At 38.1% G+C, this 252,332-nt stretch overlaps 1 protein-coding gene across 8 annotated transcripts; it reads left to right on the top strand.

Annotated features, from left to right (window-relative positions):
• The first annotated feature begins 87,910 nt into the window (after positions 1 to 87,910).
• On the top strand, positions 87,911 to 242,321 carry SPHKAP (SPHK1 interactor, AKAP domain containing). 8 transcript variants are annotated; one of them, XM_070269436.1, is made up of 14 exons: positions 87,911 to 88,463; positions 100,125 to 100,378; positions 111,434 to 111,512; positions 124,783 to 124,888; positions 144,374 to 144,481; positions 201,845 to 201,904; positions 203,517 to 203,651; positions 209,789 to 210,044; positions 211,157 to 214,934; positions 226,448 to 226,633; positions 228,514 to 228,600; positions 230,770 to 230,822; positions 230,913 to 231,097; positions 240,451 to 242,321. In XM_070269436.1, exons 2-14 carry the CDS (start codon positions 100,366 to 100,368, stop codon positions 240,592 to 240,594), a joined length of 5,190 nt encoding a protein of 1,729 aa, XP_070125537.1. In that variant the 5' UTR covers positions 87,911 to 88,463; positions 100,125 to 100,365; the 3' UTR covers positions 240,595 to 242,321. The 8 variants fall into 8 exon arrangements, with proteins under 8 accessions (XP_070125537.1, XP_070125538.1, XP_070125539.1 ...); XM_070269437.1 differs by lacking the exon at positions 228,514 to 228,600; XM_001494233.6 differs by lacking the exon at positions 100,125 to 100,378 and having other exon boundaries at positions 87,946 to 88,463.
• Positions 242,322 to 252,332: the final 10,011 nt, after the last annotated feature.

The raw sequence follows: 252,332 nt of genomic DNA, 5'->3' as shown, positions 1-252,332 counted from the left end.
ATTCACCTTTCAAAAACAGGTAGTAGTCACTAACGGCAGCAATCTCTCTTTTTCTAGCCAAGGAGAAATTCTAAATTCAGCAGCCAAATTTAATCCAAAAACAGAGACTTCATTTCATTCTGAATTTGAAAGATTTTTATTACATAAACAGATAATCTTCTCTGTTGTAGTTGAGGCCATAAATATCCAGATGTTGTAGAATTCCAAGGCTGACATCATGAGACTTTCAAATCAGGAGCTTAAGGCTTATTTCTTATGGAAATATCAGCACCTTCTTTTCCTTTTTGCATTTTTCATTGTATATGAATTATTCATAAGTATAAAATACTAAGATTTACTATTCAGGGTGAATGCACACAAAAAAGAGGGAAGCAATTGTATCCTAAGCCACTGAATTTACACCTTTACAAATAGCTTGAGATCTCAAAGGATTCTTAAGTACGAAAATCATGACAATTTTTACATGATTTTCCACTGAATATTTCTACAGAAACTCCTGGGCAGCTCACGGGTGTAAACATACTCACAAAGGAAATTAGTTCTTTCTACCAAAAGTGAGATCAGACAAGTGTCAGAAACCACAGCACAGCTTTTCATATTTGTGTGGATGAAAGAAACAGAAAGAAACACAGCATCTGAATCCCATTGCTCACCATTAAGCCAAACTCTTCTTTCTCCAGTTATTTCTTAGGGGGTTGGTGCCCATGGAAATATATCATACATATCTGCGAGGTCACATAAAAAAATCCTTTTACCTGCCACAGCCCTGGAGATCCTGTCTTAATAGTTCTGTAGCTGTGCCTGGCAATCTGTGTTCCAAGGGCCTCAGAGAATTTTGATGTCATGGATCCCTGCGCCAAATTCTTAACATCTCTGAAGCATAGTAAGAGCTTGAGACTTGAGTACATAGTCACAGGCAGAAAGACGGGAGGAAAAATAACACCCTTTATTAATTTTGACAAGATCATCCCTGGAGGTTAGCAAGATAGCACATCCTTGTGCTGTAGACCAAGAGCCAGAATCAGTTCCAACTAAAGTGAGGGGTGCTCAGCATTGAAAGCGCTCTCTGTTGGCCACAGGGACAGAGGTGGCAATGGTGCTGGCTGGGGGTGGGGGGAGGAGTATCACTGATGACAACAACTGTGAAGTGCAATTCTCTTTCTATCTCTCAACACACTGTCGCTCTGGTCAGCAGCACATGCTGCCTTATTGGTAGTAATGCTTACATTGGTATAAAAACCTTTGAAAATGGAACCCTGCAAAGCATTGTAAAGCCATCACTAATACTTGGTGCCTCTGAAATACAAAAGTCAAGGGCTCAAGCCTTAAGAATTTCAATATTCTGCAATTCAGAAGTTAATTGGAAATGAATTAGTTTGTGCATATTAAACACTTAGGGGATTTATCACGTAAGGTGGCAGGATGAACTTTCCCAGGGGCATCAAAAACATGAGAGACTGGGGCTGGCCTTGTGGCACAGTGGTTAAGTGCGCATGTTCCGCTTCGGTGGCCCAGGGTTCACTGGTTGTTCGGATCCCGGGTGTAGACATGGCACCGCGTGGCAAGCCATGCTGTGGCAGGCATCCCACATAGAAAGCAGAGGAAGATGGGCACGGATGTTGGCTCAGGGCCAGTCTTCCTCAGATAAAGGAGGAGGATTGGCAGATGTCAGCTTAGGCTAATCTTACTTGGAAAACAAACAAACAAATAAACAATAACGTCAGAGACGCACTTATGTGCATGGTTTGAGATTCAGTTTACAGACCTCTATTCACTGCTCAGGCAGTTAATACGCCTAGGAGAGGATGGTACTTTCATCCAGTTTCCCTTCTCTCTAGCTTCCCTAGACCATTTCTATCCCAGATGCCTCCATTCCTAACTTGCCCACGACTGTACCCTGCTTGACATCTGAAATAGGCAGGTGAACATCAAGGTTAGAGTTTCTCTGTCTGGGTTGTTTCTTCGGAGACAGAAACAAACAAGGAATGTGGAATGTGTGGTCAGGAAGATGGATGGCACCATCAACGGATGGTATTTCTGTCTTTGAGTTTCATATTTAGGGTGAATGTGGAATGGTTTCCCCATGAAGAAATTTTAGGAAACATCATCTCCAAATTATGGCTGTTTTATTATGGGGGCATTTGAAAAATTCAAAAGGCTTCTGTTTAGCAGAGTAAACAGAGGACAATGGAGGTAATTGGTTAACAGTTGGGTGCAGCTGTGTAGAAGGTAAAGAATAATTGAGGCAGATTTCGTTTTACATGGTTGGATGGAAACTTCTCTCCTCCCCCTTGCAGTCTGACTTGCTGGATAAAAGTCATTATGGAAGGTAGTGAAATGTCACCAATTATATTTATTAATTCATGAATTCTGTAAATACGTATTGAGTGCTAGCTGTGAGCCAAGCACTTTTCTAAACACTAAGATTCTAGCAATGAAGAAAGCAAGAAAAGAAGAAATGCATACTTTGTGAAATTTACATGCTAGTACAAGGAGACAGAAAATAAACATAGTAAGTAGGTAAATAATACAATGGAAAAAATGGAGCACAGTTATGGAAGATCCATTCAACAATAATAGCCTTTTGACCACATCCTCAGTCGGGTACTGTGTTATATGGGAGGGATTCAAGTGTCCAAGACACAGTCTCAGGAGAGAGAGCCCCATGCTGTGATTCATAATCCATAGCTGGCCAATATGAGGATGTGGGTTGCCATTCAGCCTTTCCTGGCCATGAAGAGGACTGTTCATAGATTAAGGCGCGATTTCCCACTGGGCTCCACAGTTCATCTCAACGCTGTCCCAGACAGTCTCAACGCATGAATCAGAGCTAGCACTTGGAAGAAATGCGGCTTACATCCTAAGTACAGTCAGTATGAGGACGGAAACTGATCCGTGCATGAATATATCTCAACAGAAGCCACACCTGTCGAAGAAAATGACCTTTATCTTATCATCCCACTCACAGAAACCAACCCTTATTAACCTGCATTAATATTGTATGACATTTAGTCAATATAGCTTTCATTTAGTTATGTCGTTAATGAAGTTTATTACATTTGAGTGATGAATACTATCCCAGGAACAGATTATTTTCCTGAAGAATGTAACTATAATTATAAAATAATGCACAGTGAATTACTGTAATCCAGTTTATCAAAAATTCAAAATAATAAAATCTTTGTCAACATATACTATATTCCATAGAAGAAGAGGCATTAGTAGCATGCAATATACTCTCCGACATCCTTTTCTTCAACTACTGACAAATAGTGATGGCATTTCTTGGTGTCAGACACTGTACAATTCAGAGAAGGCTTTGCATATATACTTGTATATATTGACAGAGAGAAAGAGTATTGAATGCTGTGGGGAGAGAATTAAAAGAACTAAGAAATTATTACTATCAATCAATTATTTTTAACTAGAGAATGGAACTTGGCTCCTCTAAAGAGAATAAAGAAAAACAACAGCAAAATATACTATTAAACAGCCAGTAGTCCATATCCAGGGGCAGATCTAGTTTTGTAGGGCCTAAAGCTAATTTTGAGGCTCTGTTTACAAAAAAGAATATAAAGTTATAGATATAAAGTTAGGTTAGAAAGTGAATTATTGTTAAGAATGAAAAAAGAAAATACAACAAAATTACGTATTTTTAAAAAGCTGGCATATCACAAACATTGCAAAAATATATAAAAATAACATATTTTTATGAATTATCTGGCCAACTGGCTGACTCCACTTTACAATACTATTTTTCACTGTTTTTGGCTCCATAGTCTTTGATCATCTCTTCACAAGAAAACAATTGTGTAAAATCATTTGTACAAAAAGAATAAAAAAGAATTCAATCTTTCTTCTGCCATGGTTTTATTTGATAATTTATAAGAGTTTCTTTTAGCTTCAAAACTTCTTATTGGTAATGCTGTGTGAATTTTGAGAATTATTGCTAAATCTGGATAGGAAAAATCTCTACTAAAAGTTTCTTTATTGGTGAACCTAAGACTTGGAAAAATTTTCCATTGACTATTTTTGTCTCCACTCATTTCAGGAAACTTTGTTTCTTCTCTAGACTGGCATACTTTTCCCAACAGGGATGGTTGACACACCCATATCCCAATAAAACCTTTGCTCCTCCATCTTTGTGTGACAATGCTGTTTTTGGCACAATGGGTAGTCACATTATTCCTAAAGGCCATTCCCACACCTGGATGGCTTGCAAAAAAGGTATATACAGAAGTGCCCACAAACTACAAAACAAAATAATCTACCAAAGATAAAATAAATGTATCCCAAACTCAGCTCCCTGTCACCAGATCCTAAAAGTGTCCGTAGTCACTCCATTACCACCTGACACTGGGAGAACCGTGACAGTGGGGAATTCAAAGTGTAAAGATACAGCATTCATAACCAAGTGCAGCTGAAATATTTCGAATTTGGAAAAACATAGTATAAGATAAACACATTGCTAGGGCAGAGAAAGTTGAGACCATGCATATAGATAACCTAGTCAAGGCATTTTCCTCTAAAGATGTATAGGGAAAATGGAATGGGAATTGTGGAGATGTTCTGAGAATAGAGAATACTGTGTAGAGATGTCCTGGGAGATTCCCATGTATTCACTCGGAAAAAGCTCACTTCAGTTTTTCTCAAGTTTATCTTCTAATCCAGTGGTTCTCCAACCTTAGGTGCACCAGAATGTGGATAGATTTGGGGACTCTTCTCCATGGGCTAATAGGCGAATCCAGCAAAACTGCATAGGCTTTAAGTCAGTACAATAAGATCCATGCTGTACTCTGAAGGAGCCGTGCAGCCCATCTTCAGCCTGTGTCAAAATGACCTTGCACTTCTCAGGACTGAAGACGCCAGCTGGACAGATCCCCAAGAGGGAAAGATAAAGCGTAGCTTGCCCTCACGTTTCCCAGCTGCTTTTCTCAGATGTTGAGAGAATAATTACTGACCCTGCTCCTTGCCTCCCTCCACACATAGATAACGTCACATCTCTGAACTTGTTTGATGTATCACCAAGAAATTTTGTTTATCTTACCTTTAATGTATAATCTAGAGAAAAGCCCAGATGTACTCTATCTCCCCACTTCTTTTTTTAACATATATGAAATCTAGTTGTAAGGTTTTTTCCTCCTCTTCCCTGAAAGAGGTGCAAGCTCGACTCACACACCTCAGAGCAGTTTCATTAGAGCGCTCTGTGGAACTGTTTCCTGGGATTTGAATTCCTCACCTTGATTATAAAATAGACTCCTTTAATTAACTTTTACCCAGTCTCTTGATTTCAGTCAACAAGCATCACCTGTAGGGCTTATGTATCCAAGGATGTCTGGGACTCTCCTCCAGAATTTCTGATTCAGTAGGTTTAGAGTCTGAAAATTGTACATTTCTAAAAAAGTGCCCAGGTGACGTTGCTGCTACTTGTCTAGGGACGATACTTTAAGAAACCACTGTTTCAGTTCTCTCTCAAGGAACATGTATCTGTCTCACATGACTTAGTAAGTTACACATTCTCTTAGAAAGCTGTGTTTTTCCTTCATAGCACTTCACAGTCAGTCTACATTTATTTACTAGTTGCACATAAATTCATCGCTCATTTTAAATAATTCAGACAATATACAAGTAGTAAAATATGCACATTTCTCTCCATTTCCATTCTTCCTCCTGTGGTCGTCACTTTTACAAGTTTAGTATGCTTTCTTCTAGTTTGTTCTATCTTTCAATCTCTTTGTGTGTGTGTGTGCAATTTGCAAAGGACACATCATTGTTTTTCTTTGTTAGATGAGGAGATAAGACAATTAGTTCAGGATGCTGGTACTTGCACAAGTTATGTCAATGTCCTTGTGCCTTATTTGGAAAGATAATTTATATGTCAGTACTGAAGGAAGATTATTTAGTAATCCTGCTTACTTACATAGATAGATAGATGGATGGATGGATGGATGGATAGATAGATAGATAGATAGATGGATAAATTAGAGAGAGAGCTTGTTTCTTTGAATGTCCAATAAAAGTTAAGGAAGTTACACTTGAATTTCAATTTGGGGGCACAATTTCTTCCCTTAGGTAAGATACCCAAAATTGTGATAATGATTTCAGCATTGGATGAAATTATTATGACCTTATTATTATAATTTCATCTCTTGCTGAAATTGTTATCTGTAAATGGTGAAAAAGACCCCTCTGTCATTTATCCATAGTCATTGAGTAAAGATTGGGTTCAGGACATTTCAGACAATTGATGAGTCCCTCTTTCTGGATAAAATCTGAATTTTCCTTGAGATTGAGTTTGATAGGAAATAAATAATATATCAATTTTTTTAAAAAGAGCCCTGGCTTCATCAGGAAGGCCCCAATTCTGCTGAACAGTGATCAATATGAATGGCCCATTAAAAGACTACAGGATGGAACAATTAAATTAAATGTTTGATCTGCCACTTAAGGTACCAACCATAGAAGTCTATTATGAATCAGTAAGAGAATTTGGGTATTTTTCTGTTTCTGTTAACTGCAGAATAACTTGTTAAAAAATAGAAATGCAAATGTCAATTCTTTTAACTATATGAAGGTTTTCCAAATAGGATGTACACTTGGAAAGTTTTGTGCATTCCATCTACTCTTTTTATGTAAGACTTCAAGGAATAAAAGCAGATGTTTTATATAGATTACGCAAATGAAGCATCCTCATACCATACTCAAAAATATAAACATGAAATTTACCTAATTTTTGGAAATACTGGTCAAAACCTTTCCAATTATGTAGGCCTCATTTAGCTGTGTTTCTGCTGACATGCAAATTTTCTCTAAAAGTTTAGTCACCAAAGGTCATCTCTTGGAAAGTAGAATGGGACACCAAATTGTGAAATTAGCCACAAATACAGCATCATTTGCAGAGTTCCACTCCAAAATGTTTATTACCCTCCAATTATTCATTGTCATGGTAATGTATGATCTTGAATTGAAGTTCTTATTAAATGTCTAATATTTTGACTTAGAAGGGAAACATTTTTAAATGACCCTTGTTTGCTAACAAATAAGGACAAGTTTTGAGTCCGTCTCACGTTATGGCTAAGCTAATGGGTTCTAGAATCAGATTGACTAGGCACAAATCCCAAATATTTATTTGATTTGGGTCACAGAAAATTGAAAATTTCCATTGTATTTTAAGTTAATCTTCCACAGTTACTTTGTTTTAATTTGTACAGTTTTTAAGGAGGATGTGACTTTTATGATTCTAATTTTAAACTAATCATCACTGATGTACAGATTTATTTTAATAGAGCTAGATTGGGGAGTGCATAGTGGGTTAATTTTCAGAACGTTTGTGGATAAAATCATCCCACTTTGGAAAACAGCGTTTACAACTTTGAGTAAACAGAATTTAGTATATGTGTTGCCAAAGTGAGCACAAGTAAACAAATTTTAATAAATATGGTTTTCTTTAACAAGTATTTTCAATTTTAATAATAGAAGCAAGTTCTTTAAACTAATCTTTAGATATACAAAAAAATTCTTTTTCTCTTCTTTTGAAAAAAACACGTAGAAATGGACACTTGAGGTTAGACAAAATAAATACAGATTAAAATAATTGCTGTGGTAATTTTACATAGATATTCACTGACCTTTTCTCATCTATTTAAACAAGGTATGATGGCTGATATTTTGTCTTCTGGAAGTACCTGTATCAAAAGTCTTCCTTTGTTCGAATCCTACAAAGGCTTATAGCTTATAGCCTCTGGTACATTTTCTGGCCAAGACAGAATTTTAAAATGCAGAGTTAATAATTTTCTATTTCCTTGCTAGCAATATGACCATGTACAAGTTACTTAAGTTTTCTAATCCTCAGTTTTCTGACAGCTAAAATGGAGATACTAATAGAACTTATTGTAAGGGAGCAGAATTTGCCATCCCAAAATGTGTCTCTTTGGTATGATTATTTTTAAGAACTAAAGATTTCCCCCTAACTGCCTAAAAGAATTTAAGAAGGTCTGTTCCAAGAAGGAGCTATCCCCACAGATAACTATAGTATAATATGAACTAGGTATGGTAGACAGGGAGGAACCTAAAAGGCCCATTTGTTCAAAGTCCTCTCCTTGTCCCATTGTCTTTGGAAGACATGGCAAACATTTGTTTACCAAACATTTGCTTTTCCAGATCTATGTGAATTGCTTTCCTCCTCTTTGAAGACCCAAACCACTCCCCCTAACATCCTCTTTTGTCTTTAGCTGAAGATGCTATTTAAGGTGGTGTCCTCTGCCATTTTTGTGAGTTACCCAGTTTTCCTGTGTTTCTCCAATGTATACATATTATTAAACTTTGTCTGACTTTCTCTTTTTATTGTCTCATGTTAATTTAATTTTTAGACAAACGAGAAGAATCTAATCTAGAAAGGTAGAGGAAAATCTCTTCCTCCTCTACATTGTACCATAGGACTATTGAGAAAATTAAATGAGAAAATAATCCATAGGGATAGCATTTAACTCAGTTGGGTTTTTTTGGTTTTTGGTTTTGCTGAGGAAGATTGTCACTGAGCTAACATCTGTACCAATCTTCCTCTATTTGGTAGGCGGGCCGCCATCACTGCATGGCCGCTGATGAGTAGTGTAGGTTCACATCTGGGAACTGAACCTGTGCTGCTGAAGTGGAGCACACCAAATTTAACCACTGGGCCACAGGGCCAGCCCCTTAGCTCAGTGTTTTGAACATACCAAGTGCTCAGTAAAAGTTGCCTTAAAAAGTTAATTACTCTAAGATATAAAATAAGTGTAAGGGAGATGCTTGAAATTAAAGACTTCAAGAGCTGAGGATTTAAACAAAGAATATAACTGAACATGGAAGATAGCATAATATAGTAGAAAGAAAAAATATACTGAAAATAAAAAACCTGGAGTTCCAGCACGAGTAAAGCCCTGAATGGTGTGAAATGAACAACACTCCCTAACTAATCTGCAGCCAGTTTGCTCCTCTTTAAAGAAAGTGAGACTACATGTTTTTAAAAGTTCTTGCTAGTTCTGAAATGTAGCATCTCTCAGGAAGCATATGATATGTACCACATGAATTGTATAGACACTATCAAAATAGGAAGAAAAATCTGCATTTGCAGTTATAAAATTAGATTACTTTCTACCACTGTTGTTCCTATAACTTATTTCCCATAATATTATTCCTATAAGATATTCCATGGAGAATGTCTCAATTTTGTCTCTCCACACAGTACTCTCGTATATAAAAGCTCAGAAAAAATATCAGCACAATTCCTGCTCTTCAATTGGATCTAAGGAATAGGACATTGATAGGGTAGGACTTGATTAAGGAGAGGTCATCAAGAAAAAAATCAAGGTATGACTCAGAGGTTCTTCGAAGGCATCTGGGGATGAAGAAGTAGAAAGAAGAACAATAACACAGAAGGAGGAACATTTTGCCCTCATGACGTTTTTGCCATAGTCTGACCCTGTCACTTCTTCTACCTACACACGTGGGTAGAATGTGGAACAGGCTAGTGTTGTTGGTATTTTCATGTTTCACTGACAGGCTTTTATTAAAGTTGTACATAGACCTCATACTTCAATGTTGAAAAAAAGAACTTCCTTTTTCCTAGTATCAAAATCATTATCTTTTTAAAATACATTGAAAAAGTTTAATACAACTATCTTGTTATATTCTAAATATTCTCCTGAAATCAAATTATTTCCCTCTCATCTCTCTCCTCTAGAATCTTGCCTTACCATCACTACAACTTTGTTTTGCATTTTTAACACTTTATCCCAGAGAAGCATTAAAAGGAAAAGAAGATTTTCCTAAGTCCACTATTTTTTTTAATAAAAAAAAGATTTAAATAGAAGAAGCCAATGACAATATTTTCTGTGGGACCAAAGATTCTTATGAACTAAGCTTTCCCACAGAGTCATGTATTTTAGGCTAATAAATGGACAGAGTGGAGAATTACTTCCACTTCGGGCCAAGATATAGTAACAGTGACTAGATTTATTCTTCTGCCTGAAACATGTAAAAGATTGGACAAAATATATAAAACAATGGTTTCAAACATTGCTCTCAGGCAGAGCAGGACGGTGATCATGGAGTGAGAGGAAAGATGTGCCCAACAGCCCCAGGTCACTGTCAGGAGAGTTTTCAGGCCATAGCATAGGGATGGAGGGGGATGAGAGCTGAGCCTAGTGGTTTCCTTGAGTTGGGGAAGTGGAGTTGGTGGACCAATGAGACCAAAGCACCTAGAGTTCAAGGCAGAGGGTACTTGAAAGGGGAGAACTCACATCACAGAGAAAGAGCTCCATAGATCTGCAGTTTTCCGCTTAAGTCTTCAGCTGAATATACTAAATGCACGCACGTGGGTGAAACTTCCTGAGTCCAGGGAAACAACTACTCAAAAGCACTAAGGGGAACAACAGCCAGAGATCACATGGGGCCAGAATAGTTAGTGTCGCCACCAGTCAGAGTGGAAAAACTTCATAATTCTGAGTATGTGAGCTGAAGCACTCAGAAAAGTATTGTTTAAGCTTTGGGGCAAAACCAGCCCCAGGATAAAAACAGCTCTAATCCCACCTGACAAAGCTTTAACAAGTGTCAAAAGATTAAATTATTTGCATATAACTTAATTACATTCCATAATAGAGCAAAAGAATATTTATAGGAATACAAAAATATCCGGCATGCGATAAGGTGAAGCTCACAATTTTTATAACCCAATCAAAAACTTGCAGCCATGCAAAGCATAGGAAAAATATGACCCATAGAGAGGGGAAAATTCCATTTAAAAGATCCCCAAAAAGGGGCAAGCCCTGTGGCTGAGTGGTTAAAGTTCCATGCACTCTGTTTCAGTGGCCCAAGGTTCACAGGTTCAGATCCTGGGCATGGACCTACACACTGCTCATCAGCCATGCTGTGGCAGCATCCCACATACAAACCTGAGAAAGTCTGGCACAGATGTTAGCTCAGGGCTAATCTTCCTCACCCATACACAAAAAAAAGATCCCAAAATGACACAGATGAGAGAATTAGCAGAAAAGGACATTAAAAGTTATAATTATATTCCATGTGTTAAAGAAGATAGACAAATGATAGACATATTAAACAGAGACCTAGAAGAGTTTTTCAATAATACTTTTTATTTTGAGATAATTGTAGATTCATATACACTTGTAAGAAATAACAGAGAGATCCTATGTAACCTTTATGCTATTCACTTCAATGCTAACATTTTGTGAAACTATGGTAAAATACCACAACCAGGACATTGAGATTAATGCAGTCAAGATACAGAATGTTTCCATCACTATAGGAGTCTGTATGCTGACCTGTTATAGGAACAACCACTTCCCTCCCACCTCTATCCCCTTTTTATACCCTGACAACTACAAATCTGTTCTCCATTTCTATAATATTGTCATTTCAAGAATTTCATATAAATGGAATAATAAAATTTTAACCTTTTAGAATTGGCTTTTCTCACTAAGCATAAATCTCTAGAGATAATCCAGGTTGTTGCTTATATCAGCAGTTCATTCCTTTTCATTGCTGGGTGCTATTCCATGGTATGGATTAAAACAATTCACTTTGCAAACAGAATAAATAACTAGTAAGTGTAGCAAGATTGCAGGATACTAAGTGAATACACAAGAATTAAGTGTATTTCTATACACTAACAGCTAATATTAGGAAATTTAAATATTACCAATTGCAATAGCATCAAAAATTTAAAATATTTAGGAAGAAATTCGACAAAATATGCGCAAGGATTGTACAATAAAAAGTACAAAATATTGCTGAAAGAAAATATACAGGATCTAAATAAATAAGGAGCTATGTTGTGTGTATGGATCACATGATTCAATATTGTTAAGACAGCCTTCCGTTGGTATCCACAAGGAATTGGTTCCAGGAACCCCCACACATACCAAAATCCCAGATGCTCAAGTCCTTTATATAAAATGGTATAGTACAATGTATGCAGTTGGCCTTCTGTATCCACATGTTTCACATGATCCACAGATTTAACGGAATTCTAATCAGTATCTCAGCTGATATTTTTGAAGAAATCAATAAGCTGATACTAGAATTTATATGAAAATTCCAAAGGACTAGGATAGCTGAAACAACTTTGAAAAAGTAGAGCAAAGTTGGAAACCTATCATAACCTAATTATGATTTCCTATAAAACTACAATAGTCCATCAGTGCATTATTGATGTAAAGACAGAATAACATGTCAGTGGAATCCATTAGGAAATCCAGAAATAGACCCACATAAATATGGTCAATTTATTTTTGACAAAAATGTCAACACAATTCAGTTGGCATAGTATGATCTTTTCACCACATGATGCTGAAACACTCAGATAACCATATGCAAAACCCCTCGACCCTTACCTCACGCTGTAAACAGATATTTAGCTGAAATGGATCATAAGAGCTAAAACTGTGAACTTTCTAGAAGACAATGTGGGAGAAAATCTTAATGACCTTGGGTTTGACAAAGATTTCACAAAGGGAAACAAAAAGCACAAGCTATAAATTCATCAAAAAACAACTTTTTCTCCTCAAAAGACACTGTTTTGAAAATGAAAAGGCAAGCCATAGACAGACTGGGAGAAAATACTTGTCAAACATATCCAACAATGGGCTTACATCTAGAAAATATAATAAATGCAAATTAATAATTGAAAGATAAAAAACTAATGAAAATAAATCCTCAAACTATCTGAACAAACACTTCACCAAGAAGACCATTGGGTGGCTAATAAACACATGAAATGATGTTCCTTAGTCATTCAGGGAGTGCAAATTTAAACCACAGAAAGGTATCATTTCATCCTTAGTAGGTTGGTTAAAATTAAAAAGACTGACTATACCAAGTGTTGGTGAGGATATGAAGAGGTGGAGGAGCTGAAATTCTCATATACTCCTAGTGAAAATATAATGGTACAACTACTTTGGAAAACAATTTGGTAGTTCCCTATAAATTTAAACGTAGATCTACCATATGACCCAAACGTTCCACTCCTAGGTATTTACCCATGAAAAACAAAAGCTTCTTTCATACAAACAGTTGCATGCAAATATTCATAGCAGCTTTATGTATAGTAGCCAAAGTTGGAAGCGACCTAAATGTCCATCAACAGGTGAATGGGTAAACATCATGTGATATATCCACACGCTGGAATACTACTCCAAAAAATAAAAGGAATGAGATTTTGGTCCATGCAGCAACACAAATGGATTTCAAATTAATTATCCTGAACGAAAGAAGCCAGTGAAAAAGAGTACATACTATATGATATCATTTACATAAAATCCTATAAAATGCCAGCTAATCTCTGCTACATCAGTGGTTGCTCCATCAGTGGGATGGTGGCGGGGAGTAGGGGAGACACAGGGATTACCAAAAGATTCAAGGGATTTGGGTGTGACGACTATGTTTATTAACCTGATCGTGATAATTATTTCATGGGTGTATACATGTGTCAAAATTTATCAAACTATACACTTTCAATATATGTAATTTAGTTTATTTTAATTCTACTTCAATAAAGCTGTAAACAAAAAATAAATAAATAGTGATGCCCTATTAGCCCTTCCTAGCTGGGTCAAAATTGGTGTGAATTTGGAGCTACCAAACTTTCTTAATATAGACAAACCTAATAACGTGCCAGTGTTTGTCTCTAACAATTAACACCCTAACTACTCCACCTAACAAAGGACACCATATAAATAACACCCACAACAGAGGTGGATCATACTTCCTTTATTTGGTATTGTGATCTTTGCTTTGTTCTTTTTTTTTTTAATTTGTCTAGTAGCAAGAGGCAAATGGAAGGATGGAGGGTCTTGAAGAAAACTTGTACTTAAGAAGATATTTATATAGTCTGGCAGGAGATTTTGACATATGTGTTCTCTGTCAGCAACTTTGAAAGTTGGTGACATTCTTGAAACACAGTAAGTACCCTGTCAATCAGCGCTTCGAAGTGTAGAGAAGCCTGAAATATTTCAAATAAGACTGATAAAAATGCAACTAAACTTGTGAAAGCAGCATTATCACATTTTTATTTCAAAGATCAGTCATGAGAAAAGCTAGTCTTTATCCAAGGGATTTCTATTAACTAGGATTAAAAATTACATGTGTATATATATATATGAAATATAAAAAATATATATTATTTATATTTAATATCCTATAAAACTTCTAAGTGACTATTTTAAAGGCTAATGGGGATTCCATCTTACATGTCTACAGAGAATAATTTTTCTTTAAAAAAAAGTTCTTTGGGCACTGGCCCCATGGCCGAGTGGGTAAGTTCGCTTGCTCCACTTTGGTGGCCCGGGGTTCAATGGTTCGGATCCTGGGCAGGGACCTAGCACTGCTCATCAAGCCATGCTGAAGTGAAATCCCACATAGAAGAACCAGTAGAATTTACAACTATGGTATACAACTATGTACTGGGGGGCTTGGGGAGAGGGGGGACAAAAGAGGAAGATTGGCAACAGATGTTAGCTCAGGGCCAATTTTCCTCACTAAAAAAAAAAAAGTTCTTCTGAGATCTAGTAGATATCATATTGTTAACTGAAAAAATGAACACATACGTTAATTTTGAGTACCCTTTAAGTATATAATAGATTAAAAACCCTACTGAGTTTTCAGGATCATTATCCAAGCTCAATACTATTCATCCACTTGAATAGAATTTAGACTAAATTTCTATGGAAGCGTAGAATAAAGTGATTGCTTATTTAGGCCACCAACTCGCCCCTTATTCTCCCTCTGTGCATTTCACTGGCCTATACACTAAAGCTGCCTAGTAAAATCTTCACTTCAGTTATCAACAACTTTGCTTTCTTCCTCAAAGATTTCGATAAGCCTCTGCATCTCTGCTCTCACCTAATGGCTCATCTCATGCCATATCCAGCTGGTCTCCTCATCGGGCAGGAGGAATGGGACCCTACCAAACTAAGCAGATCTTGGTTTTTGTAGAACTGATTTTGTGCATCTCAGGACATCTGTGATCCCATAATCCCTTCTCAAAGCGTTAGCCCTGTTCACACATCAATGATTCAGTGGAATTCTCAGCTCTGTCTGAGTTAAAATCTCCTCTAACATTTGATAGCTCCTTGCCCTGAGGTAATATTTCTCAAAGTATAATAGAATCATACATCAGACTTGATCATTGCTAATCAAAAAATGAGCAACTCTAGATCCACCACTAGTCTCGAACCATTGAATATTCCTTTTTAACCAGGATGCAGGTGATTGTTGGGAAAGCTGCAGTCCATAGTCACAGGGAGCTGGATTCTGTTCCTCGTATTCTTACCCCTACCTCATTCTACTGACAGCCACAGTGAAGAGCGCTTTAACATTAGAGAGACCACTGACTATTTTCAATTCCGAGGAAATTAATTCAGCTGAAAATAAAACATGAGAGCAGGGAGGGAAATCCATATTTTAGAACTTAGCTTTGAATGAAACAAAATGAGAATATGATTCTTTTCTCTCCATAACATTGTTGAATGTGTTACAGGTAAATGTGAAATGATGGTAAGACAGTGCTGGACTATTAGTTGTCTCATGTGTGAATATGAAGTGAATAATGGTGTAGGAAAGAAGAGAAAAATGTGATAGCGGGAAGATAGCAGAGAATACTTCAAGACTTCCAACATGACACATTTTTCTAAGACTGAGATTTAAAATGTCCTTTTACCTGTCTTATTCTGAAGAGAAATTTTTAATCTTTGTATTCATGCTTTATTGAATAAAAATTCTGTCTCACTCATATAAATGCCAGGTCTCTCTTCTCAGTCACTGTAGTGAATGAAAACTTAAGCTATTGACCAAGAGAGATTGTGACTCAGTCCCAACTCTTCTACTTAAAACCATGTGAACTTGAGCCTTTCACTTCAACCACTCTAGCTCTGATTTTTCTCAATAATAAAATAAGCTTATGCATTATTTCCTAGAGTCTTGTTGAGGACTAAAGTAGTTCACCATATAAAAGCAGCTATCGCAGCCCTTGACACTTTGTAGGCACTCTATCCGTCTCAGTTCCTTGGAGAGCCACCCTTCTCTACCGACGTACACCATCCTATAAAGACGGCAGAGAGAGAGCATTTTATGACTGTAATTTTTACCATTTGAAAATCTGTGGTTTTGAACTAGATTTCTCTTCTTTTTTCTATCTTTCGGGAAGATTAGCCCTGAGCTAACTATTGCCAATCCTCCTCTTTTTGCTGAGGAAGACTGACCCTGAGCTAACATCCGTGCCCATCTTCCTCTACTTTATATGTGGGATGCCTACCACAGCATGGCTTGCCAAGCGGTACCGTGTCCGCACCCGGGATCTGAACCGGCGAACCCCGGGCCGCGGAAAGGGAACGTGCGCACTTAACCGTTGCGCCATTGGGCAGGCCCCGTGAACTAGATTTCAAAAAGATTAACTGAGATAATGGCTTTTTTCCTCCCCATAATGATATCGACTATGCTCCGGATAAATGCGAAAAGACAACAAAACTGTGCTTGACTATCGTTCCTCATGAGTAGCTACCATGTGGATAATGGCATAGTTATATACAATCACTATGTCTCCTTAACTTGTGTTATATATTCCAGGATCACAACTAGAGCTTAGACTGAATATTTTATTGAAAAACTGAGAGCTCTTTTGGACTCTTTCTGAGATTTAATATGTATAAAGATACATTAAGAAATGTTATGGGGTTAGGACATACTGCTACACTACTCAGAGTTTATCATTGATACCGTAATCTCATATTTGATACCTGGAAGTAATAGCTTTTCCTGCCACTGAATAGAGAGAAAAACAATTTTTCTTCAAAGTGTCTGTGGTCCAAAAACTCTGGGCCTTGGCTAGAAATTATAGAAGGATGTACCATCTGGAAAGTGGATTACACTGATTTAATTTTGTAGCCACCTAGTAAAATCTAGTTTCTGCTTGTTAGAACATTCATTATTTCTGCAAGTTGAGCAAACCCAAGAAACATAAATAAAAGGAGACAGTAGTTCTCTCTCTAACTTAAAAGAGGAGACTTACTCCACCGCTTTACAATAGCAACATAACCAACTTTGCCAAAAAATTCCAAATTCAAATCCTCATTATTGACTTCCCTCGTATCACCACTTTCATTCATCTCTAACACTTTCCCTCAAGTTCTGATATTAATTACATATACCTTCCATGTTAACCCTTTAGTTTTCATCAGTTTCTTCTTAAACACAATATCCTACCCAAATGCCATGACTATTACCTCTTTACACCGATGCCAGCTGACATAACCTTTAGAAATAGCAAAATGAATATCATTCGCTAAAGGTAAATATATCATTCTAGGCTTTCAGTGTCTGATAGAGATATTAAAGTTTTGTCAAGTTTTTTTCTTATTTACTATACAAGTCATATAGTATATGAGTCATATACATCAGCCTGAAATGATTACAAAATAAACTTGAAATATTTTGACCAACTAAATAAGTAATGTGTAAGAATAATGCTTGCTAATTTTCTTAATTAACTGGTGATCTACTGTGCAGAAAACAGTTAACACAGCAGGCCTGGGGCCGCTATCTTTGAAAGAGCCTGCTTTCAAGGTTGGCTCCTGGCTGGCACTTGACTTGGCTTCCGAGACTTTCTCTACCTGATAGGGTTGTTTTGCCTAGGCAGTTTGTACATATAATGTATTTTATGCTGAACCCCTGCCAGGAGTCTGGAATTTTGCTAGTTTCTAGGCAGAGAATGTCTATGTGACCAGCTTCAAATGGGCTTCCCTGAGCAGAAACGTCACACACGTGTTGGTGCATTTTTGCTGCTGGAGGGAGAATGTGCTCTGTGTGACCACTTACAAGAAAGATGAAGCATAAAAAGTTGAATGTGTATCATCCAGACTCCTCTTGTATTCTTTTCCCCTTGCATATCCAGCTGGGTGTGTTTGCTGTGTTGATCTAATAAATCTTAGATGTAACTTTGACTCCATGCTGAGTCCCTGAGTTCTTCTAGCAAGGGAGTGGTCTTGGGGACCCCCAAAAGAGCTACCTAATTAAATAAAATGCTAATTAGTATAAAATAAAACAATAAAATTTGCCTTTTCCAATCCCTCCAGACAGAGACAATAACTTTTTCCCCTCTTCTCCCATAGCGCATATGTTGCTTCCCTGCTTGAAAATCTGCTGTTACCACCCTCTGCATTTAAGATCCCAGCGCCTCATGAACACTGCCCAATTCCCTCCCCAAGCTTATCTCAATTCCCTTGCTGCCTTGCTCACTGGAATTCAGCCATGTTCTCCACCCCAGAAGAAAGTCATTCATTATATCCACTCACCAGATGGGCCTTCTCTCCTCCATTCTCCTTATGCCACCACAGATCCATTGCTCTGCCACAGCGCTGAAAATTCATTTAATCTGAAGCACAATTAGAAAATGTGGGCATTGGATTATAAAATTAATCTCCAAATCTGGATACTTTCCTCATAATTATTTATGAGCCATAGGATATCTAAAACTAAGTTTAGCTGGCAATCCCTTTATAATCCATTGCAGTTGGTGTGATGTCTGCCAAAATGTCAGCATTCACAGTTTTTATCATTTAAGATGTGTTGACTGCAAATAAAGGAACACCTGACCATCTATGGCTTAAACCCTACCGGTGTTTTAATTTACCTACCAAGAACTCTGGGGCAGGTGTTTTCCAGGTCTGCTCAGGAACTCTGCAATATCAGCCCACTGAATCGGTGTTTCTGCATCTCTCTCAGCCTTCTCTTTTTAGCTGCAATTTGGTAGGTGCTATTCTAGACATCACACAGCTATATTCATGCAATAAGCAGACAGCAGGTGATATGTTGGTGGGAAAATAGCTTTTTCTTCACAGAGATGGCTCTCTGTTTTATCAGGGAGCAGAATCTTTCCCACAAGAGAATAACTGGCTTCTCTTACTATTCATTGTCCGGAAGTAGTTAGCATGCCCTCCTCTGTACCAATCCTGGCAAAGGTAAATAGCATTCACAAGACTGGCTTACCAATCACGAGCTGTCCCCAGTGACCGGAGGAAAGACCTGAGCACGTTGCTATCATACGAAGAAGAAGGAATACATTAGTAGTAAAAAAGGGAGACTGGCTGTTGGGTAGGCCAATGATTTGGACACTTTATGGTATATCAGAATCATCTGGAGAACTGATTAAAACACAGATTTTGGGTCCCAACACCCTGAGTTTCTACCTTAGTAGATTTGCTACGGAACCTGAGAACCTGCTTTTCTAACAGCTTCCCAGGGGATGCTGATTCTGCTGCTCTGGGGACCACACTTTGAGATCTACTAGGGGAAACAAACATCACCTTCTACCACACAACTCCATAGGTTCCAGGTGAAGTCAGAGTATTACTCGCTTACACACAGGCAGAGTAAGGGTTAGTGTTGATCTCATTTACAGATGTCACAGCCTTAGAACTGGACTCAGCTACATTGGTAGGCAAGGTTTAGTATTGGCCTCTCATTCAGAGTGGGAACATTCACTGAACCAATGCCACTCTTTGTAATTTGAAAGTGAATTTTGTGATGTGCTTCATCGTGTCAGATGTATAGGCAAATGAACTATAAAACAACAAACACTTTATTTGTGCAAAACAAATCAACTCTTTATATCAAAATATTGGCCAGGCTAGATCATTCGAAATAACAAGAATTCTTTTAAGAAATCTAAATACAATATAGTATTATAGTTTTCTTCAAACTCCTGAATATGTAAAATGGGAAAGGTCGTAATGTTTTACATTTTCTAAAATCATTACATCTTGGGAAATAGAATCTTGGCGTGGATTAACAATCTCAAACCAATAGAAAACCAGTCTAGTGAATACATTTTTATGGATTGAGTTTAGGAAAATTGAGATATCATGTCTAAGAGACTACAGAACATATGTAAATAGAATGATTTGGATAAATTACATGGAAATAGAGGCAGATATGAAGGTGACAGGTAAAGTACTATTAAAGAATGTATTCATGTCAGTACCGCGTGCTATCATTACTTACTTACTTGTTACTATGTATCTAGTGTGGCCATAGCGTCCTATTGTGGCTATATGGATGATACATAGAGGCAACAAGGTTTACCCACAGGAATTCTCTAAGCAATAAACAAAAGCACAATGGGATAGATATTTCAATAGCCACAGGTCCAAGTACTATGATAAAGAGTAGGCACGTGCCCTGGAGTAGCTGGGAAAGTCTCCACAGAGGAAACTTCTCCCTCACGTAGGATAGGTTATTCAGAATTAAGGAGAAGGGGGGAATTCCAAATTCAGATAACAGAGAAGGGTGAGAATGTGCAAACAAAATGCAAGATAATAAGGATGAAGTCTGGTTGACTCTAGGGTAAGAATTATAAGTAAAGAAGACCATACTGGCTTTTGAACTTATTGCTTTATCTTGGTGTACTACACATTTGAGCAAAGTCTGTGATGAAAGTCTATTCAACTAAGCATTTCCACAGAGCAGATTTCTGAAGTTAAAATTTCAAGATTAAGGAGCTATTGAGCGTAAAAATAAGTTTTATATAAAATAGAGACATGCTTTGCCGTGCCATGAGGAATTATAAACACACATCACATTTTACACATATGAGGAGCCAAAAAGGCCCATCTGTGCTCAGATATTATTTTCCCATCTAGAAGAACTCTCGCTCTGCCGGAGCCCTATCTTTGGATAAACACTTATGATCCCATATAACTAACTGCTCTTTTGTCATGAATACTTGTATCTTTCTTTATAAGTTCCAACTTTGGTAAATTTTTGCTAGCACTTCCTACACATTGTCTGTGTTCTTTACTTAAGAAATCTAGGCTAATACCAGAAAATTGGTTTAAATCTTATCACTTCAAAGAGAAAGAATCCTTGGAGGAGTGAGAGCGAAGGAAGTAAAGCTTTCTCTTTTTACTTTATGCGTCTCTATATTGCTTGAAAATTCTAACAAGCATTTCCTACTGTTGAAAATTTTTAAATGAACAACTTTTTATTTTGTCAAAATATCCATAACATAAAATTGATCATGTAACCATTTTTCAGTTTACAATTTGTTGGCATTAAGTGCGTTCACATTGCTGTGCAACCATCATTGCTATCCATCTCCAGAACTTTTTCATCACCCCACATTGAAACTCTATACCCGTGAAACAATAACTCCCTAACCCTTCTCCCTTCAGCTCCTAGAAACCATTACTCTACTTTCTGTCTCTATGAGTTTGACCACACATAGGTGGTACAAATATGTAAGAACAATATTTGTCTTTTTGTGTCTAGTTTATTTCACTTAGCATAGTATTTTCAAGATTCATCCATGTGTAGCATGTACAAGAATTTCATTCCTTTTTAAGGCTGAATATTTGATTGTCTGTCTATACCACATTTTGTTTATCCATTCATCCATCGATGGCCACTTGGATTTCTTCCACATTTTTGGCTATTGTGAATAACGCTACTACAAACATGGGTATATATTTATGTCCTTGCTTTCAATTCTTTTGACTATATACCTAGAAGTGAAATTTCTGGATCATGTAGTAATTCTATGTTTAAGTTTCTGAGGAACTGTCATACTGTTTTCCATGGCAGCTGCACCATTTTGCATTCCCACCAGCAGTGCACAAGGGTTCCAATTTTTCCACATCCTCATCAATACTTTTTATTTTCTGTTTGTTTTTTTTAACAGTAGCCATTCTCAAGGGTGTGAAGTGGTACAGTAGTCCCCCCTTATCCGTGGTTTCTCTTTCCACAGTTTCAGTTACCTTGATCAACTGTGGTTCAAAAATATTAAGTAGAAGTTTCCAGAAATAAACAATTCATAAGTTCTAAATTGTGCACCATTCTGAATAGCATGATGAAATCTCACACCATCCCACTCCGTCCAGCCTGGGACACTACTCAACTACTCACAATGCCTTTGTCATCCACCTCACTTCATCTTTTCATGAAAGCCTTGTATCATCTCACAACATCACAAGGAGAATGGTGAGTACAATATGATAAGATGTTTTGAGAGAGAGACCACATTCACAAAATTTTTATTACAGTATATTGTTATCATTGTCCTATTATTAGTTATTGTTGTTAATTGCTTACTGTGCCTAATTTATAAATTAAATCTTACCATAGGTATGTATGTATAGGAAAAAACATAATGTATATAGGGTTTAGTACTATCTGTAGTTTTAGGCATCCACAGCGGGTCTTGGAACATATCCCCCCTGGATAAAGGGGGACTACTGTATCTGTGTGCTTTTGATTTGCATTTCCCTAACAATTGGTGATGTTGGCATCTTTTCACGTGTGTATAGGGTGATTTGTGTACCTTCTTTGGAGAAATGTCTATTCATATTCCTTGTATATCTTTTAAATGGATTGTTTTTTGTTTTGTTGGTCTTCATTCTTTTGCATGTAGATATCCAGTTTTTCCAACACTCCTTGTTGAAAAGATTGCCCTTTCCCCACTGAATGGTTCTGGCATTCCTGTCAAAAACTGTTTGACCATGTATGCGAAGGTTTATTTCTGTGCTTTCTAATCTACTCCATTGGTGTATATATACATCTTTATGCCATTACCACATTGTTTTGATTACTGTAGCTTTGTAGTGAATTTTGAAATCAGGACATTTGAGTCCTCCGAATTTGTTCTTTTTGGGGATTGCTTCGGAAAGTAATCTCTTCTGTCATTTTTCTACTTATTTTTTATATGCTGTATATATTTTTTTGCCTGTCATTTCCTGCATTACTGCCTTCTTTGTGTTTTTTAAAATTTTTTATAGTGAAATTTTTAAATTGCCTTCTCATTTCCTTTTTGTGTATATTCTCTAGCTATTTTCTTTGTGGTTCCATGGGGATTACACTTAACATCCTAAAGTTATAACACTCATTTGAATTTATACCAACTTGATTTCAGTCACGTACAAAAACCTTTGCTCCTCCCTCTCTTTCAGTTATTGATGTTATAAAACTCTACCTTTACGGTTTGTGTGTTCAAAACATATACTAGAGGCTGGCCTGGTGGGGTACTGGGTAAGTTCACATGCTCTGCCTCAGTGGCCTGGGGTTTGCTGGTTCGGATCCTGGGTGAGGATCTACACACTAGTCATCCAGCCGTGCTGCGGCAGCGTCCCACATAGAAGAACCGGAAGGACTTACAAGTAGGGTACACAACCATGTACGGAGGCTCTGGGGAGAAAAAGAAAAAAGAGGAAGATTGGCAATAGATGTTAGCTCAGGGCCAATCTTCCTCACAAAAAAAGAAGAGAAGAAAGAAAACATAAACTTAAATTTTTTTTTAATGCATTATTCTCCTAAATCAAAATAAAAAGGCAAGTTACACAAACCAAAATTACAATAATACTAGGGATGCACTAGCTGACCCTGATATTTATTCTGAGGATAAATCTATAAGCATCATATGTAATCTTTTTGATTTAGAAAATATGGTACGAATATATATATTAGCAATTAAATATGAAATGGCAGCTGAAGCTTATAGTTATTTATAAATTTAACTATGGCTTCACTTGAAATTACATACTTAATATAAATAAAATAAAATTTTATTTAGAACATTTCCTTAGAACATATTTCCATATAAATAATCACTCTACTAAAGTCAGTCAAATGACTCTATTAAAGTAAGTTGATATACTTTAATTTTAAATCTCTTCTCATAAGATGATTGATTTTTATCTTTAGGATTCAACAGTAGTATTTATGACCTGCAAAATGTTTTCAATTCTGTGATAAATGTCTTCAATATATCTTGAGGTCTTCAGAGCAAATTATAGGAAAATATATTAAATAAAAGTCAACAGGAAAGAAAATCACTGAAATACATACCACATGAGAGCTAGAATTCAGAAGGACAGTTCTGCTTGAGAAAAACACTTTTCCACCTGTTACATCGAGCGGTTTCTTTTTTGTAAAGTCAATTTCCATTTTTAATTACTTGCAACTGTTAAAAAGTTAATTCATTTCACAGTTTTTCTTCACTATATTTCAAAGCATAGCACAATACCAATAATTTAAGATGTTTTTACGAGACTTCTGGTTACAATATATTTATTTAGATGGTTTTTATTTCAGAAAACTACATAGTTTATGGCCAAGTAGAGAAGTGAGTCCTAACTTTTAATTCAAGTTTCCCACACCTGAGTATAATTGGAACGCAGACTGGGAAATAAAATTCTAATCCAGGATGAAGATATTGTGTCCTAAAGGGAAATGCAAACAGGAATGATTCCATCACTGAATCAACACACAAAAGTCAAAAAGAAGCTACTAAAGTCAAATAATTTTCATTGTCAGTATTCAAATCACATTAAGGCTATTAATTTCAAAAGCTCCTGCATTCCAAAAATCCTAGAGCAACAACACTTACGGCACATAAAATATATTGTTATCCAGACCCATATAAAGATAGTAATGGTGTGCCAGCCACAACCACAACTCTTTCCCCTCTCAAAGCTGAGTATTACCCATGGAGGGAGAAATGCACAAAGGCAGTACTGCACAGTGATTAAGGGCAAGTGGCCAGAGCCGGTGCCAGGTGTGGCTCTTTCTTGCTCTTTGACCTTGATCAAGTTTTCAAACTCTGTATGCCTTAGTTGCCTTATTTCTTGGGTGAGCATAACAATAGCAACAACCTCAAAGGTGGAAACAATTAGTCAATCTGTTTAACACATTTACAAGAGTGCTTAGTATACACATAAGTGTTTTTAAAATGTAAGTTATTGTTATGATTGTAAGGGGGAAACCCTTAAGAATGGAAGGATATAGACTGTAATGGGCTGATTGTGTTCTCTAAAAACTCATATGTTGAATCCTAACCCCCACAGCTCAGAATGAGACCTTATTTAGGAATTGGATCATTGCCGATACAATTATAGTCATGGGTCACTTAATGATGGAGATATGCTCTGATAAATGCATCGTTAGGCGATTTCATCATTGTGCAAACATCATAGAGTGTACTTACCCGAACCTAGATGGTATCGCCCACTACACACCTAGGCTATATGGTACTAATCTAATGGGACCACCATGGTATATGTGGTCCATCATTGACCAAAATGTCATTATGCTGCACATGACTGCAATTAAGTTGAGGTCATACTGGAGTAGGGTCAGTTCCTAATCCAATATGAGCAGTGTCCTTATAAAAAGGAGAAATTTGGATACAGACATGCACACATGGAGAATGCCATGTAAAGATGAAGGTAGAGATGCAGTGATGTTCTACAAGCCAAAATACCAAGGATTGCTAGCAAACCACCGAAGCTAGGAGAGAGGCATGGAACAGATTCTCTCCCATAAGCCCTAGATAACACCAACCTTGCCAACATCTTGACCTTGGATTTCTGGCTTCCAAAACTGCAAGACAATAAATTTATGCTGTTTAAGTCATCTACTTTGTGCTTTGCTGTGGCAGTTCTAGTAAACTAATATATCATTCTAAAACTGGTAATATATAGATATCCATCCATATTCTTGATTTTCTAAAGTAGATGCGTAGAGAAAAAGGAAGATCTTCCGTGCTATACTCCCCTGAGTTTTTACTGTTTGGTAAGTGGTTGCACACACCATGTTGTTTTGTGACCCTCACACAAGCTAATGAGGAGGCCTCCAAGTGAAGCCCTGAGAGAGACTGAGGTTACCAGTGGGCACAGAAGACCGGTCTTTATCCATTGGCTGGAATCTTGAAGGGCTCCAGAAAAATATCCAGCGTTTGAGGCCACCATGGACATAGCACTGGGTATGAACACTTCTGAAAACCCTACATACACCTCCTGGGGTTTGAGGATGCACATGAGCTCTAAACCTGCACCTTCTTCTCTGAAAAATCCCATCATGTTTGACTACTTTGTCTTGTTTCTTAGACAGGCAACGTATCACAATGTTCAAAGAAAGCTGGCTCTCGAGTCAGATTACCCAGGTTGAAACCGTGGTGTCTCCATCTACTAGAGATGCTACTCTTAACATTATTTATATAAATCTCCACATTTTGTGAAAGTGGAAAGATAATAATTGCACTTCTTTTATAAGTTTGTTGGAGAAATTGACTATAATGTAAAGTGTGTAGGAGAATATGTCTGGAATATAGGAAGCATTCCATAAATGTTAATTATTATTATTACTATCCTGTAATATAATTTTCTAAGCAAAACTATATTCACCAAAATGTGGGGAAAAAATCTGACAGTCAAAATTTTGTCAAGTATGTATGTGGATCTTTTGTGTTCAGCATACGGCTGAATAGAGATACAATCTTATGGCAGAAAATATATGATCTGCACAGTTTCAAAAGAGGTAAGCAAATTCCCCCCAAATCTCCTCCCTACTTTACACTCATTTTTTTTTTTCTACCGTGATCTGGAGCCAGATCAAAGAGCTGAGACTGAACAGGGAACAGGCATGGGAAGAGAGCTATTCTTAAGGGCAGATGCCAACAGTAACTCGAGGGAGATGAAAGCTCAGCCTTAAGACATAGCTTGTAAGGAATCTGAGCCTTTGGACCCCACACTGAGTCATAATGGGAAGGGAAGTAGAAGCAGACCCAGATTGGGATGTTCCTTGGTTGTTGACAAAGCAGGGGCAAACCCTCTTTAGCGAAAAGTTATCCCCGTTAAAGCAAACAGATCTTCCACAGGTAAAAGCCAACCAATAAGTCCGCAAAATTCAACAAGCACCAAAGAAGGCAAGTGCCTACACATGAGAGCCAGCAGAAATATAAAATGGTATTTTTATTTCTTCAAGGATCACAGATATTACAATGGCCAATTCCAGAATATCAAACAGCTATATGTGCAAGTATTAAAAAAAAGAAAGATTCATAGATGAGCATGCAACAAGAGATCATCAAGAATAAATAGGAAGAGTTACTTAAAAACAGAATATCTAGTGAAACCAAGAATGTAATTTTGAATTAAAAAATTCAATAGCTAGCCTAAATATCAGTTTAGAAATAGTTGAAACATTTAGTGAACTAGAAGATATAGAACTAGAAGATACGTCAGAAATTACACAAAATGCATCACATGCAGATTTGGGGAAATGGCAAATGTGAACAAACCTTAAGAAATATGAAAGATAAAATGAGAATGGGATACATATATATAATTGGAGTTTCATAAGGAGAGAAGAGAGAAAAGAGAGACAGTATTTGAAAAGATAAAGAATATAAGTATTCTAAACTGATGAAAAATGTGAATATATATATATATGAATACTACATATCCACGAAGATAATTTAAATCCTCAAACTAAAAGCATAAACATCAGAAAAAAAAATTGAAAGCTAATTAAACTTTTAATTGGCAGGTGATATAATTATCTATATAAACTCTCCAAATCTACAAATTATTAAAATAATAAAGATAATTTAGAAAGATCACTGGACATAGATGGATACACAAAAATCAGTTGCATTTCTAAAAGTCGTGAATAAGCAGAAATTTTGAAAATATACCATCTATAAGAAAAATAAATACTGAAATGTATCAAAGAATTCATCTAATAAGAGAGGCATCACCTATATCAACAGTCATATAATTTTATCTAAATATATTTAAGAGACCTAAACAAATAGATATTTTATTAGATAAGTAGAATCATTTCTCACTTATCTCCAATTTAGTCTGAATACCCAGTATAATTTCAATAAAAATCCCAACAGCATTTTATGTGAAATTTGACAAAATTATTGGAAAAACCAAAGGGCAAAAATATACTCAAAACATTTCTAAATAATAAAAAGAATAAAATGGAGCCTTCTCTATTAGACATAAAAATTTATAAAGCCATAATAACTAATGCAATTAATTTTGGTGCAGGGCTTCACAAATAGATCACAGAGCCCAGAAACAACAATTATGATATATGATAGATATAGCATTGAAGACCATTAAGAAATGGGGTAATTATTCAATCCATGAAAATTAGGTAATAGGTTGCCCAATAAAAAAATGCACAAAGGACATTAAAAAAGCTTTATGTGGACAAACAAATGCTTATGACTAATGTATGAAAAGCTGTTCAATCTCATTAGTGATCTAAGAAATGCAAGTTAAGATCACAAGTAAACAGCTACTTTACATTCATTAGGTTGAAAAATACTTAGAAACTTGACAAACATCAAACATTGATATGGGTATGGAGCAACAAGAATACATGTACTCTTGTGGAAGTTGTAAGTGGTACAACCACTTTGGAAAACAACTTATTTTCCACTTTGTAGGAGATGTGAATACATACATATATCCATGGACCAGCAAATTCTTATCCTAAAGAAACTTCTGCATATATACACCACGAAAAGAATAGAAGAATGTTCCAACTGCCTAGGGGGGATAAAAGTCCACCCACTGGAAAAATAGAGAAATAAATTTTTGTAGAATGACCATGGAGTCATACAGCAGTGAAAATGAACACGTCTCATCCTCAAATGACTTAGATGAATTTTAGAAATATCAAATTGAGTTAAAAATACAAGTCCTGAGAAACTACAAGTGAATCTCACAAAAAAGGGAAAAGTAATCATTGTATTGTTTAGGCATAATTATGTATGTGGTAAAATTATTTTTCAAAGCAGGAACTGATAAACATAAAATGAAAGATGTTGGTTACACCTAAGAAAGAGGCAGGGGAATGAGATGAGGAACCCATGCACAGATGAAGTTGCTATTCAAGGGTATCTATAATATGATTATGCCTTATAATTTATAAGGAAAAATATCCTCTCGTTCAAGAAATCCACATATTGGATTCTCACTCCTAAACACAGAAAACAGGGCTAGCGTTTGGTTCCCATTAGGCATAGTGGGAAACTCAGCCAAACGTTATTAAAAAAAAAGGAAATCATCCCCTAAAGTGGACATATTTGACTAGCCTCATTATTCCACCATATGACACAACAGTATAAAAATGCCAGTAAATTCAGGGAGAAAAGACTTGCCTTCCCAGAAAACCTACTTAATATGATAACATTTTCCTAGTGTTTTAGTTGGCTTTTTAAGCAGAGGCCACATGGTTTCAAATGGCAGTTAGTGCAGTCAAAGCATGCTGGCTCAAGGCTGGCATCATAAAGGATTACTTGAGAATATGCACATTGCGATGAAAGTCAAATACACAAAAAACATGTGATGACTCACTGGGTTGGCTAGAAACTTCTGTCACTGAAATAATAGAATGTGGTGAGATGGAGTTCCTCCAAAGATGTAATAAAAACTTTCTACTGCCTTAAACAGGAATGTGTTTACAATGTAGTTGAAATGCTAGTCTTTTTATGAGCAAATCCACTGAAGCAACCTATAATTCATTTCTCAGATTCAAGATTAGCATTAAAAAACTTGGACTGCAGAAAAAGGAAGGGAACCAGGGCTTAAGTGTCTGCGTGTTAGGGATCACTAGTTAATCCACTTTCTTTGTATTTCTCTCATATTTGGGGTCAATGCTTTTTATCTTGTTATTGCTCAAAAATTCATAGGGAGTTGTCCTTTATCTACCAGGCCTGGATCATGGCTATCCTTCTTTCAAAAAATATTCATTTTAAATCTCTTACGGGAAATCTAAGCAGATATTTTATTAGGCAAATAAGCAAAACAGTCAAAAGTGTTATTAGTCTCAAAAAAAAGAACAAAATTCTGAACAACAGTGAGAAGTAATTTTAATACAGCATAACAGTTTCTTTTTAACTTAAATTTCTAAAATTAAGATTAAATTAATGAAAGCTGGCTGTGCAATATATATATATTATTTAAATCTTTTATTAATTGTTAATGTATTGGCTTCTTGAGTTCTGGTGTACTCAATGCTATTATAAGACCATCCAGAATTTGTGCTGGAAATCTCTATGGAAAATACATAAAGTCCCTTCCAATTTTTTTGAAAGTCATCAGATTATGGGCATTTATAAACTTCATAGGCCACAATGCACCACCATGAAAATAGTTACCATATTTGCGAAGTTATTTGTGCTGCATATGTACTCTACATATGGTGGGTTTTGCCATCATTTTGTCACCCTTAGAAGTCATCATTATTAATCTCGCTTTACAGATAAGAAAAGCCAAGCTCAGAAAGACGAACAACTTATGTTTACAGTATTTATGTGTATACAAACGTGGATTCAAACCAAGACAGGCCTTATTTCAAAGCCCATGTTATTTGCTCCAAAATCAGGACAGTTGTCAACTTTACACATTCTTACCCAACACGAAACTCTAAAGGACTCATTCATGATTTTGCTCATCTCTGTTCATTTCATTTATTTGTTCCATAAATACTTACTGAGCACTTTCTCTCTGCAAGTCACCAGGTCATGGATTGAGGATAGAGAATCAAAGATTATAGAGTCTTTAGGATTAGAGAGTATTTATGGCCAGCTGTTGGAAAATCTCTGCGGGAATGGATACCTGTGAATGTAATTGCACAAAGATGACCGACTGTGGCTGCCAAAAAGACCTCAAAGGACTGGCAGCAGTATTCTCTGGGCAGTGGAATAAGCTGTGAATATTGGTTGCATTTACAAATAAGCAATAACCAACTGCTAAGGACAGAAGGGGTAGGAGATTGCTCTGGAGTCAGAATGGTTGGGTTCGGAACTGGAGCTCTGCCGTTCATGAGCTGTGCAAACTCGAACAATTAGTGGAACCTTTCCATATTTGTTTTCTCAACTGTAAAACAGGAAAATAATAATACCAAATTTTTTGTAAAACTTAGAAGAAAACACATACAGCACCATGCACACAGAGGAAACTCAAACACTGCTATTACTACCATCACTTTTGTGGTCCCCAAGCTTTCCCATCACACACCCAAAACCCACTGCAATGTAGCAGAACGTCTTCATCCACTGAGTTAAAGGAAAACAATGATAACATGATATATAACAGTTACCAGTTCAGAATTTTCATTTTTGGAAATGGAGATATAGAATGAATTTAAGTTATAAATAAATGTTTCTGGAAAATTTATTTCTCTTTTACATGCTGAAATACACAATAAATACGTTTGAAGTTGGTTATTGTCCTTTGAAAAATGTAAGAGCTCAAGTAAGTGGATTCTGTTCTTTCATTCTGTTTGTAATTATTCAGGTCCATATGTGGGTCACCTTCAAACAATGATGTGGAGCTGAGGCCTCGCTCGTTCCTCTTGCCAGGAATCCTCACAATTGGTTTCTTATTGAAAACACCCACAGAGCTTTAAAAACTACTGGTGTCTGGGTCCCCATTCCCAGAGATTCTGATTAAATTGTCTGAGATGAAGCCTTCACATCAGGATTTTTAAAGCTCCCTAAGCAATTCTATGTGCAGTCAAGGTTGAGAGGCACCGCCTTGCCCATCCCTAAATAGCTTCATGAAACACCTGCCATTGACTAATTAAAATTCTGTGTGTGGGTTATAGTAGAAGAGAAAATTAATGAACTGTATCATATAGCTGAGGAAATCACCAGAACGCAGCACAGAAAGAGAGAAGGGGAAAATGAATGCAAGATTCAGAGTCATGGAGGATAAAATGACAGGTTCAACATCCTCTATGTTTCAGAATAAGAAGAAAAAGATAACAGGATTAGGCATCAGTATGGCTAAGAATTGTTCATTCTCAAAGGAAGATTAAAAACCCTCAGTTTGAAGAAGCGCATCAAGTTGGGAGCGGGAAGATGATCAAGAGGACAGGATTTGGCATTGTAAGATACATTTATACCAAAAGGAGTCAAAATCTAAATAATGAAAGGAATATGTTTATGATAAACATATAAGATACTAGTAAAGGCAGTAATAAAAATGATAGCATCTATGTCAGATACTACATTAGGTATTTATATTTCCACATCTAGTAAAAACTCTATAGTAAAGTCATTGTGACCCCCATTTGTAGCTGAGAAGACTGAGATTAAGCAATGTTAAATGTAGGTTATGGAGGTTGCACATGGCAGAGGCACAATTTGATTCTAGATATATTTGACTCTTGCAGCAAATGAGCCAAAGAATTAACGTTGCTCTGAGTCAGTGAGTGGGCAACGTCTTTTGGGAGATCACTGGTTCTATGAAACAAGGAGTAATTGGATTTCTCATTGTCACCAGTGCAACTCTTCGTTAAGCTAGTGGAAAAACAAACTTCTGCTCTTTTTTTGGTATGTGCTAATCTCACATATGATGGCTTAAAAGCTCTTTCATGGAAGAGCACACATCAGGCAAATAATTTCAGGGTCGAGTAAAATGAAGATTGCATATTTTATTCTGCCTATTTACTAGAAAGCTACATAATGTTCAGGAAATGCATGTGGGTTTTATTATGATTTTTTGGCAATTTCTGCAAGGGAGGTGAGATGTAATAAAATGGTCTCTTTTTAATACACCAAAAAGAGTAGAAACAAAAGTGTGAAAAAATATCTCAACGAAAAAAGTACAAAAAGTAATTCAAAACATTCCTGGGAGACTGGCCATTAGTTTGTAGCAGCACATGTGTGGATGGTATTAGTTAGTTGGTTAGTTAGTTAGTTAGTTTTGAGAATTCATTGCATCTGGACCCTTTGCATTTTTGTAGTCCCAAAAACTGGATTGCATGCATAAATGTTTTTGTATGTGCTAAAGTATACGTGTTGGAATTTCCTGGCAGTAGCAATTACTAATTATGTGTGCATGCAAAATGGACAAACAGGTCAATCTCAAGTGACAATAGGTACGGAAAATTTGCCCTCAGTAGCCTAGCTGTCTATGAGAGTTCTCTCTCAACAAAGCTGTCTGCCCCATTTGCTTGGGTATGGAAGGAATCTGGTGCTCTTCATCTCCTGAGCCAAGGCTGCTGCATTACACAGCCCGGGAGGTACCATTCACAGTTGCATTGTGCTCCCAAGATGTCATTTATATAAGCTATAATGTGAAAGGTCCTTCCTGGGATTGTGCCATTTGGTGGCACTGACCTGGCCACCTGCTTACCCTTCCAGCCTCTTCTGGCACCACACTGGCTCTTCAAACACTCACCCCATTGGCCTTCCTTCAGTTCCCCAAACCTGCTGTGCTTGCTCAGCCCTAGAAGCTCTGCACTTAAGCTCCCTCCATCATTCACTCAACAAACATTTTAAAAATGCTTTCCATGTGCTCTGTTCTATATTAGGCACTAGTGCAGTGACCAAACATCAATGATGTTGGGAAGAATTATTCATTTGTTGCTTGCAAGATGAAAGTGCTGCCACCACAGAAAAATGAAACAATCCTAAAACAAATATATTTGGGGTCCAAATAAAATTCAACACCAAGCATATAATAAAATGGAACACTGTGTATTTTATTACATTTTCATCAGCATTCACTGAAGAGAGAGACTACTTGAGGAAAGAGTGTGTGTGTGGTCATCAGGACTATGAGGTTTTAGTAATAGAACTCCATCTTAAGCTGGTTTAGCAGAAAAGGGTGGTCATGAAACGCTCAGATAACTGGAAAATTCAGAGGTTGTATCTTAGATCCAACTAAACCCAGGAGCCCAAACATTCTGAGCTTTCCCCCTCACCTTCCTTTCCTTTTTCTTTCTCAATTTCCCCTTAGATTGGCTCTTCTTGGCTCGTTGGTATTATTCCTCCCTGATTCAGACAGGCTTTTGTTTTTCGGAGGTTGTGGTCTGCCCCTTTAGGCTGTGATCTGAAAGGAAGAGAAAGCCTGTCTCTTAGCAGACGTGTATCAGATGTATGGCTAGATTCTGTCTGGCTCTTTCCCTCAATCACTGTAGGAAGGAGGATCAGGAACCATGCTTAAACAGGCATGGGGCACATGTCTACACTCTAAACAAGGGAGCCTTAAACCACTGTGATTGACAATTCCTCCAGAATAACATGAGATGGAGAATGAGTGACTTCCCTTCAGAAAGCGAGCACTCATATCAAAAGTAGAAAAATGAAAAAGTGTACTAGAGAGTCAAAACTATAGCTACTTGTCTTTATTTTGATTACTCTCAAAATGAAATCTAAGACAAGGATCTGGGTGTGGGTTATTCCAGGGAATATAAATGAGGAAGTGTGGAAAGTAGGAGGGGGAAAGGAGACAAACCTACACGGGATAAATGAAAGGGAAGATTCCTGCCGTGAGTGACTGGGACTTAGCACACTTAGAACCTTCCAGAAACCAGGTGGAGTATATCTCAGAACTGGCCACCAGAATATAGGAAAGTGAGGATATCTATTCACTGACAACTCCTCTCCTTTGGTTGAAGGTTGTCCCCTTGCGGTGTTAACTCCTCCTGCTTCCAGTGGAACAAGAAAGCTCTCAGGCAGAGGACAAGAGAGATGCTGGCCCCTGAGTGAGTGGCAGTTGCATGCCAGGAATGGTGGCTGCAAGAGGCCAAGGGGACACGGAAGGAGGTATCTACAGTTCTCACTGCACTACCACAAACCGCCACAATAAAGAAAGAAACATCTGAAGGAGAGCAAGATGTGCAAAATAAAAAATCTATTAAGATACAAGAAACATAAAATTAGAACTTTTTAATATATCTCACTCGGTGCCCTCACTTAATCCAGTTACTAATGGAAAAAATAAAATTTTTTCTCTGTTCATTGTTTATCTAAGAAAATAAGAAATAAACTAGTCTCATCCAATATTTAATCTGTAGAGGAACATTGGTGCCATCACTTGGTCACCTGTGGTAAGCAAGGTCTACTCAAGGCGGATGGGAGTGTCACCCAGAAACAGTTTGACACGGTACCTGGCTATTTCATCCACTGATTGGGCATTTCAACTTATTGCAGTTTTCGTGTGCCAAGTTCAATAGATTTATTGATAACATTATTAACTAAATTGACACTCAAAAATGGACAAGTGGCTTATAGAGTTTGCTAAAAAAAAAACAAGCGGAAGGAAGACGACTATAACATAACACAGGAGAGCAAGGACATGCAAGGGTGGAAGTTCTCTGGGGTCAGTGAACACATGCTTTAATACTTATGATTTCAATCCCATGTAATTTATTTAGACTTTCATTAAGGATGGTCAATTTTGGAAATGTTTTGCACGTGATTGATAAAAAATGTGTACTCCCCTTTTTCATTACAGTGTTCTATTTATATATAGTGAGTCAAATTTTCAAATCATGCTATTTAAATCAGTTTTAGCTTCCTGATTTTTTTGACCCTTCATTGAGACGCCCATTGAGAGAAAGCTTTTTAAAATCTTCCATTATGATTGTGGATATTTTATTTTCATGTATAGTTTTAGTAATTTTTCTTTCTGTATTTTGATGCCTCGTTATTAGGTTCATATGAATTTAGAAGTATTACATCTTTGTTGAATTAATCTTTCCGTGATTGAGAAAAAAATCCTTTTCTTCTCTCAAGGCTTTTTACCTTAAAGTAGATTTTGCCTGACATTAACATAGCTGCACCACATTAATTTGGTTAGTGTTTGCATTGTATAGCCTTTTCTGTTATTTTTCATTCAACCTCTCATGATCTTTAACTTTTAGGTATTTGTATTTGTTTTAATCCATTATGGCAACTTTTTTCTTTAACTTCTACACTTATTCCATTTACATTAAATGTAATTTATAATATCTTGGGTTATAAATCTATTAATTTATCATATGATTTATTTTTAACCAAGGTAGAACTTTCCTTTTCCTCTCCTTTTTCGTGTTCCTTTGGATTGATTGAATTTTTTTAGTATTTTATTTTTCCTGTGAGTTTAGAAATTATACACTAATTAGTGCTTACCCGAGAAACTAAACATACATCCTTGATTTATCAATATCTCACAAAAACTGATATTTTTATCCTCTTGCTCAACAAGGCAAGAATCTTAGAAGATTTTTACATTTCTTATCAAAATATATGCTATTGACATTATGCATTTTAATTTTATGCTTTAAGCTACATAAGACATTACTGCTGTTTTATACAGTAAAATGTACGTTTAAATTTATGCATACATGTATGTTTTATTTTTCTTTTCGATCCTTCCCCATCTCCAGTCTTTCCTCTCAGACCATTTTTATTCTCCTCGAAGAACACACTTTGTTATCTCTTTTAGCCCCTGACTGGATGTGACAAACATTCTCTGTTTTTGTCTGAAAATGTCTTATTTTAACCTTTTTTAAACATAAATTCTAGATTAGTTCTTCTATTCTTTCAACCCAAAAAAATAGCATTCATTATTTCTGTTCAGCGTACAGAACACTTTGTTGTAGGTAATCTGAGGTTTTATTCTGATTGCCTTTAAAATTTCAGCTTTATCTTTGGACTTGTGCAGTTTCCCTAGAGTTGACCTACATGTGGAATTATTTTTATTTTTCTAATGGAATTTGCTGAATTTTTTGAATGTAGAATTTACGTCTTTCAACCATTTTTGAAAACATCTGCTTATTATTTCTTCAAGTATTTTTTCTGATTCCTTTTGTTTCCTTTCCTTCTGGCACTCCAGGTACATAAAAAATAAATGTTCGCAGTGTATTCTGTGGGTCTCTTCCCCTCTCTTCTAAATTTTCCACGACGTTTTCTCTCCATGCTTCGTTTTAGACGGTGAGCTGGCAGAGTAGTAAGAAGACAGGAACATGTTCTTCAGGTGCATCTGGTCTGCTCTTAAACTCATCCTTCAAGATCTTAATTTGTTTGCTGTAGTTTTCACCTCTAAATTTGCTCTACGTATTTTCCCACTATCTTCAGCAGGAAGGTTAATCAGTGTGTCAGTCAGAGTGCTCCAGAAAAACAGAATCAGTAGGAGATATATATATGTATATATATATATATGCACATATATAAATTCCCTGAAATAAATCTCTTATTTATATATCTTATATATATGTACACACATATGTATAAATATTAAGAGATTTATTTCAAGGAATTGGCTTATGTGATTGAGGGAACGAGCAAGTTCAAAATCTGTAGGGCAGGCAAACAGCTACAAACTCTCAGGGTGGAGCTGACGCTATAGTCTTGAGGCAGAATTTCTTCTTCATTAGGGAAACCTCTTGCTTTGAATGTCTTTCAAAGGATTGGGTGAGGCTCACCTACGTTATTGAGGATGATCTACCTAAAGTCAGCTGATTGTGGGTATTAACCACGTTTACAAAATGCCTCTACCGCAACCTAGATTAATGTTTGGTTAAATAACTGAGCACTGTAGCCAAGCCAAGTTGACACATAAAACTAGCCATGACACGGGGCTGGCCCCCTGGCTGAGTGGTTAGGTTCGTGTGCCCCACTTTGAGGCCCAGGATTTCGCCCATTCGGATCCTGGGCGCGGACATGGCACCGCTCATCAGGCCATGTTGAGGCGGCGTCCCACATGCCACAACTAGAAGGGCTCACAACTAAAATATACAACTGTGTACTGGGGAGATTCAGGGAGAAAAAGCATTAAAAAAAAGAAGATTGGCAACAGTTCTTAGCTCAGGTGCCAATCTTTAAAAAAAAAAAACTAGCCATCACAATCTGTGTTACTTAATTTACCACAACCACAAGCAGAAATCCACTGAAACTCTTTGAAGAAACAACTTTTCTGTATAGTCATCCAAAATCAGCTTCTGGATCACCACACGACTACGAATCCTGACTGATCTGCCCCTCAACATCCCTTCCCACCCTCCATCCTGAAGCCGCAGTGCCATTAGCATGTCCATGGGCTTCAGGGACACTGACTCACCTCCAGCTCGAGGAATGGGTCAGAGCAGCATGCCTGGGGACTTCCTAAGCTGCTGAGCTCCTTGATCTCTGGACTCTTTCCAAGGTTCTGGGTGGGCACTAGCAATGAGCCCACCTGGTCAAATATTTCTGCTACCACGAGTGAAGCCAGACACGGAAAAGCAAAGCTGAGAGCATTATAGAGGATTAGATGTGAGGTCATCATAAATCCACGCCCAAAATTTGAGTAGCTCTAGGATTTTCACTTACTTATAGCAAAAATTCTTTTTTATTCTTAAAATAAAAGTAATTTAAAAGCCACTTTATTGAATATTTATTATTGTTTATTGAACATTTTTTTGAATATTAAGTAGCAATGTTAAAAGCCACTTTGAGTTTGTTTTGCTTTGTTCTCTTTTGGGAAGCTAAGATCCTCTTAGATGTTGTGCATCCAATTAGGTATGCTGGGATTCATTCGTCCCTTTTAGCATAATGAATAGCAGTCCGATTCACAATGATACCTAGGCTGTCAACGTCTTTTCCATTTCCTGCTATCTCTCCCCCAATGGCCAGTATAGGCCATCATCCTTCATCCTTTCTCCTCATTGGTTCTAAAGAAGGAAGATATATATTTACATAAACATATGTGCCTGTATATGTGTGCATATATGTATGTGCATGTGTATGTGTGTGCTTAGTTGTGTGTGTGTGAATGTGTATGTGTGTGTGGTTGTATATGTGTGTGTATATTCAGGAGTTCAGCACATGGTATGAACTATCTTCCGATATCTGCAGTTTTTGACATGAAAATTAATTAATCTGACTTCCAAGATGTCAAGTATATCATAATGAAATGCAATTATATTTGTTTTGTTTTCCTTTTACTTCTATTTCAAAATTATCTCAAAATCTGGCCCAGTAGCTGGATACAGTGAATTCTCATTAAAAGGAATGCTGTGCCCTGGAAAATAAATCTCAAAAACAAATGCTCTGCATACATCTATGTATGTAATATAATAGAGGATTCATCAAGTCTCAGCATGTTTAAAATAATCACCTTCAACAAAATGAAAAACTATTTGAAGCACTTGCATTAAAGAATGTTTTTGTACATGTCAAACTTACAATTATAAAAGCACATATGAATATAGGTTCCACAAAGATAGAAATTAAAAAGGAAGTGAGGGGGAACAAGCAGTAAGGAAAATATATTGGAAAATAGATAATTATCTCCTGATTCTCCCAAAATATACTCAGACATGTTTAGCTTCAGCATGAAGAAAGCATTTTGTACTTTAAATTTGGAAATGTATGAAAGGAAATATATTTCTTTTTTCATACAAAATATTTGATTATTCCAAACACAGGTGTATTCATTAACCTAAAGATAAGACAATAGGCATTTAATGGAACTGTGATGACACAGAATTGGCACTCAATAAGCATTAACTGAGTAAAAAATTGAGAGCAACCTAATGGTTGTGATAAACAAAATTCTTATAGGAAAATCTGCAAGTGTTTGACTGCATTTTGACAAATGTTTAATATCTTAATATTTGGACAAGTGTTTATCATCATTCATGGATAAGAGCAGTGATGTTCACTTACTCCCCCTATCCTCAAATCATAAGCATGTTTCCAAAACTATTATATTTGTGCATCCAAATTACATCTTAAAACTCTCTTGTGTAATAAAAACAATTATTCAGATATCCCCAATTTTTGTTTTTAAAACGCTAATCACTGCTTAAACGTCAAGAACAACATTTTAAACTCCCTAGTAGAAATATAGATGAATATCTTTTAGATCTTGGGTAGAGAAATATTTTTCAAACAAGACACAAAAACATTGACTAAATGGAAAGTATCAATCAGTTGTTTATATTAAAATTAAATTTTGCTCACCAAAAATGCTTTAAAGAGGGGTTGGCCTGGTGGTGTAGTGGTTAAGTGTGCATGCTCTGCTTGAGGTTCGTGGGTTTGGATCCTGGGCACGGACCTACACACCACTCATCAAGCCATGCTGTGGCACATTCCACATACAAAATAGAGGAAGATTGGCACAGATGTTAGCTCAGTGACAATCTTCCTCAAGCAAAAGGAGCAAGATTCGCAACACATGTTAGCTCAGGGCCAATCTTCCTCACCAAAAGAGAAAAAAAAAATGCATTAAAGAAAATAAAAACACAAGTTATGAACTTGTGTACACAACCAAAAAAAATTTTCGAAGAATATATAAAGAACTCTAAAACTCAATTTAAAAAGCACAGATAACCCAATAGAAGGAAAAGATATTTTAAAAAATCAATTTCAGAAAAAAAATAATCCAGTTAGACTAAGAAACAAATGAAGAGATGGTTAACATCATTAATGAAATAGGACATTGTAATTGGAATGACTCATTTTATGAGATATAAGTCCAGACCATTCAATTGGCAAATTTTGTCTGACAAAACCAAAGATTGAATAGGATTTTGAACAGCAGAATCTGTTATGCATTGCTATTAGAAGCGGTAATTGGTGCAAGCACTTTGGAAAACATTATGGCACTGTCTCCTAAGGTTGAACATTCCTATACCTTAGGCTCAATAATTTCACTCCTAGGAATATCGCAAGAGAAATTCTTGCATGAGAATAAGAGGAATCAACACAAGACTGTCAATAACAGTACTGTTCACGACAGCAAAATGGGAAGACAATCCAAGTGTTCATCCAAAAGAGTGAATAAATAAACTATTTATACAGTGGGAGATTATATAATGGTCAAAGTTAATGGACAGCAACGACATACAGCAACATGGAAGAATCTTAGAAAAATAAAATTAAGCGGAAAAAAGTGAATCCCAAGAAATCAAAAGATTACATACCACGTGCCTTTTTTATAAATTAAAAACAACTAAAATAAAATATACTTTTTGAGAGTACATATAGATGTACTCAAACTAGACAAAAATGGGTAGCAAAGGAATGATGGGTACGTGACTCCGGATGATGTTTATGTCAGATGAGTGGAGGCAGGATGGACCAGAAGGTTAGATGTAGATTACACCAAGAACTTCACTTTTTTTGAGCGGTGGGCTTAAGGTTACTTATTAGACTATTGAGAATAACTGACCAAGTAAGTAACGGGAGGTCATATATTGACCAAATGAAGCGAGTGTGTCATGACCGTGAAATGTATGATTACCCTGTTCTATGCACCTCAATTCCAACGAGGTAGGTGCAAGAAACAAAAATTATGGTCCCTATAGGGGCAGAGGAGACTGAGACTCTGAACAAAGAAACGGAGTATGGCATTCCCAACTGAGGGCAATGTAAGATACTGAGGGTGGTTCCTCTGGATTCTCTACAGTATATTACCAGCTAGCCTTTTTTTCAGTGCCTATGATGTACCGGGCACCCTGATAGATGTGTTTACAGACATTATTTCGTTTAGTCCTTGTCAGTAGATACACAGCACTTTTTCCATTGGACAGACAAAGACTGAAGTTCAAACAGTTTACCTTGTCTAAGGATCCAGCCCAAAATGTAGAAGAGATGGGATCTGAGGGGCAGACAGAATAGCTGTGATGGGGAGACCCCTGGGAGGCAGATAAGGGGTCTTAGAAAGGGATCACTGAAAGGGAACAAAAGGCATTGCATTAATCAGAGTCCCACTAGGAGACAGAAGACATTTTCAACTGAGACTGTGGGTGAGACTTAATGAATGGAAAATTCATAGAGTTACAGGAAAGGTCAAGGAAACCAAAAGGGGATACTGAGTTTCTCTGGCACCCGTGAGCCCTACCCCCAGGAGGGGCAAGATGAGGAAAGACCAACAAGAGCAGGAGTCTTGGAAGTTGGGGCCACCTCCCTGGTGATGCGATCAAGAGAGACAGGTACTACAGCAGGCAGAAGATGTACTCCAATCTCTCCTACACTCCAATCTCCTGCCAGCATCTTCTATTGGCTGAATACAATGTGAAGCAGAGTCAGGGGGTCTGGATAAGGTAGTATGTAGGGGTCAGTTCCCTTGGGGCACTGACCAGGGCAGAGAAGGATGGAGAATGGCTCTAGGGCAAAGGGAAGAGCAAATGGAGAGTAAACAGCAGAGGCACTTTTAAAAAGTTGCCAAACACTGGCTGTGGTTAGAAATTCCTTTTTTGATAATTATCATGTAAATACATGTTTACTCATAAGTCAGTCATTGGCCAGCCAAGCTTCCTTTCTCTCTCCTTTCTTTTTCCCAGGCACACACACAAGTATTATGGTCCATAATTTGAAAACACAAACTCAGTTCATGACAAAATTAAGCAATACTTTTCCCTTTTACTTTTTTTTTTTCCTGAGGAAAATTAGCCCTGAGCTAACTACTGCCAATCCTCCTCTTTTTGCTGAGGAAGAATGGCCCTGAGCTAACATCCATGCCCATCTTCCTCCACTTTATACATGGGATGCCTACCACAGCATGGTTTTTGCCGAGCGGTGCCATGTCCGCACCCGGGATCTGAACTGGTGAACCCCTGGACGCAGAAAAGCCGAACATGCGAACTTAACCACCGCACCACCGGGCCAGATCCCTCCCTTTTACTTTTAATACTGATTCTAAAGAGCTGGAAAGCTTCTTAGATTCTCTACTCATCTTGTTACTAGACAATCATATGATGACTAAATAGCATGGAGTTAAGAAAGGGAAGACTAAACTTTTACTCAACATTATTGACATATTTTCATTTCTGACATTATTTTATGCTTCATGAGGGGAGAATAAATGATACGGGATTGGAAAATACTTTGCAACTCTAGAAAATAGCATAGTGTTTATAACCAATGTAGTGAATAACGACAATTCACAGGAAAAGGCTTCATATTTTTCATTCACTGCATGCAGCCTGTCTGTGGTATTTTTCTTCATCTCTGAATGTCATCTCAGGCAGATCCCATAGCTTTCTGATCACTTTAAGTCATAGTAGTAGCATTTTAGTGATAACGCCAACTTTCAGACATAAAAAGGTGCACTTATCTAGATCAAAACTTCCTTTGCACATCCAGTTCGAATCCTCTACCCACCCTCAGCTCAAGCCCGACCTGGCGCGGGGACCAGCAGTGGGCAAAGGCAGTGGAATACCTTGAACCAGGAGATGAGAGCAGTCTGCTCAGGATGCAGCCAACAATAAAACTGATGAAGGATCAGCTTGTTTTTTATTAGCACCATCCATTGGCAATTTTAAACAATGTCAGCAGTGAAACACTCTTTCCCCCAAAAAATCTCTTATATAATCCAACTTGTAAACAATTGCCAGCATTACTGTTGAGTTTTAACGATACACATGTACGTTTCAAATGAGCACACTTATCTTACTTTCCCTTGAATAAATGTAGAATTCTGTGTGGAAGCTGATTTGGGGAACTTCCAGTTACAGAGTTGATGCCCAACACACGCAGCCTGAGTGACACACATTAATTTCAAGAGGAAGTTAGGAAAGTTTTGGAATCGTTCGTGCTTGTTTGGGAACAGTTCATGTCTCCAGCCCCTACATATTCTTGGGTATAAACAGGAGATTGAGAATAAACATTGAAGGCTATATACAGTTGTTCTTTTCTGAGTTATTTTTTTCTGATGTGAAGTTTTAAATGAGGCTAATCAGACACAAGTTGGCAAACAGCAAGAGTCAAACTTGAACAATGTACAATGATACATTGAGCTGTAAAATTGTTCCCTGTGGATAATGTCGCTGATTATGCAATGATAAAATGTAAGGAAATAGAATTTATATAGAGAAAAAAAAAACTTCAAAGAAGAATGACAAGAGAAATGACAAAAGATGATGGCCCCGCATTGCCAGAGATGTCAAAAAGACAATATTTGAATGCCTTGATCATTTTCACCAAGAACTGGACACTTGTTCTAAATCAGCGAATCAAGCAAAGTCATTTAGCCATTTTCTCTGATTTTTGCAGAAGAAAGTAAATTTGGAAATTTCTTCCAAATATAGCAGAAGCATGTGATATTTTAACAGAAATGTTTCAGCTATGGAGATATTTGATTGTCTCTAGAATCGACGCTGAAGAAATAAAGATCTAAATAGAACTGCAATTTCTGGAATTTATTATGAAATGGAATTTTTATGAATTTCTGCCAAACTTATCCTTGTGTTTAAGACTTTTCTTAACTATTTTTAGATTTGTTGCTACATGTGAAAGAAATACTTCATAGTTAAAATGAATAAAATGCATTCATTGATTAGATATGAGCATATCCATGCAAAGAACAATTTTAACAGTCATTGACAAATTTGGAGAAAACTGAAATTATGATGTTATTCATTACTGTGATAGACTAATGTATTGCTACAGGTTTTTTCTTTTATAAAAATACAGTAATATAATTTAAAAGTATTAATCCATTACTTTTTCTTCTTTTGTACCTTAACATTTGTTTTAATTTTATTTGTATTTATATTTTTTTGAGGAATATTAACCATGAGCTAACACCTGTCACCAATCCTCCTCTTTTTGCTGAGAAAAACTGGCACTGAGTTACCATCAATGCCCGTCTTCCTCTACTTCATATGCAGCATGCCTGCCACAGCATCCCTTGATAAGCAGTGCATAGATCCACATCCGGATCTGAACCAGCGAACCCTGGGCCGCCAAACCAGAACGTGCAAACTTAACCACCGCACCACCAGGCTGCACCAACATTTGTTTTATTTCTATTTTAAATTTCTTTTAATATTTTTTCCCCTGAGGAAGATTAGCCCTAAGCTAACAACTGTTGCCAATCTTCCTGTTTTTGTCTTTTTTTTTTTGCTTGAGGAAGATTAGCCCTGAGCCAACATCTGTGCCAATCTTCCTCTACTTTATATGTGGGTCACTACCTCAGCATGGCTGACAAATGGTGTAGGTCCACGCCTGGGATCCGAACCCACAAACCCGGGCTACCATAGCAGAGCACACTGAAGTTAGCCACTACACCACGGGGCCTGTCCCTAAATTTCTTTTAATTTTTTTCATGGCATGATTACATATACAAAGTTGAATTAAAGAAAATTTTCACTGTCTGCATTTCTTTTCTTGCCATAATAATTTTTTTGAGATTATTACTGAAAATTATCTTTTCATATAGAGGATGCTAGTAAGAAATTATCTGATCCAAGCATCACTATGCTAGCTGCAACACAGATAAGAGCATTGTCTCTTCATTCATGAATTATTCCTCCTTGCTCTATCTTCTTCCATCCCTCTGCTTCTAGTTCCTCCGAGGGATGAGAAAGACGATTAAAGAAAAGGGCCAAACTTCATTGTTTGCTCACCATTGGAGCAGCTGTTGGATTCTGTGGCTGATGTTTGATGTCCTTTGGGAAACAGTGATGTTTCATAGGCTCTAGGACTGAGTTTCCCTAGGAGGCCCTTCAGGAGCTCTGTTCTAACGGTTCCTGCACGTGGCTGATGTGAGTTTTGACCACTATTTTGCCACTCCCTCATCTCAGCTTGTATTTGTAAGTACATCCCACAGCCTTCCAAGCTGGGATCTCCTTAAGCTGGCAGACCACCCTGTTGAAGAAGGAACCAGCTATGTTTTATTCTGCCCACTGAGGCTAAGGACAACTCGTGAATCCTTGCCATCCCAAACAGCAGGAGTAAGGGCTGCCCGAGTGCTGCCTGCTCTTCTTCTCCCGCTGAGAGGAATTCTTTGGAGCAGCCGGCACCTGTCTTGATATTCATGCGCACACCAACTCCAGGATGTGCCTATGAGGCTCTCTCAAAATTCCACACACAGCGCTTTGCCCCATGGCAGCCCCATATGGGCATAGTTGATTTTCTGCAGCGTGAGTTTCTACCCAGAGTGCAACGCTGGTCTCACATTCTTGTTCACAATCCTAGTCCTCTCAGTGTTTTTTCTTGGAGGCTCACTCACTAGGCTGTTTGTTTTCTCCACTGGTTAGGTCTCCTGGTTAGGCCAGCTGGGTGGTAAGATGCTCAGAGTTGGTATGATCAGCTCTTAGTATGCCATGGAGGTGAGTCTGATATGCTCACATTAGCATGAGGGAGAATTCCTCACCTTTTAATTTTAGCCTTGAAAGCTTAGCTATCAATAGAGTGGAGGAGAGAGATGGCCTCTCCCACAAAGGCGAGAGTGGCAGTGACTGTTGGACTGGCGTAGACTCAGGCAGACTTTTAGCTTTTTTAGGCAGAAATGGAGAGATCTCCAGTTTCACGGTTTCTGTTTTCTGTTTTCTCTGTGAAACAACAGATGAGACTGTCTAAGAAGGGTATAAGAGGAGATGAGAAGAGCTGGTAGATTTAAGAATGAAGAAGTTTTAAAAAACTGTTTTTGTAAATTTGCAAAAATTGGGAGAGCAAACTAATATGAGAGAACATATCTAATTATATAAGTTGTTGAACACCTACTATGTACAAAATACTACCCAAAAAGGCGGGGGGGGGGGTGCACAGGCTGAAGGACAAAGGCAAACCTCAATTACCCAACAATGTCACTGCAGACGGGCTGAGTGTTCATGGTTACAGACATGGAATTCCTGGTTATCCCCAGCCACTTCATTTTTGAAACTAGAAAGATAGATAAGAACACACTAACAACAATAAAATGATGATATAGTGCTGGTTTTCAATAACAAAAGTGTTCTTTTTCTTTCAATAATAATATGGCTTCTTAAACATCTCTATCTACGCCTATCTGTATATAGATGAGTTTGTGTATTTACACATCTTTATGTATATTTATTTATATTTATATATGGCTTTCTTATGCTGCATTTTAAAAATTAAAGCTATCAATTACGTTTTAAGGTGCCTGCCACAGAACTTGAAAACATAAGTTAACTATATCTTAGGTAGATAATTGGAGGGGAAAGTTCTAGTGTTTTAAGTCCAAGTGTTCAATGTTCAAATAGACCGTCCTTTCTACCGCCTCAGAGGTATTTACAGAACACCTCATGATCTCTTCTTAAATGCAGCATATCGCCTCTGCTATTTTTAGTCTCCTAATTCTCTTTTCAATTGCTCAGTCCACTGCTTGACACATCTTTGGAAATGATTCTTTGGTGGGCTTAGTATATTTTATAAAGGAGCAAAAAAAGACCTTTTATTTTCACGCTTCATATGTGAGTTTCCCACACCTAGCTTCAGCGTAAATAACCACCACCTCACGCGCTGTGAATGCACATGGTAATCAATGTTTTCCTCATTTGCTTTTCATCAACAACCAACACTGCTTGTTTTTGAAAGCAGAAATATCTTATTTTCACACATAGGGAAGGACACACACAACTTTCCTGTTGCTTTCTTAAGTGACAAATGCTACTATTATAGAAATGTTATGTGTTCCTGGTTGACTTGCTTTGGTTTGCTGGGAGAATTTTCCCGGGTGAGTCATCTAATGTGACTCACACATTACCTTCATTTGACATCTCATGTAAAAGGCTGTAATTCCCATTTTCACAGAGGAATAATTTGCGGAACAGCTTCCTAAGGGTAGGTCAGCAGTTACATTCGAAACCTCCTGCCTACAGGTAAACTTTCTTTTACACTTGGCAGAAATATCACCCCAGTTACCTGTGGTTTCCCTTTCTAAAACTGTCTGTTATGTGTGTCTCCAAACAGAAAAGGATAAAAATGAGAGAGCTCGTCTTCCTTTGAGGGATGGGAAACCAGAGTTATTCAGATGAAAGGGATGCTTTCTCTGATTGATAGTGTGTAGAAGAATGAGAAAGTGAGGGGGGGAAAAAGACTGAGGAAATGTGAGGAAGAGAATATATATTTTAAAAGGCTTTGTGTCCCGGAGGCATTTAGGACAAAATGGCGCCCTGCCCTTCCACTAGATGGCTGTGTTTTGCTGTCTACCATGGTGGACTTTGAAGCAGGGGCCCTGGTCAATGTGCAGTTTGAAAGGGAAGCGCTAGAGAGAATTGTGTCAGGCTGGCTGCAATGAGTCAACTAACACCCCCATCTTCGTGGCTCCATTTGGTCCACAGAAACCTGCATTCAAAGATTGAGTTCAAATCCAAGAGAGTACAGTGGGAAAACTCAAAAATTAAAATCTGCTTCCAAAGTTTTACGCCTTGATTTGAGAGGTGGTTAGATAGGTGTATATATTTGTCAAAACTCATCAAATTGTACCCTTTAAAGGAGTGTTATATTATTTGTGTATTAGACCTCAATAAAGGTAATTTTAAATGTTAAAAAAACTATTAATGATAAGGATGACAGATTCTATGGAAAATACTTGTGATGGTTATTTTATGAATTTTTACTACTTTTAGAATAAAAAAAGAGTTCCTTAAAATAATCATGCCTGGAAAAAACTACCATATTCTTGGTTTAGCCTAGAGTAATATAATCATATATTCATATAATCATAACGTATACTCTTCTGGTAATTAAAAGGATTAATATTAAGAATTTAAAAAAGAAGAAAAACTAAAGCTTGGCTCCTGTTCTAGTACCACCGTTGACGTTAACTTCTGATGCTTTCTTTCTTTTTTCATCCATAAAATGGGAATTATATCTGTTTTACTGAGATCACAAGGAGGTTGTGAACATCACAAAAAATAATATGTATGAAACAACCTTATAAAGTAACTCACAAATGTTTAACTTTAAATTTGTAGCTCATTTAATATCTAAAGTAAATTATAAACCGTTTCTTTTCTTAGACTGTATCTCATCCACACTGCAGACTCCAGCAGCTATTATAACACAATGAGCATATCCTAGGTGTTCAATAAATATTTGTTGACTGAATAAATTAAAGTGTTGATTGAGCACCAGCTATTGCCTGGGACTGTAATAGACGCAAATGAGAATACACATATTAATCAAATCAAGATTCTATGTGAAAAAATAACACAAATGCACATACTTAATAAGACAATTCATCCTCTGAAAAGAACGTCACTTGAACAAAACGAAAAGATTAGCCTGGAAAGAAATTGGACCTTCTTGGCTCTTGAGTAGGAGCATGATCTTTAGAGGGAAAAAGTAAGGATACAGGAGCAGTGAAGATTCAGTTATCCAAAATGAAAATTGATTGTAAAGACCAGAAGGATCATTTGCTCGAAGCTAGTCAGAGATACAGATCTCTCTCTCTCTCTTTCTCCACACGTACACACATACAGAAAACTTATTTTCTCTGCATCTCTGGATAATACTGAGGAACATGGACAGGGAAAAGCAAAGCTAATTTAAAAAGTACTAGTAAATTTTTGATTTAATAACTCTATGATTCCCCAGTGCATCTTCAAATCTCATAGAAATACTGTCAATAGGTTGTCTACAAATAAAACCTCTGGAAGGTTATCTTTTGTTTTTATTACAAAACAAATTGATATCCCTTTCCTAGCAAAGAAGAAAGAAAGCCTTCTGGGAATCAGAGGAACAACTCTTTTGCATTGAAGTTGTCTGAGTATTGGGACCTCTGGATAAAGAGTTAGAACCCAGAGACTATGATTATTACCAAAGCCGCTGCTGCTTTCAAAATTCAGTTCAATGAGGACATTGAGTTTGGAGAATGACTTCCTTGACACCATCAGAGGAGTTTCCAGCAAGGAGCTTGCATAGGTCTGGAAGCCACAGAAGAATGCTCCGGCTCAGAGTAACAAAATTCCAGAAGTCCATAAGTGCCTCAATTTAGTGATTTTACATAAACTTTTCATAGACTTGCAAAATATTATAATCACTTTAAATACTACACCCAGACCAGTCACTCATTATGTCTTGCATTCCTGCAGCCCATTAGCAGACCCGGCCCTTCATGGCCCCTGGGGATTCCAGCGCTGCCATTACTTTTCAAAACATTTGACCAAGGTTGCTGGGTCTTTTTAATCTTTGAAAAGCTAATCTCTGTTTTTCTCACTAGAGATAATTTACCTGATCCCTCTGTCTCTTTCCCACCGAATACAATTTAAAAGAACTCCTTCATTATATCTGCCTTTAAAAAATGTGTAAAACTGTACGTTAAAGTTTGCATTCTATCAATCAAAAACTATTTCTATAAACCAATGTGAACGTTGATTCATTTCTTCTGACTTCTTTTTATATAAACTAAGAAATATACCTTTTACCAAGAAAAGATCTAGCAACAGTGCCCATGCTCAGCTGTGATACGAACAGACCTTTGATTGTGGTACACAAATGTGGGTGCGTTGGTCTTCTAACAGTTGAGCACAGGTTAGGAAGTTCTATCATTGTTGGCTCAACAGCCCACCATCTGAGCTGACAGCTATTTTATATTGGTCAGCAACTTGTGTTCATGAGACAACCTAGTCACATCATCACTGATGTTAGGAATATCTCAGACAACTTTGAAGAATCTGAAACTGCATTCAAGATGAGGGTGGGTCATTCAGCCTACGGAACCACCTGCTCATGGAAATCAACCTCCTGTGTCTTCTTGTTCTTTAGCCATGGAAGACAGTTTGATGCCCTGGTGATTATTTCGTTGCCAGAAAAGAATCTAAATCTTGGATTTAACAGATTGTTCTCTGAAGCAAAAGCGGTTTGTGAATTAGGGGATGAATGTAGTCTACAAATATGCTAGAGTCAACATTGGCCTTCGGGGTCCCGATCAGGGACACTGGGCTTTATTTTCTCCCATGGGTGCATCTGCATATCTTCAGTAAACCTAAAAGCCTTGATGAAATGCTCTCCAGTTAATGCTTAGATCAACAAGAGTTTCTGCTTGGGCAAATTAGAGCGACTTCTCCAGATCTCTATTCCCATGCAACCCTACAACTCCCGGAGATTAATTCCTGCATCTTGTAAGGAATTCTGGCATGATTAGTCAAGAGGATGTCTTAAAGTATCAAGTGTGGTGATTTACAAGCACTCTTCACTCAAAGTCTCCTCTTCATCACCCCCACTGCCAACAAAGGACATGATGGCAAAAGTGAACGCTCATTGGCCACGTGATAATCTCCTGGGAGTAAATTTGGTTGGATTAAATGTTTATGAAGCTGAAAGTTTCACAAACTGAAGTGCTTTTACAAATTAGGCTAGAAACCTTTCAAGGATGGGGTTTTTGAAAAGGTCTCTCACACTTCCAGATCTGAATGAATTGGGAAATTCTACACAGGCAGCTCCTAAACTTGTGCATCACGTATATGCACAGTTTATTACACTCTTTCCTCCCCTGTGGAGTGCAGGTTTGTTTACAGCTGGCTATATGAATTTCAGAGCGGGCAACACACCCTTCTTCCTTAGCTGAGAATAATGCTGTCATTCAGGTTCCAGTCTGAAGACTTGAAGTGTTTAATGGGTACCTCATTAATTTCCTATAAAGGGGAAACCATGTAAAGGAATTTGAGGCAGTGACTGTCATACTAATTTCAGGGGAAAACAGAGTTGAAGAACCAGTATTGTGCAGAGTGTTTCCTGAGACTCTTGTTGTCTCCAGGCCTCTTTCTAGTCTGTTCCTCTTGTGCTGGATATTCTAATGGTAACCACAGCAAAATCCTTTATCTCATAGGAATGCCTGTAAACTCTCTCAGATCACCCTCATGGCACTGACTTCTTAGCTATACTGTGTAGTGTCATAGAAACAGCATTAAACTGAAAGTTAAAAGACTTATTTTCTTATCTCCACTATTTTTTTTAAAGATTGAAACCTGAGCTAACATCTATTGCCAATCTTCTTTTTTTTCTTCTTCTTCCTCCCAAAGCCCCCCAGTACGTAGTTGTATATTCTAGTTGAAGGTTCTTCTGGTTGAGCCATGTAGGATGCTGCCTCAGTATAGCCTGATGAGCGGTGCCATGTCCACACCCAGGATCCAAACTGGTGAAACCCTGGGCCGCTGAAGTGGAGCGCGCGAACTTAACCACTCCGCCACAGGGCTGGCCCCTTATCTCCACTATTTACGTGGTGCCAGACACCATACAGTTCACTTAGCTGCTCTGATATTCATTTTCTCATTCCTTCATTTGTTCATTCATTTACTAAACAAATATTCATTGAGTGTCTCCTCCAGGTCAGGTACAGTGCTAGGTACTAACAATAAAATGGTGACCCTGAACAGATTGTGATAGCTGGCCTCCAAGATGACCATAATCAATTTCTTCCAGCCACTTATACTTAATCCTTTTCCCCACTGCAAGATGGAGTTGATTTTCCCTCCCCTTGAATCTAAATAGGCTCTGTAACTGCTGACCAATAGAATGCCATGGAATTGACATGGTGCCAGATTCCAGGCTCAGGCTTTGAGAGACTGGGGGCTTCCACTTCTTGTCTCCTGGAAGACCAGCTTGTGGAATCCTGAGCCCACCATGAAGAATTCCCACTATCCTGAGGCTGCAATGAGGAAGCCCAAAGCTAGCCATGTGGAGAAGCCATGAGAAGAGAGAAAGAGAGAGAGAGTGTCAGGGATGGAAGTTAGGGGGCAGGCTTGGTCAGTCTCTGACTGCTCCAGCCTCAACACCATACTGGGTTAAGATGTCTTCAAATGAGTACAGTCTCGCTTGACATTTGACTTCAGCTATATGAAGGATCCAAAGCATGAATTTCCTAGTGGAGCCCATCAATTCCCAGAACTATAGAGAATAATAATAGATTAGTCTTCTAAGAAACTAAGCTTTAGGATGGTATTTATGCAGCAATAGATGATGGAAGACACACTTGCTGTCCTCCTGGAGCTTAAAATTTAGTGAGGAAAACAAAAGACTAAGCAAATGATCACAAAAAATGAGTGTAAAGTTATACTGCAATGAGTGTCATTGAGGGCAGGTGTATAGGGCTGTGAACATATAACAAGGGATCAGGACCAAGTTTAGGGTCAGGGAAAGATTCTGTGAGGCAGTGATATTTGAGTTGCGATCATCAAAGACAGACATACTATGTAACTAAGCGAAGAGAAGGAGATCTTATTCGTGTAAGGATAGTGTTCCATGCAAAGGCAGCAGTATGTGCAATGGCTCCAAGTTGGGGAGGGCCATGATGCATTCAGAGGACAGGAAGAAGGTCCATGCAGCTGGAGGGCAGTGAAGAGCAGGAGATTAAGTCAGCGAGGGAGGATGGGCCAACCATTTCACACCTTATAAGGAGTAGGAAACATTTTTACTGTAATGGCAAGCCTATGTATTATTTTAACTGGGAAAAGTTACAAAATCGATTCAGCCATCCATCAAAAGATATGCTTCCCTAACAGGGTCACGACTGGCCTCAAGTGTTATGACATGTGTGCGAGTGTCTTGTGAAGCCAAAAGCATTATTAAAATAAAAAGCATTATAATTAATTATTACAAAAAGTCATTATTACACAAAGGTCTTAGTGAGTTCACAAAGAAAAAGCTAGAAATTAAAAGCCAGAGATGAATAGTATATTTCCAAGAAATATTCAAAATGAAGGAAAAATCCAGTAATTATCCACAAAGTTAGAAGACCGTACCCAAATGGAGTATATGGTTAAAATGTATTACGGAAAAATTAAAGCAAGACTACAAAAGAAAACAGTTTCTTTAATAATGTTTTTTATTTGGTATGGTATGGCCCAAAGCTAGGAAATTAAAGTTCAGAAATTATGATTTCTTTTATCAGTTATTAGCCATGTCACCTGGACCAGTCTTTTGAACTCTGTAGACCTGTTTCCCATCTGAAAATGAAGAGTTGGTACTAACTAGTCTCTTTCCAGTTCTATGATTCAAATTGTATCTATTGCCTATAAAATTATTGCATGTTCAAGGGCATGTGAATATGTAAAGGAAAAACTCCTGTGTCATATTTTGTGGGATTTCTGACAAATCTGGAGCTGAAATTATATATTCATGACATTCTTTGCCTAGTTTATCACTCATAGACTACGTGTCTTTCAAAGACTAGCAGACTGTTCTTGGCAAAGTTACCAGGTGTTTTGTTCTTTAATTTTCTGGGAAAGACATAAGAACAACTGATGACTCTGAGTCTTATCAGAATAAAATGTTAATACACTCTATAAAAGTTCCATTGACACTAACTCACTCTCAGTTTCTCAGCTTAATTTCCAAAAGGGTCTTAACATAATTTATTTACATATTTATTTACATCTACTTATATGCAAGACCCATACATCCTATTTGGAGATCTTTTCCTGAAGGAAGGTGAATGTTATCAAGCTACATTATGTAGCTTAAGGTTTTGTATATTTATAACGCTCTCAGGTTAGGTAAAAATTCAGGTTCACCTAGATCCATTCATCATTGGAATTTGCATGAATATGTACGCATAAATAGAAATGAATTTCTGTAGCACCTTCTACGTTCAAGTCTTCACGCTAGACAAGTGAGATACTATGAGTACACTTAGTCTTTGCCTTCAGTAGTTTGCAGTTCACATGAAAAGTAAAACGCTTATGCAGATAAGTAAATTGTTGTAAATCTTAAGAGCATTGTGCCATGAAAGAAATGAAGAAGACTTCCTAGCAAGATAGCATGGTAATGGTGAACTTCCAAACCCTAGTCCTCATGCATCAACTCTGAGAAATATCTTCAGGTTAAAACAGATGAGATCGAATTGAAGGAGGTCATCAGAGGAGAGAAAGAGTCTATCAAGGTGGTAAAAATACAAGCTTTGGATTCACACACAACTAGGTTAGTTTTGACACCTCGCCCCATAATAATGGCAAGTTATGTGAATATTCTGTCTAGTTCCACATCTTAAAATGAGAATGATGTATATCTTCCTGATTGGGTTACTGGGAAGTAGTTCTATTGAGAAAATTTGTGCATTGAGAAAATATGTGCATTGTGGTTATCATAATGCCTGGAACACAGTAAGTACGGAATAAACATTACCTACCAGGATAATGATGTAGGTAGAATTTCTAAATGATGGGAATTAACATTCACCTTCTGGTACCTGCAGGCCAATTGCATCATTGCACATAGGCAACCACTATTCACATGTCTTACGCAATACCAAATTGAGAGTATGTGTGAAGAATTGCTAACACATTATAGAGCTATCTTCCCACAGACATTCCCATTATAAAAGGCCCCACAATTCTAAAAGAAAAGAACACATCTCTTGTAGTCACTAGTTATCGCGTGAATAAAGAATTTTCTGTGCCAAGAGGTAAGCTGATTCTTCCCCCGCGCCCTGAAAATCATGCCTATTCATTTGATAAGCCAAATTGACTTTGAGACACTTGTTTACAGTAACTAAAAAATAAACTGTCAGTAAGACATGAAGTATGAAGACCACAGAAGTTAATTAATGGCTAATTAATGGGTAATCATGTCTAGTTAATAAATATTCATTTATAATGCTCTGTCGTTCAAGGTGAGTTCTTCGTTGAAGGGAAATGATTATGCAAGTAGTAAAGTTTCCAGATTTTAAAGCAATTCCAAAGACAGAAATCTAAGAACCTTTGCGGACTTTTGGCTAAATGCATGTATGTTACATCATTATATGGGTGAGGTGTAAGAAGTTGTACGGCAGAGTGCTGTATTTTGCATCTCTGCTTTGTAATGTAACTGAGCTCTCATGAAAACTTGCTTTTATAAAAATGAGAACTATACCCTCAAATGCCAAAGAGAAGATGTAAATTGGTGTACACACATGCTGAGTCATTGGTTTCATGGGGAAAGAACATCTGAGTGTTGATGTGTACATGTGAATGCACGCAAGGGTGTGTGTAAATGTGCACAAGTGATTGCTAACCTGATGGTTATAACAATAGAAAAGAATGTCTCCCATTTCTCAGTTCCCTGATGGTTAGCTGGCACTATGTCAGCTACTTTACATGCATTCTTTCTCCACTTTACTAAGCACCTTAAGAGGTAGATATTACCTAGAAGGAAACTAAGGACAAGAGAAACTAATAAACTTCCTCAAATCACACAGCTAAGGAGTTGTGTATCTATGACAAATTCAGTGTCTCAGTTAGGGCTGCTATACCGAACACCCTAGACTGGGCTTCTTAAACAACAAACATTTATTTCTCACAGTTCTGAAGGCTGAGAAGTCTGAGATCAAGTCACCAGAAGATTCAGCTTCTGGTGAAAACTCTGTTCCTGGTTTGCAAATGCTGCCTTATCACCATGTCCTAGTATGGCAGAGAGAGAAAGAGAGAGATCTCTGGTGTCTCTTCTTATAAGGGCACTAATCTCACTCATGAGAGCTCCACCCTCATGACCTAATTACCTCCCAAAGGCCCCACCTCCAACTACTGTGACACTGGGGACTAGGGTGTCAACATAGGAATTTGGGGAGGACACAAACATTCAGTTGATAGCACCTAGGTTTGAGTAATTCCATAGACTTTGTCCTTGCTTTGTCATACCACTTCTCATTATTCTCTCCCATTAACTACTTTAGTTATAATAACAACCTTTATATAAGATTCCTTTAGAAAAATATATGTTTCTCATATGTTGTTTGATATCCTAATGATAAGGTCTTACCTTGCTATAATTTTTACAAGTCAGGTATGATTTCCATTTATCTAGAAATCATGCTATTGCTGATGTCAAGACTCTGCCTTACATTCTTAGTCAACATTCAGTCTTTTATATCTTGTCATAAATGATCAGTTTGAAAACCATTGAATTAAAGAAAAAAAGAATGCAAAAGTAGATTTATTAACATAATACAGATAAAGAGGGCACTCCGAGGGAATCTTGGAATGCTGCCTGAGGGGAGGGAGAAGGAGGAGTGTTTTGGCAAAGTTTGAGTTCCTACTGAAAGATTCAGAAGTGAGTCTAAAGGGAGCAGGTTCTGTTCTGGATTGGTTGCTATTTCTGAGTCAGGATTAGAAGTGGGGATTAACTAGGAATTAGCTAAGAGCAGTTTAGCAATGGTATCCTAGTAGTGATGGGAAAGCAAAGCAGGCCTGGGGGCATCATTGGTAAGGAAGTAGTAGTCAATCAAAAAGACTCTGACAGGGTGTCATCATGGCATTTCACAGCTGCTGCATGACCCGTGAGAAACCACGTTTCCCATTAACTTTCAGCCGGCTATATCTGTGTCTGTCCTGGAGCCTGGTTAATGGGCTGCTGTTTTCTTCGTCAATCCAAGCTGATTTCACTCTTTCCGTCCAGAACAAGTATTTGCTCTTTCAATACTCATTCTGTTGTGGAGATTATAGATCATTTCGGTTTTATTGTTCCAGACTTTTTTTTTAGTATGTTCCATATTTTCTGCAGTTCTCTTTAGGATCAAGAAAAATTTAGAAAGCCCTCGTGAAGGAATAGTTAACCAGCAGTAATGAGCATAAAAGCAATTTTCAATCAGCACTCCAGAAAAATAACTGAATTTACATTTATTAGCTATTCAAATGTCCTGTTTGCATTGAGTAATAAATTTGCATTTTAGATAATGTTTGTGTAAACTAAATGGTTCATATATTTCAATCAAAACAGTGTTCTAGATTGTTTTATTCAAAGAATCTGAATGTCTCAAAGGGTTGATGAACAAGGGGAGGAAATGGGAAAATAATAAGGGATAATGCCTTGTTTATTTTCGCAGAGATGGTATGACTCAAAAGCCATCATGGTGTGTTTTGTCAATAACCTCAAAGAGACAGATTTCTGAACAGCATAGCCCCACATCCATCTCTTGTTACTCACGACAGTCAGTGCCCTATGTATGTAGCAGCACATTGCAAATCTCATTGTGCAACTACATTTTGGAAAATTCCAAGCTCTACAATCCAAGTTCCTTTCTGAAGATGTTATTAAAAGAAAATGGACAGAAGCAAATCTGCTTTCTGCATCAATGAATAATAATTTTAAACTCAATTCGGTCTTTTTAGGTCTTGAACAGAGCACTGAAGTATCTGAGGTATCTGGTGTGCCCACATGCTGAGCAGAGCTGAGGGTTCCAGATGGGTTCTTCCTCCTCTGCTATTTAGTGTCAACAGGCGAATAGTGCGCCATCAACTGCCTGACGGCACCAACACCAGCACTGATTAATAAAACCACCAACCAAAAGACAAGACCCCATGTGTTTTCCATGACAGAGGAAGGCGAAAATCGCTCTCTTTGGTGCGTTAAACCATTACTCCCTTTTCTTTCCATCTATTATCTCAAATGTTTGATGTGCAAAGTAAATTCCAATTACAAAGCTTTCTGGAGTTAAATATGGCACAAATCTTATTACCAAGATATCCATCTAATTGGAACTTTGCCAGGAAAACATAAAATCCCAGTTCTTTAATTCCAAGATTTAGGATGAAATCTAAACTTACTATTTTTTATTACTAACTTCAGAGATGGACTCAGGCTTATTTTTTCCATAATATCTTGTATTCCTCTTTCCACTTATATGCATACCACCAATGAAGACTTCTTTAATACTAATCCATTCTATTTTGAAAATTTGTTTCACCAAGGTTATCATTTAGATTCCTGTGTTAAGACTGTTTTGCCATCTGCATCTTCATAAGAACATACCATGTTTTCTAATACCTCGAGAATATATACAGAGGTCCCACTATTCTAAAATCTTTCATTTACTTTGCATATTTCAGAAATAATTCCTGATGTGAGTTTTCCAGGAAAAAAAAGTCATGTTTGGAGTTGTTATTCTCCCTTTCATGTCAATTTGCTGCATCTTCATAAGACGCATACTTAGAGTTTGAATACATTCTAGAAAATTCTAATTCAGAGTTGTAAACACCTTTAAGTATTTGCTATTTCTACTACTGTTTTTGTTTTATGTTCTATTCCATTTGCATGCTTATTAGAGAGAGTTTTGGAATTTTATTTTCTATCATCATTTTCTCTAAACTAAGGAATTGGAATTGAGTTAGAGAAATTTCCAAGTTTTATCAAATCAATTGCTTTGGCAATAGACCACAATTTTAAACATTAATTTCCTATGTCTTTCATAGCCACCTTAGAATGCTTCAGCCATTAATAGTTGAAGGATTATTCTTACTAAGCCAGTCTCCGTGGTAGTGTAAGCAAACTCAAATCCTTCCAATGGTAACTTACCTTCTTTCATTATTTAGTGCACTCACTAACACTTTCAAAGAAAAGAAATTCAAAATCCTAGATAAGAAAAAGCTTTGAGTTTTTACCTAGGTTGTTTCCGTTTGAAACTATTCCTTGAAAACCCACACTTTTCTGTGTGTGTGGATTTTTTCACATTGCTTTTTTTTTTTTCTGATCAAAAGTATGTTTTACTTCCTTTAACTTATTTTTTCTTTTCCTTTTTATCATTTTTTTATTGAGGTCACATTGGTTTATAACATATAAATTTCAAGTGTACGTCATTATATTTTGACTGCTGTATAGAATGCATCATTTCACCACTAAAATCTAGTCTTCATCTGTCATCATGCACACCCACATTTTTTTCAAAATTAAATTGTTATGTGTTCGTCCAAGCTGTTAATTCACTGTCTTACAGAACTTCGGTTTCCTCTCCACTGTCTTCACAATTAATTTCATTCTTCTTAGCATGATAGAGGATAGTACCATCATTTACCCCCACTTTCTTGATAAAACTTATTTCCTGCATACCTATAACTTTGTTCTCTCCGTCTTCCCAATTTTAACATGCCTGACATCTCGAACAATCCAGCTCCCTTCACAATTCCTTGGCACCGCACAGGCTGTTCCCTCTGATAAGAAAGTCCCCACCATCCATCCTGACCCTCAATTTAATCACCTACGAATGTTCTACTCATTCTCCATAACCCAGATACAATGCCACTTCTTCTGGGATGCTTTATTGTTTCTTTCAAGCAGAGTTCATTGCTATTTCTTGTCTTCCAACAGCTCCTTGTTAATAACTTGTTTTGAAGCCTAAGGCATTGCATTATAATGCAACTATTTTCATAGTTTCTCCCCTTTTGTCCTGTGAGGGGCAGTGGAGAAGACTGATTGCATTTAAAGACCCCAGTTCTTTACTCCTCCCTGTATCCACACTGTAGTAGTCAGGGTTCTCCAGAGAAATAGAGCCAGTAGGATGTGTGTGTCTGTCTGTGTGTGTGTGTGTATATGTATACATAAAGAGATTTATTTTAAGGAATTGGTTCATGTGATCATGGAGGTTAGCAAGGCCAAAATCTACAGGATGGGTTAGCATGCTGGAGATCCAGAAAGAGCCAATGATGCAGTTCAAGTCTTGGAGGTCTTCTGCCGACAGAATTCCCTCTTGCCAGGGAGAGGTCAGTCTCTTTTCCATCCATGTCTTCAATTGATTGGACAAGACTCTCCTACATCATGAACAGCAATCTGCTTTATTCAAAGTCCACTGATTTAAATGTTAATCTCACCCAAAAATACCTTCAAAGAAACATCCAGAATAATGTTTGACCACAATACCTGGGCATCATGGCCGAGCCAAGTTGACAAACAAAATTCATTGTCACATATTTGTCTCTGTGCGTGTATACCTCCGGCATCTTTCCTCGTACTCTAATCTCCGCTTCTTACAGACAACAGTAGAAAAAGGAAAAAATAAAATCTTTAAAAAAAAAAAGAAGTACAGAATGGCTAGAAAGGTGGAAGAAAGAATAAGGAGAAGTGAGAAACGGGAAGACCAAACATGGCTTATTGTTGGAAGGACTGTTGGAAGGTGTTTGTTGCAATAATATGACTTATGTTATATACTTTTTAAAAGTAGTTAAACCATCAAAGCATTTTTTTTTGAGCAGTAAAACAGCCATAGCTCATTCCCCATGAGCAATCTCCACGTACCTGCTGTCATTTATTGATTCAAAATTATTCAATCCTAATTCAAATCAATTGTTCCTGCTCAGACACTCTCCCCACCAGGCGCCTTGGGGTGAAGACAAAACAGCAAACAGGCACTTGCTTTGTGGGGTTTTGAGGAAAATCAGTGGCAATGAGGAAGCCCACTGCCTCAGGGAGGTGCCAATTATATGAACTTGAAATGTAGGCTGTGAAGAGGTGTTAAAAGGGTGTAAAGAATGTTCCTCTCTGCTCCTACTTGGAAAAAGATTGTCTCTAATAATTATTGCTGTAGTTAGTATTGTTAAGCCCTTAGTGTATGTCAGGCACTGTGGGAACTCTTTCCGTGTGTTATCTCATTTAACCTTCACAGCACTCCTACGAAGCAGCCACAGGGAAATTAAAACTCATGTCAAGAGGTTGGCAATGGGACACTATGACTCAGAAAATGAAGGAATGAGAATAAGCTTTTGTCACTGAAGCCATATATCCAGCTGATTTGAAAAAAGGGTTACATGAGCATTAGAAAGAAGCAAGAACATTCCATTCTCTACCGAACAATAAAAGGATTCATTATTAATGAGGGCTGCAAGGGATGCTGCTGTCAAACCACTAGGAAGAGATACTTCATGGACGTCTGCTACTGTCGGAGATATTGAGGTGGCCATTCTTAGAACTGTCATGAAATGTCATGAAATGTCAAGCTGTCACGCCCGCCCCAATATAATTGTTAAAAATTTGTTACATAGTAGGTTGGTTTTCTTCTTCTCTCTCTCATGGGAGATTTCTCTTCTTACTCTCTCTATCATAAGAGATCTCTTCTTTCTTCTTTGCTATTAATATCATTTTAGTTTCTGAAGTTTAGGTCATTAGTTTTTCTGGATTAGGTCAGATTTTCTTGATTTTCAGGATTTTCTTCATTCATATGTGATGACATAGTGTATTCAACTTGCTTTAGTTGTTACACTGATAGCAATATTCTCTTGTAATTTTCTTCACCTAAAGCAGAAACACTTCCTCCCCCATCATATTATGTTATGATACGGTTACTATGTGTATTGTGTAGTATTTTCTAAGTTTTTCTATCTAGATGGTATATCATCTTTGCTTTGTTTCAGAATGTCTTTTGGTGTTTAGAAAGGTTTCCTTTTTTTGTTCTAGTGGAGACACTTGTAGTTAAACCTTTTATATGGTCCTTAATCTTTTTTCTTACTAAATCTTTCCTTATCTAATTTGTCATTTTTAACTAGTAAGCTTTGACTTCCCCTAACTATCAAACAATCAGTGTCTTATTCTACTTCCCCCTTCATTCTCCCTTTTCCTCCCATTTTCTCCTTACATTCATCCCACTTTTTCAGAATGTATAATGTTTACCTGGCTTATCCCTACTCGTGTTGTCATCCTTGTTTTAGTCATAATTACACAACTAAATATATTAAATACTCACCATCAGTCTTTTCGCTGAAGTTTCCCCAGTTATCTCTTTGTAGGATGAAACTCATCATATAATAGGATCCTCGGGAAAGGTTGGTGTGTTTAGAATTCTCTGAGTTACTGCTTATTGAGAACTACTTTTCTATAACCTCAATATTTAAAATACAGCTTGGCTGGGAATTACATTCTTTGCTCATGTTCTCTTTCTTTGTGTCTTTTGAAAATGCTTCTCTACTATCCCCTTGCTTTGCATTTCATTCTTGAGAAGTCTAATGCCAGACTAATTTTCTTACCTTTATAAGTAGCCTGATCTTTTTGCCTGAAGTACCTGAGATAATTTTTTTCTTGGTCCTTAAAAGCTAAGTGTTTTTACTAAGAAAAATCTTAGAGTTTATTGCCAAGTCAATTTTCTCAGATGAACTCTTTCAATATTCCATTTCCAAAAAAGCTTTATTGGATTTCCATCAATGCATTTTTTTCTTAGTCCTTTCTAGACACATGCATTGGTCTGCCTCTTTGAGGTCTTTGATCCTAGTTCAATTTCCTGTCTACTCATCTTGTTGTAATTCCTTGTAACAGAAAGCACATAGGACTTTTTCTACCTCCACAGCCCTCGTAGTCATCTTAAATGTTCCCAGGACACTCACATCAGAGTTGTGGGAAATGATGAAAATAGCATAGGAACTATCAACTCTTCAGCATCTCTTTCCTTCCTGAGACTCCTTGCTCATTGATGCCTTCTATCCGCGAATGTAGAAGATAAAGAAGAAGGGAGAGGGGTCAAGGATGACAATTATGTTGTTATCTTCAACTAGTGGGTAACCGTGGTGTCATTTTCTGAGAGTTGGAAGGCTGGAGAAGGCGGCTGTTTGGGGCATGGAATCTCTTAGTTCCAGCAGCCTTCTCTTTAAAATGGAAACATCATGGAGCCGGCCCGGTGGCGCAGCGGTTAAGTTTGCACGTTCTGCTTCTCAGCGGCCTGGGGTTCGCCAGTTCAGATCCTGGGTGCGGACACGGCACTCCTTGACACACCATGCTGTGGTAGGCATCCCACATATAAAGTAGAGGAAGATGGGCATGGATGTTAGCTCAGGGCCAGGCTGCCTCAGCAAAAAGAGGAGGATTGGCAGCAGTTAGCTCAGGGCTAATCTTCTTCAATAAATAAATAAAAAAATAAAAATAAAATAAAATGGAAACATCAAAAATGAAGCTAAGGGGCCAGCCCGGTGGCATAGTGGATAAGTTCATGTGTTCCACTTGGGCAGCCCCGGGTTCACAGGTTCAGAACCCGAGAGTGGACCTAGCACCACTCGTCAAGTCATGCTATAGCGGCATCCCACATAAATTAGAGAAAGATTGGCACAGATGCTAGCTAGCAACAATGTTCTTCAAGCAAAAAGTGCAACAGACGTTAGCTCAGGGCCAATCTTCCTCACACACACACAAAAAATGAAGCTAAAAGTTAAGACAGATATCTCATAAGAATGAACACTTACAGCAAGACTTCATTTCATGCTTATTAGATAGATAAAATGATAACTTCAGCTATCAAATGTTTAATGAATATGAAATATTTATCAAAAAATGGATTGGGTTCTGTATTATTTTAACATTGATATTAGTAAGCACTTTTGTTACTGAAATTAACATTTAAATTAAAAATTCCATTCTCAACAAAAGTTATCATTCTTTTCTATGGCTCCCTTCACACTTACATACAAATGCGAAGTAAAAGAGGCTGCTGAATTGCTTAGTGGCTAGACTAATTTTTACAACTCTTATTTCATCGCACATGGCTCCAGCCTTTCATCTCTTGGAAAGTGTGGTGAGGTAACATGACTATAGATATGGAAAACAATGGGATAGCAAATGATGAGAACCTTGATGGTGGCAGCACCTTTTGCCCAAGTATATTAAACCACCTCTAGTGTGCTTGAGGGTTCTGTTCCAGATACCTATAGCATCTATAGCAACATTGCTATGTTTCTATGTGAAGCACTTGTGTCTAGAGGAAACGTGGTCCTCATACATTAATGCAACGCCTTATGAATTCTCCCAGATAATATCTGGGCCATTTCCACGTGCCATATTCCCTTTTCCAGAACTTCTAGAAATACCTGAAATATGTAAAATATATATGTACTCTTAACCTGTTTAGTGATATTTTTTCACTCACAGAAAATTCTATATGAATAATTTATTGTGGTAGGCTGAATAAGGGTCCCCCAAAGATGTTCTATCTTAATCCCCAGAATCTGTGAACTATGTCACCTTATGTGGCAAAAGGGATTTTGCAGATATGATTAAGTTAAGGTCCTTGAGATGGAAAGATTATTCTAGATTATCTGGGTGGGCTCAAAATGTAATCAATGGGCTCTTATGAGAGAGAGGCAAGAAGATCAAAGGAAGGAGAAGGGGATGTGACAACAGAAGCAGAGAATAGAGTCATGTGGGAACAATCCAAGGAATGTTGCAGCCTCTAGTATCTGGAAGAGGCAAGGAATGGATTCAGATTCTCCCCTGGAGCTTCTGGAAAGAAGCCCTGCTGACCTGGTGATTTTTTTTTTTTTTTAAAGATTTTATTTTTTTCCTTTTTCTCCCCAAAGCCCCCCGGTACATAGTTGTGTATTCTTCGTTGTGGGTTCTTCTAGTTGTGGCATGTGGAACGCTGCCTCAGCGTGGTCTGATGAGCAGTGCCATGTCCGCGCCCAGGATTCGAACTAACGAAACACTGGGCCGCCTGCTGCGGAGTGCGCGAACTTAACCACTCGGCCACGGGGCCAGCCCCTGACCTGGTGATTTTAACCTCATGAGATCCTTATCAGACTTCTCATCTTCAAATGTAAAAGACTACATTTGTGGTTTTTTAAGTCACTAAGCTTGTGGCAATTTGTTACAGCAGCAATAGGAAACTAATACACTTGCAACACAAATTGTAGACTTTTTATGAAACCTGATAATTCCCTTCTCATCCTTGATGCCAAACTGCCCTCTCTCTTTGCTCCGTTAGCCTATCTCCGGGGTTCTCGCACCACATATTTCTACCTCTCAATGAGCTTTGAGCCATCCTGGGCTAGGCTGTGAGTTTATTCAACCAATAGCTCTACAACACCTAACTTGCTAGCGTCTTAGGGATATTTCAAGTGTTCACCATATTTGTGTCTTATTCCAACCTGTAGTCTATAATGCCAAGAAGGTAGTTTTCCAGCTCCCAACTGGAACTCTTTTCCTGAGAGTGTCCTCCAAATAAGTCTTTGCTCACTGTCTGCCATTAATTTCTTACAGTATTTAACTTCTTTTTCTTACAGTATGTAGTTCTTCTATAGTTGTATTATACACATACTTAGGATGCAAGTTAAAGACTGATTTCAGCAAACCCATCCTGAAGGTTATATCTAAGAAAGAAGTACATCCAGCTTGCTAGATCATAATAACTTTTAAATACTAAAGTTCCTGAATCTGAAGTGTTTCAGGCAATATTATGATTTATTGGGATATTATATTCCTATTGCTGCTGTGACAAAAACCACAATTTATTATCTTACAGTTCTGGGGATCAGAAGTCCAAAATGAGTCTCACTGGGCTAAGATCAAGGTGTTGACAGGGTTGGATTTCTTCTGGAATCTTTAAGGAAGAATTCATTTCCTTGCCTTTTCCAGATTCTAGAGGGCATCTGCATTCCTTGTTCCAGAGATGCAGATATGGACATCTTTGGGGAGAGAAGGAGAAGTCATTATTCTGCCTATCAGAATTGAGATTTTAGTCATATCCTGACACTATCTAGCTGTGGAAATTTAGAAAAGTTACCCACCATCTCTGCCTTTTTTTTCCCATTTGGAAAACCAGAAATATGAACTCGCAACTTCTAAGCTCCTATTCCAGCTGAAACACTGCAAGAACTATTTGTATTAAAAGATGTCAGAAATCTAAAGTACATACCAGGTAATAAGCAAATATCTGTTGGAGAGAAGAGTCAGATTACAAAGATTCTGAAGTACCCTCCTACAAGTGATGTTTCTCTTTACCTGTACCCGGAAGTCTAGAAGAAGCCTCTTCTGAATAAAGGCCTCTGTGAAAATGTGAAAAACGCATCCATTAGAACTGATAGCCAGTATCTTCTAGGCTATAGAAATAAAATTTTTGTTATTGCAAGCAGTCAACAATAAAAACAATAATAAAATCCTTCACAAGTTGCAGTCATTGTGTATTTGTCAGCGTATATATTATTTTATACATCACAGGGGTTAAAAACACAGCACAGAATCTTTTCAGAATTAGTCCTTGAAGGCAAACAGCAAGGCTACATAACACGTTTCTCTCTCTCTCTCTCTCTCTCTCTCTCTCTCTTTTCAATCCCTCTCTCTCTCTTTGAAATCTCTCTTAATACCCAACTCACGGTATTGTTGCCAAGGTGATATTTTCTATTATTTAGGTGAAGAAAGAAGCTTAAAACTTTTATGAGATTTGTCTAGAGTGACCCATCTAGTAAGCAGTAGAGTAAGCATAAAGCTAGATCTTCTATCTTCAAAGCGACACTCTTCCCTCCACATCAACATCCCATACATACTCATCCCTTCTATTAAGAAATAGAGAGAAAAAAATGTAAAAGAAGAAAAGCAGGTGTCCATTGCCTTGATTGACAGAGAGAGAGCCTCTGCTAATCATTTCGTTGAAGGTGAGTCTTCATTTTGTTTGTGGGTTCCCACCTCTGTTTCAAGTCGTAAGCACTCATTTCTTTCTGTACAATTTGCGCCAAAAAAAGTAGTAAGAGGACTGATGCAAATATACTTGATCAGGAGCTTTTTGTGAACTGAGAGATTCTTTGATCCCACATCCCCAAATGAATTTGTGCTTACGTGAGAACTCAATTCACTGGGCCAATATATAATGTTGTATAAAAAGTTGGCAAACAAGCTGCAGTGGATGAGAAGGTAAAAACTCATATGAGATTTTAGCACCATGCACCTTCTGTCTTCATAAACAAATGACAGAAAAAAAAAGAACTAGGGAATAACTTTTAAAGGGAGTTATTTGCTTCCTAATATTTATTTTATTGCAAATCAGTGTATAAAAGTTGCTAGCCAACTAGACTTTTGATGGTGAACACAAGGTAGTCTATATACAGAAGTCAAAGTATGATGTACAACTGAGGTTTATGTAATGTTATAAACCAACGTTATCTCAGCAAAAAAAATTCATATAGGTTGACACTATTCCTCAGCAATCTATATCTCAATCTATATCTCATCTATAAAATAAGGATAATAATACTTACCTCTTAGTATTTTTGTCAGGAAAATAATTTAACATTTCTAATGCACTTAGCACAATGCCTGGCATGCATTAACTACTGTAGAAGTGTTTATTAAATAAATAAATGAATGAATATAAAAATTAAAATCCCCTTAATATTAATTATTAACTTTAAGCTGGTATAAATTACTATTTGTTATGTATGTATTGTATGTTTATGTTTATATTTATAACTTTATCACTTGGAAAAGAGTTGTTAGCCAAATTTGTATTATATATTAATCACGTATTATGTTAATCTTAAAGTTTTATTGATTAATAATAAATAATAAGTTAAAGTAAACATATAATAAGTACATAAGGATATCTGAGTATACAAGGGGAACAACTTGTTCATTTGTGGGAGCATGGAGAAGGCCTTCCAGAGGCGATGGGTCTAAGACCTAAATAATGACAGAAGAGAGGCATTGTAAAAAAAAGATGGGAGGGAGGGGTCACAGAGGCATGGAGGTGAGAGAAGAAATAGGCAGATTCTTCTTATTTTGGGTCATCCTGTTGATCAAACATCTTCCCAATTTGCTGCTTCCTAGCTGACCTCCACTGTTTACCGGACCTCAAAAACAGGAGGAAACTGAGCCATGAACAACCCATGCTTCCAGGGCATGGCAATCGCCAGCCTTAGGGTAGAAATCGGACTGCACCCCACTTTTAAAACTAAACTCCATGGTTAGTTAGCCAGTATGTCTGAGGAGCAGAAATTTGAAATTTCTTATAAAATAAATTCACAGTCTTTCATTTATCCTTTTCTTTATTTTTGCATTAAAATAATGTGTATTGATCTTTTCTGATTAAGAAAGCAATCTGTTAGAAAAGAATTCAGAATGTAAAGATCAACACTAAGATGAAAATAGATTCACTACAATCTCATTACTCAGGAATAACCATTCTTAACATTTTTATATAAATCAGTCTAATTTTAAACATATTTTTTCTTTTAAGAGTAATAGTAGTTTTTCCACTTGGGATGTAGCAAGCTGAAAAGATCCTCCTCGTTCCCACTCCAAGGACAACAACATAAGCAGACAAACAGTAAGTTAATGGCTTTCTTTGAACCTATCAGAGATCTGAGGTCACTTGTTAATCAATTGACCTAAAAATCTAGGAAGAGACAGGTGTCTGAGAAAGAGCCAGGGAGAAAGCTCTTGTTTACCAGGGGCAGAACCTGCCAGACCCAAGTAGGAAAAATTCTGTTATAATAGTTAAGGCATTGGTGGAAGCCAGATAGGGTCTGGCAAGAGAGCATACAGCCTGTAGGATTATAGCTACATTGAGAGTTCTCACTCTCTTGCAGACGTTTCTCTATGGATCCCACGAAAATGTTTGGTGAGAGTCCTGGAAAAATTTCCCTGTGGTACAGGCCTGGGTGAGAGGAACACAGCTGCTGCCAAAAGGGTATGAAACCCACCCACACATTTCTCCTTATGACTCTAAGAAACAAAAGCTTTAATATTGGGGGGCAGGGAGGAGGAAGACAAACCCACTATCACCTTGAGGGCATGGTTGAAACTAATTGCAGCTGCAGAAGTGAGCAGAAAAAGTTGCTGCTCCTGAGAAGGAGCAAGAACACCGTGGTGGAGGAGAGAGCAAAGAGAAAGTCACACCCAGGAGACCCAGAATAGAGTGCTTGCCTGAGGCTGAGGCTTAATCAGAATTAAAATAACACTCTCCTCCCCCGCCCAACACCACCAGAATAACAGTGTACAGTAAGAAGTAACAGTGGAACACTGCTTGGATAATGCAAGAGCGTGGAGACAAATCCAACGAGAGCATGGTGCAAAGATGCAAAGGTGAATGTGGAACAGACAGTGGGTTGAGCAAAGCCTTCTGGCGAACCAGCCTGCATCTTAAAACAGGCATCATCACCGAGTCTGAAGACTTTGGGTCCTCCAGCAAGGAAGGTGGACAGAGGAAGGGGCTAAAATCTGCAGGACGGGGCCATCTCTCCTTCACCGGACAAGTTCCCTCATGAAACTTAGAGGAATACAAGAACCAGGTCTTCCAGGCATTATGAAGATACGTTAATCAAGTAAGGAGGTAAAACCTGTCTTATTAACAGCTTCTTAAATAATTTACGATTGGAACACAAGCCTGAGTGCATTGTGCCTCTACTGGTACACTTGCCACAGCTCCTACGAATGTCCAGGCTGTGCTTGGGTGGAAGGTGACCTTGACTAGTGTCACTCAGCATGTTAGACATGGAGGGACAACATCTCCCAGCTTCTGATCTCTTGGTTCTCGTTTTGTGCTTTTTCTACAACATCATTCACTCTCCTGTAATTCACCTCATCTGTTTTCAACACAAGTAGAATGCATGATTTTCTTTCAAATGATCTTTTCAAATAGAGGATTCAAAAAATCAACAAAAGCCAGTCTTTCACATGACATATGGAACATCTGTAAAACAGTGTACTGAATCTAACAAAGGAAGAGACAATAAGTGACATCAAGTGTCCATTTGTTGAGTTTTCAGTATAGCAGTTTTAATTGTTCTGTATAAATGAAAAAGGAAAGTTTACAATGGCATAAATATACAAGAATTTTTTACCATATTTTCTGTGTATATCAATATTGCACCTGCAAATTATTTCAACTTGGTCCGTAATATCCTACAGTAATTACTTCACAGATACGAGGTTCTGTTACTCACTGCCAGAAACCTCCTCAGCTCTTCCAAATGTGTATGTTTTTCCAATACTTGAAAATTAGAAGGAACTAGACATTCAAAGTGCATTTAAGTCTGACATAGAGAATATACTATTCCAGAGTGTAAGAAAACCAACTCTTCATTACAAGCATGAGTAATTCAAAACCACACTCCAAAATTTATCTGTAAATTCAGCGCAATCCTAATTATAATCCCAGAAAAATTCCTTGTAGATATCTGCTATAAACTGAATGCTTATGCCCCCCCAAAATTGTTGAATGCCCCAACTCCCAATGTTACTGTATTTGGATAAACAGACTTTGTGGAGGTAATTAAGGTTAAATGAGGTCATAAAGTTTGGCCTTGATCCAATAGGACTAGTGTCCTTCTAAGAAGAGATAGGAGAGAGCTCACTACTTCTCTTTGTCTCTCTCTTTCTCCTTTCTCCTTGCCATGTGAGGACACAAATTACCTTGCACTTTGATCTTAGACTTTTCCACCATAACTGCGACAAATAAATTTCTGGTGTTTCAACCACCAAGTTTTTAGTATCTTGTTGTGGCAGCCCAAGCAATCTCTAAACATTTTGATGGAAAGCAAAGAAACCATAATAGCCAAAACACTTTTGATAAAGACAAGAAAAGTTGGAGGAATCAGCTAACTTACTTTAAGGTTTATTATGAAATTATAGTAATCAACACTGTATAGTACTGACAAAGGGACATACACATAGATCAATGGAGCAGAATAGAAAGTCCAGAAATAGATGTACACAAATATAGTGAACTGATTGTTCACAAAGGTACAAAGGCAATTAAATGGAGAAAGGATATTCTTTCTAGCAAATTGTGCTGAAACAATTGATATTCATATGAAAAAAATTAATACCAACCAATAGCTTACTCTTTAAACATAAATTAACTCAAAATGGGTTACAGACTTAAATGTAAAACATAAATTTATAGAAAAAATGGGAAAATTGGACTAATGAAAGACTTCTTATACATGACTCCAAAATCGTGGTTCATCAAAGAAAAAAATTGATAAATTAGATTTCATCAAAATAAAAAACATGTCTGGGGGAAAGACCCTGTTAAGAGAGTAAAAATATAATCTATAAAGTGGGATAAAATATTTATTAATCATATATCTGACAAAGCATTATATTCAGAATATGTGTGTAATTGTAGAAACTTAATAGTATTCCAATAAAAAAAACACAATAAAAAAATGGGCAAAAGATTAGAACAAACACTGGCAAACAAACACAATGTTTAACGCTATTTTGTTAGTTAAATGCAAATTGAAACCACACTCATTAGAATGACTATAAAAAAGTAAAAGTGACATTACCAAGTATTGATGAGAATGTGGCACAATGGAACTCATATATTTCTGGTAGGAATGTAAAATGATATGGTCATCCTGAAAAAGACTTTGGCAGTTTCTTATAAAGTTAAAGATGTACTTACCACATGACCCAGAAATTCCATTCAGATATTTACCCGAGAGAGATGAAAACTTAGATTCACACGAAAATTTGTGTGTTGGTTTTATAACAGCAATATTCTTTTTCTTTTTTTCTTTAGAGAATGCATTTCATTTTTGTTTCTGGGAAAGATTTGCCCTGAGCTAACATCTGTGGCCAATCTTCCCTTCTCTCTCTTTCTTACTTTCCCTCCCAAAAGCCACAGTACATAATTGTGTATTCTAGTTGTAAGTCCCTCTAGTTCTTCTGTGTGAGCCACTGCCACAGCATGGCTACTGACAGACAAGTGATGTGGTTCCACACCCAGGAACCAAACCCAGGCTGCTGAAGCAGAGCACACTGAACTTTAACCACTAGGCCATCAGGGATGGCTCAATAGAAATATTCTTAACTGTCTAAAATCTGGAAACAAACCAAGTGTTCTTCACTAAGTAGATGGATAAATAAACCAGTACATTTATACAATGGAATACAACTTAGCAGTAAAAATGAGTGAATTACTCACACATTCAATAACATGGATGAATCTCAGGTGCATTATGTGATGAAAAGAAACCAGACAAATGATTACGGATTGCATATCTCCTTTTATATAACATTCTGCAAGAAGAAAAACTTTGGGGGTGGAGAAGAGATCAGTAGTTGTCAGGGGTTAGAGTTCAGAGGAAGGTTTGACTACAGAAGTATGGCATGAAGGAATTTTTCATGGGGAGAGGGAACTGTTGGGTATCCTGATTGAGAGGGTAGTTACTTGACTTGATACATTTGTCAAAACTCAAGGAATGTACATACTCAAAAGAAAGTGAATTTTACTGTATACAAATTTTTAAAAAGTAAATTTAAAAAACCTGCCTAAAAACAAACAAATGAACAACAAAATATAATCAGAATCCCTTTATTTCTCACTACTGCACTGCTACCACCACAATGACTTTCTCTTTTGCTCCTTGAAATTCTCTTCCCATGTCACAACCAGAGCAATATTTTAAAAATATAAATCAGATTTCACTCCTTTGCTCAAAACCCCCCAAAGTTTCCCTATTTTATTTGGAATAAAATCAAAGTCCTTATGAGACTCTTCTCAGTTGTACTAAGGCCAAAGGATACTTGTAGCTGCAGCACTCCCCTGCTCAGGTCCCCCACTCCTCCAGGGAGGGTTGTGTACCTTAGGATTGCTCCCCACTAGCTGGCCAGCTGTGAAGCTCCATAGCTCATGAAGGTGGCTTTTTTCTCTCCAGACAGGGATTTCTGCCTCTTCTGCCTGTCAGGACTGTCCCTTATTGTGGGGGTTCTTTTTATCCAGTTCTAAGTTCTCTCTCAGGGGTAATTTTTCCAAAAATAGTTGTAACTTAGTTGTGTTAGTGGGAGGAGGTGAGTTCAGAGTCTGCCTACACCGTCAACTTGACACCCTCTAACCAAAGTCCTTGAAATGGCATACATGCCCTTTACGAATTGTTCCTCCCGACTTCCCCTCCTAGGACTCTCCCTGACCTACTCCACTCTAGTTACACTGACCTCCTAATTGACACACCTTAAACACACATATACTCTGGCCTTAAGGACTTTGCTCTAGCTATTCCTTCCACCTAGAACAGTCTTTCCCAGATATTCACTCCCATCCAGGATTTCTTCAATGATCACCATTTCAATAGGGCTGAACCTGAATGCTTATTTAATGCTGGAAGGGGCCCTTTCCCAGTATTCTCAATTCTTCCACTCAAGATTTTTTTCTAGCACTTATCATCTTTCATTGAATCAATTCATTTATTTCTATATGTGTTGTTAATTGTCCATATCCTCCAGCTAGAATGTAAGCAACAGGAGGGCAAGAATTTTTGCATGTTTTATTTACTGATACAACATAAGTACCTAAAAAAGAGTCCACGATTTAATAAGAGCTTCATAAATATTTATGGAACAAAAGAACAACTGAAAGCTATGAAAGTCTGTAAGCCTTGCTGGGAACTCTAAGGATGTATAAAAAATCCTTTAAAGAACTGTTAAAAGCAAAATTATATTTGCTCTATATGACCTGGCACTTTCACTAGCATGGTCATGGCCTTCTCAAATGGCAAGAGTGAGAACACTTCTATTTTAAGCCCACCTCCATACCTAACTCATTGTGAAATTTCACGCAAGTCGCTTTCTCTATAGACCTGTTTTCTATTCTATAAAATAAGATGTTTGAAAAAAATCTTTTCAAAGAGCTGCTAAAGACTCAGTAGAGCTTTATATAGACTTTGCACATTAGAATCTCCTCAGAAACCTCTATAAAAGGCTGATGCTTGGACACCATCTCCAAAGACTCTAATTTAATTGATCTTTGTGAGGCTTAAACGTTGATTTATCTCCAAGATTGAGACCCACTGACCCAAAGATCATGATTCAATCATGTTCAAGAGCTGTCTTCCATGGGTGTAAGTGAATGTGTTCAGATGTTTACTGTTAAAGTTGAATGAGGATCACATTAAATTGATCATATTGACATGTGTCTTGTTGAGATGATCAAAAGCACCAATACTGCTGCAGACGCCAGGGAGGGAAATTAAGAGGCTGCACAGAAAGAGTGGCTATATCTGGGCTTCTTCCTATTTCATTGCTGCCTCTGAGTACCCTGACTCTTGATTTCCAAACTCCCTAAGTTGCTGAATAAACTTCACATCTCACTTGCTCCCCTTCTATACCTATATCCTTAAAGCTAAGTAGGTCACTTGCTTAGGCCAACACAGGTGGATCTCAGCCATTTTCCATTTTCATGCACTTTTAGGAATTATGCAGGACCCTGCATAATATCTCTTCAAGTTCTATGACTATCATTGAACCTTGGATCTGAAATTTCAGAATCCTCACATTCTAGCACCTCAGACTTGTTCCAGAAATCTGAACCAAACCAATTGATTTCTGACTATGTTTTGAGGTCACATTAAAAGAACAAAATCTGGCACCTTCCCAAACCCTCAGGAGGTCAAATTCTGATGGCCGCCATGCAGAATCATATACCTACTTGTATCTCCCTCTTCCTTCTCTCTTAATTGGTAGAAGCCCACATTTTGGAGAACAGTGTCACAGGCACCAGAATTGAGAACCCTGGCAAAGCTAAGAAATTGGAAAGGAGGATTTCAGTCAAACTCACGCTTTGGAAGTTTCCATGATGCCATATTCTTCATTTCCTTTTTTAAAATAGAAATTTCCTGTTTATTTTAACATGATACACAAAAAGTTACAAATGACCCGCAATAATTTTGGGAGGAATTTCATTGCTTAGTTGTTTTGACAGGTGCAATGACCATGGCAATTTCAAAACACAAGAATGTTCTACTTTGTCTTGTAAATTAAGACTCTGAGTCCCTAATGAAGAAGTTTTTAGGACTTTGAATGCATGTAGATATTTTTCCTTGTCTCTTAACAAGTACTAGACCCTACTGTGTGACATATAAATTACAGACTGAACCACTTTTCTACAAAGGTGATTTCTTTCCTGATACTTTCACATTTTCTTTTCTTTTTCTTTATTTTTAAATGGAGAAATATATATCATGCTTGTCACACATCTTGGAAGAAAAACCTCAATGATAGTCAGCAATTGGTACAATCATTAGAGATATTCATGAAGACAAGAGAAGACTCACAGGAGAGTGAGGGAAGAGGAGAGGCACTATTATGATGCTCACTTCTTAGATTTGGTTTCTCCTTGGTACTCAACCTGAGAGTGAATTATGAAGTGCAAGCTTCAGTTGGCCAAATCTTACACAGGAAAGAGGGAAAGCCATCACAATGAAGAAAATGTGTTGCAACTTTCTTTGCATGCCCTCCCCCTAGATCTCTGCTCATGTGGTTCCTTTTCATCTGGTATGAGTTTTAAGTTCCTTTTTGAGAAATATGTTCCCCAATCATTTAATCCAACTTTGTCCTATGTAAGTATACTGTGCATCACTATCTAAAAGTATTTCATTTAGTCTGCTCCCTCTTTCAGAGTATAAACTCTGTGGGAGGAAGCAGGAACTTTGCTATTCCTGTTACCTCCAAGTATGCACATCTCCTACTACAGTACCTTGACCACAGGACATGTTCAGTGGGTATTTGTTGAATGATGAGAGCATGTTACAGTAAAAGAGTGAAAGGGAGTCAACAAATACAATCCCTTAGAATCTCCATAATAGTGAGAGGTGGGACCAGAGACAACCTGAGGATCATTGTAATAGCAGACAGTGTCTAAGAAACAAAGGTCCTGGCATGCTACTGCATTTGAAATGCATTTCCCTATCCACCACTGCAGTCTACCACAGCTGATTGTGGTAGGAGCAATAACAATCTCACAAAGACGTTCTTGCCCAATCCCCTAAAACCTGTGAATATGTTATCTTACATGGTCAAAGGAACTTCACAGATGTGATTAGGGTAAGGATTTCGAGTTGAAGAGATTATCCTGGATTCTCTAGATGGCCCAATCTGATCATAGGAGTCCTTAAGAGAGGAAGAGCAGTGCAAAAGAGACAGGGCAAAGAGAAGACATATAAGAAGGACTTGACTCACCATCACTGGCTTTACGATAGAGAGAGAGAGCCACGACCCAAGAAATGTAGTAGTTTCTAAAATTGGGAACAGCCTTGAGTTTACATCCAGAAAGAAATTGGGACCTCAATCCTACAACTATAAAGAACTGAACTCCACCAATTCTGAATGACTAGGAAATAGATTTTCCCCTAGAACCTTCCAAAAGGAACGAATCCTGCCAACACCTTGATTTTAGCCTGATGAGACCAATACCTAACTTCTGATCTCCAGAACTGTAAGATAATAAATTTTTTGTTGTGGATGGATTGCCTTGACTGGATCAATCTGTATACCATGCATCGGCAGGAATTTCCCAGCTCCCTCTCTACAGGCCTCCGGGGCCACCTCAGAAATAGGGGCAGAAGCATTTGGAGGATCCACACATTCCACAGGGCCTAGTAGTATCTGCATTTCTAGAGACAGTGGGTTGGTGGACAGGGTGCTCCTCTGCTGCAAATATGCATGCCAACATGGGAGTTTGAGCCACAGCAGAGGTGAATCGATGGAACATATTCTAGACCCATGCCTTGACAGGAAGGGAAGTTCTTACCACGACATGCTGTTCCTTCTCGAGAGACTCTATCTGGAGAAGCACTGTGTACACTGCTAGGACCTGTTGCTCTATGGGGCTATATCAGATTTATGCCCTCTTCCAGAGCTGGGACAAAATCCTAGGGGCATTTTTGTCTTCTGTTGTCTCTTCCACAGTGCCTGGCCCATACCTTCTGAGTCACAGATGCGTCTAACTCAAATGGTAGCTCCACATGGGAAATGCCCAGAGCTTTAATCTGCTTTGACAGTATTTTTTCCTTCTCAAAGGTAGTTTGCTGCTCTGAGCCCCAGTTCCACACATGCCCTTTCTTTAACAGGTGGTATTAGGGACAAAAGCACTGTGCTAGGTGGGGAATAAAAGTCCTCCAAAACCCCAAAACTCCTACAAAGGCTTGCACCTCTTCCCTAGTCTTAGGGGTTGGATAGGCTTGCACCTTATCAATCAGAGCTTTTAGGACAATGTATATCTTACTGACCATATGACTCCCAGAAGCTTTATGGCACTGACTGGGCCTTGAATTTTGTGTGGGTTCACTGCCCATCCTCTCCCTCGCAGATGTTCCAGCAAAGCCTGCAGAGTGAGGCAAGTCTTCACATGATAACATTACATCATCAATGTAATGGGCCCGTTTTACTGACATGGGAAAGAGAACAGGGACAGATCTCTAGCTACCATCCCATAGTACACTGTAGGGCTGTGCAGGTAGTCTGGGAGAAGCAATTGAAAAGTCCATTGTTGCTCTTCCACTGTGAACAGGAAATGATCTTGTGCCTCAGCAGCCAGGGGTATACTGAAAAAGCATTTGCTAAGCCCAATACAGCATGGTACATTCCTAGGACCATGGCCAAGGTATCAAAGATGGTGGCAATGTTGGGCACAGCCGCATGGATGGGGGCATTGCCTTGTTCAATTCTCGGTAGTTCACAGTCATCCACCATGAGCCATCTGGCTTTTACCAGCCATACTGGGCTGTTGAAAGCACTATGGGCAGGGCATACAAACCAGCTTTGTGCAATTCTTGGATAGTTTCTCCTATCTCCTTATGTCCCCCAGGCAATTTATATTATTTGACAATTACCACTGTGTGGGATGGCAGACTTACTGGTTCCCAGCTGATGTTTTCCCTCGGCACTGGTTTGATTATTTTAACCAGAAGCAAAATTCACTGATAGAGGTTTGCAGAGTTTGACCTTGTAGGATATCAATACCCAATATATTCTCTGGTACTGGAAAAATAAAAACCTCATATTCTCAGAGGAGAGAACACCCATTTTGCAGTGTCAAAAGAACCTTCCTGATAACCCTTTGCCCTCCCAGCCACTGATGACACTGAGGGGGGAGAAAACTTCTGAGGGTAACCATCAACTAGGGTACATTAGGTCCCAGGGTCAAGCACAGCCATCATGTTTTGTTCATTTCTGAGGAACCAGTGAATAGTGAGCTCAACATGAGGCCTCTGATCACCTCCAACGGCCCTCACCTGGAGGAAATCTTGGCCTGCATCCTATACCCACAGTGTAGGAGGCATCTACCTCAAATAGGACTGTATCCCTGAGGCCTCTGCTGAAGCAGGTGGGCCATCAGTGAGGGTAGGGTCAAGTGCGGCAGGTCTGAACTGTTGTTCCATTTTTAAGGCTGATCAACACAGCTGTGGGTTTCTGGTCCATCTGTTCAGGTGAAGTCCTGGCAGCAAGGAGGTCAAAATGCATTTGCTTCTGGGTTATGGGTTATTTCACTGGACTTTTTACAGTTGATTGGAATAGACTTTTGGTTTCTCTAACTCCCTTTCTGTCTTAGCTCTTTCCCATAGCTTATACCCATTCCCAGGATTTGTCAGTCTCCCCTAAATCAGCAACGGACTGCACAACATCACAAATGTCTTGTCTCATGACTGGGCTCAGCATGAATATCAGCATCCCATACCAGGTGCTGGGGGTGGACTGGAGTATCTTGGTTTTCTTTCCTGCAGGAAATGTGGCCTGATCAGGGCCTTAGAAGACAGGGTCTTAGATGGCCTGTCTCATTCCCAACTCCCTAAGAATTTATTGTACTTCCTCAATAGATTTCTTGAGTCGCACGTGCCTAGGGAGATCCCTCTCATTGGACCATACCTCCCTGTAAACTGGAATAATCCAGTCTATAAGGGAGTGAGTACCTTGAACCCCACCCCCACCCTGGAGCACCATGAGGTACTGCTGGAGGGCAGGGTGTGTGGTGAAGTTGCTGTTTTCTCTGCCTCCTGCCGGGTCAGAGATATGCCATTGTCCCCCACCCCCATATCCCGTAGCCATAGTAACCATGCCTGGAAACTTTCTCTGGCCTTTTGCTGGTAATGGCAGCTAAATCAATAAGCTCAGCAGGTGTTATTCCTTCATTATACACTTCTCCTGAACTGGGGTCTGACCCCCTGGCTGGGGTTGCTGTGGCTGTTCTTTTGCTGTCCTTTGTATTGGGAGTCAGATGACACAGGGCCTTTAACCAGTTTCATTGTTGATCACCACAGCATCCTCCTCTTCACTCTCCTCACTTTCCCAGGGAGTCCACCTCTTAGTGTCCTAATCAGGTTTTGTCACAAGCACTCGGCCTTAATCCACAGCAACTCGCACCCTCCTAGCTTTACAAAAGGGCACACTAAGGTCTTCAACTGATTTTCATGCTTTCCCACCTTGTCTGCCAACTTCAAAGCTAGCAGAGTAGTGGACAACCTCACATCTCTCTCTAACCTCAGCGCTTCCAACTTTCTAACTCAAGTGTCAGCCCCTAGTTGAGCACTGGTGGCCAAGTAAACTGCTCACAGTAGAGGCCAGTCCACCTGGACAGCCATGCGTTTCCCTTCTTGGCCACAGTGCGTCAGTGCTGTTCCTCAAACAAGCACATTACACCAGCTGTCATTTTCAGGGTGTGTCTCTGTACTCATGCAGAGGGCCACAAGCATCTGACATACAGGTCACTGCTCCCCACATAGAGGTTGATGGCCAACTCAGGGTTTCCCCAACAGATGCCTCTTTACCAAGGCCCATTTCTTTGGTCTCCTGGCTAGTTTGCCAATGTTGGTACCCACCTTCTGGAGCTCCCCAGGTGAAATCTGAAAGTGATCCCTAAACACAGAGGGCAGGGAGAGACCAAAGAAAGAGGCAGACCACTCCAGGGTTGACCTAGAGAAAAATCACTGCAAGTTAAACAGCGGATAATTATTTGGGCAATTAGAATTGCATTTCAAAAGAGACAGATTCAGGCAGAAAACCAAAATGTGGTCCAGAGAAGCTAAAGAAGGCAAGGGTCTACAAAGACAAAAAGAAATAAATCACACGGGTTGTTTTGCAAGATATGCATGATTGGTGCTGGCAACTACTATTATTCCTTGGCTACACGTGATTGGTTGCTAAGGCCATCTCTAAGGCAAAAAGTTCTTGAGTAAGCATTTTTTTCTATAGCAGCAAGCATTTTTCTTAAAGGCAGGTCAAGATAACAACAGTGAGGTACAGTTTAAAAAGTCACATTCCATCTGGGTAGAGACGTGGCATACGCGCATAAGCACCACGTCCTTAATGGCCTCCCAGCTCCATTTAAAAGCCCTGACATATGTTACTCCATTTTATTATGACTGTCCATACCAGATTAGTAGGTGGCAAGTTTAATAAGCAAGAGAATTTACATACGAGGCTTGTCTTGGGTGGCTGCAAGATGAGTAGATCTCTGCACCCGCCTGCCAGAATCTTAAAAGATTATATAGAAGCCCTACCAGGGTTCAGTCACTTATTCAGTCCAGATGTTCTCAACAACACGTTACTATCTCAAGTCTGTGTCCTTGGGACAGCTCCTAACATGGGGAAGGCACGTAGAAGGCACATTCCAAGGACAGGGGAGCAGGTGAGGAGTCCAGATTGCCTGGATCCAGCTCACAGGTCAATCAGTGGTCATGTCCTCTCAATGACCTCCTCCAGTACCAATTTACTTCAATAGTAACATTTTGCAAAAGCTATAGGAAAATATCACAACTAGGATATTAACATATATACAGTCAAGACATACACTATCTCCATAACCACAAGGATCTCTCATGTTGCCGTTTTATATCCACAGGAACTTCCCTCCTGCTCCTAGCCCGACTCTGGCAACCATTACTCTGCTCTTTGTTTCTATAATTTTGTTATTTCAAGTATGATATGTTATATAAATACAATCATACAAAAATGTAATCATCGGGATTGCTTTCTTCACTCAGTATAATTCTCTAGAGATTCATCCAGGTTGTTGCGTGGTATCTTTTATTTCTGAGTGGTACTCCATGGTATGGATACAATTGTTTAACCATTCACCCATTGAAGGAGGTCTGTGTTGTTTCTAGTTTTCTTTTAAAGATTGGCACCTGAGCTAACATCTCTTGCCAATCTTCTTTTTTTCCTTCTTCTTCTCCCCAAAGACCCCCAGGCCGTAATTGTATATTCTAGTTGCAGGTCCTTCTGGTTGTGCTATGTGGGGCACCACCTCAGCATGGCTTGATGAGCTGTGCCAGGTCCGCGCCCAGGATCCGAACCAGCAAAACCCTGGGCTGCTGACCCAGAACGCACAAACTTAACCGCTCAGCCACAGGCCGGCCCCTCTAGTTTTCTATTTTTAAGAATAAAGCTGCTATCAATATTCAAGTAAGGATGTTGCATGAACATAAGCCTTCATTTCTCTGAGATATATGCTCAGGAGTGAAATTGCTGGGTCATGTGGCTCTAGTATATTCAGTTTTTTAAGAAACTGCCAAACTGCTTCCAGAGTGATTTTTACGTTTTACATTCCCACCAGTAACCAGTAACCAGTAACCAGTAACCAGTGTTGGGTGACTCATTTTTTTCTGCATCCTCGCCAGCACTTGGTCTTCTCACTATTTTTTATTTTACTCCTTCTGATCGGTGTCTAGCGAAATATCATTGTGGTTTTAGTTTGCATTTCTCTAATGGATAATAACGTTGAACATCTTTTCATGTGCTTGTTTGTCATCTATAAATCCTCTTCAGTGAAATGTCTGTCTATGTCTATTGTCCATGTTCTAGTTGGATTGTTTGTTTTTTTACCGTTGAGTTTGAGAGGTTTAAAAAATATATTCTAGATACTAGTCGTGTGTTGGATGTACCTGGTTTGCAAATATTTTCTTCCAATGTGTAGCTTGTCTTGGCATCTTCTTAACAAGGTCTTTCTCAGAGTAAAAGTTTTTAAATTTGATGAAGTATGATTTATCAAATTTTCCTTCTGTGGATTGTGCTTTTGGTGTTATGTCTAAGAATTTTTGCCTACCTCCAGATCCCAAAGATTTTCTCCTATGTTTTGTACTAAAAGTGTTATAGTTTTATATTTTACATTTCAGTATGAGATTCATTACAAGTTAAGTTTTGTGTGTAGTGTGAGACTTGGTCAAGGTCCTTTTTTTTTTTTAACATGTGTATGTCTAATTGCTCCAGCACTATTTGTTGAAAAGGCTAACTTTCCTTCATTGAATTGTATTTGCAGCTTTATAAAAAATCAGTTGGGTGTATTTGTATGGGTGTATTTCTGGTTTCTCTATCCTGTTCCACGCACCTATCTTTTTATCCTTCGACCCGTACTACACAGACTTAATTAATGTAACAACATAGGTCTTGAAATCAAGTAGACTGATTTCTACCACTTTAGTCCAGTTTTCAAAATTGTTTTGGCTATTTTAGTTCCTTTCCCTTTTCACACAAATTTTTAGAATAATCCTGTCTGTATCTCAAAAAAAAAGTCTTGCTGGGATTTTGATAGGAACCATGTTAAACCCATGTACGAATTTGGGGAGAATTAACATTTTTACTATGTTGAGTCTTCTCATCTATGAGCACATTCTGTCTCTCCATTTATTTAGAGTTTCTTTGATTTCTTTCATCTGTATTTTGAGTTTTCTGCAACAAGTCCTGTACATGTTTTGTTAGAATTACAGCTAAGTGTTTCATTTCTTGAGTAAATTTAAACGGCATTGTATTTTTAATTTCACTGTCTATGTGTTCATTACTAGTATGGAGAAATACAATTGATTTCTGCATGTCGACCTTGTATCCTGCAACCTTGTAAGTTTTTAGCTCTAGGCTTTTTTTGTTTTTTTAAATTTATTTATTTATTTGAGGAAGATTAGCCCTGAGCTAACATCTGCTGCCAATCCTTCTCTTTTTGCTGAGCAAGACTGGCCCTGAGCTAACATCCATGCCCATCTTCCTCTACTTTCTATGTGGAATGCCTGTCACAGCATGGCTTGACTAGCAGTGTGTAGGTCCACCCCGGGATCCGAACTGGCGAACCCTGGGCCACCAAAGCAAAACGGGCAACCTTAACTGGTATGACACTGGGCTGGCCCCCCCAGGCTTTTGATAATTATTATTACAGATTCTTTGGGATTTTCTACATAGACAATTATATATTCTGCAAATAAGAGCGATTTTCTTTCTTTCTTTCCAGTATGTGTGTCTTTTATTTCTTTTTCTTGCCAATTACGCTGGCCAGAACTTCCAGCTCTATGTTGAATAATTTTGGCGAGAGTCAACATCCTTGCCTTGACTCCAGTCTTAGAGAGAAAGAATTTAGTCTTCTGCCACGAAGTATAATGATAGCTATGGTGTTTTGGTAGGTGTTTTTAATCAAGTTGAGGGATCCCCTCTATTCCTATTTTCTGAGAGTTTTTAAAATTATTATTATAAGTGGATGTTCAACTTTGTTCAATACTTTTTCTGCATCAATTGATATGACCATGTATTTTTTTTCTTTTTACCTGTTAATACAGCGAGTTACATTGATTGATTTTCAAATACGGAAGCATCCTTGCATTTCTGAAATAATCCCCACTTGGTCTTGGGTATATATATTGCTGAATTCTTTTTGCTAATATTTTGCTAAGGATTATTGCATCTATATTCATGAGCAATGTCATACCATTGTTTTCTTTTTGTCCCTCTGGTTTTGATATCAAGTCATACTAGCCTCATGAAATAAGTTGGGAGGTATTCACTCCTTTTCTATTTTCTGGAAGAAATTGTGTTGAACTGATGCTAATTTTTTTTTAAGTGTGTTGAATTCTCCAGTGATACCATCTGGGCCTGGAGATTTTTTAGGATTGGTTTTCTTTTATTACGAATTCAATTTCCTTAATGTTTATAGGGATATTCAAATGACTTGTTTCATAATGGGTCAGCGTAATTAGTGTATTAGTTTCCTAGGGCCCTCATAAGAAAAGACCACAAACTGGGAGGCTCAGAACAACAAAAAGTTATTGTCTTACAGTTCTGGAATCTAGAAGTCCAAAATTAAGGTGTTAGCAGGGTCATGCTCCCTCTGAAATCTGTAAAAGAAGGATTCTTCCTCGGCTTTTCCAGCTTCTGGTAGCCCCAGACATTCCTTGGCTTGTGGCGGTTTGATTCCAATCTCAGCTTCCATTATCACATGCCATTCTCCCTATATCTCTTCACGTCACCTTCATTCTATGTGTATGTGTGCCCAAATTTCCCCTTTTAATTAGGACACCAGTCATATTGGATTAAGGCCCATCCCAATGACCCCATCTTAACTTGCTTAAATCTGCAAAGACCCTATTTCCTGAGAAGTTACATTCTAAAGTATTGGGGTTGGGATTTCAGCATATCTTTTAGAGGAATACAATTCAACCCATAAGAAGTAGTTTATGTTTTTCAAGGAATTAGTGAGCTTCATCCAAGCTGTCAAATTTATGTGTGCTGTCAAAATTATCTGTTCATAATGTTCCCTTACTAATCTTTCGATGAGTGCAGGATCTGTGGTGGTATTCCTTATTTCACGACTGATATTGGTAATTTGTCCTCCTCAGTTTTTTGTCTGTCTCGTTAAAGTTTTGTTAATTTTATTGATCTTTTCAAAGATACACTTCTTTGTTTCATTGATTTTTTTGTATTGTTTTTCTGTGTCAATTTCATTGATTTCTCGCTTTTATTTTGTTCATTCTTTTTCTTGATCTAGGTTTATTCTGCTCTTCTTTTTGCTAAGTGCTTGAGATGGGCGCTTAGATTATTGATTTGAGAATTTTCCACTTTTCTAATATACACATCTAGTATGTTAAATTTCCCCATCAGGACTGGTTAATTATGTCCCATAAATTTTGATACGTTGTATTTTCATCTACATTGAATTCAATGCATTTTTTTTAACTTACTTTGAGACCTCTTCTTTGACCCATGGTTTATTTATAAGCATGTTGTTTAGTTTTCAAGGGTTTGGATATTTTCCTCTTATCTTTCCAATCTTGATTTCTTTTTTGTTTCCATTGTTTTGGGGGAACACAATGTATATGATTTCAGTTCTTTTCAATTTGTTGAGATTTGCTTTGTGCTCCAAGATGTGGTCTATCTTGATATCTGGTCACTGGAAAAAACATATATTCTGCTGTTTTTATGTGGTGTGTTCTATAAATGTCTATTAGATCCTATTAGTCTATGGTGTTGTTACATCCTTCTATATCCTGATGATTTTCTCTCTGGTTGTTTTAGCAATTGTTGAGAAAAGAGGTTGAAGTCTGTAACTATAATTGCGGATTTTTTTTATCTCTCCATTCTCTTCTTTTAGTTTCTTGCATCATATGCTTTGCATTTCTACTGTTTGGCATGTATACATTTAGGGTTGCTATGTCTTCTTAGTTGATTGACATTTTGATCATTATATAATGTCCCTCTCTCTCTGCTCTGAGGTAATTTTCTTTGCTCTGAGGTCTACTGTATCTGATATTAATATAGCCACTCATGTCTTCTTTTGAATAACGTTTGCCTGATATGTCTTTTTCCACAGTTCTCTTTTCACCCTTCTTATATAGTTATATTTGAAATAAATTTCGTATAGACAGTATATAATTGTCATGTTTTTAATCCACTCTGCCAATTTTTGTCTTTTAATCGTTATATTTAGACCATTTACATTTAATGTAATCATTCATATAATAGTGCTTAAAACTGACATTTTATGTTTTTTATTTGTTTTCTCTCTTCTTTTGTTTTTTGTTTTCTTTTCCCTGCCTTACTGTGGTTACTTAACATTTTTTAATTCCAATTTGATTTATCTATAATATTTGGAACATATCTATTTGTGTAGGCTTTTTTAGTGATTTCTCTACATACTGCATTATACACACATAACTTATCATAATCTACTGGGGTTGTCATTTTACCAGTTTGAGCAAAGTGTAGAAACTGTCCCTCTCTGATGCTCCTTTATCTCTGCCTTTATAATATAATTGTCAATATTATAATTTTTGCTTTAACTATCAAATATAATTGAGAAAATTCAAGAGAAGAAAAAAATCCTATTGTGCTTACTATATTACTGCTTATGATGTTCTTCCTTCCTGATGTTCCAAGATTCCTTCCTTCTAGTTTCCTTTCTGTTTAGAGAAACTTCTTTAGCCATTCTCTTAGGGTAAGTCTATTAGCAACAAATTCTTTTAGTTTTCCTTCATCTGAGAGTGTCTTGATTTCGCCTTCATTTCTGAAGAATATTTTCAGATAATAGACTCCGTATTGATAGTTCTTTTCCTCAGCACTTGAAAAATGTTGTGTCGCTTACTTCTGGCCTCCATAGTTTCTGAAGAGAAATCCACTGTTATTTGAACTGTTTTCCCCTATGGGATGTTTCTCTATGACTGCTTTCAATATTTTGTCTTTGTATTGAATTTTCATAAGTTTGGCTATGATGTGTCTTTATGTGGATCTCTTCATGTTTGGATTTAGGTCGGCTTCTTGAACCTACAGCTTTAAGTCTTTTGCCAAATTTGGGGACTTTTCAGTCATTTTTCTTCATGTTCCAGAGGCTCTGTTCTTTTTCTTTTCTTTTTTTTTTTTTGGTCTATTTTTCTTTCTTTGTTCAGTTTGGATAATTTACATTGTTCTATTTTCCAGTTCACTGATTTTTTTCCTCTGTCCACTTTATAATGCTATGAAGTCATCCAAGGAGTGTTTTATATTGATTACTGTATTTTTCAGTTCTAATATTTCCATTTGGTTTTCCTTTATGCATTCTATTTACTTTCTATGACTTTTTTCTGCTGGCCTTCTATTTCTTCATTTGTTTCAAGTGTGTTTGTAATTGCTCTCTGAAGCATTTTTATTATAGCTACTTTAAAATATTTGTCAGATAATTGTACATCTCTATCATCTCAGTGTTAGCATCTATGGATTTTTGTTTGTTTCATTCAATTTGAAATCTCCTTGGTTCTTGGAATGATGAGTAATTTTCTAGTAAAGCCTACACATTTTGGGTATTATGTTAGGAGACTAAGAATCCCATTTAAATGTTTTTAGTTGGGTTCTCTTGGCACTGTTTCTGCAAGCAAGGAGGGGTGGGTAGGGAGATGGTGCTGTCTCCCTACTGCCAGATGGGGATAGAAGTCTATGTTCCCTTTCCCCTCTTGACTTCCTTTGAATGTCTCAGGGAGAATGGTGTCCTCTTTACTGCTAGGCATAGAAGGGGATTCAGCCTCTTCTCTAGGCTTCCTTTGAAACCTCCCTCTGGGAGTGGTAGGAGTGTCTGGTTATTGCTTCCCATGTGGTCTCATTACTTTTGGGCAGTGATGAAACTTCTGACTCTCCATTCAGCCTCCTCTTACACTGCCCTGTGTAGAGTGGGAGAGGGACGCATTGCTGCTATGTCATACAAGAGTACAGGTTTCATCGACACCAAGGTCGGGAGAGAGGGCTGCTACTGCCTGACGGGGATGAGAGTCCTGTCTCCCTACTCAGCCTCCTGTGACACCACCTGGGCTGGGAGATTGGGGTGCCTCCTTAGAGCCTAGAAATGGTAGAATCTAGGTCCCCTACTTGGCCTTTGATGGCATGGGTGGGGTGGGACCACAGGATTTTTTATTCAATATTGTGCCAGAGTGGAGCCATTACTGTCTGCAAATTTTCTGTCTTGCTAGGCTGCCCCTTTCCTGGTCCTGGGGCTAGAGAGACCAGGCTTTTTCTGTCTGCACCTGTGGACATTTCTGGTCAGCCAACTTTTTCAGCCCCGAGTCTGGGATATATGAGGCAAAAAGAAAACCCAGAAACTCACCACCATGTCATTCCTTGAGTCCCAAAGTCCCTAATTTGTCTGCCTTCTTCTGTCTACCTTCTGTCTTCTTACATTTGTTTCATAATCTCCAGTGCTTTTAGTTGTGTTTACCAGAAGGAATAGGGCAAAGTGCATGTACTCCATCCTCCCATTTGTGGAAGTTGTATGGTATTCTTTTCAAAAAAAAATGTTTAATGAAAAAGGATCAGAGTCAACAGCATGCTCATCTTAACAGTCATTTGCTATTATGGATGGCTTTCTTCTTAGAACAACTGTCATTTTTGCTCAAGGAAATACTGAACCAGGCACTTGGGATTTTTGTGACAGCCCTTCCTTCCAGGGTCTAGGTGCTGGCCTCTGATGGATGACCCCTGTCACATGTTTTGAGCTCTCTATGTGCACACAGGCGTCTAACAGATGAGGAATGAGTGAGTCACCATTAAGTAAAATGAATTCGATGAAGAATTTTGAGAATCAAAAACAGGAAAGAAAATCCAAGTAAAGGGAAAGTCTTTAGGAGATCAAAGCGCGCTGTTCTGAGTGGTCAACCACTACATGGCAGGAGAGGAACAAAAGTAAAATCTAGAGAGGCAGCCAGAGGCAGGATGAGCGACCAGTGGGGACTGTGGGCATTGCCAGGAGTAGAATGTGAATGTGGAAAAGTGGATGAACAACTTCAGGGTTCAGATCTGCTGTACCCGAGAGAGAAAGCGAGAGGGGAGGGGACTGGACGGAGGGGCGGGGAGAGAGAAATTGTATCGGAGTCACCTCTGCTGGGCACTGGGAGCGGGAAGGGAAAGCTCAGAAGGAGCGTCTGACAACTGAGACTGGAGCTACGGTGGAGGAGGGCAGGAGCTGGGCGGAAGGGTTGGAGGTTTAGCCAAGCGCTCTTGCAAGATCGGAGGGGCGACGGGAGGGGACCATCGGGCGGTCGCAGCGCTCAGCGCTTCCTGGCCGGGGAGGAGCGTGTGTCCAGCAGCACCGCAGCGGTCCCAGCCTGCGCGCCTCTGTCCCCGCGCGCGTCCCTCCCTGTGCTTTGAGAGCCCGGTCCTCGCACCACAGACTTCCCGTCCCTCGCCCGCACTTTCCTCCTTTCTTCTCTACGCGCCCATCGACAATGGATGGCAACTCCCTGCTCTCCGTACCAAGGTAAGACTCGCTTCCGCCTTTGGCCAAACCGATGCCCCTCAAACTCCGTTTTGCGCTCCGGGGCCCTCAGGAGCTTGCCCTGGGGGCGCTTCGGTCTGCATGGGGCTCCCATGGAGGAGACGGAGGACTCTGCACTTGGAATAAAGTCTGGCCCGGCTGTGCGAGAAGCTCTTGAGCGATCTTGGTCCCTGTCAACTGCCCCATAGGGCATGATGCTGGGTGCGGCCTGCGCGCAGGAGCATGGGATGGGGGGACAGCTCGTGCCCGCCTCTAGGGCCGGGGGCTGGGCTCTGCTCTGCCCGGGGGAAGCCAGGAGCGGGACTTTCCGTGGACGCAGCCTGGAGAGGCTTCCCGCCTTGTGGGGAGACGGGTTCCAAGGTAGAGATGAAAATAGGAGGGAGCAAGACTTGGGCAAAGTACCCTTACATCCCGTCCATCTTGACCTGGGCGAGTGCGTTCAGTTGTTGGCGTGAGAAGGTAAGGGTGGCAGGTTGGGGAGATTGCTCCTAACCCGCCGACCAACACCGAGACTGTGCCTGACTGAGACCCAGGACGGAAAAGACCTCGGTCCGCTCCGGTCCCACCCGCCTCAGTTGCCACCACATCTCCTACCAATTGAAAGTTCCTGCTTAGCATCTCTAGCCGTGCCCTTTCTCTGACTCTACTCCAGTCCCAGGGTCCCCACAGGGAGTAGGTCAGGGACATCACCTTAGACGCTGCCAGCAGGCAGCAACGTGTTTTCCCCTGTTTGCGTCTCCTTCTTTCCCTCTACCCCTGTGCCGCACTCCTTCCAACTCAGACCTTTGTGAATTTGAGAAACTGAGATTTTTATATTTCTTCCCCCATAAACCTCGGGGATAAATTGAGGCTGTAGCGCTGGTTGTGTTCCGCCAGCTGGGCAGGTGGCTTTTGCGCTCTTTGTTCTCCCGCGGAGCGTCCACACCGAGAGCAGAGGATGCCGCTGCTCGCAGGGTGAGGGTGTCCCCCTGCCGCCCGCACACCTCCACCTGTCCTAGGCGAGAGGCTTAGTGTTGCTCATCTTGTCATCCCTTACTTCCTCTTTTCCTGAAGCAAACATCTAGGCAGCTTCCAGCCGAGAATACCAGGCGCTGGAAGAAACCTTTTAAGCCTGCATTCTTAAAGAGCAGCAAAACGCAGCATCCACAGGCTATGCCACACATGTAGCTGATACTACATTGCCAAGTAGCCGAGACGGGGGTGGAAGTGGAGTGGGGGTGGCAGAGGAGGATAGAGACTGTTTTTCAAACGCGTTGAAGGCTGCCATCTAGAGACTTGAAGTATTTATATTCTGCAAAGAAATAGAGCTTTTCCTACTCCACAGGCGTTTCCTCTTTAAGCATCCCTTCGACGGGGGGTGGCAAAGGGCTCTGAAAAGACCTGCGGTAGTTTCTACGCGTGGCCTGAAGCTGCTCCCAAGTGAAAATTCTCTAATCTGGGGACCAAACGCGGCCAAACTACTACCAGGTCTCTCCATTCTGCTCTTATGCATGAAAGGAACAGTAAGAACCCTCAGGAAAATACTTTCAAACTTAAAAAAAATATTGCCACTGATTTTTAGGTAAAAGTGTGAGGTATTTTGAAAGTCAGGCAAACTGGGGATTCGCTTTGTACAGCGTCTGTTCTACTGCCTGAGATCATTAGAACTGAAATGGTGAATTAAACGGTTCCAACATTCCCATAGAGACACTTTAGACAAGAGATTGCTTGCTTGAAATCCAGTTTTGCAGATCAATACTGCTGTGCCTGGATCAGAATTGTATTCCTACTCAAAAGCTGGGACATTTTCTAAAATATTAGAAATGCATTATGCCTACAATTTCTGAAAGTTATTTCTATTGCAGTACTGTAAAATGATCTTTTAAAGAGCAAACCAACTGCAATAATATTGCTCTGTATCTTGTAGTAGCCTATAAAAATGTTAATAAGGATTTAACATCAGCTGCAGCAAATTAAATCTTTGACTTTCACTGTTTGTTCACTACAACACACAACATTCCCACAAATCAGTGTAGCAATACAGCTATTTTACTAGTGCCCTTATTCATATAAAAATATTCAGTTAACTCCAGTAGATGAGTTAATTTGGTCCTCTATTTCATTGAATACAAGAAACCTAATGATATTTAACTGAAAGTCATAGGTATTGATATGGAAAAAATAAACTAGAATTAAAAAAACAGTGTGTAGAGATATTATTTTAGTCATACCACTTCTCCATAAAACCATGAAACTTTGAATTTAAAGAATTGATGACTGGGTAGTCTAGACAATCTTTTTCAAGAAAATGACAATGATCAGGAAAAAATCAAATTATTGTCAATCAATATTTGTGTTGTCTAAATCTGAAACATGTTCAGTATCTAATAAAATTAAGTTGGTGATTATAAATCACTGTTTCTCTTAAGAATTATAAAGCAATTTAAGACATTCTGTTTAAGAAGTGGACTGAGAAAAAATGACAATATATCAAGTTAATTATAGAACATATTTTTTGTGTTGGCTTTTAGATTGTCTTAAATTTTTCAGTGAATCAAAGATATAAATGACTGAAATTTTAATTAAGCAATATTCTATGAAGATTGATCTAAAAATTATATTTGATTCATATACTTTAGAAACTTTGAAGCATGTTTTTTTAAAAAGGAATTGTTGATGGTTCTTTGGAGTATTATACTATGGTACCTTACTCTGTGAAAGTTCCAATTACTTTTTACTATGAATATTTTCATTTTTAAATGTACAATAAATTATGTGGATGACATTGCAGATAAGGTGGGGGGGACATTCTGGTGCACAATTTGGATAACATTGATGTCATGAGAACATATGGGGGCAGGCTAAAAAGCAAGATCATTTTTTTCTTTTTGGTGAGGAAGATTGGCCCTGAGCTAACATCTGTGCCAGTCTTCCTCTATTTTGTATGTGGGACGCCTCCATAGCATGGCTTGATGAGCCATGTGTGGATCCACATCCGGCATTTGGACCCACAAACCCAGGGCAGCCAAAGTGGAGCACACGAACTTAACCACTTTGCCACTGGGTCAGCCCCAGCAGGGTCATCTTTTAAAGCCAACAAGTACTGAAAATATTTTTGCAAATGTAAATAATTTGTCCCCTTGACCATAGCTAAGCTTGAATTTGATGATTAAGAAGGAAGCCATCTCTTATTTCCTACATCTGTTGCATTTTTTGTACTGTATTATTTTGTTCTTTTTGTTTTGTTTGGCTTAGTGGACTCTATTTCAATAATAAGGTTTTTATATGGCTCTTTGAATGAGAAAATCCCCAAAGATGAACTTTTGAAAAAATAATGTATTTAGATTTCTTGTCAGTTTATTTTAACCAAACCTAACTTTAACCTACCATAAAGCCCACCAAAATCTTAAGGTTTTATCTTTAAGAATGTTAGTTCCAGAGGGAAAAGCAACTGGATTTTCTTTTTTAAAGGAGCAAACAACTCAATACCAGAAACTAGACTGAGGTCTTCCGTCAACAAGGTTTTATTGAAAGGTCATCTGTTTTCAAACTCATGTGAAAGGAGAAATTCAAGAGTACGTTTACATTTCTGTGTCCTAGTTATCAAAAATTCTTTCAGCAAAGATTAATCCATCACTTTTAACAAATTGCAGATCAGGGACAAATATCAGATACCGTCTTAAGTATAAACTTAAGATCATTCTCTATCCTGGAATTCATATTCTCCTCAACATCAGGACTGACATGGCCACATCAACCAATTCATATTTCTCAGAGAAACACTGCCCAAGAGGTGCTATTTCTTATTGAGGACGAAAGTGTGATTTAGTAATTTCCGATACCCAGGACTCTGAGATCCCACATTGCTGCCAGATAATGGGTACCTAGAGAAGAGATGGGAATTCTGAAGGCAATTCCCACAGAAACATCATTATAAAAAGTGTATTAATGCTACACCTCACATAGGGACACTTTTAGGGACCCTTAACTTCCATCCGTGTGGTTCCCTTAGTAAAATACCTATCTATTATGAAATAATCAACTTATAAATGAACTATTCGAACTCATCTCATTCACAAGGGGTCACCTTTGTCCAGTACTATTCATTTTAATGGAGTTTTACTCTGTGTGTAAGGTACAGCTACAAAGAATCATAAGTAGGATAAGGGGAAAAGTGATGTATTTGACATCTAGAGACCTGGGGTTTAGTCCTCTTCTGAAATTAATGACGGTGACTGTCTGGGCAAGTTGCTTGACTTGCTGCCCCTCTGTCTTCGCCTGGATACAAGGATATATACACTGCGTACATGGATCTTCTGGGTCCTTACTTCTAACCTTCTAGCATGCCATAGCCTTTATTGTAGCAGACACTCTCAATTGGGCAAGATATTGATGAACCTCTCATTCTCGTGAAAGAGACATGTGAAATCAAGGCATTTAAGAGAACTGAAGCAATACCCACCCATCCAAAAGAAAGCCCAGGTTAGAGAATTGCTTGATTTATTTTTAATGTCCCTCCATTGGAAGAGCAGCGTAATGCTCACAGAAGGTGTAATAAAAGCTCACTCTTTTTAAAAGAATATGGCACAGTTATTAAGATCCTGGTTCTACCACTTAGTAGTTTTGGTTATCCACTCAGGGGCAAAATGCTTATCAACTCTATGACTTATTTTCATCATCTGGAAAATGAAAAATAAGAATGCTTCAAACACTTGAAAAATTTGTTGGGGGTAAGAATTGAAATGGCGTGTGTAAACTACAAGGGGCAGTGAACTTTTAGCTATTGCTGCCTATAATATTTAATAAATTCTTTTAAATATGATTGTTTCATGATAGATTTTTAAAATCAATGCTGGTGCATAGCTCAGTAATTCAGACATGGTCTACTTTATCTGATATTCACATAGCTACTCCAGCTTTCTTTTGATTTACCTTTTGCTATCCTTTTGCTTTTAATCTAAGTCTTCATATTTAAACTTATTTCTTGTAGACCGGGTATTGTATCTTACTTCTTTTTATCCCATCCAACAATCTCTTCCTTTTAATTGTTTTGTTTAGACCATGCACATTTATTATGATTCTTAAAAGTCTGGATTAAAATTCACCAACTAACTAGCTATTTTCTATTTGTGCCATCTATTCTTTGTTCCTTTTTTCTGCCTTCTTTTGGGTTGAGAATGTTTTTAATGACTTCATTTTATCTTCTCATATTATTTACACTCCATTTTAAAAAATTTGTGATTGGCCTGGGGTTTATAATATATGACTTTTAGTAATTTTGAAGGAATATACCTTCAATTTATAATATATCACTTCACATACAGTGTAAGTTTCTTAAAAGTGTATATTCAAATTCTCTTCTCTGATCTTTAATGCTACTGTTGTCATATATTTTATTTTTATGTGTGCTATAAACACTCTATATTACTACTATGTTTGCTTTAAACAGATTTTTTTAGAGCAATTAGAAATAAGAAAAATAATTAATTTTTTTACCCTCATTTATTGATTTCTGATGCTTCATTCGTGTAGAGCCAAGCTTTTGCCTGATGTTACATTCCTTGTGCCCAAAGAACTTCCTTTAACATTTCCTGTAGGAAAGGTATGTTGGCAATGAATTCTCTCAGTTTTTGTTTAGTTGAGGAAATCTATTTTTCTTCTACTTTTTGAAACATATTTTTTTATGAGCATAGAGTTCTGAGTTGACAGGGTGTTTTTCCTTTTATTGTTTTAAAGATGTCACTTTGTCTTTTGGCTTTTATGGTTTCTGCCAAGAAGCTGTTTTCATTCTTATCTTTGTCCTTTCTATGTCACGTCTTTTTTCCCTGCCTGCCTTCAAAATTTTCTTTTCATTTCTCATCTGTTGTTTAGAGCAGTTTGAATGTGATATGCCAAAGAGTGAGTGTCTGTGTGTGTGTGTGTGTTGTATTTATCCTGTCTGGTGTTCTCTGAGCTTCTTGGATCTATAGTTTGGTGTCTGTTATTAACTACAAAAAAAATTCAGCCATGATTTCTGAATATGCTTCCTCCCCTGTTCTCATTCTCTCTTTTCCTTCTAGAATTCCAATTGCACAAATATTAGAATACAGCTCTTGGATGCTCTCTTCTGATTTGGTTTTGTTGTTGTTGTTTTTATTCTTTTTTCTCCTTTTGTGTCAGTTTATGTAAATTGTATTGACCTGCCTTCAAGTTCATGGAATCTTTCCTTTGCTGAGTTGATTCTACTAAAGGATTTATCAAAGGCGTTCTTCACTGAGTGATTGTATTTTGCATTTCTAGCATTTCCATTTGATTTTTCTTATAGTTCTGCCTCTCTACTGAAATTATCCGTGTGAGCCTATGTGCCATCGCCCTTTTCCATCAGAGATATTAAAATAGTAATCATTACTTTGAATTCCTTGCTGTATAGTTTCAACATCTGTGTCATAGCTGAGTCTGGTTCTATGCTTTGTCCCTTGGAAGTGTGTGTGTGTTTTTTGCCTTTTGCTCCAACCTTTTAATTTTTTAATGAAAGCAAGATATCTTGTCTAGGGTAATAGAGTTTCCCCAAGTGGAAACTGGAAGTCAGTGCCAATATTTTATCCTCATTTTAAAGATGAAGAAATTTAGACTCAGAAAGGTTAAATGAGTTGCCCAAAGTCACTCAACTAGCGAGTGACAGAGTCAGAACTTGAGCTGTGGTTTTCAAACTTCAAATCCTATGTTATCTGACTTCATCATTGTTCCTCTCTACTTCCTAATGCATGTACAGTTCCCACCCTGGTGGCCTCTGAGACACTCATTCATGCCACATGGCTTCATTTATTTCAGACACTTTTGACCTCCTATTCCAAGAAAGTTACTGAAGCATATATGATGACGAGTAAGAAACGGTTCATGCCCTTGATGAGCTTAGCATATAATTTCAACAGCCACTTTTTCAAAATGCCTATTGATTCAATCTTTCTAGAACTATAGTCTCAGAATCAAAATCAGTTAAGAAGACCAGTGGATGCTATGAGGTTTTTTTTTTTTCTTCCTCTTCTCCCCAAAGCCCCCTGGTACATAGCTGTATATTCTACTTGTGAGTGCCTCTGGTTATGCTATGTGAGATGCTGCCTCAGCATGGCTTGATGAGAGGTGTCAGGTCTGCGCCCAGGATCCAGTCCAGTGAAAACCTCGCCCTCCAAAGCAGAACAAGCAAACTTAATCACTTGAACATGGGGCTGGCCCCTACTATAAGATTTTTGACACAACCACCAGGAAGCAATGGAAACCTAGGGTGTGACAGCCAAAGGAGTTAAGCACATGAATTTACAAGTTTGTGACTATTCCCAAAGAAGTGTAAGAATACAGACACTGAAACCTCCACCTGCATACCACGCCACATTTAATTTATGCCTGAGATAGAAGAGGTGACATATTCAGACATGATTTGAGAGAATTTTTCTCTAGAAAAGATACCATGCAGACCAATGTGCTTTTTTTTATTCCTTTCATTTAAAATACATATTATGATTATGTGTCACTTCATGGCGATACATTCTGAGAAATGCACCAGGTGATTTTGTCATTGTGTGAACATCAGAGATTGCACTTACACAAACCTAAGTAGTAGGCATCGCCTACTACCCATCTAGGCTAAATGTACTAATCTTATGTGACCACCATTGTATATGTGATCTGTTGGTGACCAAAGTGGTGTTATTCAGCACGTGACTCTATATGGCCAAATTATTGGAACAGTTAACAGAACTTCTTAGAATAGCCATGGTTTTAGAAGTACAAGTTAGTTCAGAAACACATAAAAATGTTGTATTAGTTTCTATTTCTTCTGTAACAAATGGCCATAAATTAGTGGCTTAGAACAACACAAATTTATCTTATAGTTGTATATGTCAGAAGTCTGATGTAGGTGTCACTGGATAAAATCAGGGTGTTGGCAGGGCTCCAGTCTCTTCTGGAGGCTTTAGTGGGGAATCTGTTTCCTTGCCTTTTCCATCTTCCAGAGGCTGCCTTCATCCCTTGCCTCATGACTCCCTTCCTCCATCTTCAAAGCCCGCAATGGTGGATTGAGTCCTTCTTACATCACTTCTCTCTGACTTCTGATCTGTTCTTCTGCTTCCCTCTTTCACTTTTAAGAACCCTGGACTTTACATTGATCCATCCAGATAATCCGTGGTAATCTCCTTATATCAAGGTCAGGTGATTAATAACCTTAATTCCATCTTGAACCTTGATTCTGCTTTGCCATATGAAAACATATTCACAGGTTCTGGGGATTTGAACATGGACCTCTTTGGGGGCTCATTATTCTGTCTACCGCAGACATTAATTTAATTAAGAAATTCAGCATGCTCGCTTTCAAATGGCATTTAAGATTCTGCTAGGAGTGATATCTCTCTTTCTCTTTCTCTCCCTTCTTCCCTTCCCCTCCTTATTTCTTAAATAAACGGGAAGAGTGACAAGACTATTTGTTCCTCTACTGCAATGTATGAGTAACTTACTATGACTGAACTGAAATAACCACTCAATTCCTGAAGCTTACTCGAGAGCATAAGGCCACATCAGGGTAGATCTGGAGACCCTACAGAATCCACTCTTTGGCACATCTGTTTGTTGCATGGTCATTAATGCTATTCAGAAAATATTTCCAATTGTGCCAGTAAGCATAGGGCAGAATTGCACTTGATCTTCCTCTAGGTAAAAGGTATAACCACATGACTTGCTTGAGCCAATGCAAAGAGCACAGAAGGGACATATGTCTCTTCCCAGTGGAAGTGTTCAAGAGCCAATGTGCAATTTGTTTCATTTCTACTAATTTCTGTTGTGGTGAAAAACAGATTTCACATAGTGGCGGCTTCATCTGCCTAAGTTTCAGGATGAGTAGAACTTGGAGCAGAGCCCTTAGCCAATCCATGATGGAGACGTAGTATAAGCAAGAAATAGACCTTTGTGGTTTTAATCCCTTGGGATTTTGGAGTTGTTTGATAGTGCAACATAACCCAGCCCATCGTGTCTGACCCTGCCACCTTCAGAGTTGAAATGGTAGGTGGTCTGATGGGCTGTAGGCTGGCTTGTGAAGTTTCAAAGGGATCTCAGAGAATTCTCTTTTTGTTCTGGACTTCAAAATATCCTCTTCACTCTATTCCTGGAAGTAGCGATATGAGGATAGGGTTGGAGAAAGGGAGGAATGGAACTCAACTTGAACAGAAGCAGTCAGGAAGCAGGCCCTGCGGACCAGCTCAGATAATGACAATAAATACCGTGGCCTGTATGTCTCTCCCCCTACAGGCAAGGAGTTTGAACTGGGAATCACACTCATCCTGCTATCAATTCACACATTGCCTATTTCACACTCTCACACAGCTGCTGCTATTTTGGGATACCATGGTGTACAATATACACATTCAACCCATGCAAATTCAGTGCTACATGTTTCTTTTCCTTTTTCATTCTTTCATTTCTCTTTGACTCCTTATTATTAAAAATTTATGGTAATCTTATATTTAACTTGTATTTTCTATTACATGTTGCACATTTTCTATAGTATACACACACTTACAAATAATTTAAGACTTTTTCACAAAATCCAACATGCCATAATTTATCAGCCTCTTAGGGGATTTTCAAAGGTTATTTTGACTTCATTCAATTTTCAAGATAGGCAATTACATTAGACCCCCAAATCCCACATTAGATTCTTCCAATGCTGCAACTGGCAACATGCTGATTTTAGGAGCATGTCAACATGAGATGAGAAGATTGGAGAGTCAGTTATCAGGCAACAATAATTGAGCAGTCACTCTCTCCTGAACTTCAAGATTCTGGGATGCAGTAAGAGTTGCTGCGCTCCTTGAATATCAGTCCTCACGTCCACCTGAGGGCCACTGAGATTGCTGCGAATGGAAGGAGACATGCTAGGAAGTAGATACTCAGCACACTTCAACTCCAGTTTCTCTTCTCATTTTCCGAGTGACCTCTCTTAGACTAACCAAATTGATCCCTTCTTCTCTTACGTGATTCTCAGCAGCATTTGACATGATTGACAGATGACCCCTAACTTCTTAAAACAATTTTTCCTTATGGAGAAATTTACCTATAAAATACGCCTTTTGAAATATCAAGCACTTTTCTCCCTGTGCTGGAGAAATGGGAATCTTAGGGCTACAAAGGATTTTGGTAAAATTCATCTTACCCAATCCCCTTCGCTTACAGATAACAAAACTGAAGTCAAGAAAAATTAAATGAATGACTCAAATCATACAAATATTTATAGATGGAGCCGAGAATAAAACATCGGGCTCCTGATTCCTATATTTACCCCCACATTGGGTTTGTTTAAAATAATAATAAACTTCAACACAGTTGAAGCTCTTGGGATTTTCTCATACAGCAGAACTTGTCTATCACCCACGTCTGACTACTTTCTTTACTTTTCCTTAAGAAATATAATATCTATATAAATGCTCATGTTTCTATTTCACTTCAGCTGCCAGAAATCCCAGAAATAAATTCAAAGTTCAATTATAACAACTGTGTAGGAGTTTATTACCTGAATATCTGTGCTGTTTTTAACCATAATACTCATCTCCTGTTATGATTTTTATTTTTCTTAGCTCTGAATTTTAACTTATGTTTCACTATTTTATTCTATATACCTTTTCTGTTAGCTGTCACAGATTCTTAGAGGAACAAGATGGAATATCCATCATTAAATCAATCATGCAATCAATCAATGAATCATTTTTTAATAAGAAATGCAAAAGAATAACTTTCCTGTGTATTAAAGGAATTAAATTGATCTATGGCAAATTGGAACCCATATAAAATAATGATCTATTAACATTTAATTAGACTTTCTTTCATTATAGACGAATTATATCTTTTCAGTTATAGGCAGTTTCTTTAAAATGATTATTAGATTATTAAGATTAACGTAAAACCAACTGCTTTAGAATAAACATATAATAAAATAGAATGCTAAAGTTTAGTGAGATGTATTTCTCAATTATTTATTAAACATGATGTTACACATACATTTTAAATATATGTACATATGTAATGGATATCAATTTGTATCAAGAGTATCAATGTCTAAAAGTGCCTTTTTTATATTATATATCTTACAGTTTACTGTACTTTGCTCAGGTATTAAAATGCACTAAATAAAATGAGAAGAATTTTTAAATAATTAGTTTTGCTTCCAAAGATACAAGAAGAATGAATAATTTTCTCTGTTTATTCTTCAGTATTAACATAAGTCAAACAACGCACTTAATTGCTTTTTGCCCTAAAAATCTATAATTTTGAAGATAATAATAATAACACAATAATGCAATAAATGTCTTTTGATAGATTGTGCCTATCAATAGACTTATCCATTCATTTACAGTTTGAATAGCCAATTCTTCCACTTAATTTATGCAGACAAATAAATTAAAGAATTAATCTGGATAATTGAAACCAAAAATAGAATTCAGATAAAAAAATAAATAAAGGACCAATTGAAGTCATTTTTTTCTATGTGAAATCTTGGCTCCACATAATGTGCTCATTGCTGACTCATGCACTCAGTATAACCTGAAGATTTTTAGTTCTTACTTTTTTTTATTCCTGAATCAATGATGCTTCAAAATAACAATTAAAAAAGTACATACACTTCCCTTGTGTAATTATCAACAGGTCAGTGATCCGACCCGTCATGCTGTGAAACTATTACTCTTCCTCTCTTGCAATGGTGGAAAAAAGGTGATGACTTCATTGGAACTGTGTCATTTAGAAAACGAGCTGCAGTTTCATCACATGAATCGCTATAAAAGAAGTGTCCAAGGAAGAGATTCCATAGCCAGAGAACACGTTATCCAGAGAAGCTGTCATCCCAACCTTAATCACACTCAGCCCTGGTGGACTGTAGACATTCTTCATGAAGAAAAAGGGTATAGACAAAATATTAATAAAGCATTTTCCTCAGTATCTCTACTGGGTCTAAGATATTTTCCATGCAATGAATAAGGATATAAATAAAGAAGGGGGAAGAAAAGGTGAAGCTCCAGTCCAAGCTTTAACTCTGAGGATTATATGGGACTGGAGTGAATGTTTGGGAATGGGAAAAAGAAAATGGAGGGGAAAGCTTACTTTCTTACTTGAAAGAAAAGAGTGAAACCTAGTAACTTGAATGCCACCTTTGTCATGTAAGGATACTTAGATCCTGGAAAAGGACGTATAAAGTAAATTCACTATGAAGAAGACTAAATGTCGTTAAATAGTGAACAAAATTAATATGTTTGATTGAGAATTTATCCTTAAAAATAATAAAATTTATAAAAATTAGCCCATTTTATCAACATTTTAAAAATAAAAAGTAAACATGAATTATGAAATAAATAATGAATTACGTGTTGATTGGATTAGATCATAATTTTCCCTTCAAAATTGTGTGTCAACTTGACACTTTTTGTCACAAGATTGTAAACAGTGTCAGTTCTGTAAATATATTCAACAGCCTCATCAATTTTGCCAACTCTCCCTTTAATTAGTTGATTCCCAAATCAGTCTCTTGTGAAGTATCTGTCATGTCATCCTCATTAATTTTCTTTTCTTCCAATATTAACTGATCTCACTGTGCCAGACTCATTTGGTGATGATTTGACATGTGATAAAGAGTTCTCCAACATCATTTTCTTCTCCTTGCAGAATTCCTGCACCTTCTGCAACATTTGTCATTTCAATTGATTAGCATTTTATTTAAATCAAAGTCACAACCTCTTAAATCATCAACAGGCAATAACCACCAAAGGTGTGGATGCATCAGACAGAGATAAACACTGGATTTAAGTGAAGAGGGGTCTTCACGGGATACTAGTTGTTAGCCATAAATCCATTTGCTTTCTTATACAATCTTAGAATTGTAGGGACTGGCTAATGAATAAGAAGGACACCTAATCTTTGGGGTGACAATTTCCAATGACTTTGAGTTTACCAGATTTTCTCCAGGGAACAGCACTCCTGAAAATCTTTTCCATTTTTGCAAACATTATCTGCAGGTGAATGAATTATCTAGGAAACAATGCAGGTACAATCGAATATTTCAAAAATTCAGACTTCTGGGAAATTCACCCCTATAGTTAAGATTACAGAGATTTTTCTCTTTCTATAATTTCTCACAATTATTAGTCTATTTTTTAATGCACAGGTAGTAATTTGAATGTATGAAAAGCACCAAATGGCATTCTGGGAAGATAGAAGACCCTCCATAAATGTCAATCCCCTTCTCTTCTCTTTCTATAAAAGTATAATTTTGCTCAAAGTCTAAAAGGCAGCAAGTAGATCAATTGGATTAAGACTGTGTGGTGGGTCTTCTGACAGTGTCTGTGGTGACCATGTCCTTCGTGAGATAGATGCATATCTAGTCCCTAACAGTCACTAAATCACTGATCTCTATAATGGATCCCACTTGTCTCTCAGGCAGGCAAAAAATATGCTGCCATGGAAACTAGCTCCTTTATGGAGAATTGGGGTCAAATGTAAGAAAGATACATCTTTGAAAAATAAAATTTACTCATTCATTTATTTATTCAGTACAGATATTGACCCCCTTATGTACGCCAGATAATATCAGCTGAATATGTAATAATGAACACAGATAGAGCCACCCCCATTGTCATGGAACTTCAATATCAGTGAGACAGAAAGACATTAGTCAAATAACAGCATCAGTGGGTATATAGCAAATCGGCAAGTGTGGTCCAAAGGAAAAAGAACATGGTCTTTGAAGACATATAACAATGATCCAAACTTAAATGGGAGACGTAAGAAAGGCCTCTTGAGGAAGAGTGCTTCTGTCCGTCAGAACAGCCATTGGAAAAGTCCTGGATCAAGAAAGCAGTGGGGTGTTTAAACAACTCCAGGTAAGCGCCTGGGGTACGGGACGTGAGGAAGAGCATAGCGACACATGAGACCTGAAAGTCAGATAGGAGCCAGAATATGTTAAGCCTTGGGAGCCACTGAGTCTTCATCCTAAAAGCAATGGGATGTCATTGGAGTTTTTCAAGCTAAAGATGGCTTGGAAGCCCTAACTGAGATAATGTGTATAAAGAAAATAGCCCAGTGCCTGCATATTTTAAATGTTCCATAAACAGACACTGTTATAGTTGCTTATCAATTATAATTTCAACGTCACAATGCTTGGAGGTGAGATAGGGAGGGGAATAGAGAGCTAAGATCACAGGATCACCAGAAGAGGGTTATTCAAAGCGGCAACTGTCATTAAAAGGACACTTGAAAAGTATTTCTTGAGTTTCAAGCTACATAAGGACATCTTAAAACAGACATCCAACGGGTTGGCCATATGTCAAGCAGATAGAGAAGGGAACCCAGAGGATTCCAGAGGGCTTCGTCATGATATTTGTTGAGATATTACTGTATTCTCAACTGCACATACAAGCAAGGTGTCATACAGCCCATATCTCATGCTATAGCTTTTTCTCACTCCCAATTCTAATCCTCCTGAATTTTGATTCTTTTGATATTTTTCTTATTTTCCTCATAGGTGCCATGTTCATTCTGTAGAATTCAGTCTCTCAGACTTTAACCTTTCATACTCTCTAGGACATGCCTCAAATTTGCCTCCGGTTCTTCCCACTCCTGGCCATTTGAACCGCCTCCAGACTGGAGCTGGATGTGGTTGGCCTCTTGGCCCTATCATAAGGGGTAAAATAACACAGACTGTGTTGAAAAAGAAAGAAGTAAAGTACAATCACAATTATCTTATAAGTGTGTATTTTATTTTCACATGGCCCTCTTGAGTCTGAAAAAGAGGAAAGTAGGTAGAGAATGCAGTTAGAGAGCAATTTTGGCAATAAATAGGAGGTTGTATGAATGGATGATCCACACTGAACACTGGCACTGATTACATTCACTAGTTAATTGCTCACTTCTCCCTGATGCTTTGCTGTAGTGCACAACCATGGGAGAAACGGATCTGCGAGTGTGTTGTCCATTCTGCTGCATAATTCTTGACCTTTTGCAAGTATATCAGTCATAATTAGCTTCACTAAAGTTGGCATGCTGTTGTGCCCCTGGCATTTCCACATCATTCTTGTGCATTTTTGCAGCAGGCTAATAACCATAGCTTAATAAAAAGCAACACTATATAAAATTTGGTTCTTTGTTTTTCTCGGTAACTCTTCTTTCCTTTTAAGAATCATAATTATTCAACCTAGACAAAACATCTATGGCCATCTAAATTGTCTGGGAAAATACTTCAGCCTAGGCATTTATTTCCAAGGCTCTCCAATGAAGCTTTCCTGCCAATGGTAAAATAATCAGACTCACACAAATTCCCTTGTCTCTGTAAGACATTCCTGCCCTTAGGGACATATACTGCTCCTAGCTTTCTTCACTGCCTCCCCCAAATAATACCTTCTTTACTCCCGTATTAATAGGCGAAAGTAATAGATGCACCTGCAATGAGGCAAATAGACTCAGAATTCCTCTGAAAGCAATTTCTATAAAAGAACAAATAGAAAAAGAGGATAACAGGTGTTCCATTGCTAACTATCCAGCTGCTTCATTCTTTTCTCATCAAGTCCTGCTTTCTTTGAGACTGTGGGTGGAGAGCCCTGAAATATTCAAATATACATTCAATCTTTCAAGTCATTTGGCTATTTTCTTTCTGTGATATTCAATACACAACTCTCGGAACATTTAATTTAATTTGGGTGCTGTGTAGACAGTGCTTTGCAATGGAAAAACCCCAAGGCGTGCAGTTGGAGTACCTGGGTTTAAGATCATATTTTTTGATGTATTGTGTGACTTTGGCAAAATTATTCAACTACCCTGAACTTAGATATTAATGTTTCCTGACCCAATTCTCATTGTGTACAGAAAACACTGGACAAACTGTGTGAAAATACTCACTTTATAAGAGTAATATTGGTATGTTAATTTCCTTAATCTCTTACATATTTTACTTTTACATATTGCTTTTTTTGTCTTTCTCCTCCAATACAACATAAACTCATGAAGGTGAGGATTCTTGTCTGCTTTATTCACTGCAGTATCTTGAGCACTTCACACAAAACTTGGTGCTCTGTAGCTATTTGTTGAAAGAATAGAAAAATGAATGTGCATGCAGATTTCCACTTAGTTTGACAATTGCGTAGAAAAGATTATGTTCTTTTTGCTCACAAAGTGGCTAATGGAACTGTTAACACATTGTCAGAAAGAAATCCCGTTTTGATTGAGCATTTCAAGAGAAATTAAATGCTTGTGTGTTTCTAGAAGATCTTGCCTTAGAAACTGAGAAGTTCAGAAGTAAATCTGAATCAGTGACCAGAAGGTCTGGGATCTATGACTATGATTATTCATTGATGTTAGCCCTTGCACTTGTCATTTTGGCTGAAGGGATAAGCCTTACTCCACCTACAGTAGAGAAAAATTGAGCTGTTCAAGCAATCACACAATACACATCAGGAACACTAATATAAGTAAAACTTCCTCGTGATTCCTGTATACTTTCTCACAATCGAGATATAGCTATACTTGAGGACATGCATGTCAGATGCTTTGGAAAATCATAATGTAGACGCTATGAAAGCATATGCACAAGATAGTAATCTTATCTCAAAATAGGTCTTGAGAAAAAAAAAGTCTTGTTCTCTTAGCTGGTGTATCGTAGCTTAAATCTTTCACAAGGGAAGATATATCTACCCATGATGATTTCCTATATAGGACACATTCGGTTCCACTTTGCCGAGAAACAGGCTGATAAACGGGATGCCTGCTGAGTTCCCTCCCTGAGCTACAATTAACAATGGCTCCTAACTTCGAGGCTTTGATTTGTCCTTCTTGCTTGTGCCACACAGAAGTTCTGTTTCCTGTTTGCAACTACAATTTGCAACAAATATTAGATTTACAGGATTTCCCTTAGATATATGTTTTTTAACACTCTTGAACAATTTAGATATAAAAGAATAACTGTTTACAGGCACAAAGCAGCCTCGAAGTCTCTTTACATAATCTCCCTAGCTGGATTTGCTCACTTTATGCGCTCAGCTCACTTTTCTCAGTGGTGTCTAATGAGGCAACAGCATGAAGCTGCTGTGCCAATGGTTATATTGTCCTGATAACGATTCATCTGCTCAGGCTCAGTAAAATTCCGTGCTCTACTTCCCCTAGAAATGATGAAATGTGATTTCCAAGAACAAGTCAATATTTCTTGAATCTTGGCTATTTGAGAATCTAAGGTGTTATAAAATCTGAAATGCAGATCTATATCATATTTCTTTATGGTCTTTTTAGTGAGCGACCTTCTTTTGTTGCTATGATTTATAGGTTACATAATGCTTGAGGGTGTCATAATAATAGTTGCATATAGATTATAGCTATTTAACAATCTGTGTTCCTATTGCTTTATTCTCTTCTACCTTTAGAAAGCAAAGGATTCTTACTCATCAAATTTTATCCTAGAAATAGCTACCACTGAAAAAGTGAATAGAGTATATGCATTGCTAAACTTCCAACAGAGGTCCTGGTCCCAGCTCTAGGCCTTGATTTCATCTTCTGAAAGCAAACGGACTGGGCAAAGGCAGCTTTAAGAACTAAATAAGAAAACCATGTCAGTGAAACTTCAATAATCGAGATGAACTTGGATGAAAAAAATACAGTTGAACACTTTGATAATGCCAAATGGTACCCAGGAAGTGCACTTGTAATGCAGAACATAACTTGCACAAAAAGGAGAAATGTTGTTATACCATTTAAAAAAATATCTTTTTCAGGTAGGTTAAACAGTAACCTTTGTAAATGGATAATTGGCTTAAAAATAGTTTAACTATAAATTGTACAAAGATTTAATTTAACGAGCAATATCAATTATTCCAGTTTCTGAAGTGCTGCCCAAAGTAAAACTTTATTATCTTTAACCAAAATTTTCTCGTTAAATGTAAAATCATAGATGAATACTATAAAATCTCCCTAATAGCCCTTGCACATTGAGAATGTTTTACACATTGCTTCAGCTCACATACTTTTCTTCCTGAAGTGGAAAATAGAGATATGTTTTTCTCTTGAAAGCTCAATGTCTCTAAGCATTATAGCTTCGGACTTAATATGATGATCTGAATTTTGTCTTATTATTAATTCATTCATTCACTTTTTTTTCGTTGGGTGAACTCATGAGAAAAGAGAAAGTAGGTGTTTGAGTCTTTCTTCCATTGTTGCATCTCATTCTAAAACCTGATCGTTTTTGAGTTGATTTTTTTTTAAATTGAACTGGAGTGAAAAGTCATAGAAAAATTGATCATTCTACCTGTCTCTCTAACATATTGGATTGTGCTACTCAACTTCCATTAGGGTAAAAACACTTTGTGGGGAAATCAATTTAGCCCTGGCAGGAGGCAGCATACATTCTAGCTGAATTCTCTATGTGAGTCACTTACCTAAGCATTTTCTGCAGAATGAAATCTACAAACACAGTGACGAAGTATTGTTACAATGAATTTATAGCACAAAAATTTAAGATTTAATAAAATGATCAATAAATTCGCATATTGTGCTTTCTCTGCCTGGGCATTTATAGAGAGAAACTTCCTCTAAAGTATGCCTGCTTTCCAACAAAGAGATTGCGTGCTATATGTCTATGTATGAGGACCATATTTTCCAAATTAAGAATCAAGGTACCTACTCTACTAAGTCTGTGTTTTTGAAGTACAGTTCAGCAAATGATTTGAAATCAAGTCCATCTTGAAAAATGTAGGTCCTTTTAGCTATTCATTAAACTTCATAAACAAATGAAGATGGTCTTATTTAACTTCTAAGGGGTGACAGATAATAATTATTAGTACCATTGTTGTTATTGTTTTTGCTACAGCTTGTTGCTATTGCGTGAGATATCTGAGTAACTAGATATCTTTAAGTCACTTGCTTAGCTACTTCCTTCCCCATCAAATGGTTTCTAATTCTTTTTGAAAAGCTTTTCAGGAGACAGGTCAGTTCTTCCTAATTTGGCCTTCTCCTCTGCTCACAAACGTTATTAGATCTCCCCTGTCCTACCCACATTTTTCTCAACCTGGAAACCCACATAACATTTTCGTCTCTCTCTGTGCCCTTCCAAACACCATCAGAAACTTTTAAAAGTCTATGAGTTTTAGGGGCTGGCCCCGTGGCTGAGTGGTTAAGTTCGCACGCTCCGCTGCAGGCGGCCCAGTGTTTCGTTGGTTCGAATCCTGGGCGCGGACATGGCACTGCTCATCAAACCACGCTGAGGCAGCGTCCCACATGCCACAACTAGAAGGACCCACAACGAAGAATATACAACTATGTACCGGGGGCTTTGGGGAGAAAAAGGGAAAAAAAAATAAATAAATAAAATCTTTAAAAAAATAAATAAATAAATAAATAAAATAAAAAAATAAAGTCTATGAGTTTTAATTCCAGTAATATAAAAAAGTTATTCATCAATCCTCTTGCTGAAAATGACTAAAATTGCAAAACAACATTTTTAAATTTACTAAAAGAATTGAAGAGTTTCTAAGATAATAAGTAATTATTAGGTAGACATCAACAGACCATCAAAGATAAATAGAAGATCTCAAAAGCAGCCAGAAAAAACATACATTACCTTTAAAAACTAGCAACTAGATTGACAGCTGACAAAAGCAGCAATGGGATTCCAAAGATAGTTAAATGATATCTTCAATGTATGAAGAAGAATAGTTGTCAGTTTAAAACTCTATGCTGAGTGAAAATATCTTTCAAGAATAAATAAAGATATTTTCTTACAGGTAAAAACTGAGAGTGTTACTTCTCATCAAAGAAAATTATAGAGGATTTTAAATATATCAGCAGTTATATTAAAATTAAATAGATTGAATACTCCAAACAGGATGCGAAGATTATTGTTCAGATTTTCTTTTTAAAAAAAGAAGAGATATTTAAAATATAAAATACCAAGAAGGATAGAAAAAGATATTTGATGCACTAGCTTGCCAAAGAAAACTGTTGTAGCTTTATCCTAAATCAAACAAAATGAACTTTGGAACAGAATAGCATTGCCAGAGGTTAAGTGTGTCACTGCATAATGACAGAGGCTGAATAACCAGCAAGATATACCATTTTAAATTTCTATTCACAAAATAAAATAACCTCAAAATTAAAACAGAAAAATTGGGCAGATATATAAAAAGAAATTATCCAAAAATATCAACATGAACTTAGATCTGAATATCACAGCCAACTTAATACACATATGTAGAATACCACAGCCAAAAAACGTGCAGAATGTATACAACATTTACAGAATTTGACCATACACTGGATTACAAAGCAATTCTTAACAAGTACCAAAGATTAATGTTATACAGACCATGTTATCTGAGTAAAATGCAATTCAACTAGAACTCAATAATGAAAAGGTAAATTAAAATTTTTCATATAAAAAGAAATAAAATAAACAAAATTATAATGAAAATTAGAACATCATTTGAATTGAAGGATAATAAACATGCCACATTTCAAAACTTGTGGAATGCAGGTAAAGCCGTTATAAGAGAAAAATGTATAACCTTCAAGGCATACATTTAAAATGCATGGAAAGCCTAATGATGATATAAGCATCTATCTCCCGAGATTACAAAAACAAACAAAATAACCCCAAAGAAATTAAATAATGTTAAGACCAGAAATTAATACAATACAAACACAAACTATGAAGCATAGGCAAACCAAAGGATGGTTCTTTGAAAGGGCAAATCAAATTGGAAAATCCCTGCTACACTTAATTTAAAAGAGGAGAGGAGGTGAAGCACCAAAAACAATTGTAGGAATGAAAAAAAATGAACATCATTATGGACACTACAGACAAAATTATAATAATATTGTAAAACGTATGTCAACACACAAGTATACAATAGATTAAATGGGCAATTTTGAATAAAAATATAACAACAAGAAGAAATAGAAACCTTGAGAAATGTTAAAGATATTGACTCGATGGCCAAAATCGTTCCAACAGAAAACCTCCACTCTCAGATAACTTTGCTGGAAATTTCTGCCAAACATTTGATAACAGATCATTTCCATGGTGCAAAACTCCTCCAGCAAATAGAAAAAGAGGAATACCCTCAATTTATTTTATGAAACTGGCATAACATTGAAAGCAACCTGACAAGAGAAGAAAGGAAGTACAATTAATCTCATTCATGATCACAGAGGAAAAAGATTCCCAACCACAATATTAGCAAGCTAGGTCCCACAGTATACGAAAAGGATGGCACATTATTTTCAACTTGAGTTGATCTCAAGAATTCAAGACTGGTTTAACATTAGAAATCAATTATTGGGGCCAGCCCAGTGGCGCAGTGGTTAAGTTCACACATTCCTCATAGGCGGTCTGGGATTTGCTGGTATGGATCCCAGGTGCAGACCTAGCACCACTCGGCAAGCCATGCTGTGGCAGGCGTCCCACATGTAAAGTAGAGGAAGATGGGCACTGATGTTAGCTCAGGGCCAGTCTTCCTCAGCAAAAAAAGAGGAGGATTGGCAGCAGATGTTAGCTCCGGGCTAATCTTCCTCAAAAAGTAAAAAAGAAATCAATTATAATCCATCAAATTAACAACCTGAAGGAGAAAGACAATATGGTTATATCAATAAATGCAAAAAGGCATTTGATAAGATGCAACATCCTTTCAAGATTAATAGAATAAAAACACTAGAAAAATACAGAGAGATAGGAATACAGCAAACACGATACATAGTGGTGTAACTCTAAGGATTTTTGCATTACTCTGTTAATTTCAGTGAAGATCTTAGCCAATGCAGTAAGACAATAACAAGAAACAAAAGATAAAAGGTATGGAAAAGAAGAAACCAAAACTCTCAGCATTTGCAGTTTATTTGATCATGTACATAGGACATCCAAAAGAATTTGCAGATAAATTACTAGAATTAATAAATGAGTTTAGCATGTTTGCTGAATAGAAATCAAAGCACACACATAAACTACACTTCTTCATATGAGCCACAAACAAAAAGTGAATTAAAAAAAGAAATCATTTATATGCTATCAATAAATATGGATTTTCTAGGACTAAATTTAAAGAAAGCATGCAAGACCCTTAGTGAATGACATGGATTGGAGATCTTCTGATGTGACCCCAGATGGTCACTCATTCACACCTAGCGCTCCACCCCTACATCAGGTACCTCTTACTTCGACATCTTTGATAAAGCAGATATTCTGCTGCCTCAGTCCTTCTCTGGCATCTTCATCCTCACAGTAAAATTTTCTTGAATTCTAATGATGTACCAGGAACTAACAGCGATGGAGATACAAAGATAATTTCACTGACTCCTTCTTGTTTACCTTTTTCTCCTATATATATTGATATTATCGGTGTTTTCATAGTGACAGTGACTTTACAGCCTTTGGCATTTCAGGTAATACACCATCAATTGGCATTGTAAAAAGGACTAGAGCGTGCCTCCAGGTAAGCATTGTATAGAAACTTAATTACAAGGCATTCAAAGAAGCTGGAACAAATTTCCATAAAAATGTGTGGCCCCATTGTTCTCTTAATACTAAACTATTAAGCTTGAGAAGCACAAACTGTGCTCCTCACCTATAGATACCCATAAATCAGATTGGAAGACTCTGAAATTCTTCTCTGGAAGATATAAATTACCTTTTGATGCATCTAAGATGTGAAGCCCAATCTCAGACACAAATCCAGCATGTTACCCAAGACAGATGCTATCTGAAAATATGCATGTAATCTTTCAAGCCTTTTCTGAGCGTTTTTTTTTTAATTATTACAACCTCATTATCTAGCTACTTTTGTTCTCTTTAAAGATAGCCTGCTGTGTGTCTTTCTCCTTGAATGATACTAAAATTTCTGTTTCTTTTCTTTTCCCACCCTTCTCCTCTCCTGCTTCCTCTCCAAATCTGCTGGTGTTTGTAACTCCTTTATTGTGGGTGTGGTCCTCTCCATCAGCCATGTGGGTAGTTGAACCAAACTCACCTACCTGCCTCTCTGCTGCTTTGTCCACCAGGAGACACTCCCAGGAATCCAGGTTGGTTGTGGGGTGTGGGGTCCAGGGGATTATACAGCCAAGTCATAAACACCGCCTCCTCTTTCCTTCCAGCTTCCCACGGGCCCCCTGGGTTCCCAACCCTCAGATTTTGACCCTAATTTTGCAGGCTTCCTGGTTTATGCTTTCACTTCTGCCAAACTGCAGACTATGCTGTGCACCTTCGCTCTTTTTTTACAGTCAAATTTTACCCTTTCTGTGCCCCATCCTTTTGGGGTCCTCCTACCCTCTTCTAGTTTAAATGACTCTAAGGCGTTAGTAGGGATTCCAGCGCTGAGAATAGACAGGTGGCAGAAATTTTCAGTTAGGCAGAGCTTTCCTCATCCCTCAAACTACAAAAGGAAGATGTTTGTCTCCTAAATAGAAAAAACATCTTCGTGGAGCTCTCTTCATAGAGACCCAGGCCTGGCAGTGCATTTGGCAATGCTCCTCAATGACTCGAGTTCCCCTCTCCTGGCAACAGGAGTAGCCATCCAACCCGGTGTGGCAGCCAGAGACATCTCCTCTTGCTAACCCTCACCCCTTGTCTGCATTGCTCTTCTCTGGACCACAGGGTGGAAGCACGTGGTACTATGTGAAGACAGTAGGGGATCTAAGAAAGAGCACAGACTGGGGTCAGGTTCACCTAGGTTTGGATCCCATATTAAGCCACTTAATCACCTGTGTAACAAATTCCAAACCTTTGGGTCTCAATCTCCTTAGGAATATAATAGGTTAGTAGCTTCTCCCCTATTCTGATGCTATGAAGATTTGAAGTGACAAATGTGACAGTCCTGTGACAATGACTGGAGTAGGTTGGGTGCTCAATAAAGTGTATCCACTATTATTGACTGGGATTCTCTCCCTTCAATAACAACAAAGCTCGTAAAGCAAATAGCATTGGTCCCATTTAACAGATGAAGAAACTGAAGCTCAAGGAGATTAAGTAAATTTCCCAAGGTCAACTAGTAAAAGTGACAGTTGGGATCCAAATTCAAGTCTTCTGACTGCCGGCACATAGTAATATTTTCACATCATATGGCATAAGAAATTTTTAAATTTTGACATTCATATTAATTTCTAGTCTTTTCATATTGCATATTTGTTTAATGTGTGGATGTTCATTCTATTGGTTTCAAATATTGCGGTTATAATTTACAAGCGTTTTGTCTTAATAAAAAAACATGCAAGTTCCACTTATGGTTTATATAGGGTTGTAGACTGTCACAGACAAAAGCATGGAGTTAGAATTAAAAGATCATCTTTACTATATGGTGACAATTAAAGATAAATCACTACGATCGTTTAAGTCGTGCCATTTATTGACCCTACCACATATACTGAGCTCTGGCTAATTGGCAGGCATTTGACTAAGTATTTTGTGGAGTTCAATAATGAATCAGATGTTGTTTTTCACCTCAAGAACTAAAAAACAAATTTGGAAATAAAATTTGGCAATTTTAATTCAACCCCAGCCAGACTGTAAAAACCCTCTTCATTCGATATAAAATACAAATGTGACTTAAAATGGGAATTGATACATCTTAACATTGATAATCTTAAATAGGTAAAGATATATTTACTGGCTTGTGATTTCTACCAATATTGTCTCCAAAAGGAAAGTAAGTCCAATTCTTTGCTAGTTTTGTAAGTAGCTTGCTGGATAGCTTATGAGACCTTCTGCTGTGACAGCAGCAAACATCTCCCCAAACCCTAATAAAATTATGTATTGAAGTGCTTTATTTCAAAATGCAAAGCAAATTAAAAAAATAAATAAATCTAAGATTAAATGTAATTCATGGCATAGTTATGCTATTCTAAAAATCTGAGGGAAGAAAATTGGAGGCGAAAAATATATCAGGGGCATTTGTTTTCTAGAGGTTGCATAATCAAATATTTTTCAGGCCAATACTTGTAATGAAAATTAGTACAACAGGCTCAGAGCGCCTGCTAAATTTAAAAGGGTCCCAAGTTCACTAGCTACTCGAAGTGTAGCCTGATTTACCAATGTTTCAAGAGAAGACAAAAACTTAGACGGTGCATTCTTTCAGTTTTTCAGTGATGACAACTAACTTAAAATATTGTAATACTCTGCAGGTCAATATGGTTCCCAGCTTGTGAGTTCTGTTTGTACTCTCATTGCTAAATGTTTTTGATGTAAAAGCATCTCATTTTAAATTTATTCTATTTCTATTTCTAAGTTTTTGACATTTAACAAGCTGCACTTTTTAAGGTCATAAAATGAAAATGCATTCATGACTAGGAAATTAATTTAATTGAACTATGTGGAAATAATCTATAATTGTAATAATACAAACTCCAGGTACACTTAGAAGAGGAAGTCATTAAATTCTAATATGCTTGCCAAAATGTCTGAGAGAGGAACAACCTGGTCAAGGTTATCCCCTCTGCCCTTTTTGAAGGAATACTTTTCAACTTCATTCCAACACACTGAGTATTGCTGCAGTTCTTCTTAAAAAGCTCCCTACAGGGTTTGGATACTTAAAAAATAACCTAATACACCCAATAAAGAAAGAGCTCAATAAAATTCTTGAGACCCTTAAGTAGTTTAGGAAAAATGAAGCCATCAGCATTGGTCATCCTTACCCATCAGGAGAGCAGGAGCTGCTCCTTTCAAACGGGTCTGTCTTTATGATGTGTTGATGTTGTCTTAAACTGTGCCAGTAGCTCCATCCAGCAGGTTCCACGAGCTTCTGCTCTTGATCTAAGTCAAATCTGACTATCCAGAATTAGTAAAGCACTCCGTAGGACCGTCCAAGTTCAATTTCATTTTGCCAGTTATCCACAAAGGCAGCTATGAAATAATTCGACAGCCTCGTCCTCCAGAGATATAAGGGAAGCAAGATGTAGGCTCACGGACAGTTCTCTGTGATGAAGGATACTTCTCTGGCCGGAGTAAAGCTTTGCCGTGGGAAGTTACGCGGTTTAAGACAACCTTGGCTGATTTTGTTGGTTTTATCACTTTTACCCATCACATCAGTTTTATTGTAGCGGGCGGATTGTCTGTTACCTTTGGTGGGACCCATGAACTCATCACTAAAGGGGTAACCTAGTTAGGATGGCAAATTTCATTTGATTTTGAAGGATAAAGTTATTCAATAATCAGAGAAATTCCTTACGACTGTCATTATAAGACAGAATCTTGCATTTACAAATCTTTTCACAAGCACTAGATTTCCAACACAGATCACACATTTTTAAATAAAGATCTTTTTTGAGTCACAAAAAAATACGTGCTCAGTGTGGAAAACTTAGAAAATACGGAAAGGAACAAGAAAGAAACTGTCAGGCCAGCCCAGTGGCGCAGCGGTTAAAAGTTCGCATGTTCCACTCCCGCAGCCCAGGTTTCGCCGGTTGGGATCCCGGGTGCGGCCATGGCACCGCTTGGCAAGCCATGCTGTGGCACTCGTCCCATGTATAAAGTAGAGGAAGATGGGCACAGGTGTTAGCTCAGGGCCAGTCTTCCTCAGCAAAAAGAGGAGGATTGGCAGCAGATGTTAGCTCCGGGCTGAGCTTCCTCAAAAAAAAAAAAAAAATGATTAAAAATAAAAAAAAGCTTTTAAAAGGAAAGACAATGTCACAAGTAACCCCATTACCCAAAGATAGCTGCTGCTAACAGTTTCATACATTTCTATGCACGTGTAGAAAGTATGTATATATTTATGTTTTAATTAATTCATTGATTCAATAAACATTTACTGAGCTCCTACTATATGGCAGGCATTATTCTGAGTTGGGAATGTATCGTGAAAGACCAGGAAAGACTCCTACATTTATGGGGTTTAAAACCTGCGGGGGGAGAATGGTACAAGGAGGAGAGGCATGTAATAAACAATAAACATAGTAAATAAATACATTCTATGGAATGTTAGAAGATAATAGCGACACTGAAAAAAATAGAGCAGGAGAGGAGAGACTGGGAAGCCAGGGACGAGGAGGCCTGGGTGGCAGTAGTAAAAAGGGTTGACAGGGGTCACTGCATTGAGAAGGGGCATTTGAGAAAGATCTGAAGGAAGGGATGAAGTGAGGTAAGCAGGTCTCTCAAAGAACGTGCCAAGCAGAGGGAACAGCTGGGGAAGGCCCTAAGTCAGCAGTGTGCCTGTGCTGTTCTAGAAAGAGCCAGAAGGCAAGTGCAGCCGGAGTGGAGGGAGCGAGGGAGAGTGTCGGAGGAGACGAGGTCCCATAGGTAACAGGGATTCCGGGCAGGAAGGGCCTTGCAGTCCATGGCCACGACTTACAATTTTCCTCGAAGCAAAATACAGAGTTACTGCAAGGTTTTAAGCCTAGAAAAGATCTGATCAATCTTGTATTTTAAAAGGATGCCACCTATGTCAGTAGCATACAGTAAAACATTTTGTATTCAACTGTGTTCATTTAACAGGGGGACATTTTCCCATGTCATTTTTTGGGGGGAGAAGGGGGCATCATCTTGCTGCCTGCATACTAACTACATTAATGTACCTAGTGATGAATATATTATTTATTTTCCATTTTTTCTATTAATAATATTGTGTTGAATATCTCAGTACGTACTTTACCTTGCTGTCTGTTCTCTAGAAGCAATTCTTATAAAGGGCATTACTGACCGACAGGCATGCCTGAATAAGTCTTAAAAAGCATGTCCAGGTTATTTTTCATAAAAGACATATACATTTGCACCCCCAGAAGTGACATGTAAAATATCACACATTATTTTAATCAATAGAATGATATACCAGCTTTCCTAATTTGAGAATGCAACAAAATTCATTCACTTATTTATCAACAAAGATTTCTTAAAAACTACACGACAATCATTAGACACATCAGAATGAGACATGTTTATATTCTTCACACACACTTACATTTTCTCATCTTTCCTCTTTTACTCCCCTTCATGTCATTACACCATTTTCATAGAGCTTATTTGAATTTAAATGTAAATGGCCAACAGGCATGTTCTAAGTCAGGCTCCCACCTGTCCAGTTCTTTAAGTTGGTTCCATGATGTGATGTTTCTGATAACTGAAGCAGGGGATCCATGGAAGCCTAACTCTCAGCATCTCTGGAAGAAATGGTTGTCCAAGAAAATTAAGAAGGCAAACAGAAACACAGAGGAAAAATATATAGAACACCTTAGAAAAGTCATTCTTGTACATGTATTAAAGTGATTTTCGTAAACTTTTTCCCATTAATGTAGCATTTTAGCAATACAACTACTTTCTTCTAGAAACACTTTCAATTCAGATTTTCACCAATGTCAAATTAGTCTTCTGGAAGCTTCCAGGCTTTGCTTCAATTATGTAGATATTTTGTCAAAGATATAGATATAAAACTGTGTGCCAGAACAGGCTGAACCTTTGTACAGTTTTAGACTAATTGAATGAAGTCTATGTTTTCTTGGATTTAAAAAAAGTCTTAATTAGTCCTCATTTTATAACCTCATGATAATAGTCAAGAGTCAGCCTAAGTATGGAAATCTTTACTGTATATATTTTAGAAACCCAGGCCTGAGAACAGAAAAGAGAAATGTCACTATAGCAAGTGTTTATGCATTTATTCAAAAGGTCTGCATATATTATGTTTAATTTAATATCAAAATGTCCTGAAAACCTAATAAGCCGACTCTTAAGAATAAATACATTTTCAGGGCTTAATGTGGTATCATTTCTCAACTTAATATTGAATTCTTCCCCTACGCCAGTGCTATGCTCCTGCTTTACAAGAATAACCCCATTTAACCAGCAGAACAGTTCCATGACAAAGCTTCTATTACCATCTGCATTTTACACAGGAGGAAACTAAGGTTTAGACAGGTTTGAGTAATGTGTCCATTTCCATCCAGCTTGTAACTGATAGAGTAAAACTTGAGCCTAGGGTTCCCAAAGGCCAAAACACTGGGGTTTGGCTACATTAGAGCTCACTTAGATGTCATGGTCATACCAACAAAGGATTAGAAGGAATATTCGTGGTCACAGTGGAAAAGAAAATATAGCATGAAGAGAAGCAGGTCAAATCTCAGATCAGTTATTTATCAGGGATACTAACCTCTAATCCTTGATTTCTCATCTATAAAAGGAAGGTAATTAAATGTCAATGTAAAATGCTTCATAGAACCCTAAGCACCACTATGCATTAAATGATGGTAATCTCTTTAGAGGTAATATACAGAAAGAAGACTGTGTAACAGAGGGAGGCATTCGCCTAGGTGGTTTGGTGGAAGAACAGAAACAGGTGGGAGCTGAGGTGGTTACTGTAACTTATATTCTGAATGTTTCTGAACTAAAGTCTGGATGCAGCAAAATGCAGTGACATTCACAATGTATTTTGACCATCCAAACAAATATACACCTGGAACTTTTTTAGAGATAAAGAACTTAGGGTTAAATATTTCAACAGTAAGCATCTAATGGCCTTCCTGAATAAATACATATTCATGCAACACTAACTTAGCAACAGATGTATGTACTTTTTGCCTGACATTAAAATAATATTTTTGCACACACCATTGGTAGGGCATATGTTTTCAAAAATTTCTCCATAGCTCTCATTAACAAAAGGAAAAAGAAAAAAGCTAAACTATCATGCTCTCTTGCTCAATCCTCCTTTCTGAACAAGGGATTATAGTTTCAAAATTATTTCTTGGTGTCTTGGTGAAGCCTGAGACTGTGAAATAGCTTTTTAAGGTCCAAAGCTAATAAACCCTACAACAGTTGTTACATTCATGAGGACATTATTTGCTGTTATCTATTTACTTAAAGATAACATATGATTTGCAAAGCACAGCATCTGACACAGAAGATTGTTCAAAAATTTTTACTTTATCACCTATGTATATACAATCCCCAATAACACTATTCTACAGTACGACCCTTTTCCTATATTAAGAAATTTACTGTTTGCCTTTTCTATCGTAATCTAGTTATTTTGCATAACATCTGGTTATGAAGAGGTTTGTTTCACTGGACATATCTGATAGATTTGAAAATCTATCAAATCTGAATGAGTGAAAAAGTCTTCGTTGAACAGTATTCAATATACTTTTTCAGGATAAAAGATTTCAGTGCAACTAGTCCTGAAAATAGGGAAATTAGCAGCCATTGGTGTGTACAAATTTCCTCCCAAATGAAGTAACAATGCTATAATCATGTCTTTTTGTGTGTCTTTTCTTAAAACAACCAAAATTGAATTAGAGTATAGCTAATTCGAGGCCATTCTTTCTGCTAAGAATGAGCCACTTGTTTGATGATTAATCATGAATGACCTGTTTATATTCTCTTCATTGTCATTTAATAATACCTCACAAAAAGTGCACAGAGTTGGATTTACAACAACGTTTTCACTGATCTCAGGACAAAAATGATAGTGAAGTTTGTCAATTACCTTTTCTCAAAAGTAAATATCCTTCATCCTTAGATAATATATCATAGTTTATTACATTATTGCAATGTCCTTTCTTCGATCATGAGAGCAGATGTAATAAGGGGTTTTTTTTAAACGTCCTTATTTGGGAAAGCAAAGGTTTCCACTTTATAATATTGTTGTTGTTAGTGTTATTTTACTGGTCCAGGAGATCAAAAAGTCTGGAATTCACTATTCTGTTCCTCCATTCATATTAAACATTCCATTGTATACATAAACCACAATTTCTTTATCTATTCATCCATCCATTGACACTTTGGTTGTTTCCATGTCTTGGCTATTGTAAACAATGCTGCAATGAACATGTGAGGTGCATATTTCTTTCCAAATTAGTGTTTTCATTTTCTTTGGATAAATACCTAGAAGTGGAATTGCTGGATCATATGTTAGTTCTATTTTTCATTCTTTTTGAGGAAGCTCCACATTGTTTTCCATAGTGGCTGCACCAATTTACATTCTCGCCAACAGTGCACAAGGGTTCCCTTTTCTCCGCATCCTCGACAACACTTGTTATTTGTTGTCTTTTTAACAATACTTATTCTGACAGGTGTGAAGTTATATCACATTGTGGTTTTGATTTGCATTTCCCTGATGATTAATGATGTGGAGTATCTTTGTATGTACCTGTTGGCCATCTGTGTACTCAGATTTTCTGCTTATTTTTTATTCAGATTGTTTGGGTTTTTTGCTATTGAGTTGTATGAGTTCTTTACATATTTTGGATATTAGCCCCTCCTCAGATATATGATTTGAAAATATTTTCTTGCATACTATAGGTTGCCTTTTCATTTTGTTGATGATTTCCTTTGCTGTACAGAAGCTTTTCAGTCTAATGTAGTCCCACTTGTTTATTTTTGCTTTTGATGTCAGATTCAAAAAATAATTGTCAAGACCTGGGTCAAGGAGCTTACCACCTATGTTTTCTTCTAGAAGTTTTATGGTTTCAGGTCTTACATTCAAGTCTTTAATCCATTCTGAGTTAATTTTTGTGTATGGTATAAGATAGAGGTTCAGTTTCATTCTTTTGCGTGTGGCTGTCCAATTATCCCAACACCATTTATAGAAGAGACTGTCCTTTCCTGTTGTATATTCTTGGCTCCCTCTTTGTAAATTAATTGACCATATATGAGCAGGTTTACTTCTGGGATCTCTATTCAGTTCCATCAATCTATGTGTCTGTTTTTATACCAATACCACACTGTTCAATTACCATAGCTTTGTACTATAGTTTGAGATCAGGGAGCATGATGCCTCCGGCTTTGCTCCTCCTCAAGATTGCTTTGGCTATTTGGGCTCTTTTATGGTTCCAAAAGCAAATCTGTTTTTGAAAGCCTCACCTAAACCCCTGAGCTTCATGTAACAAATTAATCTTTTGGCTGAGAGTAAACTAAGAACATTCACTTTTCAAACTTTCATTTTGAACCCTGTGAAGGTGTATTTTAAAGTCTTCTAAGTTCTTGCCTGTGGTATGTCATTAAATTGATTTTAGGGAAGCAACTCAATTCCTTATTCAAGATCTCTTGTGATAGATGTGGGTGCTTACTATTTTTTTCCAGTGTTGAGATTAAAAGATTTAGTACAAAGCTCCAGAGTAGATATCCTTAATAGCACGGAGACAATCAAACCAATGGTAATTACTACATTTTACTGAAAGCCTTCTTTAAGTGGGGAGAAGTTAAGAGAAAATCTTATCTTTTAGAATCTGTTAAAGTTATTTAACTTTACACTGTGTTTACTTGACTTTCTAACAATTGCAATAGGATCCCTTTTCATTAGAACTCTTCTGGGAAATTCTTTAAATAATCTCATCAGATGTGGCTTATCTTACCATCTGTAATCACTGCAAAAAATTGAGCATTGAATTTAAACACTTTTTGCTGCATAATCTTTTGAGGTCAAGCAGGATGCTCAGAAAGATAAGAACAAACAACATTAGTAGATACTAAACGAGCATCCATCCCTTCCTGGCCCTGCCCTGTGTCCTAAAGGGTCCCTGCTCTTTCAGTTCTTACAACCTAAAGGGGCAGACAAATGTTACCAAATTGCACACCATTTTGACAAGTGCTGTAACAGAACATGGTTCAGTGTGTTGTTGGAACACACAAGAAGAGCATCTATCTCAATTCCTGGGTTGCAGTGAGGATGGGAACATGGGAGTGAGGGAGAGATGAGAGGTGAGTGCATTTGTGTGTGCATGGGGCATTGGAGGCACATTGGAGAGGAGTAGTGGCCTTCTTGGCAAAGAGAAGGGAGGAGGCCAGGGCAAGAGGTGATTTATAATTGGAGACCCAAAGGATAGAGTAGGAATTATCCAGGAGGAAGCAGGGGGACTGGGAAGGGTGTTCCTAAAAGAAGTAACGTGATGAGCAAAAGCACAAGGGCAAATGAGAACCTGTATTTAATTTAGTATGTCAGATAAGTGCTTCTCAAACTTTAATGGGAATATGAATCGCCTCAGTTTAATGTCAAAATGCAGATTCTGATTCAGTAGTTCTAGGGAGGGATCGGAGCTCCTAGGTATCTAACAAGCTCCCAGGTGATATCCATGCTTCTGGTTAACAGACCAAACTTTGAGTAGACAATCTGATTTCCAGGCATTGAACATTTCTGTCTCTCGGGAAATAGCTGAATATTCCTTAAGCCATTTTCACTACCAATGGTGACTTACTTATTCATACCACATGAATCATTAGTGATTGCAGGATGGAGGCAGCTCAGTACCTCATTCATATATGACTTTTTCTTTTATAAGGGAGCCTGCTTCTCTTCCCATAATGTTTTTAAAGTCAGTATTTCTAATTCTGCTTTTGCACCTTTTTTCTTACCTTGATCACCTCCTCATTGAAACACATTTAGCAATTTCAGCATGAAACCAGTCTGAAAGGATGTGCTTAATAAATATTGTCAACACTTGTCAAAATCAAAGGAAATGTCCCAGGGAAGAACTTGCAGCCTTACCCGTTAGAAGCAAGTTTTAAGGCTATACTGTAGCTTGACAGCAGTTCTTTCTATGTCAATTTGAACTCATTTTAATAAATGCATGAGTTTCATGTCGCTGCCATCTCTCCCTGATCCACAGCATCCAATGTTCTGCTTCTCTAGAACCAAGGACAGCATCTTTGCAAATACTCTGAAAATTCAATCTTCATCGCAAAGGCATGGGGACAGACTGGGCTGCGTTGTAATGTCACCTACTGGAAATTCACACCCGTGTCACGTGGTTCAAAAGATAAGCCTCTCTACACATGGTTTTGGTTATTGGGCATCATTAAGTTGATTTATAATGTGTTTCTGGAGACTAGAAGATGCATTCCCTTTGGATATTGGTGCAGTGGGGTTGCATCACACTTGCTATGGAGTAATGCGCTGATTTTAGTCCCACTATTTCACTCTACTACCTCATTTAGTACTCACAACAATAAAAATATATTTATACATTTTATTTAAAATTCTTTTTTAATTAATGCTATAAGGCTTAGCCTCAGAACAATGGAGTGAGCCCTGCAGGCAAGCAACACTTTTAAATTCCCTTCCTCATCTTTATTTCCAACTAGGATCTCACAATCATCTTAAAGGCAGAAGGGTTTTCATACCGAGATATACGTGGGTAGACTTGTTTCTTCCACTAGACTGGCTCAGCAGTTCTTAAGTTTCTCTGTGCACGGAAATTACTATGGCATCTTGTCTACTTGCAGTCATATACAATGTGCTGTATGGGAAAACAAGGAATTTCCATGGGTGATCTTTTACTTTTTTCTATGATCCCCTTGCTCCCTGATTTTGGATCTCACCAACTCTCCCCAAGTTAGACTTGATGGTCCTCTAGAGTGATCAGAGATTGTTGAAGCTCTGTTTCTGTTTTATGTCAGGTCTGTCTCAATCTTACTTCTCAGCCTGCCTACTTCCCGCTCTCAGGATCGCTGACTCCGTAAAGAGACATGAAAGATGTCCTAACACTGAACCTAAGTCCTGAGGTGGCCTGGATGGAAGTGATCCACTAGCTCACCAGAGCTGCCTAAGGCGCACAGTAGCAACGGTATATGTAGCTGTATACTGCACACAGAGCCTTAGTAGCTCCTAGAAGAATATACATGATTTCCTTGATTCATGGGCCAAAGTTAGCTTGATGTATGGTCTTATCTTCCCCATGTAAATGAGCTGGAATCTCACAATGATACCTGTTTGGCCTTTGGGTAAAAGCCAAACTGTCCTATGGCCAAGAAAGGAGTCAGGAAACATCAGCAGTTGAATTTGCGTTAGAGTCACATGTAAATGGCAGCGTAAAAAGTTATGGGCCCCATATTGTGGGAAACCAGTAATAATATGGCTTAAAACTCAGGCTTTCCATGATATTTTTAAGTGACTTCTAGAGGTAGGAAGGACCTCAGACCTTACTCCGAACATTCCTTTATAAATGAAGAGATTGACTCAGAAAAGGTAGACAGTAGAGTAGCCAGGGAGCTACAGCCACAATCTGGAGCCAAGTACCTTCTTCCTCCCTCCCTCCCTCCCCTCCTGCTTTCTTTCTTTCCTTTCTTCCATTACCTTTCCCCAGTTAAAGAAAGATAACATGAGTGTTATCCTTTCATTTAAATTTGGCTCATTCTAGTCTTCAAGGTGGCAAATACTCAGAAAATAATATATGAAAATTTAAAACAAAATAATTACTTGAATTATTCTTTGCATGTTTTACCCAAATCTATGATCTGTTACACAGCACCATTACCAGTCACTTAAAAAACTATCATTCACAGTAATTAATAATGGAAATGTTAATAGACTACATTCATGCACTTTTGACTTATGGCTAATTGCAACCTAGTGAAAATTGATTAATTTAGAACTTAAAATATGAGGGTTATATATTAATTAGTAATACATTGTTTATTTAACTGATCTTCTATTTAGCGCTTCATTTAAGAGAAAAATTCTATACGTTGGGTTGATAATTACATAAAGAATCATTAGGTTGTACTCCCAAAAATGTATTTTAATGAATTATACGTGTTCTACAGGATCAACAACAACGAAAATAAAGTCTAACCTTAAGAGAGAAGTACAGTTTTTAAATTCCAAATTTTCACATTTTCAGAAGAGAAATAGTTAGAAATCCTTCAGATTCAGAGGGTTTTTTGTTTTCAAATTAGGCTCAATTTAAAATCTCCAGTCATATCATGAAAAGCAGGTTTGATAATAATTTCAATTTTTATCATGTCTTGAGCATGTAGAAATAATTTTAAATCTTTTAAAATATTTATACAGCCCTGCGTATATTCAAGCCCACCAAGATTTGACAGAGATGGGGGGAAGGAATATCAGTCTAGAATTTTGGAAGCAGAGAAATGAGATACTGCCCCCAGCAACAGAGATGATAAGAGATGACCTGCATTTTCTAAAGCCCACGATCTTTTCATGGTACCATCTTGCCTCCTGATTAAAATGATGTTTTTCCCTCATTTAAAAAAAAATAGGATGAGTATTTTTTTATGTGTTGGTTTTGGCCAAGCAAAATTAAAGAGTGGCCATCAAGTAGCATTATTGGGTTTTTAAAACTGCTTGCTTAAGGAAAGATGTTAACAGAGCTCAAAGTCAGGCGGATGGATTGTGTCCATCTAAGCACTTTGGAAGTCGTTGGGTTGCGGTTTTATATTCACAATAGAATAGTTCACAGCGGTTCCACCAATTACAAAAACGAAGCCAACAAAGAAATGTCAATGTCAGCAGGAGGATTTGTTGCATTCAGTGCAATCTGAAAAGATGATTTTTGATAAAGCGCATTGTGCTTCTTCCTTCATGAATATGGAGATGACTCACTGGAATGTGTTCTCTTTTGTGTTTTGCGGCACACACAGCAACTTGGAGTCACCACTGATGTGTGAGGTTTCAGCACCGCAGCAGGGCAGTGCCAGCGGCGGCTCCGGAAGCAGCCTGGGTGGCTCCATCACAGCTTGTAAGAAGGTAACCTTGCCCCACACCACTCTCTTCTCACCCGTTGGCCCAAATGCTAGTTTAGTTTGGCTTTTCAAGCACTTTTTCTAAAGCAGAAACAACAACAAAAACAAGCAGCAGAATAGTCCACAATTTGCTTGCCCAGCTAACCCATGATGACATTAAAAACTGGAGTTCATGGGGGCCGCCTGGTGGCTTAGTGGTTAAGTTCGCATGCTCTGTTTTGGGCCTGGGGTCCGCAGGCCTGGATCCCAGGTGTGGACCTAGCACTGCTCCTCAAGCCATGCTGTGGTGGCATCCCACATACAAAATAGAGGAAGACTGGCACAGATGTAGCTCAGTGACAATCTTGCTCAAGCAAAAAGAGGAAGATTGGCAACAGATGTTAGCTCAGGGCCAATCTTCCTCACCAAAAAAAAAATTTTTTAAATGTAATTCATGGAAATGATCGGAAAACTCAAGCAGTTGAGAAAGGTACGACTTGAAAATTATAAGCATCTGGTGCCATTCCATCTCAAGTCCAACCTCTTCTCAGTACCTCTTCCTAAAATTAGCCGTGGGTAACAGCTGCCTGGATCTCCCTTCAGAAAAATATTCATGTTTTGAATGTCTCACCTTATTATATTAAGCTCCTAAGTCTGTACTGAAGAAAAATTCATGGCTGTTCTCATTTTGATATTTTCTTAAAGAGATAAATATGTTTGGCTTATTTATTGGGAAGAACAGAAGCGCATTTCCTAGAGTATAGACTTTAGAACCGATAAACAAATCTTACCTTCAGACACTTGCAGAAAGTTGTCATTTGAACAATATAAAATCATCTAATTTAACGACTTCATTTTTCCAGCCAATCCAGCTTAAGACCCAGAAACTTAAAGCAAAATACCCAATTCTCCACCTAATGCTTTTGTTACTATTTCTTGCTGAATTCCAGAGGAAAACGTGTTTCTTCTCATCCAAACTTAAAGGAAATTATACTGGATTATTTCACTTATTGTTAAAAAAAGACAATTATAAAAAATGCTTATAGATATAAATTAAGACAAATTCTGTTACTAAACATATTGTATATGTGTATATATATATATAACATGTATATGTACATGTGCATATATATTGATCTATTGATTACTGTGTCCAGTTAAGCAGCCTTATTTGTTCTCTGTTTGTGTGATTTCTGTATAGTTTTTAAGTACCAAAGAAATTGACAAATATTTGTATTAAAGAACATATATTGATTTTTAGAAAAGTAACATTAAACATAATTTTACAAAAGTATTTGATACATACATTCATAAATACATGAAGATACACGTGTCTAACTAAGGGCTCTTATTATCAAGTGGTACATAATCTATTATTCTTCCTCCTCTTATAAAATTCTTACAGAGAAGTCAGTGCTATAAATTCCAGTTTGTAGTGCAGGAAACTGAGGCATTATAATCCAAATTGATTTTGAGTTACTCATAAAAGAGCTAAAACTGCAGGTCTGCAGGCTCGAGACATGCTCTACGCAACTCTGTAACTCCAAATTATAAAGTCTTCAACAGATGCTATCCATTTCACAAGGATAATTTATTCTAATTTTTAGATAATTCTATTCATAATGATTAGATCCCATGTGGTATTTACAAGAAGGATTGAAGCCAGACTGCCTGAATTTGACAGCCAGTTCCATCGCTACGAGCTGTGTGGTCTCAAAAAAATTACTTTACCTCTTCAATGTCTCAGTTTGCTCATCTGAAAAAAGAAGGTGATAATATTACCTATTTCACACGGTTGAGGTGAGGATTCCTTGAGTTAATAGATGTGAAATGTTTAGAACAGTGCCTGGCATATCGTAAGCACTCAAAAGAAAGATTGCTCATCACGAATATTATTCTAAAGAATAATTTTATCAACAAGTATACAGTGCCAAAAAATAATTCGGTGTTGGCATTATCATGCTGAGAGAGTTAGTACTTTATGTTCTGTTATCTCAGCCACAGTTATTTCCCTGCAAAAGAGGTGGGCATGTTCATTTCTTTAAAAATCCTGTCTGGAAGCTACTGAACTAACAGAGCTGTTTGGGACTGGATGTCTACCCAAAATACTAAAGCTAAAACTCAATCATCTATTCTAAGTGACTTCATTTATCTATTTATCTATCTATCTATCTATATCTATTTATACACATATATCTATATATACATACATAGATATTTAAAGTTTAAATATAATCCCACTCATTCCACAATTATTTTTAGAACAACTATTAGTAGGCTGAGCCATATGAAACTGCCTTTTTTACAGATCAAAAATTATGTAATGTAGGCAATGTTATATTGTCCAACCTAGATACATTCAAATTCAAAATTCTGTTAGATCTTGGAGAGAGATACAAGGATAAATGGTTAAATAAAAGGATAAATGGCCCCCACTCTTGAAGAATTTTCAAACTAGTTTGGGAGGTAATACTGGTTTCTCATGTTAAAAGTCAGACAATCATTCATAAGTTAAATAATTATATAAGATAATGATATCTTAATATTTCAAGGTAGTATAAATTAGGTAAAAATTAAGTATTACGGGCGTTAATAGTTAAGAACAGAGAGACTCTGGACCTGCAATAGGCAACAACCTTCAGAAAGAGAAGTGGATCTCAATTTGGACTTTGAAATATGATCAAGATTTGAAGGAGTGGAGACAGCCCTATGGCTGAGTGGTTAAGTTTGCGTGCTCTGCTTTGGCGGCCCGGGGTTTCGCAGGTCCGGATCCTGGATGCGGATATACGCACCGCTCATCAAGCCATGTTGTGGCAGCAACCGACACAGAGGAACTAGAATGACCTACAACAAGTATATACAACTATGTACTGGGGCTTTGGGGAGAAGAAAAAAAAAGGCAGATTGACAACAGATATTAGCTCAGTGCCAATCTTCCAGAAAAAAAGAAAAAGAAAAGAAAATATTAAAAAAAAAAAAAAAAGATTTGAATGAGTGAAGAGAATGTCCAACCAAATTTAGAAAAGGCTGCTACAAATTAATGCAGGAGAAGTCAACACCTTTGTGTACTGCTAATATTTTTCCAATATTCATAGTGCATTCATTTCATTTCAGTCTCTTAAGCTTACATAATAATTGCATTTAAAGACAGTTTAGTAGCTATATATGCCACATGTCACAGATAATTTGTGGTTGTTTTCCTTCCCTTCAAAAGGGTAGCTTGCCAATGTTCTTTTCTTTGTATCTAGAACATAGGCCCTCAATAAAAAGACATTGAATACCGAATGATGCATGACTTGACTTTATCATTATATATTACTGCGAGCTGATGTAAGTGATTATTCATCAATTCTTTTAAAAAAATATTGTTAATCACAGATAGGAGAAGTGAGGATCTATATGCCCATAAATGAACGTACAATATACGTTCTGTACAAAAGAAGCAAAGACAGCTCTATCCTAGAAATAGCAAGGCTGTCCCGCTGCCTCACCGCTCTTCAGAGTCAATCAACCTTCAATAACAGCAACATGAATAATTGAAATCTATCGGTAATTCCCCAAACTCATTTCATGTAATAGCTTCATCTTCTTCCCCATCAAACCTTCTTGTCAGAACTGACACATTGCTAAATTAACTGGTGGAAGAAATAAAACAAGGCTCCAAAAGGTAATGCATTTGTTGGATAAGCAGCCTCTGAAAAATTACAAATTGACTTCATTTCCTTCACGTGCTTCGTAGTGAATCTCTAAGGTTTTCCAGAATCCTACCCAGATGCAATTGCTTTGGTTCCTCTTTGCTGTTGAGGAAATATGGCCCCTGGAGTCCACAGCTGTGCAAAAGCCTTAGCATCAGGAAAAAGACTTTGGTAGACTTATTTGAAGGAGGAACTCAATATATATGTTCGTTAGTGAGGGACTGCCTTTGCCTAGAGCTGAGATGACCATGCCACTCAGTGACAGTTTACACATGTTGTCTTGGAGTTTTGTTAATAGACCCTCTTTTGCTGTCAAAAGTGCTCTGGTATGCACAATAAGTTATATGGTTAGCTTAGCTCTAGCTTCAGAATTATCCTTTCTCTCCTTTCTCTCCTTTTTCTAAGTGTGAGGAAAGTTATCAGACAAATTCACAGTGAGGTGTTAGTGATTGCATAGCTTAATGTAGTTGTGACAAATAAAATCTGTTTTTCTTTAACTACCTCTGCTGGAGAACTGGTACTATGGCCCACCCTCCCCTGCTAACTGACATTGATCTTTGAGTCTATGAAATCTGAACATGACCTCAGAATTATGCTCATCATGAAGTTCCAAGCAGACACTATTGTTCCGTCCAAGTTGGAATGTAAACTCTCTGTCACCCTGATTTAACGAGCACGAAACCTGGGAGAAGTTTTAATGTATGCAATGTGATTCTCCAAAGTAATACATTTCAAATGATGGAATTTCAAAATACTGCTGGGAAAAAAATGAGAAAGAAAGAGTTGCTGGTGGAGAGTTGACACCCTTCGTGGTATCTCTTGAATTGTATCTCACAGGGACATTGCCTGATGGACCAGTCCTTCTTATAAGACAAATACAACCACATTGTTTGATGCATTATTAACATTAATACATTGTTAAACTGAATCATAGGGATTTTCCATAAAGTGAGCTAAATGATTATAAATGTTATTCTTTTATATCTGTTAATTACTAAGTGAAAAGTATTTATAATATCCTTACAATAAATCAGACTTTGTCATCTCTAAGGAGGCAGTGGATGTCATGTTACAAACTTGGACTTGGAATCCAAAGACATGAGTTAAATTCCAGGTTTCTCTCCTTGCTGTGTGATCTTAGGCCGGTGATACAACTTCTTGGACTCAGAAGTCTTAGGGTTGGCATGAGGTTTACATACAAAAATGTTTGTGTAAGCCCTTGGCACACATAACTGATGCTCAATAAATAGTAGTTGATGCCAAATAAGTGATCTTTACACAAGGGCAAGATTTATTTAGATCAAATTTAAAAAACTAATCTGAACAGAGCATGCAGCGTGCCCTCATTATGTTGAATGTCTGTTAGATTTTCCTCTGCTTTGAAAGCAGTATAATCAATGTCGTATTTCCACAATAATCAGACGTTTTCAATCCTTGCTTTACTTCATGAACTGAAGATTTGCTATTTGGGATATAGTGGAAGCAAGTCTCTGAATAGGATTCGTGTGAGGAGAGAATTGTTGGAGAAAAATCAACAGCCCAAATATCCTTCTCTTTTTATGTCATGTTAATTAAATCCGCCTTAAACTTGGACTTGTCAAAGGCAGCAGACAGAAAACACTCTAGGTTCCCAGAGGCAGAGTTTGATCTTAATATGACATGTGATCAGCTCTTTGAAGTTTTAAGAGCATCCTTTGCCATGACTGGCCTCTGTTAAACTGACTTAAATTTGCTTCTGGCAGTGGCACAGATACGTCTGAAGAAGGACAGAATGGATGTCCCTTGATGTTTCATGTTATTCTGTAAAATACACTTTCATCTAAGCTCACATATTTTTGATGACACATAATTAATGAAAACAATTCAATTAATATGTGCAGGCATGGGCATACAAATTTGGAGGCTTTTTCAAACATCTGATCCCTATCTGTAAAGAGATTTTTATTAGTCAGAATTGTATTCCTATTGGCCAAAAGTCCCAATAGTACTCCCAGGAAGCACATAAGGTAAATTAGCTATAATATTCTGTATCTGTAGAAGCTGTTTTCTTTTCCTATTTTTTGGTGAGGAAGATTATCACTGAGCTAACATCTGTGCCAATCTTCCTCTATTTTTTGTGTGGGATGCTGCCACAGCATGGCTCGATGAGCAGTGTGTAGATCTGTGCCCGGGATCCAAACTTGTGAACCCCTGGCTGCCAGAGCGGAACGCATGAACTTAACCACTACACCACCGGGCTGGCCTCTACAAGCTGTTTTCTTAAAGGAAGGAAGCACTTTTTTTAAAAATATAAATAATAAAATTAAAGGAAGCACTTTTTAAAAATATAAGTAAATAAAATTAAAAATGAAATCAGCATAATGGAGCATATTCACCTTTCTATGGAAACAAGACACCAGGCTTTCCCCCTGGAGTATAAACCTCTCGCAGCTCTATAAACACTCTCTTCTGATCAAGCAACCTGGCAATGGTCTTCAGGCCCAGCTCCTGATACCGGAGAGTGTCCTATCCAAATTTTGCCAAATGGCTAGGTGTCCTGTTTTATCTGCAAGAGTAATCAGGGGCATTGAAGAAACAGGGAGATTTTTAAGAAAAGAAATAGAGAATTGTCTTACTAAAATTATATTTGAAGAAAGCTAATCCAGTGTTTCTAAAGAGAATTCCTTAGAGCAAAGGCTGACTGGAATTTGGGAGGCCAGGAGGGTCATACTTGGTGCGGATGGGGAAGTGGAAAGGAGAGCTGGAACCTGTGTGGAGGCAGTGGAAGGAGAGAGACAGGAACACTGTGAAATGCGTGTGGAAGTCAAGACCAGTAGGACTCTACAGCAATGAGAGTTAAACAGAACCGTGAACTCTGGCTATTTAAGCCAAGATATCCACATATGGTGGTGATATTGAGTTCCTTGGGAAGAGGAGACAAGCCAGGGAAAGGAGTTCATGAGTTCAGATTCTGCCCAATTGCGTCTAAGAAGCCAGCCACAAAATTCCCTCTGGGGGCCATTTCCCTGACTGCCTGAGGAAACTTCATAAGCCCTCAGCCACATTGACATCTAGGAGGCCATTGCCACACCGAGGCCAGAATGCAGATAATCAGGGCTCTGTTGGGGACTAATTTCCCCTGCCTTCAGCAAAAACAGGTCAAAATGCAGAACGTCCTCTCTTGCCTTTCAAGCAGGCTGCTCCACTCAAACAGAAACTTGGGACTACATATGCTACACGGCAAGTTCATTCTTCAGAAAATGTCAATTCAGTAATCCTATGTGGGAAACTTTGTTTAAAACTATCTATTATGACTTATTTTGCAGCTTGAATATGATTCAGCTTCTTATTCCAAAAGTCAGTATGTTTGGGAACTTCTATTCAGGGCTCCACCCCACCTCTCTTGCCTCCAACAATCGCTATATGGTGTTTAAGATTCCAAGATGCTAGTCTTATTCTGTTCTCTACAGCTCAGTTCCTTGATCATCCTCTTTGCTATGTGTGAAGAACTCCTGGAAGGATCTTGCAGTGCCTTTTCCTGTCTCTCTCTTTTTTTTGAACCAAAAAGTGGGACTCTGAAAACCCAAAATAGCTTAGAACATTGTATGGAATTGAGGGTGATGCTATACGATTGGAACTAGGCAAGCGATCTTTTTGTGAATTCTTGTAATTACCCCAACCTTCTTTATATTATGTATTAAATATCTCTCTCCAGAAGTGGAAGAGGTCTAACATTTTTAAAAGATCTAATCTGCCATTCAAAATTCTCCTTTCTGTCTTTGAGTATTTAAAACAAGTTTTGTCATCCCTGTTCCCTATCACTAACCTTGAGGCTATCTCTCTTTCCTTTTAGTCCTCCATCTAAGAAACCCTCCCAGCTCTGTAGTCTGGAGTAGACATTACATTTCCCACCACTCCTAATAGCATCCACCATTCCTGTATCCTGCCAGGCTTTCCTTCTGAGAAGTGCCCAGTTTTCACTTCTGCCTGTATCAGAGCAGGAAGAAAGGAAATGGCTCAGATAAATTTGAACAGCCCTCTAAAGGGGCCCTCTGGCTCATGAATCTCTGAGAATGAGCCCCCTCGTCTGTGTGCCCACATTTACTTGGCTTATCTCTGCATTTTGAAAATAAGACCCATCCTAAAAGACTCATATGAGGGTTCATACTCTCCAGGATGGAGAGCATCCAGGAAGCAGGTGTGTCCCTTAGCAAATTAGGTGTCCACCTGCTTACATCTTAAAAGGTAGTTGTTTCTAGTAGCTTCTTCCAAAAAAAAGAGAAGAATCAAGAAATGAGAACTGCCACTTTCTTATAATTGCCAAAGGTCAAAGGCATGCATCAATACTCAAGTGATACATGGCCCTTAAATCTGCTGTCCTTTTGACCAATGGCAAATTCTGCACTACCTACACTTTGTATACCTACACAAAATCGTCCCACATCAATGGTGGGCCTTGATGCATTTCATACATTTTCCTACATGTGTGCTTTTTCTTATATTTTCCTTCTCTTGACACTAAAAATCACATTCCCCTCACTGATGATCACCATTATAGCATTATCCTGCTTCTAAACAGCAATTAGACAGCAATTAATCAGCTGTATTCTATTTATATGTCTAATTTGATTCTGTTTAAACCATTGCTGACCATCATAAATTACATTATATTTGCATTTCCTGAGCATATCTGTTTTTGTAACTCTTGCATTTTATATTTGAGCCTCAAACTCGGTTATTACTTTCATGTAGAAAAAGCTCTGATCAACTTTCAAAGCATTCTTCAGCCAGCTGACATCTGTGTGATACAGCAGAAATACACAAGTATGGCTTGATACTTCTGAATTGTCTTCTATGCTCTTATACTAATGACTGCATTGAAATACAATGTATTTTCCAGGATACATGTAATTACGTAACACAAGAAAAGCAGAGCAACATCTGAAACTGTTCCTGAAACTGCCTAGTTCATTTCTTGCCACATTAGGATGCACTCCGGCCCAGGTGAACATACAAAGTTTCTAAACTACGTATATGGGGACATTAATTTCAAATAAGAGAGCTTTTTTGTTCATGAAAAATTTCCATATTTTACTCAGATGGTTACATCCATATGTGACATTGTCAGAGATGAATGCTCCATAAATCAGTACATCTCATGCTTACTTGCCAGAGGCTGGCTTATTTAGACTAGGTATCTATTGCTAAAAGCATTCCAAAATAAGGACTTTCCTCCTATAAAAATACAGTTTATTTGGAGCTTGGTCATTAGCATGTTTATAATGAGGTATGACAATGTCACCTTCTTTCTTATCTGGGGGTATTCCCTCCTACCTCTCTCCAGAATAAAGAGAGGACGAAGTGCAGATCCACTGCTATTTCCTTCCCAAGCTTCCCAGCTATGCCTTTGATCTGGTACTTTCTAGGCTCTTTCCTCCTCCTTGATAATGGAGAGTTGTTTTGTTCCAGGGTCTTAAAAGTTTCTAAAACTTTTCTAATAATCGCTTACAAGATTTCCAAATCGTAGTAGGTGTCACAAGTATCATGCAAGAATGCTTCACATTCAACCAAACAGACAACCATGTTTCAAAATATGTTCTGTGAATAATCAAACATCATCATTCATGCTTTGGAAATAGTTCCTCCTTTTTGTCAAAGGAGGCTAAACACAGAAGAACTCAGGCAGTCAGCCAGTAGAATCATCACCAAAAGGAAAATGTTATCTTAACATTTAATTAAACCTTGTGAGAAACTGGGACTAAACTACTGAGTTTTCTATGCCACTTTGTTTTTCTTCTACACTATAATTTTATTTCCAGTTTGTATTATTGTTTCTTCTTATGAGTTCAGTGTGTTTTAAATAAGCCTTACAATTTCCCTGTGAAATAACGGAAAGGTCTTATATCCCAGAGTGGAAAACAAGACTATAGAATTTTCAAGAAATTTGCTAAGGCACAGATAAGTCAACATGAAATTCAGTGTGTAAAATTACACAAAATCTTCTGACTTTGGGGCTGGCTCCGTGGCCGAGTGGTTAAGTTCGCTCGCTCCGCTGCAGCGGCCCAGGGTTCAGATCCTGGGCACAGACATGGCACCACTCGTCAGGCCACATTGAGGCGGCGTCCCACATCCCACAACTAGAAGGACATGCAACTAAGATATACAACTGTGTACAGGGATGGTTTGGGGAGATAAAGCAGAAAACAAAAACAAGATTGGCAACAGTTGTTAGCCCAGGTGCCAATCTTTAAAAAGAATTAAAAGAAAAAAAATCTTCTGACTTCTAGTGTAGTCTGTGTGTGGTAGACTTTTAAGCTATTATAAAAATTTGTTAGCAATTAAAAATTATTTAAGCCAGTGACTAAACATTCCAAAATTATAATGAAAGAATTTTGCAGAATCTTGGAGTTCTTCAAGACATTAAAGAATGTCGGGCCCAGTGTGGCAAGGGATTTCTTTTCATTGACACATAAAATTGTTTCCCACGACTTCCCCCACCACTCACTGGCACCAGCCATTGTGATCTCGTTGCTCTTCTTCAAATACAAGCACACTGCTCCTTTGAGCCTTTGTTTTTGCTGATGATCTCTGCCTGGGATGCTCCTCTCTCAGGTGGCTATTTGGTTGGTGCCTCACTTCATTCAGATCACTGCTTAACGTCACTCTCAGAGAGGCCTGCCAGAAAATACTTTCCAAAATAGCATCCCTTACTTCATCTCTTTCTCTGGCTTTATTTAACTTCACAGTAGTTTTCACTGGCTGACACTCTCTTTCTCTCTCTCTCTATAAAATCTGTGTATGTATATAATTTAACATATATGCAATTTATATATAATTTAATATATATTAATATATAATATATAGAATTTATTTAATTATGGTCTACCCTCTCCCATCAGAATGAGAACAAGATTGTATTTGTTTTGTTGTTATCCTTGTTTTGTTCACCATTGATTGCCCAGTTAAATAAGCAGCGCCTAGTTAAAACAGCAGGTGTTCAAGTAGTTGTTGAATGAATGAATGAGTGAGTGAAAACTTAAGAAGGATGAAATTTTCCTTCTCTTAAAAATGGTATTCCAAAGTTAGCATCAAAGATAGAGTCTAATTAATGCTTTTGAATACGGTTTGTGCCAATATGGAATCCAAATTAAAATTTTAATTTTAAAAGAGCCTTAAAAAGGAAAAAAAAATCTTAAAATTAAAAGGAAAATAAACCATGATGAAATACCACTATGCACGTGGAAGAATGAATAAAATTAATTTGAAAAGCAGCAACTGATAACTCCAGATACTGACAAGGATGTGAAACAACTTGGATTCTCATGCCTTGCTGGCAGAATGGAAAATGATAAATCCACTGTAGAAGACAGTTTATCAGTTTCTTAGAAAGCTATCACACTACCTAGTAATCTTGCTCCTGGGTACTTACCCAAGCAAAACAAAAACCTGTAGGCTTATGTTTATAGCAACTTCGTTCATATTTACCAAAAACTAGAAACAACCCAAATGTCCTTTAACTGGTAAATTGATTTTTAAAAGAATCTCTGTACATCCATGCAATAGAATACCACCCAATAATAAAAGAAGCCAGCTCCTAATACACACAGCCGTATAGATGAATCTCAAACATATTCTGCTAAGTGAAAAAAAAATGGTCACAAAAGGCTATATACTATATGATTGCACAAACATGATATCCTAGAAAAGGCAAAATTTTAGTGATAGAAATCAAGTCAATGGCTGCTCGGGGCTGAGATTTGAGAGGCATTTGACTACAAAGAGCGGAGGGAAATTTTGGGGGGTGATGGAGCTAAACAGTTGCTCTATACCTTGATTGAGATGGTGGTTACACATTTATGTTTGTTTTTCAAAACTCATAGAACTTTACACAAAAAAGGGTGAATTTTATAGGAATGTGATATCTCTATGAAGAAAATGTTGCCTGCAGTAGAGATGTCATTATTATATTCCAGAGCACATAGGCGATAGCATCTGATGAGCAGCTGCCTTCACTCTTCCTTGCCTTCATTCTAATCAGCTCTTAGACATCTTTACCTCACTATGCAAATCTAATTGACCCACTGTCATTACAGTTGTTGTGTAAGAAAAATTGAATGGAGTTTCCTAGAAAGAGTCTAGAACAGTGGAGCCTGGAGATTTTTTCTCTGCATGATGTGCATGACTCTTCCCATGGGCTTCTCGTACTCCATTTATTCTGTAGCTCCTCTTGTTTCTTCTTTCCTCGTCTCCAACACATATTCATGAAAATTTTGTCACATCTGAAAGGATGATTCCTTTGGACAGTGCTTCCAAACATTTCCCACATCATCACACACATTTTAAAAATAATATTTGTTTGGCATCCTTGAGTGAGCATCCAGCCAGGATGGTTTCCTGAAATGGCCGTCCCAGGTTCTGTCCAGCCTGCAGATAGCTGAGAGCATCAATGTTTCAATATCCATCACATCTTAACCTCCTTGAGTCCACCTGTTTGAGGGGGAAGGATAAATTCTGAAAACGAATGACTTCCTTGTTCTGATGACTTTATTCAGTTAATTTTAAGCAGCATTCCATCATTAATCATGATGCATGCATTACACAAATGCAGTTTTTTGTGTGTGAAATTTCCCTCTCTTAAAAGCTTTGAGGCTAAGTTACATCTTTATAGTCAAATTATCATAAAATGAAATGTGAGGAAGTCTTGATAGTATAGGACTAGAAAATAGGGACCTTCCTCAAGATTAAAACTTTGTCATTTTTCATAAAATCCTTGAGGGAAATAAAAATCTTGCAGAAATATAAAATATCATTGTGTGCATTGATTTAACTTTTAAATTTTCTTTATATTGAATAAATCACATGATAAAAAATACTCAAAGTTTTCTTTCTGAAAAACAAACATTGAAAAGGAAAATAACAAATTTATATTGCATCAAATATAAGAAGTTTTGGTGCCAAATAACAAACAGTTGCTCAGCACCAACTAAATAACTACCAACTGGAAATAAGTGTGGGCAATAAGTTGAATAAGATACTTATATACTCATAACAATGAAATCATCTAATGGGAAGGAAAATACATTCAAGCACTTTCCGAAATTCCAAGGTAAACATATTATTTTCATTGTAAAGATTTCACAGGAAGAGAAAAACATTTGCTATGAGGAGAGGGCTCGCTTTCAGTTAGATCTTGATGGTTGGGGAAGAATGTTGATGAAGAAGTTCAAGGGGGAGGTGGAAATATATGGGGAAAACCGTGTGCAACATAAAGACGATGAGGTGGAGCTCGTTGGTAAACGAGTGGATTATACCAGAGGGTCTGTGCAGGGAAATAATTGGAGGCAAAGCCTGGAAAACACTTAAATCGGGCATAGCGCATGTCCTAAACATTGGAGCTTAATAAATATTAGTGACATGATTAACAGGTGGGAGCTAAATTAGGATCTGTCTCGAATGCTAGGCCACAGTTTGGCAATAAGCCCATAAAATTCTATGTTCACCGACAGCAAATATTGCCCTTTTTGTTTCCCAGGGCCTAGCCTAGGTTCTGATAGGACTAGAAGGTAAAATATTAATGTTTATTGGGTCAATTAATCTATTGAGTTTAAGGTTTTGGGATAGAATTACATAATGTCAGTAATATATTTGTAATAATAATAACTACTATTTGTGAACACCTAAAATAATTGGATACTGTGTACATTTATTATTTCTAGTATCTACTAAAATTCCCTCATTGTGAGTGGTACCACCGCCCTCATTTTGTAGATGGGAAAACTGAGTCTCACAGAGGTTAATTAACTTACCTTGGGCTGTTCAGTTAATTCATGGAAAAACTGGAATTTGAAACCAGGTTTGTCTTCAAAGCTTAGGCACTTATCCCTTGTCCTGATTTCAGTGAGCTCAGTGGATTTGGGAGCTAAGCAGTGACAGAGATGGAGAGAAGAGAGAGAGAATTACGTCATGGATTATTAGGAACCCTGTGGGTACCCAACCTCCCCTAACTGCCTTTCCCATGTATCATCCCCATCTCTTTATTCTCTATCACTGCACCATGCTGAATTTCTTCATACTACCTCCCGTAATTTGTAATTCAATGTGTTTTTCAATGTTCCTTTATCTGTTTGGCTCCCATGCCAGGTTTTAAGTTGCATAAATATGGAGACCAGCTCTGCATTATTCACTATTGTATTCCCTGGAGACTAGTCCATAGTATGCATTCAAATGTTAAGTGAACTAAAGAAGAAATTAAACTTTGAAGAGCAGAATCTAAGACTAGAAATAGACAGAGTTGTCCCAGATGGCACACACATTTCAAGCCAGGGTAACTAGGAGAATTGTTCTGCCATTAACTATAAGTTGGGAAATCAGGTGTCAGGTTTCCTTTAGGGACTAGAATTGGGGAGGGAAGGGGTTTGGGTTTAGACACAGAGTCCAAAGTGACAGCAGGAGAGCCAAGAATAATAAATAACAGTTAGAAACGTGAAAAGCCAAGCTTTAGAGAAAGGTCAAAGCTGAAGCTGTAGATCAGGGAGTCATCCTTCCAGGTGGTGATTAATGCTCCGAGAGTCAGTGAGCCCTCCGGGAAAATGATTGAGGGGAATGGAAAGAGCAACACTGAGGCCAGATCCACAGAGGCATCTTTCAACACTCTGGTCCAGTGCACAGTTTCTGCCACTACTCCTGCAGGTAGGACCAACCACTCCATCCTCAGTGCTACCTGATCTGGATTGCTGTTGATCAAAGCAACTGCATTCTTTACCACAGTCCTGGGAGTACTTATTCCCTTCTGTTAGAATTTAATTTCCAAAAGGGCAGCAGTCATTTTTGTTCATCTTAATAATCTCAGTGTCAAACCTCAAAAGGGCCCACGGACCTTTGTTGACCAAATATTGATCGAAGGAGGAGATCAGAGAAGCAGGAGGACAAAAATAAGAATGTGCCTCACAAATAATAAATAAAGAGATATTGTCAAATATTGTGCAGAGATCAAGAAAATGTTAAGATGGAATACATATTGTCTAAATTTTCCTGCATTCTCATAATAATAGCTATCACGTATCCATCACCTACTCTATTAAGAGGTTAGTCCTTTGCAAACGTTTTCTTATTTGAGCCTTGGAGCAACTTTCTGAGTGACTTTAATTGTCCTCCTGTAATAGATGCAAAAACCAAGTCCCATGAAAGTTAAATGATTTTCCCAAGTTCACTCAGTGGGTGATGAAGTTCCGCCCTGAAACCTCTGTGACTAATCAGGAGTTACTGTCTTCTCCAATCTAAATTACTTTTTCTTCAAACTTTAAGGCATTGCTTAGCAGCATCTAGGGCCGTGTCCAGATTACTGAGTGTATTTCACCCTCCCTGTTCCATATTAAAACTAAATTCCTGCAACTTGGTTCTCTCTATAAAAAGGAGGGTAACTGTAGGGGCTGGCCCCGTGGCCGAGTGGTTAAGTTCACGTGCTCCCCTGCAGGCGGCCCAGTGTTTTGTTACTTCGAATACTGGGCGCGGACATGGCACTGCTCATCAGACCACGCTGAGGCAGCATCCCACATGCCACAACTAGAAGAACCCACAATGAAGAATACACAACTATGTACCGGGGGGCTTTGGGGATAAAAAGGAAAAAATAAAATCTTTAAAAAAAAAAAAAGGAGGGTAACTGTAAATAGAGCAGAAGGAGCTTTCTTCATTGTTTAGGACACTCGTGAAATTTTAAGAGAAAATATGTCATTATTATTTCAAACTTCTGAATGCACGGCATGTACATTATTAACTCTTCATCTGAAATAAATGAACTTGCAACTAAAAATAGTGATAAATAAAGGAGCCGTTGAGAGGCTGGTGCAGGAGGATTATATTCATAAAGCTTCAAAATCATTAAATTCTCAAGCACATATTTCTTCCAACAGTCCTCTTTTTCTAACGGTTTGTCAAACGGTTGAACCAAAAGCTGTTGAACCAAATTGCTTAACATATAATGCTAAGTGGTTTAGCGAAGCCTGCATTTTTATTCTCTTTGCTTATCTGGCTCTTAATGTATTTGGGAAGGGAGAGGCAGAAGTGAAAGGAGGAGTGGGGGGAGAATTACCTGAGGTTCGCTGTGGAAGGAGCCTTCAGATCACGTGATTGAATTGTTTACAAAGGGCAAACTGAGGCTGGGAGCTAGGGGGTGACTGGAGCTCACAGACAGTGAGGTCAGGACTGGACTCCAACCTCCCAACCACCTAGACCAGGGCCCTAAGGGAGAGATGGATAAATGCATAAACCAGAATTCGGTAGAACCTGAGAATGAAAAATTGTGTAATGTTACCAACTTGCAATGGAGCACTGCCTAATGGGAACTTTGGGCTCAGAGAGTCTGGCCCATATCCTGGTTCTCCACTAACAAGACAAGTTATTGACCCTCTAAGACTGGGCAAAGAGAATAATAATTTTTATGATAGCTAACATTTATCGAATGCTTTCCATGTGCCAAGTACTGTTTTAAGCACATTACATGTATTAGCCCTTAAATTGTACCTTATACGTCTAGAGGTTTAGTTCAGATAATACATATTAGGGCCTTAGCCCAGAGAGTTCTCAATAAATGTAGCATTATTTGGTCAATAATTAAAGAATATAAGTATTAAATAATTAGTAACCACTAAATATTAATGAAATGTGTGGAAAAATTTATTCTATTTTAATTATTGCTATAATCAGATGAACTGTTTTTTTAATTATAATGAATAAAATTCAAATTTTAAAGTCACATGGTGAATGAATCCCCTCACCAAACAAAACTCTGTTCAAAACGTTTCTCCTTAAACTCTGAAAGATTTGGGTTTCATTTTAAATTCCACTTCCTTACTCTGCCATTTTCATTTCCTTTAAAGCTGAGAAAACTCTCAGTATCCCAGGGATATGGAATGGAGTGCATATGGCATAGTTTTTCGAGCATTTTCCAGTGAGAAAGTAGGTCCATAAAGCTGTTGACTTTTTCCTCATTCCTAGGATAGGACAGGGCAAGGTCTTTGTGTATTGTTAGTTATTATTTATTTAAAAATAGGTGCAAAAAATACTCTTAAAGTAGAAGACTTAAGAGATTCATCTTTCTGTGCTCATTTCCCCACATTAGAGAAGGCAAATGCAGGAGAAATCCGACAGGTGGCCAGCAGTTCCCTCGATCAACCTCACTGTGAGACAGATGAGACAGCCTCTTTCACAGCTTTGGGAATCTCAAAGTGTGAAGGGTCAGACTGATGCCTTTTGGCGCCTCCGTCTCTGCCTCTTTGTGTTTCACCAGGAAAATATGTCAACCCAGCCTATCACTTGTCTGAAAGACCCAAGCGAATTGTGTCTGAACTCTGTCCCTTTCCTAAGGCTGACCTAGGACAAGAAAAAATCATATGCTCTGATAAGTGACAACTGCTTTCTTCTGTTGACATATTTTGTTGCAACCGTGATACTATGTGCCTTGACTATATTAGAATACAGAAAAGGTCCAGGGCCTAATTATTGAGGAGGGACCTTTGAAATGGCTAAGAAGTGATTCCAATCAGAGGATTCATTAAACTTCTTTGGAAAGTATTATTAACTGGTCTGTTCATTGATGCCTCCATTTTAAATCTCTGTTGTTTTTATGATACAGAGTGAATGAAGGATCTGTTTATCGATGGGTGTTCCAAATTCTAAGGATCACGAAGGGCAAGGAGCAGAAGCATAATGTCAACAGTTGGGTTTAATGTTGACTCAGATGTAAAAGCATGTTTTCCTTTGAGAAATTAAAATCCTGATAATACTTGCCAAGTGGATTAATTCAATTATTATAGTTTACATGACAAAAAGTTTCTTCTCCTTAAAGAAAAATGTCACCTCAGAATTTCACTAATGAAAAACTAACTTTAATTTGGAAGTCCATAAGAAAATGTAGTTATTGTTACAAAAATTAAATGTGCATAACATTTCAGAAGCTCACCCCGAGTCAGACCCATTTGTACGGGTTATGGAAGGCAGTATTGTTAAATGATTTCAGTCCCAGGCCTTGTATTTTCAAAACCAAATCCAACGACAGTCTCTGAACAGCTTGGGGCAGAAACTCAAATCTCTCTGAGCCTCAAGGTCTTCATCTTCAAAATGACAATTTCTGTGACGATCTCTATCTTTAAAACAATTCCTACCTTATAGCATTGCAGTAAGGATTAAATTAAAAAGTAAATATATGAAAATGTTAGCACATTTCCCAGCACATTCTAAGCATGCAAAAAATAGTAGCTGTAACTATTAATACTGCTACCCACAGAACTAACATTACACCTTAGATCAGGATACTTGCTAAGAAATTTGTCTTCACACATCTGAAATGCTTTCAATCCACTAATTTCAGGCAAAGGCATCCAATTTCTATTTCCTTTGTAGTTCATTTCAAATAGTAACAACGATAAACCAAGTATTGAAAGGATACCTATTATCTGCATGACTAAGCGTTTGACACATATCAGATCGCTGAATACCCCAATGATCCCAACAGGTGAGTATTATTATCTCCATTCACAGGTGTAGAAACTGACACTCAGAATTTAAGTCAGCTGCCCAAGGTCTGCCTGCTACTAATGAGCAAGTTAGGATTTCAGTACTGTTAGACCACTAATGCCCACGCTCTTAAACTCTTTCCTATGCGGGAAGTAAAAGAGAATAGCAGTGGGAGAGGAAAGAATGGTGAAAATTTGTCATCTCTAGGTAATAATAAACATTGAGTGGGAAAAGATTTAAGAGTAATATGACTCAGCTAAAACGAAAATGTTATAGAAAAATGTGTCAATTTTATTTGGTTAACTCAATATTCAGAGAACAAAACTAATGTAGTTTTATCTTTATAGAGTAAAAGAAGACAATTTTTCATTAGGCAAGTGAAATGTAATTGAAGCGTTGTATTCTTGTGGGATTATCCAAACTGATTAAATCTGTTGTATTGCTTGAGTGAAGGCAGTAGTCAAATATCAGCAGACGTGTACCCTGATAAAGTAGAGGGTCCCAGGAGAGCATTGGCAATCTTATACAAAGTGAGAAAAATCTTATACAGCATTTAGGTAATGTTGAGACACATTAGAAGTTGAATTATTTGGTTATCTATGAGACTGCATCTTCAAAATGTTTTTGACTCAGAAATATGATTTTTAAAAAATTTTTTAAAACTTCTTTAATCTTTCTTTTTGCTTTTAAACGCAAGCCCAGAAACAAGGCATTTGTGTAAATCATATTTGGTTTTAATTCAGGTATTCAAATTCGTTTTGCTTTACCAGATTGTTTCTACATAGAAAAATGGTTGTTGTAATGCATTTTATTTTTAAGCTTGACATAGAATCTTAGATGTCCTAGAAGAATTACACCCTATTTCACAGATACATTTTCAAAGCCAAAGAACTGAAGAATCATAATTTCGGTAGAAATATTACATCAAAAGGAAAAACTACATTTTTTTTAAATCGAAAATAGTCATAGCATGTGAAAGAACATTAACACTAAAATGAAGTTTGACCCCATTGCCAATTCCACCATATCCCCCCAAAAATCGTTTGACTGCAAATTCTGCAACAGTGGCACATACGTTGAAGCTTGCAGATATTGGATTTGATGAGAGAAGAAACATCAGTATTAACATCAATGTATTCCTCTAAAGCCAATTCCTGGTTGAATATTTTACACATTCTAGAAGTACTATTATCCTGCAACTTTTTCTCATATCCAGATCTCTGGGGAAAAGAAAACACCTACAGTTTCTTCAGAAAGGAGGTGCTTGTTTAAATAGAAAACCTTGCTGAACAGCACTGAGAAGTTTTTCTCGGTTCCCTCAGGTTCTTCGCAGCAATAGCCTGCTGGAGTCTACAGACTACTGGCTGCGGAATCAGAGGACGCCCTGCCAGATTGGTTTTGTGGAAGACAAGTCTGAAAACTGCGCTTCTGTAAGTAAACACAGCTCTCAGGCTGTTGTCTGATAAAGCAGGGAATTGGGCGCACATATGCATGCTAGGGAGAGAAGTTTTATAATTCATTAAATACAAGGTTGGGAAAGTGTTCTTTTGAAAATACGTAACTGATTTATGCAGACTGTTACAAAATAAGTGCAGAGCTCGTGTTTCCACTCCAATTTTGCTCCTTTCCACAGGTAAATTAATTGATCCTTTCTCTGAAAAGGAAAAATGATGTGTATATTTTCAAAACTGACTGAGAAAAAGATTCAGAAATAGAGTCTCCTGGGTTCTTTTCAATATATTTTATAATTCCTGCTAGTTGATATTTTCCAACATGAAAATTGTGTAAAAGTTTTTTACCATTCTTAGAAGTTATAGTCATTATTTGAAAAGCTTTTCAACCTAAGAAATATACAGGCATGCGTTTTAATACACTGGAGCTGAGCTTTACATACAAAACCTTCCTTTCTAAGGGAAGAGATGTTCCTATAGATAAATATAGTCCCTAAGGTTTGGAATGTGAGTATATATTGTCAGTGTGAAATATGCTTCTTCCTATATGTTGTACAAAGCTATATGTTTGTTTTAATTGAAAACACCTAGCTTTTATGAGGTCATGATTACAGATTGGGAGAGAATATTTCCAAAGAGAAGAGAAATACAGTTCCCATGACTAAATTGAGGGTATCAGCTCTGAGCTATTCCTGGACTTAAGTTGCATGCCAGCATTTCTGTTAAAAGAAAAAAAAAAGGAAGCTGAAAATGGGATGGAATAGCTTTTTATATATAACGAGCAGAACCAGAACTGGCAGACAGAGGCTGTAGAACACTCCACACTGCAGAGGCTCAGCACAAGGGATGCACAGTCCATTCAACAGACGGAATTCAATCTCCTTCTTTAGGCAAGTGATGCTGATGCTGCTACCTTTAGGAGTTTTGATCCCTTGTCCAGAAAACCAGTTGCTACCTAAAAAAAATCTTTGGGAAAAACAAAAAGAATTAGGTGGCAAGTAATTTAATGATTATACTTTCTTCGCAAATTCAATCATGAGATGAGCTGGAAAATTCAGGAATTTGCTGACCCAGATCTCTAACTACACAGGTATAAATTGTAAAAGGGAGAGAAATGGAAAGTACCAGCTCTCAGCCGCTACACTTTGGTCAAAGTTGTTATCAGAGTAGCTCCTGCCTTAATAAGTCCTCCCACTTGGAGAAGACAAAAAAGTTGGGACATTAAAAACTGTGTAGCGAAGGGCAAAGAGATCTTCTCTAAGCTGTACATTTTTGAAGTCTGTATTGCAGATCTACAGCTAGAAATGCTAAATTTATAACCAAATTTAAGATTACCATTGGATGTTCCTAAGTCTAAGAAAACTCTCTTCCCATCCCCCAACAATCTCAATAGACTCGAATTTGGACTTAAAACTATATGGCGTCCTTTCTGAATTCTTTGTCTCTTTATAGTGTCAGATGACGTCAGTGACTTTGAGCTGATTCATCCTGCCTGTATGGTTCTTTCTATTCTTTCCAAATGGGGAAAAATCTAAACACAAATAAGAGGCATATTGGAGGGTTTGTTTTCTTACAATAGTTTATAATAATTGAAACTGGCAAATGTTAAAAATTGTCCATGACTCTAAACCTAAAAGAAATTTCAGGATGCCCATGAAAAACTAGCCCTAATCTCTCACAAGGATCCTCTAGTCACTTTTTCTTAATTTCCAAATTCTCTCTCTTTTTCTAGCTTGGCACAGATTTCTAGGGATGGGAAGAGAAGGTCCAGAGCTGGACAATGCTGAGGAAAAATTGTTACCTAGGGGAGAAATAGAGGCGAACTATAGAGGTGGCTGACCAGGACACGGAGCTCTTGATCCAAAGAGCCACACAGAAGGAGTACCCAAAATGGTCAGGGAAAAAGTGCTTAATTCCTTTTCAAAGCAAACCCTCCACATCAGCCCAAAACGAAAGTATAATTTAAAGGGGAAAAAAGACTGTATTTTAAAATAATAATTTCATTAAAGTTTTATTTTTAAAAATGAATTTAACAAAATCATCCCAATCTAACTCTATTTACAAATAATCACAACAGAATCTGAGGCACCTGTAGCAATGTCGTTCCATCATTTATTGCTTCGTACTCTGTTCATAATTCTGGGGGACCCTCTCTATGTTAATCGTTGCTTCCTTAACTCGTTTCTTCCCAACCAAAATTAGTAGCCAACTTTTTCATATCCCATTTTGATTGCCTTGGTATTCCTTATACTGTACACCAAGTATCTAGATTTGCAGTTTCTTAGAACTAATTACCTCACAGTACCAATGCTTTCTGAATTCACGATGTCCACTTAAAAATTTTAAGGAGGAGCCCACCCCATGGCATAGTGGTTAAGTTCCGCATGCTCCACTTCGGCGGCCTGGATTCCCAGGTTTGGATCCTCAGCGCGGACCTACATTACTCGTCAATTGTGTTGTGGCAGTGACCGACCCACATACAAAATAGAGGAAGATTGGCACAGATGTTAGTTCATGCCAAATTTTCCTCAAGCAAAAAGAGGAAGATTGGCAACAGATGTTAGCTTAGGGCAAATCTTCCTCAAAAAAAAAAAAAAATTATAGAAAGACAGTCTCAGGCTCGGAAAACGTTCAGGGTGTTGTGTGCATGGTTCAGTGTGGCTGTTTGTTCTCAAGCATCAAACAAGTAATTTTAGTCATTATTTCAATAGGGAGCTACGTTCATTTCACAGTTAAAATGAGGAGTCTTAGTGAAGAGCGGTTTGAAGTAGTCAGAAATATGATAGGCAGGCCAAACAGGGATCGCTAGCCAGGAAGTCTGGCTCAGAAGCCCCTGAAAGTTACCCTTAAAAGTTTTTCCAAAGGTATCAAATACAAAAATTGTGCTTATGTTTTTCTAAATAGAGTTCTTCTATCAAACTATATAATTTATTCTCTTTTTGATTTGCCTTTCTGAAAAAAAAATCGTATACTAGCCTTCAGAGTGGTTTTTTTTGACCTGATTATTTTAAAGAAAGGAAATGTGGAGGAGGATAATGGAATTGGAAGCCAGTCTCCCAACCCAATGACTGAGACATTATCTTAATAGAGATCCTTAACACAAGTGGTAGGAATTGGACTTTCCAGTACTTTTGACGTTTTTTTCAGTTAAAAGCTAATTTAGTCACTTTTTAATCTATTACTCTTTGCTATTTATTGTAATTTAATTTTTGATTTTTCAGGAACCATCTTTTGGTTTAATGCTCCATTAAAATTACCTTGACAATTCACATTATTTCTATTGATAGTTACTGTCAGACTCTCTCCCTTCTGATCATTTTAAGACTCCAGGCTATCACCCTGCAAATAGACTATAAACTCTAGAATGCAGTTTGACGGATCATGGTATTTGGAAATGTGTTATATTTGCCTTAAATTTGTAAATAAATAAATCAAGTTCTCAAGCAGCCTTGAACATCCGCACACAATATTGCAAAACTAAAGAGATATTTGACAGCTATTCAGTGGGTCCCTGATGCAAATGCAGCTCAGTGGCAACAATGACAAAATGATATGTCATTTGACTGATTTTTATTTTATATGATTTCTCCAAATATGTCTATACCAGTCTATTCTGAAACTTAAAAAAAAAAAAAGTTAAGGAAAAGACAGATGCCCCATTTGATAAGTTGGTCTATGGAAGAATCTAGACTCACATGATCAAGAAAACATAATTACAGGACTGTGAAGGGACATTTTACATTACTAGTCCAGGTATTTACTAAGTTCTCAAGCAAATTTTAATGTTTTTCTTCTAAGAAAATCAAGTTTGGAACTTATTTTTGTAACTCTTTAATTTTACGCTTACAGAAAAATTGCAAGAAGAGTGAAAAAGAATTCACAGACTCCCCAAATGCTAACATTTTGTTACATTTGCTGTATCCTCCTTCCCTCTGTGTGTGTATATGCATCTGTGTGTAAATACACATATATGATTTTTTTCCTAAAACTTTTGAGAATGAGTCAAAGATATGATGCCGCTTTATTCCTACATCCTTCAATGTGGAACGTAAATATTTAAAACTAGGATTGAACCCAGACCTGCAGAAACCTTGTTCGGGCTACCAGTTCAGTACCCACTGCACGGTGATATTCTTTAAATACTTATTCAACGATTTTCAAGGAGAAGCTAAATGGTGCCCGCATAAAAGGTAAAAATCAAATGCTAATGGCAGAAGTCAACCAGACTGAGCAAGACAAAAGCCCTATGTTTAAGGGGACCCACTCAGCTTAGGAGGCGGTTGAAGCAACCATCAGGGGTTACATGAGCACGTAGTCTCCTCGGGAGGAGGGGCTGAGAGGGAGCCTCAGCCCCACCGCTGATAGCTTATTTCTGCCAACATCATGCAGTATTGTTTTTCAAGACAGAAGTTTGGATAAGTTCTATGTCTTCTATCTTGATATATTTGCAAGGCTTTAATATCCCCGCCCCTCACCTTAGATTGGTCCAGAAGGGAACAGCTTTGGAAGCCAGCTTCTTAACCCAGCCCTGGATAAAACAGATAAAGCAAGGCAGCACTGGGTATAGTAGAACAGAATGCCCACAACCTGGTCTGTGTGGCCTCACCTCGCCCTGGGAAGTAGCTCCTGAGGCATCTTGGGAAATTCAAGCATCCCAGAGAAAACCTTTTGACTGTCAGTCAAATGAAATTTCCACTAAACCTTACCAAGCCTCTAGAAGCCAATAAATTAGAAAGAACACTTTACTAGGAAGCATGACGCAGAGGGATAGGGGAGAAAACAGTTGCCCACCAAAGTATCTAGGCGGCTCGACATCCACGAAGGTCATGTGTAAGAAACAGAAACCCAGAAGAATGGTAAATAAAACTGAGAAGGAGCTTTTGATAAATAATTTGAAGGTTAAATCTAAAATATGGGACCAAATAATACAGTAGTAATTTGGGAATAGGCCTCAGACATATCTTGGATCCGGAAACCATTAAAGAGAAAGTTTTTTACAAGTTTGTTTTGATTGAAAATTGAGTCCAAATTTTATCTGATATGTTGTAGGTAAAATGCTACATATAAAAATTGAGATTGCTGACTATTTTTACTGGCTCAAGGAATTACAATGTATATCTAAGCATTAGGTAAGTGGATTGAGACTTCCAATAATTCACAATATCAAAAGAAATTAAGAGGGAAATATAAGGGATTACTTATATGACTATTTAAGCTTGATGCAACTGCAGAAACCAATTTTAAAATATTGGCACTTCAGTAACCAACAGGAACAAAATGAAAAGCCAAGTAACAACTGTATTTAAAAATATACAGAGGGGCCGATCCCGTGGCATAGTGGTTAAGTCCAGCGCACTCTGCTTCAGCAGCCTGGGTTCGCAGATTCAGATCCCCAGTGCAGACCTACACCACTCATCAAGCCATGCTGTGGTGGCAACCCGTATACAAAGTAGAGGAAGATGGGCAGATGTTAGCTCAGGGCTAATCTTCCTCAAGCAAAAAAAAGAGGAAGATTAGCAGCAGATGTTAGCTCAGAAGTGAATCTTCCTCACCAAAATACATATATATATAAAGATGCACATAGGCAACATATTCGACAATTTCACAGGGTTAATCTCAATGCATAAAGAGTTGCCACAATTCAATATGAAAAAATGATAATTTGAATAGCAAAGCTGGCAAAATCCAAGAATAAGAAATTCACAAAATAAAAAAGAAAGTGGTTAGTATACAAATAAAATAAATCAACCTCTGATAATCAAAATTTGCAGCTATAACTATTCTGTAATTTGTTCCTAATAAACTTCTCAGAATTTAAAAAAATTTTTACACCCCATGTTGATGTAAGCAGAGCAAATAGGACACTCAACCACTGACATCGGGAGTATAAATTGATAAAGTTAGCATAATCTTTCTGGTAGAAAACTTTGTAATATGTATTATCTAAAACATTTTAAATGTTCATGCTGGTTGATCCACCTCTAGAAATATATCCTAAAGAAATGGCCAGAATTACAAGCAGACTGGTGTAAAATATGGTTGGTGTGCCTAAGGCAACACAACAGACTGATTTAGAACATGGGTTCTGGAGTTAGGCTGCTTTGATTTGAATCCCAGCTCCTCTTTTTTTTTTTTTTTTTTTTTTTGCTGAGGAAGATTCACTCTGAGCTAACATCCATTGCCAATCCTCCTCGTTTTTTTTTGCTTGAGGAAGATTAGCCCTGAGCTAACATCTGTGCCAATCTTCTATTTTTTCTTAATGTGGGACACTGCCACAGCACAGTGTATGTCTGTTGCAGGGATCCAAAGCTGCAAACCTGGGCCGCTGAAGCACTGCATGTGGAAATTTAACCACTCCGCCATGGGGCTGGGCCCCCAGCTCCTCTGTTTAGCTATGGAATCTTAACCAAGTTATTTATTCTCTCTGTGCCTCAGGTTCATCATTTGCAAAATAGAGATGATAATCGTATCTATCTCATGGATTGTAAGGATTAAATGCATTAACATTTCTGAAGTGCTAGAACAGTGCCTGCACATAGTAAGCACTATATAACTATTCAATAAAATAACAGACTGTGATGGCAAAAATGAGAAAGATCATGCATGTCCCACAGTACGGGAATGGTTAAATAATCTTTGGACATCTATACCACGAAGACTCATGCATCCTTTACACACCAGGTTTGCAAAAAGTATTTAAACACATGGAAATAAAGGCTCATAATGTAATTATATATAAAACCTAGGCTTCAAAATTGTACATAATATATATTAAACAGGACATGTGAATGGATTGAATGAAGTAAAGAAATCACGAATAACTTCTATGATTTTGGCTTGAGCTCCCAGGTGGATGGAAGTTCCATTTGCTGTGATGGGCAAAACTGGAAGAGAGAGGAAGGAGCTGGAAATGGGCGTAGGGGGGTGATGCTGGATGTCTTTTAGTCATCCAAGTGGAAATGTCAAGTTGGTAGTTGGATGTACAGTTAGAGTTTTGGGCAAGATCAGGGTGAGATTTAAGGGTCTTCGGGGTGACCTTCAGAGAGTAGAGATCAGCCAAACCAGGCAGCGTATGTAGATAGAGAAGGGGACTTGCGACTAAGTGCTGGGGCATTCGATAATAAGTGCTTATACAGTGATCTCTAGGTCCCAGGGTCCCCCCAAAAGCAAGGGATTATTATTTAAGCATATAAGCCTGAGTTTCAAATACGTAATGAAGTATTTTATGTTTCCTGATATTTTTGCCACTAAAAATTCAGTCAGAGGAATAGATCTGGGTGTACTTTCAAACCTGGGTGTTCATACCATTTCTCAAGTTTTTTTCTTTAATTCATTTTGACAGAAGAATGCATTATTAAAAGCTCAGAATAGCTTTGAGTTTCAAATTTCATACAATTCCTGCAATTATAACAATTTTTTCCTGAGTGGGAAGCCTATCAATCAAGAGAAACCAACAACAGTAAACAATCTCTCATTAAAATACCTTTAAGCTTCAAAGATATTAACTACATAATTTCTGTTTCCTTTTAGTAGAATCCTTTGTTTGGATTAACACGTCTTTCTTAATCAGTTCTTCCAAAGTCCCAGGAAAACTAGTTAGAAGGAATAGCATTATTTGTGTGCAACGTAGAGCCTGAAGTTTGAAAATAAAGAAAGAAAGAACAAGAGTAAGAAATAGAAAAGTAAGCCTGGCTAATGACCACCACAGGATGTATGCTTTTTAGTTTGGAACCTATGGAATATTATTTCTCTCTTTTCTAACAATTATGATAAACTCACCCTAAAGGTTTATTAGGAAATGAGAAGGTACCAAAAGCAGAATTTCTGCCCTTCTATGCTTCGATGTTACACTCTTTTTAAGACCAGAGACAGCCCTCACTTTATATTCCAGACAGTACTTGGCACATCACTGGTCCATGGTGTCTGTTATGTTGACGGAATTTAATTGGATCCTCTGGAGGCATTCAATGTACTTGCCAGAAGCATCTGAAATGGCTGAAAGGGGAGAAGGGAAGTTTGACCCTTGTTAAGTTATGCCTCAGGTGTGGTTTAATATAATCATTAAGCACACAGCCTAAGTCAGCTCGGGTAGTTTTACCAGTCACCCAGGGATGAATTCTTCTAAAGCAGGGTCTCTCATCCTCGGCACTGTTGTTGCATTGGGCTGGACAATTCTTTGAGGTGGGAGGATTTCCTGAGCATCATAGGATGCTTAGCAGCATCCCCAACCTCGATCCACTAGATGCCAGTAACACCCACTCCCCACTCATAACCACCAAAAAACGTCTCCAGACATTGCCAATGTCCTCTGGCCAGGGGTGGTGGGTAGGGGGCAAAATCACACGCGGTTGCAGCCGCTGCTCTTAAGTTTCTCAAGCTTAAACTCTAGTTACCCCTGAGGTATTTGCTGTGCATGTGTTTCAACCTGAGCTGCACCTCACCCCTGCATAGTCATGGAAGGAAAATACAGCCTTCATTTCTCCCAAATGATCCCCGTCCTCCTGTTGCTCTCATCAAAGGCCGAATGCACTAGGAGGAAGGACTGAGAAGGAGCAATTCAGGAGACAGTCCAAACCAGCTCAGGATAGCTGCCTGGAGGTCCAGATCAGTTAGTTTATGGCTGTTGCCTATATCACCGAATAGAATCCAGTGCCACTGGAACATGCCAAGCACCCATTTCTAGATTGAGATATATTACATTTATTTATAACTTAGTTTTTTTCTTATGTCAAATATACTGCAATTACATAACAGATAATTTGAAAGCAATAAGAAAGAAAAGCACCCCTAATCATACTACCTAATGGGTCTACTCTTGGCACCCAGGTTATTTCCTTACCTACTTTCCCCGACAAGCTAGAAAGAGCAGACTTGTCAACTCACCTTGATTTCAAATGGGAATTTGTGCCCTGGGCTGAAGGTCTCCTAATTTTTCAAGAGATGTCAGAAATCTGGTTTTCTGCATGAAATCTGATTTCTAAATGTTGTCCAGTAATAAAATTTTCTTTTATGATTGTGTAAGCAAAACAGAGCATATCTATGGGTTGGAGTCAACTGTTGGGACTCCAGTTTCTGACATCCGTCATTTCGTCTTGTGACCACCTGGCCTCATTCTTGTTACCTGCCAACTTCTATTTGCATTTGGATTTGGGACTTCTGTCACTAAGCAATCCTTCAAATGTTTTCCAGCTCGAAAATTCTCTGAGTCTGGGACCTAGTACATTGCCAGAACTCCCTTTCTGGTGACCTGAATTAGTGTGTCCAAATTTTTACCACTCTCCACAAATAGACAATACCACCCTCTGTGGCCTTGCTCTCAGAGGATGATTTGGAATATAAAGTCTTTCCTAACCTGGAAAATAAAGGACAGTGGGCATGAATTATGCCAATTTATTTTCTTTATTCACATGTGTGTGTATATATATAGAGGAATATGTATTTATATATGCATGTGTACATATGCATATAATATTTAATATATATTTCTGTATACATAATGTATACTATGTGGTACACATATTTCTCTTGAAACTATTGTTCTAACTAAGAACAACTATGAAGACCTAACTAAGAAAGAATGGTCCAAAAGATAAAAATTGATCCAATAGGGATATTTGCTCCCAAACATCCAATTCAAGACCGTCCACCATCTGCCATGTGGAAATCTGCCTCTCAGTCAGCCCTGTCTCCCCATCACCATCCTTTCTCCAGGTTCTTTAGAATACTTGCCGTTCTTCAAACATTTATGTTTCTTTGCTCATGTTTCCTTACCCTAGGCTACCCTAGAACCAGCCTTTGCCACAGAAACTCTCACAAACTTTTTCAATCCACTTATGTTCATACAAAACAATCATTTCAACTTTCGAGCATTACTTATTCAAGAGAATTCGGGAAAAAAAAATCACATTCTTTCTTTCAAATTAACTCCTGGGGAACTTGCTATAATTTCCTACATTCCTTATTTTATTTGGAACTGACAGCTAGTTTGTCAATTGCTTCAATATTGTATTCCTTCAAAATTGTTTTGTATTAGAACAAAGGATCATCATTCTTAATGAAAGTACTCGTTACCACTGCATTCTTACACTTGTATATACTTGTCCTCCATCCTTAAAAATATTTTTGTTACTCCAAATCCTCTTTAAAAAGCAAATATGAAAACAAGCAAAAAACACTATCCTTGACCCTATCCCCTTGTGCAACAGTCATTCTATGTTCCTCCTTCTCTTGACCACCAAACCTAAAAACCAGTAAAAAGGAGATTGTCCCTACTATCTGGCTATCTCATCACTCTGATGAAATTGTTTTTATTAGTGTCACCAAATACACTGACATGTTTTCACTGCTCATATTACTTAGCTCTTAGCAAAGCCAACTGAACTCATACCCCCATCCAGCTTCTGAAAACTAGCTGTTTTCTCCGTGGCTTCAAAAACATTATTCTCTCTTCTAATTATTTTCCTGCCTCTGGGATCATTACTTCTTTGTCTTCTTCTGGGACTTCCACTCCTCATAACTGGCACTTAATTGTGTCATTTCCTAAAGCTGTGTTCAAAATGCTGGTCCTTTCTTGCACACTGCTCTCACTGGATCATTCATCTATAACCCATGCTTCAGTCACATCTATAAGCCAATGACAGCCATCTCTGGACTGTAGACTTATTTCGAGGTGCCTATTAGATACACTCACCTGAACACCTCAAAAATATCCCAAATTCAACAAAAATTTACTGGAGGTAAATTATCCAAAAATATGTTTTGCCTCCAAAATTTTCAATTTTTGTTGATGGTTTTAATATCTACACATTTTCCCAAACTATTCTTAGAATCACAGTCACCTTATCTTTCTCCCTCTCTCTTCATCTCTAATGGATTATCAAAAGCTGTTTTGATTTTTCAATTCTGGCTATGCCTTTTCAGTCCCATTGTCACTATTTTATTGCCTAAAGCCCCACATATTTCTTCTAAATATTTAATCCACAAAGATCAAAAGCAAACATAGAAAGAAAAAAAAGGCAAAGAACTTTCAAAGGCCACTGGTGTCTTTTTCTCCTGAAATCCTTTGCAGCATCAAGTTCCTAGGTTTATTTTAAGGTTCCAATGGAAGAATAATTACATTCTCAGTCCTCCCACTACCTCCCTCAGCATCACATAACTCTTCCAGGGGCTACTGAGTCAGTTTAGTATCTAATTCAAGGCCTTGGCTCTAATTTTTAAATGAATGTGAATTCCCAGGGAACTGCTTCACCATTGTTACCTTAGTTATTAAAATGCTATGTGAAATGACAGGCCAATGAAGAAATACTTTGACATTGGTACACTTTGACGTTGGAAACTCTCTCACAACACTCATTTGCCAAGCCTAGTGGTAGCCCCAAGATAAGATATACTTGGTGAGTGTATTTACACCACATGCTAAACAAACAGAGTACACTAGAATTTTCCTATTCTGCCAAACTAAGTGACTAAGCTTCCATTCGTCAAATTTCAGAACCTAAAACCTGGAATAAACCTGAGAAGATGTATGGCACATTCCGCTCACTTTTCAGGTGAGAAAACAAAATAGCAATGAAGGGAAGGACTGCTCAAGGCCACAAAGTAAATTAGTAGCAAGGCCAGGTCTAATGCCCAAATCCACCAGCTCTTAGCACTGTTTCAATATTCCTTGGTAGATTCCCCCCAGAAAATATAATGTTTTTATTCAAGTGTAAAAGGTACGGTTTCTTCATTGTAAGATTATGTTTATTTGAGGCATAAAAGGTTTGTATCACTAACCCATGCTGAAGATCATAAAGGAGTATTATAGAAAAGTTCCAAGATATTTAGCTTTTTGGTTGTTTTTAGTAAATTTAAGATTATCTCAATTAAAATTAAGATGTATGTAAATTACTGTCAGATTATATCTGACAGATATCTAGTTTATATCATTCATAGGTATAAACATCATTAAGATCTGATAAGTCTGTACCATCAAGCCAAAGCAACATAGCCCTTGGTCATCTCAATTGGCAATGCCTGCACTTACTCATCCAGCTGGCATTTATTGTGTCTTGGGATGTGCAAATTACTCTACCACAGTCTCTGAGGGGTATAGAAATACAAGCAAAGATTCTGTGTATCTTAAGAAGCTCAAAAAACTGGACATTTTAGATAATATAGCAACTCTGGATGCTGATTCTCCTCCCCTTCTCCTGGGTTTGTTTTGTTGTTTGATTGTTTAATTTGTTTTTCGATTTGGCTATGTTGTTTTAGTGAAATCTATTTCCTCCTTGTAGTGTGAAGCCTTTGGTGTCACTCCTCAAAGATGCACAGCCTTGGGCCTGTGCACAGTCACCTAGGATGACACTGGTCTTAGCAGGTCTCTCTTTGCACGTTTCCCTGATCTTTCTCTTAAGCTGCCTCCTTCATTTGGTATTACACCCCTGCCTGTTTCACTCTGCTGTTTACCAGCTGATTGCTCTGTTGCTTTTAACAGTGCCCTGGAGTATAAATTGCTCAGCAGTCTGATCCAATTAAATTTAAGCAGGCATAGTTTTTGAGACTGGTTTTGATTTTTTTCTGACTCCGTGAGGGCTCTTCTTAGCTATCTCTTTTTTCTGGTTCTCTCTTCTGTGGTTTAGCTGATTGCTCTTAACTAAGAGGGGCTATTGTTTCTGAGAGTGTCCCTAGGCTTGAACTTCCTCAGGCTGTTTCAAATAATCTCAGTTGCTTTGGGGAGAGCTTCTGAACTCTCTTTTCTTATAGACTACCTCTCCTCCTGGGCAACTCTCTGAGCTACCACTCTGGGCACTGGTGAGGCTGTAGCCTCTGGTATTCTTGGCCTGCATCTCCCAGTTGAAACTTCTGCTCTATAAGCAAGCTAGAATGAGAGTGCTCATGGCCCTCGTACTGTCAGCCTGCCACATATGGAGTAGCACCTGAGTAGAGCCTAGACGGAAGAAAGAAGCCCCTGACTTCTTGGCCTCACTCACTAGAAATTTAGCCTCTTCAATTTGGAATTGGAGGGGACAAGAAATGCCAGCAGTCTCTGACTCTCAGGGAGGTACAGGAAGCCTTGTTTGGGAGCTGAGGAGAGGGAAGGCCCAAATGAAGCTTCTGTCAAGTTGAACTGGAGGAGGGGGAGCAGGGGAGAGGGGAAAATGAGCTGCAATTTCAATGCCAAACACTCTCTCTGTTCTGAGTTTTAGTAGGTTTTCTTGAAAAATGTTTCTTCATTTTCTGTATATCTTAGGCCAATCTCTAGCAAATTAAAGTATTTGCTTTTATAGGTTTTGCCAGCTTTGCCTGTCTCACTGGGGAGTTGGTCCACAGAGCTCCTCACACTGTCATCCCAGACCTAGAACTCAATGCGCTGTCTTATTTCCAGCCCATTTTACTCAATGTTACCTGTCTGGCCCTTGAAGGTGTTTGAGTCTGTGACTCAGGCGGGGTTTGTAACTCTAGAGTCAGGAGTTTCATGACTCCAGTTAAGGTAGATTAATATCCTTTAGCATTCAGCCTTGTTGAGGGTAGAGCTGACATTCGCTCATGAAAGTCAAGGCATCTAATGTCCCTGAGGAAGAGCATCTCATTTTTGTATAAAGTTGACAAGTGAACGTTTGTGGAGTGAGCCAAGATTTTGCTCAGAAAAAAAAATTTGAAATTCCTTGTAACACATGGAGACCAACTTCAGAAGATGCTTTTGTTAACTTAATTCTGAAAACATTTAACAGGTGTCACTCAATGTTCAGAGAAAACAGAAGAACTTGTTAAACAGCATTGCTTTTTTTAACTTTAAGGAATATAATTTCAAAATGAGCCCACAAAATAAACTGTTTGTAAAATGTTTCCCTTGATACTACATGAATTGATTTGCAATATATTTGTTGGCCAGAAGCTACTTAGACATTAAAAGAGATCTGGCAAAGGGTGATAAATGTCAAATAGCTAAAACTGAGTTATTCTCTGTAGTACTAATTGCATAGCAGACATATTTGTCTATTTATGCCACTCATTTATTCCAACATAATTATGTATTAAACTGTAAGAGAATTTAGTCATGTCTCCTTGAAACCACCAGGATTTTTATGTACAGTCATGCCTTGCTTAACGACAGGGATGTGTTCTGAGAAATGCATGGTTAGGCGATTTCATTGTTGTACAAACATCATAGAGTACTTACGCAAACCTAGATGGTATAGCCTACTGCATACCTAAGCTCTATGGTACTAATCTTATGGGACCACTGTCCTACGTGTGGTTCATCATTGACCAAAACATCATTATATGGTACATGACTGTATTTTCTACCAGAAATTCATGGATAGATATATCTGTACCAGAGAAAATCCTCTGATCACTGCAATTTTTGTCTAATAGCATTGATAAATAATATGAAGTAGGTGCAGGCTAAAACAACTGACATTAAAATTAAGGGTCACACTTCGTTATGACAAATTCCCAAGTGACTTGGTCTATGTGAGCTCAAAAGTTCCTTCCAATTTTAAGGCTCTTTTCAAAGGCTTATTCATTGTTCTTGACCATGCAGTATTGGTAGAAAGTGATATTTTGCTTAATTAGTGGAAGCAGCATAACTTTCCTGCCTTCATATTTTTTCACACTGGCCTTCAGGATGGTGTTTTGCTAACTCAGCACATTGCTGTTGTGTTGATGCTTAGTCTGTGAAAACATATTCTGTTTGAATTACCTAAGAGGCAAAAGAACTAGGGCTGTATTTTTGGTTTACCTTAATAACTACAAAGGGAATTCATCAATCAATGCCACAGGCTCCGAGCTATTCTTGTGACAACTCAATTTGATTGACAATTTTTCTTCCTTTAGTAAGTTTGTCTGCAAAGATGCCCTTTTTCCTCTGTCCGTCATAACCCTGCGTCACTCTTCCTATAGGCAGAGATCCCTTTAATCTAAAGAAAGGTTATTTAAGAGAGGAAAAGCAAATAATTGGCATCAAGCCCTGTTCATATGTCTGAAAACTGAAGGGGGAATTAATTTGCTTAGGCAAAGTCCACTCAGGTTTTTAGTTTATGAAGGCACTTTTCAAAATTAATCAACGGTGAACATTTTAGAGGCTGCCTAAAACAAAGCTCCCCAAGACATTTACAATACAGAAATAATGGATCCCGTGGTATGTGAAAATTTACATCACATCGTTAGTTTGACAACAAAACCAAAAAAAACTTGATTAATTTATAATAAACAATATTTATGTATGAATATATAAAAAAATGTAAAATGAATGGACCTGATATTTTATTAGTGTATTGATAATTGTTCAGCCATTAGTTTATTTTCCTATTTGTAGGCCTACTCTGTTGTTAATATCATCTCTTGCTTAGAATTTTTAAAAATTTTAATACTAACTGTCAACACCAGGAAGCAATTAATAAGCCACACTACCCATAAAAGATGAAATGGAGGTGGATTTTCCAGCCAATCCTTTGAGGAGCATGTGAAGGAAGGTTTCCTAGCCAGTGTTGCATTCTATAGGTTCTATCCAATGGGCACCATTTATTAAGGTGGCAGGACACTGCCCATTGTTTTACTTGGGTTTAGAAACGTGTAGGAGGAATAAAAGGAAACAATACAGCTCAACTACTGCTTTATTTTTTCTAAAAGAAATAATTTTCGTATATTAACTATAGAAATATTGAACTCATTATCTATACTGAGTTCTGTGCAAATTAATGAGCTTTCTCATAAAAGAAGTGTGCAAACAGAGGTGGAGTAAACACAGAGCCGCAGTGTCATCGAGCGATTCACACATCTGGTAAATGCCCTCTTCACGCTCTTCCCTTCCAAACTTGTATGACTTTGGGAAACATTTCAATAAAACGAACTGATATTTATTGACTACTTCTGGTCTGCCAGGATCTCTGCGAAGAACATTAGATGGATTCATTAACTCAGACAACATCTCTACAGAGTAGGGAGTATTATTTTCTCCAGGCAAGGCTGACTTGGATGATACACTCAAGTCACGCAGCTGGTAAATGGTGGAGCCAGGAATAAGACCCAGGCAGTCTAAGCAAGAGTCCAGTCTCCCAGTCCTTCCTGCTCTCTCCATACAGTTTGTAACCATTGCTAGTCCTCTTCATGGCAACTGAATGATTTGCCTGTTCCTTTTTATACAGAGACAGAGGACCCCTTAATTACAAAAGTGATTGTTCAGTGATTACATAAGTTTGCATCCTTTTTATTGCTACCATTTTAAGTGCCTATCTAATAATTTTTCTGCTCACTTATCACCTGTTAATGAGAACTTTATAATGCTTTAGTTTATAAAGTGCTTCCACTAATATTCTTTCACCGGGTTTTTACAGAAACCCTATAAAGTAGCCAGAACAGGTATTTAAAGCGAAGTAATGTTCATGGGTGTTGAAAGGTCAAATGCTTTTTCAAAATCATGAAGCGATGGAGTGGATGCCTGAACACAGGTCTTCCAATTACATTTGCCAAGTGACTTCTTCCTGGCCGTGTCACTTGCCAATTAAAAGATTACTGGAAAAGTAGTCTTACGATTTCATATCCTTGACTTTTCTAGAGCAGCAGTTGGCAAAATACAGTCCATGGGCCAAATCTGGCCCATTGCCTGTTTTTGTAAATAAAGTTTTATTGGAACACACACCCATTCATTTACGTATTGTCTGTGAGTGCTGCTCCACCACCACAGAAGAGTTGAGTAAATGCAACAAAGCCCTTATGGCCTGCATGCCAAAACATTTGCAATGTGGCCCTTTACAGGAAAAGTTTGCCAACCTCTGTTCTAAAGCAATTAGCTAACACTTTGAAGGAAAAATACTACTTCTCCGCTTTATTGGTTTAGCATGGATAAAAACAAGACTATGTCTGTTTTATCTGAGGAATCTCTCAGGTCTTTTTTGCATCAAGTGTTTGAAGCACTGTGCTTCTCACCATCAAGACTTTTATTTGGTTGATCTCTGCTTCCCATTACTTGCAGCCATGATAGGTTTTGAAATTTTTATCAACATGACCTTTCCATAACAATTTCCCACAGACTCTTTTATTGTTGTTTCACTTTAGTAAAACCTTTTTTGTGCTTTACCTCTTAGCTTCTTCTAGCTTAACTGCTCCAAATGTCCTAAGAAATTACATGTTTCATAGTATTTTCCCCCGACTTCCATCTGAGGATTGGACAGATATATTGCCTTTTCTTCTCCCCCTGAAGAGTGATCTGGCATCTTTTGAGAAAACAATATTACTTCCTGCATAAACCTAGCTTTTGCTTTTCTCAAAGCTGTAATTACTAACAGTATTTTTAGTCCTGTAAACCGTAATCTGCCATCCCATTTTACTGTAGCCTGTTAGTCACAACCTTCCAGAAATCACAAAAGCCATGGTCATTGTCATTGGGAAATATTCGACATGTGGTTTGCAATTCAGAGAGAGGAACAAACACTTGTCAGCTCTTTGGAAAAGGAAAGCAAGTCTTTGGTAATACAAAGAGGGAGTGATCAGATACATTTACCTATTTCTGGGCCTCAGATTTCAGGAAGTAAGTTAACAGGGACATGCACATACACACCTGAGCCCTAAGGAGGTCATTATTAATTTTCAAAAAAAAGACACATTTGTGTATATCAAAAGACAATGTGCTAAAAGGTTACTGCATTCGTGGCGTAAGAGAAAAAATGTACGTATTATAAAAACCTTTTTATCTTTGAGATCCTTTTTGGTGATGATCTTCTGTGATTTGAATTTACTTCCATAATTATGTTATTCCTACCTTAATAGGTATTGTGGTAGTCCCTGGAACTACAATGGTAACAGACATAGATGTAGTCTCTGCCCTCTTGGAGCCAAAATTTTCTTGGCTGTTGAATAGAATGATTTCATTTTTCTGTGATAATATTGGCTCTCTCATGCTGAATAGAAACTCCATTGACAGGAATACTTGTTAAAAGAAAGAGGGAGGGTGAGTGAGAGGGAAAGGGAAAGAGGAAAGAAGGGAGGGCAAGAAGGAAGAAAGAAAAGAAGAAATCAAGGCAGTCAGGCAGTCTCAAATGAAATAAAGGCAAAGTCATATACTGTCAGGGGGATGTTTCTGAAGACTTCAAATTATTCAAGATTAATTTTCTCATGGGCATTAATTTGAAGTACAGATAATGGATCTGAGATTATATCAATTAACCCTCAATTATAGAATATTTTGCATTTAAATACACTTTTTAATCACAGTGTATATTTACAGTAATTTTTGCATTGCTAACATCTCTTTTCAAATTATCAAAATACAACCTACCTTCATGCAGACAATTGCTTGGCTTAGGGTCCCGGAGGCACATGATGGAAACTTTGGCCTTGAGGTTAACTTCCAGAAGTTTATCCTTCTCTGCCTGTGTGGTGATTTTTGCAAACTGAACACTGAACCTACTCTGATTTTTTTTTTAATTTTCTTAACATTGTCTCTAATATTTCACAGAGTGATTCTCTCCTAAATTAACCACAGGTCATTGGGCATGGTTCTTCGTCTTTCTCATAGTACTGTATCACTGCTAACTTCAGATCCAAAGTCATTGGTTTTGTGCTCTAAAAATATTTTTAAATGATGTTAGAAGTAAACACTAAAGTAACTTCACAGTTACTACTCTGTAACACTCACAGAGAGGCTGAAGCACATAAACCTTCAGTCCACATGGTCCTGAGGGCAGCAAGTTTGTCTCTTAACAGACAAAGCAGTCATCATGTGGCCATGGTTGAAGAGTTCACAGTGCACCAAAAATTACGTGATTGTTCACGTGTTGATTCAATTTGGAGAGCATTGTGGCATAGCTTAAAATCTGGACAATGCATTCACATGTGAAGATCTCAGAAGTGTCAGTCTTTTGTTTATGTCACCATGTTTTAGTTTTTTCTGCATGTTAGGTAGTACATTAATAATGCATTTTCTTCAAAACTACCCGTGTAAATTTTCTGGACATGTTTCCTCAGTAGTCATACTTCTGGCTGAATGAGAATTGGAAAGATTCTGACATCCTCTAACCCCCTACCTAATACCCGCCTACCTACTCACACATATGCGTACAATTATCATTTTTCTAGACTATCCTAGATACTAGTATCTAGAATCTAGATACTGGATTCTAGACTATTCTAGATACTAATATGCTAGGCTCTGCCTAGTATATTATAAGGCATGCAGTACCTTTTGGGGACCTCAGAATTCAGTGGTCCTGCCTTATCCACTAATACTAAATACTAATAGAACTGAAAGGAGAAATAAGCAGCAATGCAATAATAGTTGCAGATTTAATACCTCACTCTCAACAATGGGTAGATTATCCAGACAGAGAATCAATAAGGAAATAATGAATTTGAACAACACCATAGATGAAATGGACCTAACAGACATATATGGAACATTCCATCCAACAGCAGCAGAACACATTCTTCTCAAGTACACATGGAATGCTTTCTAGGAGAGATCATATGTTAGGCCAGAAAACAAGTTGCAACAAGTTCATGAAGACAGAAATTATATCAAGTATCTGCTCTGACCACAAAGATCAATAGAAATCAATAAAAGGAAGAAAGCCGGAAAAATCACAAATACATGGAAATTAAATAATACACCCTGAACAACCAATGAATCAAAGAAGAGAGCAAAAGAAATTTTTTTTTAAATGGTGAGACAAACAAAAATGGAAAACAACTTACCAAAGCACAGAAAAAGCAGTTCTAAGAGGGAAATTTATAGCCAAAAACAAATGCATCAAGAAAAGAGAAAGATCTTAAATAATCTAACATTACACCTCAAAGAACTAAAAAAAAGGTCAAATTAAGCCCAAAATTTGCAGAAGGAAGGAAATAATAAAGATTAGAGTAGAAATACATAAAATAGAGAACAGGAAAACAATAGAAGAGATTAACAAAATTAAGAGTTGGTCGTTTGAGAAGATAGACACAATTGACAAACATTTAGGTAGACTAGTGGGGAAAAAAGAGAGAGAACTCAAATAAATAAAATTAGAAGTGAAAGAGGAGAAATTACAACTGATACTACAGAAATATAATGGATCATAAGAGACTACGATAAACAATTACATGCCAACAAATTGGACAACCCAGAAGAAAGGGATAAATTCCTAGAAACATGCAACCTGCCAAGACTGAATCATGAAGAAATAGAAAACCTGATCAGACCAAGTACAAGAGTAAGAAGATTGAATCAGTAATCAAAAACCTTCCAACACAGAAAAGCCCAGGACCAGATGGTTTCACTGGTGAATTCCACCAACATTTAAAGAATCAATGCCAGTCCTTCTCAAACTCTTTCAAAGAAATTGAAGAGTAGAGAATACTCCCAAATTCAATTTATAAGGCTAGCATTCAACTGATCCAAAGCAAGATAATGCTTTATCAATTCCCTGATAAATATAGATGCAAAAAATATCAAAAAATACTAGAAAACCAAATTCAATAGCACACTAAAAAGATTATACACCATGACCAAGTAGGATTTATCTCTGGGATGCAAGGATGCTACAACACATGCAAATCAGTAATCGATACATCATATTAATGGAATGAAAGATTAAAATCATCTGATCATCTCAATAGATGCAGAAAAAGCATTTGACAAAATTCAACATTCTTTCTTGATAAGAACTTTCAACAGGGGCCAGCCCAGTGGCATAGCAATTAAGTTCGTGCACTCTGCTTTGTCAGCCTGGGATTCGCTAGGTCAGATCCCAGGTGTAGACCTACATACCACTTATTGAGCCATGCTGTGGCAGGTGTCCCACACGTAAAGTAGAGGAAGATGGGCACAGATGTTAGCTCAGGGCCAATCTTCCTCAAAAAAAAAAAAAGAAACTCTTAACAATTTAACATAGAAGGAATGTACCTCAAAATAATGAGGGCCATATATGACAAGCCCATAACTAACACCATACTCAGTGGTGAAGTTTTAAAGATTTCCTTCTAAGGTCATGAACAAGACAAGGGGCTCACTCTCACCACTCCTCTTCAACATAGTATTAGAAATCCTAGCCATAGCAATCAGGCAAGAATAAGAAATAAAAAGCATCCATAACGGAAAGAAAGAAGTAAGTTTGTCTGTTTGCAGATAACATAATTTTATATACAGAAAACTCTAAAGATTCTACAAAAAAACACCTGCTAGGACTAATAAACAAATTCAGTAAAGTTTCAGGATACAAAATCAACATACAAAAATCAGTTGCATACACTAACCGTGAACTATCTAAAAAAGAAAGAAAGAACAATTCCATTCACAATAGCATTAAAAACAACAATATACTTAGGAATAAATTTAACTGAGGAGCTGTTCGATCTACACACTGAAAAGTATAAGTTGATGAAAGAAGTTGAAGTAGACACAAATGAATGGAAAGACATCCCATGTTCATGCATTGAAAGAATTAATATTGTTAAAATGTCCACACTACCCAAAGCCATCTATAGATTCAATGCAACTGCTATCAAACTTCCATTTTTCACAGACACAAAACAATCCTAAAAGTCATATGGAACCACAAAAGACCCTTAATAGCCAAAGCAATCTCGAGAAAGAAGAACAAAGCTGGAGGCATCACAATTCCTGACTTCAAACTATACTAAAAACCTATAGTAATCAAAACAATATGTTAATGGCATAAAAAGAGACACATAGACCAATGGAAAAGAATTAAGAGCCCAGAAATAAACTCGCACATATATGACCAACTAATATTTGACAAGGGGGCCAAGAATACTCAATGAGAAAAAGATAGTCTCTTCAATAAATGGTATTTGGAAAACTGGATATCCACATGCAAAATAATTAAATTGGAACCCTGTCTTACACTACTCACAAAAATTAACTCAAAATGGATTAAAGACTTGAATGTAAGACCTGAAATCATAAAACTCCCAGAAGAAAACATAGGGAAAAAGCTCCTTAACACTGGTCTTGGCAATGATTTTTTGAATATGACACCAAAAGCACAAGGACCAAAAGCAAGAGTAAATAAGTGGGACTACATCAAACTAAAAATATTCTACACAGTCAAAGAAATTATCAACAAAATGAAAAGGCAACCTACAGAATAAGAGAAAATATTTGCAAATCATGTATCTGATAAAGGGTTGATGTCCAAAATATATAAGGAACTCATACAACTCATTAGCAAAAAAGCAAAATATTCAATTAAAAAATGAGCAGAGGACCTGGATAGATATTTTTCAAAAGAAGATACATAAATGGCCAACAGGTAGATGAAAAGATGCTGCACATCACTAATTATCATGGAAATTTAAATCAAAACCACAGTATCACTTCATACGTGTTAGAATGGCTGTCATCAAAAAGACAAGAGATGATAAGAGTTGGCGAGGATGTGACGAAAAGAGAACACTTGTGCCCTGTTGATGGGAATGTAAGTGGGTACAGACACTTTGGAAAACAGTATGGAGGTTCCTCAAAAAATTGAAAATACAGCTACCACGTAATCCAGCAATTCCACTTCTGAGTATATATCCAAAGGAATGAAATTACTATCTTGAAGAGATATTTGCACTCCCACGTCCAGTGCAGCATTATTTACAATTGCCAAACATGGAAACAACTTACGTATTCATTGACTGATGAATAGATAAAGAAAATGTGGTGTACACACACACACACACTGGAATATTATTCAGCCATAAAAAAGAAGGAAATCTTGTCATTTACAACAACATAATGAAACTTGAGGGCATTATGCTAACTGAAATAAGTCAGACACAGAAAGACAAATACTGTATGTTCTCACTTATATATGAAATCTAAAAAAAAAATCAAACTCATAGAAATAGAAAGTAGATAGGTAGTTGCCAGGGGCAGGGAGGTGAGGGAAATGGGTGAAGGTGGTCAAAGAAGACAAACTTACAGTTATGAGATGAGTGAGTTCTGGAGAGCTAATGTATGGCATGGTGATTACAGTTAATAATACTGTATTATATACTTGAAAGTTGCTAATCTCTTCTGGAAATACCCTCACAGACACATTCAGAAATAATGTTTAACTAGATATTGTGGTTCAAGTTGACACATAAAATTAACCATTGTACTGCTGTTGGAGTTTCTTTGGCTGCTTAGCACATGAAACCCCCTTCCTACGTTTAGGGAATCTATGAGCATTTAATTCCTTTAGAAGCTGAAGAGGACAGAGAGGTACCCACTCTCCAGCTAACAGGCACCTAACTTAAGCTTAGCCAATCACATACTCCTGGTCCCAAATGGGACATGAAGTGGGAGCAGTTCAGAGCTCATTCTGTGCTGGCAACACCCAGTTTTGTGTGGCAATAGTGTACATCAGAGCTACTAATGTGACAACTGCAGTAGCACCTAATCAGTCTTCCCACGACTGGATCTGGAGTGGATCCAGCCACTTAGCTTCCTGTGGCTGCTATATGTTTTCCAAGCTAGAATCATTAGGATTTTTTCCCTCTGGTTCTATAAGTTACCCAATATCCACACAGTAAATTTCTTTTCTGCTTCTGTTAGCCAAAATCCATTTCAGTTGTTTAAAAATAAGAACCTTGATGGCTATGGTAGTTAAACATTTAAAAAAATTATTTTAAATAAATTTAATAAATGTCAATATATTTACTTTCTATATAGTAAGTCAATTCAAGAGGCTAGCGATCTAGCGATGAATAAGAATCAGAAACATCCTGGAAGGAGGTGACTTAAGGAGTCCCACATCATTTCCTCACCCCACCCTCACCCGAGCCCAGCTGCCTCTCTCTCGAGTGAGTTAAACACTGGGGCTTCTAGACTGGCTGGGCTTGGACAGTCTAGAGCGCTTCAGGAAACCTACTCACAGCACAAAAATGAATTCTAAAACTGAAAACCATTGTTTAAAACTAATGATTTCAAAAGATAGGTTGAGTGGAAAGCAACCACTATAGAGATTCAAATTGGTAGTCCAGGAGATAAAGCAAAAGAAATAGCTCAGACCACTAATTTTAGAAAATAAGAGCATACAAAAGCTAGAAGACAGACCTAGGAAATCTAACATGAGAATGACAGAAGCTTCAGAAGCAGAAAAAGGAACAATGAAAGGAAAACAATAATTAAATAATTAGAAAAGAAATGTTTACCTGAACTGAAAAAGGACCTGAGTCTGCAGATTGAGATGATTCACCAAGTTACGGGAAAGATTAGTGGATGGTGAAACAGCAAGCTAAGTGCACATGAACTGAATTGTTTCATGAAAAAACAGACTGAAAAGAAAAAATCAGGGGAGTCCATGTGTTTCATCAAGGAAGCAGGTTCCAATGCTATGCTTCTTAGTGATAAAAGCAGAAGTTTAAAAGAGAAAATACACATATATTACTGATATGGGTGCAAGGAAAAGGTGCTCTCACATATTGCTGATGGATATTTAAATTCTTCCAACCGGTTTAGATAGGAAGCCATTTGTTAAAATTTAAATTACATATGTGCCTTTCAATCCAGAAGTCCCACTTTTGGAATTGAACCCATAAAAGTAACTGAAAATGAGAATCTATATATAGCATTCTTCATAGCGGCAACAACTGAAACAAACCAACAAACCAGGAAACAAAGTGACTCCCATCAATAAGAGAATGGTTGATAAATTACCTATCTCACCCATGGAATAGGATGCAGACATTGTAAAGAATGCGCTGGAGTCATATCACAACACTGGGAGGGATTTCCAAACAGTGCTGTTGAATGAGAAAAGTCGAATACAAAGAGAGGTATATAATATGATCTCATTGTTGTAAAACAATGTCTAAATCCCCCACGTGTGCGTATACACACACACACAATATATGTTACATGTCAAGTTCTTATCCCAAGATCAGATTGTGGAAGGAAGAGGGATTTTACATGGAAATGACAGAGAAAGGAGGGAGGTGAATTAAGTAAAAATAAAAAGAATAAAAGAAAAGAAAAAGAATGAAAGACTGAACTTCCCCTCAACCTACATCCCACCCCAAAAAAGTACACTCCTGTATGTTGCAGGTGGAAAATCCAATATGTATCACGATCCCATTTATCGAAAACTATGGTGTGTGCATGCAAAATTAAAAAACCATATATAGTTAGGTATATGAGTTTTCATGTGAAAAAGCATGTAGTAATATATACAGTAAAATTCAATTATTACAAAACAAATAAAATCCTTATATCTATATGTACATACATATACGTATTGATAGATGGTAGATATAGATGATAGGGATATAGAGATCAGTGTGAACATAGAGAAATATAGACATAGATTTACTTGGAGAAAAATATGGAAGGATATATGTCAAGTTGTTAAAATTTATTACCACATTGGCGTGGGTAGTGGAGGGAGGAGGAAGTGAGAGGGAGTAGAGATTATCAATTTTGCCTTTACATATCTTTTATTATTTTTTTGTTTCATTTATTATAATGACTAAATTATTTGTAAAAAATAAATAAATAAAAACATTTAAAAATAAGTTAAATGAAGCTAGATAAGTCGTGTCTACACGGCACTCTGCAGAGCTGGCGGAGGTTCATGTTCTCTCAACTCTCCTCCAGTGTGATATGTTAACGCCAAAGATACAAATAAAAGGAGGTAGGATTACAAGAGATAAGAGTTACTTCTTGTCAGGTAAAGTGATGGGAAAAGCTAAACATCCAAAGTAGTTTCCTGAGAAGATGTGATTTTTTTTTCTTTAAGTTGTAGTGTGAAAAATAAGAAAACCTTAATTGGACAAAGAAGATAGGCAAGATAATTCTAGGCAGGTGCAGAAACATGACCGAAGGCAAATACATATCATCATAAACTGGGTTTAATATTCATGTTAAAGAAAGATGCTAATGAATGTTTGAAGGAAAGGACTAAGAGAGGTACACGATTTTTAAGACCAGAAATCAACTATTTCATAGTTATCTGGTGATTGATTTTCATCAAAAATGAAACTCACAGGAACCTTAAAATCCAGAGGATAAACATAAAATGCTGGAAGTAGCAGAAAATGTTGAAACTCTAAACAATAACAACGATCTTCTAAAGATAACTAAAGAACCCCGAACTTAAAATTTTAAGTTGCAGATAATGTTAGTGGTGATCTACTCTAACCTGCTTTAATTAACACTTTTAAAGTTTGTTTGGGCCAAAAGAAATGCAGATTTCCATCTCCTTATATTTAATAACTCATGCTGAAATTTCAGTAACTATGCATGTATATTTGTGAATAATTCATATACAATCTCTGAAAAAGCCCTGCATGAGTGTCTTTTTTTTTTTTTATAGCAGCAATATCCTTTTTCAAATGAAATCTTACCTGTCCTCCAGTATACAAAACAGAGAAATGCATAAGTGCACGTCTGAAGCCCTGGAGACCTGATTGGAATCAATTTCACTCATATGTCTGAACCAGATGCCCTTAGATACATGACAGATGACTGAATGACAGTCTGTCTTTCTAACCGTCTGTCTCTCTGATGGCTGACTGGCTTAGCCCCCAGGAGGGCCTATCAATCATTAAGCCAAGATGATTTTAATGGAGCATATGAAGTGAAGTACCTTCGTTTTCCCAGATTTCTAGCTCCACGTATGCATTTTGTATATAATTTTATGTTTTATAAACTGTGTTGTCTTACTATTGAACATTTATCAATCTTCTCTATTGTGCAATTTTAAGCATAGATCCATTTTTTACTGAGATTGAGAGCATCCATCAATATTTACGGCAGGTATCAGTCAGCCAATGGGATTCTAATAATTGAGCCTCAGTAGCATACAGATACAAAACATATACATCTCCGCCACCTCTTACTTCTTTTTACTCCTATGCTGAAAGATGGAAGCAAAATAACCTTCTGCCCTGATGTCATCGCACAACGAAAAAAGCCAAGGTTGTTGGGTCTTTCAACATAGATTCTGTGGTTTGCACTTTTCAAGTCACATCCACGGAGCTCAATTTTCAAAATAGGTGAAGAAAGACAATCTGGGATATGTTTTGCAATAAGAAGTAAACACAATGAAGCAGGACAGATGAATAAAGAGATGAAATGAAGCTTAACAGACAGAATAGTACATGGAAAACACACACAATCTCTGAAGCATTATCCCTTTGATTTACTGGCTTTGTTTAAATGGGTGCTAAAAACAATGGGTGAATTTTAAGAGATTATCTGCTCCAGTCAGTTTGTGCTATAATTTATTATTTATTATGGAAGGATGGATGCTCCTGTAAGGTTCTTGCTCCAAACAGCTCGACTAGCTGAGAAATGTGTTCCCTTTTGTGTGGACACTGAAATGAGTGTGATTTGTCACCATCTGAGCAATGTGCAAACTAGAAGCTGTGTGCCCTGGGCTCCGGCTCCACCGCCCCCACGCAACTGGGGATTCAGGGCAGTGCCAGCCACCGTGTGCTCAGCTCTCTCTGGATGGTGAAAAGGAATTTTGTGTCTGCAGATTCAAACAATTTGACTGTGGCTTGAAAGGGGACAGAGGGTAACTGAATAACCTTTTAAAAAGTGGATAAACTTCCAAGAGGCACAAATTACTATTTTATAGAAAATGAGCTACTTTTTGACAAGGTGAGACCCCAGGGAGAGAGACAAGAATGGAAGGTGCAAGAAGGATATGACCTGTGGCTAATGATGGGATCGGATGTGGACACCGGGACCACAAGTCTTTGAAGTTTCTGAACACAGACATATTTCAGTTGTAGGATAAACCACATTTTGTTGGAAATTCAGTTGGGGACCAATTATAAGGGAAAACATGAGAAAAATGAAAAAGAACCACTTAGAACTTCTCTGACTTGTATTCAATTGTCTAATTATTAGAAAAAGCTAAGCATACCTCTTCCCTTCTTTCTGGTACTAGTATAGGTTATTGTCTTGTCCTTAGCCTCTAAGGGCATCTTTAAGTCCTGCTGTCAATTATGCCCTTCCATCCTAAACGCAGGGGCCTCCTAGGATAAAGGATGCCATTTGAAGCTTCACTGAACTGCTCTTTAGCCCCTTCCACCTGAACCATTCCAACTCAAAGTCTTTGCACAAACTATTCCCGCTTCTCCAAACCCTCTGTTCCCCACTCTGGTGGCTAGTAGTACCTCATTGTTCATGACTCAGCTTATTTAGCATCTGTCTCTCCCTGAAAAGCTTCTGGAAATTTGAGGGCTGGAACAGTGTCTTTGACAGCCATGTCGAATCACCTAATATTGTTCCAGGTGCATAGTTGACTCACGACAAAAATTTTATTGAGCGCAGGCAAGGAAGTCATCTCTACAGCCTGGGGCTGGTTTGCTCATGGCTGATTCATCCTGAGTGTCCTCTGAGGCAGCCTTGCCATGGGTCCAAAGGGCACTCCTTCCTCAAATCAATGAGCTGTCTCTCTCCAGAAAACTGTTATAATAACCCTGCAATTCTATCATGACTAGAAAGTAAATGGCACCTCCTGGAGTTATATGGTGCACACTTTGCACAACCTTAAGCATCAGCTTTAAGTCAGGAATCACAAACAAAAGCCTGGGGAGAGGGACAAAGAAAAAACTGAAAAGTCACTGCCAGAAATAGAGTTCTCCTTTGACTCCGTTTCTTGTTTTAGCAATTACCCTCTGCACTCCCATTTATAGCCAAACCTTTTGAAATAGTTTAGACTTGTCTCTTCGGCCCTTGGCACTCCACGGAAACTATTCTTTGTAAAGTTTATCAAGGACCAGTAAGAACTTTTTTGATTCTTATCTTTTTTGACCTGTTGACAATGCTGGTACCTCCTTCCTTGAATGAGTGCCTGTCAAGGACTGTGAAAGAGCTGAAATTTTACCCTACTTTCAAGCTAATAAGATAGACAGTTATTGGCAAATGAATGCTGGGAAAAAACATGAGACTACAGGGTCAGAGAAAAAGGACTTTAATACTCATAGCACAGCAGTAGCCAGAGAGTCAGTGTAGTTGTGTTGGTTCCTCTTGCCTCCCAAGAACTGCAGGGATGACACAGGTGGGCCCCCGGTATATTCCATGCATACAGTGAGCCTACATCACAATCGGGGAAGGCTGAGCTTGGAGAATTTACTACTTTATAGTGAGCCATAAACGAGCCTACTCTTTGTTGGGGAAGGGAGACATTATCTCATCCTTTAAGATTTCTTTCTGCAAACACAAGGTTAAGAAATGGCCCTGTAAAGAGCATTCGGGGCCTTTCATTTGTGCTGCAAGAACATACAAGGATGCTCAGGGCTCACAGCAGATTGCTTTTGCCAACAGTGTCTTCCTTCAAGTTTTCCAGCACCAGGCTTTCCTGGTTTTCTGGCTACTCAAGTCTTTCCTCAATTCTCTCACTCTGCTCTATGTCAGCATTTTAAAGAGTTCTACGTTAGTCCCTCAGGTCTTCTCGTTCTACACATTCTTTTCCTTTATGATCTCATGTTAAATTAACATCTGTATCAGGACACACAAATTCAAATGCCTACAGAGGTGGAACAGATAATGTAAATGAGTGACACACACCAGGAGTAAAGCCAGGATGTGCCAGAAATATATTCATCTGCCATTCATTTTTACTGAACGGAGATGAAAATATTTAACATAATACAAGTATGATGGTTACTGAAAATAACACCTTAGCATCAAAAATTTTAAACTGTGTACTCTAAAAATAGGAACATCCCATTATTACATTTTTATATTGTAAGTTAGTAGAAGTTGTTCTGAAACTGAAAATCTGAAACCTTTTCTTCTACGCAAGATGCCAATGACAGGTTTTATATTTCAATTGATAATGTACAACACCAAGTGCAGCCATCATTCCTCTGGCCAGGTGTGATATTTACTTTTATTACTTTCCATAATGGAAAGCAGCTATTGCCAAACACAGTACTCCCAAGCCTGGATGAACTTGTGCTTCTGATAGTCAAGGTAGTTATGTCTGGAAGGGTTATAGAATTCTGATGCCCCAAAGTTATCATTTTTAGATTCTAGTACTTGTGATTCTGTATTTCAGTAATCTTCACTGGTAGCTCTTCCTTCACAATTTAAATATTGAGAGAGAAAAATTGAGCAGTGTTAATTAATTTTACTTGCATTTTAACATCAACAAGAGAACTCTTTTTGAACATCAGCTTTCAGAACCCATAGCGTGGGGAATGTGGTTCAATTTCATTTGTGAAACTGATTTTAGCATATAAAAGTGGACACAGTTATTTCTTCCCACATGACATTTCCAAATACGTAATTTAAAGATGACTAGACCAAGGAAATCATGCATCCCTGTAACTAGTCAGTGGTTAGATGAGTTGTACTGGCAACTAAAGTGGCCAAATCTTTAATGCAATCACGGACACATGAATAAGTCAATGTCTTCCAACAGTTGAAACTCTCTTTGGTACTTTGTCAAACTGTGCAGTGCTTCACGTCCCTTTCATCCAGCATTCTCACCTTGACTCAAGCTATAGGAGCATGTTGAGTTCATGGAATTAATTGCTATGTTCATAGCATTGTCTAGTTTTAACATTTTAGCAAAAACAAACAAAAAACTAGTTCATAATATACTACATGAACTAAAATTCTATATTCTTGAAAAATGTTGCCACTCTGTATGTTAGTTTAATAAGTTTGACTTTAACACCAACCACAGGGGCAACACTGCCTCTTTCTAATTTTGACCAGTCTGCAATAAGCTATTCAACCTCTCTCAATAAATAAAGGCAGTCATTTCCTGATATTATGCCATCAGGAGCACTATATCCAAAAGTTCTGGGTTAAGTCAAAATTGTCCTCAACACCAAGAACAAATATAATTAACTAGGTGGTACCACATAGACAGATAGATGATCGACAGGAAGGTAGGTAGGTATATAGCTGGGTAGATAGATATATGGATAGATAGAAATCAATCTCTGCTTTCAGCAGATGCCACAAATAATTTTTCCATGTAAATTATATAGTAAAATCTTACCAGTGGCTTCAACATGCCAAGCAACATTATTTCCAGCTAGGATTTTGTTTGTAAAAGCTTGTGTCTGTTCAGAACACATGATTTCTGCTGCATTCAATAGACTTTAATAAACCTGTCATCTGAAAAAAGAACTGCCCAGACAAGTTATTTTCCCTAATGCATAATTAATTTCACAGAAGCATAGATTATTTCACTCACATCCAAAACAAATGCTTTTAAAATTTCAGGCCTTTTTTACAGATCACCAATTGTTTCATCATGTGTCTTTTCTTTATACCTGTACAGTTCTTTATGATGGATTGTTTCATAATATTATTTTATGATTTTGTTTTGTTTCTTTTAAACACAGATACACTTTGCATTTTAAACGTGGATCCAGTAGTCACAAAGAAATGGGCTGTCTACCATTTTTCTTAAAACTCACAGTCTTGGCATTTTTATTTTCCCATTTTTAGTAAAGATATGGATACAGAGACATATTTCTTTACTATTAAAATAATTGCCATGTGAAAAACAATGACAAATGGCATTTTCCATTAGACCTCAGTGTCCAGGATACAACAGGAAGTGATGGAGACTGTGGAGAACAGGGGAGTATGTGTCACACTTAAAAAAGTCCGGGGAGTTGTCGCCATATGGAAATGAAGGCTTCTTGACCCCAAGTTTTCATAAAGAGTCTAGAAATCCAGATTTTTCTTATGTGAAATCATCCAATTGTTTAACGTTATCTTGATTTCACTTAAAAGACTACCTATTCCACACTAAACACATTTACAGATGGATATCAGCTAATTTTGGACTGAGTGTGCCAGTTTGCAATCTCTAAAAGGCCAGAGTCTAGATTCAGTCACTAAAGGACCCATTAGTTTTTCAAGGAAAAGAGTTTGGTTTTAATGGCCATGGCTAATGGTATTTTCTAAGAAAATTCATTCCTTGGATATTCAGAGAATAAATATTTTAACCCAAATATCACAGCTATCGCCAAGCAAAGACCCTTGTTTGAATCACATGTTGTAAATTTTTATTTACCAGATCATGGGTAAAATTGAGAGTCTAATTAGTAATAATAATAGTAATAATAATAATACAATATTAAAGCTAAGTGACTTACGTTCTTATCCCTGATCCTGCTATCCCTAAGTACACTTACTAGACCCATTATGCCTGCTGTTATTATCCCATATTCTGTTGTTCTTATGGCGAAAGTTTAACACTAAGAAAAAAAATTCACACATATTGTATTTGAAGCACACATAGGAAAATGGAGAATTTCAAGGTGCCCTAAACATTGTCCAAGGTTGGCCCCAAATCCAGTGTGGTTCATGGAGGCTTTGTCACTAGTTTCAGCCTGTGTTCTACTCTTGGAGATGAGGCCAATGCTTTCCCCCTCATGGGCTGCTCTTGATAATGTCTCCTCTTCCCGTGGTCTTTTCTCAGTCACCCTTCAAACTCAGAGGCGTTCCTGAGAACTCTCACTCTCTCCCTGGGGAAACCTTCTCCCAAAGTAGGGAAGGATCTTGGCTTCTACTTCAGGCTCTTTGTGGCTTTGTCCAAATCACCAGTTGAACCCAGCATTAGATGCCTCTTGGAGAGAAGGATCCTCAACAACCACCATGGATCCCACTGCAAATATACTAAAGTCCTGGAAGTAAATATCACATTCTTATTGTAAACCATGGTTTTAAAAAACCTTCTTTGACTACTAGAATAAAATGATGAAAATGTATCCAATTCCTAATCAAATTAGAAACTCAACAGTCTATCCAATTCACCATCTTTTAAAACCAGCATAGCATAAAATATATGATATATATAACATAATATATTATATACTGTATAACATAGCATATAATAAATTCTATACTAAAAAGAAGGCATAGCATAGCACAGATCTCTAAGACAGACGGCATAGGAATGAACCCCATCACTCAGCACCTCTGTGACTGTTCAAGTTACTTAACTTTTCTGTATCTCAGGTTTCTCACATGCTTTCGGGGAATCATAATAGCATCTTCCTGTAGGATTTTTATGAGGAATGTTTGGCCCAGAGTATGTGTGATGAAAGTATCTGCTACCATATTTGTTCTGAAGGTCACAATTGAGCACCTGTATAAATTGCCTTGTAACTCTTTTTCTAGTTAATTTATGTATAAGTATCAAGTTGTTGAAGCTTTGTAGACACCTAATTAACCTTCTCCCTAAAGACTCTTTTTCATCATCCAAAAGGAAAACAGAAACTTTGGACGGAAGCAGTTCATTTCAGTGCTTCATAGTTAATGCATGGTCAAGTCCAATATTGCGAACGTTTTATGCATGAATATCAGAAGCATAAAAACACAGTGTCTTCTTGGAGAATAGTATGATGAAAACCCTTCAGTTGTGTCATAAGCAAAAATCCACTTCACAACCAGGAGTAATAAAAAGAGTACAGATAAGATCCAAAGAATCGTGTTTAGAACAAGTCATGTTTACAATTGAAATCATGAATGCAACCTCCCTCCAGCCCCTGGTGACAGGGTATAAAGTTTCAGCTATGCAAGATGAACAAGTTCTAGTGATCTGCTGTATGACACTGTGCCTATAGTTAATGATACTGTATTGTGTACTTAAAAGTTTTTTAAGAGTTTAGATCTCATGGTAAGTGTTCTCACCACAATAAAAAAATAAAAATAAAATCATTAGTTTGGAGGACAGACCTACACAATCCCAAGTCATGGTGAACATCCACATTTCCCTTCACCCTACTCCATGCCCCAAAAATGCTTTCTGCAGGGAGAATGCTTCCAAGGAGCATCCTCGACTGTGATAGGTCTCTTAGAGAAATAGTTCGGACAGCACACATCCATCTCCATTGACCGTAGATTGGAAGAAACGTATAAAGATTGGAAATTGTCTTATGAGGAACTATCTTTCAAGCATTGTTCAAACTCCAAATTTGACAGCAAACTTGAAAAACAGTTTTTAGTCTTTTTAACCCAATTAACTTGAGAATGCCGAAACACCTGTGAACATCCTACTATGTATGAATTCGCATTTCATATTGGAAAAGACAGCTTCCAAGTTCTCCTTGTGCTCTGAAATCATTAAAGCAGCTATGACTCCACACTGAAGTTCCTGGTGTCCAGCCCCTTATTGTAGTCAATAAGCCATAAACAAAGAGATTTGGAACCCAGAGTAGAAATAGGCTGCTGAACCAGACTGTTGCAGATTCCTTCAAATGTGATTGACCTTGCCCTTAAGTATGAGGTCTTTATTTGGATAAGGATATTTGTATCCAGCAAAATAGTGCAGGCAGACTGGAATTCAATCTTCATTCTTATGCATAGTACGTGCATGACCTTGCACAATTTACATAGCCTATCTAAATCCCAATTCTTCTGCTAGAAAACAGAAATCACGATAGCTGCATCATTGGGCTGCCAGAGGATGGGCAGAGACAATGCATAGCACAGTGCCTAGCACAGACTAATAGAATTGGTAGGTGTTATTGTTATAGCTGTTTCCTTGTAGACATTGGCTCTTTGAACTAGGGTCATTTTTATGTCCCTTGATGACTCAGCACAGAGTTTTACATATTGTAGTTACTTTCTCTGTGCCTCAGTTTCCTGGAAATAATAACAGTAATTACCACACAGGATTGCTATGAAAAATAAATGAAATAATGGCCTAAAGTGAAATAATGGCATAATGTTAGTTATTATCTTCATTCTTGCTCAGTAATCAGTTTTAGAATTGAATTTGTTAATGATTTTAAATATTTATCTGCAGTAGCTTCCTCCTGCTTTTATTAATCCTTCCTCTTTTGTAGAATCCTCACTCCTCTGTGGTGAAACTCATTTGTAAAGCAAAAATAGCAAGAAAAAATACATTGTCTATATTTTTGGTGTTGTTTCTACTGAAAAAATATAGAGCAGAAGAGGAAGAGAATATGAACATTTCAGATGTGAAAAATATTTCCAACTACTGACCAACATCTTTTACAGCTAATTGGCTCTCGTATTAGAAAAAGCAAGTTATTTTTGTTAACTGAATATAAAAAGTTACAAAGATCCCATTCAAAATATGGTTTTTCTTCCAGTACGCATTTGTAGCTGGTAAAAAGCTGTGTAGGCACCAGCTGAACATCTCATTGCTGGTTACAAGAACCACCGAAGTATATGCCAGTAAATAGAAATAGTGTATTTTATTCATAATTTGGAAATTTTAGCATGACACAATCTGACAAGATATACGAGAAAGATTCATATAAACCCATGCGTGATGTCAGAGCATTCTCTACCCAACTAAAACACAGATATCAAATGATTATTTAAAAAAATAAATCTGATTTTTAATAAAGTAGAAGCTTCAAAGAAAAAATTCTATATCACAAATCTGAAGATTGAACGTTTATGTTAATATAATTTTACTCTTTTCCTCTCCTTTGGTTCACTTTATCTGAAACAAATTTGTCTCCTGTCTGCCCATCTCTTACCTGCTATGTGCAGATTCTGCCTGCTGGAATAAGACACGCTCTTTTTTTGTCTACTTTAAACCTGCCGAAAATTTTAATTTTCTCATTTCTAAGCAGTGATTCTTTCACTGTTTAGTTGATACAATCAGGCAAAAGATTCAAGATTATTCTCTTTATCTTATTTATTTTATTTTGTATTTTTACAGCTTAAACAACAAAAATTTATTTTTCTACCATTCTGGAGGGTGGAAAGTCCAACATCCAGGCCTCAGGGAGTTGAGTTTCTGGTGAGGGCTCTCTCCCTGGCTTGCAGATGGCCGCCTTCTTGCTGTATCTTCACAAGGCAGAGAGAGATATTGCTCTCTCTCTTCCTCTCCTTTTTTTAAATATACATTTGTATTCTTTTCTCTTCACATAGATCATACATTCTCTCTACCATGTGTTGTTTCTTGCTTTCTACTCTTGATATAACATGGAGTCCTTTCAATATTGACACATACTGAGCTGCCTCATTTCTTTTGATAATTATGTAGCACTCCACTGTGTGAATGTAACGTGATTTATTTAAACAACCCTCTATTTATGAACAGCAGTTTCAAACCTTATTCTTTCATTCAATGGAATTGTCAGGGATTTTAATTTCATTTTTAAAACTTTTCACAATTTCTAAAATGTTTTTAGTGCAGACACATTTTTTTATAGTCCAAAAACTCACAGGCATTATTTCTGGTTATAACATGTAAAATCAATTTTACTTTTTTGTGTTTGTGTGGTGAGAACACTTAATATCTACCCTCTTAGCAAATTTCAACTATACAATATGGTATCGTTAACTATATTCACATTGTTGTACGTTAGATCTCCAGACTTTTTCATCTTGCATAACTGAAACGTTGTACCCCAACCGATATCTCCCCATTTCCCTCTCCCCCTCAAACGCCTGACATCTGCTATTTTCCAGTCTGGTTCTATGAGTTTCACTATTCTAGATCCCTTGTATAAGTGACATCATGCAGTATTTGTCTTTCTGTGTCTGGCCTATTTCATCCAGCATGATGTCCTCCAGGTTCATCTATCTTGTCAAAAATAGCAGAATTTTCTTCTTTTTTATGGCTGAATAAATTCCATTGTGTGTGTGTGTGTGTGTACACATATATCTCACTTTTTTTTACCATCTATTTATCAATGGACACTTAGGTTGTTTCTATATCTTAGCTGTTGTAAATAATGCTGCAGTGAAAACGGGAATGCAGATATCTCTTCAAAATCCTGTTTTCATTTCCTTTGGATATATACCCAGAAGTGGGATTGCTGTGTCATAAGGTAGTTCTATTTTTAATTTTTGAGGAACCACCATACTTTTTTTCCATAATAGCTGGACCAGTTTACATTCCCACCAACTGTGCAAACGTTCCCTCTCCCACAGTCTCGCCAACACTTATCTTTTGTCTTTTTGATAATAGCAATTCTGACAGGTATGAGGTGATATCTTATTGTGGTTCTGATTTGCATTTCCCTGATGATTAGTGAAGTTCAGCACTTTTCGTATATTTGTAGGCCATTTGTATGTCTTCTTTTGAGAAATGTCTATTCAGATCCTTTGCTCATTTTTTAATTGGGTTATTTAGTTATTTTTTTGTTTTGGGGGTTTTCTATTTTTGTTTGGTTTGGTTTGGTTTTTTTGCTGTTGAGTTGTATATATTCCTTATATATTTTGCATATTAACCCCATATGAGATATACAGTTTGCAGGTATTTTCTTCCATTCTGTAGCTTGCCTTTTCGCTCTGTTGATTATTTCCTTTGCTATGCAGAAGCTTTTTAGTTTGATGAAATGTCATTTGTCTATTTTTATTTTTGTTGCCTGTGCTTTTGGTGTCATATCTAAAAAATCATCACCCAGACCAATTTCAAGAAGCTTTTTTTCTTATGTTTTCTTCTAAAATTTATGATGTCAGATCTTAGATTTAAGTATTTAATCCATCTTGAGTTGATTTTTATATAGCTGTAAGGTAAGTGTCCAATTTCATTTTTCTGATATGAATATCCAGCTTTCCTAACACTATTTGTTGAAGAGTCTATTCAGCCCTATTGTGTGTTCTTGGCACCCTTGTCAAAGATCAGTCACCCCTCGATGTGTGAATTTATTTATGGGCTCTCTATTTTCTTCTATTGATCTATATGTCTGCTTTGATGCCAGTACCATACTGTTTTGATTACTGTAGCTTTGTGATAAATTTGAAATCAGGAAATGTGATGCCTCCAGCTTTGCTCTTCTTTCTGAAGATTGCTTTAGCTATTAGGGGTCTTTTATGGTTCCATATGAATTTTAGGATTTTTTTCTATGTGTATAAAGAATATCACTAGGATTTTGATAGAGATTACATTGAATCTAGAGATCACTTTAGGTAGTATGGACATTTTAACAATATTAATTCTTCCAATCCATGACCATGGGATGACTTTCCATTTATGTGTATCTTTAACTTCCTTCATTAATGTTTTATAATTTTTAGTGTACAAGTCTTTCACCTCTTTGGTTAAGTTTATTCTTCAGTATTTTATTATTTCTGTTACTATTGTGAATGGGATTTTTTTAAATTCCTTTCAGATAGTTTTTTATTTCCATATAAAAACACAACTGATTTTTGTATGTTGATTTTGCATCCTACAACTTCTCTGAATTCACTTATTAATTCTAACAGTTTTTTCACTGAACTTTTAAGGTTTTCTTCATATATGATCATGTCATTTGAAAACAGAGATAATTCTCCTTGTCCATCCCCAATTCAAATGTCTTTTATTTCATTTTCTTATCTAGTTGCTCTGGCTAGGACTTCCAATACCATGTTGAATAAAAGTGGGCATCATTGCCTTGTACCAGATCATACAGGGAAAGCTTTTGGTTTTCCCCCGTTGATTCTGGTGTTAGCTCTGGGCTTTTCATATATGGCCTTTATTATGTTAAGGTAAGTTCTCCTATACCTATTTTGTTTAGAATTTTAATCATGAATAGGTATAAAATTTTGTCAGATACTTTGTCTGTGTCTGTTGAGATGATCATATGGTTCTTTTTGCAACGTGCCAGGCTGGAGGAAGGGACAAAGCAGGTAAAACGTTCTTGACATTTCTCTGTGCAGCCATCTTTGGTTTTATGGTCCACTGGGTTGCTGCAGCTTCTTAGTTGTTCTCCGAAGCTCTCTCAGAGCTATTTGCATTGTCGAGCAGTTGTTAAGTGGTTGGTTTAGTGGGGGACGAGAGCTGGGACCTCCTAGTCTGCCATCTTGCTAATATCGCTCCCAGTATTATTCCTTTTGAATATCAAAATGAATGTTTTCACTGAGCCACAATTTTAGAAAATCAGGAGTCAATTACCATCCTGAATGAGTGAAAAGAAATGTCAATTTTTTTTGCCTTAATTCATTTTTTTGCCTTGAATAACTTCTTGTTAGACAGTTTTACCAGATAGAAGCCATGAATTCAGTATTGAATGAGGCTCTAAAAATTTATTCAATCTATTCTACACAAAGAAAGAGAATGCTCATGTCTTTAAAAACACTTGATATTTATGAAAATTTAGACACATCTCTTCAATCCTGTTTAATCTGTTTTACTTTCGGACCCTTTTCTCATAAAGTAAACATGGGGAGGCAGTGGTTCAAAGAACAGACTATAGATCACAATTGTTTCTAAATTTCTAGTTCTATTACTCATTAATTGTGTGACCATGGGAAATTAATTAATTTCTCTGCCCCTCAATATCCTCATCTGTAAATAAGTGCAGCATCAGTGACAAGTTTACCTGGTTCTTATGAGGATTAAATGAGCTAAGTTATGTACAAGCACTTAGCATAGATCTCAATAAATTGTGAATTGCCACAATTATCAACATAGATAGTACTAAGATAACCAAACTGACTGAAGGAGAGAGTGCTGTGTTCTACATCTTTTTATCCCCCACAACACCTAGTAGAGAGTCTTACCTATATTTTGTGCTAAGTATTAATCTATATTGATAAGAAAAATTTATACCATCAAGTCCATATAATAACATCTGAATGGATGCTTTTTGCTGTCTTTTAAGTTTCATGTCACCCAAAAACAAGACTTGGAGGATAAGTACCAAAGGATAATAAACCTGTGCTTCAGATTCTATTTTTCAGGAAAAAAATTCCCTTTTTCTCTCTCCCTCCCACTCTCTCTCTCTCTGTCTCCTGTTAAACAGCCTTTATAGTCACTGGCTGGAATATTTAGCCAGCATATGCAGTTTCCTTTGCAAGACCATGACTGCAGTTTAGCCTTGCCGTTTGTGGAAATCAATTTAGAAAATGCTTGTGGAGATCATTTTTCACAAGGACATGAAAAAATTACGAAAATGAATAAGCAAGGAATGAAAAACATTGTAGCCCCTCTGGAAAAGTTTGGCAGCTTCATATAAGTTAAATGTACACTTATCATACAACCCAGCATCCCATTCCTAGGTATTTACCCAAGCAGAATGAAAACTTACGTTCATACAAAAACCTGTAATCAGTGATGACATAAACAGGTGAATAGATAAACAAACTGTGATACATCAAAGCAGTAGAATACTACACAGCAATAAAGAGGAACAAACAACCAATACACACAACCTGGATAAATCTCAAATGCATTTTTCTGAGTGAAAGAACCCAGTTTTAGATGGTTACATACTGTACGATTCCACTTATATGACATCCTGGAAAAGACAAAACTCTAGGAACAGGAACAGGTCCGTGATTGCAGGGCTGAGGGTGGGGAGAGGATCTGCCTATGAAGGGGCAGGACAAGGGAATTCTTTGGATGTTGAAATTGTTCTGTATCCTGTGGTGGTTACAAGAATCTGTGCATGCGTAAAACTGCCCACCCAAAAAAGTGAACAGGCTGTAGGTAGAATTTTACCGTAAACAAATTTAAATAAATTTTTAAATGAAAGTGAATAATCAGACACTTCTAACAGGGAGTTCATGAACTACCAAAAGAAGACCCTTTTATTTATTAACATAAATATTACAATGCTATATAGCAACTCAAGAGCAAATGCTAAGGGGAGCATAAAACATTAGAAAATCTGCAAGTGAAGGCACTAAAGAAGATAGCATAGTAGGTCAAGTCTGAATGGATGCTCTGATGAGGGGGTGGGGAGCACAGCACAGATAATAACCCCTTTACCCTGCCTGCAGTAGTGCTAAAGGTATGAGCAGAGGTGCAGAAGAAAGAAAATCCTGGGCATGCTCAGCACAAACCATTGGTCTGATTTGGCTGGAGTTTAAGGAGCACGGTTGACAAGCAAAGAGCAGTACAATGACAGTGCTGACCTTGTCTGGTGTGGTGAGGATTAAATGACATAATGTGATACAATGCACACATAATGGTGTAATGCATGAGAGGATTAAAAGATACAAAGTCACATAATGCATGTATAATGACATAATATACCCACAAGCACTTACCACATGGAGCGACTCATACCCCTTCCTCAGGGTTCTCTGGGCATGGGAGGAAAACGGAAGCTTTTAGAGGAGCAGGACGCGGAATGGGCTAGAATGGAGGGAGCTGGAGCTGGGATGTCAGCTGAAGGCTTTTGCTCCTGGTCACAGAGAATGGGGTCCTGAATCGAACAGTGGCTGCAGGAACAAGACAGAAATGTAGGCCTATCTCTGCAACTCTGTAGATGTACAAGGAACTGAGACAAAATGGGATTAATTTTTCATCTGATCTTAGAATGGGGGAGGACTATAGAGTTCAGGAGACTGCCAAATTATGGTCTTTCCAAATCAGAAGCATGATTTTATGGACTAAATGTTTGTGTCCCTCCAAAATTCTTGTTAAAACCCTACACCACCACTCCCCTCCTCCGGTGTGATGCTATTAGGAGGTGGGGCTTGTGGGAGGCAATTAGTATTAGATGACGTTGTAAGGGTGAAGCCCTCATGAAATGAGATTAGTGCCCTTTTAAGAGTCATGAGAGAACTTGCATCCTCTGCTCTGCTCTCTGCCATGTGAGGAAAGAATAAGTCAGGAGACTGCAACTCAGAAGAGGGTTCTTAACAGAAACAGACGATGCTGGCACCCTGATCTCAGACTTCCAGCCTCCAGAGCTGTGAGAAATGGATTTCTGTTGTTTACAAACCATCCAGTTTATGATTTTTATTATAGCTGTCCAAGCTGACTAAGACACATGATTATGTCAACCTCTCCTATACGAGGGGCTTTCTCTTCACTGGTTTTCCATTGTATTCAGGATAAAGACAAGGTCTTTAAAATTCCCTCAAAAGTCCAGCATAATCTGAAACCTTCTCATCCCTCTGGCCTTAACGTCCACCATTTGACTGCTAACTCCCTACACTCTGACCACTCCTCCTTTCAATTTCTTACATGTGCTATGCTCCCTCTTAATACAAAACTTTGGTAAATGTTACTTGTTCCCTACCCAGAACCCTCCCATTCATCCTCCATCCACCCTTCTCTTCACTTCTAACACTCTCAGATCTTCATTCAAATTTCACCTCCTCAGGCAGCCTTGTCCCTTCTCCTTTATCAGTTCAGTGTCTTCTGGCACACACTCTCTGAAGGCTGTGGACTCTCCCTTATGGTTATGATTTCAGTTATTACTCTCATAGGCACTCAAATATTTTCCCAAGGAACAAATGAAACAATTCATAAGTTCTAAACTTCAAATAAGCATGTAGAAGTGGAGGACATCAGGGGAGAATACAGTTTGAAATAGGTGACCTTGCTTGAGTTTTGCTTTGCATTTCAGAATTTTATTGCCTACCGTCTTAATAAAAAATTATAAGTTCAGTGACACCATGTCCAGGTATTTAGGGTTCATAATATCTAGAAGTTATATGAATAAAAAGGCCTACTTAATATTCATTACCTAATGATTTCTAGTATATTCTTTCAGCAGTATGCTCTTTTAAGATATTTTAGAACATTTGTAGAGGGCATCAGAACATTTTCTGCATCTGTGGTGTATAAGATAATTTTAAAGAAAGAGGTGGCACACAAAGTCAAGTCACTTTCTTCTTCCAGTCATGCCTCCCTTCTGAATTGTGCAGTGGCATTTGACAGTGTATGCTTAAATTGTCAAACACAGACATTTGATGTAACTTCCTTAGTCCATTGAACAAGTCAAATATGCTTTGTTGAGCACTGGTGATTTATGATTTTATTTCTTTCCTAACCATGGGGACCATCTAAGCTACTCTCAGAAATACTGCTAGACCAACCCACCTTAAAACATGCCTGAATACACACACATGCAGCCATTCAAAGGAAAAGAGGTCTTTCCAATGAAAGACACAGGGAGTGTGGAGGTGATTCTGCCTACTCATACTTCAAAGCTGTCTGATAATGGGGCTTAAAAGTACATTTGTCAATACTTCATAAGCAAACTTCTATTCACTGCATTTACTCCCTGTGGAAATAAGATGTCCTCTGGCTCATGCTCATATTTATACTTCCTGAACAGCAGAGATATTATTTTCTGCTTATTTACTTTATCCTCTTGTTCGTACTGAAAGTGAAAAAGAAACATTTTAAGAAGCTCTCAAGTCAGAAAGGATGAGAATTGCTAGCTCAGTGCCTAGGGAAAGTAGGTACTGCTAGATTATGCCAAGATTCTTTATAACATAGCTCCCAATCAAATGGGCTGGAAGTGATAGCCAAAACAACACAAGCTTAGGCCAAAAGATGGTCGATTCAAGATCGCTATATCTCCGTCTTTGACCTGGTCATTCTTCTTTTATTTAGCAGCTATTTATTGAGCATTGGCTCAGAGAGATGCTGGGTACACACTGATAGATAGCAGTCCCACTCTTCATGAGTCTACTTTCTAGTTGGGAAAAAAGACTGAAAAGAATTAAGCAAACAAAATTTATGCAAATTGTGATCATTGCTGTGAATGAAAAGTGCCTGGTGCTTTAAGAGACAACTGCAGGATGATCAGGAAAGATCATTTTGAGGCACTTAAGAGGAAGTCTGAAAGCCGAGAAGAAATAAATGCATCCCCATTTCTTACCCTCATCCTATCCTTCAAGATCAATTGTGGAGACTGAGTGTGCACCAAATAAAAATCCATCCTGTGGAGAGCATCAGAACTATCTCATCAAACTCGAATTGGTGATTGTCACACCTGGGATCTCTGGGCTGTTGAAGACACTGGCAGCGATGTGCCCAAAGGAACTGGAGCAGCAATTTGCAATCCTGGGATCTGTAAAAACTGTGTTTTAGCCCTTAAGTACTGTTGGCATTTGCAGGAGACAAAGGATTGCCATAAAGCATAGCTTAAAGGGAGCATAGATTTGAGACGGCGGCCTCAGCTCCCACCACTGGGAGTCCCGATGGCATCAGCTGTCATTAGTATGCGTATAGCACTCACTGAGGAACGGTGCCCCAGCTCCTCTCAGCCTGTCAGCTGGAACTCTCACTTGAGGTTTTGCTGTCACCACTCTTAATCCTCTCTACCATCACTGCGAATGCAAGAGGGGAGAGAGAACATCCGAGGTGCCATCAGAAGCAACAGTAAGTTCTTGAAGTCTCCCCTACCGGCCGCTTTGTTCCCTGGGGCTTTCTCTCCAGGTGTAAGAGCATCAATGCCCTAGGAATGAACCTTTCCCAATAGAAAAAAAAAAAAAATCCCAGGAGCCAGTAGATGGCTCTGTTAATTATTTGACATTTCATGGTCATACTATCATTTTGCTTTGTTTTCCATTTAGTTTCAATATGGTCATTTTCTGTTACTCCAGTTACTCTACTGTTTATCCCCCCCTCTCGTCTTCTCCGTATCTCCCTCCCCATTGACTTGGTCTCTCTAGGAAATAAATGTGCTTATGTTTCCTTTGTCTTAAATCCTCTTCTATCCTTCCCTTTATCCCACAATCTTGTCAAACCACTTTTTGTACCATAACTTTTCACCGCACTTAGAACAGAGTGGTAAGAATCCAATATGCTAAGTACCAGGTCTAACCCTCACTACACTTGAAGAAACTTGGAGAAGATATTTAATATTTCTGAGCCTCCATCTGCTTATCTATAAGTGGCTCTTAACTCCAAGTATACATCAGAATCAACTGAGACCTTTTTCAAAATGCTCATGTCCAAGTCCCACTGTTAAAAATTCTGATTGAGAAGGTTAACAGGGAACCAAACACGTGTATTTTAGGAAGGTCCCTAGATAATTTTGATACCTCCTCCCGCCTTCCATTCCTCAGCTGAGGACTACTAAATAGATAATCTCTAAGGTTACCTGATCACAACAGTTTATAATTAAGTGATTTATTGCCAAACTTCTTAAAATATTATTCTTTACTTGCTGCTACTTTCTCCTAACCACTCCGCAACCCGTTGCAATATCTTCTGCCCACCCCCTACAATTTTCCACTACCTTTATCACCCATCCCTCCCCAAAGAAAACACTTTGTTCCTCACCCTCATTTGTACTATATCTGAAAGGCATTATTATTATCCAAATAACCCAGGCTTTAAAAAAAAATGGCAACTTTTCTGCCACTCCTCCCTCACTCCCACCCACATAGTCATCAAGTCTTCTCCAGGCTGTCTCTGAAATGCCTCTTCACTCCCTTCTGTTCTATTACCTTGGCCACTTTTGCTGCCTGTAATCCGGTGATTTCCTTTGTTTCTTTTCCTTTTCCCATTATTGCCAAAGTACCATCCCAATGCAGTAAATGAAGAAAATTTTATTAGCTTAATAGCTGTCACCAGAATTCAATTCTGGAGAAATTTTGTCTTTGATCTAGAGAAATATTTGAGATGCTTCCATTAAACATAGATGATTAAATACATAAATTTATCTCCCTCCTAAAACCATACTTAAGTGAAAGTCGAATAGAAGCTATATAAAACCAAAAAGGACAAACAGAATGGAACAATAGGTGAGAGATGCCAAATTTTCAGAAAAAGGAAACCAAATCGACTAGAGCAGAACTAAGAATGCTTAACACCAAAAGACTTCGGAGGAGAAGCCCAAGTCAATTTACATCTCAAAATCTGGTAAATGATTAGTAATTAGAAACTAGGTAACAAACATGGTAGAGACAGGTAAGCAGAGGGCTGAAAATAGAGATGTTCATTGAAAGTCTGTGTAAAGAAGAGTTAGAACTCTAAACTCCCTCTCTGATCCTACATAAGAGGCTTCCATCCCTTCCATTCCGGCAAGAGGATGTTGTTCATTGCACTCCCAGCACCTAATACAGTGGGTAGCAAATAATAGGTGTTCCGCCAATGGTTTTTCAATAAATTGATGAAACTGAAGGTTTATTCCACAGTGACAGTAAGCCATGCTCCAGAGAAATATAGGGGGAAATCACACTACTGAAAACTGAGTTTAGGTGAAAGTCCATACACTAAGTGAGAAGACACTCCTTTCAATTCCTTGGACCCCCCACGATCCAAGCATGCTGGATCCAGCTTCTGAGTCATCCATCTATTTGGAACACTTGATTCCACAATCAGAGCTTAAATACAGAGGTTTACTTGCCATATCTTGTTAACAGCCTGAGCTAATTTAAACTAGCACCTCCATTACGAAGGCCATTTTTCCAGATTTCATTGCCTTAAATGAATAAAGTTCAAGGAAGCAAATTGGACAAAGAAACCAGGAATCAGTGTATATGTCAGTTTTACCTGCAGAGACAAAAAGAAAATGAAAAAGAAAATAATATTCGTCATGCAGAAAGTCTTTTGAAACATGGATATTTTAGTAATTAATCAGAATTCTTGTCAAAAAAATGCAAAAGACTGGTTTTTATCCTTTTCACTATGATAGATGTTCCCTCTCGTATTTTTTTGTTTCTTTCTAATTGTTTTATTTATCTATCTAATTATTCATTGTATGAAGGCTACAGACTTCCAGTTTTCAAAGGCTTGACTTCATTTATTTAAAAAGCAAGTTACTTCTCACCACTTGCCAGTCTATTAAAACATTTTAAATTAATGAATCCCTAAAGGGCTCTAAGAATACAAGCTATAGGGGCAGTAATTGGGACACATGCCTTGGGCTGATGGCTTCCCATGTAGACCTAGAGAGGCCAAATTGAGTGATTCTCAGAGACCCAATAAAATGAAACTGACAACCACTTTCTGATGCCTTTCATCAATGTAGACAGTCAATCTGGATAGTTCTGTTCAAAAGAAGGAAAAGTACCTGCTTCCCCTTCCCGGCTTGATTTGTAGACTAAATTTTCAAAATAATCACTCTCTTTCCCTGTGTAGCATCGCCCAGGATGTGCATTTAGTAGTGGCTATTGAGCGTTGGTTTTCCACACATTTGACGTACACCAATGGGATTGCGACATCAACTATTGAAGAGGCACAAAGAGTTTGCTCAGGTATACTGAGACATCCTGGAGAGGTAAAGTTAGCAGTTATTTATTAGTCTGGCTGTCGAAAGTATGAGAGATGCTAGTTGGATGTCTAGCTTAGATAAATTATTTGCATTTTAAAATTCAGTTCACTATCATTTATTCTCGGTGATTTTAAGTGCTTAAATTGCCTTTTACACACTCTAAAATAATTGAGCTTGGACTACAAACATGAGTTTCTACACTCTTGCACTTTCTTTTCACAAATGTATATGACTTTAAAAAGAGGTAAAAGGCAACCACTGGAAGTTTATTTTATTTTATTACTTTAAAGATGAGAAATTAGAAATAATCCTTATTGGAAGCTTAGTTGAATAGTTAAAACATAAAATTCTACAAAGTTTAAAACTATGTAATATTTTTGTTTGATTTATCAAGTCTATAGCATTTCGTTCTTATGCCATAGTCAAAGTTGGATTGTGCCATCATGCCTGGAGGAAGATTTTTGTGAATTAATTGATTAGCTTTTCAACACTGATGAAAAGTGTATTCTCAACTGATTTTAAAAAAATGTTTAAAATAGAGCGAACCCATATATCCTTTCATACACTGTATTAAGAAATTGAAATTATGTATTGAGTTCAAGGGGTTGATCTGTACACATAAAAGCTGGCATTTACTCATTCTTATTCAAGATCTTTTTTTCTAATAATAGAGACTCTGTTGTCTCAAGATCTATAAGTGCTCTCAACAGCACTATTCGTATTTAGGAACTTAATAAATGATAGTGATTAAGCAGTGGTTGATGATTTAACGTGTCTACACTCCTGCTGTAAATTATAATTTTTTGCTTGCAGATGTGTAGTTGATTCCCTATTTCATGTCTGTTGCAAGCATCCACTGGTTTTATGACACGTGATGAAGGCAGCACCCGTAACAGAGGCATGCATTTAGATGAATTAAATAATAAGCACCTCTGGGAACAAGAAGGAAGACATTTCTTAAGTAAATGTTTTATAGCCCTGAAAAATAACGTAACACTCTGTACTTTTACATAGTAGGCTCCAAACATAAATAATAATGAGGTTTAGAAAAATAATGTTTTTTATCAGTAAATAATGTTTATATAATTAAACCAAAACAAATATTTATACCAACTAGATAAAATTTGGGTAGCAGAGGAAGTAATTAAATGCAAGCAGCCAAATTTTAATTGTCTTACATTCTCAGAAATAGCTATTCTTTATAAATATTCTATCTCAAATTATTTAGGTTGAATCTTATGAAACTACCATCTTTTTATGAAAAAATCTAAGAGCAGCAATTTCAAATAGGTCAGTTTTATAGACTATAACCCAGAATTCAATAAAATGCCATCCAATTTGCTCCAATGCTCCTTATTTTATATTTCATTTAATCTTCATAGAAGTTCTGCAAAGTAAGATTTTATTATTCTCATTTTTTTCTGTGGTTTATCAAGACTCCAAACTACTAAAGAATGGAGTCATCCCTGGATGAGAGCCAGGATTTGAAGTTAAGTTTGTCTGCAGGCAAAGCTCATCCTCCTCTCACGACTGCATTACTGTGCCTCAAAGATGAGAGAATGTTCCAGTCAATGTTCGAGTCAATATGGATAAGTCATTTACTGTAGATTAAATTTCCTCCATTTTACTTGGCGAAACTTACAGAATTTTAACATTCTGAGCCATAAGTGTGACTTCTACATAGAAAACGTAGGATTTATTTTTTAAAGATTTGAAAATTTGGTGGTTTTTGCTGCATAGCCTACTTATTTCCTCAGTTCTTTGTTGTCAGTGCTTTGACTGTGGTTGTTCACAGACTTTTGGGATCTGGGTTATTCGTCGCTTCTGTGATTCAGGGACAGCCCTGTTCACTCTGTCCTTCTTTCACTAGAGTATGTTTATCCAGATTAAGTAGGTTAAACTCTTGAACTAAAGTCATCCAAGAGAGTTACACAAGCTTATAAAAAGAAAAAAAGCAGTTTGAGTATGGCAAACTTTGAAGAGTGAGATGTGTAGACCCATCATATTTAACTTGATAATGAACAAGAATTTCATGTTCTAGTCATGAGTGTTTGAGGATCCACAAACAGATCACCTCGCCTACCACCTCCTGAGGTCCTGCTCATCTATCAAAAGATGTGAATCCTCTGACTACTCCCCCACCCGACACACGCTCCATGCACCCCAGAAAAGGATATTCCCTAGTAAGCTCGCTGATGATTCCTGTGGCTCATCTGAAACTGACCTTAATTACGGTAGGCAAAGTGGAGAGTTGAGAAATCATCTTGATCAAAAAGGAACCAAAGGTTTGCTGCTGAAAAGAAGATTCCCCACTATCATTCATGATATTTGTAATAATTCATCTGCTTGATATTTGATCAACATTTGGCTTTTCTTTGCCCACACTATCCCAGGGCATGAATCCTGAGAGTTCAGAAATTTATCTCAGCTCTTCATGTATTAATAATCTAAATAACATCTGTGAGAGAAGTAGGGAAAGTAGAGCCAAGCCAATTGTATATTTTTTCCTTTCAATTTAGCATAGAAACAACGTAAAATTTCCAAATCCTGTTCCAAGGGAAATTTAACTTATCTCTGCCCCCATCATCCTAGGGCACCATTTTTTCTTAGGACCAGCCCCTTCAGTAGCAGGAGGTGACGGGAGAAAGCTCTCATCACCAATGAGATGACAGATGACAAAATTACAGTAAAAAATAATCTATCTCAAGCCAGCCCTCATGGTCTAGTGGTTAAAGTTCGGCACTCTCACCACTTCAGCAGCCCAGCTTTGTTTACCGGTCCCAGAATCATACACCACCTGTCTGTCAGTTGCCCTGCTGTGGCGGTGGCTCACACAGAAGAATAGATGGGCTTACAGCTATGATATACAACCATGTACTGGGGCTTTGGGGAGAAGAAAAAAAAAAGAGGAAGGTTGACAACAGATGTTAGCTCAGGGAGAATCCTTCCCTGCAAAAAATAAAAAACGCCTTATCTTGTGTTTCCCAAATCCTCAGTCACCAGGGGAGATTTTGAAAAGAATTTCCTTGAAAGCAACCCAAATATCCATAAACTGATAAATGGACAAATAAAATGCAGCATATCCATACAACGAAATATGCAACAATAAAAACAAATGAACTATTTTTACACACTATGCCATGGATGAATCTTAAAAACAATATGTTAAATCAGTCACCAAAAGGTACATAATATATGATTCTAGTCATATGAAGTGTCCAAAACAGGCACGTATATAGAGATAGAAAGCAGATTAGTGATTGTCTGGGGCAAGGTATTTTGGGGGAAATGGAGATTGATTGCTAATAGGTACAGTTTCTTTTGTAGATGATGAAAATATTCTAAAATTGATCATGGTGATGGTTGCATAACTCTGTGAAAATATTAAAAACAATTGGCGTATGTGCTTTAAATGAATAAGTCATACGGTATGTGAATTATATCTCAGTAAAGCAGGTCTTTAAAATGGAAATTTAAAAGAAATACATGTTCTTTATCTGGTGAACGCATATCAGACCTTGTATATAAGTTTATCCTCTTGCTCCCAAATAAATGTCTTTTAAAACAACAAAAATTGTGGGAAAATAAATAATATCTTGAGTAGCATACTTATTTTTTATTTATTTTTTAGGTTAGCAGTAAAACTGGCTTGACGTATGGTTAGTTAAAATATCTGTCATCGTTTAATAATTTCTATACATTGTACTGTGTCTCATGTCACAAACTCCTTGAATAGCTTCCCTCAAAACAACGTTTCAAAGATATTTTTAAAAATATTGACATCGGAAAAAGCAGAGAGGTTTGACAGTCTCAAGTGTAAATAAAACTTTGCATTTTCATTTTGTGTGATTGCTGCCATCATTTCAAAACAATAATAACTGGATACAAATGCAGCATCATTCCAAACAGTCAAGTGTGTTCCAGAATGTCTGACAGCAGCATGGGATAACAACATTGATGTATAAATTGCCATTTTAGTTATCGTCAGCCTAAAGTACTAATCAGAGAAAATGCCATGTTCTTTCAAAGATCATTTTGGTCCAGGGTCCTGAATCCAGCAGAGGTCTTTTGGTTGGAGGAAGAAAAGAGGCAATTTTTTTCTTTGGAAGATTTGTGGATCAGCATTTTAATACCATCAAATTAAGAGATCCTATCGTCTATCTCCACATGGCCAGATGGCTGCATTGTTAGAAGCTGCCGAAAGAAAGAATTGGGTTTCTTCTAAGACAAAGCATAAGTATATGTTTGATCATAGCAAACATTCAAATGCCTGGATTTTAAAGCCAATTTGACATCATGCTTTTTGTTAACATTTTCTAAGCAGGATCTCCATAAAAATGACTTCCTTCATAGGTTTTCAGGGGAGATGAAAAACATACCCAGCAGAGGAAAACAGAGGTCCCACATCCTGGGCTAAAACCCCCTTTGTCACCTAGCCTCTTGCACAGTGAATTGCCCATAGTGCATGCATAATGCAACGGCATTTCTCAACTATTGCGTTCGACTCGCTGAACACTCAAAGATGTTGACTAAAATGAATACGTGAAAAAATAAAACAGTCCGCATCCAATCTGAGTTTTACCCCGGCAATCATCATCAGTACTTTTCCTGTGATTTCAATTCAAAAAGTCAAACCTGAATTTTTATGTGACAATATAGTATTGTTTTTGTCTTGTTACCAGCACATTGGGTTCTTATTGTCCCCCAGGATGGAAATCAAGAGACAAGCAAACGGGAGTGGAAGAGTAAAAGTTTTTCAGCTTGTGCACAGGAGAGGCACAAGGGAGTCAGTGCAGAAAAGAAAGAGGCAGGTGACCTATCTCCTTAGGGAGCAGGATTGTGGGGCTTTATTAGGCAAAGGCTGGGAGGAATGCCTCATCGTGGCATGTAGAGGTGGGTTTTCCTTGCACCTGCGCTGTTGTTCAACATGCGACATGCTAGCTCTCCATCCCTGGCTGTGATTTTTACTATGCTAATGGGTCTAGGGTCACCTTCAGTGGACTCCTGGGTGCTGGGGCGCATGCGTGAACCCAGGAAAGTCCCAAGGCTGTGGAATGTGGATCTTGTTAGGGCCTTATCTTGTTAGGCCAGGGCCTTGCAGATGGCCCTGTCTCATTAGGCCGGTTCCTGTCTCAGTCTGACTTAATTTGTATCGAAATAAAACTATTTATTAAAGACAGTTAACTCACAAAAGTTGCTATGAATTACAGTTCACTTAAATTATTTGTTTTTCTTGTTTGTTTTACTAGGTTTTAATGTTAACCTCTTTCTCACAGTAGCCTTTCACCAAAATACATTTTATATCACTAGTGAAATATTATGTATCTTATATTTGAATATATAATATATTGAATACAAGATATATATTATATTCATAGTGAAATTTTATTTTTAAACATGCTTACATGGCTCTCCATGTATGAAAAGGAACTTATAAGTAAAATAAATAGTTGCGATTTCTTGACTAAATAACCTACAATACCAAACAGAGAAAACAACATATTGTCTATGGACAATTTTTATGTCCATAAAAATGTCTATGTTCAAATTTTTACTACCTATAAATAACTTCGAAGAATATTTTATTAGATTGTGTAAAAGGCAAAGTCATAGAGTAGCATCATTTTCTCAGTGATACTTACTTCCACATTCCATTTTAAAACCATAATAATGACAGAAGAGAGGCATTTGAATTTAAAAGTTGTGTGCAACCACAAAATTAGCTTTGTTAAGTAGGTAAGAAAAAAGGTGTCTGTGTTCTCTCAGTGATGCTGTTTCCATCTGCTTTGGCAGAACACGTCTGCAGATGGTCTGGGCAAGAACGTGTGCAGACACAACACGAGTGAATTTTACGTGAACAGAAAGGAGCTTCCATTCTAAGAAAACCCTTAATACCTTTTATGTCTTTATTACCAATTATGGTCCTCAATATTTTGCCTTTTTCTGTTTTTTAACAAATCCTTATTCATGAGACAAAGCCCAGTCAAAATACTTTAAACAGTACCAATGCTGGATTAACATTAACCCAGTTAATTCTCCTTTAACTTCTCTATATATCCCCTTATGTCCTTATTGGAAGAAAACTTTGTTTATTGACTACATTGGGATTCACTGCATAAATAAGGGAAATAATTATTACGAGTGTCCCTCTGTGGTACACCCATCATCTGAGACAGTGCTTCCGCTTCACTCATGCATACACATTTATCAACAAGCATTTATTAGCATCTCTCAAATGCCAGGCTATGCTAAGCACTAAGAATACAGTGATGAAAGGGGTCTGTGCTCATGAACTCACAATCCAGTGAGGCTGAAGGAAAACAGACTCTGTCTAAGAAAAAAGGTGATTAAGTAAATACACATACTTTAAAAAAAATCCTTCCCTGGGTCATTTGGCATATTTGGACTTGTGCATTTGGGCATTTCACAGATAACCGAATAGCATCACTCCAGATTGAGATGAAGAGTCAACACAGACCAGTTACTTCTTATCCCCAGTTGGCTGATATCTGAGACATACATCCTTGGCCTCCCCACCCACAGCATTTTCTCCAGACTCTGAGGGACCCCTTTCAATACACAGCCCATTGAACCGTAATGCAGAATCTTCCAGGCTTTAATGTTTTAGTCACACATAGCACTCACGCTAGCCCCCTAGAAACTTTATTTCAACTTCCTCTTTACCGAAAATTTCCTTGTAACCTCCTGTAGAAACATGAGAGCAGCTTCCCTCGCAGAGAGGGAGATGCCTAATTCTAACCCTTGGGTCTCTCTCAACGTTTATTGCACAGGTAGTGTATCATAATATTGTGATTTCCTCTTTCATTCAACTCTTTTAAAATCTGCTGAATTATGCCCAGAGTCTTCATTGTGTAGAAAGAAAGGCATTTTGCCCACCAGCTTTGATCTCACTTCCAGAGTTCCTCTGGGAAGTGCCTCTGGCCTTGGACTTCCCAGCTTCTGTTTTCTCCCTCTGCTCACCTTGTGCTTTATTCAGAGTCTCTTACCGTTGCTCAACAGGTGCTGATCAGGGAAAAGTCATCCATTTATTGTGCCATTTTCCCTCTTCTGCTCTTTGATGTGTGCTGCCAAGTTTACCTCAAATCCAGCCTTCTCTGCCATGCCCTTTGTGATTGACTCCATTCTCCCAACTTCCTTCTCCAGCAAATAAGCCTGTCACTCCTATAATACTTCATAATGTTCTTCATAGTTTTAGGAATTTGTTCTGCCTCCAGACACACCAGAACTCCCTGAGAGCAAGAACAGTACCTAAAATTGTCTTCTCAGCACCCAGAGCCAAGACCATACACCTCAGAGATGTAAAGCTAATCCCCTCATCAAACTACACAAACCCCTACCCCATACCCACCATTCCCCAGCTCTTCTAGACAGAGGCCTGTCTTATATTCTCCACTTGGAGTTCAGCATTCGTGGAGGCCTAAATCTCAAGTAAAGAGCCCAAGGTTGTAGAGAGTGAACATATGCAGAAAGCCATCCCATTACATGGACGATTTCACCATGAAGTGGATTTACTGTAAAACCATCAAAGCTTTAAATTCAGGACTCCTCAGGTGCACAGGCCCCACTCCCAGGGCCCTGAGAGGGGTCTTAGCAATGTGCTCACATGGTTATATATGTTTCTGCAAAATTTTAAAAAGGAAGATATTTTAACTACAACTGTCCCTTTCCATTCAGCATCTTATCTCCCCTTATGTTGAGAGTCGTTGGAGTGAACACAGACATGTGTGGGGTCTGGCTTAAGGGAAACTGAGTGAAGCTGTGTTTACATGAGATATGTTTATGTGGCTTGAGATCACTCTCATGTGTAGTTAAGTGATTGCTAGCCATGCAATTGTAGGAATGGCTTCCAGGAATACTCCTACTGTCAACAGGGACAACTCAACCAGATGTCGTGACATGAAGGTGTCAGGTCAGAGACAGTTTCACAATGTGAGCATGTCCCACCATCCCCAACACCAGAAATACATAGACAGTGGAGAGAAAACAAGGTTTATGCGCCAGAAGCTAGTCTGTGGAAATTCTTCCACTCATCAAACATGTGAAATTATAAATACAAAATTGGGTTCTCACTGATGCTTGGTCAACACAGAAGTTCTCTCCTGGAGGGAATTTATTTGATAATACAACATTGAAAATTATAACTGCACCATGCATTTCTTTTTCTTTTTCAATGAGAATCAAACAAAAGAGAATTTATCCAAATTCTTATGTTTGTAGAGCACAAACCAGTAACAGTATTATAAGTAATGAGTATGCCTATAACAACTCACATATGAAAGAAATTTTACAGTGATTTCCCACTAAATTTGACAACAACCTGGAAAATGAATAAGATATTATCAATAAAAGCTTGCAAAACTGAAAAAAAATCAACAATATTAAAGTAAGACTGAATTATCTTTCTATTCTCTCTAGAGAAAATTATGTTATAAAACTGCTGTCATATAAACACACAATCAAAGAGTATGGAACCAAAAACATAGGGAAAAAGTATTATGGAGGTGTATTGGGCAGTTGGTTAGTTAAAATATCCTTTTCCTGGAAGTTATCGTGTTTGTGGTATTTGTCAGCCTTTTTAAATTTGGTATTTGTTGTGATTTCTTTTCTCTTTCTAAATAAATGAATATTCACTTTCACACCTAATTGAGAATTTTCAACTTTGTTATTCTTTTTCTTAAAGGATTTCTCCCAAAATTGTATGTACACAGGCCCTAAAAACCTGGTTCATTGCCTACCAACAAGATATAGAAAGATATATGCACCAAATGTGAGCAAGTCGTTGGCCTATGTCTTGCTTTGTTCCAGTCTTGGCCCAGCCAGCAAGTATGGAGGGTTTCCTCCAAATGTAAACAGTTTCATATTGCAGCCCAGAGGGAATGAAAAGAAAGTTCATCTTCAGAGAACTAAAGACAATGTTGGAGGGCAGATAAATCATTACAGGTCTTCCTTGATTTACAATGGGGTTAAATCTTGATATACCCCATCGTAAGTTGAAAATATCATAGGTTGAAAAGGCATTTAATACACCTAGCATAGCCTCGCCTACGTAAAATGTGCTCAGAACATTTACATTAGCCTACAGTTGGGCAATGTCATCGAACACAAAGCCTATTTTACGATGAAGTGTTGACTATCTCATATAACTGATTGAACACTGTACTGAAAGTGAAAAACGGGATGGGTACAGAAGGGTTGTAAGTGTATCGGTTGTTGACCCTCATGATCGCTTGGCTGACTGGGAGCTGCAGCTCACTACCACAGCCCAGCATCACGAGAGGATTGTACCACATACCGCTAGCCTAGGAAAAGGGCAAAATTCAAAATTCCAGGTACGGTTTACACTGAATGTGTGTGGCTTTTGCACCACTGTAAAGTCAAAAAATTCTAAGTCAAATCACCATAAGTCGGGGACCATCTGTACTATAGATGCCTTTCTTTGGTCTCTGCTTTGCCCTCTCCCACTGCGATATAAGATATTAAGAGCCTGTGATGCCCAGGGGCAAGGTAACGCACCTTTCTTTAAGGTGATTGGAAAATTGTCTAATCAATTCAGTAACCTCCATCCAGCTGCATGTTGTTAAAAGTCCCGGAGCACTAGTGGACATTGAACCAATTTTCCAAAGGTAAAGTGTCAATTTTTATATGAATATTCTCAAACTGCTCTAGATCATGAACCCCTGCCAAGTACCACCAACGTCTGTGCTTCCATTTGCACTGTCCACAAAGGGACTCAAGCCCAATTCCTCGCTATTTACCCATCTTACTAACCCAAGGGAAGAGAACCTCTGAATGAGAGTGTGGGTGGCATTTCATGTCCTTCCTTCCCCCCAAATGCCCATCAAGTTATTCCTAACAAGCAGATATTGTATCTCGGGGATGCACTGCAAGGATATTATAAGCCAAGGAAATATCCCATGATATGAGAGTAAATAGTAGTGAGCTTTACTCCTTAGCAACATATAACTATTTTAGCTTTAAAGTCTTTCCCAAAATCTTTCAATTAAGTTTTTTTAACCTTAAAAAGAAAAAGTATGGACTCTGAGAAAACATGACCCGAAACAGCTAACTGAAATCAGAAGACCCCCTAGGCTTGCAGGCATGTACTTAAGTCCAAGCATCTGACTAAATGTCCAGATAATTAATGTTTTCAGTTTTTTATGATCCAATCAATTTGTTCAGAATAAAAACCTTTCAATGATTTTTGGCAAAATATTGTAGAACCTCATTTGCATGATCTCGTTCAACATGCACCTTCTGAGATCTCATTTCTAATCCTTCTCTTTCTCAGGCCTGTGCTGTAATCAGACTCCCTTCCTCCCTGTTTCTTTACAGTATGTTGTATTTTCCCAACTCCAAGTACCACTCGAGCTATCCGACCCACCAGAGATGTCCACCTCATTCCCGATCCACCAAAATCCTAATCAAGAGCAACCTCACCTCCTTGAAACTTTTCCTTGTGTTTTCTTCTCCCCACTTCCAACTGATTGCCCATAGTAATGTTCATCTATGTGATGTGTTTGAGATTTGACTTATCACAGTGTTTGCCCTCTTTCCCAGGTCTGCTTTGTGAACCTGGATGTGAACAAGGATGAGTGCAACACGGAGCACCTGCAGCAGGTAATGCTTGGAGCTCAAGTCTCCGGGAGTGCGCTATGAGGGCTGGCTGAACTGAGGAGAGAACCAACGTGACTTCATCTGTAAATGATGCTCATTTTGTAGGAGACTCTTTAATTGGATGGTTTCATCACAGCCTATTTCCCTGACCCCTTTTTCACAGTTTGCCTCTGTATATTTGTGAAACTTGCTTTCTCAGGTAGACAGGGCTGCTCTCCAAGCAGGCGCTTTCTCCTGCCCACCAGTGCCTTTCAGTGGCTTTTTCCATTCTCCCCTTCTCCACTCTCAAACGTCCTGTCTGAGATGACTTTTCCAAAACCTGCTTCATACCAGCCAGCCCTTCCTTCTGGCTCTCAGGTTTGCTCCTTCCTGCTGCTTTCATCAAATGTTTTATCTCTAACCTTGGTTTCTCAGCCCTGAACTCATCTAGGGCTCAAACTTTTTACCCTCTACAGTAGCTAAATATTCTAAGGTCATCCAAGGTTGTGAGGCTCCTGATGGAAATCCTTGACAACATGCAAGAACTTGAAGGTTCATTCAGTCCTTTGGAACCAGAGCCTGTGGGTACAATGGGAAGAATTAATTGGTGTGACATGATTATCATTTCATGTCCATAGCTGAAAATGGTTTGACCTACTATTTGGTATAAACGCTATGTGGTGTTTATTGCATAGCAGTACACTATTTGCAACTTGATCATCTCAGAACAGTAGACCTGCAATTACTCACTTCCTCCTGCAATATTTTTTCTTGACAATGCTGCACCTGAAGCTCCTCAAACCCTATTCCCCATACAGATTATCCATTATAGATTTCCACTGAATTCCAAATATCATTCACCTGTGTAGCACTGGAGGGATTTGTTTTCAAAAGAAATAAACATGTGGTTTTATTTGACGGAATTACGGTGCAAAGTCCATCAAAGAGAGAACAAGAAAGACCAAAGCAAATTGCATCTTAAGAACTGTGTATTTGAAGAATTTTTGTGAGTGATTTGAGACAATCTTCTTCTGTGCCTAAGAGCAGGCACAATGGCACTGATTTAAATACATAAACTTGTTCAAGGAACTAATCTTATTCCCTGGGTTTCAGGCTACTTATGTGTAAAAAGGAAGTAATAGAGGTACCTAATCCATATAGGGTTGTTGTGGGGTTTAAATGTAGTAAGATGTAATATATGGAAAGTATTTAGCATAGTGCCTAGTGCATAGAACAAAATCAATGTTGGTAGTTATTTTATTATTAATATTATTATTATTGACTTTATTAGAATAGATGATTATTAGTCAAGTCTCTTATTCAAGGTCTTAAAAGAAAAGAATTTCCAAAACTATTATTTATACCTGTGTGTGACAGTAATTATTGAATGTTTACTTTGGAAAGTTTAGAACTAAAAAGTTTTTAAGGCTTATGTTTAAGAAATTTCCTATTCCAGTTTAAAGCTTTATGCTTCAATTTTATACAATCTCTTCTAGTAATAATCATGGTAGATTAAGTAATCTATAGCATGAGTGATTATACGAGTATATTATTTTTGCAAGCAAAATAGTTTTGGGGTAGTATTTTGAAAGTGGAAAAGAAATCATCTAAAATAATAAAGATTTTTGCTCTACAGAAATTGGTCAACGTTTCACCAGATCTTCCAAAACTTATCAACTCCATGAACGTCCAACAGCCAAAAGAAAACGAAATTGTCCTCCTAAGTGGGTTAACATCTGGAAATCTCCAGGCAGATTTTGAAGTTTCACAGGTAAGTAATATAAGCTCTTGTTAAGGTATTCGCTAGTGGTAAGTTATCTGTGGTTAGCTCTCGGCACAATCAGTGTGAACCTCAGATAGATGCTACACATAAGCTCCCATAGCATAAGGATCAAAAGTGTCTTTGTAGTCAAGGATAGTCTTCATTTGCTTTTCTCCTAAATAATTCCACTTAGAGTTTGACAGAGCTTCCCTTACATCAACTCCTAACATTTATTATCTTCTCAAGTTCATGGTGCTAAGTCACACTTAACCTAGAGCAGACACACCAGGCATTGATTGGTTAGCTTGGTTTTCTACAAATCTACTGGATAATCAAAAACCAGATTGTCTTCTGTCTCAGGAATAATGCCAAAATTCTAATTTATACCATGTTGTCCCAGAATACCACAATTTCTTCTTTCTGCATGTTATTTCTTTCTTGGGATACTCCAAACCAGCCAACCTAATAAATACAGGATAGCAGCTGCAAGGATGGAACGGGAGTTTGCTGGGCCCAAAGAATAAAATTCCCAGCCGAAGCGAATGTTACTAGAAATAAAGCAGGAATTAAAATACTATTATTCTCATTCAATGCACTGGTGTTCACTGTTGTTAAATAAATCATTATAACACTCTTTATTTGAAGAAAACTAAAACTATTTCAAATTGTTTAATCAATTTATAGGAAAATATATAAAATATTTCTAAAGGCATATTGTATAAGAGATTGCTAATTTTCTCAAATAAAATACTTGATAGTGATACATGACACAGCTACAGATTAAAATAATGAGCATTTGTTTTCCTCCAAATTGTTCTTTCTTGAGTTTTAGTTTTGCTGGAAAATTTTAAAATCTTCTTTTATTCTTCAATGCATCTAAATATAAAAAATCTCAGAAGCCCACTCACTATTTCTTGCTCTACTCCAGATGCTTCATAAAAATCTACAATTTGCTAATCAAGACTAGAACAAAATTCTTCACAGTCAGTCTAATAGCACATTTCCTTGTGAGAAAATTAATTGTCTAAAAAGAGAACACAGAAATGGGTCTAAGTGCCCTCTCTTTACATTAGGCAAAACCATGATGACCAAAAGCAATTTTCACACCTGAGTTTTAAGAGTACTTCTGCACTAGGCCTGTGAGGATTCCTAATTAAACATGACAGAAAAACGGCTTAAACACAAAGAGAATGTATTTTCTCTTGTAACTAAAAACTCCAGTGGCTGGATTAGATACAGGGACTTGCACAATGTCATCAGGACATGGATTTTCTCTTGTGGCCTCTTTCCTGCTTTCTCCATTTTCCTCATCATGAGACAAGCTCTTCCTGCAAGGAGACGATATCCCTTTGGGTTCAAGTTGAGCAAAATTGAATGACTCTTCCAAGTGGCTCCTAGCAAACGTTGCATTGTGTTCTGTTGGCTTTCATGTGTCACATGCCCATTTCTGAACCAATCCCTATGGCCTGAGGAATGCAGTGTTTGGATTGGCCAGGCCTGCATCACATGATCACCTCTGGAGTTTGAGGTGAATTACTGCATGTGAAGTACTTGGACTGTGAGTGGGCCAGAAAATGGCATCTCACAGCATATGAGAACCAGAAGAAGGGTGAATGATGTTGGCTCACAAAAGTAACACAGACATTCATTAGGGTCAAAAGAGTCAAATTGCCCAGGACTCATTAAAGATCATCCACCAAACCATGTTCAAATCTGCGTACTTTTCCTAAGAGCTATGAAGAATTGCCTGTGAACTATAACACTCTTAAACATTTCATTCTTCTTTATTTCAAGAGTCTCCATCACTTCCTTTGTATCACTTCACCCTCTACAATCTCCCAAAGGCCTACATCATTTTGTAGGTACCACAATCCATATGTTTTAACAGACCAGCAATGTTAGGGCAGCATATCAATGCTAAATCCCATCTTAGCAAGTACGTACACATTTAGGGATATTCTCTGTTTGGCTGCCTTGCCCCATTAAAATTGGCAATCTGTTAATCCATAAGGAAGGATGAAGATATCGGCAGAGGCAACTTGAGCTGGGTTAAGTGGAGAGGTCTAAATCAGTCCCAAGGGCATAGCTCATGTCCCCATTGCCCCTGTGTGGAAGAGAGTCAACAAGCTACTTGGCACCTTTGACCCAGGAAATTACAATGCCAAAGAAGATTTTTGACAATCAGCCTAAAATTTTCAGTAGTCCAGGTAACAAATTACCTTACTTCTCTTAACTTTGATTTCCTATTCTACAAGAGGGAGATTTTAAAAAATACTTTTCTACATTCTCGGAAACAAGTCAAAGTGATTTAATGAAATAATATGAAAGCACCTTGAGAAGTGCGGAGGATATTCAAATGCAAAGTTTTATTTTCTATCCATACAAAAAAACTGAAGGAAGATGAAGGAGAAAGAAATGTTATTTAAAGCAAAATAAAGTAGCAGAGTAGAGTACTAAGAACAGGAGTAATCATCTATTTACATACTGGCTGGGCTCTTTCAAGCAAGACAAGTATAATATTGATGCAAGCCTAATGGAGGAAGTGCCTTTTCTGCTTCTTGAGGAATTTTGTTATCTATGAGCAGTTTTCTCTTTGTTTATTCATGTCTTTGTGCTTCAACAAATAACTCTATTGCTTTTTTATGTTGCTGCATTATTTTACAATTAAATTATACAATTGGAAAAATGTAAGAAAATATTCATAACATCCCTCATTCATTCAACAAGTATATATTGTGCACCTCCTGAAAGTTAAGCCCTGTCTAGATGCTGAAGATGTGGCAGTAAATAAGTCAGACATCTTGCTTTCATGGAGCTGCCTACTTACAGCCTGGCATCTTCTCAGACATTCTTTCTTATGAATATTACTAAATATATAAAAACATATGCCCAACTATCCATGCATATGTGTTTCAAAAGACTAATGAATACACACCAGTGAGACAGAGATGAGGAGGAGGCACGACAGTTACCTTTTCCCTCCTCGAATTGTTCTTAGCAGAGTCTTAGGATAAGACTCTTAAAAAGTCTTAAGAAACACGATCATTACAATAGTCAACAGTCAAGTCAAATACTAAGTGGAAAATGTAAGTAAAATCAATTATTTTTCTACAGAAGGAAATTTTTCTGAGATGTTTATTATGTACAGTAATAAGATCTACTCCTGTGGCTGTCCTTGCTATGAAATGAACACATAATTTTACTGAGCATACTTTGAGTTTGAGGAGGTCTAGGTACAACCCATCATCTTTACCAAATTGCATATCTTCTGTGGACATTGGATCTTTGTTATTGGACCATGGGGAGAATTGGAAAGGACACAGGAATTGGAGTCCAACAGACCTGGATTGCAAGGCTGGCTCTTCCAATTTGTATTTGTGTGACCTTGAAAGGACCAGTTAGCCTTTCTGTGGCTCTGATTTCTCATCCGCAAGAGAGCAATAGCACCACCAACCTCATAGAAAATTATTTGCATCAGAGGTAATAAGAAATGCCAAGTACCTAATAGACTACCATAAAAATTTTATAATAATATCTGCAATTATTTTATAGGCTATATTGTTTAAACTTCATTTACCTAAGACTCCCAGGATGTTTATTAACTTTCAAGAAGATTGCAAAGAAAATGTTTTCTGTCTACAAAAACCATAGCTCTGTAGCATTCCACATTGAATAATATGATTGCTCGAAGTCTATCTTGAAGTATTACTTAACTTTCATATTGCTTTGTTAATATTCTTTTGATTCCTGCCACATTTTACCTTATGTTATATATATTTAATCTAGATGATGTGAAATGACCAACATGCAATCATTTTGACCTGCAAATATGGCAACTTCCTGTGGTTCAACTTTATAATTGTTTTTATTCATGTCTGAACCACTGGGCAGTGTATGGTACTCCACCCCAGGACAATTGTGAGTCTTGTTTGCCCCTCCCAGCATACCTTGCATGTAATAGGCACTTAGAAAGTAGCTGGTAAATTTCAGTTTTGTGTATTATATCTGAATTCAGTGGAAAGAAAATTAAGCCAGCTGCTATTACTCTATAACAGCAATTCGTCACCATTTGGGGGGGTGTTGCAGACTCTTTATGAATTTCATAAAATCTATAGACCAGTACTTGTCGAGTGTCGATGGGTGTAGAAATCTCCCAGAGATTCATTGAAAATGCAGATTCTGATTTAGTGGATCTGGGGTGGGGACTAAGATTATGCATTACTAACAAGTGCCCACGTGACGCCCAGGCTGCTGGTCCACAACCTACACTTTGAAAAGCAAGGTTATGGACCATTTTTCTTGAAAAACAGACTTAATCACGTAAGCACGTTGATGAACGCTATTTCTGAGCCCCTGGGGGATGGACCCTTGGACTCCATGGAGAATGGTAGAATTTTTCATTTTATAATCATTTCTCCTGGAATTACTTTAATTATAATATCCAATCAAAGAGATTTATAAGTGATATTTTTGTAAGAAGAAGATATACTGCTTTCAGAAGTACAATTTGAATGTCTATATGTACGTATTCCTCTGCATGTGCACATACTCACCACTCACACACATGAATGTTCAGAGTCCAGGATTCCAAAATGGCGAGTTAACTAGGATTAGACTCAATTAACTCCAACCACAGGTAAGCATGTGATTTAAATAATTTTTTGTAAGGTGAACATTTAAACATAAAACATTTTTCCCAAACATTTCAGATTCTACTTTGGGATGAATTTATTTAGCTTCCCCCTACCCATTAACTCTCATTTCCATTCAATGAATTTTCTCTTAAAAATTACTATAAATCAGCATATTGGTCCTCTTATAAAAACGAAAACCCTGATGAACCAGACATGTTTGTAACTTACTGGTAATCTGTGTGCAAGCAATTGAAACATTTTCATTGCTATTCTAGTGAACAACAGTGTGAGTAGTGAAGACTTGTAGTGGAGAAGAGGAATATGATCTGTAACCCCAGAACTGAACACAATTAATAGGTTTCACTGGGACACCATTCAATATTTTGGGCCTTCTTATCACTGCTATCCCCATACACTGATGTTTTAGAGATAATTAATTCACTTCACGTGGATTTCATTAAATCACATTTTGGCTGTTTCTTCAGATGAGCAACACAAATGATCACTTCTAACTGTACTTGATAGAACACTTGACACACTTCTGAAATCGTGGCAGAGGTTTTACTGAATATCACCAACGCAGAAAAAGATATTGGTCTGAGAAACTGGGACTCAGTTTAGTCAAGAAGCGGGCCCAAGATGGCCTTAACATTAAGTTTTAGACAGCCTTCTTCCTAACCCTAGGCCCTGACCTCCCTTTTTTGAGAAAATTTACTTTATAAAACTTATCACTATAAATTATTTCTCTGCCCAGTGCCCGGGCGCAGACCTACACCGCTCTGTTAGAGGCCATGATATGCTGGCAGCCCACATACTAAACATAGAGGAAGATTGGCCCAGATTTTAGCTCAGGGCAAATCTTCCCCAGCAAAAAAAAAAAAAAAGCCTCTTTCCAGTTTTACAGCCTAGGGATGCCTTTCTCAAAGACCTAAGAATCATCTCTTTGAAATATAATTATCAAAGAAGATAGTGCTCCTATCAGAGTGGAAGGACGGAAGCCTAACTTCAGTGGACACCTCATTCCAATTTGCAAAACTACCTCCTGCCATGAAGATACAAGAAAATTTACTTTTCTTTTGAGTAAAGCCAATTAGCAAATACAGATGGCCTACAATCCTCCTACACCAGCTCTTAAAACCCTATTCCTTTTTGTTTCAGTGCTTGTGACCCAACTCCATTCTGCCTCTCTCCCCTATTTTAATAGCTTTGAATAAGTCTTCCTGGCCTGTTTAACTTTGCTCAGTGCAATTTTTGCTTTGAAAGGAAAGTACAAAAATGTGATACAACTGGTCCACTTTCCCCTAAGTCAAACTTTTTCTAGGTACTCCGTGTTCCCAAACATCCCTTGAGGTTTTTTCAATCAGTTCATCAATATAAGCCCAGGAAATATTCCAAATATTTTAAAGGTCCCCACTCTTTCTAACAGGAGGTATTAGTGGAAGAAGAAAGGTCAGAGGCAATGGTTTTTTATTTTCTCTTTTAATAAATGCCTTTTTTTCTCTCTGCATTCAGTGTCCTTGGCTGCCAGATATCTGCTTGGTCCAGTGTGCAAGAGGGAACAGACCAAACAGTACCAATTGCATCATCTTTGAAATCAACAAATTTTTGATCGGTCTGGAACTGGTGCAGGAGCGGCAGCTCCACCTGGAAACAAACGTCTTGAAAGTGGAGGATGACACAAACTGTTCCTTGTCTTCAATTGAGGAAGACTTTCTCACTGCATCTGAGCACTTAGAGGAGGAAAGTGAGGTGGAAGAATATAGGAATGGTGAGAACTTTCCAATGAAACGAATGTGCATCCTGAAATTAGTCACGTATAAAAAGGTCTAGGTGAAATTTCAGAAAAGTTTCAGGCCACATCAGTTTGGCTGGCACATCACAGTCTTCACTTACTGAGTTTAGGGAGAGAAGGGGGTTGAGAGAAAACTAGGCTGGATGCTGACTAATGCCCTTAATACATTTAATGGTTAGATGGCTCCAGACTCCCTAAAGATGCCTTGGGGATGCTGAAGGAAATCTGTGTGTTTTAAAGGGAAATCCTCCTGCCTGCCAAGAGATGGAGATGATCACTGGGAGGAAAGTTAACTTCCCTAAGACTTCCATAAAAGCCGTCTATTAGTTGAAGCCGAGTTAAACTGTCCTGAATTCTATTACTGCCTCTTTGACGCAGTGAAAACTGGAGCCAGTTATCTCATATTTTCCAGCTTTGCTTTCTTTATCTGTAATTTAAGAGTGTAATAGTACCTCTAGAACTATTATATTTATTTTATTTATCTATATATATTTATTATGTTTAACTATTATTATTGTGAAGACAGAAGGAAATAACCCAGGCGAGTGCTTAGTACTCATGTATTCATCTTTCGATTGACTCATTAATAGAGCTCAGTGAACAATGGGTTCCTCTTCCCCACTGTTAGCCACAGAGGAAAGGATGCCCCAGATGTTGTTGCCACTGTCTCTGGGGCAAGTCCTATGCAAACTTCAGAGCAAATCTTTGCACAAGGCTCACTATTGAGGTTGCTCTAAACATCCTCCTTTCTCCCACTGTACCCACTGGGAAGCTCTAAGATGCAACTCCTGGGTTCCTTTCCCCCTGAAGAACGGTGACCAGCCCTCAGCTTCCAAACACTTTCTTCTTTCACTCTAGCGCTTGCATTTGTATCCCACATTGGAAACCATTTGGTTGGGCAGCATTCCATATTAGAACTCAAAAACCTTTTCAGATTCATTTTTCTTGAAGAAACATTCAAAATGCTATTTTGAGGGGGAAAAAAAAACACCTGGTGCTTAAAGGCATTTTTAGAAAGTAATTGTTATTTTAGACTCATGAGAACCTGCTATCCAAAAAGTAATAATGGCCTTCATTTTCTCTTCTAGGTTATGAAAATATAAGTATTGCAGCCCATGTTTTAGAAAGTAAAAAGCCAGAGGAAGCCATCCAGGAGGAATGGAATTGCAGCAAGGAAAAGTTGCTTTGTACTTTGGAAGACAAATACGTTAGCAAATATCACACACTGTTGATTAAAACAGAAGGATCTCTGGAAAAAGCCGCAGAAGACACAACTTTGCAGAGTCTAGATCCCTCGGCCAAGCCATGTGAATGGAAAGGTGAAGCTGAAGAGAATGACGGACCAGCCACAAACTGTTATTATTCAGAAAATTTTAAAGGTCAAGTGGGAAACTCACAGGCACTATATATTCCAGGCGATGCTTATTTCTCCAGGATGGTTGAGAAAGATGGACCTTCTGCATGTGGCACTGTCACTGAGCATGGCAGCAACTTAGACCCAGGAGACCACGAGGATGGAACAAACTCTCTTCCTCCCATACAACATGGAGAAGTCACAACTGGCGAGTATGCTACAAATTTAGCAGAATCTGTGCTGCAAGACGCATTTATTAGACTATCTCAGTCTCCACCTACGATACCCCAGGAACCTGAAGCCAGTGTTTCTGTAGGAAGTGTTCTGCTTCCCACTGGCTGTTCCACGAAAGATATCGTGGTCCCTCAGTCATGGAATGAGCTCCCCAAAATAGTCATTTTTCAGAGTCCAGATGGCAGCAATACTGCCCCTGAGCCAGGCATCTCCTCGTGGCCTGAGACAGAAGTCTCTGCTGAAACCTCAGGCGTCCTCTCTGGAGAGAACACCAGACACCCCCAGAGTGCTCTAGAAATAGCATTAGCTTGCGCAGCCACTGTGATTGGAACCATTTCGAGTCCACAGGCCACAGAAAGATTCAAAATGGAGCAAGCATCCCTGGTTTCAAACCGTCCACTGGGTGGCGATGGACCAATGCAAACTGAAGCACCCGAAGGACCCAAGGAACCTTCCGTCAGTGAATACTCGCTTCCCTCTGCTTTGTGTGGCATGACTCAGGTGGCGAGCGCCATTGCTGTCTGTGGCCTGGGTGAAAAAGGAGAGGTGAAGTGCCCTGTGGCTTCAAGTGGGCACGTATCTGCAGCTAACGCTTCTGCAGCAACCCCTCCACTTTGTAGTCTAGCGACAGGGAAGAGCATGGAGCTGGGGAACGAAGCCATTGCTGAGGCGCTGCTCAAGGAGGCCGCTCTGGTTTTAACGAAACCTAATACCTACAGCAGTATGGGAGACCTCATGGAATCAATGACCAGGAGAATCATAGAAAATGCTTCGAAGCCTCAGAGCTCGTGCTCAGAAAATGTGATCGGTAATGAACTGGCACAGACCCTGTCCAATGTTATCCTGAAGCATTCGATGGATGAAGTTCACCAGAAAAATAAAATATTCGACCCCGATGATGGCAGGCATTCATCTGAAACTCTGGACACCTTGATGGAAAGTACACATCAACTGCTCTTCAATGTGATATGCTCCACGATCAAGAAGATGAGCCATATGATACAGCTTGGTGAATGTCCCACAGGCCTTTCTAAGGAGACCATCAGATGGAGGGAAATGGACCTGGATTGCCAACTACCGGATCAGGCTGCTGGTCAAGCATGGACAAAAGCCACCGAATACTCCAGTGGCCATCCACTTAGCAATAGCACCGGTCTTGTTATCAATGATCTGGTGGACGATGTGCATCTGAAACAAGATAACCGGGGCCCAGTGAAGCCAGGCCTCTTCCAGAACCCCACGCTGCAATGTGAATTGTCCTGTAGTCCCAGAGTGACTGATTCTTCGACTGCTGAAACATCCCCCGAGGAAATATATCTGAAAGGAACAGATGTGGGAGAAGATACAAAAAACCCTCATCAGACGCCCAGTCACAATGAGAATGAACGCAGAGTCTCTTCAGAAGGAGAAAGGACACCAACAGTCGGCAAGTGCAGCAGCTGTTCCCAGGATGCTGAGGACAGCATCCATGCAAATGTCCAAGAAAAGTACAACGGTGCCTCACCTCTAAACAGTGAAGTTCAGGTTAACCTGTCTTTGTTAGGGAATGACTTGCTCCTTCCTGCTCAATCCGTACTACAGGCAAAACACGCAGACGTATACGGCATTACAGACTTTGCGGAAGAATTAGCAGAGACGATTGTTTCCATGGCAACTGAAATCGCAGCGATTTGCCTTGACAACTCAAATGGAAAACAACCCTGGTTTTGTGCATGGAAGAGAGGGAGTGAGTTTCTGATTACCCCGAACAAACCCTGCCGATCCTTGAAAAGGAAGAAGGAGAGCCAGGCCAGTGGGGCCACCGTGAGGAAACACAAGCCACCGCGGCTCAGCGAGATCAAGAGGAAAACGGATGAGCACCCAGAGCTGAAAGAAAAGCTGATGAACAGAGTTGTGGATGAGTCTATGAACCCTGAGGACATCCCAGATTCTGTTAATATTTTTGCAAATGAAGTGGCAGCCAAAATCATGAACCTAACAGAGTTCTCCATGGTGGAAGGTGTCTGGCAAGCCCAGAGCTATACCCGGAATCGGCTACTCAGTGGAGACAGGTGGAATCGGCTGAAGGCCTCCAGCTGTGAAAGCATTCCAGAGGAGGACTCTAATGCCAGGGCATTTGTAAACAGCTTGGGTTTAACGAGCACCCTAAGTCAGCCAGTTAGCAGAGCCAGCTCAGTCTCCAAGCAGTCGAGTTGTGAGAGCATCACTGATGAGTTTGCCAGGTTCATGGTGAACCAGATGGAAAATGAAGGAAGAGGATTTGAGTTATTGCTGGATTACTATGCAGGCAAGAATGCCAGCAGCATTCTGAACTCAGCTATGCAACAGGCGTGCCAGAAAAATGACCACCTCAGTGTGAGGCCAAGCTGTCCCTCCAAACAGTCCAGCACCGAAAGCATAACTGAGGAGTTCTATAGGTACATGCTGAGGGACATTGAAAGAGAAAGCAAAGACAGCGCCTCCTCCAGAAGAAGCAGCCAGGACTGGACAGCCGGCTTACTGTCGCCTTCTCTGCGATCCCCACGGTGTTACAGACAGTCGTCCGTGCCAGATAGCAGGTCCCTGGGTGCCAGGCTGACAGTGAATGTGCCCATCAAAGCCAATTCCTTAGATGGCTTTGCTCAAAACAGCCAGCCAGATCTCCTAAGTGCACAGCCAGTCAGTAGTGCTTCCTCCTCGGGGCTCTGCAAATCTGACTCTTGCTTGTATTGGCGAGGCGGGACCGACCAGATCACAAACATGCTAATTCATGAGACGTGGGCAAACTCAATCAAGGCCCTTATGCAAAAGAACAAAATTATCACGGATGATGCCGAGGCAGCTGACGCTGAGCCTGTTTCTGGTGGCTCTGGCTTGCAAGTGGAGAAATGTGTGAATAGATCAGCTTCGAGCAGAGGGCGAAGTGGGCCAACCCTTCTTGTTCAGGAGTCTGTTGATTACCCAAGGAAAGACTCTGTTACCGAAAGCAAACATCCCCCAGTGTGGTCTCCAAGCAAAGCTGCTCCTCTTACAAAGCACAAAGGTCTAGATTCAAAAAAGGAAACTTCCTCGTGCCGTGATGCTGTCCCTCTGAGCTGCACCAGGCGATCACTTTGCTCAAGGGAAGTGCCTTTAATTCAGATTGAAATGGATCAGAGAGAAGAGTGCATTGGAGAACCTGAACACTTCCTTTCCAACAACAACCCCCTAGAGGAAGCAGAAGAGCCTTTGAAAAAAGAAAAAGTGTCAGATGTGGTGAGGAGTGGAGACGCTGCCCTGAGTGCCTGCCCAAACCACAGGTGAGTGAATGATCTCTTAGATTAGACAGGGTGCATGGCGCTGGAGTTTACATCTTACTTAATATTTATCCTAAAATTTATTCTAAATCTTAGGGACTTTTTTGATACAATAACTAAATTCCTGAGACACTAAATGACCTCCCTGGGTTAATATGCAATTATAATAGAAAGTTGGAAGTAATCTTTTTTTAAATTTCTAGAACAAATTGAATTCATTTATATAACAGAAGAAATAAAGTATCATTCTCCCCATCAAAATTAATCTCCCATAATATGCTACCTTTTAACACTTATTCCTGGCAATTTTCAAGCAAAAATAAAATTATGTCAACTTATCCATTCGAAAATAGTTACCTTTAAATAAATTTTAATATTGGAATATGACATTAAATATTTTGGCATCGTTTTTCTCTAGGGTCCCTCATTTCAAGTTTTTCCTTTTTGTCTTGCTCTAAAGATCTTTGCAAGGACACTGTGTCCCACAAGTGCTGGCCCTTTAGAAGCATGGTGTGATCGTGGTAGTATAGTGCAAAGCAACACCGGAGTATTGTTATTTCAATAGTTCTTTTCTAGAAAATTGTGATGTAGGTAACAATTCATTTTAAATTTGAGGCAAAAGAATTATTTCTCTCAGACTACTTAAATAATTGTCAATTCCTTTTACAACTCCCATTTTGTATTAAAAAAAATTCATAAGGTTCTTGAATATGAGACCATTGTATCATTTTTAAATTTTTGGTCTATAGTTCAAGTCGAACAAAACAGAAACAAAAACTAAGCTACTGGCCTCGGAAAACATAATTTGGAGAAATAGCCAGTCTAGTCTTTTCAGAGACACATGCCTGTTGTACAAAGACCCTGTGATTATTTTAGTCTTTCAGTGCAATAAAAAGTTGAACACAGCCTTCATCAAATTTCACCAGCTCTCAGAAGTCCCCAGTACTTTTCAACCCCCACCAGGAAAGCGAGAGGGATCCATCTTCAGATGCTCATGCTCCCCATCAGTAAAGGGCATCGTTACGAAGTGTGGGTGGGGGGTGATCCAGGTGCACTTGAGTATTTCCTTCTTAGCCACTTAGTGCTAAGAACTTAACTTTGCAATTCGTTTAAATCCTGGAATAATGTAAGGAAGAAAGCATGAAAACGTACAAGCAGAAGAATACGAGGTTAAACGAAATGAAGTACGGGCCAAGCTGATCAGAAGTCAAATTCTTATCCATCACTAATTCTCCAGCTAAACACAATACTCGTCAGTCTCATAGGAGTACCATATCTCACTTTACTATTCACCACCTTCAGAAAGAATGGGGACTTTTAAGTTTTTAAAAGTGATCAGAGTTGAAGAACCAAAATTAGAATTACCTCAATGTGAGATAGAAGAAAATGGAAAATCCTTATTTTAGATTCCAGGTGTCTGACTTAGCGTCTGCTTGAACACAGAGATCATAAACCACCTGGGGATTCTTAGTCCGAGAAGGTTACCTAGTTAGGGAGCATTCATGAACTAGTAGTTCAACAAGATCTGTGGTTGTAGGTTCAAATCAAACAGTGATTGTCACTGAAGATAAATACGATTCATTATACAAATTTGAGTTAAATGTCACTAATATCATACTTAAAATAGGTACAATCTGAGAACTTTCAAAAACTAGGGAAATATGTATGAATAAAGCCTCCGACTGATTTAGATTTGCGTTCTGTGTATGACCCAAGCACATCTTCCCTCAGCTCATGATATGAATTTCTAATTTGGTTTTCCAACAATGAAAGAAAAAAGAATGTGGAATTATCAGTATTAGAAATTCAAGAGCTGAATCTGCTTCCAAAACATAAGGACTAAGTATTAAATATACTTTTGTGTGTGTGAAGCAATATAAAACTATTATAGAACATAAACTCCATTAGCTAACCTTGTAACCACGTCACCTTGCAGAAGTTCCCTCATCTCTCTACTCCAGTTTACTTAGCTATAGGTGGGAATAATAATAATAATTACATCATAAGAGGGTTCTTAAAATTTAAATAAAGAAATGCAGGGACCAGCCCAGTGGCATAGTGGTTAAGTTCACACACTCCACTTCAGCAGCCTGGGGTTCACAGGTTCAGATCCCGGGCATGGACCTACACACTGCTCATCAAGCCATGCTGTGGCAGCATCCCACATACAAAATAGAGGGAGACTGGCACAGATGTTAGCTCAGGGCCAATCTTCCTCACCAAAAAAAAAAAGGGGGGGAATTCAGATAAAGCTCTTAACTTAGTACTTAGACCATTATAAGCACTCAACAAATGTTTACTTTATGGTTTTTGTTGTTGTTTGGAGTTAGGGTGTATGGTTGCCTTTATTGCATGAGATATTTTTCCCAAGAAAAACCTGTTATGAACAGTGGGAAAATTTTATTAAAACATGAGAATTCTCAGGATTTGCAAGGGAGGAAATTAGTCATATTTAGACTACATTTTCTAAGCTCAGAGTTGTTGTCATGGGGTTTGATGTGTCAAAATAGCTAAATATCTAACTCAATTCCCTGTGATAGAGTTCCTCCCCACTTATACACAATAGAGAGATAGGTGACCAGATGTCAATCCTGTTTGGAGGTGGGAAGGTATCACGTCCTGAAGATATTTTTAGAGCTCTGGGTAGAATGAAAAAAAAATTCCCTTAAGAATTTTATGATCACAGCTTGCTTTAATGCATGTTTGAGGTTCTAATTTGTACCATCTGTGTGGTCCAGGAAACCACAGGCTGGTAGATTACCTTAAATAAATATTAGGTTAACAATATTGTGAGACCTTGGCCAAGGCAAATATAAATCTCAGGATATTTAAGCCCAGGTCTCAAAGGATTCCAATAGATAAAGCCCCATCAAATATGAGCTCAGAACCTCAAATTGCAAGATACACAAGGAATCAAGGCATTGCAAGCAAGACTCAGCACAAACACCAAACAGCAGGATTAGTCCTAACAAGGATTTCAGATGTTGGAATTATCAGATACAGAAAAAGACTCAAAACAGCCAACACAATATTAAAGGAGAAGAACAAAGTCAAGTGATGCTATCTGACTTCAAGACTTACTATAAAGCTCCAGTAATCAAGACAGTGTGAGAATGGCCAAAGAATAAAAAAATAGATCAATGGAACAGAATAGAGAGCCCAGAAATAGACCCACACAAACATAGTCAACTGATCTTTAGCAAAGCATCAAAGGCAATATGAAAGAAAAAAAGATAGCCTTTTCAACAAATAGTGCTGGAACAACTGGACATCTACATGCAAAAAAATCTAGACAAAAACTTACACCCTTCACAAGAATTAACTCAAAATGGATCATAGACCCAAATGTAAAATGTAAAACAATAAAATTCCTAGAAGAAAACAAGGAAAAATTTAGGTGACCTTGGGTTTGGCAATGACTTTAGATACAACACCAAAGACATAATTCATGAAAGAAATAATCAATAAACTGGACTTCACTAAAATTAAAAACTTCTGCTCTGTGAAAGACACTAATAAAGGGACTGGAAGGCCACAGAGTGGGAGAAAATATTCCCAAAAGACATATGTAATAAAAATATTATTATCCAGAATTACAAAGAATTCTTAAACCTCAATAATAAGAAAATAAACCACCCGATTAGATAAATCAGCAAAAGACTTGAACAGACACCTCCTCAAAGAAGAAATACGGATGGAAAATATGCACATGAAAAGGTACTCAACATCACATGTCATTAGGCAGTTGCAAATTAAAACAACAATGAGATACCACTACACCCCTATGAGAATGGCCAAAGTCTGAAACACTCACAGCACAAAATGCTGGGGAGGATATGGAGCAACAGGAACTTATATTTATTGCTGATGGAAATGCAAAAATGGGACAGCCAGTTTAGAAGACAGTTTGGCAGTTTCTTACAAAACTAAACACACTCTTTCCATAGGATCCAGTAGTCGTGCTCCTTGGTATTTACCCAAATGGGTTGAAAACTTATGTCCACACAAAACACCTGATTTTATAGAAGCTTTATTCATAATTGCCAAAACTTGTAAACAACCAAGATTTCCTTTAGTAGGTCAATGGATCAACACTGGTACATCCAGACAATGAAATGTTATTCAGCACTAAAAATAAATGAGCTATTACAAGCCAGGAAAAGACATGGAGGAAACTTAAATGCATACTATTAAGTGAAAAAAGGCAATCTGAAAAGGCTGTATACTTTATGATTCCAACTATATGACATTCTTGGAAAAGGTAACACTATGGAGACAGTGATAGGATCAGTGGTCATCAGGGGTTAGGAGGGATGAAGGGATGAATAGATGGAGCACAGAGGATTTTTTGGGCAATGAAACTATATGGTACTGTAATGGTGGGTATTTGTCATTACATCTTTGTCCAAATACATAAAATGTATAACACCAGAGTGAACCCTAATGTAAACTATGGACTTTGGGTAATAATGATGTATATATGTAGGTTCATTGGTTAAAACAAATGTACCACTCAGGTGCAGGACGTTGACAGGAGAACATATGGGACTTCTCTATTCTTTCTGCTCAACTTTACTCTGAGCCTAACACCGCTCTAACAAAATAAAACCTGTTAAAAAACAAAGGCTAAGTAGTAACTTTTTATAAAACCAAAATCTTAGAGAACATGCCCTAAGAGATCTTCACAATGAGAAACGTTAATGGAAGTTCTTAGGCTGAAGGAAAATAATACTGATGGAAACTTGGACTACACAAAGGAACAGAGAGTTCCACAAATAGCGAACATATAGGTAAATATAAAACATTTTGTCTTACTTTTAAAATCTCTTTAAAATATAACAATTTAAAACAAAAATTATGTTTTATGATATATGTAGAACTAAAATATGTGTCAATTATGGCACAAAGTATGGGAAGGGGAAATGGGAGTATACTGCTATAAGAGTCTTTCATTCTATGCAGACTTGTGTAAGGTAATCTGCAGGTAGACTGATAAATTTAAGATGCATATTGTAAACCCTGGAACAAACAGTTATGCTAATAAGCCAATAATAGAGATAAAATGAAATGCTAAAACTTTCTCAATTAATTCAGAGAAATGCAAGAAAAGAGGAGGAAAGAAGCAAAGAACAGATGGTACTAATAAAAATAGTTATCAAGATGATATATTTAAACCCAATCATATTGATAATTACATTAGTTTTTAATGGTCTTAACACTCCAATTAAAAGGCAGATTGTCAGACAACAAAAAAAGCAAATCCCTGTCAAAAACTATAAGAAGGGCACTTCAAGTATAAAGACACAGATGGGTTAAAAGTAAAAGGATAGAAAAAGAAATATTATAAGAAATATAGAGTAGCTATGTTAATATCAGACTGAGTAGATGTCAGGACAACGAATTAATCAGGGAGAAAAAGGGATATTTTATGACGCTAGAAAAGCCAATTCATCATGAAGGGCGCTTACCACTTGCATAGTAATAGTAAATGTGTAATCACCTAAATAACAGAACTTCACACTACACAAACCAAAACTCGATGGAGCTGGAAGGAGAAATAGACAAATCCACAATTACAGCTGGAAATTTCACGCTTTTCTCTCAGTAACTGATGGAATAGCAGACAGAAAGCCAATAAGGGTATACAAGACTTGAGCAACATCCTCAATCAATTTGACCAGTTAACATGTATTAAACACTCCACTGACAACAGCAGAATATGCATTTTTTAAGGGTACTTGAAATGTTCACCAAGATGAACCAAAAGCCATGAAACAAATCAACAAATTTAAAAAAAAAATGAAATCATATAGAGTATGTTCTCTGACCACAATGGAATTAAACTAAAAATCAATAACAAAAAATGTCTAGAAAATCCCCCGAATACTTGAAAATTAACAACACACTTCTAAATTATCTATTGGTCAAAAATAAGTTACAAGGGGAATTAGAATAAATTTTTAAAAGAAATATGAAAAAAAGTAATTAGCGGGCTATGCAATAATATAGATGAGGACAATGCAGAAAATAACACAATGGTCCTGAAACCAATTTGCTGAAACAGCAACAACGAAAGAATTTTTTTAAAAAGAGACATTATTCAAATGCTATTCAAGCCTATTGCATCTGGAAAAAAATCTAATCTTAGAATAGATTTTCAGTTGAATGTAAATGAAAACATATATCAAAATTTGTGGGATGCAGCTAAAGCAGAACTTAGGAAAGAAACATACCTTTAAATGTTTCTATTTTTAAAAAAGAATAATGATCTAACATCAATGATCTAAACTTCTACCTTAAGAAGCTAAAAAGGGATGGTCAAATTAAACCCAGAGTAATACAAGGAAGGAAATAATAAAGTAAGAGCAGAAATCAGCAATTATGAAAGTAAAAAAGAGTAGAGAAAACCAATGAAAACAAAACCCTTTTTAGTCTAAAGGTTGGTGAACAAAGACATGTCTATGCATTTAAAGTTAAGGTAAAATGCTTAAAATGTGTATGTTTAATTATCGTGATTTCCCCCTTCAATGACGTTTTTAAAAGAATTGCATGAGCCATTGGAAAGAGGGATTTTATTGTAGTTCTATATTTATTTTTATTGTTACCTTCTATCTATGGCAAGTGATTCATGTTTTCCATTTATAGTAATCACTCAAAATTTCTTTTTCAAATAAAAATATTTAGGTTATAGAAAGTAAACTGATTTAAAGAAATATTTTTATTGTTACAATACAAGGGGCATGCAGATAAGTCAAAAATCATGACTGGTTTGCCAGTAAATCAAGTAGGGAAACACTGGGCTGGATGATCTCTAAGATCTCTACCAACTCAGAAATGCTGCAGTTTAATTTGATATCATATCAAATACAGTCCTCAAGAGCTCTGTGTGTGAACTGTAAGATCAGAAGTGGGGAAAAAAGCCATCTGCATGTATCTGCATAACAAATTTCTGCATTATTCATAAATAAATGAGTAAAGCTATAAAGTTCTCTCAAAAGAAAATGAAAACTAGTGTTTTAGATAATCATTATTTATTCTGAATTCCCACTTAGGTAATGTGGAGTATGAGATTTACTGTAAATAGAGCATGAAATTGAAATAAAATAAAATATACTGACAGACTTATTTTTAACCCAGATGCTCAATGTCAAATCACTGAGATGTAACTTCCGCTTTAGTAAGAAATATCCTGGAGTGAGTTTTTCTAATAACATAAGGTCCTAATTTAGTAAGGAATTAGTCCAGGAAATTATGTTTTAACTAAGCAAACAAATGGTTTTGGAGCGCTCTCCTTTTGCTCAATACTTGGCTCATTTCCACTCTTTTGGGACTATGCCTATTGTTTCCATTTGTCATCAGTGAACTTTTCTTTCGTTTGAATTTAACTAAATTGACTAAATGTCTCTTTGGCTGCATCCGTTCGCTCCCTTTCTCCTTGCTCAATTTGGAGAAGTCTCAACATTTTTTAAAGGAAAATCAAGCTTATTAAGGGTGTCTTTTCACCAAATGTTAGCAGCAGGGCATGCTAGAAACAGCCACACCTCAATACCCAGAATGAGGTGAGAAGGAATCTTAGGGGCAAGGATCCAAAGCCTGTTGTGAAATTCCCTAGGTAACAAGTTCACATATCAATAAGGGGATTTTTAATCATACTCCCAAAGTTCTGCTTTGAAATTCTACTCTCTATACTAGAAGTCTTTAAAAAAATTAAAATATCTAACCAGTTTCAAAGAAAGAATAAAGGTACTAATTCTATGATTGAGGAAAATTACAGACTTTTCTGCAGCCAATATACTATTTTGAGTGAAAGGGACGAAGTGTCTTAGGTTGTATTCCCTGCGAACAGACCTTGGGAGGGAGAGTTTCAGGCAGATAATTTGTTAGGGAGTGCTCTCCAGAGATATGTGTACCTACATCTGCAAGGAGATGGGAAAGGCAAGATTGGACAGAGGGAGAAGGTGTCTCCAAATGTGTTTGCAACTGATGCCTCAGCACATCTTACAGGAAACCATGAAGCTGGGATAGTCTGTCAGATTTGATGCAAATTAAGGCAGAGAGTGGGTTTTTGTATGTCTGTATCGGCTGGTCATGGGGATGCTCATTGGTAGAGGGCACGATTCCCTCCCTGATGGTAATTCACAGCGTGCACTGGAAGAAGCCAATATTCTCTACAGTCAGCCTGTAGTGGCCTAGAGAAGCAGTCTAGTAACCACTACACCAAGTTACTATGTTTTTCACTGTGAACCGAGAAATTTGCTCTTGCTTTTTGTTTGCAGCCGTTAATGTCCTTCTCTACTATACTTATTAGTTTTGATGGCCCTGTAGGTAGTGTTGGGAGAAAAGTTTCCATGAATATGTTCACGTTTCTGTATATTTGGCTTCCTGAGTAAGGTTCACTGGCACCTAAATTGAAGGATGATTGACTACTAACCCCAAAGATAGAGACTTCTAAAGACATTCAGAGGTTTATATTCCTAGAGCTATTTGTTTACATTCCAGGGTGGTGAAGCTGAGACCATCTCCTCCTCCGCTCTGCAGAGAAGGTTCGGATTTGTTTATAATGTAGAGCAAAGTCAGCCTCTTTGTCTCTCTCTCTCTCTGTGCTCCTATATGGACTCCAAGATTCATAATTTGTAGGTTCCTCTCTTATGGTGCAAACCTCACTAGAGTGTGGTGTGCAGTAAAGAGTTGGGGCATGAGGAACTGACGCAAGCTGCTATGTGAGTAAATAAGTGGTCTGATCCCTAATCTAGAGCTCTCGTATTCACGTGTGTGTGAGTGAGTGCAGCTGTGTCAGGCAAATTAATGCAAAGTCAAGCCTATTAAGGATCTGCTGTCACCAAGTGTTGACAGCACAGCATGCTAGAAACTGCCACACCTCGATACCATGGTTATTCAGAATGCTGTTAGCTTGCAAGTAGTGTAACATCTTAGATCTTCTAATTTTGGACTTAATAGGTAGAGCTATCTAAATTGAGAGTATACGTCTAATTATGAAAGTAGACACTTTTAACAATAACATATTCATCTAAACAATATTTGATGTGTCCATAGCTCAGCTCCAAATATATAAAAATGTATAAAAATTCTTAATAATATATAGTATATACACAGATAGCTATGTATACTAGAGTGCAAACTAGGAAGCATCAAATGCTACCAAAAAAAATGGATAAATTGCTTTGACTATTCAAGAGAGATGGCCCTACCTGGGAAGATTAAGGACAGCTTCAGGGAGGTAGGAATGGTAAGAAGCATTGAGGGATAGTAAGAAGCAAAGATCAGGAAAGGGTGTTATTAGACTTATAAGTCCTAATGAAATTATATAATTTACAAATAAAGAATGATAGCAAACACTTGTTGGATACTTATATACCAGGCACTAAGTTAAATGCATTAATTATTATGATCTTATTTTCTAATTTATTTCTTCCATCTCATTAACGCATTATGATCTTATTTTCTAATTTATTTCTTTATATTTCTTAAAGAGGTTTATTAACTTGTCCAAGTTGAGAGGCCGGCCCAGTGGTGCAGTGGTTAAGTTCGCATATTCCGCTTCTCAGTGGCCCAGGGTTCGCTGGTTCGGATCCCGGGTGCGGACATGGCACCACTTGGCAAAACTCATGCTGTGGTAGGTGTCCCATGTATAAAGTAGAGGAAGATGGGCATGGATGTTAGCTCAGGGCCAGCCTTCCTCAGCAAAAAGAGGAGGATTGGCAGTAGTTAGTTCAGGGCTAATCTTCCTCAAAACAAATAATAAAAAAATAAAACTTGTCCAAGTTGAATGGGTGAAAGGTTGTGGAACTGGAATCTATAGGTAGTGGAACTGAAATTCAATCTACAGTTGAATAGGTGACAGGTGGTGGGACTGCAGGAACAGTGTTCAAAGCACTCTGGTCTCCAGCATGCAGTAGGAGCAGCAACAGGCAAAGACCAACAAGCAAGAAATCCCTGGAACGTTTGAGGAATGAGGAACAACAAGTAATTTTGTTTCCTAAGGAGTGACTCGATAGAGGCAGATAAAACTTGACAGGCAGGGAGGGCCATGAAGGGCAGAGGTTAGCTTCAGGGAGGTCTTGTAGGTTTTTGACAATCATGGTCAAAGACATGCCTTGGAAGCATTAATCTGGCATCAATGGGAAGAAGGTTTTGAGAGAAGAGGAATGGTTGGGGCTCAACTGTCAGGAGGTCAATACAATATAGTTCAGGCAAGAAGTGATGGTGCAATGCCCACCAGTCTCAAAATTTGAGGTCTAATGTCTGGTACCAACTCGTCGCAACCTTGGATAAGTCATTCGACCCCACTGAACTTCTACATCCTAATCTACAAGAAATCTCTGAGATTTCTTCCAAATCTAAAATTCTAGCACTTCAGAAGGACCTAAATTAAGACAATTCCATGAGCAGAGACAAAGATAAGTAGGTGAGAGTTACTTTAGAGATGGAACTGAAAGAACATGGCAACTGATTGAATGTAAAGAGCGAGAAGAAGAAGCCAGAAGACTGCAAGATTTATGCCCATTCAGAAAAGTCAATGGAAATAAAAACACAGGAAGAGGATGGGAGGGCAATTAGAGTGTGTTTTAGATGTATTGATTTTGAGATGTTAATGAGACATATTGAATATATTCAGAAGACCAGCCGTAAAAGAGCCCCAGAATCAGGAAGAGGGGTCCTGGCTGGAGTTCATATTTGAAAGCTATTTTCATAGGCAGGAGAGTAGATGAGATTGTTTAGGGACAGCCTGGAAAAGAGGGCAGTGAATCAATCAGAGCTAGCTATAGCGAAACTCAAATGAAAAAGAGAGAACCAGCTTCCAGAAAAGGAGTGTCTAGAGAGACAGAAATTCACGGGAGGCCAGGGAGGAAAGGCTTCAACGAGAAAGGCTGTCAGATCAAGGGTTAAATGTCTGGAGAGCTGCTTGATCTAAAAAAGCACGAATCTAGAAAAGTGGTGCTGATGTAGATCAGAGGTTTCAGGAAGGAGATGGTATAAAAAGGTGGCTGCAAGTGCAAAATATGTTTAGAGGCATTACTAGGCAAAATGACTTGGTAAACCACCAGAACTGAGGTGAGTACATGGTCCACTTGCATTAGAATCACCTGGAGTGGTTGTTTAAAATGCACATTTCTGGGCCTCCCTGCAGAACCACTGAATCATAATCTTTGGGGAGGATGCTCTTTGTATCTTCATTTTAAACACCACTGACCCACATTTATGTACATCACATTCTTATGTATACAGGCCATGTGTTTTTGAAATGAATGGAGGGAGTCCATTGAAAGACATCAATTAAAGAGATGGGAAAGCTGATGGAGAGTAATCCTGAAAAGGCAAAATGAGACCTAGGGCAACAGCAGAAGGATTAGCCTAAAATAAAGACTCCGCCTTTGTCCAAGGACATCCCGTTCACTATGGTGGAGATTCATTCTCAACAGAGTAGCCAGCGAGTTCCCCATGAAAAGTTCAGTCTTGGGCCACCACTCTTGGTAATAATATCTTGCCATTTACAGTGACAGCCTTGATGCCAGAGATGTGCCAGAGGCTGAAGTCTCAACAGAAGGCAGAGTACCAGATGAGTTCTCCAACCCTCCTGGCAGCAGTGCGGAGAGCACTGACAGCTGGTCCCAGCTTGCCAACGAGGAGGACAACCCAGACGACACAAGTAGTTTTCTGCAGCTCAGTGAGCAATCCATGAGGTACGTGCTCTTCACTTGACTTCCCTGGGAAACAGGTCTCAACACAGATTCCAGAAATGCATTTTAAATGGTTCTCTGCAAAGGGTGCCTAACAGAGAGAGCAAAAAGGAAAGCATCCACTCAGTCAAGTTGCCTGCCTGTTATGATTTGTGCTGAGAGGTATCTTAATATACACTTATGGCTCCAATTGCCTTGACCAATGTTAAAAGTCAGCTGTTTCTTTTCTGCAAGTCCCACCTAGTGCGTTCAATGGCAACAACTGTGAATTTTTTGATAGGAGCTGCTATTGCACCTGGTGTGTTTGATGCTTTCTTTCTGGTTCATTTGTATTTCAGATGCAACCCAGGCTGGGTTTACATGAGGCAAGTTTCCACACTGTGTTGTGTTGTTTGGCCTGACTGTCCCTGCCCTTTCTCTCCCCTGTCCTCTGTCCTGCTGCTCTGGAAAAGCTAGAGAGGAGCTAATGAGAGATCAGATTTGATTGGACTCCTGCCAATCGGAGACATAACTAAAAACTATCCCTCTGAGGTGAAAACTAGAAGAATCTCTATGTTTCTGCCCAAAGTCTTACTTAATGCTGGGCCAACAAGTCCACAGACTTTCCAGAAAGGCGGATTGGAAAATGAGATTCAGATGCTTCTGGGTGCATGGCTCTTTAAAGGTTTTATTTCTGGCAGTTCAGTCTGTTTAGATTTAGGAAAATATCACAATGTTAAACAATTGGTCTAAAATTCCAAAAACCAGTGAGAAATGTTTCAATATAGAGACAAAAACCAAAGAGATTTTGAAATTTGGACTTAGCAGCAGTTTATAAGGTTGATTGCCTCCAGTCTAATGTTTGCATCATCAAATTTTGGTAGGTGAATGTATTCAGTACCCCACACAAAACCCAAGACAGGAATTTGAAATTGAGGGAGTCTAATTGGTTACTCACGGTACTCCCAAGGGAAGTCTGTCCCATTACATGACATCGCAGCACCTACCCTTTGAAAACCTTAATTGGAAGAGAGATCCTTGGGAAATAGAGAAGGTGTGAGGAAACTCAGTGGGTTTGATGAAATTGACTGCATTCCATTTTGCAAGTACAAATAGAGCCTAAAAATTGGCTCAATTCTACTTTGTTTCAGTAAGTAAGTTCCAGGTTAATAACTAAACTGTATGTTGATTGTGCAACTTATGAAAATGAATTTTCATTTTTATTTCAATGCGTGATCCCTCCTTCTCCATGATACATAAGGCATTGGGTCTTCTCAGAGATTTTAAGATAAGGGAGCTGTAAACTTTGGCATTGCCCGGTTTTGTAATTATAAATTCTGTAGTCCTGTAGGGAAACATTGAGCCAGGTGCATACCCTATGGAATATCCCTCAGAAACATCCCCTTAAGAGCAAAGGGAGGGCATGCATCCACTGGCTTTTGTGAAACGCCAAGAAGCAGATAGACAAGCATTCCAGGATCTCTCCCAGGCAGCATTCTCAGAAGTATCTTCATCTCTATGGGTATACCCAAGGAGTCTCTTGCTGATATACAAAGATTATCACTGTAACTAGAATGAGGAAGAGACGAGTCATGCTGATTGTCACTCACAAGGTGTGATCCACCAGGTGTGACACAACTGCAGAAATTGGAAAACATTGATCATGATGATGGTGATGATGATGATGATGATGATGATGATGATGATTGGCTTGAGCCAAAAATGCCTTTTGTTGTGTTTCCCCTAATTTGGTCACAAATAAATATCAATTTAGGAGTCCTAGACACAGGCAACATTCTTCTGGGGACCAAAGGAAAGATCTCTTAGATCAATGGAACATCAGTGTTGGCAGTGTAGCCAGGTGATGGAGACTGGCATTAATATGTAAACTTTTGCTTTATCAGCAATGGCAACAGTAGTGCCACTAGCAGTCTTGGCATTATGGACCTGGACATTTATCAGGAAAGCATGCCATCTTCTCCCATGATTAAGTAAGTAGCCACCGAGATGCAGTGATTGTGAGACCGCTACTCCAATTTCATCCGGCAACCCATTTTGATCATTCAGGTTTTGCCCAACCACTGATTTCATCATATCTGTACTGCCGTGGTCCCCACGTGGTTCCATGTAGTTCTGGGTCACTCTTGCAAGAACTCAGGCTTAGAATAGCCCCATCCTACCACCACTTGCTTTCTGGATTTCAAATGTGCACCCTATGATATAATCATTTCAGATAAAGCTTATCCATATAATCAGAAATATATGTCGTTTTATCTAGTTGGATGCATAGAAGCAAAAATCCATTTAAATTGTACCATGCCAACCAATGAAGACTGTTGTTCAATAGCATATAGGGTGAATGGTTTTTCCTTTACTTGTAGACACCTGGGATTATCAGTACTAAATGTGTCTAAAACCATACGGTACCATGATAGAGATGTGTCATACCTACATAGTGACACTGCTCCCCACAATATGATGACCTAAAAGACCCTAACACTTAGAGAGATACAATATGTATTACATAAATATGGTGCAGAATGGGAGGGCAATGTGAGGTCAGGACTATATCTAGAATCTATTTATTCTGGAAAGTTAAGTAAGTTGAAATCTATTTTTGACCATTATGCCTTAGCTTTTTATTTGTAGATTTCTGAAATTTCAGAAAAAATGAAAATGAAGTACAGGACCAAAGTTGCTCCCTGACTGATTTCCTCAATGACTATCTATAGCTAAAGCATTTTAACTCACTATTTAATCAGGCACCCTGCCTCTGGGAGTATTCCTCAGTGATTGAAGGTTGCAACGCACCCTTTGTTGTTCTGCACAGCCATTTTCCACAAGTAGAGCTGAACCTACACATTATCTTTTTATTTTGTTCTTTTTTAAAAGAAGAACCCAAAAAGACCCAAAACAAAGAAAAGGACTACTTTGGGATGAATTTATTTTTCTCCTTCAGGAACATTTATTTAGCTACTTTTTCCACCTGTTTCCATGGAGAAAGCCTCCATGTATGAGCCTAGGACCCCAAAGACTACATGTTTTCAGGGAAAACCAAGACCACCGCCCATATCAGCACCATACAGATCCATAATAGCAGAAACTGTACCTACCATACATCATTTCACTCATATCACACACATAGAGATCTAGCAGAAAATCTAGACCCTTAGGAAATTGGCCATTCTTCTGCAAATAATTAGGTATGCATGAAAGAAGGACTATATTCTCTCTCAACATCAGAAATAAAATGGAATTTACCAGCCAGATCTTAGCAGTAGCGTAGAATATAAGGGGGAAAAGAAGACACATTTTTAAGAGCCCCTATACTTTAATTTCTAGACAAGACAAAAATATAGGCTTCCCAAGATGGGCACTTCCTTTCAGTTCTTGAGCCATATGTTCTCATTTTGGAAGCATTCACTGAGTCCTCCTACTATATATAAGGCTCCCTCGTAAGTGCTAACTACAAGAAAACACCTCAAATATTGAACATTCCCACATCTAACGAAATACTCCCTTCAGTTATGAGTCTTTTGTTCTAAACCAAGTCCCGATAAAAAGAAAGAAAAAGAAAAATTTCAAATAATTGAGATATTTTGTTGTACAATTTAAGTTCTGCAGTTCATTGTTTTTTCCCTTGTTTCAGACAAAAGAACTATACACATGCACAAAAATATTTTCCTCAACTAAAATGCAAGTTTGTGTTGCTATCATAGGAAAAAAATCATTGTGTCAAGGTGGAAGTATATGGTCCTTTAAATGACAAGTCAAATACAGAAGGATAAATCCTCAAATCAGAACTAGTTACCTACATAATCTCTCCTTGGCTGTTCTAACCTCTAAAGGTTTATGGAAAGGAGGTTGGGGAGAATGGAAGAATGCATCTCTCAGGGTTCCCCACACCAATTATCCCAACTAAAATGATGCAGTTTATCTAGCCTTTTTTTTTTAGAGAGAGATGGGATATTTCAGATCCAGTAGTCCTACATGAAAGCCACTTTGGTATTTCCCTAGTATTTCTTCATGCTACAAAAAATGATAACTATAGAATGAAACTTCAGAAGCTTTTAGATCAATAAGACCCATCACCTCATCTTCCATTTACAGCTTACTCTTCCTAAACGTTACCAACCATATACTGTTGTTTTCTCCCAAAGTGAATTAGTAGAAGAAAAGGAGATTCTTAAGGAACAGTCAGAACACATAGAGGGTAAGCCACGTTCCCATAATTTTGACACACAATTTGCCTGCAATCTCCCTCTGGAAAGCATAGTAAGGCTGTGGTTGTGTCCGTGTTCAGAATGTGCCTCTGGCATGCCAGTGGGAGCAGCCAGTCGCCAGGGGAGCCTGCTGGTGATCAACTTTGACCTGGAGCCAGAGTGTCCTGATGCTGAACTTCGAGCCACTCTACAGTGGATAGCTGCCTCTGAACTTGGGATCCCCACCATCTACTTTAAGAAATCTCAGGAAAACAGAATCGAAAAGGTATCACATTCTGTGTTTAGATATCAATAAAGCTTTGTGTTTTGATCACTGCTGGAAACTCAGTAAATACTCCGTTTTAATCTATTTGAATTTGAACTGTTTGTTCTTGACTTTTTCACCTTAAAATTGTGCTAGAACTTTGAAACCTTCCACTTGCATAAATATAATCATGATTACTGTTTCTTTGACCTTCCATTTGTCTCAGCCAGTTGGTGACAATGAGAAAGTAATTGAGGAGATGGGAACTTTTTCAAGGAGTCTATTATTTTTTCCATGTTTGCTTGCTCTGGAACCAGCCTCTGTATCAACACTCATTTAAATAAAAGGTAGAAGGAAAGGCTTGATATATCCTAGAAACCAAAGTGAGGCCACATTGATGTTTAAAACAGACTGAGGCATGGTGTCCAAGCAAAGGCATTTTTAATTCCCTACTGAACAGGTTTGCATTATGCAAACTTTCTCATAGTCATTCTCCACCCACCAGAAATATAAAGTTAGGGAATAGATGTTTGGCCAACATCAAAATTAATAGCAGCTATCACTCAATTCCATATCTCTAAGACCTGCCACTAACTGTTGCAGAATCTCAATTAAGATTAAAGCACAAATCCATCTGTCAATGTCTTCAAGCTCAATTTTCCATCATTTAAGTGTATGCTCCTTTGAAAACAATTCAAATTAATAATAATGTTGCTATATTAGTTTTCTATTGCTGAGTAGCAAACTGCCACAAGTTGACTGATTTAAAACAACCACCCCAGCTCTGTTGTCAGAAGTTTGGATGAATGCTGCTGTACTTTCCACTCAAGGACTTAAAAGGCACAAATAAAGACATCGCTCTGGGTGGGCACTTGTCTGGAAACTATGGGGAAGAGTAAACTTCTGCGTTTGTTTGGTTCGTTGTCCTAATTCAGTTCCTGGTCGGTGTAGGACTGAGGGCCCCATTTCCTGGCTGGCTATCAGCTGAGGGCAACTCTCAGCCTCTAAAGCTGCCTACATTCCTTGTCATGTGGCCTCCTCCATGTTCTCCTGCTGTCAGTCTCTGTTACTCCTTCTGCCACCAGCCAGAGCAAACTCTCTGCTTTTCAAGGGTTCTTGGGATTAGATTAGGTTCACCAGCTAGCCTCCCTTTTAACTCAAAATTAACCAAAGAATCCCCTTTGCCACGTGAGATAACATAAGGGCATAATTATCTCATCCTATTCATGGTACTGAGGATTAGGGAAGAAAATCTTGGGAGCCATTTTAGGATCCTTCCTATCACCTCCACTATGCATTTTTAAAATATCGTATTGTCACAAAGTACTTCCATGTACTCATTGTACTTGTTTCTCAACAAGCCTGTGAGAAGAGCAGAATGGAGACTGTTCCTTTTTCACTAATGAGCAAGTCAGGACCCCGAGAGTCTGGTCTGCGAGAGAGTTCTCAGATAGTGATGGCTGAGCCCAATACTGAAACCCCTCTTTCTCCACAAATACCTTTCAACAGAGTGTGTCTCTCAAGATAAATTGCTTTGGAGTTACAATCTGGATTTTTTTTTTAATCGAGTAATTGCATTTTAATTCTCACTGCCAAAATCTAGCAGCCTGAAATAAAAGACTTTTTACCATCTTTTTTTTTTAAAGATTCACACCTGAGCTAACAACTGTTGCCAATATTTTTTTTTTCTTCCTGCTTTTTCTCCCCAAATCCCCCTGGTACATAGTTGTATATATCTTTAGTTGTGGGTCTTTCTAGTTGTGGCATGTGGGACCCCACTTCAACATGGCCTGATGAGCGGTGCCATGTCCACACCCAGGATCCAAACCGGTGAAACCCTGGGACACCGAAGCAGAGCGTGCAAACTTAACCACTCAGCCACGGGGCCAGCCCCGATATTTTACCATCTTGCCCACGCACATAGTAATTAGAACAGCTTCCCCACCTCTGCATCACCAGCCAGTGGGATTGGCTACTGAAAAAAAATTGAGAAAGAGATCTAATTTACTTTCTGTGCCCTTTCTCACTTCAGCCTCTCTCTCTAAGCAGTAATTTCTATTTCTCTTCATGCCTAAGACTGCCTACAGTTCTAAGCCATCTGAATCTAGATACTAGCCTCTCCTTGTCACACCTTTGTTTGCAAGGTGATGAGTGGTTCACTATTTGATAAATTCTCCTCCCACCTTACCACCCAGCCTGCCCGTGCAAAGAGTAGAGTGAAATAGCCCTCTTGCTATACCCAATCCCAAAGATCCCCTGCCACTGGGGAGGAGAACAAGAACACTCTCGGGCGGAGTACATTCTCAGATTCCTGGAAAAACTGGTTTTCAGCTTTATTTCCAGAGCATTACATGGTACATTTTCAGATGATCTCTTAATGAGGTAGATTTTTATACAATCCGCCATTTTGAAGAAACAGCTTAATACTCTGTGCGAGTACATATCTCACAAATCTCCATTGGGTGAAAAGACAAGGGGGGTGTCACTAACATCTAGATTATGTAAATCATGCCCTGACTTGATATTTATTTATCCTCACTGATTTTCAATTCTTAAAGAGGATACCTGTCTTTGCTCAAAGCTATTTTTCTGAGAAAGTAAACGTTCCACTAGTGTTATCAAGAAAAACATTAAATAATGTTTCATGCATTCAATTTAGCATCAACTCAAGGAGCTTGTTTCTAAGTAACGGAATTTTAGGGACTAAATCTTCTCATTTTTTTTTCAGAGTCAGTTAAGGTTCTCTGCACATAGTGGCTTCTCCAGAAATGGACACTTTTTGTTGTCTGAGACAACATTGGTTATGTAAAGCAAACCCTTAAGCAAGAGTTTGATATCCTTTCTTTTATCAATAGTGCATTGGAGACCTCATTCTGATTGTTTTTTTAAATAGCTAGGTAGTTAAGTGGCCATTTTCAAGTGGCCTCCCACCAAGGCCGTGTCACACAAGAGCAACCGTGTCTCATTAGCTACTCATCAGCTTGGAGAAGGTTGAAAAAAGGTTCTGTTAAGTTCAGAAATGTCATTTTCCCACCATCACTAGAGCATTAAACACCATCCACAGGTATATACCCTGATTCCCAATCTGTGTGAATTCTGCATTTTTTTGGATAGATTAATTTAGTTAACATGTGTCCCTTTATGGTTTTCCCAGCTCATTAACCCTCCTGCATTGTGAAAATATAGGCATGAACTAAAGGGGGAGAGGAGATCATGAATGGATACTGAAGCAGCTCATCTTTCCCACCACTGCCCATGAACTTGGCCTTGGAGCTGGAGGGCGCTGAAAGTCAGCTTATAATGAATTCCAGCCCTACTTCAACTCCAAAGGCAGATTCCAAACATTCTGGGTGCCCAATGTACTGTCACTCCTCTCTGATAAATGGCACTTTTATTTTCAAGCTTTCTCTTTCATGGTTTATTCTAATCATTAAAGGGCTAAGTTCACTTGAAAGTTGTACACTCAGAACATTCATCAAACGTTTGTTGAGCAAGTGCAACATGCCAGGCACTGTTTGAGGCTCTGGGGATACAGGAACAAAAGAGATAAAATTTCCTACCCTTTTGGAATTTACATTCCAGTTCAAGAGAGACTCAAAGTAGGGATAACATAAAGCAAGAGAGGCTCAGGTTGTAAAGAGCAAACTTGAAATACAGTAGGAACTTATTCTGGACCAGGGAGATGAGAAACACACTGAAAACAGTATTTATCACATCTCGACTATAAGCCAAAAGCACAGAATCACCTGGGACACTTATTTACAATTCATATTCCTTGGGCCCTTCTGGGCCCTGATCACTTCCTAGGAGTGGGGCCCAGAAATATACATTTTGAACAGCTTCCCTCGAGTGAAGTGATTCTGATGAGCAGTAGAGTTTGAGACCCCTTTCCATAAGAAACATCCTGAAGGAGTGGCAGAATTTGAGGTGGCCTTTAAACACACTAAATTCCAGGGGAAAGATTGCTGGGAATCCTACCACCTGATGATCTAAAACAGTTTGTAAATGTAATTCACAAGGACCCTAGTTTTAAGTATGCTTTTTTTTTTTTTGGTAAGAAGATTGGCGCTGAGCTAACATCTGTTGCCAATCTTCCTCTTCGTTTTTTTTTCCTCTCCCCAAAGTCCCAGTATACTAGTTGTAGGTCATTCTAGTTTTTCTATGTGGGATGCCACCACAGCATGGCTTGATGAGTGGTGTGCTAGGTCTGTACCCAGGATTCAAATCGGCAAACCCTGGACCGCTGAAGCGGAGCACACAAGCTTAACCACTCAGCCACAGGGCCAGCCCCCTTTAATTTAATTTAATTTTATTTTATTTTAAGATTGGCACCTGAGCTAACATCTGTTGCCAGCCTTTTTCTTCTTCTTCTTCTTCTTCTTCTCCTCCTCCTCCTCTTCCTCCCCCTCCTCCTCCTCCTCCTTCTCCCCAAAGCCCCCCATACATAGTCGTATATTCTACTTGCAAGTATTCTAGTTGTGCTTTGTGGGACGCCACCTCAGCATGGCGTGATGAGCAGTGCCTTGTCCCTGCCCAGGATCCAAACCAGTGAAAACTTGATCCACCAAAGTGGAGCGCATGAGCTTAACCACTCAGCCAGGAGTCTTCTCTGCCCCCCCCCACCCCCACTTAATTTTAAACTATGTAATTCAAGGTGAAAAAAAATCATGAAAGCAAGTGGTTAAAAGAAATGACATCAATTGGCTGGTTTTCTTGCTTTGGGGATCCGAAGCATGATTGCTCTCCAGCTCTTTGTCTTCTGTTTAAATTCAGCGAGCTTCTGTGAGCTAGAGTGAGCTGCTGACTGGCCTCGCTGTAAATCGGGTGCCTTTCTAATCTTTAGGCCTGCTTTGAGAATTACTTCCTTTTCTTGGAGGTGGTGTATAGAACAGAGGAGAGGAAACAGATGTATGTGTACCTTCCTAAGAAAGAGGCGGCAGAAGAGAAGTAACCTCACCTCTAATTCCTTATTCCATTCTACCTGCAAAGTAGTAGATGGAGAATAAGAGAGAAAATGTTAATGATATTGACTGTTAACCTAACTTCCAAAAATACCACACTTGAAGTCTCAGTTTTGAAGAAATACATAACAAAGCAAAGAAAAATAAGGAAGAATTAAATGCTGTCTTAGTCAGCTCAGCTGCTAAAGCAAAATACCATAGACTGAATGGCTAAAATGACAGACAGTTATTTCTCATGGTTCTGGAGGCTGGGAAGTGCAAGATCAAGGTGCCAGCAGATTCAGTTCCTGGTGAGGACTCTCTTCCTTCCTGTGTCCTCACACGGCAGAGAGAGAGAGCTCTGGTGTCTCTTCCTATTCTTATAATGGCATGAATCCTACCATGGGAGCCCCATCCTCATGACCTCATCTAAATCTAATTATCTCCCAAAGGTCCCACCTCCCAATAACATCACATCAGGGGTTAGAGCTTCAACATATGAATTTGGAGGGACACAAATGTTCAGTCCTTAATAAATATTAAGTCCCTTCATTTGTAAATGTAAGAAACTGTCTTGAACTGAATTCCTTAGTCATGGTTCTCAAATTTACTGTGTGCCAGAATCATCTGGGGAGATTTTATAGACCCTGATGCTCTGGCTAATTAAATCAGAATCTTCTCTTGGGATGACGCTCAGGCTTTGGGGTTTTCTAAAGGTCCCTGGTGGTTCCAGAGTGCAGCCAAGGCTGAGAATCACAGTTCTACAGTCCATAATTGCAGGCACAATATAAAGACCAACTCATTTGTTCTTAATGAAATGGAATTTTGCCTTGCAGTAAAAGATGGTAGCTCCTTTCAGAAATTTAAGTTGAATGTTTCAAAAGAACCACACAGTTTGCAACAACTCCCATAGATTCTACCACATGATTTTGCAAACAATTAATCTAATTTAGTAAATGCACCTGAGAATATAAAAGCCACCTACAATATGATGTTTTTTGCAAATGAGTCTACTAATCATATACCATCCCAGAATGTAAATTCTTTAGTCCTAAGACAAAACATCTGCTCAAGGAAATACCAACTATGACATGGGAAGGGAACCTAATTATTATTGATGGTGAAATGGCAGGAAATGAAAAACTTAGATTGTTATTTTTCAATGCATTGGAAAGAAAAACCCAGATCCCCGACATACTAAAGCTGATTATGGAATTACCAAGGCAATACCATGAATAGGTACAATGAAAAAATCTAGGCCTAGCTGCTAAGTAGATCGTGGTTTTAGAAGGCTATAGGAATAAGCTGGAAATGTCATTGTCTGGCTTCTTCACAATCTTAGCTTCATTTTTATCTAGAAACTTTTGTAAATGAAGGAAGAAAAAGTGTGAGACCTTTCTGCTCATCAGCTTCGCAGATGTTTCAAGGTCTCGATGTCTGAGATTAAGTCATCGCAGTCTCAGAGCAGGCTATCTTTAGGGGCCAGATCATTTTGAAAAGCTGCCTTATTGGGATACCAGCCTTGGATTTAGAAATCATGAGATGGAATAGCCTGTGACCATGCCACAAACTGCCGACTGAGTGACCCAGCTGGTAGGGCATTTTGACAAGTGTGGGTCAGTCAACAAGATCCTGTGATCATCACCACAGGGGGAGACCCTCCGGTAGTAGGCCCAAAATAGACAGAAAGAAGCTGGTATGGGGCTTCCAGAAAGGTCTGAGGCAGAGAGCCTTCTGGGAAGGTTTAGCAAATATTGGTATTTTCCCCAGAGCTTTGATTCTGTCTTAGAGTAATGACTCAGAGATAAAAGTTGGGAATAATGTGGTGACCCAGTGAGCCAGGATTTATAGAAAGAAGCAAGAAAGGAGATAAGGGTAATTTTATATTTCTGTGTACTTTATGTTGATTACATCTTTATAAGACACGTTAAGGGCCTGGAGACACACTCAAGAGATGAGTGTGGCCTAAGGCCATTGGTGACTCTTAAGGGAAATATTGAAGAGAAGTCAATGACATGAATCTCTCTCAGTAAGACCACAGAAACTTGATGTTCAAGGCTTCTCCACCAAGAACACTTATTTTCTAGACTTCCAGTAGGAGCTAGAAAAGTCTCATTAATTGAATCATACGAAGTCAGCCTAGCCTTTTTCTCCTTTTCTCTGAGGCATCATGTTTTTGCCACTCTGTCCAGTAGAACACGCCTTGAATCTTTCATACACACCAAGATATAAGTAACAGCTCACAAAATTTTTTTATGCATCTCCATAACTTGCTAATAGCCACCTGAAATGTTCCCCTTTCTGAGGGTATTTGCATTTTAAGCAACACTTTAACCTAGAGGATTAAGCTCTCTAAAGTTTCAGGAATCTGACAGACAGAAAGCCAGATAGAATTGTGAGGGGTCCTAGACAACTAATAGTCTCTGAAATTCTATCATGGGACTGATGGAGCTGAAAGGAGCTAACCTTCCATTGCTGTTGTAGTGAGCAGTGAAGAGAGGTCTTGGGTATCCCACCCCAACAACATACACACCCACTCTCAGTCCTAGTGTGATGAGACATGTGCCCCATGACCAGCTTTTACTTTGCTCCTTGCCCACTACCACTGCCCCAGTCTAGGCTCTGTTCAGCCTTTGCCTAGATCCGTAGCCTCCAACCATTTTTGTGGAGCATCCTATAGATAGAAAATTATTGAGTAGGCAGCCCCAAGGTATGCATTTTTAAAAATTACGTATGTGCAAATATATTACATAAAACTCAAGAATGAATATTTAGACAAGGTTCATCCTCAATGATTCTGGACATCACTCCATATTTCAAATAGTCTTCTTGATCATTTTGAATGTCTGTGACTCACCTGGTCATTCATTCGTTCTGTCATTCAGCCAATATTTACTGAGCATGGATTAGGTTTAGGCGCAAGATATTAAAAGATGGCTAAGAAGTTGTCCTTTCCTGGAAGATTACCATCTATAACATAGTTGCCATTGGCCTCCCATCTGTTTCTTTGTTTATATCATCCTAAAACTCTTTGAGATAATGCTTATGTTTCCATACCTTAAAAGTTAAGTATTTCACTTTCCAGCCTAGAAAACTGCTTTATTCTGATTAAGGCAACACAAGGCAAGTGAGTACAATAAGGCGCTGGATTCTGTAACTGTGCAAATAGTTGGTGCCATCAAATCTGGAAGAAAAAACATAATTTAATAGTAGCGTTCTATAAGACAACTTCTTGAATTTGTCAATTGAAATGAATTAGCAAATTCAAAACTGGAGAGAGAGGAAGAGACCAGAAGGAAATTAGCATTCCAGTTTCTGGCTGATCACGAAAGTCTGACCAAATGTAGTAAGAGCAGAGCAAAGAAATTCTAGAAGGAAACATTGAACAAATAGTAACTAAACCACAACGTTCATCTTTTTTTAACAAATTGGTCTTTCTTCCTCATAAAACTATACCAGATTTTCAACCTATCCTTTCTCCCAGAGTTCCAAATAAAAATCAATGCTGTATTCTCCTACCTCCAAAATGCAAGAGCATTGGTCTGGAATGTGAGAAGATCATACATCCTGCTGCCAACTTTTCATCTCCCAAGCTCTCAATTTTTTGATCTGTAAATGCCTACTTCACGGGGTTGTTGACAAAATTGAATGAGATTACTTGCATGAAAGTATTTCCTAGAGATTTTGGCTCTTAATAATCGTTACTTTTTTAAAAAAGTATCTAAGGAGTTTGAGAGGCCTTCATGCTGGGCTTCATCCCACAATTTCACAAAAGAATGATCTATAATGATTTCCCCATCTTCCTATGCTCCAGCTCAGAATTCACCTGCAGTAAAAACTTTCTAAGTTGTGGCCAGTTGAAGCCGGTACCAATAACCACATGACAAATCGAGGTGATTCCTCCAGCTTTCCTTTTCCTGTTGCAAAGGAAAGCAAACATCTCTTGAAACTTGATGATGAGAGAATGGACTTTTCAAGATAGAGTGAGGAACCAGTAGGTGTCCCTACGCAAAATGTAAGCACTTGATTTGTTTGGCCTAAATGTATACATCCGATGAGAGATTCTTTGTGACACAGATACAAGGGACTGGAAGCCATGCTATGCAGTCCTGTCAGAGAGCGTGTAACCCAGAGAAAAGCAGACCTGAGGAAACTCTTCAAATATCTAAAAGACAGACTCTTGAAAGAATTCCATCTAGTCTCCCACTATCAATGGGTGGCAACTGCTGTGAGGAAAATTCCGGTTCAGTTGAAAGAACTCTCTAATAATCTGAACTGTCTAAAAAGAAAACAGACTGTCCTGGAAAATACTCCCCTGTCACTAGAGATATTCAAAAATAGCCTGGAGAGCCGTTGGCTTTGGAAGAACGGTTGAATGAGATGACTTTGAGGATCCTCTGTGATACATGAGCCCTAACTCTGTGCTTTATTTAGTTTCTAGATGTCGTGCGGCTAGTTCATCAGAAGTCCTGGAAAGTGGGAGATATCTTTCACGCAGTTGTTCAGTACTGCAAAATGCATGAAGAGCGGAAGGATGGGACCCCGAGTCTCTTTGACTGGCTCTTGGAACTGGGATAAAGCAGCTATGTCCCATAGAGTCTGCCTTTCCTTTATTCCAGTTTAGATTACTGTGGTTTGTTCTGAATGCTCTAAATTTTCTTAAAACATCACATCACATTAGCAGAGCCGCAGAAAAATCTGCTGTTCAAGTCTACTGCACGTGGAATAAATCTGAGGAAAAGCAAAATGTAGATCTGTACAAATCAATACAGCCTGTGGGTGAGTTCAAAAGAGCTTGATTTAGAATGACTTGAAAAGCATAAATTTTAATGGGCCCCAAATTAAAAGCTTATAACTAGGCCCAAACTCCAGGAAAGGTCCACTTGCATATTTTTAATAGGATAAAATAATATGTAATGACTCTATGTGAATCAACTGGAAACAAAGTTACTGGTCAAAATAGTTTTGTAAACTATACTGTAACCTTTATTTTACTTTTTTGAGGACATTAAGAAGCTGTCAGCCCAGGTAAACACTTAAGATATGGTGAGAAATTTCCAGAACTTTGATATAAAAGATTTCTACTTTCAGACCAATATCAGTGGATATTAACAGAAATGCAAGAGAACACCAATGTCCTCTACTGAGATTATTTCATTTATTTACTGCAACCCACTGATAAATATTCCACATCTCCCCAACAGTATCTGTGTCCTTAGCTAACCAGAAAACTATTGGTGTTCAGCTAAGAGAGAGAAAGATTGAAGATTGTCTTGTTTGCCTTTCTGTATTACTTGAGTAACAAGACTACAGAATTCTTACCCTACGGGAAAGCTTTCTTGCAAAAAAAGTCTTTTGAGATAAAATCTGCTTGTGTATTAAAGTATATAAAATATAAACTTTCATTTTATTTTTATTGTAAATTACGAAGAGATTGTTATCTTAGATAATATATTGAGTTAGCCTAGAGGTTCATAAAATATGAAGAGCTTGTTGTGTTAAGTCATATATTGACACCAGCTCAGTGGTTTCATTATAAATTTGTTGGTATCTGTATGGCAGACCTGCTATTGAGATATTTATAATGTCAGACGCAGGATTTGACATAATCGTTTGGGATCATAGACTTTTCCTGATTTAAATATATTGGCATTTAATTTGGGGGAAAGAAACCCTATCACATTTAAGTAGTTTAGTAAGAAAGATTTACTCTTTTGAAAAATAAAGCTATCTAAATTCTCCCTAAGAAGTCTTCTATCCCTTCAACTAAAGAAGCCACACTGGCTTTTGTTTTCTTGGTCAAAGAAGGTATTTATTAAAGATTTCCTGAAATTCTATGCTTTTACACTATTTTTAGAGATTATGAAGTAATTTTAAATGTGAACATGGTCCCATGCCATCAGTGCTGGCCTTATGTGAAATCCACACCTTGAAATGTCAAGAAAGCTTCCTTGTAAGCCATACTTCCCTTGCCACGACCCACCCCAGGAATCTCTTCCAGTACTCATTAGGCATTTATAAAAAATAATCCAAATTTAGGTTGTATGATTAATTTTGTGCATTAACCAAATGTCAAATTTTAAAATTTATCCATCATCTCAAACGGAAAGTTCTTTGTGCTTCTAAATGGAAAAGGGTATATTTATTTTTTAAATAATCCCAGAATATCGTGTGTAGACTTTTGTTGTGCTCAAATGAATGTTTACTTATCCTACAAAGCACAAATACTGGATTGTAACCATGTGATGAAGTTATATATGTTGTATCTAATGTTGCACACTAATCAATAAATTTTTGTTGCCAAACTGTTGATCATTTTTTTCTCTAAGACCTTAAGTGCCTCATAGAAAAGATAGCCACAATGTGATTGGGTAAAGGTAGATATATCCCTTAGACAAGTGTTGCTGTCCCACTTTCAATTTTTAAATAACAGATGTTCTTTGACTAAATATGTTAGGATCAGTAATATTTATGTAAATCAGCCCTGTTGGTATGTGGGGCTGGATAATTCTTTGTTGCAGGGGGCTGTCCTGTGTATTGTAGGATGTTTAGCACCCTCCTTGCCTCCTACCCACTAGATGCCAGTAAGCACCTCCTCCCAATTATGACAACCAGAAGTGTCTCCCAACATCACCCAATGTCCCCTAGGGAACAAAATCACTGGTTGAGGACCACTGGTGAAAATAATGCATTGAAGGGGCAGAGCCTGAGGCTCTAGGAGGTGTTAGGGTAAAGGAGGAGCCTGTATCCCCTAGTCTGGGGAATCCCAGTAGGAACTTGAAAATCTGGCATTCTCTCCCCGACCCTCCCAAAGTTTATGAGCTGTAGACTTTACAGTAAGTCTTGGGGACAGGAGAAAGACATACAAGACAAGCAAGGAGTCTATAAGGGTAAACCAACCTAGACACAAGTAAACAAAAGGCAAACTCACCAGGCTAAGAAGTAAATAAATCAGTGCTCTATGAATTCAGGAAATAAGTTGTTAGAATTTTTGCAAATACGGTATTGAGAGTCCTGGGCAGTTTATTTTATTCACTAATAAGAAGGCAAGAATATGCTTACATAAAGAATTCTCCAGTCAGCCAGAGGATAATGTCAAGTAAAAATAAACTCTGGACATTGGCAAGGAGAGATTTTATTTAAAAAGATTACTATAAGAAGTGGAAAGGGACTGTCACAATGGGAAGTAGGAGTGGAGACTATTGCACTGGCAATAACACTCCAAACATGAGTTCTGCAAATGTCTCAAGAGTTAGAAAGAGGAGCAAACAAGATTGGAAAGAACCAGGTGGCAAGAGTGGGATGGACAAGGGGCTGGCCCTGTTGCTGAGTGGTTAAGTTGGCGCACTCCGCTGCAGGCGGCCCAGTGTTTCGTTGGTTTGAATCCTGGGTGCAGACATGGCACTGCTCATCAAACCACCCTGAGGCAGCGTCCCACGTGCCACAACTAGAAGGACCCACAATGAAGAATATACAACTATGTACCGGGGGGCTTTGGGGAGAAAAAGGAAAAAAATAAAATCTTTAAAAAAAAATAGAGTGGGATGGACAAGAGGAGCCAGTGGAGGTGGCATGATGGGACAGTAGGTTAAAGGACATTTTATTCTGAGCTCAGCCTGTTCTCTGGAGGAACTCCTTAAGGAGGGGCTGTGTCTACTTCAGGCTGAACAGGGGTTGAAGTTCAGGGAGAAAGGAGAGAAGATTAACTAAAATTTGGTTAACACCCACTTTTTTCCAGTTGATAATGGATACAAACAGTTGAGCTAATTATTTATGAGGCATAGAATGGGAATTTGGAGGGTCCTTGTCAGAGTAAACAAGGGAGGCATCCAAGAGTCCAAGATTCAGAGCTTAGCTCCTGGAAGCCAGCCAGAGGAAAGTCCTGAAAACAGGCGTCTTTTAGGAATGTGCAGGGTTTGAGCAACCCAGGTGTCCTGAGTTAACCCTTTCCCACATAAGCACTTATCACCATCTTCCTTCTTGCGTGCTCAGTTGAATACACGTGTCTCTGTCAATGATTGTAAGCTTTCTGAGGATGGATCCATCTTTTACTTATCTGTGGATTCTGCCGTAGTCCCTAGCACCATGTCTTGTCCACAGCCGATGTCAAATTGGACTGGTAAAACTAATGGGCCTTGGATAACTGAGGCTTTGGTTTATCTAATGATGTTCCACCATCAATTATAGAAGCACCATTTTACTTGAATGTTCTTCTTAGCTTGCCAGAGGCGCTTACCTGGTATATCAAGATTTTGATATACCAAAATTCTCAAGATTTTTTATGAAATTAATTTTGGATTTATGCAAGCGAAACTTTCTATAAAAATTTGCCCTTTATTTTAGTTCCATAAAAATGTTTGACTGCAGAACTGAGAATGTTTTCATGGCATTGGGATGAATTTAAGTGATATTCAGGGTATTGTCAGCAGGACTTCGAGGCCAATTGAGAGCAGATAGGTTTGAATGCAATGGACAGGGGGAAAATATCATTTCAGCTTCTTTTCCTATCAGCAAAAGTTGTCTGTACTCTTACAAACAAACAACATGCTAACCCACTGTTACTTGACTATTTAAATTTTTCATTTCCTGAAATAGTTCCCTCAAAACTGCCCCCCTTTAAAGGTCCATATCCAGTTTCACATGCTTCTTTTCAGTTTTCATATCTCCTTCCTATTTCTTCCCTGTCTGTCCTTCAGAGATGGCTTTTCATTGAATACTTAACAATCATTTATTTGCCTTTGGAAATTTCCCACTACTTTGTTGAACTCCGTCCCATTGACTCCTTTCCTCTCTGCTCCGCCTGTTTCTGGCCCAGAATGTGGCAGCGACTCCAGATTCTACTGCGACAGTCGAAGCACCACAAAACCCAGGTGCAAAGATTATTTCATGGCAGATTGTGTTGGCCCTGGGCTGAATATCCGGCCCAAACGTTTATAAACACACAATACATCCTTCTCTTATCACTTCACAAACAACAGCATGCGGCACAGATAAGGTAGGAACAAGAATTTCTCTTCTTACAGAAGAAAGCAGAATGAGTCGCTGTTGGTTGAGATAGAATAAAGATGTATGAAATTGGGAAAGCCTCTAGTTTTAAGTGCACTGGATTCTTCTCCACTACCATGTACGCCATTGGTGAAAGTTACTCTTGTCTACTATTTTAAGCAACAGGACAGTTATTTTAAACCTAGCAACATTTTTAGTAATAAAGGCAGTAGGTCACATTGGAAAACTCATAGAAATGTCTAACAAAGACTCACTAAATTAGATCAGTTATTTCCTTCTTCCTTCATTTTTGACATCAGGATCTTCTTTTAATATTTAAAGGCAGGAATCTAGTAGGAAAAGCAGTAGTGTGTAGTCCCAGCTGCATGTATTCCCCAGCATATGGCTAAACGTTTCTGAAACATTTTGTTTTGTTTTTTATTATAACAAATAAAGTATGCAGAAAATTGATATATGAGATCACTTCCAACCAGAAGAGTCTACAGAGAGAAGGGTAAAGGTGATATCAACAAAAGGAGCAAAGCCATTGTTGTATGGAATTCGGTGTCTTGGGGGAATAAAAATTAGGAGAGGCCTCCTATTAAACATCACCCAGCAGCTGTTTCTTTATTTTCTAAATGCTTGGGGCAAGATGCAAAGAAATCAAATTTTGAACAATTCTTGATAGAGAGGTGAGGAAAAGTTTGAGAGTATTGAGAGGGACAAAGAAAAATGTAGTTATAATTCTTAACATTTTTTGTGGTATAGGTTCTTTTGAAAATCTGACGAAAACAGCACATACGCAAAATTCAGGGATTATCTGTACAGTTTCAAGAGGATTTGACATGCCACTTTTATAATCCTGCTCTAGATTCTACATCTCTACAAAGTAGAGCCCGTGTCTCCATCATTTGCTATCGCCTTCTAGACTCTCCCTCTGGTGCTTTGTCTTTCTTGATACCTAATGGATCCTCAATAAATGTTTGTTTAAAGAAACCCCACCCTCTAGGGACTCATGTATTTATGAGGAAAGCATGTAAAAAGGTCAGATTCTAACCATAGAAGAATGCTGTTTTAAAGGCTTTCCTTTTTCTTTTTTTGAGGAAGATTAGCCCTGAGCTAACGTCTGCCACCAATCCTCCTCTTTTTGCTGAGGAAGACAGGCCCTGAGTTAACATCCGTGCCCATCTTCCTCTACTTTATATGTGGGACACCTGCCAGACAAGCAGTGCATAGGTCCATGCCCAAGATCCAAACCTGCAAACTCTAGGCCACCAAAGCAGAACATGGGAACTTAACTGCTGTGCCACCAGGCCAGCCCTAAAGGCATGTTTTGTATAGAATATGTCCTCTTCAAGGAAAGGAAAGGAAGAGAAGGGAAGGGAAAAGGAGAGAAGGAGGGAAAGAAGGAAGGAAGAAGGGAGGAAAGAAGGACGGGAGGGAAGGAGGGAGGAAGGTAGGAAGGAAGAAAGGAAGGGAAAGAAAGAAAGAAAATGGAAGGAAGGGGAAGGAAAGGGAGAAAGAAATCTATGTAACTCTTCAAGAAATATACTCCTTTTAAAGCAAGAAAATTCTAAATTCAGCAGAAGTAGAGCTGAGTTTTTATAACACATGTCATGGCTAATACACAAGATAAATGTCCACACTGGCTGCTTTATCGTCAGTCAAAGCCTTGAGCCCCATTCATGGCTCCTCAAGAGGCTTCCATTCAACAACCAAGGCTTCTTCTAGTTCCTTCTCATCTTCTAGGGGACGAGGTCCTGATGTTGAGCCCCCAATCAAACCATGTGAATGTATTTTTCCTTTGTTTAGATTTGTTTAAAACAGAGAAAACAGTTCTAACCACCTGCCACTCAAAACAGATGGAATGTATTGCTTTTAACTAAAAATGCACGCAAAAGAGGAATATTATAAATAATATAATAGTATTATTCATATGAATATGAATAATAAAATATTCAGTCATAAAAAGAGGACAATCTTGCCATTGGCAACAACATGGATGGACCTTGAGGGCATTAGGCTAAGTGAAATAAGTGAGAAGGAGAAAGACAAATACCGTATTATCTCACTTATTTGTGAAATCTAAAAGAAAAAACTCACAGAAAAATAGATCAGCTTTGTGGTTACCAAAGGTGGAGGGTGGAGGGAGGGGGAATTGGATGACAGTGGTCAAAACGTATAAACTTCCAGTTAAAAGATAAGTAAGTGTAGGGATGGAGTGTACAACATGATGACTATAGTTATCAGGGCTGTAGGGTATATCTGAAAGTTCTTAAGAGAGTAAATCCCAAGAGGACTCATCACAAGGAAAAAAACATTTTTTTTTTTTTGTACTATATGAGGTAATGGATGTTAACTAAACTTATGTGGTAATCATTTCACAATATATATAAGTCAAATCATTATGCTGTACATGTTAAACTTATACAGAGCTATATGTCAAATATATCTCAATAACACTGGGAAAAAAGTTGAAATAAATGCACCAGTTACAATGGTTAAGATAGTAAATTGAAAGTCATTTCTTATTGCCATTATTTTAAAAGCTATTCAAAAATGCACCAATTACAACAGAACTCCCATATATACCTCTGAAGAAATAAGAAGCCATAGCTTCTTCTGCCCTTAACAATCAGTGTCTGGCTGAGCATTTCTTGACATTGCAGTACAGGCCTTGGTAGGCCCAGCATGCAACTCGCAGAAAAGAGAGCCAAGAAATGGAACTTAGCAGAATGCCTGGCATTCTGACAGCATTTATATTTAGCCATTCATTCCACAAACATTTATGCAGCACTGGCCATGACAAACACTGTTCCAGGTGACATAAGAAAATGCAGCAGAGAACAGATAAGGTCCTTGGCATTTTAGAATTCCATTCCAGTGAGGCATATGGATGATGAGCCAAAAGAAACATTTAATTGAGCATATAGCACCAGTGAAAAAATGCTGGAAAAACCTAGTTAAAAAGCAGGATGAGGGTTAGAGTGATGGGAGGTGTTCACTTAGATCATGCCTAACCCGAGCAGTTCCAAGTTCCTCTTTAGGTAAATTTGCAAGTTTTTGAAGCACTCAAAAATTATCGCTTGAAATGGCCCCTGACCACTTATTCTGTTTGTTAGTCAATATAAACATGCAATTTGGAGTACTAAGTAAGGAGGTGGTGACAAAGTCAGCTGTTGTCTACACTTCAGCAACTGAGAGAGCTGAGCTGGCTTGTTACCATGGCGACATTTACACATGCCTCATGGGCAATGATGATACCCAAGGTTGAACAGAGGTGTGCAGGGAGCCGGTACATCCCTATTCTTTGGGCAATTTTTCCTCTCACCCCACGTCTCTCAGGCTATATATTTTTCCACCCTCATCTAAGATCCCAGTACATTCCCTTGTGACATTTTCTGAACTGTCTCCTGCTCTTGTTGTCCCCTCCCCATGTGTTGCATTTACTTGCCTTGCTTGAGCATATGGGTTGGTGGCACATGAGCACGCTGCAGCCTGAGGCATGGAGTTCTGTCTTTCAGAATGTCAAGGGCAATACTGTCATTATCAGAACTACTCTGACTGATGAGTAAATAACATTTAAAAATAAATGAATTTGGGGGCTGGTCCAGGGGTGTAGTGGTTAAGTTTGCATGCTCTGCTCTAGCGGCCCAGGGTTCGCGGGTTCGGATCCCGGCTGTGGACCTAGCACCACTCCTCAAGCCATGCTGTGACGACATCCCATATAAAAAAGGATGATTGGCACAGAGGTTAGCTCAGTGAGAATCTTCCTCAAGCAAAAAGAGGAAGACAGGCAACAGATGTTAGCTCAGGCCAATCTTCCTCACAAAAAACAAACACACAAATAAATAAAGAAATGTATTCGTAGGAGAAAATGAATATTCTGGACTCAGCATGGAGGTTTTGGCAAGCCCTTGGGTTGGAAGATGGTGACATCCACCCACGAGCATCTGACAGAATTTCGAGCATGGTCAACTTCTAATGATTCTGAAAATAGAGGACAACCTTGGCAAGAAACTCCCCAATGTTAACTCGCCTACGTTTTACTAAAGATGTCTCCCCCTGTTCTTCTTGCTGGGGCCCATATGGTTCACGGGAGTGTGGAAAGAAATCATGGACCCAGGTTTGCAGGTAAGGAAATAGAGATTTAGAGATGTGAGGGGGACCTGAGCAATGTAGCAAATAACAATAATAACAATGAACATTTATTGAGCACTTGCTCTATGTGCTAGACAGTATTTTAAGCGCTTTATGTGTGTTAACTTTTATAATCCCCACAACGGCCCTGTGAGGTAGGTATTCTCATTATCATTTCGTTATATTAAAGAATCTGGAACACGGCGAGAGTAAGTAGCTTAATGTCACGGAACCAGAAATAGGCAGAGCAGGATTAATCCCAGTCGGATTAACTCTAGAGCTTGCACTCTGCTACAAGGTTTTAAATTGGCATAAACTGGAGGCATCAAAAGTAGGAGAGGTCAAAAGACAGATAACACAGAGGGAAAAAGAAGCAGGGTCACAGACCACAAATCATCCTTTGTCAGTTCAATCATGTATTTTCTTAGCTACTCTTACTCTCCCAAAAGAAGGAGAGAGAAGAATGACCACAACTCTTGTTAAGTACTTGACGTCGACAGCAATTAAGGCTGGGAAAGCAGAATTGATGACTACTTAAAAGACTGAGTGGAGAGAACCACCGTACACCCGCTTCTAGATCATTCACACAAGCTGCCTCCAGGCAAATACCTCATTTTATTGCAAAATGTAAAAATGTCCTCAAACTGGATGAACACCGGGTTATAAGATGTTTCCCAAAACTTTAAAATCACAATAAAACTTTCTTCTTAAATCATCACAAAAAAAAGAGAGTGTTTGGCTTCTCTTGTAATGCTTTTAGAAGCATTTTTTAAGATGTTATATTGAACTTTTTAAAATGTAATATTTTATTAAAAATTCTCAACCAATAATGCTGTGCTGCTCATCTGTTCAAAGTGAAAAGTAAACAGCAAACTAAAGAGCAGAATTGTTTAATGGATCACAGAGGAAGTGTGTACCAGCCAAATTTTCAGCATGGGAAGAATGAACATCACAGACACACCAGGAGATGAATTTTAAATTCTGTTTTTAGAGCTTGACTCCAGGAGACAGCAAGAAAAAAAAATTAAAAGGAGGGTATTTTTGAAGTAGCAAATGCCAAGGCTGACTCATGACGGGTCTGGGAATTAGAGGAATCTTCTCCGAAGGCAGGCCAACAGGGAGAAGGGTAGGGATGACGAAGTGACCACAGCACCCAGACCTATTGGTCACCAATTATGTCCTGGAAGTGATGGCTGTCCTTTCCCGATCTGGGCATGAGTGACTCCCCCTGACTGTGAAGAATGGAAGAGATCCTTGGCACAGAGGCACCCAAAGGAAATTGGTCAACACTGCCCAGGGCCTCATGGGTCATTGCCAAGATGGAAACAGATGATTATCACATATGGTGGCCCCCTATGTAGTGGAGTGTTTTGGTGGCCTCGTCGGCAGCATCCCTTCTGCCTCTCTCCCTTACCTGATTTTATGTGGGAATCTACCTTTCTCCGCACAAAACCATGTGAAGCAGGAGAAGTTGATTCCATCCTAGGGCCCAGGGTGCATACAGAATAATCTAAGCTTATCAGAGCCCAGCCTTCCCTTATTGAAACACTTACCAGTCCAGGGGTGAACATGGGATCTAAATTGCCCAAATTGAAAGGAAGGAATTATATAGATGGCTCTCTCACACACACACACACACACACGCACTCTCTGTCTCTCTCCAACCTCTGATAAAAATCGATCAGGAAGGCATTCCCCTGGCTGCTTCTGGCAGCCGACTTGCAAATGTAACTGCCTTGCAAATGTAAGTGGTTTATCAAACAGTCTGAATTACATGAGGCAAACAAAAACATGGTGCATTTTTAAATTTCTTCAACAACTAGGTCAACTGTGTCTGGTCAATTTCTTTTTGCCACCCTATTATGAATCTAGGGCAGACCTCATAGTTTCCAGCTACTTTCGTTGCTAAAATCTCTAGCCAGTCTAATCCAATTAATAGCTGGTTCTCGTGTGTGATCTAAAGCTCTGGCCCCTTCTCCTAAGCACCAGCCAGGTTTTGGCCTGAGGACTCAAACTGGGAAGAGGGAGAGTGTCACTCTTTTTTGTTCTTCCTCTTCTACCTTTTCTGGTTCTGCCTCTGTCAGCGTTGGGCACTGGGGGGAGGAAAGGGAAGCAGGGAAAATGTTTCTTTCTTTATCTGGAATTACACCGGCAATTCTCTGTTGACCATGATTGCTTCTCTAGCTAATACCACCCCATTGGCTATGCCCTCCTTGGGGCAGGAACCCAAACATCTACTCTCCCCATGGAACACATGTGTGAGTGTTGTGGAGGGCCATGTGGTCACTCTTTTAACATTTCTCTGAAGTGAGAGACGCAACTCTAATGCCAGTTTTACCTCTTCTTCCTTCAGTGAATGACTCACCCCCATTCCCTACCCTCTCTCTCTTTCTCCCCTCCTCCCATCCAAAGCCTCTTGCTCCTGGTTCCCAATACCCAGTAGGCAACCCTCTTGAGTAGGGTACCAGCAAAACAGCTAAAGCACAGTCACCCACCACCATCTCTGCAGTAAACTCAGGCAAACGCATCATGCCAAACAGTGAGAATTTTATCTGCACCAAAGTTGTCCCTGTTCCCCCCTCGTCTCAGCTGGGTCTTCTCTCTGGAATTTTCTTCTCCGTTCAAATGTGCTTAAGGAAAATCATCGTCTGCTATCTAAACAGGCAGCCAATGAAAAGAGTAAGTAAACTAGAAGGGCTTCCTTAAGGGATGATCTTGGTGTTGCCTCCCTTGGTTTCAAGGAGAGTGAGGGAAAAATACTCTCCCCCACAAGGAGGAGACGAGAAAGCCACAGGCTGGTGACCCACAAGTCACGCAGTCAGAAACAAAGGATGATGGATGAAATGGCTTAAGGAGTTCAGCTCTGAAGCTGTGTTCTTCCCATTTCTAGAGGTCAGTTTTGGCCAGAGAAACAGTGACAATCAAGAGGGAAAGGATTTCAAAATTGGCCAGATAAGTAGGAGACGTCTGTTCCTTTGCTTCTCCCTCCCTTCCTTTGGAAGCTTTGGAAGCTCTAACTTGTGAACTATCCTCAGTAACTGGTACAAAGCAGACAGATTTGCAGAGTGGGTAGTGCCCCTCAAGTGCAAGGGCGTATTCAAGGTAGTCCAGAACAAAATACCATGAGGAAACTCAGCTGTGAAGAAACACTTCCAGGGACTCCCAAAAATAATTAGGAGAGATTTTAAAAT

Source organism: Equus caballus, chromosome 6 (assembly GCF_041296265.1).
Source record: "Equus caballus isolate H_3958 breed thoroughbred chromosome 6, TB-T2T, whole genome shotgun sequence".
NCBI classification, from domain to species: Eukaryota; Metazoa; Chordata; class Mammalia; order Perissodactyla; family Equidae; genus Equus; species Equus caballus.
The sequence above is the reverse complement of the archived record's forward strand: the minus strand, read 5'-3'. Positions and strand labels throughout refer to the sequence as shown.

What these genes read in the sequence shown, in the direction of transcription:
- SPHKAP (XM_001494233.6), top strand. Translation starts at nt 88,436, where the DNA reads ATGGCAACTCCCTGCTCTCCGTACCAAG. An exon ending in ACACGGAGCACCTGCAGCAG is followed by an intron (nt 201,905 to 203,516) that starts GTAATGCTTGGA and finishes TTTGCTCTACAG; the next exon opens with AAATTGGTCAACGTTTCACC. An exon ending in AGTGCCTGCCCAAACCACAG is followed by an intron (nt 214,935 to 226,447) that starts GTGAGTGAATGA and finishes TGCCATTTACAG; the next exon opens with TGACAGCCTTGATGCCAGAG.